This window comes from Lissotriton helveticus, chromosome 1_1 (assembly GCF_964261635.1).
Source record: "Lissotriton helveticus chromosome 1_1, aLisHel1.1, whole genome shotgun sequence".
NCBI lineage: Eukaryota > Metazoa > Chordata > Amphibia > Caudata > Salamandridae > Lissotriton > Lissotriton helveticus.
Genome location: NC_136057.1, coordinates 1,648,895,293 through 1,649,183,650, shown reverse-complemented (window position 1 = coordinate 1,649,183,650; position 288,358 = coordinate 1,648,895,293). Strand labels below are relative to the sequence as shown.

General features: G+C 46.6%; 1 protein-coding gene and 1 pseudogene across 1 annotated transcript; one reads left to right on the top strand and one right to left on the bottom strand.

Moving 5' to 3' along the window:
* Nucleotides 1–67,758: 67,758 nt before the first annotated feature.
* METTL1 (methyltransferase 1, tRNA methylguanosine) lies at nt 67,759–246,291 on the top strand. Its single transcript, XM_078658930.1, has 6 exons — nt 67,759–68,174; nt 139,560–139,726; nt 145,160–145,344; nt 228,979–229,092; nt 242,311–242,412; nt 246,065–246,291. The coding sequence occupies exons 1-6, from the start codon at nt 68,083–68,085 to the stop codon at nt 246,206–246,208; spliced, it is 804 nt and encodes a 267-aa protein (XP_078515056.1). The 5' UTR covers nt 67,759–68,082; the 3' UTR covers nt 246,209–246,291.
* On the bottom strand, nt 176,463–177,042 carry LOC144811602 (RNA demethylase ALKBH5 pseudogene; annotated as a pseudogene).
* Nucleotides 246,292–288,358: the final 42,067 nt, after the last annotated feature.

Sequence of the window (288,358 nt, the reverse complement as noted above, 5' to 3'; positions counted from 1 at the left end):
ACAGGTCTGTAATTTGATGTACATGCGGCCACTAATTGAGCTAAATATTATACTCCCACTTATCTTTTGGGTTCGATATTATAAGTTGCCTTTAATTTTGGAGGTAGGATATCTGAGGCGCTATAAGAAATTGGGTTACTGGTTGAGTGGGGTGGAAGCCCAACTCAGGCAACAAACCCAATCCGTGTTGGAGTAAACCACTAAAGTTACTAAATTAACCTGTGCCTAACCCTCTGGTAACTTGCCACAAAGCTGTCAGGCTATACTTGGAGGCAAAGTGTAAAGTATTTATGCAACACACAAACGGTAATACAGTGAATACACAGCACAAGAAAAATTGTAAACCATTTTAGATAATTATGATACCAGAACAACAAAAATACAATACATAGAACCGAAGATATGTAATTTCAAATGTTTTAAGTACATATATTGCCTAAACTGCGAAGCGCCTCTCACGGTCATGAGGTTGTGCTAGACAAGGGAAAGTTCAAAGTTCAGGCCGACCACGATGCTGCGCAGGCCTGATACAGGGACAATGCTAGTCTTGGTAAAAAAGTTACCTTCTTAAAGTCCAGCCCGAAGGGTTCTGTACATGATGGAGGAGGCATCGAGGAGCAGGGAGAGTGTACCCAATGATCGTCGCTCGATGATCTAGCCTGGCGTCACAGACCGTGGTTACTGGACCTTCGTTTGGCAGTCACCATGGGCTGTCCTGTCTGTAGCATGCTTGCCTCACGCATAAAGGCTATCTGGCGAACAAGTTTGTTCTTTCTGGCTCGGGTCGGAACTTAAGTAGTACTACTCTTGAAACCTTTCAAATTCAAAAAGAAAAGTACGTACAAACGTGCTTTCTCCGGACTTGCATCCTAGAATTTGGAATGCTCTTCCTACTGAGATTAGAGCCAATGCTTACACTGCCTACTTAAAGAAACAGACCAAATTGATTTTCCTGAGTGGTCATTAACTGCATCATCATTTACAGACTAGACATTTATCCCAACATATCGTTCTCCATTTATTTTATGTTTGGTTGATAATTGTTATTTTACCCTAGGACCCTCACCCTACAGTGTTGTCACTTATTGTATTATGCTGTGTAGAGTTCACTTTTGATTGTTTTGCTGAATGTTACAGGAAATGTTTTGCACTTTAGGAGAAATTGATCTAGTGTGGCCCTCTATCAGGTCCCTGATCCTGATTGTGTACTCTTTGTTTCTTCACAGTGTTGACCTCTACAGTACGGAATGTATTCATGCGTTCACCTTGTGTATAGCGCTCTGATAACCGCAATGGTCATGTTCATGCTTTATAAAACTTTACAAATAAATAAATAAATAAAATGAAGTGCAGATTTTGCATTGGGGGCATGGCTAACCGCCGAACATGGCGGACACAGCTTAGAAGAGCTCTGGCGCGGGTGCCAAGATCCTTATGTATTACTGAGAACAAAGGCTCATCAAGGTCTGCGAGACAAGTAAATGCGGTGCCAGGGCTAGGGCATGCCTCCTCGTCGATCATGAGTCTGTAATCTGAGCTGAGGCGAGTGCAGACGGACGTGTGATCCGCACAAAGACGTGCATCTGCCGAAGAATGGGTGTGGCCTAAAATGGGGGGAAATCGAGCAAGGCCCTCCGACTTGAAGCTGAAGACACACCGGGAGTATCTCGAGGGGCGAACACCTTACTGACACCCCAGTTGCCCTTCTATTGACTGCGGGCCGAAGCGCCAGGAGGGGTGCCTGGTCAAAGAGGACCCCGGGGATGCCTGCACACACGGCTAGGCACACCGGGCTACTGCGACTGGTGGCCAATACCTACTCACCGACTGGGATGCCTCTGGTTTGGCTGCAGGGGCTGGAGTGAGGTCGGTGCAGCAGGGTGAGCCAGTGAGCAACCTGGTCTGACCTGTGGCCGTTGAAAGCCTATATAACCCCCGATATGAGCCTGTACCCTTCACGATGATGCGGGACGATCCGGACGGTCGTTGACGGAGTTGCACAACCCAACAGGAGAGAGCGATTGGGGGGCGCTGCTTGCTGTTTCTCTGCCCCTCAGCCTGGAACCCCCCTCCCCGTCATTGTGTTTTAAAAACTGCATGGCCGCTCCCTGGGCCTGAGTGAGTACGCGAGAACGCTGAGCTGTGCAGGCGGAGCTTCACAGGCCTGACTGATGAACAGCACATGGCCGCCCTCGCCTCCGTACCTTGCCCTGCTTGTGCGCCGCACTGCAGGAGGGCAGGAGCTGCACAGAGGAGACCTGCCTGGGCCGTAAGGGTCGAGGCAAGTAGCTCTGTGGGGGCGCACTGCCGGTCGCCTGTAACAACAGCTGGTGAGCGGATCCTGCAGATGGCTGGGGGCTTAAGCTGAATACAGCCTTACACACTGGTGTTCACTGAGTGTGGGGGGCCCCGGGAAGGAGGAAGCCAGGTCATGGTCCTGTCCCTGGGCTCCAGCGGAGTCCATGGTGCAAATGGACCACGGTCAAAAAACTTGCAGACGATCCCCTGCAATACAGTATGAGACACGCGAGGAATGTGGAGCTGAGCCCTGAAGGGTGTACATATCTTGAATTGCAAAGGGGCATTATAGGGTCCTTTCTATGCACTATATGCCACCCCCTAGTCCACAAGGGGCACTGAACTGCACTGAGGAGCCCTGAGCATTACAGCCTGAGAGGCAGTGAAGAGAACGGCACTAACATAGCTGGCCAGGAAAAGTGTGACCCGTAAATTGAATGGAGCAGCAATAACAACATCAACTCCCTGCTAACAATAGGTATCGAGGGGGCGCTAACTGGGCAACATGGGACGTCCAAAAGGGAAGCGGCTGGAGGTGAACACCACAGCTACACAGCACACAGAAGAACCTGATAATTCGGCATCCCAATCCTCGATTACATGTGTACAGCCCACGAGTGAAGAGGCCCCTCTGGACAAGCTAGATCTAATACTTCAAGAGGTTAGGGAGTCTCGGAAGGCAATAGAACAACAGATCGGGACACTCACCACCGGCCTCACACTACTCAAGGCCGCCCACACCAGACTGGCAAACACAGTGAAGGCAAATATCCAAGTGCTGGAAGAGATACTACCTCAACATAAAGATCACACGTCACAAATCCAAACGTTACAGAGGCAAGTAAGCGGTCTCCAAGTCAGAATTGAAGACGTAGGTGGCAGAACCAGATGGAACAATGTGTGTTATCCGGCTCCCGGAACACAGTGAAGGCCCTAACGCCACTAACTCTATGGAACAGTGGTTCAGCAAGTATGTAGCTCCTGATGGCTTATCAAATTTCTTCTGTGTTGAGAGGGCTCCTAGAATCCCCAACGGGAGACCGAAAGTGGGCGCTCCACTGAGACCGCTTATAGCTAGGATCCTAAATTACAGGGAACATGATGTGCTGCTCCAGAAAGCACGTGAGAAACTAGAGATACGCTTTGAAAACAGCCGAATATTACTGTACCTTTATTACACCATCATGGTCCAGTGCCAAAGATCCTCCTTTCAAACGGTCAAAAAGAAGCTGCAGGCCCTAGATCTCAAATATGCGCTTCTATTTCCTGCCCGATTGAAAATCATTCATGACAAAAATATGTACTTTTTTGAAACACTAGGCGAAGTAGAGGAGTGGATCGAGGTAATGGACCCTGCCTCGAAATCAGTTGCTGCATCGCAGAGCCTACCAGGCAACCTCAAGCGAGCACAGGGACGGCAATCACGTCGCAGCATGAAGACTGCTCACAAACCATAGGCTCTCAGCCCTACACAAGAGCAAGCACGGCGGAATAAGGACGAAGCCCTGGCAGCAGCACACACGTTCAGAGAAAGTGGTACCCGCGCAGTCTCTGAATCCTCAGAGGGAAGTACTGTGTGCTCAGACTCTAGGAATAGTCTTACACTGTTCCACGCAGTGACGCCCAGACTGCAGATGATCTACTGGACGAATGAACACTGAGAGAGGCTGTCTGGCCGGAGCATGAGGCCACAGTACGGCAGTAACGGCGCACAATGTTGCATCCTTGGATGTATGATGTTTGTTAGATCTGGGGGTCTCTAATTGGCAGAGGTAAGTACCTTAGACCAAGTAGGGACCCTTGCTTCTAGTCAGGGTGAAGAATTACACAAAGTAGATAACCCCTGCTCACCCTCTAGGTAGCTTGGCACGAGCAGACAGGCTTATCTCTGAGGCAATGTGTATAATGAATGCACTTAACACAACAGTAATCCCCAATCCACCACAAACTGAGACCACACAGGTAAGTATATTTTATAAAAATATATAGCTTTATCTAGTTTCAGCAGGTAAATAACACAGTTGCACGATAATCACTTCTCCAAGAATATGTGGTTCTTAATCTTAATGGTTGTAGTTAATTTCAGGAAGTTCTCATCAAAAATTGTCTCCAGTCACTTAAATCAGCTTTTAAAAATAAGGTCACTGATTTCTGTCTAATGGGCTCTCAAAACGAGCACACCACGCTATGCCAGCAGTGAGTTCTGGAAATGATCAACCCACTAGGCCAGGGGCCCCCAAGCGCCTCAAGCGCGTCTCACCAGTATGCCGGGGGGACTCCTTTTCCCTCGATCGGCACTTCCTCAGGGCCTCAGGCGCACCGCGCCGTTCAGAACAACCTTGTTCCTAGCCCCGGCCGGTCCCTTCTGCTCTCCGCCCGCTCTCAGTGCTTCCCGGGAGCGGCGGGGAGCTAGCACAGCTTGTTGGGACTCAGGCCAGGGGCAGACAGCACTCGCATGCTCCCGCGGCGAGGACGACTCTCGAGGACGGGTCTCCTTCTCGCTGCGGGCGCGGCTCCCCTCCTTCTCGCACTTCGCCGGACCAGCCAATCCCCTTGCGGCACCTGCGACGAGCCTCTGTGTTTACCCGGGAGTCAGCCAATGGCAGTACGGCTCCCGGGACCAGCCCCTCTTGATGCGAGGCCGCCAACCAACCGCAGCGCTGCCTCGTCGATGACACTACGACACACGGACCAATCCTGTCGCGGCGCTGGTGAGGGGGCTCGGCTCTCTCACCCAATCAGAGCGCAGCGGGCTCGGTTTTTGTGGCGTCGGTACCGGCCAGGTACGGGGCACTGCGACGGGGGTTTACTGATCCCGGGCTGCGACGGTGAAGCGGCACACAGTTGTTTTCAGTGCGTCCTGCACTGGGAAGGCCCACAAACCTCAGATCTTCACCCCACACGTGTCGATGAACACGTCGATCTCGGCAACACGGCAGGCGGGGTCAGCGCGGCGCCCTCACTCGGATTAGAGAGCAGCCAGTGCGCTACACAGCCAAACCACAGTGTTCATGATCTCTTCAGCACACAGCAGCTTCAGGGGGCACAGCAGAGTTTTGTAGTCCTTGGGCAACCTTTATGTACCTGGGTTGCAGGCAGGGGGCCAGCTCTTCTCAGGCCCTTGGAGATTCAAGTTTGAAGACACAGCACACAGCAAAGTCTTTGTGGTTCAAGCAGGCAGGGTCACAGCACACAGCAAAGTCCCTTTCTTCTCCTCTCCTTCAGTTGGATAGCAGGATATGTCAGCCCTTAAAGCACACAGCAAGGCAATCTTCCATCAGTTCCTTCAGCAGTCCTTCTTCTGGCAGAGGTTCCTCTTGATTGTAGAATCCAATTTTTCTGTAGTCAGGGGTCCTTCTCTTATACCCCAAAAAGTCTTTGAAGTCCTTTGAAGTCCTTTGAAGTCTTTGTGCAAGTGGGCCCTGAGCCCGGTCTAAACCAGTTCTGGGTGTTGCTGAGGCACTGGGGGTTTCCTGGCTTCCTTCTTCCTCTCAGTATCAGGGACAGAGGTGACAGTCGCCCAGCAAGGGGGTGGAGCCAGCATTGTGGTCAGGCAGGCACAGCCCTGTCACTATCAGGTGTGATCTCCTCCCACTTCCCTGGCAGCAGATGCTGCCTTTCATCCACGGGCTGACTCAGACAATCCCCTGGGGGCTCTGCAGCCCCTGTCACACTCAGGCCAGACAGTCAATCCACAAACAGGCCCAGGCACACAGAAAGGTTAGACAAGAGAACAGCCACTTTCTAAAAGTACTATTCTCAAACACAGATTTTAAAAACAACCTTCACTAAAAGATGTGTTATTAAATTCTGAGTTCAGGGATATCATTCACTTATGTCCCATCTTATTCCTATGGGAAGATAGGCTGGTATCCATTGGGACCAGCCTCCCCCATGTTACTCTATGGAGTAAGATAGCCTTACAGCAGTGAGCACACAAAATGGCTGCCGCTCACTACCAGAGCATGTGACTTGCACTAGTACATGCTCTACCTTATCCATACACTGCACCCTGCCCAGGGGGGTACCTTGAGCCTTCCATAGGGGTGACTGATGTGCACAGACAGGGAAGGGTTAGGCCCAGCCAGTGGGGACACTGGCCAGGCGGACATGGCAGTTACTGACTGCACACAGGCCCTGCGCTGGCAGGCCTGAGACACCATTTTAGGGCTACTCATGTGGGTGGCGCAATCTGCGCTGCAGGCCCACTAGTAGCATCTGTCATCACCAGCCCTGGCACACACAGTGCACTTTACTAGGGACTTCATGGTGAAACAAATATGCCAATCAGGTATTCCCAATCAATATGACAATTTACATAGGGAGCACTTACACTCTGGCACTGATTAGCAGTGGCAGAGTGTGCAAAGCATCTAAACCAGCAAAAACGAAATCCAGCTCTGCATCAAAAATACATGAGTCAGAGGCAAAAAGATGGGGGAAAAACCACGCCAAAGGTGTCAGGTCTAACAGCGTTACAACGCATGCTTTTACCACGCATGCTGTTACAACGCGGTTTTTACAACGCATACCATTACAACGCATAGCGCTTTGGGGTGCTGGATAGTGAATAGTTTAATTTACTATTCCAACTCCAATCCCCGTGGACACTAGGAAAGGTGTTGGATAGTAAATTAAATCTATTCCCTATCCTAGAGCGCCCCCCAGCGCAATGTGTTGTAATGGTTTTCGTTGTAAAACCTGCGTTGTAATAGCACGGCGTGGTAAAAGTTGCGTTGTAAAGGATGTTTCCCTGCAACCTTGTATACCTCTCTTATATGACTAACAGTAATATTTAGGTACCAACATTAGCTCGGGCTCTGCCGAGCTGAGCTCACATGCACGGATAACACACCATGGTAGGCGTAGGCAACGAACCCCTAGCTGCATAGGCACTAAGTAGAAGCAAACGTAACAGAGTTCTTAAAGTTATGTTTTTAGTTTGGACCAGCATAGTTCACCGATTGGACCCTGTATTTGTAGTTCAAATAGTGTTGGGGAATACTGGCACACAACGGACGACACACTCTGAACTTACGCCTTCACTGTCCACTATAGACATACACACAGTTGTCAACGCCATCGATTACGCATGCTCGGCTCCTATAACTTAATTACCTGGAATGTACGGGGCCTGGGTTCGGTGCAGAAGTGCCATAGAGTACACGCACAACTGATTAGACGAAAGGCTCAAATAGTGTTCCTGCAGGAATCAAACCTCACAGAGACGGAAGAGGTGAAAATGTGCAGGAAATGGAAAGGGCAGATATTCACTACTATTTACTCAGCCTTTGCTAAGGGCGTGGTGATTTGGACTAGGCACGGGGTCTCATTTGTGGAGCTAGAAAAACGATCGGACACACAGGGCGGATACATACTCCTCCATGGGACACTAGATGGCTCACACATCGTACTGGGTAACCTGTATGCCCCATATTTTGAAGAAGATAAGTTCTTCATGGGATTAAATATGGGATTAAATCAGTTGCTAGCAGACTGGGAAGCATACCCGTGGAATATAGGGAGGGATTGCAATGCGATCATGGACACAAGGCTATATTTATTGCACCCCCCCCACCCCCTCTTCAGTGGAGCGGGAAGTGTGAAGCAAGCAGAGGCCATTTCCTGATGGGTGGAAGGGTGGTCACTGAGTGATGAATGGAGACTGAGGAATCTAGTGAACAAGGAATACTGCTTCTTCTCCCCAATTCATCAACTACAGACGAGAATTGATAGATTTCTATGCTCTCTCAACATAGCCACACGAGTAAAGCATACCACATACTTAGCAAAAACGTTCTCTGACCACACTCCCTTAGAGATCTCGGTCACATTGGGCAGAATCCCCATTCTGGTCCCCACATGGAAACTCTGGCCCCAACTACTAGAGGATACTGCATTCCGCTCTACCCTAGCAACCACTGTCACAAATTACTTTTTAGAACATGGCAACACTGCGTCCTCAATCTAAGTCGAATGGGAAGTGCTTAAAACAGTCATGCGGGGTGCTGCGATTAGCACTACAGTGGGCGAAAGACAAGAGGTACGTGAAAGCCTGGTAGACTTAGAAAACAAAATGAATTGGCTGGAACAGGAGGCAGTGAGGGACTCTGCGAAGTAGGCTCCCATGCAAGAGGTGCGTATCCAACATGCAGAATTACTAGATACCTTCAGGGTCATCGATTATAGAGCATATACCTAATTAAAACACACAGACACAGACAAGTCAGGGACACACGTAGCTAAGATATTGAGAATTGGCCTACTGTAATAAGTGAAATTATCACACAGGGGGGAGTTGTGCCACATACGCAACAGGATATAAACAATGCTTTTTGTACATATTCCACCACACTCTACAGCAAGCCACCACCATTAGACACAAGGAGCATATATGCCTTTTTAGTGGACCTGCCCTTTTCCCAGCTCACCACAGATGCACAGGACATACTGGCTGACCCCATCACAAGGGCTGAAATAAAAGCGGCCATAAAGGGGCGCCCACGTAACAAAGCGCCGGGGCTGGATGGCCTATTCGTGCAGTTCTATGATATTTATGCGGAGGCCTTAATTACACAACTCGAGGAACTGTACAGCAGGTCTCTAGAACTGGGTCGGCTCCCCTCTACCACCACGCAAGCATTAGTAGTTTCACTTCCCAAACCGGGGAGGGCTGCGACAGACATGGAGGGGTACCGACCATTATCGCTTCTGGCAACAGAGTATAAAATACTAAGTAAGATTTTAGCGAGCAGGCTCCTTCCCTACTTAAATAAGCTCTTGCACTTAGACCAATGTGGTTTTATCCCAGCACGCAGCACGTGCTTAAACATCAGACGACTGCACCACATAATGGCTTCTACCCCCGAGCGATGTGAAAATGCCGGCTGCATCTCCATAGACTTGGGGCAGGCGTTCGACACGCTCGCATGGGAATATATGTTCAAGGCTATAAGAAAAGTTAGGTCTTCCTCCTGAGTACCTTCAACAGATGCGCCTAATATATGAGGCCCCCACTCCAAGAGTCCATACAGGTGGACACATATTGAGACAGTACCCAGTATGTAGGGGCACGCGTCAGGGATGCCCCTTGTCCCCACTATTATTTGCACTTGCGCTAGAACCACTGGCACTGCGCTTCCCCAGGAGGCTCCTCCACAGGAGATAATGATAGGCAACACAACACACCTGATATCTGCCTATGCAGACAACATAATTGTATATGTGCAGGACCTACTGGGAGAGTTAGACCCTATTCCCAGTATTTCTTCCTGGTTCGAACATTTGTCAGGCCTTGCAATTAATGAGACAAAATCAACCGCTTTCTTCCTCCGAGACCAGGCCCGCCACAATACGTTAAAATATTTAGGCATACACATATACCGGCCTCAAGTGGACATGCTTGAGGGCAACCACAACAGGGCGATCAGGGCAATATGATCTAAAATCCCCTCTCAGTGATGGGAAGGGTGTCCGTGTCAAAAATGGTGGTCCTCCCCGACTTTTATATTATTTTGCCAACCTACCAATTGTGATACCTCCTGCTACCTTCCAGGTTCTGGGCACTGTGTTCTTGGACCTTATTTGAGGGGCTGGATGAAGAAAGGTAAGCTTAAAAAAACTGCAGTTAGAGACACACAGAAGGGGGCTGGGGGTGTCTGATTTCCGAGCATATAATCATGCGTGCCAGTTACAATGGCTGTCCTACTGGACTGCAGGCCGTAACCTACAAGAAATTGCGTACACTTTCCAAGATATTAGCCAGGGAACCCTGCACACGTTGTTATTGCCAAAGAGCAAAATCCCATTGCGCGTGCCGCCTTCATTGCGTACTGCACTGATGTGCTGGAAGAAAGCGCTGCACTATACTGTTAGCTGCTCTCCATATGCAAGCAACATCCCTTATTTAGGGATCCCCTTACCTAGCGGGCTGCTTACAAGATGTAGGATTAGGGCCTGGACCGACGAGGGAGTAGACACGATAGATGCGCTATTCAATAATAAGATTTTAATGGATCCTGAGAATTTTATGCAGGACACTGGAGTGCCTAATCACTTATATATGCTACATGCATCAATATTACAATATATAAGGAAACACTGGGTCCCCCAGAGAGAGGAACCCCCAAAACATGAACTAGTTAAATCTCTATATTACAAGGGACAGGGGCACCAACTTATCAAATGGCTGTAAGTGGGTGTCAGAGCGCACGCTGCGGTGCCCCTTGTCAACCAACGAGCCAAATAGGCTGAGGACATGGGATCGGAAATATTTGACAGAAAATGGACTGGCATCCTGGAATACCCCAAAAAAGTTATGCAAAATTCAAATTTACACAATGCATGGTGCTTCATAGGGTTTATTTGACTCCATGCCGCTTACAGCGGATGTTCCCAAACATGCCACATCACTGCCCCCGGAGGCAGACTTAGCCCATATGCTATGGGCTTGTTCGCGCCTAAGATGTTTCTGGGGGGAGGTCCGACGCAGCACAGAGACAGCCACACACCTATACATTGAAGACTCGATAGCGGAGTGCCTGCTAGGTATACGCAGACGCCTGGCCCCACAGAAAACACAGCTCAAATTTCTGGATCTTGCCCTCGTCCTAGCCAAATGGTCCATGACCATGAGATGGAAGTCAGCAAAACTCCCCCTCATATATGCCTGGCATAGTGAAATGATGCGTGGAGTGGGGCTGGAAGCGCTGCAATCCGTAGGGAAGAGGCTCGGGCTGCAGAAAAACTGATATCTATGGGATGGGACGGGCTACTAGAAGCGTTTAAAGGCATAGACCCAGACCCCATATCTAATACCCCAAAGGAATAGAAGGACGTAGCATAGCTGAGTTACACTGAGATACAGTCTATAGTAAAGGACACCCAAGACATGCGAAAAATATTGTTAACAGCGTTGTGGTCGTTAGTTTAGAACGTAAAGCACCCACATGTGGGTAATAGGATTGCCAGGTTGTAGGTTGGAGGGGGATTGGGGGAGAGGTAGTTTGAACAATAATGTACACAATACACTCTTGCCGAGTTGTAACCACAGGAATGTTTAATGCACAGGTATGACAAAAGATAAGAGCAATAACACAGTTAGCAAATGTAGAATACCTGCAACCAAATGCAATCAACATCAAACCTGGATGCAAATGTATCAATCAACACTGCTCTAAATATAAGTGTTGGAAATAATCGGAAAATCCATAAAATATGTGGGTTTTTTAAAGTGCAGATTTTGCGTTGCTGGCGGTCACTATAATGCAAAGAGGTCCACCAGAGATTTGCTTTGGCGGGTTTTGTGGGCAGCAGAGTCTCAGTGCAAACAGCCCTGTTGCAGTTGCAAAGAGCCCAAAGCTTCAGGATTTCATCATTTTTGACAGGAGGAGCTCAACTGATGCCAGCCAAGGGTCTTTGATAACCCTCTTTGGTGTTGCTAAAAGTGTTGTTGCATTATCTTGTTTGTATTTCTTTCATTTACATCACACCATTGCTGCCTGCCTGAGTCACATACTCCTTCCTACTAGGACTGCAATCCCTTTGTGTTACAGTCCTGCCACCTGATCACTAAAAAGAGTCCTTTCTCTTTGGTAGTTTGGCAGCTCTAAACAAGCTATTCCGCTCAAAGGCATGCAACCTTGCTTCCCTCCTTTTGACCTTCTTTCTTTTATCTCTCCTTGCAGGGTATCCCATCACCTGGGCATCCAGGTAAAAGGCAGACGGGTTAAGGCTCTCTTCCTGTGGTGTCTTCCCTATTCCCTATTAAAGCCAGTTAAGTTGTAGGGACAGGCCGCAGTCCCCCTTCTGCCCCCAATCTTGTTTTTAAACTTCTTATTTTATTGATTATTATCAATAAAATTAACATCAGATCGAAAGAAAAATTAAACCATTCTTACTCCTGCCCAAATAACCTTAAGTACAATCAATAAGTCATATAATTTCTATCCATTATGCAGGCCTTATAAAACTTCACACCTTGTCTCATTCGTTAGTCACTTTGGATAAGGTTTGTTATCATTAACCTCCATTATCGTCTCATTATCCAAGGTGGTCTATTATTTGGTGGATCCAATAATTTGTTAATCATCTCTGCCCATTCAGCCAGATCCTCTATAATTTTCTCGACACTTTGTGTGTTCTTAAAATGCAGTTCATTAGGTAGTACCCATTCCCATTAGTCTTTTTTTCCACCTAATAAACTCTGGAGATCTAAGAGATACTCAATGGATCAATGTGTCTCTTTTTGCCAGAGCTGTCCCCAAAGCCATCATTCGTAGCCTCACTTTATGACCCTTCTTCGTGGGGAAAGGCTCCAGTAAACCCTTTTTTATAGACGTATTATCCCTCAACCCAGTCAATTGTGTTGAATTATCGGTTACAGTCTTCCAAAAGTCTCCCATCTTTGGACAGATGCAGGTCCATGTAGGAACCCCCCTCCTCCCCAACCACATCTACAACACACTGATGATCTATCAGGGTTGACCCTTGCCAATCTCCTACGGGTCAGATATGCCTATGCAGGAAATGAAACCGTATCAATTTGAAATGGACATTAGAAACACCTTTGACCTATTCGCATACCTTCCTCTCCTTCTGTTTGTTGTTCCGGGCAGTCTTCAGTCCATCTAGTAAAGATTTGCTCTGTATTTCCTTCGCTTTCCAATACTAATGCAGCATATAAATGTGTGATAAGTCTCCAACGTCCTCACAATTTCAGTAGTTGCTCCATAATGGTATGCTCAAGCAGGGCTATCCAGGAATGTGGCCCAGACATTCCTAAAAGAGTGGGCTATTTTAGTGTATTGGTAGACTTGCAGTGCATCAATCTGAAAAGGGAATTTGTCTCTTCGATCCTATTTCATATCTTTAATGTGTTCATTCACATTCACTCTCTTGGTTTGAGAATATCACCCCCACTTATGGGTTCTGTTATAGCCACTTCTGGATGGAACTTGGAGACCCATGTACGTGTGGTGCCTCACAATTCCTTTAGTCGCTTCTCCGATGCTCCTTGGGAGACCCTCAGATCATATGCTTTTGCCTGGGTGGATGCTGACCCTTTCTATTTCCATTCTCCTCTACAGCTCCTGGGTGGACCTCTCAAACTATATATCATGACTGGTTGCAGAATGACCAGTCTCCTCAATTTCTCTAACAGCACTCCTGGGTGGACTCCCTGGAGCATTTGCTACAACTGGTTACATAATAGCTACTTCTTTACTTCTGCTGGGTGCATACTATGGCTGGTGGCGCCAATGCCATTCTGTGGGATTGCTGATCCCCTATGCAACACAAGTTGCAATATAAGTTGCAATGTAGGTTATTCCCTGCCACCCTTCGGACAATTCCAGAGCATGTACCATAGTTGGTACAAGACTGCACCTCCAAGGGTGTTACCCTTAACTATGAGCACTTCCAATGTTGATCTTTCGTTTGGTTTAAACTGATGGATATAGACCACTTCCAACCATGGCAAGAATCCATATGCACAAGTGCATCTTTCCCATACATGCCAAACTTTAGGAACAGAAATGAGGGACATGTAGACGGAAAAAACTGAGAATGTAATTTCCGCCTAAGCTTTTATTGGAATGAAGGTGCCTGGCAGCGGAAACACCAATATGGTTGTAAATCAAATGTTACTGCAGGCTATTAGGTACCCACAGACTAATGTTAAGGGTAGCGCCCTTACATCTATCAGCAGAAACAACAATACTGAACCTCAGCTAGTACGTCAGGCTGCCCACTTGAGCGTTAAGGACTCTGATGCTGAGATGGCGATAGAAACACAACATTCTGATATCGACTTGTCGTCTATAACCACCCACCCCAACGTAGTACAAAGTCTTTGCCATGACTCCACTTGAGAAGTAGACAGGGACATTAACATTCAACTAGCTACAATGCCCCCGAATCGGGACTTGAGCTCACAAACTACCTCAAACACTGATATCGATCTACTAGCGGGAACAGTTAGTGTGGTGGAAACCCCTCAGACGGAGCAAGCTCAAGTCAGCGAAAACGGAGTGCAGGGGAACCTCAAGGAGAAGCGAGGAAACATCCCTAAGCATAACAGAATATGCGGTGATCTCACTGGGATAACCAAAACAAATCTTACTAGAGAGACACCCTCGGCACAACCCACCAACACCCCTGATAGTTCAAACTCTGTTAGGATCAAAACACATCAAACCAATAGTGATCTCTTAAATTTCAGTGCGCAATCTCGTAAAACTTACAAAGCCATGCTTGACGCCATTAAAGATATGAAAAACTTACTGTGTCTGTCTGAAAAATGGATGGCAAAAATGGAGGTGTTTCAATCTTCCACCCCCGAAACACATGTTAAACAATACGCCACCCCATTGGCTCTATCAAATAGAATATACCGCCCTGGCACGCAACTCAACTATCTGACTGATAGTGAGTTATTATCTATTGTGTCCTCATATGAACCCATGCCTACCATTCAAAATAAACTAGAAGAAAACAATAATATCCAAAATATCGTAACGAAAGCCTGTAGAAACTCTCAAGCTAATACTAGAGGGATCAATGCCAACAATCTCTGGAAAGTGGTATTAACGCCCGAAGAATCTCTGCCACCCTTGAGCACGGAGCAGAAGCATTTTCGCTGTGCTCTACTTAACTGTCGATCGGCAAATAAACATGCGGCAGACATAGCTGATCTCATTATTAGCCATAAAATTGACATAATCATTCTAACGGAAACATGGCTTTCTGACTCTTCGTCGCCCTACCTAGACCTACTTGTCCCCCCTAACTACCAGATTTTAAGGCAGGACAGAATCATCAGAAAGGGTGGTGGTATAGCGTGCATACATAAATCTGTCATTTCCATCACAAAAATACAGGCTGAGCCTTTAGAGTCGTGCGAATATCTAGGCATGTCTTTAAGTGCAGCAAATAACCAGAACTATAAAATACATGCATTATACCACCCCCCGGGTACTAAGACCAAATTCATAGACCAGTTGATAGAAATCATTACTTCTAACTCTAATCTGCAGAGGAGCGATATATTCTTAGGAGACTTCAACATACATTGGGAAGATCTCGATGACACTCAATTAACCCTGTTAAAATCCTTCCTGGACAGCCAATCCTTAGTCCAAAGTTGCCATCTCCCCACCCACAATAAAGGATCTATTCTAGATTGGATTTTAGCTAAAGAGAAATCTATTGAGAACATTGCAATCACACCCTGCGACTGGTCGGACCACCACATAATTACCTTTCAAATTCCGGTCAAAACATCTAAATCATCTACACAAGCTATTAAACCCAAAAAGTGGTCTAGGGACACCAGAGGAATTAATATGGAAAATTTAGCGGCACGATGCAATACCGATTTGCAGCCACCCATGAGCATGAATGACATCAGCGATCACACGCTACACTACAACGAAAAAATGTCCAGCATCATTGAGGACATAGCCCCGCTAAAATGAAAAAGGTTTGTAGTGTAGTTCCTATCATCCCAATAGGCTCTGCGCATTGGAATAATACCTACAGCAGTAAAGGCCTAGACCAGACGTTAACTAGGTCTACTTCTGTCGATACTAGACTTAAAGTTTTGGGTTTGCCAGCTAGCTCAGAGTTCACTAGAAACTTTCTCGAATGTTCAGGAAGGACTTAACTTCCCTGATTAGACAAGAAGGGATTTAGTTTCTGACAACCATAGAACATGACAACTTTGCTCTCCCCTAATCAAGAGTATATCTCGAGAGTCGTGTGAACAAAAGGCAATTTATTTTACTCAGTCAGTACGTGCATTCTTAGTCTCATCAGATTGTAGAGAAAAGGAAGAGACGGGCGTGTTCAATAAAAAGGTGTTATTTATTGATCAGTCTCTTTTCTCATACAAGAGAAATGGATCGATATTATTGCAATACTTATAGTTAAGTAAAGTGCATACATTAAAAGCAATAGTATAAAATAATACTGTAAAAACATTGATATGGTTTCTAAGCCATAAGATGTTTTAAAATGAATAAAATATATTATATACACATATACATTTGACTAAACGTACTCAACTGGTGTTTCTAAATACGCCTACCCCGTGTACCTGACCTAAGCCTAATACGTGGGCGGGAATAGAAAGTTACAGTTTAAGTTAAGTTTGTTTTTGCCAAGTGAATAACTAAAGAATTCTCTGTGAGGGGTTATTCAGTTCTGTACCTGGAATCTAGGTTGAATGAGGGATGGTATCTCTCGTCTCTGGTCTCGATATTCCAGGCTGCCTGCGAGGGCTACCCGGAAACGCCGGTGCTGGATTTCTCGGCAGGAGAAAGCAGCGCGTCTCGTTCTCAGCGCGTCAGGAAGGCGGGGCTGTGCCAGCGGGGTCTGCTCTGCTCTGGGCTTCGGCAAGTATGGCTGCTCCGTCTCGTCACCACCGCGTGTGTTTGCATAGGGCAATATCGGTAATATTTATACCTTTAAGGTGCCGAGATTGACGTAAGGATGGACATAGATACGTCAATAAGGATGTCATACGACTTGCTCGTTAGCACATTCTTTTGCTGAAGTTCTCGTGAAATCAAAACAATGGCCGCAGGGTTTTGCCCAGGTTGTCATAGGTTTGATTTGTTATGAGAACTCCGTATGCCTTATCAGGGGCTGGAGGAATATCGCTTGTCTAATTAGATCGCAAACGTTAGGACCTAATCAGATAACACGTTCCTGTGCCGTAGTGTGACTGCGTCAGATAACGGTATCTGCATCATGGGGGTTTTCTGCCTCATGGGCTGACTGTTAGTTAACTTGTTGGTTTGTTTAACCAGAATAGGGTCAGGAATAGGGGGATCGATTCAGAACCTATAGGAATACATCACACCCACTCCACGCTAACTATGGTCATATTTACTAATCTATGCATAGTAAAACATAGTACAACATACTATAGAGTATTGTGTATACCTTACCACCCCAAAATACATAAATGCATTTTGAAATTTTCAAATATACGGAAAAGTTGCAATCATATGTATTGTATGCACTCAAGCTGTATAATAATGCTAAGTTAATCACGCATTTGTATACATTATTGCTATTTGGTATATGAGAATTTACACATGAAATGGCTCTTAATACAGAAAAAAAGTTCGAGACCATTCCATCACAGAATAAAATATTTATGAACATACCAGCGGGCAGCTAATGTCTATAAGCTATCTAAAATTTAGAAACCTTAGTTCTTTAAGAATAGTTCTTACTTTAAGCAGAAGATAGTGTCCCGAAAAATATGAAAAAATATTTTGGGGCTGCTGAAAAATTGCTGTCCGTGAACTGGAGGAAAAATTGTACATGTGACTTTATTTTTAAAGTTGAAGGCCGAATTCAGGGAACGCCGTGTGCGAGCTTGTTCAAAAGTCTCTATTTCTGCTCTGGTGAGAACATCATATCATTTAGGCTTTCGAAAAAACTGTCAACAGCTTCCTGGGAAAGTTCCACTAACTCGGAAATAGGTGTAATCATGCATTCGTGCGCATGATTGTTTCCATTGACATTCTGATTTGCATTGCTGACAGAAGGTCGTACCTGATCGATGCTGCTTTCATCTTGAACTTCACTACCCATCAATCGTAGTGGTGAAGCTTCCACGAATGCCGTCATCAGGATTGGTAGCCTTTGAGGGCAGCACAAAGCATGAACCTTGATCGGGCTCAACAATGTTTCTGCATCCATTGGCGCATCCGATTGTAGCGTCAGACAGGTGTCTAACACGCATTCTTCTCCGCATAGCAGACACCTTAATACAGGTAAAACACATCTTTGCCACATTGGTCGAAATGATAGAAACCAAGTCATGTTCAGGTCTCTAAGCCGGGAGAGTCCCAGGATTTTTGATATCCGGTCCCGGTATCCAATGGCTAGGATTGTTTCTTCCCTTGTCGCAAGAGTTTTGTCTGTGACATGGGTTGCCATACCGAAAAATAAGGACCAAGAATAGGATTCCTGCAATCAGTCCCAAGATCAGGGGAAGTCCGCCAAAAATTGAATGGACGAAATCTGGAAAAATACCCAGTATGGCTTTGAATGGTGTTAATGCCATCGAAAATACTGTCTTAAATACCTTTGAGACCCCATTGGTATCAGAAATATTTAAGATTTCGTTTAGGATTTCTGCGAAATGTAAGGGGGAATTAGTCGATAACAATGAATGTATCTCTGCAGTCGTCCTTGCGACTTGTAGATCATACGTTTCTTTTGATGACGTGAGCCTTGTAGGCGTCTGAAGAAGCACTGTTTTCATTCTGCTTAAAGTATCTATTCGAATAGAAGTAATTTTCAAATTGGGCCATGCCCTTGCCTCCCTGTCTGGAAAGGAGCTGGGGAACAATGAGCGTCCACAGCACTTGACCTTCGCAGTCGTAGTGACTAGATAAGGAGTCCCGGGCATAAGACTACAACATCTGCGGTCTACAATTAGAATGTAACTCCCATTATAGAGTCTTTGAAAGAATGGTTCTATTTCTGTTGCAGGTGCGCCTTGCTGGTGACATGAAAGGTTGTATGAATTCCCTTCACAGGCTCCATGCAAACTAATTCCGTTACACAGAAGCGTGCCGCTTAGTGACATCGCACAATTATTGCCACTAAGAAACACTTTCTGTCCTTTATTACTGACACATGCATGTGAATAGGGCAGGTTCCATGATGTTTTAATGTACCCCTTTCCCAATTTCTCGTACATGCCAGCCTGTATATATTTTTGGCAGTATTGAAACCTGAAGGTTGAGATTGGAATATTTATTATCCCATGTATTATCCATTCACTGACAGGTCGTTCTGACATTGTCACTGGTAATCTTTCGAGTTTTTCAATGCTCAAGATTGTATAATCGATACAGAAAAGGGGGTGGTGATGAACAGAGTGTCTGAATTAAGCAGACCACTCTTACCCAGTCCAAAGATCAGGGCTTGATCCATCACCGTTATTTATCTCACTGCCCCATCCCAGCTCAGAACCTGGCTATATGCAAATTAGTCTGTCCCTGGCCCAGTGCATCATGGGAACAGGGCAGACCAAACTACCAAGCCAATTCTTCACCAGAAAGGAGACAAGCTACCGGGGACCGGTTTCTGGCATTTCAGCCTCTTCGGCCCGGCTTGCTTGAATCCTGATGGAGCAGTGAGAAAGGGACTCATGTCTGAGTATACCCTGCCACACCTATAGTGGCCAAAAACAATACAGAAAAGGGGGTGGTGATGAACAGAGTGTCTGAATTAAGCAGACCACTCTTACCCAGTCCAAAGATCAGGGCTTGATCCATCACCGTTATTTATCTCACTGCCCCATCCCAGCTCAGAACCTGGCTATATGCAAATTAGTCTGTCCCTGGCCCAGTGCATCATGGGAACAGGGCAGACCAAACTACCAAGCCAATTCTTCACCAGAAAGGAGACAAGCTACCGGGGACCGGTTTCTGGCATTTCAGCCTCTTCGGCCCGGCTTGCTTGAATCCTGATGGAGCAGTGAGAAAGGGACTCATGTCTGAGTATACCCTGCCACACCTATAGTGGCCAAAAACGATACAGAAAAGGGGGTGGTGATGAACAGAGTGTCTGAATTAAGCAGACCACTCTTACCCAGTCCAAAGATCAGGGCTTGATCCATCACCGTTATTTATCTCACTGCCCCATCCCAGCTCAGAACCTGGCTATATGCAAATTAGTCTGTCCCTGGCCCAGTGCATCATGGGAACAGGGCAGACCAAACTACCAAGCCAATTCTTCACCAGAAAGGAGACAAGCTACCGGGGACCGGTTTCTGGCATTTCAGCCTCTTCGGCCCGGCTTGCTTGAATCCTGATGGAGCAGTGAGAAAGGGACTCATGTCTGAGTATACCCTGCCACACCTATAGTGGCCAAAAACGATACAGAAAAGGGGGTGGTGATGAACAGAGTGTCTGAATTAAGCAGACCACTCTTACCCAGTCCAAAGATCAGGGCTTGATCCATCACCGTTATTTATCTCACTGCCCCATCCCAGCTCAGAACCTGGCTATATGCAAATTAGTCTGTCCCTGGCCCAGTGCATCATGGGAACAGGGCAGACCAAACTACCAAGCCAATTCTTCACCAGAAAGGAGACAAGCTACCGGGGACCGGTTTCTGGCATTTCAGCCTCTTCGGCCCGGCTTGCTTGAATCCTGATGGAGCAGTGAGAAAGGGACTCATGTCTGAGTATACCCTGCCACACCTATAGTGGCCAAAAACGATACAGAAAAGGGGGTGGTGATGAACAGAGTGTCTGAATTAAGCAGACCACTCCTACCCAGTCCAAAGATCAGGGCTTGATCCATCACCGTTATTTATCTCACTGCCCCATCCCAGCTCAGAACCTGGCTATATGCAAATTAGTCTGTCCCTGGCCCAGTGCATCATGGGAACAGGGCAGACCAAACTACCAAGCCAATTCTTCACCAGAAAGGAGACAAGCTACCGGGGACCGGTTTCTGGCATTTCAGCCTCTTCGGCCCGGCTTGCTTGAATCCTGATGGAGCAGTGAGAAAGGGACTCATGTCTGAGTATACCCTGCCACACCTATAGTGGCCAAAAACGATACAGAAAAGGGGGTGGTGATGAACAGAGTGTCTGAATTAAGCAGACCACTCTTACCCAGTCCAAAGATCAGGGCTTGATCCATCACCGTTATTTATCTCACTGCCCCATCCCAGCTCAGAACCTGGCTATATGCAAATTAGTCTGTCCCTGGCCCAGTGCATCATGGGAACAGGGCAGACCAAACTACCAAGCCAATTCTTCACCAGAAAGGAGACAAGCTACTGGGGACCGGTTTCTGGCATTTCAGCCTCTTCGGCCCGGCTTGCTTGAATCCTGATGGAGCAGTGAGAAAGGGACTCATGACTGAGTATACCCTGCCACACCTATAGTGGCCAAAAACGATACAGAAAAGGGGGTGGTGATGAACAGAGTGTCTGAATTAAGCAGACCACTCTTACCCAGTCCAAAGATCAGGGCTTGATCCTTCACCGTTATTTATCTCACTGCCCCATCCCAGCTCAGAACCTGGCTATATGCAAATTAGTCTGTCCCTGGCCCAGTGCATCATGGGAACAGGGCAGACCAAACTACCAAGCCAATTCTTCACCAGAAAGGAGACAAGCTACCGGGGACCGGTTTCTGGCATTTCAGCCTCTTCGGCCCGGCTTGCTTGAATCCTGATGGAGCAGTGAGAAAGGGACTCATGTCTGAGTATACCCTGCCACACCTATAGTGGCCAAACACGATACAGAAAAGGGGGTGGTGATGAACAGAGTGTCTGAATTAAGCAGACCACTCTTACCCAGTCCAAAGATCAGGGCTTGATCCATCACCGTTATTTATCTCACTGCCCCATCCCAGCTCAGAACCTGGCTATATGCAAATTAGTCTGTCCCTGGCCCAGTGCATCATGGGAACAGGGCAGACCAAACTACCAAGCCAATTCTTCACCAGAAAGGAGACAAGCTACCGGGGACCGGTTTCTGGCATTTCAGCCTCTTCGGCCCGGCTTGCTTGAATCCTGATGGAGCAGTGAGAAAGGGACTCATGTCTGAGTATACCCTGCCACACCTATAGTGGCCAAAAACGATACAGAAAAGGGGGTGGTGATGAACAGAGTGTCTGAATTAAGCAGACCACTCTTACCCAGTCCAAAGATCAGGGCTTGATCCATCACCGTTATTTATCTCACTGCCCCATCCCAGCTCAGAACCTGGCTATATGCAAATTAGTCTGTCCCTGGCCCAGTGCATCATGGGAACAGGGCAGACCAAACTACCAAGCCAATTCTTCACCAGAAAGGAGACAAGCTACCGGGGACCGGTTTCTGGCATTTCAGCCTCTTCGGCCCGGCTTGCTTGAATCCTGATGGAGCAGTGAGAAAGGGACTCATGTCTGAGTATACCCTGCCACACCTATAGTGGCCAAAAACGATACAGAAAAGGGGGTGGTGATGAACAGAGTGTCTGAATTAAGCAGACCACTCTTACCCAGTCCAAAGATCAGGGCTTGATCCATCACCGTTATTCATCTCACTGCCCCATCCCAGCTCAGAACCTGGCTATATGCAAATTAGTCTGTCCCTGGCCCAGTGCATCATGGGAACAGGGCAGACCAAACTACCAAGCCAATTCTTCACCAGAAAGGAGACAAGCTACCGGGGACCGGTTTCTGGCATTTCAGCCTCTTCGGCCCGGCTTGCTTGAATCCTGATGGAGCAGTGAGAAAGGGACTCATGTCTGAGTATACCCTGCCACACCTATAGTGGCCAAAAACGATACAGAAAAGGGGGTGGTGATGAACAGAGTGTCTGAATTAAGCAGACCACTCTTACCCAGTCCAAAGATCAGGGCTTGATCCATCACCGTTATTTATCTCACTGCCCCATCCCAGCTCAGAACCTGGCTATATGCAAATTAGTCTGTCCCTGGCCCAGTGCATCATGGGAACAGGGCAGACCAAACTACCAAGCCAATTCTTCACCAGAAAGGAGACAAGCTACCGGGGACCGGTTTCTGGCATTTCAGCCTCTTCGGCCCGGCTTGCTTGAATCCTGATGGAGCAGTGAGAAAGGGACTCATGTCTGAGTATACCCTGCCACACCTATAGTGGCCAAAAACGATACAGAAAAGGGGGTGGTGATGAACAGAGTGTCTGAATTAAGCAGACCACTCTTACCCAGTCCAAAGATCAGGGCTTGATCCATCACCGTTATTTATCTCACTGCCCCATCCCAGCTCAGAACCTGGCTATATGCAAATTAGTCTGTCCCTGGCCCAGTGCATCATGGGAACAGGGCAGACCAAACTACCAAGCCAATTCTTCACCAGAAAGGAGACAAGCTACCGGGGACCGGTTTCTGGCATTTCAGCCTCTTCGGCCCGGCTTGCTTGAATCCTGATGGAGCAGTGAGAAAGGGACTCATGTCTGAGTATACCCTGCCACACCTATAGTGGCCAAAAACGATACAGAAAAGGGGGTGGTGATGAACAGAGTGTCTGAATTAAGCAGACCACTCTTACCCAGTCCAAAGATCAGGGCTTGATCCATCACCGTTATTTATCTCACTGCCCCATCCCAGCTCAGAACCTGGCTGTATGCAAATTAGTCTGTCCCTGGCCCAGTGCATCATGGGAACAGGGCAGACCAAACTACCAAGCCAATTCTTCACCAGAAAGGAGACAAGCTACCGGGGACCGGTTTCTGGCATTTCAGCCTCTTCGGCCCGGCTTGCTTGAATCCTGATGGAGCAGTGAGAAAGGGACTCATGTCTGAGTATACCCTGCCACACCTATAGTGGCCAAAAACGATACAGAAAAGGGGGTGGTGATGAACAGAGTGTCTGAATTAAGCAGACCACTCTTACCCAGTCCAAAGATCAGGGCTTGATCCATCACCGTTATTTATCTCACTGCCCCATCCCAGCTCAGAACCTGGCTATATGCAAATTAGTCTGTCCCTGGCCCAGTGCATCATGGGAACAGGGCAGACCAAACTACCAAGCCAATTCTTCACCAGAAAGGAGACAAGCTACCGGGGACCGGTTTCTGGCATTTCAGCCTCTTCGGCCCGGCTTGCTTGAATCCTGATGGAGCAGTGAGAAAGGGACTCATGTCTGAGTATACCCTGCCACACCTATAGTGGCCAAAAACGATACAGAAAAGGGGGTGGTGATGAACAGAGTATCTGAATTAAGCAGACCACTCTTACCCAGTCCAAAGATCAGGGCTTGATCCATCACCGTTATTTATCTCACTGCCCTATCCATTTTTGTGAGCTTAGTATGTAGTGAATGGAAAAAATCTGGGGAGTCAGTGTTGGGGGCCTAAACACAAACTAAAGCGATCTTGTGTCCCGTTTTTTAGCTCATTGCACCATCCCAGTTTCAGAACCTGGCTGTATGCAAATTAGTCTGTTCCTAACGGTGTTGGATCTAGCCCTGATCTCTTGACTGGGTGAGAGTACTCTGCTTAATTCAGAGACTCTGTCCATCACCACCCCTTGTTGTAAATTATTTTGTCCACCCTAAGCGTGGAAGGGTATACTCAGATGTGAGTCCCTTGCTCATTGCACCATCAGGATTCAAGCAAGCCGGGCCGAAGACGGCTGAAATGCCAGAAACCGGTCCCAGGAAGCTTGTTTCCTTCCCAGTGTAAGAATTGGCTTTTGTAGTCTGGTCTGCCCTGTTCCCATGATGCACTGGGCCAGGGACAGACTAATTTGCATACAGCCAGGTTCTGAAACTGGGATGGTGCAATGAGCTAAAAAACGGTGTTGGATCTAGCCCTGATCTCTTGACTGGGTGAGAGTACTCTGCTTAATTCAGAGACTCTGTCCATCACCACCCCTTGTTGTAAATAATTTTGTCCACCCTAAGCGTGGAAGGGTATACTCAGATGTGAGTCCCTTGCTCATTGCACCATCAGGATTCAAGCAAGCCGGGCCGAAGACGGCTGAAATGCCAGAAACCGGTCCCCGGAAGCTTGTTTCCTTCCCAGTGTAAGAATTGCCTTTTGTAGTCTGGTCTGCCCTGTTCCCATGATGCACTGGGCCAGGGACAGACTAATTTGCATACAGCCAGGTTCTGAAACTGGGATGGTGCAATGAGCTAAAAAACGGTGTTGGATCTAGCCCTGATCTCTTGACTGGGTGAGAGTACTCTGCTTAATTCAGAGACTCTGTCCATCACCACCCCTTGTTGTAAATAATTTTGTCCACCCTAAGCGTGGAAGGGTATACTCAGATGTGAGTCCCTTGCTCATTGCACCATCAGGATTCAAGCAAGCCGGGCCGAAGACGGCTGAAATGCCAGAAACCGGTCCCCGGAAGCTTGTTTCCTTCCCAGTGTAAGAATTGGCTTTTGTAGTCTGGTATGCCCTGTTCCCATGATGCACTGGGCCAGGGACAGACTAATTTGCATACAGCCAGGTTCTGAAACTGGGATGGTGCAATGAGCTAAAAAACGGTGTTGGATCTAGCCCTGATCTCTTGACTGGGTGAGAGTACTCTGCTTAATTCAGAGACTCTGTCCATCACCACCCCTTGTTGTAAACAAGATTGTATAATCAGCACCCTTTTGTGCCATTTTGATTTGTCTATCAGTAAGGTTAAAGATTTGGAATAGTGACGTTGTGTTGATTAAACGCCAAGGCACATAGCCTGAACGCAGATTTTGTAACGTCCAGCCAAGCTGTACAATAGAGCGCAATTGGGACTGACCGTGTTGTAATAACAGTAAGTCTTGCGTCAATATGTCGATTGCTGAAGACACAATGCTGTCCAAAGAAAAAATTCTGGAGGACAGAGTCATTAACCCATTGTCCACTACAGAAAGTGATTTTTCCAAATTAATACGGTCAATTTCCCGTATTCTCTCTGCTGTTTCAATTTGAGTAACCTTCCAGGCCTCATTGTATGCTGCATATACAGAGGCTGCTATGAAACGCTTTTGACGCTGTTTGCGCGGTCCCATAATGAAATCACGCAAGTCAGCACCATCAGTAAGTAAAGTTAGGTGTTGTTTAATTTCTGCCAGTGTGGAAGTCTCTAGCCATTGAAGGCATAATTTGCCCACACTGTAGGTGGTTATTATCCCTGGGTGATGTCTTTGGGGATATCTAGGGTCTGGCCTGGTCAGTTTGAACCCCTGTGTTTTGTTCAGGAATCTATCTTGACAGTTATTTGTATCTGTGGGCCAGATAAACCACTGTTTCCAATCAGGATGTGTTCTGTTTTGGTTTAATACATAATTTACGTCTATCTCTTCATCTGTAGAGCTATTGCTGAACATTGTTGGCTTTGGAATAGACGGTTTATTTAAGTCTTTGATTTTGGCTAGGCCAAGACAGGTGGTTTGTTGAACAGTGTCATTTAAAAATATCATTTGTTCTGGGATCATGCAGGCTCTAAACATAGATTCTATACCCTGCACTTGCCATTCTTTTGTACCCCAAACACTTTTCAATTCAACATTCTTGTCCCAATAATCAAAACCAAAAGTATTCATTTTTCAAAGAATGAGTCTGAATATATCAATTTTGTGTTGGTTATCATGGTCTTTGTCCCTGTCTTGTTTGACAATTTAAAATAGAATGCTTCAGCATTACTTGTGTTAAAACCTGAAAAGTATGAATATTTGTCATAGAAGGTCCTTGAGCTTCCTTTTGGAGGGGTTGCACAATGTTCCCATTGATTATAATTTAAAACATTTCTAGGTTGTGCAGATCTATGTAAAAAATGGTTACCATAGCGGTTATAACAGTACATACTATCATAATTTGTAGAACCCTGCAAATAATCATGTTTGGTAAATTTAGCAGACATTACTAAGTCAGACATCATATTATTAATGCTTTCGAAGTCCCAATCATCAGCAAATGAGCTTGGTTTTGCAAAGTCACTCAATGAGATCTTAATTTGGTGTGGATATTTCAGGATTTCGACCGGACCATAAATTTCATAGTCTGTGTTGTCCCATGCTACCCCACCCGGTATAGGATTGGCTGTGAAGTTGACTGAAGAAAGTTCTCTTTTCTCGACGTGTGACGATGTGTGTGGTTTGAGGATCAAGTTGATTTTCTGACTTGCTGTGTCCATTTTAGCATATTTTCCCTCAATGAAGCGTCCCAAAGTAAGTACCATGATGAGCCAAAGTATGAGGATAAATGCACCAATACCCACCCAAAATTCGATCCATGGAGAAATCAGATATGTTTCTTTCAGTTGTTTCAAAAGTTCCTTAGCTTTATCTTTAAAGGTTTTTGATGATGGCTGTGTCTTTGATTCACTGAAGCCTTCAGAGGAATCATCGAAGTTTATGAAGTAGCCGGATGCAGTTCTGTCAATTGTTCCAATTGGTTCAGGATTTCTGTTTCTTGCATTTTCACTTGGTACTTCATTATAGATTGGTGTGTCTCTGCTAAATGTTTTTATTTGGGTTTTCAGAGGTCTGAGTTCTATTGCATTGTTGCATAGTCCTTGTTGTTCTTCTGTAGGCGTTTCGAATGTGATGAGCCTCTTCGTTAGGACCTCTGTACTGGTAGCAAACCTTGGTGTTCTGCTACTTATTGGGAGTCCACTTGGCCTACTGTTTGTTATCGGCCACATGTTGTGGTTTTACCAGGTCGATGGATACAACTCGGTTCTCCTTTTTTCCAGCAAGTGGCGGTAGTACAACTGATCTTGTCCCGTTGACAGACAAGACAGGAACTGCTTTTCTGTAAGAAGGCCCAAATTCCTTCTTTACCGCGATCTTTTCCCTGACTAGATCTCCGACTTTTGGAATCCAGACAGGTCTTGCTGGGACAGGTGGTGGTTCTTCAGTGGTTGTTGGCTGTTGTTTCAATTTTATGTTGCTCAGGTCTTTTCTTGTTTTGTTTAAGTCCTGCAAAATAGCCAAACGGTCTTTGATATCAAAGCTTTTTTCTTTCACCACTGAAGTCTGACTATCAATGTCAGAGATCAACATCCTAGTTCCAAATAATAATTTGTACGCACTGAATCCCTTCAGAGAATTTCTTGGCAAGTTATTTAGACTACGTTGGACACTTATTAGATGTTTGACCCACCCAGCTCCCGAACCTAATATCCTTTCCGTTATAGATTCCTTTATGCCTTGGTTTTTTCTTTACACCATCCCGTATCCCTCAGGAAGGAAGTGAGAAGATTCCCGCTGGGCTATGCTCATTTGGTCATGTTTCCCCTCAGGCTGGAGGGCTAGAGTGAAAACAATGGTCAAACGTAACATGATCTTAGCGTATATGCCATTTAGACTCGCAAATCTTTGTATAACAGTCCAGACGTCAGCCGAGTGCTGGTGATCTACATTATAAGTGTAAACTAGCCTGTATATGTTAATCGCAAGCCTTCCTTTTTACTCTTGATTTTTTCTGGAGTAAAACGACGAGGTATTAAACTGTTTCTCTCCCCACTGCGATCTCTGTTGCAGTTTGGGCAGTTTTTTACAAACATGGTGTGACGCAGGCTCATGCCTGGCCACCAGTACCGTGATTGTAATTCTTCCAGAGAATCTTTTAGTTTTAGGTGTCTGAGACCCTCGCCCATATGTGCGTCTGCGATTAACAAGTTTCTCCTGTCCATGTTTGGAATCACTCTATCCCCCACTCCAGGGATTCGAGCAAAAGGGACGGAGTTTGCATCTATTATGTATGTATAATTGAGTGGATAGTTGATCGGTAACGCTGAGCAGTCGCCTTTTGATGACGTTTTCACCGCCAGTACTGTTTCACCGTCAATGTATTTTAATGTACGCTTTTTTCGAACTACGGGAGCCGATTTAGTGGCTGCCGCTGTGGCTGTCTCAGCCAATGAATTCCCTGCAACGTGAACGCCATCACGCTGATGACTCAGTGAGTGTGTCACGTGAGTCTTTGGTAGCTCTTTTTGTAAAAGAGCTATTTGTTCCCAAAGCATTTTCTGCTTTATTGTTGCATCTGTGTCATCTTTGTAACCGTTTTGAATCCATGTCTGCAAATCCTTGTTATATGATTTGACGCAGTAATAGGAATCTGACACTATAAGTGTCGGGAATTCGCGATCCGCATTATCTAGCGCCATTTTCAATGCCATTATTTCAGTCTGTTGTTCTGAATTAGTTTCTACTGAGTGTGTTTTTGTTAATAGAGGTTTTAGTTTACCTCCGCGCCACACTTCTTTTGTAATCCCACATGTGGGGTTGTATGCCTGTTCTCCCCAAACGGGGGGTTGAGCATGTCCGTCTGTATAAATTACACAGGCGTAATGTCATAAAGGCAGAATGTCGATTGGCAGAGGGAATGTTCTTTCATATTCTAAATTTTTTAATTCCTCTAGGTGCTTGGAGTATGGCACAATATTCTAGAAAATTGTCAGCCAGGCTATACTTGATAATTCATATCCTAAGAACAGGACTGTCAGATGGGCAATTCTGGATTTTTTAAAGTTGAATTTGTAACCCTCTGCTGCGAACCCAAGTATTATGGTGTTCACTCTTTTCAAGTGAGTCTCCAAGTCATCATCTGTTAAGTATATGTCATCGACATAAGATAATGCTTCATCATCATATAGTTGTAGTAATTCTGTTACTCTCGCTGAGAATACCCCCGGGCTGTTCTTGTACCCCTGGGCTAACCGACAAAATTGTTTTTGAGTGCCATTTATTGAGAATGCAGTTAAATATCTGCTCTCTGGTGCTATGTTTTGACAAAAGAATCCATTAGAAATGTCTAATGTTGTTTTGTATTTTTTGCGCACTATGTTATTCATTAGTGCAGCACTATGTGAGTTTTGCACTGCAAATTTTTGCAACATGTGTTAAGGTGTCGGTAATCCAAAACTAGACGGTATGAATTGTCTGGTTTGGAGACCGGAAACAAAGGGTTGTTCATTTGTGAGGTGCAAGTTTCAATCACCCCCTGGTATTCTAGCTGATCTAGTATTTCATTTACCTGTTTTTTAGCTTCTTGCTTAATTGGGTACTGCCTTTGTGCAGTTGGTTGTGATTTTAACTGGATTTTGTGAGGAGGAGAGTCCTCATCCCATCCCACGTGATTTTTATATAAAGCAGGAGCTAGAGCCACTGCCCACTTTCTAGCAAGTGTGTATTTTTTATGAATTGGAATTTGATTTGAGAAGGCAGGCATAATTACTTCTTCGCCATGAGGGCACTCCCTGACAAACTCTGGTGGCCAGTCTTTTTCAGCTAGAAGGATATCATAGCCCTTGGAGAGATTATCCCAAAATAGTCCCCTTATTTTTCTAGTCTTATCCCCCTCTATACGCAATGTTATTTCATAAATTTTGTGAGGTTTGCTAACTCTGGTGTCCGCAGTTTCCACTTGAAGATATTCATTCGTGTCCACTGTCTCCAGATGATTCATAAGGACTTTGCGAGCTATGCTCACTTCTGCTGCGCTGTCTAGCATTGTCTGAGCCCATTCTCCGTTTTTCAGTTGTGTCCTCAGTATTCTCGGCATTGTTAACTACCTTGATACTGGCTACCTTCTTTTTTGGAAATTGTAATTTCTTTTTTAGCTGAGCAGGTTCCTTGTCTTTGGACTTGGCGTGCTCTTCTCTTTGTTCTGATCGTCCTCTTCTTTCTGATTTCTGCAAGGAAGTCTGAAAAGATTGAGAGGGACGTGTATCAATGTCTTGATATCTATCAGGTTTTTTAATATTATCCCTATTTCTAAGGTTATATCTTTTCCCAGAGGGGTCACTCTGAGGTGACCTGTGTCTTTGGTTCGGAGATTTATCTCTTCGCCTAGGAGACCTTCCTCGGGACTGGAATTTCTTTTCTTTAGGATTGGATTGTTTGTTTCCATCCCAGTTCTTTTTTGGTGATGTAGAATTATTGTTAAAAAATATTTTTTCAGGACTTTCAATTAGTTGCGGTTTTACTGGTATTCCACCTAAACTATCTCTACCTAGTTCCTCATAGGATTTTTCTATGATTCTGGCAATTTCAGCTGGTTGGTCTGCTATATCTGTCTCTTTTAACCTCTGGCGGATCGCCACGTTTGCTGCTTCACCTTTTATGTTGGCTAATAATATAGCCGAGACCTGCTTGAAGTCTTTCAGTAATTTCATACCAAGAGTTAAAGCGGGTTCTGGACCATATTCATCTTGAATTTGTTTTAGCACATCTGGTATTACCGAAATGGATGGAACACCGTGCGTTTTTGTGTAGATGGAAGCAAAGACTGTACCCCAAGTGTCACAGTCCTCAATGTGTGGTGCGATTCCCATTGGAAGACAGATAGTCAGAATCCTGTGCTTTTCTAGCGGGGTAGTGTCTGGAAACACCGCCTCTATTTGGGTGATTTTCTGCGCTAGCCAGAATGGTATTTGTTCCCGTTTAGCCGGTACTTTACCTAGGCAGGACTGGATGTTCTGTGGTGTAATTTTATTTGTGTTCCCCTGGTGAGGGGTCAGCTGTGGGAGTTTAATCGCTGGCTGAATTGTTGAAGTCTGCATCACATACTGGACTAATTGTCTATGTATTTTTATTAATTGTTTTAGCTGTGTTAACAGGTTAGCTGCAGACATCCCGTCGATGTCTGGATGTGGTGTGTATCCGGCTAGGACCGGCCACGTTGCTCCTGGTCTACCTAAAGGACCGAGCCTGGTGATGTGATTATTATGTTTTAGGGCGCCATCAAATAAGAGCAAATGCTCTTGAAATTTGAGTGGTACTTCCACCTCCTCGAAAGGAGTGTACGTTTCAGGAGGTTCCTCTATTTTGTAATAGTGGAAGTACTTTGTTACAGGATTTGCTGCTGGAAAATTTATCCATGAATAGTATACCTCTGTCTGCCGATATTCGTGTGCCTCAATTACGAATATGACTGTACCACCTCTAGGTGTCAGTCCATTTTCTATAAGTTTTATGGTTATAGATTTCCTTTTGATGACCGGAATGAGTATTATATCCGGGTCTGCTTCCTGTATGGTAGCATCAGCTGCTGCGAGTTCAGTTGCTAATCTAACTGCCTCTCTTTCTTCATCACTGTCTCCCATTTTACTGACAGGATGGTTATTTCTTTGTTTGTTTGCAGATCAGGTTTCTTATGGAAACAAAGATTAGATGCACAATATTTTGGAACAGTGTATCCTTCAACGTTGACTTATACCAAGAACCATACATAGGAGTTCCCTCCTGCGAGGTCTGGCGGATATAACCTTTCACCCACTCCAGACGTCTTTGGAGTATTATGGGAAAAGGGGTCTGAGTGAGAAAGCACGACTGAGTTACTCTAAATGTCTTACGTTAGTTTTATCGCCCTTTCAAAATGCGTTGGGCGCCATGTAGTGTAGTTCCTATCATCCCAATAGGCTCTGCGCATTGGAATAATACCTACAGCAGTAAAGGCCTAGACCAGACGTTAACTAGGTCTACTACTGTCGATACTAGACTTAAGCTTTGGGTTTGCCAGCTAGCTCAGAGTTCACTAGAAACTTTCTCGAATGTTCAGGAAGGACTTAACTTCCCTGATTAGACAAGAAGGGATTTAGTTTCTGACAACCATAGAACATGACAACTTTGCTCTCCCCTAATCAAGAGTATATCTCGAGAGTCGTGTGAACAAAAGGCAATTTATTTTACTCAGTCAGTACGTGCATTCTTAGTCTCATCAGATTGTAGAGAAAAGGAAGAGACGGGCGTGTTCAATAAAAAGGTGTTATTTATTGATCAGTCTCTTTTCTCATACAAGAGAAATGGATCGATATTATTGCAATACTTATAGTTAAGTAAAGTGCATACATTAAAAGCAATAGTATAAAATAATACTGTAAAAACATTGATATGGTTTCTAAGCCATAAGATGTTTTAAAATTAATAAAATATATTACATACACATATACATTTGACTAAATGTACTCAACTGGTGTTTCTAAATACGCCTACCCCGTGTACCTGACCAAAGCCTAATACGTGGGCGGGAATAGAAAGTTACAGTTTAAGTTAAGTTTGTTTTTGCCAAGTGAATAACTAAAGAATTCTCTGTGAGGGGTTATTCAGTTCTGTACCTGGAATCTAGGTTGAATGAGGGATGGTATCTCTCGTCTCTGGTCTCGATATTCCAGGCTGCCTGTGAGGGCTACCCGGAAACGCCGGTGCTGGATTTCTCGGCAGGAGAAAGCAGCGCGTCTCGTTCTCAGCGCGTCAGGAAGGCGGGGCTGTGCCAGCGGGGTCTGCTCTGCTCTGGGCTTCGGCAAGTATGGCTGCTCCGTCTCGTCACCACCGCGTGTGTTTGCATAGGGCAATATCGGTAATATTTATACCTTTAAGGTGCCGAGATTGACGTAAGGATGGACATAGATACGTCAATAAGGATGTCATACGACTTGCTCGTTAGCACATTCTTTTGCTGAAGTTCTCGGTGAAATCAAAACAATGGCCGCAGGGTTTTGCCCAGGTTGTCATAGGTTTGATTTGTTATGAGAACTCCGTATGCCTTATCAGGGGCTGGAGGAATATCGCTTGTCTAATTAGATCGCAAGCGTTAGGACCTAATCAGATAACACGTTCCTGTGCCGTAGTGTGACTGCGTCAGATAACGGTATCTGCATCATGGGGGTTTTCTGCCTCATGGGCTGACTGTTAGTTAACTTGTTGGTTTGTTTAACCAGAATAGGGTCAGGAATAGGGGGATCGATTCAGAACCTATAGGAATACATCACAGGTTCTCAGACAAAGACAAAAACCCATGGTTCAATGGTGCCTTAAATGAAGAAAGAAGATCACTGAGATTAGCGGAACGTAAATGGCTTCAACACCCCAGCTAACCTTACTGAGACAATCCAGGAAAGCGTATAATAAAAGCATTATTAAATCTAAAAAAGAATTTTTCAGGAAAGAACTGGATAACGCAATAAATAGACCAAGGAAACTCTTCGATCTACTTAAAGATCAATCAAACAAGGCAGCCAACATGGCGCTAGTCACTGCCAAAACTAACTTAAACAGCGAAGACTTCTCGATCTTCTTTACAAACAAAGCCAACTCACTGGAGAGGGAACTCAAAAAAGCGGCGGAAGACATTGAAGTGGGAAAGGACCGGGGAGATAAGGTGATGGATGAACTAAATGCAGCCGATCCTAAAAATAATGCCAGATGGTCAGATTTTACACAGGTCAGCGAATTAGACATTTCAAAGATCATGGCGACTTCGAAACCTAACAATCATTACAACGATCCCCTTCCGGCGAAATGCTGGTCCTCAATAAATCACCTGCTAATCCCGGCCTGGTCTAAGATCATCAATGCCTCGTTATCTCAAGGTCAAATACCGGCTTGCTTAAAAACAGCACAAGTCATCCCACTCCTATAAAAACCGACTGAGAACCCCTTAGATGCAAACAACTTTAGACCGGTAACCAATATTCCAATGTTGTCTAAAATTCTGGAAAAATGTGTCCAAAATCAATTGAGCCTACACATCTCGGAATTCAAGCTCCTAAACAACTGCCAATCCGGTTTCCGCCCAAATCACAGTACAGAAACTGCAATTCTGCACATAATAGATGACGCTTTACTGGCCCTGGACCAGAATGAAACATGCCTCCTAATCTTATTGGACCTGTCGTCAGCTTTTGACACAGTGAACAATACCTATATACTTGATAGACTGAAAAACAGGATGGGATTTGAGGGTACAGTGCTATACTGGTTCAGCTCCTTTCTGGAGAATAGATCGCAAAAAGTAATGGTCAACCAAACCCTCTCAAACGCTACTGACAATACTACAGGAGTTCCTCAAGGATACACACTATCTCCATCACTCTTCAATCTATACGTAGAACCTCTTACGGAAATACTTCAAAAAGCTAATATTGCTTATCATATGTATGCTGATGACACTCAGCTGTAAATTAAGGTGGCGTCGACTGATGATTTAAAGACAATTAATCTTGCTCTAACAAGAACACTTCTATGGCTAACCAAGAACCACCTAAAACTAAATCCTCACAAAACTGAATTCCTCCTGATTACTCCAAAAAAAGCAAAACATTGATTGCTGAATGGTACAACCTCATCACTGCACTAAAGTGCACTCCAAAGATTGTGGAATCAACTAAATCTCTGGGTATAACTCTGGACAAAAACCTTAATATGTCTGTACATATCAACACAATGGCAAAAAACGCCAGGTTCCACTTAAGCTACTTACGAAAACTAAAACCTTTCCTAAACAAAGCAGACCTCAAAACAGCAGTTCAGGCACTGGTCATCTCAAGGATTGAATACGGTTGCACAACCCTAGCCGGGCTGCGAAAGATCTCAACGGCACCACTAAAAGTATGTCTTAATGCAGCCACAAGACTCATAGCGGGATCCAAAAAAGTTGACCATATCTCTCCACACTTGAAAGCTCTCAACTGGCTTCCGTTTGAAGCACGTATCCAGTTTAAGCTAGCTTGCATAACCCACAAAGCAATACATAAGAAATCTCCAGTATACCTCGCCAAGAAATTCACGCTGTCGGGAGGGTCTCGTTCCTCTAGGAGCAATGCGGAGCTACTACTGAAACCGGCGCGCTTCCGTAAGAAAAGTACGTATAACCGAACATTCTCAGGGGCTGCACCGAGAATTTGGAACGCCCTCCCCCCGAACTTGAGAAGAATTCCAACCATCACATAATTTAAAAAGGAAGCAAAATCTTTTTATATGAGGAAATTTCTCCCTTAAATCCTTAAAACTGTACTGCAAGTATTTCATTCTGCAGGGCTGGCAGAATTTTCACACAAGCAGCCATTGTACTAAGTTTGGAATGTTATACTAGTTTTTATCTCATTTAAGTTCTAAAGACTTTATGGAAATTTATCTGTGAACTTTCGGATGGTGATATCTTTCTGTGAACTGTTAATGGTGCTGCCATTACGAAATTGCTTATATCACACTCACCAATGGCTAGTAATATGTAAAAATGTTGTTTTATATTCTACTGTAAAGCGCTCTGATACCCTGTGCAGGGTCATGTTCGCGCTATAGAAAACAATAAAAATAAATAAATAAATAAAAATGAGGAGTTTCACACTGTAAGATTGAGTGTTGCATGTATGCTTTTCACTCTTACATCCATGCCTAGGCACAACTGCATTCTTGCTGTGACACGGTCTGAGTGGTCTCTACCTTATACGACTGACAGGAAAACACTGTGCATAAAAGCCTCACTGCTCACACACTTTCTATCCATCCATACACTAGCATCTAATCTTTAAGCAGTCTATCTCTTATTCTTTTTGTTTCCATTTTATTGATATCAATAGTGACAAGACACAACAAGAGTATGACTCAGGTTTAACATAATAAGCCTACCTAAATAGGCCGCATGACAGACACATACTCTCCTCATGCCATCACTGCTGATTTAGACCTGGGACGTGTGTTTCTTCAGGCCAACAGCACACGTTTTTGAGGGTAAAAATAATTTCATTTTAGTGTTCTCCTGCTTACAACTTACTGCTCTACAAGGTTTGAACAAACATCTTAGCTAGGCGTATGCCTGCCTAATTCCCAGGGCTGACTGGTTTAATAATTACACAAGAAATTGCAAAAACAAATGAGGCCTTGCACTGAACCTCTCCTGGGTCGTCTCAACTTTCTAACCCGGTTTGCGCCCACCTTAATGTGCCATGCTGTGAGCAATTAGGTACCCCACATATCTCTTCCCTATGAAAAGATTAAACAAACCAGCCAAAGAACAATGCACAGGTAGTGAGTGGGCCCAATGAGACACCCTCAGTTTTGTGTGATACAAACCCTAATGCACTGTGTGCCACTTTGTGCATATCATTCTGGGGTGACCAAGCCCTAATGTGACCCCCTTCCCTGGATGATCCACAGTACGAGGGTACAAACTGATGACCAAGGGCTGTGCCAGCCAATAAACACGTAGAAATGTGTGTAAAACCCAGCTGTAGCCAAACTAAACCACTAGTAGCAGTTTATCAGGGAAATGCAGAGACCACCGGAGTCTATCCGCGCCCTTCGTACTTCCGCAACAGCCAGACAGGTCACCTGCGCGCATGCCAGGTGCCGAAACCAGCAAGCGGCAGCCCTTTTGAAAACGGAATGGCAACGCACAATCCCTGCGTTGGAGACAAATTTGACTTGTGTTGGGATCCGCCCCACACTGGGCTAGCTCGTTCATTGAACCATGGTGCTTTCAGCGAACTGCCCTTTTCAAGTGAACTGGAAGGTCATGGGGGAAGCTGCATCTATCTTTGACCTGGCAATTCTCCCCGGCACCCTGCACTTCAGTACCCATGAACCGCATGCCCCACGAGGAGTAGGAGTCCACAACGCAGGTGCTCCAAAGCCCAAAACTGGTAAAACAAGGCACACAACCAGAGCACCGTGCCTGCACTGTCTGCTTGTAGCGAAGACGCCCAGATATATAATGGGTTTCTTGTAAGCTACCTCCCAGTTCCAACATGCTACAACACTGCCGCTTTATTGCAGTGTTATATGAATATTGGCAACCTATCCCAGTACTACAAAACGTAACTACGGAATTGAGGCTCAACCTTGAAAAGTAACAATCACTGGCCCTGAAATGAGGCAAACAATGCTAGAGCAACTCAGCAGCCTTACTTCAAAATTCCATACATGTTATTTGCTCCCAAAACTGGGCAGCTAATAGCTAAATGACCAGAAATATTGATTATCATTATATGCTTGTACCTACCCTTTATCCATAAGGAGGTTGCCTGTCTTGGAAAAAAGCCTAGTTTGAAGATTCTGAACTGGAACGCTAGTTCGGCCCCATCCATAGCTGCCAATATTTTAGATTGCTATGTATGACATTTGCATAGTTTCAGTGCATCTGTGAATACATCAAGACTATGCCTGACATTTTCTAGCCAGCAAAATCAAACCCAGGAATGCGGGAAAAATATCAATGTCAGTAATCCCCCACATTTGAGCAGTGAGAAACCCAGGGGGACCATATTGTAGGCGCTGTTTGTTCTTCAAATATATTGCACCTGGAGTGTGCCCATCTGTTATAATAAGCATTTATGTGTGTATGTGACCCTCTGGGAGACAAAAGTGCCGAGGTATGGTAAGAAATTGACGTTGCCTAAGTGGAGCCGAGTATTTACACTATCAGTGAAAAACAGCCTGGCATGTTAGGTGCAGGAAATGGATACATGCACACTACAAGCCATTGGGACCTAGAGGGAGTGAAAAGCAAGTTCCAGTACCACGGACTCTAGCACCGATCAGCCGATCCCACCGCAGCTGTGAATTACCCTGATCCAGCCCCTGCGTGGGCCGCGGGCAGCCGCAGTTAGCTTGGAAATAAAATCTTCCCCATTTATTTAACATCTTTCTGAATGCTAGAACCCTTTGAAGCAAACAGCAGCTCAATAAGGCTGTTAACCTGGGGGCCGTATCTGAAGGTCAGGAGGAGGGCCAAATGCTTTGTGCTGCTCCCGTCATGCATGCTGAACTCCTCCTCATAGTGTCAATATCGGCCCAAACCCAGACCTTTCTTCATACAACACACCCCTCCACCAATAACAGACACAACACAATTTTGATGGAGATAGTTGTTGCAGTTTTATTAGCATAAACATTATGCCAACATGTTGGGTTATCTTACGGGAGATCCGGAGCAGGCCGCCTCTCGCGACCCGCCCACCTGATGAGCCATAACCACCGCGGTGTTAACCGTCGGGGCGTTGTCAGTTTTGGGGGGAAGGTCTAACCCCTCCCCCGGCGAACCTCTCGTCCGCCCTTTACTCACGCCCCTCCCCCCTCGGGGGGGCGGAGCGTTGGCAACCCCCGGTTGCTCAGGAACACAACCACCCGAAGGACTAACGGGGCGCCGTCGGTCCTCCAGGATCCATCGTGGATCTCCCTGGGGGATAATTCGCTCACGCACCCTTCCGGTGCTCATGTAGAGGGTACCCTTCTGTACCTTCCTGTATTGGATCGCCCTGTAACTCTGCCTGCAACACAAAGACAAGTCATTAGTAGCAACAAACACCCCCCCCGATCTGCCCAAGAGCAGGGTAAGCGGATGGGAGGCAAAACACCGGGCAGTCTCTAGTCCAGCGATCAGGATCAGCCTGGGGGAGGGGGCGAGGGTCAACTCGCCGCTGCATCAGGAACAAAGAGGGCACTTGACCCTCGCCCCCTAGGCTATATAGCCCTTCATCCCCTCCCCCAAGAACAGGAAGTGACCTCACGGGGGACCACTGCTCCCCCCAACCACTAGACCGCTCAGGGTCTGTGCCATCCTATGGCACTAAGGGTGGCCGCCCTCGTAGGTGGCCACCTTTGGTGTCCCGGGGCAGCCTATCATAGTGCCAATATCGGCCCAAACCCAGACCTTTCTTCATACAACACACCCCTCCACCAATAACAGACACAACACAATTTTGATGGAGAAAGTTGTTGCAGTTTTATTAGCATAAACATTATGCCAACATGTTGGGTTATCTTACGGGAGATCCAGAGCAGGCCGCCTCTCGCGACCCGCCCACCTGATGAGCCATAACCCCCGCGGTGTTAACCGTCGGGGCGTTGTCAGTTTTGGGGTGAAGGTCTAACCCCTCCCCCGGCGAACCTCTCGTCCGCCCTTTACTCACGCCCCTCCCCCCTCGGGGGGTCGGAGCGTTGGCAACCCCCGGTTGCTCAGGTACACAACCGCCCGAAGGACTAACGGGGCGCCGTCGGTCCTCCAGGATCCATCGTGGATCTCCCTGGGGGATAATTCGCTCATGCACCCTTCCGGTGCTCATGTAGAGGGTACCCTTCTGTACCTTCCTGTATTGGATCGCCCTGTAACTCCGCCAAGGCTCTGGGTGCGGCAGCCGCCGTCCCAGAGTCCCCCCACCTAGCTTCCTATTAGTACAACCTGCTGCTCCTAGTGCTTTCCGCTATATCAACCAAAGATCGCCATATCACTTCGGGTAAAAGAACCCCGTCTACATCAAGGCACACAGTGCATTTGGCAAGTAGCAACCCAAGCCTGATGAAACAAGTTCTCCTATGTTTCCGGCTACTTCCAAGTTTGTCGGGCGACACTATCCACCTCTCCTTGGCGCCATGGACCTATTGCACTACAATTGCAATCACCGGCCTCCCTCGGCTCAGGCAAGGACAAGCCTGCTCTCTTCCTCAGCACCGCCAAGCTGGCACGCAACCAAACTTCCTTCTCACTTCTGCCGCCCTCCGGACAGGGAACTGTGACAGTGATGTCCATGAACTTCACAACTAACTGCCAACTGTGCTTTGCAGGTGTCCATCTAGTGCGCCATCCCCCAGTCTATTCCTATTCTGTACAGCTGGCTGACCAGCAACCAACAAGCCCCTATCAGGTAAACAACACCACTGCCACTGGCATGGTGTCCCCTGTCTAGCATTTGGCCTCACACCCTTACTTAGACCTACTGGGGACATATTCACCATTAAGGTCGAGCCAGGCGGCTCACTCCCATGAAGCCGACCCTACTGTAGGCTAACAAACTCCTCGCATGTGTAGCCTCACTGGAAAGACACGTAACTTACAAACCCATGGGAACCTAATTGTAAGTCCATCACCTCTCAACTATGCCTGCCAACTGCGTTCTGGTGTTGATTGAAAAAGGAACGCTATCCCCTCCATTTCTGCACTTAAGTCAAATTGCCCACTCCTGGAGATAACTTACACACACCCACTTGATCCAAAAGGCAGGTATTAAGGAAACGCATAACTGTGTAACTCCTCACCTAATCAGTGTTCTGCAGAAAATATAGCATGCTAGACTGCTGAGTGTGCATAGAACCACCCGGTTCTGAAATTCCTTCACACCGTATCCGGCCGCCAGCTGCTGACCTTGCCCGCCCAAACCCTAGGCGAACTAAACGGAACCACACCGTTACCCATGTGCCCAGCCGCCGCTACTACTGATGATCCCTACCGAAACAGTGAAATAGCTGCTGTACTAAGCCGTTACACATGGTGCAGCGCCCCCTATGCCAATACATAACTTGACAAGCTCTGGAGTAAGCCTGTTCTGGTTAACCCAGGTCCCTGCTGCGCCCGTCTTGCCCTAAAGAGCTCTCTAATACGTCTCATAAAACAAACAGAAATTACCCAGCCCAGAGAGACGCCGTGTGACAGAAGAAGCAACCAGGCCCCTCTCAAGTGAAAATGTTGCCCTGGGCAGAGGGCCGATGTCCACCATCCTCTGGACCTTGGGCGACCCTCGTCGCGCTTACCCAAAGACCCATGGCCCCTGATGATCCCAAGCCAGTCTTCTGCACACTACCCCTGAGGGACCCTACGCGCTGAGGCCAGTATCTGCATAAGAATTGAGCACAACAGGGGCTGAAGTATAAGGGTTGTCCTGGTAATTTGCGGAGCCGCTGTATTTAACACTGCTAACACTGGCCCCTACCAGTGTGTATGCGGTAGGTGGTCCCTCTGCACTCCCGCCCTTTCTTGCTCCATGGGTAAGTTGTCAGCACCCAGGAGTAAAGGCCCTTTACGCAAGCTTAGCATTTGGAACCTGAATGTCAGGTCATTGGTGAACCACTACCAAGCTATTCATGACCTGGTCAAGGATGAGTCACCGGATATCTTCTGTATCACCGAGACTTGGTTGCAGGAGGCTGATACAGCTATCCTCAACCTGGCTTTTCCGCCGGAGTATTCGGTGTACACGCTTAATCGCCCAACTAGAGGAGGGGGAATAGCGCTTGCTGTCAGGTCCTGCTACCCTTGTGACTGGAGAGGTTTAAATATTGCGGGCTGCGAAAGTGCTTCTTTCCAGATCTCTATAAGTATGCTGGCCGTGGGATGTGCTAATTTTTCAATTCTAGGGGTTTTAAATCTCCATTTTGAGAACTTGACCACTCCTGCTGTTAGTAGTGCTTTGGTGGACCTGGAGGCCTTTCAATTGTACCAACTGGTCTCTCACCCCACTCATGTGGGAGGGCATACCCTGGACCCTTTTTTTACCAACCTTACAGAGGCCAGGGTTTTAACTTCTACCCCTCTTGCCTGGACTGACCACTTCTTGGTCAGGATCCAGTGCCCACTGCATGTGCCCCCCTCTAAACCCATGGCCAGAGTCCTCCCTAGAAGACACTGGAATAAGCTTAGACTAGAGGATCTTTACCGTACTCTGTCTGAAGACCCACTCTGCCCGTTTGACAATGTGGAAGTGGGCTATAATCTTTTCTGTGAATGGATCACCCGTGCTCTGGATTCCCTCATCCCGGTGACTATGAGCAATTGTAGCTCTAGGGACCCTAGCCCCTGGTACGATGGCTCCTTACGCACACTAAAAAGTGCGTGCAGATGCGCTGAAAGAGAATGGCGGAAAGCCTATGACACTAGTAAAAAAGTGTCATATCTCGCCACTATTAAATCCTACCACCGCGCGGTCTGCCGAGCTCATGTGGCATTTTATTCTCTTGAGTTCCGCAATAGTTCTAATCCTTCCAAAACAGTTTTTAAGGCTCTTAAAGACCTGGTGGCAAAAAAGGCCCCTATCAACGACACTGGTTCGATGGCACAATGTGAGGCCTTGGCGAGCTTTTTTCTTGAGAAGGTCCAAGCCATCCACCGTACCTTTTCTACTTCCACATTGTATACTGGACCGTCCCTCTGTCCCGAGCAGAATATGGTTCTGCATACCTTTCCTTGCTTAGGGCCTGAGAGTTTTAATCAATTGGCCCAGCACACCAAGTCTGGCTCTCCGGCAGATCCGCTGAGACTGGCTCTGTTCAGAGACCCGTCATCCTTTGACTTTCTTCCAGTGCGCCCCATGATTAATCTTTCGCTTGCTACTGATATGGTTCCCGCTAAGTGGAAGCATGCGGTGGTTACGCCCATCTTGAAGAAGCCTGGTTTAGATCCTCTTAAACCTGAGAACCACCGTCCGATATCGCTTCTCCCTTGGCCGGCGAAAGTAGCGGAGGCACATGTGAACAGAGCCCTTTCTGACTATCTGTTGCGGGCTAATATCTTAGACCCTACGCAGAATGGTTTCCGTGCCGACCACAGCACGGAGACAGCCCTTCTATCCATGGTGGAACATCTGCGCTTGGTGTTAGATTCGGGTCAAACGGCGGCGCTCGTTTTATTAGATCTCAGCGCCGCCTTTGACACCGTCTCTCACAAAATCCTTCTCCAGCGCCTGGAAGAAGCTGGGATCATAGGGACTGCCCTTCAGTGGTTCCGTTCTTTTCTTGCCGATCGATCCTTTTGCGTGGCCATTCCTCCCCAACAGTCCAAATTCCATCCGCTGGCCAAGGGGGTTCCTCAGGGGTCCTCGCTGAGCCCCACGTTATTTAATCTGTACGTGAGGCCGTTGGCTGACGTCGTCAAGCAGTGGGGCCTGACTATGGTCTCATATGCTGACGACACTCAGCTGGCGGTCACGCTCAGCGGGGACTCTGACTTGGATGCCCCTAGGTTTCAGAATGGACTGAGGGCGCTTGCCAGCTGGATGAATTCCAACTGTCTCCAGCTGAACGCAAAGAAAACGGAGATAATGATCATTGGCAAGCAATCGGAACTATGGGGCGACATATGGTGGCCTCCGGAACTTGGGCCCACCCCGATTCCGGTAATGGAGACTAAAAATCTTGGGGTGTGGCTAGATCCCACCCTCAGCTTTGTCTCCCATACTAAGAGTACTGCCGCCTGCTGTTTTGGCATCTTGCGAGGACTAAGACCAGCCCTGAAATTTTTCGACGCATCGACCAGGCAGTTGGTGCTGCAGGCGACGGTGGTCTCTCGGCTTGACTACGCCAGTTCCCTCCTGGTAGGGGTGAACCAGGCTGAAATCGCACGTTTGCAACGTGTTCAGAATGCGGCAGCCAGAGCTGTGGTGGGTCTGCCCAGGTTCTGTTCTGCCGCCAACACGTTGCGTTCTCTCCACTGGCTTCCAGTCAAGCAGAGGATTCAATTTAAAGTGCTCTGCCTGTCCTACAAAATTCTTAAGGGCTCTTCCGCCCCGATTCTTATGAATTTCTTGATGCCGTATGTCCCTGCCCGCCCTTTGAGATCCTTAGGTCAGGATCTAGCAGTGGTTCCTCGGTATAAGCTTAGCCGAGCGGGAGGCCGCTCATTTCGAGTTCGGGCTGCGGCCCTGTGGAACTCCCTTCCTTTAAAGATACGTGCGCTGGATAATCTCTTTGTATTCCGTAGGGCCATCAAGACTTTCTTATTCCTCTGAGCCCGTTTGCTTCCTAGTCTGTTGTCTTTTTAGTTGTGTTGTGTTAGTCACCTTGTCATGCGCCAGGACGCTCGTTTGCTGGAGCAGCTGTGCGCGTTATAAATTTTCATAACATAACATAACATAACATAACATACTACTCTCCCCTACCAGAAGTCAGAAACTCATTGTCGCCTTGCCCCCCAAGAGCACTTAACCAGGAACAGCATTCAAGTTCCAAGCCCGGGGCACGCCATGGACCTCCTGCTCCATTCCCACCTGTCCTACTCAGAGTGGTGCCTGTGTTTTTGACCAGTATTGTCCAGAAATCCGAGAATTGTTACACTCCCATCCTGGACATTTTGATTCAGGCCCCCAGACACTGGCCGCAGTGCGTTCTTCCCTATACCAGCTCCAAGGCCTAACATGCCAGACAGCTAGGCGTATTTTGACCATAAAGGCGCGAAACTTGTGCATTACTGAAAGAAATAACAATTCCATGGAACATTCCCCAACCAACGATGACAAGTAAGTCATTGCTCATTCGATCGCCAGGATCAGCGGCCTTCGTTGCGCCCCCGTTGCTGAACTAACAAACATGTTTCCTATAGCGCATGGGATGCATGATATGCCAAAATCGAGTAGTAGTATAGATGAGAACACCTTTCCAATTCTCTATCGCATGAAATGCATGAGTAGCCCCAGTTCTGCCACTGCATCTAGCTTGAACACCCCCATTATTGCACCGTAAAACGCATTGTCCAGACTCAACAGCAGAGAGAACATCAAATACTGCACAGGGCAACCCAATATGTCCCGGCTCCCAGTTAACTATCAATGTCTTACTTTCATGAAAGAAACCTGCACGCGTCCCACACCACGGATAGTAATGACAATGGGGGGGAAACATGGGAATCCCAGACCCTAACACACTGCCCACAGTGTGCTAAGACCCTTATATCTGTTGATAATTCATGTGGTCTCCCATGTGGGTAGGGCCGTTCTCCTGCGCGGTCCCTGCATTAGAGACAGAAAAGAAACATAAAAGCTGTCCCCCTGATCCAACAATCTGCATTGAGACAAGGCCCTCAATGCCCCAAACACTACCCTGGCCAGTGGGATTTGCGAGCACTAATTAGTCCCCATTAACTGCGCACTTCCAAATGAAAGTTGTCCACTCTATTACTTAATGGAAGACCTTTCATAAAGAACTACTCCTCTCCCTGACTCCGGAGGTAACTTCTCAGGACCGGTGCCTAGTGAGTCTGCCCATAAATGCCGTAATGGCCCTCTAATTGAGTCTGGTCCTCTTTAGTCGGGTGCACCCTACACGAATCTCTGGTAACACACAGCTTGCAACCTCTTACAGACTGTTATGTACCGGTGCTTGCACAAATGCACCCAGGCCTACATAACGTTTGTTCTTACATGAGACCGTCTACCCAGAAGTACTAATGACCTCATTAGTTCTATATAGGCTAAATAATAGCAGACATGACCCATTCTCCTCCTGTAATACCCAATAGGAACCTCTTCCACGGTCCGCTCATGAGTCACTTGCATCGCGTAACTTCGCGTTTGCTTAAATACTGAAGTCACCATTGGAGTATCCGCTCTGCCCCCCCTGAGAAGCGTCCTGACCCCCTGGGCAGAGTCCGTGCTATCCAACACCCGGAGCATTGAGCTGCAGAGACTTGCAAACAAAGTTCCTATCACCTCTGCATAATACACTAAGGAGTCTAGTCGTCGGCGGGCCATTATTCTTGCCGAATAGTTCAGTCATTCATCTCTTAACTGATTTAGAAATCTATGCTCGCTCCCCAGAATTCGGCCTGAAGGTGTAAGAGTTTGTGCACTAATATCCTTATGCAAAGTCAAATACATCCTAGTGAGCCCGCCCTGTTCCGGATCAAATTATGATGCCATGCTAGCATGGGTACCCCTGCCCCAATATATCGTGACCGGACTGATGAATGAGGGCCTGATAACGACAACACCACTAATGCGCTCTTAACTGATCATCATAGATGATAACAACCATCAGTTAATAACAGATCTATTTAATAAGTTATGCTATATACACCCCATCTACATCAGTGTGTAACCTACACGTCATAGAGAACGTCGAAGATAAATGAATTGTAATAACAAGGCACGCACCATTATCATTTACTATTTTGCTCACATGCCGGACCACAGCACCGGTCACTTCGGTGGCCTGTCATGAAGTGAACCACAACGTCTTCCTCTGACCGATACCTGCATGTATGGAAAACGACATCCAAGCCCAGACCCCTCCCCCTCAACACAGCAGGCCCTGGGGAGGCTGGGTGGGCTCGAGAACATGCCTAGGGATAAACTCTCATGGTGTTGTGAAGCCCTTGGCAGGTAAGCGTATAGTTGACACGACATCTTCCCATCGGTATTGCTTCCTAAGACATGTCTAGTACCTATTCATGTAAGTACACCAACTAGAAAAGATTAAGCAATTCATGTTATACTCAAGAGTGCAATACTAATCACAATGAGCAACAATAACCACTGGAATACATTAACAATGGGTACAGCAGCAGTGTGTTGCCGGGTGTAAAGAGCTCTACCTGGTGGCAGTAAACGCTCGCCGTCCTACAAGTGTTGTGGTAGACGCATGGAGAAAGAAACGATGGCCCTCTCTCCTTCATCACCAATAAAGAATGATTATATATTGTACATTGTCTGTCCACCACGTGGTTTCCCATGCATAATTTGGCCAGGCATATCGCGGAATAAAATCCATCCGTAGGAGCTGGGGGGAGGGATGATGGCTAAACCCTGGTCGATAATGTTGTATAACTGCCACTAAATGTTACCTTTCTCACATACCAAAAGCTAGAAAGAAGCTCCCTGTGAAAGTGTTGACCTTGGTGAAAATTAACTAAACCTGCGTAACTATGGAAGTAAATTACAAACTCGACAGGAGCATAGATGTTACATCAACTCAACCTTTAGTTATGGTCCCTAATTTACTCCAATCCTAAAACACGACTCTCTTACCTCCCTCTGGAAAGCTAGAAAAGAGCTCCTTGGGAAAGTGTTGACCCTGGGTTGAAAATTAGCTCAACATGCGTAGCTATGGATGTAAATTACAAACTCAACAGCAGCATGGATGTTTACATCGACTCAACCTTTAGTTATGCTCCCTAATTTACTCCAGACCTAAAACCCGACTCTCTCACCTCCATCTAGCCACGTCGCAGTGGAAGAATAAAGTAAGATCAATTCAACAATCAGTACCTCATCCTTGGGTAGCCACCTAGGCTACCTGATCTAAGCCGTGGGTGTACCGCCTTAGCTGTCCATAAGATCGCCACTAAATATGCACTACTTATTGAGGTAGTACCAAAGCTATTCCAGATTTCACTATTGTTAATTATTATTTAGAGTACTTCCGTCGAACACGAATATACCCAAAAGTGTCAGGGCACTGCACTATCTACCCAGATACGTTACCTGAGATAACTGTTACAGGAAAAGAACAAGCAAAATTAGCAGGCCATAGAGTTGAAGCAGCACAGGAAGAAGGCACACAATCTCAAGCGCAGCATGTACAGACTGTACAAGCCAAAGTAAGAATAAACATTACAACATTTTCAATTACAAAGAACTTCCTGGCGAGCAATCCTGCAGCCTGTATCCCTTAAAGCCGGCCCACTGACCAGTGGAACAAACCAAATACCATGCGCTTTCCGTCGTGATGTGTGATCCTACAAACTCATCTTGATGAAGTCCTGCAGTAATAGAAATTGAAAGCAATCAATACCTTATACCCGCCCCCCCACCACCCCGCTCACTCCATGTTGGACCCGGCCTCGTGGCGTGGTCCTACCCCTCCCGCATGGCGGGCCCCGGACGACATCGGCCCTCCATCCAGCCCGGGTCGGCCTCGGGCACACCTCTGCACGCCCTCCAAACGGATATATGACGTTAAAACGCATGTTTTTACAACGCATACCGTTACAACGGGACTTTTACAACGCCAATACTATTACCACGCATGTATTTACAACGCATTTTTTTACAACGCAGGTACCTTTACAACGCATACCATTACAACGTAAGTATTGGTAAGTATATATATTTTTTTTAATTGTATATTATTTAAAATTAATATAATGTAATGTAATTGTATTTAATTTAATTTAATTTAATTTAATTTAATTTCATTTAATTAATTTAATTTAAATTTAATTTTATTTTATTTTTACCCTGTACCCCTTTACCCAAAAACCCAAAACTGACCCTGAACCCTAAAAATACCCCTTTACCCAAAAACCCAAAACTGACCCTGAACCCTAAAAATACCCCTTTACCCAAAAACTGAAAACTGACCCTAAACCCTAAAAATACCCCTTTACCCAAAAACTGAAAACTGACCCTGAACCCTAAAAATACCCCTTTACCCAAAAACTGAAAACTGACCCTGAACCCTAAAAATACCCCTTTACCCAAAAACTGAAAACTGACCCTGAACCCTAAAAATACCCCTTTACCCAAAAACCCAAAACTGACCCTGAACCCTAAAAATACCCCTTTACCCAAAAACTGAAAACTGACCCTGAACCCTAAAAATACCCCTTTACCCAAAAACTGAAAACTGACCCTGAACCCTAAAAATACCCCTTTACCCAAAAACTGAAAACTGACCCTGAACCCTAAAAATACCCCTTTACCCAAAAACCCAAAACTGACCCTGAACCCTAAAAATACCCCATTACCCAAAAACCCAAAACTGACCCTGAACCCTAAAAATATCCCTTTACCCAAAAACCTAAAACTGACCCTGAACCCTAAAAATACCCCTTTACCCAAAAACCCAAAACTGACCCTAAACCCTAAAAATACCCCTTTAAAAAAAACCTAACATATAACATTTTAAATATAATTATATACTTACCAATACTTACGTTGTAATGGTATGCGTTGTAAAAGTACCTGCGTTGTAAAAACATGCGTTGTAAATAAATGCGTTGTAATGGTATTTGCGTTGTAAAAGTTCCGTTGTAATGGTAGTGCGTTGTAAAAAATGCGTTGTAATGTGTGTTTACCCCTCCGAACCACCAGATCCGCCACCCGGCGGCCCACAACCACTGACACGGCACCCTCGGGCCGCCCCAGCATTACCGGTCCGGTGCCCACCCCGGACCCTCATTCCAGGCCCGACGCCATCTTGGGCCCATCACATCACAGACACGTGGTCCCGGACCAGCCACGGCCACGGCCCCAGCGAGCCCGCCATCGAGGCACCAAGAACCCTCCGGGTGGTTGAGTGGCCACTCCACCAGAGACAAGGAGAGGGGAGTTTCGATGGCTCTCCAACCATCCCCGGATGCCTGGTTTCGATCACCCTCCGGCCTCCCTGGGCTCTGACTCCACCCCCCTGCTGGGTGTCTGGACACCATCATCCCGGCCCCTCTGACCCCCGGGCGAGAGGGTCCGGACATCAAAGGACTCCAGACCTATATCTGGGCCAGCCCCGGAGTAGGAGGGCAGTTGTATCCCGGAGTCGAGAAGCCCTGCTGACGCTGTCGCGGCTGACCCTGAGACGAACTCCCCTTGCTGTTCTACCTGGAACCTGCTGGCGCTGCCGCGGTCCATCTTCGCTGTAACCCCTTTGGAGCCTGCTGGCGCTGCCGCGGTCCATCTTTGCTGTAACCATCTTGGAGCCTGCTGGCGCTGCCGCGGTCCACCCTCGCTGAACCATCTGGGAACCTGCTGGCGCTGCCGCAGTCCACACTCGCTGAACCATTCTGGAACCTGCTGGCGCTGCCGCGGTCCACACTCGCTGAGCCATCTTGGAACCTGCTGGCGCTGCCGCGGTCCACACTCGCTGAACCATCTTGGGACCTGCTGGCGCTGCCGCGGTCCACACTCGCTGAACCATCTTGGAGCCTGCTGGCGCTGCCGCGGCCCAACCTCCCGGAGCTCCCCAGCTCGAGGATTGAGAGCTGTGCGTAGAGTCTCCTTGCGACCGACCATCTATAAGACTGTCCCGCTACCTTGCCCCTTTGTCATGAGACTTTCCAGATCTCGGGATCTGCTGTATATATTGAAACGATACTTATTGCCAGATAAAGATTGAAAACTCTATCTACGTGTGGTGTATATTTGTAGTGGTGTGGTTACTCTGCTGTACGATTATAGGAGAGGGCCCTCCCGTCGGAGGCCTCTCGACATCGCTCGGTCCCTTCTCTGAAGGAGGGGTAGACCTAGGGGTGGTCAGTCAGACACCTTCTGCCTCCCCCGGGTTAGCCTTTCTAACATTGGTGGCAGGCGCTGCGATCCGAGCCAACGCAAAATCGTACAGAGAGTGATCTACCCGCTACGACGGAAAAACACACAGAGACCATGACGACCCAAGGAACCAACCTACCTGCGGAATTCCAGAAAGAGAAGATAGAAGAATACAGCCACAAAGAACTAAAACAATTCTGTAAAGACATGGGTATCGCTACCACTGGCCTGAGCACAAAAGAGGACTTCAAATCGACCCTACAAGCCTGGGTGGAAACCCGAGACAGACCACCCCAAGAGGAGAATAGCCCGAACGGGCAACAGGAAACCAGCGCACCCCCGACGGGGGAAAGAACCGCAACACTAAACGCGGACCTCATCTATGAAGACGCTCGAGAACGAGAGCGCAACCGGCTACACGAATTGGAGCTTGCACGACTCCGGCTAGACGGAGAACTCCAGCTAGCGGAGAGAAAGATAGCCCTCGAGCAACTATGGCTGGAGGGGGATCTAGAAGAGAAACGGAGACAACGTGACCTCGAAGAGAAACGACTAGCATATGAACACGAACGAGGCCTGAGAGAACTAGAAATCAAGGCCAAGAGCAACGAAGATAGCGCGGCCGGGGCCAAGACCTCGGCCCCTCCCGTGGACACCAAGGTTCACCTACCGAAAGATGTAGTCAAAGAATACTACAAGAAGGATGATATCCAGCAATGGTTCAAAGCCTACGAGGTGGCCATGACCGCCCATCGGGTGCCCCTGAAGGATTGGGGCGCCGGCCTGTGGGGAAAGTTCGTCAACGAAAGGAGGGACGCCCTGCTGGAACTCCCTGACACCGAAATGACCTCCTATGAGCACATGAAAACGGCCCTACTCACGCGCTACGGACTCACCCCCGAAATGTACCGGCAGAGGTTCCGAGACTGTAAAAAAATCCCCGGTACCACTTGGGTAGAATATGTGAACTTTTTTAGCAGAGCCTTCGAGGGATGGGTCAAAGGCAGTCAGGTCACTACCTACCAGCAGTTGGTCGACCTTATGTTATGGGAGCACCTCTCCAACAACTGCTTCATTGAACTACGACAGCACCTCCTCGACAGCAAGTTGACCGAGCCGCGAAAACTAGCGGTCGAAGCAGATCGGTGGGCGAGCAACCGCGTCCACCGGAACACCACAGGAGAATACGGACGAGGGTCCCCGGGGAACCACCGGCCGCGAGGCGGCGGGTCTGGCATCAGCCGAGGCCGAGACCTCCCGCCGGGGTCTTCGCCCGCCTCCTCTACACCAGCCTCCAGCCCGAGGGGGGCTCATCCAGCCCGACCGGGGCCACGCCCCAACGTTACGTGCCACAGATGCCAGCGGGTGGGTCACTATGCCAATGATCCTCTCTGCCCCATGAACCAGCGGCCCGGCACCACCGGGCCCCCCGGTCGACAAATCACTGCAGCTGCTCTGAGCGAAGAAAAGGACGAGGAAGAAGAGGTCCCTATGGAACCAGAAGAATGGGAGTCCGCGGCCATGTGCCTCGCCTCCCTGGGCGACAAAGACATGATCCCCCGAGACCAGATTCCGATCAACACCCAGAAGTACCGCCAGTGGGTCACTATCAACGGACGCCGGGCCGAGGCTCTCCGTGACACGGGGGCCAGCATAACCGCCGTCCGCTGCCATCTGGTGTCCCCAGAACAAATCTTGCCCACGTTCTGTGCCCTGTCCGGTCAGCGTACAATTCCGAGAGTCTGTGCCAGATGGCCCGCATCCCCTTCGAGTGGGGAGGAGTGTCTGGCATGCTGAAAGTCACCATCCGAGACGATGCCCCGGTGGACTGCCTCCTAGGGAACGTCCTGGAAAGTTCCCCCTAGGCACAGATCGAGCGAAGAGAACATCTGGGGATGCTAGGCCTTCCTGAATGGGTTTGCGTAACGACCCGATCCATGTCCACCCGGGACGCCGTCCCAACCGAAGACAATCTGCCCGAAGAACCTGAATGGCCGGCACCGCCGCCACCCGCCACTGCCACGGCCGAACCCGACCTGGGGCCGCAGGGCCCCAGCCATTAAGAACTTCCCGAGCTCGGGCCCCTTCCCGAACTAGCCCAGTGGCGCCAAGAAGGGGGCCCCACCCGCGAGCAGTTCCGTCGGGAACAAAAGACATGTCCTTCCCTTGAGGGACTCTGACAACAAGCCGCCACGCAAGCCACAGGAGACTCCTCGGGGTCCCACTGGATCTATTGGGACCAGGACCTCCTGTACAGTGAACAAAAGATCGCCGAGCTGGGGGCCGGCCGAGTGCTAGTCGTTCCCCTCCACTTCAGAGACTTTCTCTTAAACCTGGCACATGACGTGCCCCTCGCCAGGCACCTGGGGCAGGACAAAACCTACAGCCGCCTGGTGACCCACTTTTATTGGCCGAAGATGCGCCGCGATGTGTGCAACCACTGCCGAACCTGTCCGACCTGCCAAGCCAGCGGAAAGAGTGGGGAGAAAATCAAGGCCCCACTCCAACCGTTTCCCGTGGTGACCACTCCCTTCGAGCGAGTAGGGATCGACATCGTGGGGCCCCTGGATCCTCCCACCTCTCAGGGGCACCGCTTCATCCTCGTCCTGGTGGACCATGCCACCCGCTACCCAGAAGCTATCCCCCTCCAGACTATCACAGCCCCCGTAGTGGTTCGGGCGCTAATGGGGATCTTCTCCAGAGTCGGCTTCCCCCGAGAGGTCGTCAGTGATCGGGGCACAAACTTTATATCGAAATATATGCGGTCCCTGTGGCAACAGTGCGGGGTCGCGTATAAGTTCACCACCCCGAATCACCATCAAGGAAATAGACTAGTGGAGCGATTTAATAGGACCCTGAAAGGAATGATCAAGGGCCTAGAAGAGCCCCTCCGGCGCAAATGGGACGTTCTGCTGCCATGCCTCCTGTTCGCCTACCGGGAGGTACCCCAGAAGTCCCTGGGGTTCAGCCCCTTTGAACTATTATATGGACACCCGGTGCGAGGCCCCCTCAGCCTGGTCAAGGAAGGCTGGGAGCTGGCCGCCTCCGATACTCCGCCCGATGTTTTCCGATACCTCTTGACTCTCCGCAACCAGACTCGGAAGTTCCGGGAACTGGCCGAAACCAACCTGAAGGCCAGTCAAGAGGAGATGAAGCGCTGGTATGATGAAAATGCCTCGTCCATTGAATTCGAGCCGGGCCAGCAGGTCTGGGTCATGTCCCCGGTCGACCCCGGCGCCCTCCAGGACAGATGGACGGGGCCCTTCAAAGTGGTGGAGCGCAAGAGCCCCGTCACCTACCTAGTGGACATGGAGTCCCCCCGGAACCCCCTCCGGGTCCTACACGCCAACCGGCTCAAGCCCCACTTTGTCCGCACTGAACTGAGCCTGTTGTTGGCTACCGATGACGGAGCAGAGGACGACTCCAAGCCTCTACCAGACCTCCTGGGCACCTCCGAGAAAGATGGCTCCGTCGAGGGAGTCTCCCTCTCTCCCACGCTGACACCCATACACCGCCAGGACTGCCAGAAACTGATGGGTCAATTTGCGAACTTATTTTCCCTCACCCCCGGGGTCACCCAGTGGTGTGTTCACGACGTCGACACCGGGGACAGTCCGCCCGTGCGGTACCGAGCCTACCGAGTCCCCGACCGAGTCCGGGCCTGCATCCAAGCCGAAGTTTCCAAGATGCTAGCCCTAGGGGTAGTCGAGCCCTCAGACAGTCCATGGGCCAGTCCCGTCGTCCTGGTCCCTAAGGCCGCCGCCCCCGGGGTGCCCCCGAAGCTGCGGTTCTGTGTCGACTACCGGGGACTGAATGCCGTCACCAGGACCGACGCCCATCCCATTCCCCGAGCGGATGAACTGATCGATCGCCTGGGAGCCGCCAGGTACCTCAGCACCTTCGACCTCACGGCCGGATACTGGCAAATCGGCCTCACGCCAGGGGCACAAGAACGATCCGCTTTCTCGACCCCTGATGGCCACTTCCACTTCAACGTGATGCCCTTCGGCATGAAGAATGCTCCGGCCACCTTCCAGAGACTAGTGAATCGGGTGCTGGCAGGGCTGGAAGAGTTCAGTGCCGCCTATCTGGACGATATTGCGGTGTACAGCCTCTGTTGGGACGAGCACTTGACCCACCTCTGGAAGGTCCTGACGGCCCTCCAACGGGCCGGACTAACAATAAAAGCCAGCAAGTGCCAGATCGGTCAAGGGTCCGTGACCTATCTGGGACACCAAGTGGGGAGCGGCCAAGTGGCTCCCCTTCAACCCAAGATCAACGGCATCCAGGCCTGGGAGCCCCCCGTCACCCAGACCGCCGTCCGAGCCTTCCTGGGGCTCACTGGATACTATCGGCGGTTCATAAAGGACTATGGGAGCATTGTGGGGCCCCTCACAGAACTAACCTCCAAGAGACTACCCCCGAAGGTGCACTGGACCCCCGAGTGCCAAGTAGCCTTTGAGACACTAAAGACGGCCATGTGCACCGCCCCGGTGCTCCAGGCCCCCGACTACAGCCGAGAGTTCATCGTCCAAACTGACGCCTCGGAACACGGCTTTGGGGCCGTACTGTCCCAAATGAACTCTGACGGAGTTGACCTTCCTGTGGCCTTCATCAGCCGGCGCCTGCTGGCCCGAGAACAACGATGGAGCACCATCGAGAGGGTAGCATTCGCCGTCGTATGGGCCCTAAAGAAGCTCCGGCCCTACCTCTTCGGCACCCACTTCCGAGTACAGACCGACCACCGGCCCCTGCGGTGGTTGATGCAGATGCGGGGTGAGAACCCGAAGTTGCTACGTTGGTCCATCTCCCTCCAAGGGATGGACTTCACCGTGGAGCATCGCCCTGGCAACGACCACGCCAACGCTGACGGCCTCTCCAGATTCTTCCGCCTTGGCGAGGAGAATCCCCAAGAAGATGGGTGACTCTCCCCTGCCTTCAGCTGGGGGGGACGCGTGTTGGACCCGGCCTCGTGGCGTGGTCCTACCCCTCCCGCATGGCGGGCCCCGGACGACATCGGCCCTTCATCCAGCCCGGGTCGGCCTCGGGCACACCTCTGCACGCCCTCCAAACCACCAGATCCGCCACCCGGCGGCCCACAACCACTGACACGGCACCCTCGGGCCGCCCCAGCATTACTGGTCCGGTGCCCACCCCGGACCTTCATTCCAGGCCCGACGCCATCTTGGGCCCATCACGTCACAGACACGTGGTCCCTGACCAGCCGCGGCCACGGCCCCAGCGAGCCCGCCATCGAGGCACCAAGAACCCTCCGGGTGGTAGAGTGGCCACTCCACCAGAGACAAGGAGAGGGGAGTTTCGACGGCTCTCCAACCATCCCCGGATGCCTGGTTTCGATCACCCTCCGGCCTCCCTGGGATCTGGCTCCACCCCCCTGCTGGGTGTCTGGACACCATCATCCCGGCCCCTCTGACCCCCGGGTGAGAGGGTCCGGACATCAAAGGACTCCAGACCTATATCTGGGCCAGCCCCGGAGTAGGAGGGCAGTTGTATCCCGGAGTCGAGAAGCCCTGCTGACGCTGTCGCGGCTGACCCTGAGACGAACTCCCCTTGCTGTTCTACCTGGAAGCTGCTGGCGCTGCCGCGGTCCATCTTCGCTGTAACCCTTTTGGAGCCTGCTGGCGCTGCCGCGGTCCATCTTTGCTGTAACCATCTTGGAGCCTGCTGGCGCTGCCGCGGTCCACCCTCGCTGAACCATCTGGGAACCTGCTGGCGCTGCCGCGGTCCACACTCGCTGAACCATTCTGGAACCTGCTGGCGCTACCGCGGTCCACACTCGCTGAGCCATCTTGGAACCTGCTGGCGCTGCCGCGGTCCACACTCGCTGAACCATCTTGGGACCTGCTGGCGCTGCCGCAGTCCACACTCGCTGAACCATCTTGGAGCCTGCTGGCGCTGCCGCGGCCCAACCTCCCGGAGCTCCCCAGCTCGAGGATTGAGAGCTGTGTGTAGAGTCTCCTTGCGACCGACCATCTATAAGACTGTCCCGCTACCTTGCCCCTTTGTCACGAGACTTTCCAGATCTCGGGATCTGCTGTATATATTGAAACGATACTTATTGCCAGATAAAGATTGAAAACTCTATCTACGTGTGGTGTATATTTGTAGTGGTGTGGTTACTCTGCTGTACGATTATAGGAGAGGGCCCTCCCGTCGGAGGCCTCTCGACATCGCTCGGTCCCTTCTCTGAAGGAGGGGTAGACCTAGGGGTGGTCAGTCAGACACCTTCTGCCTCCCCCGGGTTAGCCTTTCTAACACTCCATGTTTGTCGACCTTTCCTTTGCCGCTCTCCTGCTGAAAGACAAAAATCAGCACATAAATTCCCCAAGCCCGCCGCCCCCCCCCCCCTCAACGAACAAGGTCGCCCAGCAGCCATGCGCGACCCCGGAAGGCCAGCGGGTGATAATCCCGCTACCTGGCGTGTGCCGACCTTCTCTGCCGCCGTCCTGCAGTAAGACACAAACAAAAGCGTCAAATGCCCCCGCAACCCCCCCTGCATCCACATTGCACCGGTGAATATAAACCCCAACATCTGCACCCAAGTCGCCGTTCCCTTAATAAATACATGACATGATATATAACGCCTGCATCCGTGAACAGTAACGTGAAAAGTTATCCTTGTGTTACAAATACTGTTCATCGTAGCGCACCGATGCCTGCGTGTAAAGATCGCGCTAGTGAAATGCCTAACAGCCAAATAATGCACAATGAAACCCACCGGACCACCAGGATCGCGACAGGGCAAAAGAATCCCATCCCCTCAGCGCTGCTAACGTTGGAACTACGAGGGGGGGGGTGCACGAGTGCGCATGCGCGAGGGAGAGACTGGCCTCCGGAATATAACCGCCCAAAAAGTCCAGCGTGGGCCCCAACCACGAGGACAAGGGACCAGCGAGGCCACAGGTGCTGGAGCACAGAGTGAACACAAGGCAGGAGAGAAACACTCCTAGGGCACCGACTGCAAACGCCGCCCCTACCTCCCGGCCCGGGGGCAGAGGGAGAGAGCAGGGGCCCGATGCCCGGCCACCCCCGCGACCCGCTGACCCACCGACAGCCCCGAGAAGATGAGGAGGCCCGGGGCCGGCGCGTGTAAAGTCAGCAGCACGGTGAGGTTGCTGAAAGGCCGCGGAGCTCAGCGCCGACCATAAGCTGCCCCAGAGAAAACCCGATGGATCAATAGGAGGCTGCGTGCAATATCATCGGTCGCTCACAGGAGGGGGAAAGAACGGAGCAGAATCATGGGCGGGGGGGGGACCTTATTTATTTACTTGTGCGTTTTTACACAGCGCGGACTCCACCCGAAGGCATCGGAGAGCTCCACAACAGGAACAGAACCGACACACGAGAACATCACAAGTAAACATAACACAAAAGCAAACGCTACGTTAAATGAAGCAAAAACAACAATCGTGAGCCAACAAAATACAAGAGGCAGCAAACGCTTCCACCCGCTCGCGCTCGCATGGCCCCCAGGAAACCCCGGCCCCTTCTCCCCACACGGACAACAAAATTACAGCTGCCCCAGCCGCCTACCTCGCCTCCCTCAGCACTACCCTCCCCCTCGCAACAGGAGAAGCAACGCGGCCCCGCAGAATGACGGCCCCCCCCCGCCCTCCCCTTTGAAAACCAACCACCCTTAACCCTGCAATAAACCCACACCGTCCCTCCTCACTTTAATGCAGGAATCGCCGGGCAGTCTCTAGTTCAGCGATCAGGATCAGCCTGGGGGAGGGGGCGAGGGTCAACTCGCCGCTGCATCAGGAACAAAGAGGGCGCTTGACCCTCGCCCCCTAGGCTATATAGCCCTTCATCCCCTCCCCCAAGAACAGGAAGTGACCTCACGGGGGGACCACTGGTCCCCCCAACCACTAGACCGCTCAGGGTCTGTGCCATCCTATGGCACTAAGGGTGGCCGCCCTCGTAGGTGGCCACCTTTGTTGTCCCGGGGCAGCCTATCAGAGGAGCACTGAGGGGTTGTGTGTCGACCAGAGGTGGAACAGTGGTGGCAGTGGCAGATGTGGCAGGGAAAACAAAGCTGCCTGCTGCCTCATTTTGTAAGGAGGCCAATGAAATAGGGCCTGGTCACAGTGGAGTGGGGCCTTCTTAAAGCAGGCAAGGCACCACCCCTGGGTCAATGTGAGGGCTCTGTAGGGTCCTCTCCAGGTAATGGTTTGTTTGTTTATTAAAGGCCACAAGGTACACAGACGCTGCCCGTCTGGGCTGGTTTAAATCCCTAGTCCACTGAACAAAGTTCAGTGTGAGTTGTCTATGTTAGATTGAGAATAATAAGAGGCCACAGTGTTTTTCTGCAGAGCAGGCTCACACGGTACAGCACACTCGTTAGTGCGCCTCATGGGGTAGTCATGGTGGCAACGCGTGAATAATGCATTTCAGTGTGGTGCTGCATACACCACATTAAAAATGGGCTAGTCTAAAACCTGATGACAGGTACTTGGCAGGGCTGTATGTGGTCCACGCTCTAGGGAGGAGTCAACACAAAGAAAGTAACGGAAGCCTACTGCAAATGAGTGCGACAAAGAAAACTAAAGGTTTGCTGTGGGCCAGTTCCAAGCCCACTGAATTGTAAATAAAACTCCCTGTTTTCTGTTTTTACTGATTGTATGTATATGTATACAGACAAAAAATATTTATTTTCTTGTCTGTATTTTTTTTAACATGTGGATAAAAACGGAAATTCGGTGCTTTCTGAGTGATTCTAAATACACTTTGCCATGACTGCCGAACCAATAGCTGTGTGGATTGATCGGTAATAGGGTTAAAAAATAAATTAATTTTAAGAAAGAGGCTTAAATTAAGGGTGGGTGTAGTAGGCGGAGTTGCTCTACGCGGAGCACCACAGAGTTGGCCAAAACCTCCGCTCCGCGCCTCCCACCCCCGCAATAAATATTTTCTAAATGCAATCTACACTTAATGTAAAATAAAACCGCGCTTACCTTATCGCAGCGTCCCAGGCTGCCCTCATCCTCCTTGCCGTAATCCATGGTAGGACTGCGCATGCGCAGTCCTACCATGACTTATGTCTAATGTAGGAGATTACGGCTAGGAGGAGGGCAGCCTAGGACGCAGCGATAAAGTAAGTGCAGTTATATTTTACATTAATTGTAGATTGCACTTAGAAAATATTTATTGCGGGGGGAGGTGGTGGGTAGGAGAGTCCGGGGCTGAACTCCACTCTGCTGCGGAGTGGGACGTTTTGCAGGAACTTCGCATTCTCCGTGGAATGCGGAGTATGCAAAATTCCGCAAAATACGCCAGTGGAGCGGAGTTCAGTGCCCAGAGTTAGCTTAAACCGCAGTAGATATGCACAGGGCTGATATTGATATGTGCACATTTTTATATAAGTGCATTGATTTATCTTCTGCGGGTGTTCATCATATCACTGAAACCTGGCAGGCATTCAAGCATGATTGCATATTTATTGGTTAAATAAATGTGGAAATATACCCAGTCCTGCCAAGCGTCACGCAACAGGTGTGACGCTCACGCATTTCAGTGCGGTGATCCCGATCACTGGACTGAAATGCATTGTCACGCATTTTGCTACTTGCTACTTGCTGACTTCCTGTCATCTCTGTGCCTGGGCTCTCACTGCTGCTCTGAGTGCGCCTGCTTCCGTCGTTCACATTCCCTTCTAAGACACGTTTGACTAGGGAGAACTGAGTTTCCTTATTAATGTTTCCCAGGGCATGGCTCTCTCACTTTTCAGCCTGCTGTCATTACCGGGCCCAGTCAGGTTGTGTGTTACGTGCCGTGCGCGGGGACGTCACATCCTGCGTGCTGGTGTAGGAGGCGTGAGGCTGAATTTGCGCGCCTGCAAACCAATCATGGCGCTTGCAGTGTCCTGCTGCAGCTCGCACCGGCCCGGGCTGCAGTGTGCTGTGCTGCAGCACCCTGCTGCCGAAGATTTAATTTCATAATGCAGCGGAGGGAGACAGTGGAGTCAGTGACCCGGGTTAAAGCAGCCACCAGACAGTTTGTTACTGGACGGGTCCCCGGCCCGGGACGCACTGGACAGCCTGGACTAGGAGTCACATCTCTTAGTTACAGTATGTGAGTCAGTGAAAAAATCTATTCATAAAATTCAAATTGAACATTTACTTTTATCCACTTTCATTTTAACAGGCCCTGGTGATAATATTGCATGAATAGTACTGCACCACTTGTCAGCCGTTTGTTTTCTGAGTGATAAAATGTTAACACAGAATAAAGACTTCCTGCCAGCAGACCCTGAATAATACCATTGTGGGTGGCGTTGTTTCTTCATCATTAGTGATCTGATAAAATAGTGACATGATTGCAAAAGCTTGTTTTTAAAACTAATAAAAGACTGTCAATGCAATTTGTATTTGTTTGCACTATCATGTGTTCAGAGTAAAACACTGCCAAGTTTTACGCTGGTGTTTCCCACCATTCTTTTTAGGTCTCTGCCTGCGAAGGCTGCGCTTGCGCAGTCTTGCAGGGGAGATCTTATGCTTTTAAGTAAGGGGCTTAAACCCGCCACTCTTCTCCATTGGCTGACTTCCTAAAAAAATGAGAGTTTTGGAATGCCAAAGGTCAAAGAGGTAAGCGCAGCTTTTGTTTCATAACTTAATGCTCCTGAGCCCAGCATTGACACTTGGTTCATTAATGCAGGCCATAATTAAAAAGCCAGGCCGGACTCCAGCGCCGAGAAGGCTGCTGTGCGCGTTTATCAGATTGACTCTGCCGGTAAACAGGCTGGCGGGGGAAGAGGAGGAGTTTGTTGCTCCTAGTGTGGTGTAGTCGGAGGTTGTTTGTAGAATTGGTGGCCTGCAGGGTGGCAGAGTGAGTCATCATTGGAAGAAGGGGTGGTGTTATCAGTTAAATGCAGTCGAGGGGCATATCGTTGTCAGATTGAGTTCTTACCATATTTCCAGTGGCTACCTACCCATCAGTAGAACTCCCCTTTTAACCGGGGAGCGTGCCAGATTGTTGGCGGAGTCGTTCTTTGCCAGAGAGAGAAGTCCTTGGGTAAAAGGGTATTTATATCTGGTGTTTACCTTGGGGAGTTGACGTTTGTTGGTAGAAGGGACATTCATAGTTGATTCTCCTAGAACAGCGAGGCCTTGTTGGTAGAACTGGTGCCCATTAATGTGGCGCCGCCTGTTTGTAAAGAAGTCTAGTTAACTTGCCTTGAGGTTATGCGAGAATGGCAGCTCGTTGGCTCTTCAGGGGCACTGCCAGTCACTCTTCACTGAAGATGCTGTTAATGGAGATGGCACTAGGGCGAACAATGAAACGACATAAGAGCGGGCAGTGCTTCAGGCAAGTTTTATTTGAACTACGAAAAAATGGGCAAAAGTTTCCTTGCCTCTGGGCAACATGACAATTAAGCCTATCCTTGCAGTCGGCGTGCCTACGAGCGGCGGCATGGTCCGTGCATGTTCATATAGTGCCTTCCCCTACAGGTGGTTTTAATCAACTGCTGCATATATTTCATATTTTTAATTTTCCGGGGTGATTTAAAATCGTGAGTGATTGAGAACAATGTTCTGGAAACTACAAAGTTACCGTGGCATATTTTATGTTAAGGGCAGGGGACAGGAAGCAGTGACGATATAATGGCGATATTCACCATTGATATAGCGCAATAGATGGAACTGTCTTTTGACACTTTAATAACAGCGCCCATTGCGATGATACTCGTTGTGTTGACCTTGAAAGGATGAAAGTCCGTGCTCGCCGGAGTTTTAAGTGATGACATGCTTTTTTTTGGGGGACGCATGTGTCACGAGAGATCTACCCCGCGATAGGGCCCGTGCGTGGCGAGGTTGCCAGTCCGCCAGAGGCCGGGCTCACATTCCATACGGTCCCTCGTGCCTCTGATACCTCTGAGCCTGGTCCCTTTTTGGTTTCACTGTGAACTTTACAAACAGGTGTTGGGTGTATTAAACTCGAGCTTTGTTACATAACTTTTTGAAGCACGTTATTAATTGTCGCGGAATGGACATAGTGTGACCCCATGGCGCGGAGGGTGGCGGGGTCCTGCCAATGGCGACGGCTGCACCCGTGGCAAAACCATAAGTTTGTGGCCTGTATTTTATGTGCACTCGTGTGCAAAAAAAAAATAGCTTTTTGTAGTTTTTTCATTATTTCGAAGAAATGTAGAATTCGGTTTCTTGTTTGAGAAGCCATCATAAAAACACAATGGTTAGCTGGCCGTTCCCCATCACATTGGTGCCCCTTTCTCTCCACCCTGTACCCCCTATCTCTCCACAGAACGGTACATTACAGACAGGCTGTTGGTGCGGAAGCACTACTGAACTGCATACTGAAAGATTTGCATCGACCTCACAGCGCGGTTTCTGTGGTGTCCGCACATTGTTTCTGAGGACACTAGCCATGGGTGGTCGGTGTGCCCTGCGAGCCGGAGGGGTTCAGGAGGTGGTAGCGGCTGCCCCTTACCTTATGTTTTATTCCAAATAACAGAAGCTGCCTGCTGTCTGCTTCATTCCCCCATTCAGTCGTTTCCTCTTCTCTTTCCATCACGTTGTTGCCTCCAGCATTCCTCGCAAGGCAAATGAGAGAAGATTTACACGTCAAAGCAGCTTGAAGCTGATTTTAAACCATGGCATGTCGGTGCTACATGAAGCGCCTCAATAAATCAGCCCTGTAACTAGCTGCTTCTATTAAAGGCCAAACAACAAGCCCCTCGTTGGCACCGTGCAGCAGAAGCAGCGAGCTAGTGCTGTAAGAGGTATATTGTTGATGGAGAGCACGCCGTGTGTGTGTTTGTCAGGTCGCGCCCCTTTTTGGTCTGTGTATGTTCCGGGATTCCTTGCTTTAGTTAAAGCTAGAGCTGCATACACAAAACTATGGAGGCCCGCATGCACTTGCCTTCAAATGAACTACGCGTAGGCAGAGATTGCCGCGCGCGCCCCAGTTTCATTAAAATGAAGTGCTTCCGTGTATCTGTGTGATGGGTGTGGAAGTGCTTGTGAGTCAACGTGTAGAGGGCGCCTCACCTTGAGATTAGTTTCTCACACCCCTGCGCTCCCAGCAGCCACAGACCGCTCACAATCATTTTTTCAACTGAAACCTACTTTCCCCATAAAAGGAAGTGAAGGTGGAGAACGGGGCTGCCTGGGAAGAGCCTGTATACCCCGGTCCACCCCAGGAATGTGGGCGCTGCCTCCCGCAGAGCAGCATTATTATGCGTTCATTTGCATTGGGCAGCTTTCATCTTTAAGCGGAACTCGCTGTTCCACTTGTGCTGCCTTTAGAGAATAATGAATGTAGAGGCATTTAAACGAGTCTACACTACCTGTGTCTGCATGCCTGGCTGAGGTGCATTGCTTGCGCCTAGCAGCATTCCACTACAATCACGGTGTTTGTATGCCTGGATGTGGTGCACTGGAGGCGCCGAGGATACTTCCACTACACTCAGTGTCTGCATGAATGGAGTTAAATTGTGTTTGTTCCCTCTTCTGTGAGGTAGTATTCTGCATGTCATGTTCGAGGTGCACTGGAGGTGCCTAGCAGCATTCCACTACACTCACGGTGTCTGCATGCACAGTGTTAGGTTGTGACACTTCACTGTGCTGAGAAGACGCATACAGCACGTTCCAGTTGTGGTTGATTGCAGGTGACGCTTCTAGTACATTACCTGTTGGGAGCAAGGCGCATTGACTCTGCTTCTCAGCGCTGATGTACAGTGGCCCACTCCCTGCACGCAGACGATGCGCACTGCATGGCATTATTGAGATTCATGGGGCCTTTCAGTGCACTAGGGGACGGCTAATAGTTGAGGGTGGGGTTGTGGTGCACTAGATCTTGACTAGTGAGCTTCCATGACGGAAGCGCTTTGAAGCCGTCCTTTACACATGAAATGCTCCAGCATATCAAGAATGATTGAATGAATGAATGAAGGAGAAAGTTTAAATATAGGGCTGCTCCGAAGAACTGCTTCCAGGCTGCGCCACTAACGCTCTGAGAGTCTGAGCAGATTATCTTCCGTAAATTCCCAGCCTCCGTGCACCTCTTTGTAGCCAATGATATGTGAGCTTACAAAACGCATGCAGCTCTAGCAACAAGTCCAGCCTGTAAAACTGGGCATAACTGGTGGGCCTGGGTGCACCAATAGGCTGCTAACCTTCAGGCCTCTGTCTCCCGGTGCCACTGCACCACCTGCACCGATGGATGCTACGCCCCTGCAAGGGTGAAACTTTTCTGATAGTGCCAGTAATTTATGCTTTCGTAATTGAAACTAGTAACTCTGTGTGTGTATGTGTGGCTCTGTGTGTGTGGCTCTGTGTGTGTGTGTGGCTCTGTGTGTGTGTTTGGCTCTGTGTGTGTGTGGCTCTGTGTGTGTGTGGCTCTGTGTGTGTGTGTGGGTGCAAATGCAATAGGTCTCGCGTTTTCTGGTTGTGCTCGTTAGGTCTCGGCTAAACGTGCGAAGCGCGTTCTCGCCAGAGACTATAGGGATCGTTTCAGCCGACAAAATCCGTCAAAACGAGACAAGAGCTGTGCACGCGCGCAGCATTGTGAATGAGAGAGGGAGCGGCAAGAGCTGGCCACGCGCAGATTTGGTCGCGCGCACGCTCACGGCGCCAGCATCTCCGCCGCGCACCGATAACTGCTCTCTTCCTGGCCGGCTTCACGGAAGGCAGCATGGCGGGCGGTGCCACTCTGAAGCGGCCCATGGAGTTCGAGGCCCTGCTTAGCCCCCAGTCCCAGTCCCCTAAGCGCAGGAGGTGCGACCCGCTGCCTGGGTCCCCTCGGGGACATTCCCCGCAGCGGTGCGGTCTGATGTCCCACGTCGAGGAACAGCCTCATGGAACACCACCGCCTCTGCCTTTCGTTGGGGAGCGACGCCTCACCCCAGGTAACTGTATAGGAGGCTCAGGCCGGGTGGCACAGGGAAAGCGACGACATGGGGGTTATACCATCAACGCAGAAGAAGCTCGAAATTCAATGTGTGTCCGTCTTCTAAATGAGCAATGCTGTTTTGTGGGGTGTGAGTGCAGGGCTTCATTGTTGGTTAATATTTTGGTGTGGGTAAGTGCACAGAGAGTTAAGTTTCTGGATGTAAGTATCGTCTGCAGTCGAGCTCTGCACGGGGCTGACGCAGTTATTCACACAGCTCTGATGATGCACCTCGGGCACAGGGCTGAAGCAGTTATTCACACAGCTCTGATGATTCACCTCGGGCACAGGGCTGACGCAGTTATTCACACAGCTCTGATGATACACCTCGGGCACGGGGCTGACGCAGTTATTCACACAGCTCTGACGATGCACCTCGGGCACGGGGCTGACGCAGTTATTCACACAGCTCTGACGATGCACCTCGGGCACGGGACTGACGCAGTTATTCACACAGCTCTGATGATGCACCTCGGGCACGGGGCTGACGCAGTTATTCACACAGCTCTGATGATGCACCTCGGGCACGGGGCTGACGCAGTTATTCACACAGCTCTGATGATGCACCTCGGGCACGGGGCTGACGCAGTTATTCACACAGCTCTGATGATGCACCTCGGGCAAGGGGCTGACGCAGTTATTCACACAGCTCGGATGATGCACCTCGGGCACGGGGCTGACGCAGTTATTCACACAGCTCTGATGATGCACCTCGGGCACGGGGCTGACACAGTTATGCACACAGCTCTGATGATGGACCTCGAGCACGGGGCTGAAGCAGTTATTCACACAGCTCTGATGATGCACCTCAGGCGGGGCTGACGCAGTATTCACACAGCTCTGATGATACACCTCGGGCACGGGGCTGACACAGTTATTCACACAGCTCTGATGATGCACCTCGGGCACGGGGCTGACGCAGTTATTCACACAGCTCTGATGATGCACCTCAGGCACGGGGCAGACGCAGTATTCACACAGCTCTAATGATACACCTCGGGCACGGGGCTGACACAGTTATTCACACAGCTCTGATGATGCACCTCGGGCACGGGGCTGACGCAGTTATGCACACAGCTCTGATGATGCACCTCGGGCACGGGGCTGACGCAGTTATGCACACAGCTCTGATGATGCACCTTGGGCACGGGGCTGACGCAGTTATTCACACAGCTCTGATAATGCACCTCAGGCAGGTGCTCACAGCTGTTATTATTCACACAACTCTGATGATGCACCTCAGGCACGGGGCTGACGCAGTTATTATTCACACAGCTCTGATGATGCACCTCAGGCCCGGGCTCACAGCTGTTATTATTCACACAGCTCTGATGATGCACCTCAGGCACGGGCTCACAGCTGTTATTATTCACACAGCTCAGATGATGCACCTGAGGCACGGGCTCACAGCTGTTATTATTCACACAGCTCTGTTGCGCTCTCTAATACTCTTTACTAATAACTCTCCTACTCACTATCGACTTCTCACTCTACTACTTACTGTGTGTGTGGGTGCTAATGCAATAGGTCTCGCATATGCACGTGATGAAGCTATTGACAATGTAAATGACAATGCCATTTATTTATGATTAAAAAAAATAATAATAATGAGCAATGCCAATAGCTCTACCTTTAATGCTGCCGAGACCATTGCTTTGTAAATGATTGTTTTTTTCTTGCGTCTGTTCCCTGGTTGTGCTCGCTTTTCTTGCCTCTGGCCCCTGGTTGTGTGTGGCTCTGTGTGTGTGTGAGGCTCTGTGTGTGTGGGGGGCTCTGTGTGTGTGTGTGTGGCTCTGTGTGTGGGGTTCTGTGGGGTTCTGTGCGTGTGTGTGTAGGTGCAAATGCAATATGCCTGTGACTGAGTGACGGCATTATCTTCTAGTCGCACTTGCTATGGTAAAAAAAAAATCCTTTTTGGGTTAGCTCATGTCATGAATGATCACATCAATGAGATCATCAGCAGTGCCTGCCTGCCCTCAGTTACTGAGCACTGCAGACACGTATTCTGTAGACACGTAGTCTGTCTCTGGTTAGTGCCCTTCCTTCCGTTTCTGGTGCTTTGCAGATATGTTTTAAAATCTTCCTAGAGTTTCTCGTTGCTTAAATTAGTGTAATTTCTGATATCTATGATTCCCTCATCTTTATTGCTTGATTTTGCCCGCGCGAAAGTGTCACTCGTAGTCGTTGAAATGTCACTCATAATTACTCTGAAATTATGTAAATGTCACACATAGCAATCTGAAACCTTGGCAGCTATGTACACCAGTTTCAACTTTTTTTCCCAAAAACTCCATAATAAATATGGATAAACACAGATAAAGTTAACAAAAATAATTATGAATAAATCCGGACGGATGTCAAAACCCATAAATAACACAAAACCCGGAGCCTTAATTGTAGTACTACGTCCCGTAGCAAAGCGCATGCACTAAGGCGAGACATAATGAGTACTTTCACTATTTCAATAGAGGTGAGCGAAAAAGTATGTGCCTCCTTTAAAATAGCCGCCATATTTACTAACAACTTCACGTCCCTAAAGACATTGGCCTGTCTTTTTAAGCGTCTTCTTTTTTCGTTGTAGATCAGCAATGACACTAAATTGAAAATGACCCCTTCTTTCAAACATATCGAAAGCGCGGAAGAAAAATAACTCGGAAGCTTCGACACTCAACCAGTCTTCGTAGATCACAGAGTTACGATTACCAATTCAAAATGGCAACACCAGACGAGGTATTTCCAGTTGCCTTTCTTTTATGTCCATGCCTGATCGGGAAGGATTGCAAGTTGCAACGCTAGACGCGCACAGCTGCATCACGCGTGGGAATCGACAGTAGCCTGTGGTTTTTTAATTTTTTTATTTTAACACGGACTCTTGTTACACTTCGTTACATGACCGCCAACATGGAAGTTTCCCTGCCTCAGAAACGCTATTACAGACAGAGAGCACATTCCAATCCTATGGCCGATCACACGTTTGATTAGTAAGTGAGCATTTTTTTATGACCAACTTTATGGACGACAGTTGGCAAAATGAACACATTTTGAATCAACTTTATCGAAAACAAAGTAGCTGGCATTTAAACTAACCTGATTAAAACTTACTGGTAGGGTTGACAAACCATATTAAGAATAACCTTAGTTTCATTTTTTTTAAAAAGTGTCTTGACTACTACTGTTAATGATGGGTATTTGTTTTAGATGAAGTAACTTCCAGGATATTAGGTGACAGATTTTTAGTATCTAGGAATGTTTGAGTGCCATACTATAGAGAGGTTTGTTGGATGTAATAATGAATTCTATTTTTAAAGGCAAATAACTGTTACTATTATACTTGAGCTAAAGCATTCATGCCAGCTTGTTCAATGAAGAAGAAGATTCCATTATTTTTATAAGTGCAACTTAAAAAAAATCCCCCTTCTGCATGATGGAGTGTTTGGTGCAACCTTTTATTGAGCCACATACTTGTTGACGCAGGAGTCTGTTTTGAGAAGGCCTGTGTTGTATTCTCTTTAATGCACATGTTTATATCTTACATAAGATTACCTCAGTATTTTCTAGAACTATCTAGGCATTAGAATGTTGAAGATTGTTATTCTGCGATAGGATTTGTAAGGTGAAGAGTATTCCATCTACGGCAACCTGTCTCTCTCTTCTGCATGACTCACTAACTGAATACATTTCTTAAATCTCTTTCCTGCACTGAATCCTACATTTCACTGGCAATGAGGACCATACAGGGGAAAAGGAATTAGACGATCTGAAGGGTGGCTAGGAGCAGGTTTGGTGATTGTTACTCTTTGGTGTAGTGTGTTTCTGAATGGAGAACTGTTACTCTTTGGTGTAGTGTGTTTCTGAATGGAGAACTAGGAAACACATTTACTCATCTCTCAGAGTGGCCAGCCCTTAATGGTAAAATGTAGAATGGCAAAATTGAAAGACTGATACATTGATAGGTAGGTAGTCTTTATTGTTTGATGAATACAAATCATTGCAATCGGAAAAAAAACTATAAACACCGAATACACATTAACTCATAAGAGAAAGAGTTAAAGATGAATTATAAAAGCCAGTAAAAAGGTTCATAGAACTTCAAAACAATTATACTAAAAATATTGTGTGATACTGTGATAACATGCCGTACCGGATCATTAAACGTCGCTTTTCATACTACTGATCACTTATCATATTGGGTCTTTCTTAGAATTACATTTCAAAAGATATTTGTGCATGGTTTATTTAAAAGCATAGCATACACCAAGAGAAGGAAGATTAATTTAAAAAGGATTAAACATCAAACGTATTTCAAGTAGTATTTGAAAAAAATGATAAAAAGAAGGAAGCTTTTATAAGAAGATCTACTATTTATCAAATGTGAATGGTGTTGCATCGAAAGGAGATCATCCTTCTACCTATTTCTGATTCCTGGCGGTATTTTATATCCCTAAAGTGCATATGTACTGTGCTGTTTTTAAAGTGCAATGATATTAGCAATCCATATCCATATCCATACTAATATTATAAAGAGAGAGCCCAAACCTTTGAGGCAGGTAATCTCAGTAACCACAGCACCAATCACAACACCCAATACAGCGTTGGAAAGGGCAGTTGCAGCAGAAGGACATAGGCTATGCAGACGGATACAAATTTTTATAAAACAAATTGCAAAAAACTACATAATCCAGAAGGCCGAGGGCCAAAATAACATCAAACATGAAATGATGTAATAATGTGACTCACTATATTGAGACCGAGAGCCTGGAGCCAAATTGATCGTGAACAAGGGATATGCTATCCCGAAACGCGTAGATTTGTGCCTGCCTGCTTGAGAAACTCCATGCTGTGAGGATTAAATAAAAAAAGCACATAAGTGAAGACAAACGTGAGTTTGTCCCGTTTTTCTCCCAGCTGGGGGAATTGGTTGTGGATTTAAATGCGGCGTGGTTCTGCTGCGGGGATTTATGAACCGGCGAGAGAGCGCTGCAAATTCTGGCGAAAAGGAACGAGGGATATATATATATATCTATATATATATATATATATATATATATATATATATATTCCATACTAATATTATAAAGAGAGAGCCCAAACCTTTGAGGCGGGTAATCTCAGTAACCACAGCACCAATCACAACACCCAATACAGCGTTGGAAAGGGCAGTTGCAGCAGAAGGACATAGGCTATGCAGACGGCCACCATATACATATAAAAGAACCGTGCCAGCAAAGTAGTCCCTTGTGGGCGTGTCTGCGTTCTGCTGGGGGCGTGTGGTACGTTCCACCCTTCATGCCATGTGAGTCGTAATTGCGCCGCATCAAGGGGCATGCTGGGGCCGTGACAAACGTTGTGGGCGTGTGTCCGCCCTTCATGCTATGTGAAGCGCCAATTATGCAATTGGGCCGCATCAAGGGGCACGCTGGGGGCGTGTGCTACGTTCCGCACTTCATGCCATCTGGGTTGTACATTAATCAGATCGTCTGCTGTGGTCGTGTGCTGGGGGCGTCACAAAGGCATTCACCTCGAAGCGTGGTAAGTAACCATTCGCAAGACTCCCTTGGGGGACTGCCCGTTGTCTCACACATACTGGGGGTGCCGAATGCAGTGTGTGCCTTGGCCTGGGTGTGTCTGAAAGGGCCGAACGCAGTGTGTGGCTTGGCCTGGGTGCGTCTAAAAAGCACTCGGGGCCGAAGAGCGTCGGTGTGGGTCATAAACAAATAAGAACAGCGGGAAACAATCATTCAAGACTCGCACAATTCTAATTGTTAGACGGTCGCCGCTGGCCCTCAAGCGGGGGCACACGCGACTGAGCGTGTCTGCGGGGACAATTACTGCAGCCTCTCATGCGCGCTGTTACTGAACTATCACATTAAACCAAATTACAAGCGCCTGCTAACATCAGCCAGGGCTGTAGCCGGGCTCAGGCGGCGGATCACTACACTAATTACATGTGCCTGCTAACATGAACCAGGGCTGCAGCTGGGCTCAAGCAGGGGGACACGCGCCTGCTAACAATGAACCAGGGCTGCAGCTGGGCCTTAAGCGGGGGAACACGCGAAAGACCGTATCTGAATACATACATTACACACATTCTATTTCATACCTGGACAACGTCGGGAAGGGCTGCTAGTGTTATATACAGAAAAGACATGAGATAACAACAAATCAAAATATTCAGAATAAACGTTGCTTATTTTATACACTCTCCTGTGCAGGGCAAAGCTTAGATGTATTTAATCGTTTTTGAAAATTTCGTAAAACGACAATTGATCATTGGATCTGTAGGTCTTAAACATGTAATAGCTGCTTGCCTGAAAGTGCTGATTTACTGCTCAATAAAAAATGATTTCAGCATTTTTCTTCTTTCGTTTGTCAGTACTGGGCATACACATGTAATGTGTAAAATGTTCTCCTTCCTTTTATTACATAGTCTGCAAAGTGTTTTGTAGTAATTTTATTCCATTCATTTTCTTCACTTGGGTTTCTGCCAAAACGATATTGCATAAAATCGATTTTCAGTTTTCTTGACCAACCAGTTTCTAGATATGGTTGAATTTTGGGAATTTTATATTAATTGATCACCGACCAGGAATGGGCTCTGCTAGCAAATTTCCCTTTATCTTTTAAAACAGATTCTGTTTTACTAATCAATTTTTTGAAGGCGGTTGGGGGCAGGGGATTTGCCCACATTGATTGAATCCCCAGATCTTTTATTGCAGCATTAAGGTAAATATGGGCTAGAGTTTTTTCGTTCCTTTGTATCTCTTCCCATAAAGCTTGGCATAAGTGATTTTCCGAGGCTTTTCGTATTCTATTCCAAGTTTTCACGTATGACCCCTTCCTTGCTATTATTTGATTTATAAGTCCAAAATCCTGTCTTATCTGGGCTTGTGATGTTTGTAGGGGAAGGTGGAACAGAGATCTAAATACTTTGGAGGAGGTAAAATTTAAGAGAACAGCGTTCATTCCACAAAGTACTTCACAAGTCCGTACGCGGGAGGCTGGGCTGGGCCTACTCTCTTGGCTGGTGGATCTGTTGGACCCTTAGGACTTGGCTACTCTACTGTTCTCACCCGCTCTGACAAGGACCAGCCCAGGTGGACATTGTCTGATCTCTTGTAGCCTTAAGGTACTCTGTTCGATTGATCCTAATCATGTGGGGTTTAGACTAACACTATGGGCAAGAGGAAAGCTGTGGAAGGAGGACTGGGGGTAGTCCAGAAAAGGAAAATGAAAAAGAACACTGTGAGAGGCAACCCTCGTGGTAAAAAAGGGATATTTGAGCGTGTTGATAGTCTAATATCAGATTGTGAGGTCTTACTTGACCCAGCAGGCTCGAGCAAGCCGTTGACACCTACTGTCCAGTCTGATACTAGTAACTCTGCTGAGCCCAGGTGCATTCCCTCTATCTTCAAGAAGACTCCAGCCTGGAACCCAGGTTCACAACAGTTAACTATACCAGTGCCTACTCCTAACCTAATTGCTTGTGACAATACCGCCCTGACGCTTTTAAAAAGATTTCCTTGCAATTACAGATTTTCGGTGTTACAGGCACAGATTCACCCTGCCCCGGATGCCCCCTTAATATCTTGGACAGCTGTGTAACAATCAAAAGCAGGTTGACTTGCCTACCTACAGAGAGTCAAGGGTATAGCCTGAATACAGTACCTACTACTGCATCTACCACCGCAGTGCTCACCTTGACTCAAAGCGGGTCTCTTAGTCCTATGATTGGTGCAATCTCTTGTATGTACTCCTCCTGTAAGCTTCCTGATGTTCAGTTATTAGACCTGGCCCAGGTAGTTAAAGATCTAAAAGCCCTTGTCAGTAGTCTTTCTGACTCCTTGTCCATGGCCCTTTTCGAGATACATCAATTGAAAAAACAGATGAGCCTCCCTCCCACTAGTCCCGTAGTAGCCTCGGGAGGGCAGACGCTGGGAGACCGGCTAGAGTGTTCCCTGAAGGGACGTTAGAGGGGGCCGCTGGACCTAGTTGGGAGGGAGGGAGGAGTTTTCAACCACTACCATGTCACCCAAAATGGGCAGCCGAACACTGTGCACATCAAGGGAGCAAGCTTGCAATATCGCCCAACTTAGACATAGCCATTGCACCCCATTGCGCACCCCTGTCTCTCGGGTAAAAACACCCAACCTTATTAGATATACCCCTATGGCCTCAAAAAAGGCAAAGGTGGTATATCTAACAGGTGTATCTAAACCGTTATCCAACACCTGGAGAGAGTATGAGACCTTCCTAATTAATAAGAATATCCAATGGATCCGGCATGTTAGAGGGTGCTTGTCGATCATCAGGGAGGATATCAAAGGGGCATTATAGATGCCAAACCAAGGGAGGTACTACGGATGCCATAGCACTTACATTTTTTCATCAAGAATTAGCTGAACATTTGGTGGCATTCGATCTACACACTCACAATTTAACTAATTCTAACATCCGTATTAAACATTCACTCCCTGAGGCAATTCCACCTGCTTCCCCTCTTCCTACCAATCTACCTGACAATAGATCATCTCCTCTTCGGGAAATAGACTGACTATTGGACTTTATTTCCTGTTTAGGGAAGCAAGCACCTCCTCCGGCTCAGGAAATTATTTGTATTTCCCAACCAGCAGTTCCTGACGACGAGTATGAACTTAATTCAATAACTCCTAGCCCCAGTGGACACCCAGAGAGACCCCTAATAGAGAAGTCAATTAATGGGGCAGGCATACTTTGTGCACCCCCATTTGCATTACACCAAACATCCTTTATGTCATGGAACATCGCAGAGCTTAAGTCCAAAACTGTCACTGAGAACTGGAACACTTTTATAGAGCAATATGACATCTTCCTGTTTCACGAAACGTGGTCTGTTGCTCCGTTTTTTTGTCCAGGATACCTTAATTTTCATACTCCTGCTATTACTGCAAGTAAGGGGCATTCTTCAGGGGGGTAACAATATGGACTCGCCAAGGCATTGGCTTTTCAATTCAGGAGCTCCCCTCAGGTAAGCCTGATATCCTGGCCATCCGACTGTTGCATAGTCTCTCTAGCATCCTTGATATTTATAACATATATGCGAGAGGTGCTAGAGGTGGGAGGAAGTCTAACACTGTAGAGGCTCTAGATGAGCTCCACAGTGTAAGATCAGGGGAATCCTTAGTTATAATTGCAGGTGATTTTAATATAACCTTTGAGCCGTTGGACAGGGATGATAGTGACTTCTCAGAGGACGAGGATGCTGTCTGGGGTATTCCAAAATTGGAGTTAGTCCCAATAAAAAGCTGGACTTAAGCAGGATTGCAACTAAAGAAACTCTGTTTAGAGAGAGGCCTTAGGACGGCTAATGGTAGAACCACTTCGGACAGAATAGGGGCCAACACATTTAATAATGAGTACCATACTAATCGAATTGACTATCTCCTCATAGATTTAACCCTATGGCATACACTAATTAATTTGGACGTTTTAGAACGAGATGAGTGACCATAACCCACTCTCCTCGTCTTTCTCTCTTCTGCCACTGGATGAACCTGTCCGGTCAGTTAATCTAGAGTCCACTAGAGACTTAGTCGTTAGTAATGATATGAGGAGAGTCAAGTGGTCTAAAATAAGTAGTGATCCAAAGGATTTGTCCATTATCAGTAGGGTTGTTGATTAGGCTATTGTTGCACTAGAGGCCCTTGCCGCCTGTGCTCAACTAATAGACCTCCCTACCACCATTCACGCCTCGCTATTTGACAAAGTACTGACCCATTTCTTGAAACCCTGTAGTAATAGAAGCACGTTTAAACAAAATCGACAAATGTGGTACAACAAAGAATGCAGTGTTGCTCGTAAATCCCTAGGGGTAGCTACTAGAACACGAAATTTGTATTCTATTAGGGAATCTAGGATTACATACAGAACTGCACAAAGTAAAGCTAAAAGAGAGTGGGATGAGAAAAGGTGGAAGGAATTGAAGGCAGCATGCACAAGAAGCAACCTGCAACATTTTTGGGCACTTGTAAAATGGGGTAGTGGGGCACATCCTCCGCCACTAGAAAGTCATGTAGCCCCTGAACAATGGGTAAAATATTTTTCGAAGCAGTATTTGTTAGATGATGCAGGGATTCCTGAGTTTTCACTAAAGTTACCTAGCCACCGGAGGAGCCTAGTAATTGAACCTTCTGAAGTAATGGCTGCTCTACAAGCCACCACGAGGGCAAGAGCCCCGGGTATCAATAGTATTCCAGCAGATATTTTTTAGTATGATAGGGAAAAGTGGTGCAGGTATATAACACTGCTTGTAAACGGTTTGGCCCAGGGTGCCCCCATTCCTGATTTGTGAAAGGGGCTGAGATCATACCAGTCTAAAAGAAGGGGGATAGATCACAGCCTGCAAATTATCGGCCCATGAGCCTTATTGATTTGAACCAGAAGGTGGTGGCACGCCTCGCCTTGAGAAAGTTTCAGGAATGGATCGATGATAACAGTATCCTAACTCCTCATTAGGCTGGTTTTCGGGCCCACATCAGCACAGTGGATCATGTTTTTATATTTATTCTGATATACTGGCGGAGAGTGGTGTTAGGTAAAGGCAGTATGTAAGCAGTGTTTGTTGATTTGAAATCAGCTTTTGATTTAGTTTTTCATAGTAAATTGTGGGAGGTGCTGCGGGATCCTGGCATGCCGGCCAATTTGGTAGTTTTCTTTATTTGCACGTGAGCTATTTTGCTCATATTCGTTTGGGCGCACAGGGGGAAATCAGCGACCCATTTAGGATGGATAAGGGAGTGTGCCAAGGGTGAGTCTTGGCACCCACGCTGTTCTCCCTTTTTATTAATTAGGCTGCTAAATTCTTAGCCCAAACTTATGCACCGACCCTTGCTGGCTCTAAGGTCCCAATTCTTATGTTTGCAGATGACACCCTCATTATTTCCAAAACTGCCAGTGGATTACAGTGTGCATTGGTCTTGTTTGAAGATTTCTGTAACATCTGAGGGCTTAAGATCAATGCAGACAAAACAAAACTTATGTCTTTTGAAAAACATCGATCATACAGGGGGAAAATCAATATGGAGGGGGTGGCACTAGAGGAGGTAGATGCGTCTACGTACTTAGCGTCACTATGGAGAAAATAATGAAACAGACTCTCCATATTGGTAGGCTGGCATTAAAACATAGGCAACTAGCGGGTGCCTTAAACAAAGAAGTTTACCAGTCTTTGACCAAACCTGTAAGCCCTTGTTACAGATTTATAATTCAAGGTGATTAGTTCAGTTTTATATGGCTCGGAGCTGTGGGGGCTCAGAAATCTTGCACAGCTAACCATGGCTGATAGCAAGTTTTTTCGTGCAATCTCCAGCCTCCCCAAAAGCACACCCTCCCTCCCATTGCTTAATGACATGGGAAGGCACTCTGTGGCAGACATAGCTAGGCTTCGCCCTTTACTATACTGGCGTAGAATTTGGGTTACACCCGAGCTATCTACCTACGCAAGCGGACTAAGGGATGTCCTAGATGCTGATTGCCATCATTAAATAAGCTGGCTGAAAGATATCAAGGGGACATTGTTTTTAATGAGCCTGAAAAATATGTAGGAGAATCCGGCTAACTTACTGTCTATACCTAAAGCTGTATTGAAGAATAAATACTGGGACATGGTGGATCAAAACTGTAGTAGATTGAGTGACAGTTCAACGTTGACACAGAGGTTTCTGCTGGTTAAACCTCGCCCCCATCTCGAACCGTACTGGGATACAATCTCCAAGCCCCTAGACGGTAAACTCTACTTCCAATTTAAAGTCGGTACCCTGCCTATAAAAAACTATACGGCAAATTGGTCATAAGCGGGAGATCATAAGTGCCCATATTATGCTGAACACCCAGAAACGTACGACCATGTACTCTTTGTATGCCCCGCCTACGCTACCCCACAAAAGATTTGGCCAGTGCCTATGTGTAAGAACTTGGGCACCAGGCAAAGCAGCGAAGCTTTAAGAATTCTGAGGACTGACCCTTCGGTTTGTTATGCTATCCCCTTAGCCAAATATCTAAAGTGGGTTTGGTGTGTTAGAGCAAAAACCACACCAAGTGAGAATAATCTAGCACCCTTGCTATCAGATTCTCCCTCCACCGAAGTATCACTTTGATCTTTTTATGGTGTTATCGAACCTCACTGTGTAATCTTTTATTACTTGTATTTTAAATCTGTTTAACATCATTTTAACGTTTAATTGTATTATGTATGAACCTTTATGAAATTCAGATTGTATTGACTTGATATATTTTATAGATTACCTTTTAATTGGATAACCTTGTGTTTTGAGGTTTGTGCCCTCCCGAGCTGTGGTATCTTACCACATCATACATCATGCTTGTATTGTATGGTGTATGATACATGAATTCTGTTGCGATACCATTGTTGAAATCGCCCACATGTCTATCTTCCAAGATGCAATGATTATTTAATTTGTTTTTTATCTTTGTTCATACTGATATTCAGATCAAAGTATTAGTCAAATTGTGGACACTGTGCTGCTTTTGCTTTTATGACAATACTGTTGAAATAAAGCTTTAGGAAGTGAAGTGAAGTACTGCACAACCGTATGTGATGGTTGGTAGAAGTCTGGCTGAAATTACTTTCATTAGTGGTGTATAACTCGGACCATCTGAACCTCTTTTTTGGATCTTGAACGCATTTGTCAGGGAGATAGTTGTCCTCTTCAAGTCCATCTTATGCTGCTTATTTATCATTTTGTCCATTATTAATGATACTGCCAGGAGGTTTGTTTCTGTGCCTTGACCTTGGGAAAATTTTGTTTAGTTAGGGGGGACGATGTTATTATCATCTGACTATTCCAACAATTCACTAAGATGCATATTTGCGAAATATTTGGCCTCAACATCTTGCAGGGTGTTTAGGCGATAGTTTTCTGGTTGCTGCCTATTTCCTTCCTTGAAGATTGGGTTAATTAATGAACCCCTCCGTGAGTCTGGAACCATCTCTTGATAGAATGCATAATTGTATACGTAAGGTAACTTATTTGACCAAAATACTATATCAGATTTAAAAAGAGGTTGTGGCAGCCCGTTCAGCCCTGGGGCTCCATCATTCCTACTTCTTTGCATTACTGTATTTGAGCCTCCGATATGTGATGATAACAAATTTTGTGGATGCAATTGTATTCTTTTCTCTCTAAGTTACTGTATAGATGATTTAGCAGTAAGTGTAAAATTGTCTGACAAAAATTTCACCCAGTTTTCTTCAGTAAGATCTGAACTTGTTACTCAGGATGGCGGTCGATTAAGGCCATTAACCCCTTGTGTGCTGCCGTCGGACGTTGGCCGACAGGAGCACTACCTCGCTAGTGCTGTCGTCGGCCAACGGTTGACGCAGCCCCGCCCACCTAATAGAACGCCCGCACCGCGGCGGAAAAACCGCCGCGGTTAAGGCGTTAATTAATTAATTGCCAAAGGTCTCTATTTATTTTCTTTGAGAGGAATAGAATTTGCGCCCAGAAGTTATGTTTCCCCTTTATTTTAATTCCCACACTGCCCATCTGAAACTTTTATTCATAGTATTAAAGATTTTACGATACTCATAATTTTCTGGATATCTCTTAGTTAGGTTCCTCAATTGATTATGCTCAGTTTTGATTGCACGATAGTGTGTTGATATTTTAATTTTCCTTAGTTCATCCGATTTGGAGGTGTTACGGATTCATTTTACAGCCCTAGTGATTTGATGATGATGACTTATTTTTTCGGTGAAGTTTGTCCACTTCACTATTGGATTTAATAAGTCTATACTAAAGCTATTATTGGCTCAAGTTGCTACTATATCTTCTATTCCTGGTTGTGTATATTCTGACCATAACAATTTCCTATAATTAATTGTTTTATGTTCTCCGGGGATAAATGGAACTTTTTGATGGAAGAGGTTGTGGACACTAATTTCTATTACTTCTTGCCCATGGCTGCTTTTATTAGCCTTTAATATTCTGAAAGATGTCACTTGATGCAAGAGCAGAAGAGATGCAAGTGTTTAATCAAGGATGGAATTCAAAGAAGTGGTATAGTTAGTAAGTCCATTCTGGAGGGTAGCCTTGCTGGTATCTGCCATTGAGGATTCATAGCCCGCAAAATTCAAAATCTTTTACTAAAGAAACTGCTTTTGCATCACAGAGTCTTTTGGTTGTTTCGACATAGTATGTGTTGCTACTGTCCAAATATAGTCCTGCTGGGCTATCTGCTCATCGCGGGGAAATGACTTTAGTAAATTCATATTAAAGTCCCCTGTTATTAGGCCATCTGGGAGAAATCCTTTTTGTGGACTTTCGAGGATTATCTGCAATATCTCATTGATCATTGTTGACCTTGTTCTTACATTTGGTGCAAAACTCAGATTTACCAAGAAAAGTGAGTTTTTTAAATATTTATGCCATTTTTTGAGTTTTATTATTAAGATGTTCTTGTTCTTTGTCTTAATTAATTCCATTTTAATTAGTAAAGCTGCTGCAACGCATATGGCTAAACCTCCCTTTGTGCGACCTGCTTTTGTCATTTTCATTGCTGGAGAATAAAAACCTACATCGTCATTTATCACAAATAGCTGTAATGCCCAAGTCTCTTGTAGGCATGTTATATGTTTATTTGCCAATAGTAATGCTACAGAGGTTGCTGAGCTGTTCCTAGAAAGGAAAGATATGCGTTACAAGATGTGAGTGTTCTCAGGGTAAAAGGACATTACCACTGGGAATCCATTTTGTTGGATTTATTGCCCTCACACACCTTTGCAGGTGTCATGCTTCATCATTTGGGCTTGCTCCTCGTTGGGTCGGCGGTGCAATACCCAACGGGCGACACCTCAAAGAGGGGCTCTTTAGCGAAGATCTTTTTCCAACAGCCGTTTGGATGAAGTGCGGGTGTGGGGCCAGTAAGGATTGTAGACGTATCGTGAGTAGTTAAAATAAAGCTAGGGGTACCAAGCAATGATTTATTCTGACGGACCGCTGCTCTAATTAAAATCAGAATCTGGAGGGTGGGTCTAGACTATTATGTTTCCAAAGGCCTTCCAGAGGGTGCTAATATCTGGTCAACATGTTTCTCGCTAGTGTTCATTAACAGGCGATTTGTCAGGACCTATGAATACTATTTAGAAAGTATCTATTGAGTAACTGTCTACAGTGGATCACTAATGTATTAGGAATACACACCAGTGAAATTAAAACTGAATCATAAATGGAAATAAATGGGGGGGGGGGAAACAATTTTGTTGTCCCTATTTTACCCTTCTTCCATGTGAATGCCTGCGTTAAGCTGTCAAAACCTGTTGAGGAAAGAGGAGACACAAATCACAGGTGGAATACAAACAATCACATCAGATGGCGGCATATCAAACAGCCAGTGAGTCATATCACCAGCTTGTGTTATCACACTATGAGTTGTGTACATGCACTCTTCTATGTGGAATCATGAGTGTGAGTGCTTCTGTGGATAAAAACCATTAAAATTACCAAAAGGTATATTATGCAGCGTGCAATCCTTAGGTGGTGCAGGTTGTAAACTCACCTAAAAAGTGTAATGTACAGTTAGCAACAGTATCCAGCGGGTAAAGCTTCAGGTGAGATCTTCCACCACAAGGCTATGTACACAAAGTGGACTAGGGTTAAGTCGTAGTAACATATAAACAGATGTAGACAATCCTCTATATAACAAAAAGGGGCAACAGAAGGTGGTCTGCTCACACGTTGTACAATATCTGTAATGGCCCGCCAAGTTACTGCTTCCCTCTTATAAAATCCTGTGTTAATGCATTAAAGGTGGGAGGAACAGGGAGAGTTAGGGCCCCCGGTTAACATTATTCTGTACTGTCCTCTTCAAGGCTAGAGGGTTGGGTATCGAGTATTAGGACTGTAAATGTTAAGTCCCGTGGTTGCGAGTCCTAATGGTTAGTCAATAACACTTAACATCAGTCTGCCCCTCCCGCTCAATGCCCCACGTCGTTAAGAACTGGAATTGACGTCGGTAATGTCCGATCCAATCCCCAAACTGTATATATGTCAGCGCGATCTAAAATGGCACTTTATATTTCTGTATATAACAGCAAAAGTCATCGGAGCACTCCTAGAACTCGAGCGTAGTCAAAACGGGCACCTATGTATTTTAAGAATAACAGGTCACCTGTAGAAAGTATTCTTGGTAGTAAAGTCGGGGGTTGAAAGGAGGGAGACCCCGCAATATGGGGAACGTACTTGGGAGTTCCTGAGCTGCTCTTTTTGTGCCTACCCCTCGCCGCTGGATCCGGGTGGTGGCGGTCGGAAGGGAAGGGGCGTAATAAAAAGGAGAGGAGCGCGGGAGGATCCGTGTTCCTGGTGGTATGGGTCACATGTTTAACGTGTGTTTTGAGGCGGCCATCTTGTAGTGCCCGTTCTTGTATAAATACATAATGACGGGGGACTGGGTGTATACTAAAAACTGTTTTAGGGTAATACACGTGAATTATTATCAAGTTCTCCACTGGCCCGTAACTAATGTGGAAGTTTAACGGGGGTTATTTTTTATTATTATTGTAGGGTTGCAAATAAGTGCGAAGTGTGTACATTACTCTCTATGTAGGTAGTAGGCATCTCCTTAATGTTGCCATTAGTATAAATGCCCAACTAAAGAACTGGCTATCCTGGTCATATTGTGGGCTGACTCTAGGATACATTATTATTATTATTATTATTATTAAAAAATACTTGTATAGCGCCTAAACTACCCGGAGGCCTCGTAGCGCTTCAAAACCAATAACGCCACAGACAAAAATCTCAGCCGACACTACCAGTTGAATAGATGTGTTTTCAGAAGTCTACGGAAAGTTGTCAGACTACGGATCTCTCTTACTGACTGGGGAAGTGAATTCCACAATCTGGCTGCCGAATAAGAAAAGGAGCGACCTCCCCATCTTGATTTCCTAATTTTCCTTGTGGTGGCCAGAAAATGGTTACTGGAGCGGAGAGATCTTGATGGTATATAAGGCGACAGCATAGAGTGAAGGATGGCGACAGCATAGAGTGAAGGATGGCTGGGCCAGATTTCCACATAACCTTATGGGCTATGCACATCGCCTTAAACTTTATCCTGGCGGCCATAGGTAGCCAATGCAGCTGACGAAGCGCTGGTCCTGCAGATTGTCTCCTAGGAACCTGCAGGAGTAGTCTTGCTGCACTATTCTGAACCACCTGTACTTTGTTTATTGTGGTCAGTGGGGCTCCTAGGTACAGGACATTTCCGTAGTCCAGTCGAGATAATATCAGGGCCTGGACCATAATTCTGCGGGCCTCAAATGGAAGTAGAGGAAGAACTTTGCGTAGCATCCTCAACAACCCATAGCAGGTTGATGATAAAACCGTAGCTTGATGGCCAAAGTTGAGGGTGTCATCTAACCACACGCCCAAACTTTTTATATGTGGCTTTGGCGGTGGCACTGGTCCTAGACATGAGGGCCAGGCGGGGATAGGAAGTGTAGGAGAATAGTTGCCCAGTACCATGATCTCCGTCTTATCTCCGTTAAGGCGGAGATAAGAGTCCTCCATCCACCTGGCCACTGCTTCAAGGCAGGGGGCCAGCATGTCAGACGATCCCTTGTCATGGCACAGAGATACCACTAACTGGGTATCGTCTGCGTAGCTGACGATCTTGATGCCAAATGGATGGATGACAGCTGCCAATGGCTGCAAGTACACATTAAAGAGCGTTGGACTTAGAGCCGAGCCCTGTGGTACCCCGCATTCCAAAGACAGACTGGAGGAGACCGCATCTCCCTCAAAGACTTGGAAGCGGCGGTTACTGAGGAAGGAGGTAAGCCAATCAAGTGCAGCGCCCGACACCCGGCTACTCTTGAGTCGGTTGATCAAGATGGAATGGTTGACCTTGTCGAACGCCGCACTGAGATCTAAAAGAATGATGGCAGCCCTTCCTCCCTCATCCACCAGCCTCCTTGCCTCTTCAGTTACCAACAACAGCGCGGTCTCTGTTCCATGGTTTGGACGGAAGGCGGTTTGGGTGTCGTCCAACAGCTTGTTGGACTCAAGATGGTTAACCAGAATGCTGTTTACATGCTTCTCCAACAGCTTACTAAGCCATGGCAAGAGAGAGATTGGGCGATAGTTCGAAAATGTGGATGGATCTAAGCTAGTTTTTTTTATTAATGCTTTAACCATAGCACATTTCCACATGAGAGGAACTGTACATGTGGAAATGGAGAGATTTAAGACCTCTATAATGGTAGCCTGAACAGCCTTGATAACTTCCTTGAGCTGGAGCTTAGCGCAGGTGATGTCAAAATGAGCACGGATAGACCCGCCATTTTGTAATGAGTGATGATTACTGTTCATGTATAAAACGTCTTGTGCTGAGGGCGATGTATATTGTGCCACGCAGCCACTCTGCATTGAGATTACTTGTTATTCTACGGCCATTGTCTCAAAGGAGTGGCCCAAACAATTATGGCTTTCGTTTATCGAGGTACCCTTTCAAGGACCCCCTAGTTATCTGCTGATAGACATCGCTGGTAGGGGAATGGTGGTATTAATGTTAGGGGGTATAATGTTTAAAGTGTACTCCAAGGAATGTCTTCATTCAACCCTCGACTATCAGAGGATAGTCTGTGTATCCATCGTTGTTCTTTGTAAAAAAGACTCTGTTTGGATATCTTCTGGTTAGCCTCGAGTATCGACTATTGCAGTGAGTCGGGGGTGTGAGCCATTTCCAGATAATGTCTGCACCTAAAATTGCTACGGTGTTCTAAAATTCTTGTTTTCATATTTCGTGTCGTCATACCCAAGTAGTACAGTGAGCAGGGGCATATGAGTAGATAAATACAGGGGGGCGTGGCCAAGCACGAGATGTGAGAAGACGTGCCCGGGCTGAGCTCCGTGTGAGGCTCCCCTACCACGGGCCTTTTATCCTTCATTTCTGGGAGTACCGGGCCCAAACTCAAACCGAGTGCACCCGGGACCCTGTTCCACCTCCAGGACGATTTTCAGGCGAATCGACGCGCATGACCCTCCGACCGGCGGCGGCCCCGGCAGCTGGCCGCCCAGGGCGCACTTCCGGTCGGCGACCCCAGTCACCTGGGGCCGGGGATCCGGCCTTGTGGGGTAGGCCGCGGCACATGTGGCCTCTGCGACGCAATTGACCAGGGAACAGAGACCAAGTCCTACACACCGAACGCTCCCCAGCGACCCGGCTACACCGGAGCCCTAGGCACTAACAAACAGTTTGCCGACAGGGCCCACGGCGACCCATGGACACAGCCCACCCTGCCAGCCGCTTCTAGGGACGACCCGCCGAGCTCCGTGTGCACCAAGGGGTGAGTGCGTGAGACTGTTTGGAGACCCGCGTTGGCGCCATTGCCCCTAGGCCCTGGCGGCCTGAACCGGACGCTGAGTGACCTAGTCCCCTGGACCCCCTTGCCCACCCATCGCCCCGACACGGGCTCGGCCGAGGGGAGGAACCCGCGCCACGGAACCCAACACACCCGACGACCCAGCCACTCGTGGGCCCCGGGAGCTGCCAGTGACCAGGCCGCACCGGCCCGTGGCGGGCAGTGACGCCAGCCCGCCTCGACCACCAGCATTGGAGCCGCCCGGCCGGACTTGGCGGGAACCAGAGGATCACCGGGCCGACTGTTGCGGGGCCCACGCAGACACCGTCCCCCCTGGGCCCAGCCGACCACCACCGGAGGCCACACGGCCCTACCCCTCTGGGCCCCTGCGGCCGTCCACCACCTGGATGCCGTCGCTGGCCGGCGCCGGGCCTGTCTGACACCGTGGGGTACACGCCACGCGCAAGCTGGAACCACGTTGCACTGACCCCCCGACGGTCGGCCCGACCCTGGGGGAATCTCCCGGCTGGCGCGGGAGCAGACATTGAGCACACACCGCCTATATCGGACCACAGCTGGGCTACGCAGGTCCCCACGTGGCGCTTGGTGGCGTCTGGCGCCGCCCGGCGAGGTGCGCCTTCCCAGGCCCTGAGGACGGACGCAGTCGGAGAGACCTGGTGACCCGACCTGGCAGGCCAACACATAGCGCAACCGAGAGGCAATTGCAATACGGGCATTCCCGGCATGGACTGGCACACCTTGGGGGATCTCATACCGGCCACTCCACGATCACCTCGTCCTCCCCGGGCGATGCCATGATGCAAAATCCTGAGGCCCTGCGGTGAGGCAGTCCCCACCCCCCCCCACCCACGGACCGCGCGCCATCTACCACGGGTGACACAGAGAGCCTGACTGAGAGACTCACACACACGAGTCCCAACACTGTACATTGCGAGAGCATACTCGCCTGGCTGCCCAGCTGCAAAGACCACCCACATGTCATGGGGGACCAGGGCGAAGACTGGCGCCGGGGGACCGCCGGGCAAAGGAAAAATGGTGAAGAACACAGAAGCTGACCACACTGCCTCCAAACTGGACACTATGCTGGCAGCCATGGAGCGCCTGGAGGAGTCCATGCAGCTGACCCGTACGTCACTAGAGAACAGGATTGACAAGGTGGCTGTGGACCTGACACTCCTCCGAGCAGACCACAAGAAACTGTCCGACCGCACAACGTCTCTAGAACATGCGATGGCGGAGACCACACCCAAGCTGGCACAGACGGACAAACACGTCCAAGACCTGCTCAACCGAGTGGAGTTCCTTGAGGATAGAGCGGAGGACGCGGAGGGACGGGCCAGAAGGAACAACGTGCGCATAGTAGGTCTGCCGGAACGATGGGAACGGAGAGAGACGGCGGAGCACATGGAGACCTGGCTCAGAGGGCTACTGCCAGAGGGCACACTGTCGCCACACTTTGTAGTGGAAAGGGCACACAGAGTACCATCACGCCCGCCCCCAAAGGGCTCCAACCCGAGACCAATGCTCATGCGAGTGTTGAACTACCGTGATCGGGACGCCATCCTCAGCGAAACGCGGAAACTGTCAAACATACAGGTGGACAACGCCAAAGTGATGTTCTTCCCTGATTACACCATACAGGTCCAACGGCGACGCCAGTCCTTCCTCGCGGTGAAGCAGCGGCTCAGACACCTGGCTCTCAAGTACTCATTGCTATTCCCGGCGCGACTCAGAGTGGTGGCGCTCGACAAGACCCACTTTTTCGACACCCCAGAGGCGGCAACGGCCTGGTTGGATTCAGGAGTGGACACGGATCCCAGACCCGCACCAATGGAGCAACGCCGGAACCGAGGTACGCGCAGGCGGAGGCAACGACGCAACTCGAGGGCCAAGTCCCCGGCTGTGGAAGCAGAAATCGGCCCCACCCCGGAGCAAATGCAGAATGAACAACTGGAGGCCGTCCGCATAACAGCAGTGATCAGCGGGTCACAATCGCCTATCCTGATTTCCAACGCCAGCCCGCGATCACGCGGGAGCGAGGACGACGACTACATGTACGGATTGCCAGATGACTCGAACCCGGGGGGCCTGCCAGATGTCACGCCCCAAACATCTGATCTGATAGCATGAGAAATCCTCCCCAGCCTAGATCCGGCTAGACCACTGCAACTAACATAACGGAATGGCCAGCTCGCCTCCGAGGATGGCCCGATCGGGGGTCCACACCAGCACCCCTGACGACCCCGACAGACATGAACGCCCCCACCCTCGGGGTCTGTACTCTACTCTCTAACCCCCCATCTACCGGGCTGCCGCGGAGTCGCCGTGGCACCGGGAGGAGAGTTGGAGCTGTTTCACTGGAGGGCCACCGGGACCATATCATTAAAGGGGTGGACGGACCCCTGGAGGTGAGTGCCCCCCCCCGGGGGGAATGTTAGACGTAGTCCCGCCATGGGACTGACTGTCCAGGTCCAGTGACATTGGGAACTCCGACCTGTCTGCGGACACTGACACTGACTCCTGGTGCCCTTATGGCCCAATACCCGTGGAGGGGAGCCGCCACGGCTCTCTTGGCGTAACGAACTACCTTGTTCTATCCAAGTGCTGTATTTAGTCATCCCCCCATTAAACTCACGGATTGATTGAGCTCGATAGAGCGTTTGGGCGGCGACACGTTTTGTGGTTGCCCTTTTGGTATTATGTTTATGTTCAGGTTCTTCATTTTGAGACTAGTGTTGACACTGAAATGCAACAGCGTGCATCCTTGGGTCTGTGGGAGAGGGCGAGGGGATAAAATGTTCATTACTTGCTGCTGCTGTGCGGGTGTGGGCGGGGCGGGTTGGGGGCCGGGGGGGGGGGGGGATGGGTACCTGGGCGCAATGAATACCATGATGGCTACGATTAAATTTTGTACCTGGAATGTTAGAGGCATGCACACACCCTCACGTAGATACCAGGTGTACTCATATCTTAAAAGACATCAGATCCAGATTGCACTACTGCAGGAGACGCACCTGGTCGCTGCCGAGGTAGCCGCGCTTCGCCGTAGGTGGAGGGGACAGATAATAGCCACCACCTTTTCAGCATTTGCGCGAGGGACCCTGATCTGGGTTAGGCCCGGGGTTCCGTTTGCACTGACACACAGCACTATTGACACTGAGGGTCTTCATGCAGGGCAGACTAGATGGGCAACAGATTGTCATAGCCTCCATATACGCACCTAATGTAGACCAGGGGAAATTTTTCACGCGGTTATCGGCAGTGATTGCGACCTGGCCAGACGTACCCCTGATGATAGGCGGGGATTACAACTGCGTGTTAGATGCCTCCCTTGACCGCTCGTCCCCCCCAGCGGCACTCGCCCCAGTGCAGACAACCTCCAGGGCCCTACTTGACTGGGCAACACAGTGGAACTTACGAGATGCCTGGCGCGTCAGAAACCCCACCGCCCGGGTGTATTCCTACTACTCGGGAGCCCACTCCTTACATGTCAGGTTGGACAGGTACATGATGTCCCGTGACCTGATTCCCTCCGTGACAGACACTGACTACCTGGGACGGACGCACTCGGACCATAACCCACACTCGCTGGTCTATGGATGGAAGCGCCCGCGTCCACCCGTACCTACCTGGCGCTTGCAACCGGATCTCCTGCTTGACACCACATTCCGAGAGGAGATATCCGGGAAGATCTTACAATATTTCGAGGACAATACTGACTCGACCTCCTCCCCGAGGACCGAGTGGGACGCCTTCAAGGCGGTGGCCCGGGGTAGCTGCCTCGGCGTACAGGCGGGCCTACGTAGACAAGTGGAGAGAGAATTGACGCGGGCGGAGGAGGAACTGTTAGATAGGGAGCGGGAGGCAACGGGAGGAGATGATTCCCGCCTGGTCTCGGCTAGGGCAGACCACGCTGTATTGATGGAGCGCCTAAAGAACATTAACTTCGCAGCACACTCCGCGCGCACCCACAGCGCAGGTGACAAGCCCGGCAGATTACTGTCGTGGTTGGTGCGGCAAGACACACAATCCGCGTCGGTCCTATCAATCCGTACTGCCCAGGGCGTTGAGGTTTACACCCAGACGCAGATCCATGAAGCGTTTACATCGCATTACAAATCCTTGTACAGCACACGGCTGCGGGCCACAGTGGTGGAGATCACAGACTACCTAGCGACACTGCAGCTCCCGACTGCCACCGCTGTCCAACAAGCAGAGCTGGGTGCCGCACTCACCGGCGAGGAGCTGAGGGAGGTGATTTTCTCCCTCTCCAATTGCAAGGCGCCGGGCCCTGACGGACTCCCGGCGGAATTCTATAAAGCCTACTCGCTGGTGTTGATACCGGAACTGCTGAAAATGTATAAGGCGGCGTCGGAGGATGCTGAACTCCCGGCGTCCCTGAATGCAGCTAACGTGGTCTCCCTGCTGAAACCGGGTAGAGAAGCGAACGAACTCGGCTCATACAGGCCGTTAGCGCTCCTCAACACCGATTATAAAATACTTGCAGCGGCGCTGGCCCGGAGGCTTGCACCACTGATCCCCGCTCTGGTGCACTCTGATCAGAATGGCTTCGTACCCACCCGGAGCACGTCCTACAATCTACGCCGCTTTTTCAGAGTCCAGCGATATGCAATCCCGACCTGGCCGCGCTCGGGATGCATCGTGCTTGATCTGGAAAAAGCGTTCGACTCGGTGGAGTGGCCATATCTCCTCCGAGTTCTCGAGAAGTACGAGCTGGGCGACGCCTACGTCCAGATGGTGGAACTCCTCTATCGAGCACCCGAGGTCCGGGTCCGGACTGGACGGTTGTTCTCCGACAGGATCCGCATCGGGAGAGGTACCAGACAGGGCTGCCCTCTCTCCCCTATATTATTCGCCTTGGCGATGGAACCACTGGCGGAAATGCTCCGTGTCTCCGGAATCGCCTGGGGCATCCCACTGGCGGATGGCACCCACTCGGTGTCTCTGTATGCCGACGATTTATTGCTATATGTTAGGGACCTCACGCGCATCCCAACGGCGATCACGGACATCTTTCGGACATTTGGAGACATGTCAGGGCTCCACGTTAACTGGGCCAAGTCGGGAGCCTATGCATTCGATGGCGAGATGCCACAGTGTGTTGTGCGCATGATGGGTGAGACGCTCCGATGGCACCCGACGGTATTCCGGTACCTAGGGATCTTAATTTATCGGGACCCAGTGGATCTCCTGGAGGGAAACCTAGTGAGAGCGATATCCTCGCTTACGGCCCAGGTCACGTTTTGGAACTCCCTCCCACTGAATGTGCCGGCAAGAGTGGCTCTAACCAAGATGATAATGCTTCCCCGGCTCCTCTATTATTATACTAACCTGCCAGTGTATGTGCCGGCGAGCATATTTAAGGGATTGGAAACCCTCACCAGACGCCTCATTTGGAATAAGGGGAGACCCCGGGTGGCACTGAAGACCCTATACGCAGCCACAGATGCCGGAGGCTTAGCGGTTCCCGATCAGGAGCTCTATTACTTAGCAGCACAGCTGCAATGGGTCGCCTACTGGCTGAGCGGTAAGAATCTGATGGACACAGCCACCGCCGACACCATCCTATCTCCCGTACAGGTAATAACGCTCTTCCACCCCCTTACACAGGGCCGACCCCCCACGCAGGTGCATGTGGCGGTAGCAAAACGGTGCTACGCACGGAGCCTCAAGCTCACCAAACATACGGTGCCCTATGCTCCGAACCTACCTCTGCTGGGGACGCCCTTGGGCGCTGACACGTTGTCCTCAACCGAGCTGCGCAGCTGGACTGCGGCAGGCTTGGACGACCTGAGCGGCCTGTATAGCGACGGAGAGCTACTGCCCTTCGAGGCCTTGGCCGCGGACACAGAGCTGCCAGTGGGTCAATTCCTGGCACACGCCAGACTCCTGCATGAGTTGACGAAGGCATGGGGTGATCTTAGCCATGAGCCACCCACTCACTTGCTCGTCCAGTACTTACATGTGATGGGCGACGGGTCCCACATTGTGCATTGGCTTGCACAAGCCCTACGCAGTCATACTCAATTTTCCTCTCGGCGACTGAGGGACAAATGGGCGAACGACCGAGGCACAGACTGGACGGACAAACAGTGGGCCGCTATATTAGCAGGCGCCAGAGTTGTCCCCCGCAATGCGCGATTTAAAATTATCCAATATTACATCATCCACCGCGCATATCTATCTCCGGATAAGCTGAATCGCTACTTTGGACTCACTACATCGGCGTGTCCCAGATGTGGCCTCCTGGACTCCGACTTTCTACATGCACTCTGGAGCTGCGCTCATCTCACCCCATACTGGTCGGCGGTCACAGACATGCTGACGGCAGCGACGGGTGTCACCCTCCCCAAGACGTGGGAAACATGCCTATTGGGACTCTACAAGAGAACCAAGCAGACTAAACTACGGGAGCGTTTTTGGGACTTGGGCCTCATTACGGCCAAACGCCTTATCACCAGACGATGGAAAGGCGCTGCCCCGCCGCGCCCTGCGGACTGGCGCCGCTCTCTTGGCAACTGGGCTTGCGCGGAGAGTGTGTCTCTACACAGGGAGGAAACCGCTGGCCTACGGAAATACCCGATAGCCCAAGACTGGGATGCTACCCTAATCGCTTATCACCGAGCGTGCGCCCAGGCCGGCATTGAGTGCCGTCCCGACACGGAATAGCAGGGGCCCAATCACTAGCTACCCACACCTGGCACGGGCTTCGCCGCCACCCCCCCCGGCTCCTGAGACCTCGCACGACAGAGATGTCCCCTGCCGCTCCCCCCCCCTCCCCCCCCCCCCCTGCCTTTCGCCCCTCCCGCCCTCGCCCTACAGCCGCAGCGACACCGCCTCTCCATTTGTCCCCGCGTGACCCACACAGGATGCACCACACACAGCTAGAGTTTTAGATACACTACCACCCACACAAATGCAAGTCCAACAGTTATTGAAATGTTTCTCCCCTCCCCTTGTATTATGCTCCCCCGTTATATCTTTTGGTTGACACAGAGGCTGTTCATACTGTACTCATGATACTGCTGGGTCCCCCCTCCCTGTTCACGTCTCGCATGAAGCAGGCTGGATGCGTCCGTGGTCCGGGAACAGACACCCAGCGACCCATACGACAGCAGAGGGTATGACACCGCCTCTACCCGCTACCGCACTGGTCAGGGAACTCGACTCCGAACAATGACTGTTGGCTCTCGTGACCATGCTGGTCCTTCTGCAGCGCTATGACCTGCGAGCGATGCATCATGAGACATTTCCTGGTACCGTCACTTATGGACTAATGCACTTCCATCAGCTAATGTTTATTTTCACTCATGTATAACCGCAATGTCACAATGTACTATTTGCTAAGTGCCGTTTGAGACAATAATGCATTGTTATGACGCTGTATGAATAACTACTGGCTTATCTGTGAAACTAAATAAAGTTTGGGACCGTTGGTCTAAAAAAAAAAAAAAAAAAAAAATAAATGAGTAGATAAATACAGTTTGAACTGTTACAATTTGGGTGGCCCCTCATCTCCCACACGAAAGAGTCTGTCAGGGTAATGGTTTTGTGGACTTTTGTGAAAGGACAGGCTGCGCAACCACCGCAAGGGTAGTGGCCTCTGACGGCCGGTAAATTCCACAGGGTGGTCTGTCGGGGTGTCTGTATTGACTTCTTTGGCCTAGTGTGGACCAAAATATTCTTAATGTTTTTTGACCTTTTGAACGCAAATCTAGGTCGGTCTATTGCGAGCGTCCCTGTATTGAGTATTGCCCAATGGCGTTTTGCAATTCTCGTCACCTCATTTGATTCTGGGGTGAATGTAGTTACGCAAGTCATTGGTTGTTTAGCTAAAAATTCCCTTTCTTTAGGCTCCAAGAGGCCTTCTCTGTTGTTGTTTTTCGCCCTTTTCCTGCATCTCTGTATCTCCCTTGTCGGGTACCCTCTCTCTGCCAGGTTTCTTGACAGGATCGCTGCCTCAGTTTTGTAACTATCCGTTGTACTACAGTTCCGTCGTATTCTGAGGAACTGCCCAAATGGGAGGTTGTTACGTAGGGCAATCGGATGATGGCTTGTGAAATGTAGGAGACTATTTCGGTCTGTACTTTTCTTAAACAGGGTGGTATTAAGGGAGCCCCCATCAATATTGATTTTTAGATCCAGGAATGCTATTTCCCTGGCAGATGCAGTGATGGTAAATTGCAAATATGGGTTCAGCAAGTTAATCCATGTGAAGAAATCTTTGTAGGACTCCTCATTACCTGCCCAAAATATTAGAATATCGTCTATGTATCGTCTCCATAGTTTGATATTACTTTGGTACGGGTTTGATGTTGCTGATATGTGCTTTTCTTCAAAGTCGGCCATGTATAGACAGGCCATACTAGGGGCTACCGTGCATCGCATACAGGTGCCATGTGTTTGGAGGTAGTGCTGGCCCTTGAACTCAAAATAGTTCTCTGTGAGTACCTTTTCTGCACACTCCATAATGAAGGTGATAGGGGTGGGTGATACCCATGGTACCTTATTGAGTACTTCCTCAACGACCCATAGAGAGGCCCTCTGGGGGATGTTGGTGTAGAGGGCCTCTACATCTAGTGTGATCAGGTAGTCAATTGAGGTGGCATCTTCATAATCTTGTAGTAAACGTAACATATCAGTGGTGTCCTGTATGTCGGATGGAATTTGTTTTACTAGGGGTTGAAGGAAGTGGTCAACGAATTGAGATAGGGGTTCCAATACTGAGTCAATGCCTGAGACGATAGGGCGTCCAGGGACAGGTGTGAGTCCCTTGTGAATCTTAGGGAGCGTGTAAAAGTACGGCACCCTAGGATTCTTCTTGACCAGAAAGTCTGCCTCCTTCTTACTGATCCATCCGTGAGATTCAGCTGATTCCACCAAGCTAGCGATGGAGACAGCGATGCGCTCAGTGGCGTTTTGTGCGATTGGTAGGTAATATTGGGTGTCATTGAGTTGTCTTTAACACTCAATGTCATAATCTGTGGTGTTCATTTTTACCGTTGCTCCCCCCTTATTGGCCTGTTTTATAGTGAGGGTGGGGTCATTGCCAAGTGTGTTCAGAGTGTCCCTTTCGGCCTTAGATAGGTTACTGTGGGAGGAAGCGTTGGTGAGGCTCCTAACATCCCTAAGTACTGCCTGCTCAAAAGTTAGGACCTCGTTGGGTACCATACTACTGTGTGGAGTAAAAGTGGAAGGGTTATGGAGACCAGAGTCATCACTAGGCTCCTGTGGTTTCCCGTCGAAGTAGGCATGCAATCTTATTTTTCTGAAGAACTTCTGTAGTTCTATACTGAGACCCTAGTCCCTGTCTTGGAGAACATTTATAGGGAGTCGTATGAACTTGGTTACCTGCCTGAAACGACAATGCAGGCCTCAGTTATCTCAATCCCCAAGCCCGGCCGGGACGACTTGACCTAACCAATTACAGGCCCCTTTCAATGCTCTCTACTGAGTATAAAATACTCAGTAAAGCCTTAGCTCTGCGGATACAGTCCCACCTTCCGGCCTTGATCCATTCGGATCAATGCGGATTTCTGCCGGGGAGAAGTATGTCCCAAAACACGAGGAGACTCCATGCCCTCATGGCCGCGACGCCGCCGACTCTACCTCGGGCCGGCTGTGTCGCTCTGGACCTCCGTCAAGCTTTCGACTCATTGTCCTGGGGGTTTATGTTTGAGGTCTTGCAACGTTTTGGCTTGCCCGACTCCCTGATACGATGGATCCGGCTGTTGTACACACGCCCGACAGCTCAAGCGCGCACGGGTCTACACGTCTCCTCTAGTTATAACATATATCGCGGCACTCGACGGGGCTGCCCACTGTCGCCCCTGTTGTTTGTCTTGACCCTCGAACCTCTGGCGATCGCTCTCCGGACCGGGATGGCTGGGAGGGGCATCTTCGTCGGTGGCACGCCCAATTTGATATCAATCTACGCCGACGATATCCTTCTGTATTTCCGGGATCTGGAGGCGAATCATTCGGCCTTAGCGACCATTTTTACCCGGTTCGCAGATGTGTCGGGACTGGCGATCAACCCGGCGAAGTCGGTGGGGTTTTATTTCCAGGAGGGCCAACGGCCAACCCACATACTATTTGGCACTTCCCAAATCCCGATAGCGCAGGATATGTTTAAATATTTAGGCATACGGGTCTATAGACGGCCGGAGGACCAGATCGATGGCAATATTGGGCGGGCCATTGCTGGCCTTCGGAGTAGTGTGCAATTCTGGACCTCTCTGCTGCTGTCCATCATGGGTAGGATTGCCATCTCCAAAATGGTCATGCTTCCCCGATTGCTTTATTATTTTGTAAATCTGCCGGTTCTCCTCCCACAGACTATTTTTAATAATTTGAATACACTCTTGACTACCCTAATTTGGGGCTCTGGCCGGCGGAGAATAAGCCTCAAAAAACTTCAACTGGGAACCAGGCGTGGACGCCTGGGTGTACCAGACTTTCGTGGTTATTATTACGCGAGCCAATTACAATGGCTATCGAGATGGATGACGGGCAGACATCTGCATGAAATCGGCTTTACCGGTGAACGGCTGGCGCGTGGAGCACTGCACTCCCTACTACTTCCCAAGGCCAAAGTGCCCCGAGACTGCCACCCTCTTCTGCATACCGCCCTGATATGTTGGCGAAAAGCTTTGGCATACACCTCACCGGCCCCATCGTACATTGACAACATCCCCCTCTTGGGAATCCCAACGCCACAAGGTCGGTTGACGCACGGTAGATTACGGCCTTGGATGGATGCGGGGGTAGACAGAGTAGGCGATTTCTTTGGGGAGGACGCGTTATTAGACCACGCCTCCTTTGTGCAGGCCACGGGAGCCCCTCCACGACTATACCTCCTACATGCCACGGTGACACACTACATACGCACTACATGGGCCCCACAGCGTAGCAAACCGGAGCAACATGAGCTAGTACACCTACTACATTATATGGGAACGGGAGGTCATCTTGTGAGGTGGTTATACACTGGCATTAGGGAACACGCTGCTATGTCCCTTACTCCCCTCTGGACCACCTGGACGTTGGACACGGGGAAGGATATGACAGATGGGGCATGGAAGGTGGTTATGGAACACCCTAGACGAGTGTCCAGAAATGTGAAGTTTAAATTTATCCAAGCCATGTTACTACATCGGGCATACCTTACCCCACAAAGGCTGCACAGGATGTTTCTTGCCTCTTCCCATTGCTGTCCCCGATGTCATGCGGAGGAGGCTGGCCTTCTCCACATGTTATGGTCCTGCCCACGTACAGACGGCTATTGGGGTCAGGTCCGACACATCCTCTACACTGCCTCGGGCATGCGGATACCAGAGGGAGCGCTGCCGTGCTTGCTGGGACATAGGAAAAGGCCTAAGGGACGTAGGGCCCCACTGAAGTTCATAGACTTAGCATTACTACTGGCGGTCAGGACACTGACTATGAGGTGGAAATCTGCACGACCCCCGACTGTAGAGGTCTGGCGGTCCGAGGTACTGAAGTGGGGTAGGGCTGAAGGTACAATACTCAGGAGGGAGGAGGACCGAGGGCTACGAAAACACCCAATAGCACAGGACTGGGAACAGATACTGTTGGAGCTGGAAGACATGGATTTGACGCCCTCCCAGACGCATACCGCATAATGGGGATGACTGGACAAGGGAGGTGGGTTCACGAATGGAGAATGGCCCAAGGTACGCACGGGTTGGCCAGAGGATGTTGATCACACTTATTCAGATAAGTCAGTTCTCCGAGATCGCTAGGCCCGGGGAGATACCATGGCCTCTGCAGAGCTGTCAGGAGACGTACGGAACGGGGTGGGGGGTTGGGAGGGATAGAGACTGGCGACGCCTCCACTTATGGAGTCATCAACGTATACGTGCTGAGAACTGATTGAGCATCGACAGCTTGCCTTTACTTGCAAAGAACTGCCACCCTTATATAGAGCTATTCAGGTTGCTGTGGATGATTTGTATAGCCTAAGTGGCATGAGAGGCACTGAGCCAGATGTTTAAAGTTGATAGAGAGAGAAAAACAGAAAAGACTGTATAAGATGTGTAGAAACTGTATGGACAACGATTTATTTGGTTGCAGTCATCAATAAAAAGTAAAAAAAAACAAAAAACTTCTGTAGTTCTACAGTTTGTTGGAATCTGTCAGTTATGGGCGTCGGAACAAATCCGAGGCCTTTTTGTAGTACTCTCTCTTGTTCAGTAGTAAGCTGGTATGAGGAAAGATTCACCAGCAAGCTTATTTCTTGCTGGTTTTGCTGCGTGTGTCCATTCCCTGTGGGGTCATGTTCTCCCATTGGACCCGTTTGTCCGCTGCGTTTCCTCTCTTTCGCCCTCGCCCTCTGCCCCAACCTCTGTCTAAAAAAGGTCGGTTATCCTGAGGTGCAAATTGGGGCGGGTATTGCGGGCCGAACTGAGGCATTGTTTGTGGGAACGTGGGGTATTGCCAGAGTGGTGGTCCCTGGTATGGCATTTGAGGATGAGGGAAGGTATATTGTCCTCTTCTACCTCCTTTTCCTCCCCTGCGCTGGCGTGCTTGCCAATCGTCCCCACTTGAATTGCTGTCACAGTTAGACCCTCTCCTTGGGGAATTGTCGCTGGTATCCGAAAGGTAACCCGTGCCTGATGGGGTGTAATCCGCTTTCAGGTATGGGTATACTTTCTCTTTGTCAAAACGACTAATATCTTTTTGTAGTTTAGTCACCTTTTGTTTCATAAGGTATTCCTTATGTTCACTTATGTCTTTGTTGATCTCGGCTAGTTTAGTTTTGAAGCCGGGATTGGGGACGGCGTTTTTCAGTGTTGATTCTAGTGTCTGGATTTGTACCAGTAGAGCATCAGCGAGTCGTTTAGAGGTGTTTACTATCAGGATTAATAAATCATGTGTGCATTTCCATGAGATCTGTGACCATTCAACCTTGAATTGGCCATCTTCCCAGAATATTCTGGGGAAGTTTTTTACAATTAGTCCATTGGGAGCTATTTTGGCTTTGAAACACTCCGCCATAAGTGCACCATGAAGGCTGACTCTTATCCATTCTCTTTTTAAATCAGAGAGACTTTGCCAGTCGGCTGTATTACTGCCTGTCGCACTGTCACATTCCAGGGTAAGAATAGAAGGTATTCTAAGGATAGCTGCTGCATCATCCTCCCCAAAGCTTAAACCTTGACCCTCCATGGTATGGAGGTGGGTAGAAGTGGAGGGGAAGAGGAGAAAGGATCAAATCAGACACCCTTAGTAGGGGTTGAGGAAGGTACCTGCTTGTGTAGAACAAAGCTAGGTAGCGGATGGGGGACAGAACAATTCTTACCCGCCTAGAAATAATTACTCCTACGGTGGTGAACCGTGCTGAGCATATGGGTACAAAGAAAGGAGGACTGGGCTATTACTACTTAAGGTAAGTAGAAGGTCCAGCTACAGCTATTGCCCGGAAGATACAAATGCTACAGAGGTTGCTGAGCTGTTCCTAGAAAGGAAAGATATGCGTTACAAGATGTGTGAGTGTTCTCAGGGTAAAAGGACATTACCACTGGGAATCCATTTTGTTGGATTTAATGCCCTCACACACCTTTGCAGGTGTCATGCTTCATCATTTGGGCTTGCTCCTCGTTGGGTCGGCGGTGCAATACCCAAAGGGCGACACCTCAAAGAGGGGCTCTTTAGCGGAGATCTTTTTCCAACAGCCGTTTGGATGAAGTGCGGGTGTGGGGCCAGTAAGGATTGTAGACGTATCGTGAGTAGTTAAAATAAAGCTAGGGGTACCAAGGAATGATTTATTCTGACGGTCCGCTGCTCTAATTAAAATCAGAATGTGGAGTGTGGGTCTGGACTACTAGGTTTCCAAAGGCCTTCCAGAGGGTGCTAATATCTGGTCAACATGTTTCTCGCTAGTGTTCATTAACAGGCGATTCATCAGGACCTATGAATACTATTTAGAAAGTATCTATTGAGTAACTGTCTACAGTGGATCACTAATGTATTAGGAATACACACCAGTGAAATTAAAACTGAATCATAAATGGAAATAAATGGGGGGGGGAAACAATTTTTGTCCCTATTTTACCCTTCTTCCATGTGAATGTCTGCGTTAAGCTGTCAAAACCTGTTGAGGAAAGAGGAGACGCAAATCACAGGTGGAATACAAACAATCACATCAGATGGCGGCATATCAAACAGCCAGTGAGTCATATCACCAGCTTGTGTTATCACACTATGAGTTGTGTACATGCACTCTTCTATGTGGAATCATGAGTGTGAGTGCTTCTGTGGATAAAAACCATTAAAATTACCAAAAGGTATATTATGCAGCGTGCAATCCTTAGGTGGTGCAGGTTGTAAACTCACCTAAAAAGTGTAATGTACAGTTAGCAACAGTATCCAGCGGGTAAAGCTTCAGGTGAGATCTTCCACCGCAAGGCTATGTACACAAAGTGGACTTGGGTTAAGTCGTAGTAACATATAAACAGATGTAGACAATCCTGTATATGCCAAAAAAGGGGCAACAGAAGGTGGTCTGCTCACACGTTGTACAATATCTGTAATGGCCCGCCAAGTTACTGCTTCCCTCTTATAAAATCCTGTGTTAATGGATTAAAGGTGGGAGGAACAGGGAGAGTTAGGGCCCCCCCGGTTAACATTATTCTGTACTGTCCTCTTCAAGGCTAGAGGGTTGTGTACATAGCCTTACGGCTGTTGGAAAAAGATCTCCGCTAAAGAGCCCCTCTTTGAGGTGTCGCCCGTTGGGTATTGCACCGCCGACCCAACGAGGAGCAAGCCCAAATGATGAAGCATGACACCTGCAAAGGTGTGTGAGGGCATTAAATCCAACAAAATGGATTCCCAGGGGTAATGTCCTTTTACCCAGAGAACACTCACATCTTGTAACGCATATCTTTCCTTTCTAGGAACAGCTCCGCAACCTCTGTAGCATTTGTATCTTCCGGGCAATAGCTGTAGCTGGACCTTCTACTTACCTTAAGTAGTAATAGCCCAGACATCCTTTCTTTGTACCCATATTTGCCAATAGTTGCATGAGATTCTTTCCCTGGCCTTTGGCTATAGAACCATTAATATTCTAAGAGCTAATTATTATGGCATTGTTTTTATTAGGAATTTTAGATCCCTGTACTTTGACAGCCTTCCGATATCATGAGTCACTCCTCCCATGCAGAGCCTCGGTTAACCAACCTATATTTAATTTTATCTTTCCTGATTCATCTAATGTTGTCTTAATTTTCAGGTCTCGCCTGATCCAGCGCATGCGCTGGTCTAGCGAGACATTCAGTGAGGGCTCAAAAAATGCTACCATGGCCAGCCTAGAGCTACAGTGCATGTGCACAGGCGAGCGCTTAGGAGCCGAGGCGCCAAATGGCAAACCTCGTCATACTCATTAAGCGCCCAAGATCACTTTCGCCCACGATCACTTTAGCAGCGCCCCTTCTATGTTCTCGTTTAAAGAACATCAAAGAACATGGGTCACTTTCACCTGCGATCACTTTAGCAGCGCCCCTTTGATGTTCTCGTTCAAAGAACATCAAAGAACATGTTGTTGTATTAATGCTTTGCTGCGCCCGTTTGACTTACAATGTGCTTTCTCTTTCCACAAACTCGATGTTCGTGTTCCTTTATTTTGAGATGCTTTTAGTATTGCTGTCACACGCACAACCACACGCACAACCACACGCACAACCACACGCACAACCACACGCATAACCACACGCACAACCACACGCAACCACACACGCAACCACACACGCAACCACACACGCAACCACACACGCAACCACACACGCAACCACACATACAACCACACATACAACCACACATACAATCAAACACGCACAACCACCCACACACGCACAACCACACACACACAGCCATAGCCACACACACACAACAACCACACAAGCACACACACAACCACACACACACACAACCACACCAAACCACACACACACAACCACGACCACAAGCACCCACACAACCACAAACACAACACCACACACACACAACCACACACACACAACCACACACAACCACACACACACACAACCACACACACACAACCACACACACACAACCACACACACACACACAACCACACACACACACAACCACACACACAACCACACACACACACAACCACACACACACACAACCACACACACAACCACACACACACAACCATACGCACACACAACCACATGCACACACAACCACATGCACACACAACCACACGCTCAACCACACGCACAACCACGCGCACAACCACGCGCACAACCACGCGCACAACCACGCGCACAACCACGCGCACAACCACGCGCACAACCACGCGCACAACCACGCGCACAACCACGCGCACAACCACGCGCACAACCACGCGCACAACCACGCGCACAACCACGCGCACAACCACGCGCACAACCACGCGCACAACCACGCGCACAACCACGCGCACAACCACACGCACAACCACACGCACAACCACACGCACAACCACACGCACAACCACACGCACAACCACACACACAACCACACACTCAACCACAACCATACACAGAACCACACAAACACACACATCCACACAAACACACACAACCACACACAACCACAATCACACATACACCCACACACAACCACAATCACACATACAACCACACACACACAACCACACACACACACAACCACACACACAACCACAACCACACACACATACACACACAACCGCACACTCAATCATACACACACAACCGCACACACAATGATACACACACAACCACACAATCAAACACAAACACACACACAACCACACAACCAAACACACACAACACAACCACACACAACCACACACAACCACATACACACAACCACAACCACACACACACAACCACAACCACACACACACAACCACACACACGTAACCACAACCACACACACAACCACAACCACACTCACAACCACACATACAACCACACACATCCGCAATCACACACACAACCACACACACAACCATACACCCAACCACACCCAACCACCCAACCACCTAACGACACACCCAACGATACACCCAACCCCACACACCTAACCCCACACACCTAACCCCACACACCTAACCCCACACACCTAACCCCACACACCTAACCCCACACACCTAACCCCACACACCTAACCCCACACACCTAACCCCACACACCTAACCCCACACACCTAACCCCACACACCTAACCCCACACACCTAACCCCACACACCTAACCCCACACACCCAACCACACACACCCAGCCACACACACACAACCACACAGACAACCACACCCAAACACACACACACACACACCCGCACCCACAACCGCACCCATACACAACCACAACCACACACAAACACACAAACACACAACCACACAAACACACAACCACACAAACACACAACCACACACACAACCACACAAACACACAACCACACACACAACCACACAACCACACAACCACACACACAACCACACAACCACACACACAACCACACAACCACACAGTCAACCACTCCAAGCATTGGCATAGCCAATAGGTCTCGCCTTTGGGACCTTATAAGTGTTTAGCCATGCAACAGTTGATGTGGTTGCACCCAGGATATTGTGCTGAATAATTAAATACTTAGAAGGGCCCAAAAGCGAGACCTATTGGCTATGCCAATGCTTGTTTGATGTGGGGACGAATTTGTGTAGGTACTTTCTACTGGGTTTGTCAATATTGAATTACGGGTGGCTATATTTCCCAAAGTTATCCTTCCTTCAATCGATGTTTAATGAGACAAATGGGCCTGGATAAACAGGAGGAGTGACTATTTGATTTGGACGCCCCAGGACTGTAGGCAATCTTTTGCCAGGAGTACTCTGTTTGCTGTAGCAAGACATGCGCAAGTAACTCCGGTTGATTCTGGAGCGATCCTGTCTGGTAGTTCTATAAATTAAATGGAATCTATATCCTCTGAAGTAATTTCCATTAGTTGGGGGATAGCCTTCAAAAGTTTAATGATATTACCTCTGTTTAGGATTTCATGTCAACCTCTCAACTAATATTTGGGAGTAAAAATACATTTTGATTTAGATTTTCCCTCACAAAGTGAAATTATTAGGGTGTTGCCAGCCGGAAGCCCTGAACGTCACAATCCTCCCCCTGACCTGCTCCGTAGTTCCCCGGATCAGTGGGGCGAAGGCGAGAACAGGTGGTCTCCTGAATCCAGGCCTGGCAGGCGCCACCCAACTCATATCCTGATACCATACTGCACTTTAAACATAGCTCCTAATGGCATCACATTTAAAATCACACAAATGTTCATTTGCCACCTTTTACCCCTAGAAGTTGTCTGCCAACATGAAAAGTCATATTGAACATCTTCAGGCCACAAGGACTACAATCATAGATGTTCTCCTTAGAGACCACAGCACATCCAGTTGAATAGCAAAAGCTCCAGCCTTGTGATGCTTGAACATCCTTGAAAACCCTTGAGGGGATATTGTTCAAAGCAGGGTTTTCTGATTGGCCGAGGTGATGCCCTAGCCAGACAGATTCTACAACCCCCTTCAAGGGCAGATGATTACATCGCCGGATGTGTTTTATTTTTTTTACCGGGGCAGAGCCCGTGAAGGAGCCAAGGACCCAGGAGGAGACCGCCCACGCCATTGGAGGCGCATCAGCCCCTCCCACCAAGCACCAGCCGCTACATAATGCCTTGCGGCACCCGCTGCGTGGGACGTGCGCAGGCGTGCGCCTGGAGAATCCCAGCTCAAGGGCGGGCCCGTTTGAGCCTGTTCGAGAACGGTAGAGGACGGGCCGGGCCCCCCCTCTGAACCCTGCACCCCAAGGTTATTGTTCACAAGACTGTTTTGTAAACCAGTGTTATTTTCTTCATCTGGCGTTTACGAACTGTGGATTAGTCTTGGATTGGGTTACAAAATCGTGATGTCTACTAGAGGATGTCTAGGGAGGAACACAACCACGGGTAGCTCAGTGGTGGGGACAATGGACCAGTTCCTAATTAGAGCCACATCGGTACTGGAGCATGAAATCCAACTAACTGAACAGCGTTTATCCCTGGACCCCATGCTATCTAAACGCTCTTCCTTGGGTGGGTTAATGCGCGCAAGGTCACCTGAGCAACCCCTAGTCTCGGTTATAAATCGCCTTGATACTGCAGGAGGCGCTAACCAGTTATTGCAGGACCCAGTGAATCCAGTAAATGCATCCTGTCCCTTGGATCCTACAACAACGATTCCGCATACTGATCTAGCAAATAAAGAGCCTGCTGGTAGTGTATTCCCTCGAGCTTTAACAAGGTCTGTCTGTAGTTCCTCGACGCAAGTGGCGGCTCAAACGCGAGAACCGGCAACAAAGAGAAAGCGGGGTGGTGGTGCCCAGAGAAATAAAAATGCCAAAACCCAAAAATCTATAAGATCCGGAACAACATCGGAAACCTGCGCATCGTCTTCTTTGGAGAATATGACTGTTCCAAACTTGGGTGATGCCCAGTTGTCCAAAATCGGAGCTGATTTTTGGGCTACATTGGAAACTTTAATAACTAAATCGCTCCTACCCCTCCTGGAAAGACTCTCCGCAGTAGAGGAAAGACTTTTGCACTTTGAATCCTTGTCTGCACCTAATCACACTAATGACGTTAACCCAAGGGGGGGGGGGTGGACACTGGCCTTTTTGAAACAACAGGAAATGTATTGTGGATTGCTTCGGCACCTTCTAGCTCACCTCTTTCACTCCTGTCTGATTTGCCTTTACCTTCTCGCGGTGGGAATGTTGAGGCTCCTACTACTATTGCCAGCACTGGGTGTGTCTAATGGGGGCCGAAACTATTGAGAATATGAAGCCAATGATATCGGTTGTGGGGCGGGGTGGTTTGGTGCCCGAACCCGAGAGAAAAGATAAAACCTATACCCCCCACAGGAGTACTTTGAATCATGGTGTAATGAAGGCTAGCCTGCCAAGTATAGATTTACCACCTGTATCAATCCCGTATGTTGTAGTACTAGCTGGGTCCCTGCGTTGGATAATGGTAACGAGGAGTCGTACGTTGACCTAAAAAATAAATGCACCCATTGGTTAAATACTAACAGGCCACTCCCACCGCGTGGGAGAGGTGTGGCGCCGCGGCCAGGGCGACTGACGCTGGAATCTGGGGACCACGGTTCGATCCCCGGCTCCGGCGGCAGGTTAGCCCAGCACCATGTGACTCTGGGCAATAGCTCGCTTAATCTTCCCGACGGCCCCCAGCGCCTAGAGACCCTTACGGGTGATTGTGCGCTTTACAAATGTGGACTTTACTTTGTATATAGTGAAATCTTGTTTGCCCGTATGGTCAACTGGGTGGGGCAAAGAAAGAAACATATTGAGGGTGATTGTATCCTGATAAACTTTAGGGACAGGTGGGCGGTAGAACACATATGTCAATGCACCTGACACGTCACAAACCATGATACAGTCCCTCCCCTTAACCTATTTTTATCCTGATACTCCCTTTCAGTCATCTCTAGAGGGAGGGGGCAGGTTAAGGGAAAACTGGGAAAGATGGGACCCAAGAGTGCAGGCAGGAAGTGCATTCATTGGGCGTTGCACACACGACATCGACTCACCAGTTGGTTTGCCTGTTAGAAACAGATTTAGTGTCCTGGACCAGGTAGATTGACTAACCACCACCAGTAACTATTTAATTCCTAAGGCCCAATGGTTAGGCTCGCCTTTGGTTGGCGAGGGAGCTGTAGACCCTGAACGGACGTTGATACAAAGCAGGGAATCGGTGAGTGAAGAACCCTCTAATGGACCGATTGATAAAGTCTGTATATGGCCCAGCAGGGTGAGGAATAAGCCCAATGCGACTCAACGTGGGGAATCTGTTTTTTTATCCGAAACAATAGAAGTTCAAAGGCGACAGGAAGCTGTGGTTCCAGATCATCTTGTGAGGTTGGGCAATGATTTGGTATTATTAGAAGATTTAAATGGGATAGTTGCTATTCAACCTGAGGCCACTGCTGAAATCAGCATCGGCCAGGATGGGGAAGGTTTGTGCCAGATCCAGAGGTAGAGGGGAGCTGTGGTCCACCGTGGGCCGCACTCAGTAGGGCTGAGTTGTGTGGACGATGGCCTACCCTGTGGTATTCCATCAACTACTGCACAGGAAGGGGGCGCCATGAATGTGCCACTACTGGTATGCCTGACGGTCCCACTTGAAGAACTGGCTATGGTAATTTGCACTCCTGGTGGACTCTTTCATGATGATTTGGTAGCTGTATGTGATAGGGGCAAAGTGGTACAGCAGACAGCCAGAGTACCGGGCGATAATATTAGAATTTTGTCCTGGAACCTGGCCGGAATGAAGAACAAACTGTTCTGCCCAGACTGGGGATATTTTGTAGACAATTACGATATTTGCCTGTTTCAGGAGACTTGGGCCCAGGAGGAATATCAGAGAGCAGGTTTTGCTTCTTTTAATATCTTGGCTACTACGAAAGGCAGGGGGAGACCGTCGGGTGGCCTAAGTATTTGGGTGGGCACTCACTCACCTTGGCGTTAAAGCTGAGCAGATTCTATTTAATACTGATAATGTGCAATGTGTCCTTTTAACACTTGGCACAAATAGTCCTACTTAATGTTTAGTCTAGACCGGTAAAGAATGGGCTGGAATCGGGTGCTATAGAGGAGCTGGGACACTTTTTATAACAGCCCTGGATCCATCAGTTGTATTGATAGTGGGAGGCGACTTCAATTGCCAGTTCGAGCCTCTTGTTGACCCAACTCCAGAAGGGCCTACGGAGGAAGACTAGTACTGGTCGATACCCGATCCGCAGATTCCACCAGTTAGAGCCTGGTCACCGCCGGTCTTGCAATTGAACTCCCTTACCTTGACATTATCCCTGAGGGCATGTAATGGGAGGACCCAATCGGATAGACCGGGCCAGTTTACATTCAATAGAGAGGGCCTGAACTCGCTGCTTGATTACATCTTGGTTGAGACTAGAACCTGGGAAAGGGTCCTCGATTTCCAGGTCCTCCAGAGGCAAGACAGCGATCACAATGCACTAGTTATGAATATGAAAGCAGGGAGTCTAGGCCTATCTAACCCCCTTCCAGTGTCTAATAGGGAGCAAAACACACTAACACTCTCGAACAACAGGCGGAAATTGAGGTGGTGCCATATCCAGGAATCTCAATCTAAATTGGCCAATATATACTAACACTATTAATTAAAATAGGGGAGGTAGGAGGAGTTGACTTCCAGTTAGGGGAACAGGACAGGCCCCTAAAAATTCACGAGCAACTAATAACAAAACTCCTCGATGCATTTTACCCGGTGGGAAAGCCAAGAGTAAACTGTGATTACAAGCATCCTTGGTTTAATGCAAGTTGCCGTAAAGCTAAATTGGACCTGTTAAACGCAGTGAAGGTAAAGGACAGGTCAGCAACTAAGCAGTGCAGGGCAAAGTATAGCTGACTATTGAAACAGAAAAGAAAAACTGGGAAGCAGAAAAGTGGGATGACCTTAGGATTGCCCTTAATCAGAAACATTTGAAGACATTTTGGGCAATAGTAAGTTCGGGGGAAGGGAAGGGCGACCCGCCCTAGAGCCGAACATAGCATCTGAAGTTTGGGAAACACATTTTGGGGCACTTTATGATGGTTCTATTGAAGTGGGCAATCCTGCTGTCCCCCCCAAAGCCCTATCATGAGAACCGATCAGAGGGTGCTTGGGAGATAACATTGGGTGAAGTAGAACGTGCCACTGGTAAATTACAACCCTATAAAGCACCAGGGCTAGATAAGCTACCAGGGGATCTATATCGGACCGAACCAAAAATCTGGGCCCCATATCTGTGTGCCCTCTTTAATGCCATCTTAAAGGGTATGGATCCCCGTATACTTAGCATTGGGCAGAGATGGTCCCCATCTACAAAAAAGGTTGCCCTCTCCTGCCCTCAAACTATAGGCATATCAGCCTAATAAATACTTCCCAGAAACTTATGGGACGGGTCATCTTGGACAGAATACAGGGCTGGATAGAGGAGATGGAGATACTAATTCCCTATCGGGCAGGCTTCAGGTCGAGTACATCAACCGTCGACCAGATATTCAGACTTCAGGTGCTTTATTGGAAGACGGTGAGTATAGAGGGTGGCAGCCTCTATCTCATTTTCGTCGACCTGAAGTCTGCCTTCAACTTAGTTCCCAGGGAAAAACTGTGGAGAGTATTGTCCACCTTACCTTTTGGACGTGCTAGTGAGGCTACATATGAGGACTTACGCCCAAGTAAGGTATGGAAAACACTGGGAACTCTCTGCGAGCTTCCCCGTCAAAAAAGGCACTTAAACAGTGTTATTGATAGCGATGCACCAAGGCTAGTTTCGGGGAGGGTGCCTGCGTTGATGTTCGCGGACGACACTCTGTTGCAAAACAGCAACGGGCATACAACGCACCCTGGATGGTTTTGCGGATTTTTGTAAACTGAGGGGCTTGGAGATCAACCTATCCAAAACCAAATTTATGATTTTCAACCCCCCCAAAAACACCCGTCCAAATCCATCCTTAGACGGCATAACATTGGACAGAGTGAGGACCTTTGAGTATTTAGGCATTATACTAACAGAACATCTGGAGTGGGACACCCAACTGGCTAAGGCAAGTTTGAACTTATCACAGACAGCAGGGGGGGATTTTGAAAATGCATGGAACGGTTACATTCAGGCCAGCCGCCCCTGTCATTCAAATATACAAAGCCCAGGCCAGGGGGGCTTCCCTATGTGGGGCTGAATTATGGGGTCACTGTAGGCCCTTTAATCTCATGAAAACAGAACACAACTTCATGAGACGAATAGTCTGCCTTCCTAGCAGTACCCTTCTAGTTCCCCTCCGCTTGGACTTGGGTTTGCTACCCATTAACGAGGAGATCGCCCTAAGGCCTATCACATTCTGGCGTAGGCTCTGGGTAACACCAGAGATGGCCTGGTATAGAGCCAAATTCAGAGAGTTCCTAAATTGTTTAATTAACAAGAAAATCCCTTGGCTCAGCTATATAAGGGACTTGAGTAACATGATAGAAAGGCAAGACTTTTGGAAAACACTTGAACTGTCGTGCCCACTAACAACTAGAGCAGAGCTTGTGCGGCTCTATAGACATTATAAATTGACAACTCTTCAAGAAAGATCAACCGGTGGCCGGTTGACATTAGAGTTTCTTCAAATAAAGGCTGAATATAGGAAAGAAGAGTATTTGGATGTGATCCACCCTCCCCTGGCTAGGAAACTATGTTCAATTTAAAATGGGGACACTTCCACTCATGTCATTCACCAGTAAATGGGATAAAAAGAAGGAAAAATGTTCGGCATGCAAACGCAATGTAGAGTCTGTAATTCACGTGTTTTTTATCTGCCCTGCATATTCTCTACCTCGCAAACGATGGATAGCCCCAATATGCGGAAACCTAGGGTTTAGGCACTGTCACCAGGCCTTTAGGATATTAAAATACGATACACATCCCCCATTGTTTTTTCTGTTTCGCTCTTCCTGAATGGAATGTGGTGTAAGTGCAGGGGCTTTTTAATGCGATCAAGAAAAATAATTGTCCTCTTCTGTTAAATTTATGGATATTTATATAATGATGATAACTGCACCATTATTAGTTCTTTCCTTTTAACCAGCAATTTTAAATGAATTGTATATTTGCATTTTAATAGATTTTTGCATTTCTTTTGGTGATTTTATGATTGTGATAATGTACTTTTATGGTCCGAGTTGCCGAAATAAAGTTATTTACTGACTGACTGAAATTATTTTAACTTGATCTTTCGTCTCTTGTCTTTTTGGGTACTGTGTTAAACATTTAGATTTTTTTTTCTTCTGTTACTTCAATTTTAGCCCAGTTGTAGGACATGATATCCTCTTTTTCATCCTGCTTTGCAGTATCTGTCAATCCGGCTGCACCGTCCGCCTCCATCAATTGCCCCCAAGCTCCAACACCTTTTGTTCCTTGTCTTTATCTAATGATTTATTTAACTTTTTTTCCATTATTTGTACAGGAGGCATATATTGAACATTTTCACTATCTAGGATTTTACTTAATCCGTTCTCTTTTTGGGACTCTTTTGTTTTCTCAAATATTGGAAATGACTTGATAACTTTTACCACCATTTTTTCTCTGTTGTTCACCTTTACATCATTTTGGGCTGATATGCTTGTATCACCCAGCTGGGTTGTTGCAATGAAGCCAAGTGTCTTTATGTTGGTTGCTCTTTGTTAATTTTGTTCTTTACGTATTTTTTTCTGTTGTTTCTTAGTTGTTTTAGATTCAAATTGTAATAGGTTACCCATTTGAAATTAATTTTTTTTCTGATCTATTCATTCGTAAGACAGCATTCGAGTTCAATTTGGCTACAGGGATTTCTGTATTTTGTGGGGGAGATTTATCCATTGTAGTGATTTGCTGCTTTGTATGGAAATGTAACTGTCATACTCTTTTTTGCTTTTCTTTAACTTCCTTAACATATGCAGGGTTTGCCATAGTATGAGTCTGTTGCCTGCTCAGACACTGCACATTTTTATTCCATGAGGAACTTTAGTTTGTTGCTAAATTGATTTTCAGATCTTTTATTAATGTGGTCATTGCTTCCGATATTGTAGACAGTTTGTTTCCCACTGGAGTGCATATAAAATCTACAATGGCTGAGGCCTCATATTTTTGTGCACGATTTATCAGATTATTTAATTTAGCCACTTTCTAGTCAATTCTGGATACTGCCATTGCCAATACATTTAGTAAATCAATTTGAATATCCATTTTCTCAGATTGGTAGGCCAGTGTGTCCAATGTTAGCTCTGAAGACCTTAGTATAATATCCCATATAGAAGTTGAAGTTTTCATTTCCGCTTGATTCTTTTGCAAAGAGGAGTCCAGTTTCTTTTCTTTTAAATTCTGTTATTTTTTTTCCATAGTCGGAAAGGCATCCCCTACAGCTTTAGAAGTCACACCAGGGAGTAACACTTGCTCTGATATTTCAGAAGGTGGTTAATTTGACACTCTTTGAGTTATTACTTTGTTCATTTTGACTTCAATTTCTTTTGGGAGTCGATTTCCATTAGTTAGAAGGTGTGTTGTCAGACCCACATATGTTTGATTTTGTTCTTGGTTATATTGATTAGGTGATTTAGGAATTATTGACAAGAGTTCCAGATCACTAACTTAGCCCCATATGGACTCCTTACTGTCTCATAATTTCCGTTCCGAAGTTTGATCCATTCTATCCTCCAAAGCGTGAAATTTGATTTCCGTAGTTTGAGGATAGTCATTTTTTGCTTTTATTGGTATTATAGGATCTGGTAAAATATTGCAAATTGCTAGGCGTAGAAAATAAAATGCAGCTCGGATCTTTTAAAAAATCGAATAGTTGTGGGATTTTTTGAGATCTTTCAAGCATACGGGCTGTGGAAATGAGCCTTTTTAGGGGCCCACCGGTGCAGGTGTTCACCCTTATCTGTCCACTGGTCCTTAAACCAATAAAATAGAGATTGGCACTGAAGCTGGAATATAAAAAAAACAAGTTTATTAATCACTCATGAGTGGTATTACATCAATACAACACCCTCGGGCACTGTATGAGGTAGTACAAGGAATACAGAAACCAATGGTCTTTTATACCCAGCTTGTTGCTGAGTAAGCATGGAGACTCGAATAGAAGGTATAGGCATAAACAGGAGTAGCTATCGACTAACATGGGCAGACAGATGTCACTTGGTCAGCAAAGTGGGAGGGGAGACAGAAATGCTTACATCAGTTGTAATAGCCTGTCAGTTACATTCTAAAACAGGTGCATTCTAGCTGCTACAGGCCTTTCTGAGCTCATACACTGCTCTGGCTTAGAATAGAAGGAGTTAACTAAACCTGATGACTCAAGCAGAATAGAAAGGCAGACAAGAGTGAAGACGGCAGAATCACATGGCTTAACAAAATGGATGCCACAACTAAAATGGCTTCAGCTTATGCTAATGGCAATTTCTGCGATTTCCATAGACAACCCTTTTAGCATTAGTTGAAGACATCGCTATGCAGTAGAAGGAGCATGGAAGTTATCACTGATATCTAGCAACATTAATCGACTAATTTCTTGGTCAGGTACTAGTCGGGCATTTACATTCTGAACATTTTGTTTAGCTGGTATACATGAGGTACAAGTAGAAACACATAGGGAACAGAGCATTGGGCCACATTGGATACAAAGGCTGCAGGAAAAAAGGTTCGCAACAAATATAGATAGAGCTGACAATAACTTCCAGCCCCAGACAGTAAACATTGTTCTTAGCCATCCAGTAAAAGTCCATGTTCCTGAATCCTGATGGATTTCAGTGGCTATTTTGTGCATTTAGAAATCGCTTCAAAAACTGAAGGGACGTGGTCAGGTATATACATGCAAAAACTGCTCCCTATAATGCGGCATGCTCCACCACGATCAGCCAGGATGACATCAAGGACCATCCTATTTTGGAGTGCCACAATTCTCACAATTTGTAGTTCTTCCGTGAGAGTTCCAAGTGCCATGGCTGTCTGATTGGTTACAGCCTCTACAACACGTGTCAACATACTGCTGCAGTGCAGTATCAGTTTGATCCACCTCATACAGTTTAAAGTCTTTGTGGTAGGATGCAGGAGCTAAAAACACAGGTAGTAGCAAAAAGGACACAAAACAGCTACCTGACCACCCAATAGGTAGGTGGTAATACCCTTTACTTCCACAGATAAAAGAAGTGTAATGTAATGACCAAAAACTGCTATTGTTCGTTCCAGTAACATTTAACATTATAGTACAGTCACTTCTCCCCACAGGAATGCTGCCTATACTGCTCACACAAAGGTCTGATCGAGCTCTAATAACAGCTATAACAGGAGGTACATTTTCTTTGGTTGTTCGAGTATTCGAGAAAACATAGCGTGCAGAGGAATTTCCTCGACGATACACCTCCATTTCTCATACAGTCCCTTTAGCTTGTGGGTCTCCTTCCTCATCAGGGTAACACACTTTGTTTAATTGGGCATTCAGTCCACCTACATCAGCTTCAGTAATGTTAGCAACTTTAGAAGCCCATAGTAGCACAAACCAGGCCCTACAAGAACCTTTGTGTGAAAACGGCAGAGGAATGAAAGGCGTTCCTCCCTTTTTCTGTTGAGCTGGCATCATTCCACACACCCAACAGTCGGTAATGTTCGTAGTATTGTGGGTGTGATGCAACATTTGAATGAACGTATTGTTGAGATAAGACCGTTGGTGCTTCTGCTCATTATAAGGGAGAGTCTAGTAATGGTGCTCAATGGGGACAGGAGTAGTAGCAGTCCGCTTTCGAGCAGGAGCTACTCCCTCTATAACCCATGTTATCGTAGCAATGATATCATCAATGGAAGCAAGTCCAATAACAAACATAGTCATTCGATCATAGACTCTTGTAGTAATTGATCTCTTTTCCGCAGGCATGTTCACCTCAATGTTGAAAAACAAAGCAGATGGTACCCTAAGGTCCTGGGCAGGTTTACTTCACTGAGATTGAGACGAGTATCACTAGCAGAGTACTCCCCTTTGTAACTCAGGCTGATATGTAGATGTACCAGGGATCGTATGTTCCGGGAAGACTTCCTCAGGTTCTTCAGGTGACGCAGCTTGGCCTCTCTCTGTGTCCAGGATGTCGCAGTGATCTTTCAGTGCATCAGGTTCCACCAAGGCCGACGGCACCCTCTTGCAGTGGGTGGTGTGGACCCAGTTCTTCTGATTGGTCACTCGTACTGCAGTTCAAGTGGCCAGAAGTACTTGCTCGGTCCCCGCCACCTCGGTTTCAGGCTGCTCGACCTCTGGAATACCTTCACCATCACCTGGTCACTGGGCCGCAGATCATGACCATCACGTGTGAGGCCAGATCGTGTATGCGGTATCGATCTAATGGAGAGCAAAGCTAGGGGCACTGCAACAGGCCATTTCAGAGATGTGGAAGCTTTGATTTTGGCAAGTTTCAATTTCAAAGTAGAGTTGTAACGCTCTACCAAGCCTGCTGACTACGGGTGAAAAGCTGCATGAAATTTCTGCTTAATCCCCAATCCTTTCAAGACATACTCAACAGCTTGCCCAATGAAATGGTGTCTGTTGTCACTCCACAAAACTCGACAAATGCCGAATGTGGAGAAAAACTCCTTTAGGAGCACATTTGCTGTAGTAAGAGCCGTATTATCTTTCGTAGCATATGCCTCTATCCACTTACTAAAGGCACAGACCACCACCAAGACATACTTCAGATTATTACAGTATTCTAGCTGGATGTAATCCATTTGCAGAACCTCAAAAGGTGCAGTTGGTATTTCAAATTCTCCTGTTGGAGTTTGTGTTCCCTTTCCAGGATTATACTGGAGACAAATCGGACAAGACAGGACTATCTTTTTAGCTGTGCTGGCAAAATTGGATGGTCCCAAACTTGCATAAGTAGCTTTGCTATTGAGGATGCTGCAACATGTGCCGGTCCATGTGCCGTGTGAATCATGGGATGTAAGTAGACTGTGGACAATCTCCACTTGGTCATGTCTTTATTCCTCAAACAGCCCTCATCATTCAATGTTCCCTCCTTAGACCATTGGTCTAATTCATCAGTAGAAGCAGATCGTTGCATATCCAGTACCTGTTGCCTCCCATTATGGCAACGTTCAGCTTGTGACTTAACCACGTACATAGATGTAGTGCTTCGTTGCATGAACTGTATGATCCGCAAAGGCATTGCCCTGTCCTATTTTATCAGTCACTTTCTTGTGTGCGCTACACTTGACAAACGCTACTTTCTTAGGATATGTCAAGGCAGTAAGGAGATTATGTACTAATTCCCTAAAATAAAATAGATCTTAGTACGTATCAGTGAATGATTGTCTGTAGGTACAATGTAATACTGGAAGAGAAAAATGGTACATTACATGACATTGTACTTAAATCTCAAGGTTTTGGACTTAATTCTTTGAGAATATTGCTGTAGACCACTGTCAATAGTATTTGCACTCTTGCCTTCACTCATTCAAAAATTTCCAAGTACCCATCTCGACTTTGAGTCCGGGATGGTTGACACTAAACATTTGTCCCACACTTGACCATTTTCTAGTACCACCACGTGGTCCTTGACCTCTTTAACCTGTACAGGGGCAGAGAAATATGTGAACCCTTTCTTCAAATGGCTTGGCTATTTGATCACCTTGCTTTTACTGGAAACATTCAGCATCCCCTTCTCATTGTATGGTGCTTTCCCTGAACTAAACTACTCACATCCACAACTCCCACCAATTTGTTTGCATCTACTCCCTTCCTGTCCATCCATGTTGTTTAACCTTGATCTAGCTACTCTCCCCCTCAGCAAGGTGAAAGGTGATACACTAGTGCTGACGTGTGAGATGGTTCTCATGGCCCATGATATTTCCTTGACCAGACTGCCATCCCAAATCATTAATCCATGCCAATTGCAACTGGTCCTTGATAATACGATTTACTCTAGCTACTAACCCATTGCTATGAGGATGGTAGAGGCAGGGCTGATGTCAACAGATTGCAGAAATTCACTAATTTCATTGGCCACAAGTTGGGTGCCATTGTCGATTACCAGTTGTTCAGAGTACCCATCTCTTAAGAATACCTCTTGTAGAAACTTGATGATGATACATGAGCCAACTTGCTCCACAAATTTAATTTAGCTCTATTTGTTGAAATAGTCTTGTAAAGCAAGGACATTCTAGGCGTGCTTCCTTAAACTACAAATGGTTCAGAAATGTCAAATTTGTTCTGTCTCTGAGAACGCATGCACAACAGTGCCTGACAAAATGTTCCACAGACTTATGTACCCCCTGCCACCATAAATCTTTTCTTAATCTATGTTTAATGGGGATTATGCCAAGGTGCCCCATATAAACTAAGTTCAGGACCCTGTCATTAAGTCCGCTTGGAACAGCTTGGAATCCCCATCTGAGTAATATACCATTTACTACCTACAGATTTACAGAAACTCTTTTGTATGGGGTGATATTATCCTGAAACACTTTATATTTGAGCCAAAGTTGGACCAAAAATGTCATGACTGCTTGCATTTCACAATCTCCTCCAGAGTACTCTTACATTCTTCTTCAGATAATGCCCTTTTCATTGCTGCGTCAACTGAGTTTGTTGCACACACCATTTTGAAATCATCTATACACTCACATTGGGCATCTTTATAATTTAAGGGAAGTCTACACAAACAGTCCAAAGTAAAATGCTTCACTTCAGCAACATACTCAAGTGTGTAATTAAATTCCTGAAGTCTGTACTGCCATTTGGAAATTCGGCGGGTGGCCCTACCTCCACCAGTGGTACTGAAAAAATCTACTAAGAGTTTGTGATCCGTTCTCAAGATGAACTGGTTTCCCCAAACAAAATTCTTAAAATATTGGATATCCCACCAAAAAGTCAGAACTTTCTTTTTCTACTGTTGAATATGTGGGTTCCATCTCCCCACAAAGTTCTTGAAGCAAGTGCTATTATTTCATTACAACAATTGCTTCTTCTTTGCATCAGTACATCACCTAGGTCTTGATTGCTTCGGGGGTGATGATGCTTATATCATTGGTGACAAAATGTTTACTTGGCTGAGACGCTACAATTTAATGCTTGATTAATGAAAAAACCTGGTCACATTCACCACCCCATAAATACTTATGCTTGTTTGAAGAAGTTTATTTAAGCATATGGTCTTACTGGCAATTGTTTTTCAAATGTTGCCATATTATCTATGAGACCTGAAAAGGACCTCAACTGATCTTGATCCACAGATTTGGGTGTTTTTCTATTGCGTGCAGAATCTTAATTTTTGGCTCCACATTTTTACTTAACCCATGATGATCTAGCTAGTCAACACCATGTTGGAGAAACCTAAACCTGTCTTTTGTATGGGCTGAATTACTTGCCTTGATGATTTCTAATGTTTTCTTTACCCTCTCATTGTGTTCATACTCATCCTTCCTATATATCAAAATGTCATCTTGAAAGTAGGTGACTCCTGACATACATTTGATGAAATTGTTCACCAGTCTCTGGAAAATAAAAGCAGCAGAAGTTAAACCGAAAAGCATACGAACATAGTGATAAGCTTTAGTGTGACAAATGATATGAGATGCCTAACATTAACACATAGTTTTATCTGATGGTAAGCAGCAGACATACCTAGGGATGTAAATAGCACTGCCTCTTTCATTGTTGCTAATATTTTGTTTATGTTGGGCAATGGTTGGTGGTCTAGCCAATTATTTGAGTGTAAATCACACAAATCTACACAAAGGGCCAGATTACAAGTCTGGGCGGTCCATAAATTCATCAAAAGTTTCCCCAGGCAAGGGGGGTGTGGCCTAACAGCATGGCCGGCTAGACAAGTTGTGTCGGAGCTCCTGCTGCCGCCGACATAATCCTTCCTAAATCCTGGTGGAACGGCACAAATCCCGGGGGTAAAAGTGTCGGAAGGCCCCCTGCATAGAAGGAACAAGAAACGGGAGGCGGCCAGACCACACAAATGAAAAAATAGCTGATTGGGACTCCGGGGGCGAGACGGCTTACCTGACTTCAAAATGGCAGCACCTGACCCTTGCGGCTAACATAGAAATGGCCCCGGAACACGTCGGGACCTGGATCGGGGCCCTGTAAGGAGGGGAGCCCCCGCACGGCGTAGCAGCTTCGCGGGGAAGCCCACGTGACAGTGCCGGAGCCCACCCGGAGAATTGGCAACTTGAAACTCCGGTGACGAGACGGCCTGCCTGATTTCAAATGGCGGCGACGGATCCTCGTGGATAAATTGCAGAAGGCCCCGGAAGACCGCAGAACCCATATTGGGGGCCCTAACAGGAGTGGTGCCCCCCGTGTGCCGAAGAAGCTTCGTGGGGAAGGCCCTCGGTGCAAATGATGTTGCCGGAGTGTGTGAGGAGTGATCCATGGAGCGCGGAGGATGGAGATCTATAGGCCCTGGCGGTGACAGCGAATGGTTGGAACTGCCGGAGCATACGCCAATAGTCACTGAGGGGAATATGGGAGGCCTGGAGGAGCTGAGGTAGTGACCCCCTGGGCCCTGATTACAGGTACACCTTCCGGCGCTACTTCACTCCATAGAACTAGAGAGTAATAGATGGATCAGTTATATGAAGGGGCACACCTAGGGTGAATCTGGACATATTTGGGACATCCGTGCAGCACCTGGTGCTGGCAACACGCGTCAGGTGCACTGCGAGCTCCTGGAGCTGTGGAGATATTGCAGGGCGCATTGTAGCGCAGAATAAGGAGTCCCAGCCAGACTGGATCCCCCATTATCCTGGATGGGAAAGGAAGAGACCCCTGGTGAGAGGCATATACCTCATAACAGGGGAAAGACAATGAAATAAAGTCAACAGTTACCACCTCCTTGTTGGGGACTCCGATTGCTCCTGCACCGGGGCTGGAGAAAATATCAAGAACTAAGAAATACATCTGAGGCTGCCTTGTATGGAAGGAATATGGGTAAGGATAAACCGTCGAGGGGAGCGCTGGCCAATAAAATAATGCAATATACAGTACCAGGCCCAACAACACTTAAGCACAATAGACGAGAACCTGAACAGATGCCGAATCACAGGAGTATGGCGCAAGACAAAACGGAGATTCTAGACACCATCAAAGACTCCCAAGGGGCACTTGAAGCAAAAATGGACACTATGGCAATAGATATTAACCACTTGAGATTAGACTTGCGGAAAGTGGCGGACTGAGTCACAAGCACAGAAAGAAGCTGGGTACGCACAATGGTGATTTTGCTCCAAGAACAGTCTTACTGCCTATAAGATCTAGCAGAAGACACGGAAGGGCGGACGAGAAGGAATAACCTCAGATTTCTTGGATTTCCTGAGAAAGCGGGGGGTCGGCAGCAGATCTTTTTCTCGAACAATGGATAGGGTTGGCGCTCCCGACTATCAGACTCTCCAAAATGTTTTCCATAGAAAGAGCTCACCGCTCCCTGGGGTCCCCACCGAGACCAGGACCTCCTCCCAGGGCCATAATTGCCAGTTTATTTAATTTCAGAGAGAAGATATTGCAATGTGTATGTACTCCTTGGCCCTCCTAAGTTTGAAGATCGAGACATTCCTATCTACCCGGATTATACCAGGAAAGTGCAAGATTTTAGGAATTACTTCTTGGGGGTGAAAAGACGACTTAGAGACCTTAGCAATAAGTACAACCTGATGTTTCCTGCCCGGCTTCAAATACAGCATGAAGGCAGAGTTTACTTTTAATGATACCGCAGGAGACCACCTACTGGATGGCCTCGCTGGGCAGGATGACAACCAAGGCTGGCGAGAACAACGAAAACGAAGTGGGAGACAGAAAAGCCAGCGTCCTTATACCGGAGAACAAAGACCTACACCCCAGAATGCACCGGAGATGGGACGTATCTTGGTGGGCCCGGATGGCACCCTACGGACTGAGTTAGAGGGGGTAATAACGCATAACCAGTTCTCCCCTCTCTGTTTAGTACAAGAGACTCAGTCACAGGAGGAGGGTAACCCAGGCTAAACGAAAAGAGACCTCAGAAGTATAGTGAAATGCGTAAGGGGGTGTTGCTGAAGAACATTATGGACAAAGCAACTGTGAGTACAGGACCTAGCTGTATGGGACCGTGGCCTGAGGTAGTTAAAAGTCAGGAGGGTATTCCTGAAGGATTATGAGATAAAGACTGAGATTCTGGGGCTGGTACACAGTGCCGCCACAATGCAGTTTAGAATGTTTCAACTGCGGTGCACTGTAGCTGTATGTTAAGCTTAGGGTTGGGTAGGGTGGCATGGTGCCTGGCAGGTTGGCCGTAATTCAGGATTTAGGCTTTCTTTGGAATTCATTTAGTAAATGTGTTGATTGTAATGTTGGGGGGTAGGAATGCAGGGTGGCGGGGAATAAATATGGGGCGGAGTCCCGACTCCTTAGACGAAGGCTGTGCTAGGGGGATCGGTTACTACTGCCTGGGGAGGGGGAGGGGGTTATTGGAGATTGCATAGTTTTGTTAAACAGTTAGCTACCGGAAATGAGAAGAGAAGATATCCCACACAATTTATAGGTTTACACAGGGTGATTGCCCGCTCTGATAGGATGGTGTCCTCCCAACGAGATAATGAGAAGTTATACCACAATATACTGCAGTTATGAAGGAAGATAGACAATACTATAAGTTCATAACATGTAATGTTGGAGGGCTAAATAATATGGTCAGAAGAATCCAGGTTGCTACATATTTAAAACGATACAAAGTGAATATAGCCTTCTTTCAAGAAACACACCTCTGGTGAGATTGCCTTAAATATGTCCAACAAAGATGGAGGGGTCAGTTTTTTGCGACATCCTATTCCGGATATGCGAGGGGAGCGCTAATATGGGTGGCACCCGGAGTCACATTCAAAGTGGAAAAGTCCAACCCAGATCTATTGGGCAGATATGGGATAGTGGAGGGAACACTTGATGGGCGGAAGGTTTGCCTGAACAACATATATGCCCCGAATAGTGACGATGGTGGGTTCCTAGGGTCAGTTATGTGACGGATAGATCTTGCACCGGATGTAGAATTGATTGTTGCAAGGGACGATAATTGTGCCTTGGATGGTACGCTGGACAGATATTCCCCCCAGACGAGAGGCCAAACCTAAAACTAGAGAAGCTATGCGACAGTTGGTAATAAATTACAACTTGGTGGATATGTGGAGGCATCGCAACCCCCACCAAACAGTGCACTTATGTCACACGCCCACTACTAATACACATAGCAGATTAGACTACTTTTTTATACAGACAGAGGCAGCAAGTAGAATTGAAGAGGCGCAATATCTGGCTCGATATTTATGGATCACTCCCCACTACTGATAACATCTACTATGGGCAGGCCGAGATCTAAGATTCCGCTTTGAAGGATAAATACTGAAGTGCTAACTGATCCAGTATATAAGGCTACAATTGGCCCGGAGCTTCAGGGGTATTTTGACAGAAACTGGAATGCCGCCAGTACTAAAGCAGTGGAATGGGATGCCATGAAAGTAGTGTTAAGGGGGGCAAGTATGTCTTCTAAGACCGGAGTTAAAAAGTATTTGAGCAAGATTTGAAGCGTCAGGAGCAACAATTGGCCATCCTAGAAACAGCACTCCCCATAGACACAAAGGGACTTACTAAATGGACAGCACAGTGACAAAAGATAGGGGAACTATGGGATACATTAGGCAAATATAATAGAAATAAGAGTAGGAATGAATGGTCTATAGACCACATGAGATCAATAAGGTATTTGCAATCCATCTAAATACAATATATTCGGTGTCCCCAAACCCCACACATACCCAGACCATACAAACCTAGCTAATGGATATAGAGACACCCAGCCTGGACCCTGAGGACCAGGAAATACTAGGGAGCCCTATTGGTGAGGAGGAAATAAAAACGGCAATATCCCTTGTGAGAACGGCTAAATCTCCAGGTATGGGTGGCCTGACGGCCACATTTTATAAAAAGTATATTGAGCACGTTACTCCCAGGTTGTTAGAGGTAATTGAAGAAGCGGAGGAGAGGGGAGAGTTGCCAGATTCAATGCGAGAAACATTAATTGTGATGATCCCTAAGCCTGGGAAGTACCCTTCGACTCCAAATTCATATAGACCCATCTCTATGCTAAATGTAGACCTTAAAATTATCATCCAGGTGCTGGCGAGTAGGCTGCTCTCCCATCTTTGACAGCTGATACATGTGGGTCAGTCAGGGGTATACCTGGAAGGAATACGCTGCGGAACATTCGCGACTCGCTCATATAATGCAGACTCTTGGAGAAATAGCAGAGGAAAGCGCACTTGCATTTCTTGACATCGAACAAGCGGTCGACTTAGTCTGATGGGAAAATGTCTGGCAGGTTCTTTTGAAAATGGGACTAGGAGCCGGGTTTGTAAAATGGGTCAAATTACTGTATGCTAGACCCATGGCGAGAGACCGGAAGGGACGATTTGTATTGGATGCGATGATGCTACAAAGGGGCGCACAACATGGGTGCTCACTGTCCCCTTTCTTGTTTACCCACGCAATGGGGCCACTGGCATGCCACCTCCGGATGGAGCTGCAAGGTTAAGGTATTAGGATTGGCCAAACCGAACATATAGTCTCATTGTACGCAGATGACTCATTGATCTATTTGCGACGCCCGACCCGTTCCGTCCCCATATTGCTGCATGCTTTAGATAGGTTTGCCGGGGCCTCCGACTCACACATTAACTAACAAACATCGCAATTCTATCCGATAAAGAAGATGGAGGGGGAGATGTGTATCAGCCCCCTGGGATGGGTCTAACATGGGAATTAGACTCAGTACGTTACCTCGGGATACGAGTTGCCAGGGATAAAGACACCTTTTATAAATATAATTTGGGTAGGATTTTAAAATGCTTGCAATGGAGTATAAAGTTCTGGAATACCCTAAAATTATCCCTGATGGGAAAAATCGCTTTAATCAATATGGTGATACTCCCCAGATGTCTGTACACAATGCAAGGTTCTTTCCATGAAATTCCACATAGAGTTTTTAAAGAGCTAGACTTACTTCTCACCCAGCTTCTGTGGAATGGAAAGAGATGTAGGGTAAGCTTGGAGGTGGTGAAACAACAGTGGGGTAAGAGTGGTCTAGAAATTCCAGACTTGGTGTTAGACAATTTGGCTGCCTAATTGTAACATGCAATAGCATGGCTGGCTACAGATCCCTCGTGGGAGCGATCTCTCCTAGTGGGTACCTATGGTAGACGACAGCTGGTGCCCTTCTCTGGACAAATAAGCTGCATCCCGAAATCTATCCTCCTTTAATTGGACTAATGGCCAAAATATGGGATAGAACGACTAAGAGACTTCTCAAAGGTGTGCCTTATGCACCAAAGGCAGATATCTGGGATATGCCACGATTTGCTCAAATAGAACAAACAATGTCAACTGGGAAATGGAAGGAGGGGGGTTGTCTGATGACATCAGACCTGTACCCAGGGATAGGTTAATTGCCTACCAAAACGCAGTAGATGCATTCGGATCAATTCCTACAGTATGCCAAGATAGCAGCTATAGCCCGGTAACTTTGTCCGACATTTCTGGAGGCCCTGGAGCATACGCATACACTGGTCACCATAATTACAATGGCGGGTGGCCGAAAACTTGTTTCTCATTTATACAGGGCACTGAGAAGACAAAAAGATTAAACCCTTAAAAGTAGAAGAAAAGTGGCAAGAGGTCAGTGAACACATAATAACAGCAAAAGAGTGGGAATAAATCCACGGAAGTGTCCGTACAGTATCAATATGCAATACATTTAAACAAATACAATATAACATAGTCCATATGACTTACCTTTCAGCAAGGAGGCTTCATACGATAAACACATCCAGAGACTCCCAATGTCCCTTTGTCAACATACTCAAGCAGATTTTGTACACGTGATACTGCATGGCCAAAAAATACAAATATATTGGGCTGGTGTTTTGGAACAACTGAATAGAGTAACAGGATGGAAGATAGCCTCAGAGATAAAATCATGTCTCCTTGGGTTGATCCCTAAAAATTCCAAGCGTAAGACTAGCAGACGATTTTTGATACTGGGACTTATTGTAGCCCAAAAGGAAAATAGCAATCCACTGGTTTACCCTGCAGGGTCCTCAGTTAGAAAAATGGAAGCAGGATTTAAAAGAATGGGCACTGCCTGAGGAAGAGCACATTTATTTATTTATTTATTTATTTATTTATTTATTTATTTGCTTGTATAGCGCAGGAATTCGACCCCCTAAGGGGTATCTCCGGGCTTGTGTTCTTACCATAGGCTAGGAGCCAGAGACCAAAAAATAAATAGGAGGGATACGAGGATTAAATAGTCAGAAACAGATGTGTTTTTAAGAGTTTCCTGAAAGCTTTTAGATTGGAATTTTGTCTCAGGGTGAGGGGTAAGGTGTTCCAGAGAGTGGGACCCCTGTAGGAAAGTGCTCGACCACCCTGAGAAATACTAGGAAAGATAAGCTCCCGGAGGTACTAATGGCTTGGGGAGGCTATGGTACAAGAGATAGAAGAGACGGCCACGCAGACTCAACCTGAACAATTGGATGAGGAATACCACAGTGCAACGGCTACACATAGCTAGGAAACATGGGCACAAACACCTAACAGAGTACAATAGATCTGGATTTGGGGTATCATCTGACAAAAACCGGTAAAGAGGGGAGTTTCTTTTTATTGTTTTGGATTGCAGATTGTTAGTCAATGTAAATTATGCTCTAGGATTGTAACTGAAATAAGAAACTGTAACCAAAATATGTTCTCTGCTCCTGATACAGTGGAAAATAACTAAGGGACTTCTGTTTTTCCTTTGCTTGCTCAGGTAATGGGACTGTAATGAAGCGGAACAGACAATACTGTACTATGTATATTCACTATGCCTGTTTTTGAAATAAAGAAATGTTAACAAAAAAATACATTTCCCCAGGCAAGTTTGACCGTTGACAAATGTTGTGCTGTTCCAGAGCAGTGTTCATTTAAGGGTTGTATCTTTTGTCTGGCGTCCTTGCAATGAATTTCAGCGCCATTTCAAGTCTCAGATTATGGACCAAAACCACATTTTTCTCTTTCTCTTTTGAGGTGAATGTGTCCCCATCTATGGTTTCGAGGTATGACTCCAGCACTTCACACCACTGTTCCTAATTAAGTGGAGGAGTTTCTGAAACTTGTCAAAATGATGGTGTCTCTAATATTTTCTCCATATTTTATTAAGAAATGTACTGTGACTGCATGGGTGGTTGCTGCCAATTTTCCCTTTAAAGTTAACAAAGGGTTTAATTCACACAGCATAATAAACAGGTACTAAGTCATTAACATTTTCCAAATGTGTACTGTACTGATTATGTTCTTTTTTTGATAAAGGTGTGCCTATCACTGATACTAAAGACAATGTACACATATAAAAGTTGAAATACAAATTAACTCATGTAGATATTTTTCCATCAAATGTGGTGTTCCTGTCACTGATAGTGCTGGCTGGTAGTCTATATGGCGTTCGTATTGAAGCATGTACAATGCAAGTCAATGTAAATTTAACCACAGTCTTTAAATGGCAGCCAAAATGGCAAGTCACATATAAGCTAGATAGCTCAGCTGGCACCTAGGGAAACTTATCAAACCTGTACATATAAAAAATAACTAGACACCTAGGGGAATCCAGGGTGGGGTAACTTGTGTGGCTCTCACCAGGTTTTCCTGCCCAGAAGCCTTTTCAAACCTCAACACACAGCTCATCCTATCGCTCTCCACCGACCTCACCTCAGCGAAGACTAACTGCCACAACTGAATGAAAAACATCTCTGCATGGATGAAGGACAACTGCCTAAAGCTCAACACTGACAAGACAGAAGTCCTCATTTTTGGTAAACACAAAGCTCTCTGGAAAGACTCCTGTTGGCCGGTGGAACTCAGACCCACTCCTATGCCAAAAGACCACGCCCGCAACCTCTGCTTCATTCTAGACTGCGAGCTCTCTATGAAATGTCAGGTCAACGCTGTATCCTCAGCCTGCTTCCACACACTCTTCAAAATCTTCAAGTGGCTCCCCACCCGCACCATGAAGACGGTAACGCATGCCCTTATCACTAGCCGACTGGACTACGACAATTCCCTCTATGCGGCACCACCACCGAACTCATGAAAAGACTCCAGACGTTCCAAAACGCATCCACCAGACTGCCCAAGAGAACCTACATCTCTCAATACTTTAAAAGATCTCCACTGGATCCCAGTTCACAAGATATCTCACTTTTTATTATGTTTTCAACAAATTTTTATTGATTATCTTTCAACACAGCATTCTATATGACATTAGACGTAATTCATATCAGTAGGTGCTTTGGATCATATTTGGTAACAGCAGATCTGAAAATTAGTTATTTTCTGCATCAAATATAGCAGGGAGTATATTGTGCCTGCTGGACGCTGCGAGTTTACTGTGGGACTGGTTGTTTGTTTGTTCTGGTCCCGCTGCTTCCCTTCACGCGGCCGGGCTTGGCTCCGCCCCCTAGCTTCCACCGACGGGCCGGGCTTGGCTCTGCTGGTCCGCCCGCTGCTGTTCCTATTGCCGCCTACAAGCCCCAGGATCCTCAGGGGCAGGACGCATAATTTCCACGCGCCAGGAGGCGCATAAAGACACGCCTGGTGCTGAGTCCCCCGGTGCCTGCTGGACGCTGCGAGTTTACCGTGGGGCTGGTTGTTTGTTTGTTCTGGTCCCGCTTTTTCCCTTCACGCGGCCGGGCTTGGCTCCGCACCCTTGCTTCCACCGACCGACCGACCGGCCGGGCTTGGCTCCGCCGGTCCGCCCGCTGCTGTTGCTATTGCCGCATACAAGCCCCAGGATCCTCAGGGGCAGGATGCATAATTTCCACGCGCCAGGAGGCGCATAAAGACACGCCTGGTCCCTCGTCCCGCGAGGACGCGCGCGGGACGTGCCGGGAGAAGCACGGGAGAAGCACGGGACAAGGGCGGGACCGTCTGTGGCCGTCCGGGGCAGGACGAGGCTGGGCTGGGCCACCCCTCCAACGCCTTGCCAGGACACTTAGGAACTGCTACTGAGGTGCTTGTAACTATGCATATTTTATTGGCAATTGTTTAAATATTATAACTGTAGTAGTAGGACGCTTTTCGACCCTAAATTTTATTGTTAGCTTTCAGATTTTACGACTATTTTGGTGTATAAGTCTGGGCAAAGTGCATTGTGTGACCTTAACATATTGTAGCTATGAGTGACAAGGGTAACATGCCTAAGTCCGCTTCCTCTCGCCGTATTACTAGGCTTCAGGTTGCTACGGCACAACCCCTCCCAAGTCTTACTGCCATTGATAAGATGTTACAGAAGACTATTGGAGTTGTGGCTTCTGCAATAGAGAACACGTAGAGGAGACTATCTATCACTCCCGCTATTCCCCCTCTTCAAGCCGTTGGGAATTTTTTCAGCTGGTACAATTAACCCCCCAGACTTTAGTTCTTCTATTATGTGCTCTTTTGTTGATTTGCCTTGTACGCAAATAGTTCAAGATGTAATTGATATCCCAGAGGCCTCTAACTCTCCCCCACAAGCCGTAGCTAGAAAAGCCCCTAAGCCTCGTATGAAAAGTAAGAAAAGTAAAAATGAAAAACTGGTTAAAACATCTGTAAATGTATCGGATGATGTGCAGCCTGTCGCTGGTCCTCCCTTACATAATCTGGGAACTCCAGTTGGGTGACGCATCTCCTATCTGATTTAAAAGCCCATATTGAGCAGATTATTGGTTCTTACTTTAAACCATTGTCATCTAGATTAGATAGATTGATTTCTACGATAAATAATGCAGGCTTAGGGAGAGCCCAGTTGAGTAGCCTGCCTGGGAACCCCAGTATCAGTAAGCCTACTGTCATCCCCGATCCAAAAATATTACCAGGCGGCAAAAATATACCAGCCCCACTGGCTCAGGGAACTGCTAATTCTACCTATGATTCTGTGTTACCCTCGACTAGTGCTGGTATAGTTGAGAAGGGGAAAAGTACTGTGCCGGGGGGGTCTACAGATAACAGAACAGATGCAGCAAACCGCTATCCGAGATCTAGTAGAGTTAGTCTGGAGGAGGGGACCCAATTAGTTCTGCCTAACCTGGACCTCCCGGCCGAGTCCCTACCCTATGTTGTGGTCCTTGCCAGGGTTCCCCCTCTAAGTCAGGGAAAAAGCGAGGATCACACTGAATTAAAAAACAAATGCATACAATGGCTTAACTCAAACAGGCCACTTCCCCCCAACACCTCTGGTGAAATATTGAATGTAAGAAGGGTGGACTGGGCCTAAAACTATCGCGGGCAACTTCTTAGTAATTAATTTTAGGAGTAGCCAGGCAGTAGAATACATTTGCAATAGGTCATAATTCTGGTCACATACCCAAAGTTTCCCTCTACATTTAACATATTTCTACCCTACCCCTGGTCAGAGGAGAGGTATCCTACAGGAGGAGGGTCAGGTTATTGTGCCACCAAAACCTAGACAGGGACCTTGGGAGGTCTACCAACTGCATCCCTCTTTACTCTTTCAATAACCACAAAGAAATAGGTACAGCATGTTGGATCAGGTCGAATGACGCCGGGCGTGGCAGAATCCCTTACCTCAAATACGTAGCGGTCACGGGGAATTGGTAGTTAATGTTGCCAGTAGTACCCCTCAGGATCAATTAAGTACTAGCACAGATAGTGTTGTATCAATTCCAAGTGGGAGAGACAGGAGTAAGGGAGTTATACCGGCTGTCCCTGCAATGAACCAGAGGGTGATACAATTACTCTCCTGGAACATTGCTGGGCTACAAAAAAAAGTGGTCTTACCAGAATGGAATAACTTCATCGACAAATTTGATATTTATATGTTCCAAGAGACATGGAGTTTGCTCCCCATATATAAATCTGGGTATTCTACTTTGTATACCCCTGCAATAAGTTCAGGGAAGCCTCCATGTTTGGATTAAGATTGCATTAAACTGGAACATCACTGTCCACAAATCAGCATTTGATGATATTTTACATCTTTCATTCCAAGGGCGAGATAGGGACAGCAAGATAGATTTATATAATGTCTATGCAAGGGGATCTGCTGGGGCCCAAATGTCACACACGATAACAGTTCTAGAGTCAGAAATAGCTAATAGACCTCCGCTATCTAAAACTATTGTAGGAGGTGATTTTAACTGCACCTTTGAACCCCTAAGTAGGGAAGATTCCCTGGGGATAGAGGAGGAAGACTCTAGACGGTTTATACCTGCCCTGACATTAGAACCAATTAAAAAATGGTCCCCAAGGGCAATTCAGATCAATGCCCTGACCCTGGAATACAATCTGAGAGCGTTAAATGGAAGGACAAGCTCTGATCCAGATGGGGCAAATACCTTTAACAGGCTTATTGGCCTATCAAGAATAGACTATATCTTACTGGACATTGATCTGTGGCGAGATCTAATTGATATGGAGGTAATACCATCCCATGATAGTGACCATAACCCATTGTGCATGAAGCGAAGGTGGGGGACAAAAAATGAAGAATTAAAGCACCCCTAATGCAAACCAAGGAAGTTGTTCCCTTTAATTCCAACCGCAGACTAAAATGGGAAAGGGTGCAATCCCAGGAAGGGAATTTGAGCAAGATTAGTGAGCACTTAGTAGAGATGATCGCTGACCCAGAGCAACTTGCAGTGGAACCTGTAAGTTTACAGGGCCTTTCTTTCCCACTAGTGTACAAAAGTGCAATAGAGAAAGTGGGCCAATATTTCATCATACTGGGTAGTAGTGGCAGACAGAACCACACTCGGGTAAAATCAAGCAATCCCTGGTACTCGGCTCATTGTAGGGATAAAAGGAAGGCGTTAACTGCAGCTTTGCTTAAAAAAAATCCTTCACTAGTTAGAGCGGCAAGGAAGAACTACGCCAGGTCCTTGGTGCTAGCTAAACGGGAATGGGAAGAACAATATTGGCAGGATCTTAAATCTGCATCCCAGATGAAGAACTCTTCCCTATTCTGGTATCTAATCAACAAAGCCAGGAGGGGGGGCTCAGAGCCCATCTCGAATCATATAACGGAACAACAGTGGCACTCACATTTTTGTGAGCTATACAGCGGATCAGTTGAGCCGTGCTCTCTACCATTGGTACTTGATAGAGTTGGCAGAGTACCCATGGTTGCCGAAGACCCCTTCTCTGTTAATGAGGTAAAAACGGCCATTAAACATCTGGCCCCGGGAAAGGCGGCAGGGCCCGAATAGTCCCCGGGGATCTCCTTCTAAATGACCCTGTAACATGGGCAAACCTCATTTCCCTAATAATGAACCTGATTTCAAGGGGCCACCCAGTCCCGGATTCTTGGAAGGGGGCTGAGGTGGTAACAGTGTTTAAAAAGGGGGGGGGGAGATGACCCTGCCTACTACAGACCAATCAGTCTGATAGACATGATTCAGAAAGTGGTTGGGAGGGTCATTATCTCCAGGGTAGGGTCCTGGATAGAAGAGGAGAACATCCTTTCCCATTTCCAAGCGGGATTTAGACAGAAGGTGGGCACGATGGACCAGGTCTTCCGATTTTTTGCTATTTATTGGAAGACCGTGACGATCGGGAAGGGTAGCCTGTATTTGGCGTTTATAGATCTTAAAACAGTTTTTGACCTAGTGCCACGCTCCAGATTATGGAATGTTCTACAAACAATGGGGCTCCCTGTCACCCTCCTTGATTTCATTATGAAATTACACGAGGGGAACTATGCAAGGATTAGATGGGGATACCAGGGCCAGCTGACCGAGAGGGTGACTGTGAGTAGGTGAGTCCGTCAGGGATGTGTGATGGCGCCGACTTTGTTCTCCCTCTTTGTGAATGGGGTGGTGGACCATTTGAGGGAGGACCCAGCCGACGCCCCATCCATGGCGGGGGAAAAAACACCTACCCTTCTCTTTGCGGACGACACCCTCCTGATTTCTAAAACCCCCTCTGGCCTTCAATAGCTGTTTGACCGCTTCAGCTCATTTTGTGAGGATAGAGGTCTTACCATTAATACCTCTAAGACAAAGCTTATGGCCTTCTGCCCTTCTAAGAGATTTAAGAATAATGTCTCCCTTAATGGCACCCCACTGGAGTTGGTAGAATCATTCGACTATTTGGGGGTAAGGGTCAATAGTTGGATGAATTGGAGGGACCATTTGGCCAAAATGCTTTTAAATCGTAAGCGTGTATCTGGGGCGATCCTGCGGGAGCAGCGAGAGTCAACGAGCAAACCTGTAGCTCCGGCCCTTACTGTGTATGAGGGTCAAGCTCTGTCCTCCGCACTTTACGGATCAGAGTTGTGGGGGTTCGAGAATACTACTGACCTAGTGAGATCGGAAAATACGTTTTTCGGTGAACTGGTGTCACTCCCCACCTCTACTCCGTTAAAACCATTACGACAAGACATGGGCAGGCGGTCATTAAGGGACATAGCTTGTCTGTGCCCTTTACTTTACTGGGTTCGATTAAGGAGGACCCCAGAACTCTCAGATTACGCGGCTGTCTTGGACGAATTGCTCATACTTAATTTGAGCAACAAGATCAAGTGGTTGAATAATCTCAGACAGCTGGTTCTAAAATTAGGATTGTATGAAGAATGGGCCAGCCAAGCACCTCCGCCCAAGCAAGTAATTAAGAAATTATACTGGGATTGGGTACTGGAGGAGGATCTATGTAGAGGGAAAGGGGGTCCCCTTTCAGAGCGGTTCCTAGAGTTTAAACCTGGAAGGAAACTTGAACCGTTTCTTGATTTTATACAAAAACCCCTGGATAGATTACTCTATTTAAAATTAAGATTTGGGACCCTCCCGGTGAATGAGTTTACGGAAGGGTGGAACAATTTAAGATCGCCAGCTAAATCTTGCCCTCGGTGTGCTGCCCCTAAAGAGTCCGTGGCTCATCTCCTCTTTGCATGTCCAGCATATAGGGGCGCAAGAAAGACATGGCTAAAGCCAATATGTAAGGAGCTGGGCCTTAGGTGTCACCGGATGGCCCTGCTAGTATTTATTACTGATACTACCTCCCTAGTCCTGATCTGTGGAGTAGCAACGTTTTTGGGTAGTGCATGGCAGACTCGCATGCGCAGGATAAAGTTCATGCCCCAATAGACGACTCTTTTTATGGACTTTTGTACGATGTTTTTATGTAATTATATATTGTGTTTTTATCGCATATTTTACCTTTTTTTTAAAATTGTGTGTAAAAATTTCTGTATTTTTAATATATAGCTGAATGTATGTATGGTTTGGTGGTCTTTTTGGTACTGTAATGAATGTCAACTTTTATGATAAAAATGTTATCGAATAAATTTACTACTACTACTATATTGTGACAGGAATCACGTTGGTACATATACAGTTACATTTAACAGTTCAAATCGGTTTTATGAGCATAACAATTAACTAAACCGAGTACATTATAAGACCTCCCCTCCCCTCCCCCTAGTGACTGCTGTGACCAGTAGGCTATGCAAATATGGAGTACCTATGTTGGCAATATCGCTAAGTAATGAAGGGGTGGTATTAGGTGCCTATTTATTAGAGTCCGTGCGGTGGCAGATTTCAGGAAGATATTATTGGAATCCTTCTTGCTCGTAACGTTGTTTGTAGTATTGAGGAGGATAAGGGAAACAAGGTGGGCAGGCTGGCAGAAAGCTGGCCGAAACTTAAACAACTTTCTCCAGAGTCAGTCTGGTATGAACGTGCCTTGTTTCTAGGTATTGAAGGGGTCTGAAGCCTTGAAGAACTCTAATAAGAAGTCCCAGCCCATTGCAGTAGGTTTTTTCCGAAGACTCCAGCGCTCCTCCTGGCAAAGAGCAATGCTTTCCACCAGCCCCCAGTGCCAACTTCTTCTTTCCATGCCAATACCCTGGGTGGGATGGCAGATTTCCACCACCTGGTGATGTTGCATTTGGCCAAGATAAGTGCTAGATGTGCAAATTTGGCGTGGGCTCCGTGACCCTTTCTCCATCACTGGTAAAAAGGGGTGAGGGTATACTATGATACAACCAGAAAATCACGTGTCTGCCAGTACCCATCAAGTATAGGTAATGAACTAGTTTGTTCATGTCCGATTTTGCCCAATTTGATGCCCAATGTTTCTTGATGTATAGCACAAGACTAGCATGTATCGTAAAGAGCGCCCATGTTCCATCACGGAATAGTGCCCCCACTTCTGACATGACTGCCCGTGCCCGTAGAGTAAGCTGTAAGTTAGTGTGCCCGTGGGGGTGGGAAGGCCAAGAAGAGGTATATTAGAGGCTTACCTGGTGGTATGTGCCTTGTATTTCAGGACTTGTTTCAAGTAAGTGAGTGCAGTTTTAAGAGGCACTGAGGCAGACGCAGGGACTGATAGCTCTAGGCATAGCAGCAACCTATGAAGCTTTCCCTGGTGCGGAAGGTTGAATTAGGAACCACTACTGGTAAATTGGTAAAGAAGTAAAGAATTTGCAGAAGCATCACCATCTTCTAAATTGCTAGCGGTCCCGCAAAAGTGAGAGGGAGTGATGTCCAGAAAGCCACATGGGAATGCATCAAGGCAATTGCCTTTTTAAGGTTCCCGTCCAGAAAATCATGGGGATCTCTATATATCCTTATTCCCAAATATCGGAAAGTAGTGGGGCCCATAGCTATCTCATGTTCACCAAAGGGGATGGGTTACAGTTGGAGATCACCCTGAAGGGATATGTATGTGATTTCCCAAAGTGAATAGCAAGCCCCGTGAGGCATTCAAATTGAGCAAAGGTGCGAGCAACAGTGTGTAAGTTGTCCAGTAATTCCTTAGAGTAAATCATTATGTCGTCAACGTACAGTGACAGTGCATGGTTGATGGGGAAACTCCAGTCCATTGAGTCGATACGTAACCGACATGCGAGGGGTTCGAGCGCAATCACAAATAACATGTTTGAGAAGGGACACCCCTGTCTCGTGCCCCTTTGTATGTAATAAGCCTGTGATATGTGTTCTCCAGTGCGCACCCGGCATTAGGGGAAGTGTACAACAATTTGATCCATTGAAGGAACTTTGAGGGGATGCCAAACCTCCGAAGAGGGGCAAGCATGTAATCCCAACCCAATGGATCGAAGGCCTGGCGAAGGTCCAGCCATAAACACCTTGCACCAGGAAGAGTCTCCGGGCAGGCTGACATGACATTGTAGAGCTTACGTATGTTAACCCCTTCCATGCGTTCGTCGGCTAACGGCCGTTGCGAGCACTACCTCTGTAGTGCTGCACACGTCTGTTGTCCGACGCGGCCCCGCCCACTCTACTAAAACCCTGCACCGCGGCGGCATTGCTGCAGCGTTTGAGCGGTTAAGTAAGGTACTGCATGTGGGAACAAAACAGCATTGATCGAAGTGTGTTTTCCTCGGTAATAGTGGGAGGAGACGACTGGCCAGTATTTTGCTGAGTATTTTATATTCTGTATTAAGCAAGGAGAGTGGTCTCTGCCAGGCTTTGTCAGTGAGGTCACAAGGACCTGCACTGTGGTGGGGGGGGGGGGGGGGGGGGGGGGGGGAGGGTAGTGACCCAGCTTGTCAAGAGTCACGTTATAGCCATCTTAATCGAGGAGTCTGCTGTGATGCAAAGTTTTAATAGAATTCTAGTGGGAGGCCATCGAGTCCTGGGGTCTTATTTTTGGGGAGTTCACTGATGGCACAGTATGGATTTCGCCACTGTTATGGGTCCTGAGAGTGACACCTTATTGTCTGCTGTTACGAGGGGCAAATGCATTGTGTCCAGGAAGTTCTCAGTCTCTTGCGGGTTCGCCTGGTGTGGGGCCAAGTAGAGAGACTTATAATATTTGTAAAAAGCCTTGTTAATTTCGTTCTGGGTGGTTATATGGGTTTGGGTCGGGGTAACAATCTCAAGTATCGGTGTTTGTTTTTTACTAGCACACAAGACCAAAAATGGTGAACTGAACTGACATTTCAGAATGTTAGAATTCGTACAAATGAAGCACACCTTTTTTTTTATTCTGTAGTGTGGTGGAGACAAATATTCGAATACGATTAACACATCAATAAACTAGGAGGTGACATTTGCACACATTATCATTTGTGTGCAGTAAAACTTTATTTCGGTGCAAATGTAATGGTCAATTCAATACAAAATTTGTTGTCAGTAATGGCAGTGCGCTGCCACACCATGCATATTCCACACTACACCAATTCACTCTACTCCCTGCACTCCACTCTGTGCCACGACACTCCACTCTACGCCCACCACTCTAAGACACTACAACGCGCCACCCCACTTGACTCAGCGGCAATTCAATCTACGCCGCTCACTGCAGGACAGAACATACCAGTCCACTCTTCGCCCATCCTCTCCACACCACTTACCCCACTCCAGTCTATCCCACTCCAACCCCAGTCGGCCCCACCCCATTTTACTACAATCTACCCCAATCTTCTCCACTCCCATCTACATAATTCCACTCCATTCTACCCCTCTCCAATCCACCCTACTCCAATTCCCCCCTACTCCAATTCCCCTACCCCACTCCAATGTAATCTACTCCTCTCCATTCTACCTCACTCCACTCAGTCTAAGCAAGTTAACCCTAGCCCACTCCAATCTACCCCATTCCACTCTAGTCCACCCCATTGCAATCTATCCGACTCCACTCTGCCCCGCTACACTCTCCTCCACTTCACTCCAATCCACTCTCCGCCAGTCCAATGTACTCCACTCCATTCCAATGTACCACACTTCACTGCTGTCTATCCAGATCCTCTCTAATCTACCCACTCCAATTTACCCTACTCCACCATAATCTACCCCACCATAACCTACCACAATCCACCCCACTACTACCTGTCACACCACTCCACCCAAATCTAACCGATTCCACTCCGATGTATGTGCCCCACTCCATTCTAACCCACCACTCTCCAAACTACCCATCCTACTCTAATCTGCCTCTCCTCAATGTCAATCTACTCCACTTCAGTCTACCACACTCCACTCAATCTACCCCACTCAAATCACCCCTCTTCAGTCTCCCCGACTCTATTTGAATGTACCCTACGCTAATCCACCCAATCTACCCCACTCTGTTCTTCTCAAGTCTCTCACTCCACTCCATTCTCGACTCCACTCCATCCCAATCTAACCCACTCCAATTTAACCACTCTAATCCACCCTGCTCCACTCTATCCCAGTCTAGCACACTCCATTCCACTCTACCCCTCTCCACTCCAATCTACTCCATGCCACCCAAATCTACCCCCACTATAACCCAGTAGCCCCAATCCACCCTACTCCCTCCCACTCCAATCCACCCTACTCCACCACAAACTACCGTACTCCAATCTACCCCATCCAGTCCACCTCACTTGAATCTTCCGTACTCCAATCTACCCCACTCCAATCAGTCCCTCTCCACTCCAATCTGCCCTATTCCAAACTACCCCACTCCAACCTACCCACTCCAATCCACCCAGCCCCACTGTACTCCAATCTAGCACATTCCACTCTACCCAATCTACCCCTTTCCACTCAATCTACTACATGCCACCCAAATCTACCCCCACTCGAGTCCATTCTAACCCAGAAGCCCCAATCGACACTACTCCCTCCCACTCCAATCCACCCTACTCCACCACAAACTACCCTACTCCAATCTACCCCATCCAGTCCACCTCACTCCTATCTATCTCACTCCAATCTACCCGCTTCACTCCAATGTACCCTACCATAATCCACCCAGTCTATCCCACTCCAATCTACCCCACTCTAGCCTAATCTACCCCACTCCAATCTACCCCTCTTCACTCCAATCTACCCCTTTCCACTCCAATCCATCCCAATATATCCCACTCCATTGTAGCCCGATCTACCCTACTCCAAACTACCATATTCCATTCCAATTTACTCCACTCCAATCTACCTCACACCAATCTACCTCCTCAAAACTACCCCAATCTGCCCCCTCCATTCTTTTCTACCCTTCTAATACATCAGTCTACCACACTCAATCTACCTTACTCCACTGCCGTCTACACCATTATCCCACTCCACACCCACCGCGATTTACTCCACTATACCCCACTCCACCTCAATTTACCCCACTCCACCCTAATTAAATCTACCCCACTCCACTCTACCCCGTTCCACTCCACCCCAATCTACCCCACTCCAAACACCCCACTCCACTCCACAACACTAACGTAGCCATGCTGAACAGCAGCCACACTGGTGGACATAATGGCTGAAACTCATTGTCAATGCAAATAGCTCTTGCATAACTGAGACCAATTGACTTTGCCAATGCTTGTTGTAGTTTTGAACATGCCTCTGCAGTGCGTGTCCCGCCTTCCTCCTCGTTAGCTTTCCTCTCCCCATACTTCCTCCCACTGTTCTTTGTTGGAGCTCTGTCCCACCTCACCCCTCCGCTGCCTGTTGTTGCATTAGCAGAGCCATTTGGCTTTGTTAATGTTTTTAAAGATGTTGCACAGAAGTGTGGGCGGCTGTGCAACATGGCTGAAAGTAAACAAAAAAAAGCTGTGACTCAGTCCACGATGGGCACGACATAGCACTTTGTTTTTTTATATTTTTTACTTTAAGCCATGTTGCATAGCCGCTCGTACTGGTGTTCAACGTGTTTTTAAAAAATTGACAGTGCCAGTAGGTTTTGCGTGGGCGAAACCTATTGGCTTTGCCAATGCTTCTATTATTATTATTATGCCAGGCGTCTCTAGGTTTGTAGTCAACAGCATTTTACATTATAGAACTTTTGTTTTCTTTTCCCATTAGAAGTGTTAGCCCAAAGGTCTCCCTTGTACTAGGTCCAACCTGATGCTTATGGCTGTGATGGAAAGCATCTCGTATCTTAAACCTTAAAACCCAACCTTCATCGATGGTAATTTAAATGATCACCTCTGCCAGACATACCAAAAAATGATATATTAAATAATTCAACATGCGATCCGATTGAAGACAATTGCCGATGGCTAGCCAGCGATCCATTTTGTTGGTTTCTAATGTTCTGTTTGTCATATAATTGCACAGTGCACTCAGGCACTGAAAAGTGCTCCTTCTTTAATACAGGCGTACACAATTGATTGTTTTAATTGTCTTGAAAATCAAGCTATTTAACCAAGGAGCTCGTCTTTTGACTGTATGTGGTTACCATTACAGAATGCAATTTTGGTTCATCGACAAAGATTTATTCAGTCAGTCAGTGTCGTGGGATTTCTTTGATATGCACTGTTCTCCAATAGGTGCAATGTAAAAATGCACATTCTAATGTGTAGGAGAGCACTGCTTGTAAAATGTGGCAGAAGAAGTGAGGGTCTCGCATCAACAAAGCCTACAATCTAAGAATATTTTTAATTCATTAATGTATTCGTTTACTTTATTTATACATATTTTTTGCAGTTCTATTTGCAGTACGTACAAAAAACTTCAAAGCACCTGAACAAGGAGTAACCAGGTGGTAGAAAAGTGAATAATATGCAGATGTTCATGTAGACATATGAAATAATCATGCAAACTCGGTTTGGAGATGTGGGTATGTGTTTTTTTTTGTTTACGGTCATGATTTTGAGTTAAGTAGACAGATTTTTCTTTGGATGAACTGCTTTTACAGGCAGCACATTGTTGCTAAAATTTCATGTTCTTGTGTTTAATTGGAGGAGCAGCAGGGCCTCTTTCGACTGGAGTTTGCTCGATGGAATGGCTAGAGCAGTCGACCTGGTAGCTGGGGAACCGGGTTCGAGTCTCAGCTGGGACGCTCAACATCCTGTGATTCTAGTCAAATCACCTGGGGCCAGATGTACGACCACATTGTGCAGTCTCAAAAGTGAAATCGGCTCGTTTGCAACCACAAAATTGGTCTGCTCCGTGTACAAACCCTATTTTGCGAGTCGGTAACCTATTTCCGACTCTCAAAATAGGGTTTGTGACTCACTATTAGGAAGGGGGGTTGCCAAGGACGTCCCTTTCTAATAGCTAGTCTCACTTAAATGTATGATTGTTTTGAGTGTGTGTAGAAATATTTTTTAAGAGCAGCCAGTGGTCCCACGGACCACTGCCTACTGTGAAAAAATTAAACAGAAACGTTTTTTAATTTTTTTTAACTGCTTTGTTTAAAAAGCTGACCCCAGCAGGCCACCATCCCTGGGAGTGCGAGCCATTCCTAATGGGGCCGCAAATTGCACCTGCCTCATGAATATTAATGAGGCAGGCAATTTACGACCCCATTAGGAATCGTTAACAGTGTCTGAGACCCAGTTGTAAATTACAGCATGCGAGTCGCAAAGCAATGCAATTTGGGACTTGCAAATTGTATGGATCGTACATCTGGCCCTTAATCTCCCCAACAAAAATGAATGTGTACATCTATAATGCAAATGGTGCTCACGTAAAGTGGTCTGATAACCTTGGGTTGAGTTTGCGTCATATAAAACTCTCCCAAAAAACAAAGGAATTTATCTTTTCGTAACGAAATCCATTTGCATTTTGACCATGTTACCGTGTGATGTGTAGGCGATACTTCTGGTTGATGAGGAGCCCTTGCAATCATCGTGGGGCTACAAAGTTGTGTTTCTTTCGTCAGAGTGCCAGCATTGCAGCTTGTTTCATAGGTCGGCAGAGATGAGCAACACTGTAGTCATCTACTTTTGAAAGTTTATCAAGTCATTTGAGTCACTATGTTGAAGAGACCTGCCTGATTGATAATCAGCCGAGAATACTAAAGGTAGGAGTGAAACCAAGTTGAATATGTGGATATGAGAGATGGAGGAACAGCAGAAGGAAGTGCGGATTCTGGCAGCACCCTCGTTCGACAGATGTAATTTATTAGGAACAGATGCAAGTCACCCCTGCGCCTATCATTTATGAGGGACAGCTGCAGGTCCTCTAAGGTGTTCTGGTACATGTACTTTCCAATAATCTAAGTTTAATACCGTTGAACCAGCGGCTTATGTGCCTCAGTCATTTAATTATATGAATACCAAGCCCATTATATATTTTTGGAGTCCCAGTACTACTCAGCTCATGATGGAAATGCCCTTATGCACATTTCATGCTTATTAACAGTAGTTAGAGGAACATATGCCAAACCGTTATTAAGAATAGGGTGGTGGAATGCTGATCCTTCACCCAAATATGAAATAATACTTGAATGAGACCATGTGCACATCCTGAACAGCTGAAGAGCTGGACAGCAAGGAGAATAAGTGACAGAATATGGCGGCAATGTAGAGTGATGGAGGAATAGTCTAGTTTAAGCTTAGAACCCCTTTCGTTTGCATTCAACGTGTGATCTATTGTATCATCTTTACACCCACAGTCCTACTAGTCCTGAAAAGATGGATTGGGCGGAGTATTACCCTGAGTTTTTTAAGCCGTTGTCTACAGACGTGCGTCATGATGATGTGAAGGATGAAGAAGTGAAGATGAGGTCCACAACGCAAGTTGAATTTGCCGATATTGGGTGTGGCTACGGTGGCTTGTTGGGTAAGTTTCAAAATATGCTACCGATTGATGTTATTTTTGTTGGCTTTTACTGTTTTTGGTTCTCAAGGCATTGCATTTGTGTGCAGATCAACAGACACATCATTTTTGCCCAACATATTGTACTATTGTACTATTCCCAATGTAGGAGGCTGCAAAGGAAAACTAAGATTGGCGCCTTACGGACATCCTGTTTGTAGCTCAAAAAAAATTGGCAATGTTTTTTTATAGTTTATCCTCTCTAGCGGTTACCCACCCAACCCCATATGAATCGAGCATCTGCGCTGTTTTTCAGCTGCAATCTGAATGATTAAAGTAGCTTTACAAACTACCCTCCTTCAGTCATTTAGAACTAATTAAATATTAGTATTGAGGGCAGAGGAGATCTCATATCTAAATAAAATGTAAACAAATTAAGTGCATTTTTAAGAGATCATACCTATCCCTATATATATGTTCTAAAATCAACCACTCGACAAGAGGGCTCCAGAATTACTTGCAGATTACCAGCTCTCCGTATACTGTTTAGTATGTATTCATATATTTCAAATTAAAAGTCTTTCAATGGGGTTAATCGTTTCTTCTACTAATAATACTGTAACATATGTTACCATAACCTCTGGAATGGCATTAAATCCACAGTTAAAGTGCAGTTATGGTTATGAATCAAAACTTTAAAACGCTAGAAATTGACTCATTATGGTTCGTTAATCAAAACCTAACTTGTGTTTCTGGCATGAAAACCATAACCTGCCCCATGATCAGTAGTATGCACTGTGCAATGCAGATTTGCTCTGTTCTGTTATTATTGTTTTATTAATTTTGGGAAATGTGAAAAAAACACCTAGCATATTGTATAAAAAAAAATTGAATCGACCTGCAAATTTGCTTAAATGTAATCAGATTTACAAATCAGATCCAGAAAACGGATGTATACATCTGTCTCTCTGTCTATCACTCTGTCAAGTCTTTTGGAAGCATTCAGTGCGTCCACTAATGCAGCCCCATTCATTGTTCTCCGCTCCGGTTGTTGCCTGTAATTGGCTCACTGAAGCGGCTCACAATGAGGCAATCGGACATGTAGGGGTTGGGGCTGAGGCAGCAGTCCTGTGTTTGAGTGACAGCCAAGCCAAGCGCACCGCAGCGGCAGCACCAGCAATACAGTGCGCATGCTCGATTTTGGGCTGGTCATTTTTATGACCAGCCCAAACATGTGCACTGTAACTAGCCTTCCCATTGCCCTAATCCAAGAGTTGAAGTTCCCGCCCTTAGGAGAGCGAGCAAGGCGCAGCAGCCCACGGTCTCCTATGGGCGGGGAATACCCCTGCTCTAGCCAATCCTGGCGCTGCTAATGCAGCATCTGGATTGGCTGAGAGTGAGACCGCGCACTCACTGGGGCTTGTTTCCCTGCCTTGGGTGTCTTGGAAGTGCGTTAATTAACTTGCTGATGTGAATAACCCTTTACCCTTCTTCAATTGAGGTGGTTGTATGATTCGAACCTTCCAGCACGCTTTACTGCTGACCAGCTTGGAATGGAACTTTTTTCGGTCATTTCTCACTTAGTTTAAGAGTGCCTCCTCCTCTTCTCCCAGCCGTGGCTGGCCAGGCCTGCGCTCCCGGCTTGCCCTGTGAGGAAAATGGAGCCTAATGGGTGGCGGTGGGATGTGAGTGGAAGTAATAAAGATAGCAGCCCTCCGCATTATCGTGCAGGACTGCGCAGCAACAAGAGGAGGTATGGCGGCCTTGGCGGGAGTTACTGACTGGAAGGGAATGTTCCAAACGAAAGGGCTGCCTCCCGCACACCGGCCACTCTTGGACTGCACGAAGAGAAGAAAGAGAAGGCAGACTTAGAAGGGTGATTATTTTGCTGACAGAGGCAGGAGTGGGCCAAAGAGTATTTACCGGGCTCTGCAACCAGAGGACCGTGGTCTGGTGGACCTGGAGGAGTACTGGGGCGAATGGAGCCATTACAGCGTGTGTACAGTAAGTGAACCACAGGAGCATTGCCAGCAAAGAATGACACCTGGGGGACCTGGCAGCGGGGTGTGGAGTCGGACAGCGGTCCAGAGGGCAGTTTTTCTTCTGTGGGTCTGCGCAGGCCTTGCCCGCACCCCCATAGGCGGCCTGGCGGCCACCGTCATGGCCTTCACCTTTGCAGCCGTCTGCTACATGCTGACACTGGTGCTGTGCGCCTCACTCATCTTCTTCGTCATCTGGCATGTGAGTAAAACGCGGCCACCTTTCACATATCAAAGTTGATCTAACAAAGGTGGTAACCCTCACAAATGGTGTGTATGTGTCTTGTGGATTAAGTCTTGGAGATATCGTCCCAGAGGGATCCAGTAATTGAATGACGTGCATTTTGGGCTGGGGTCTTGTGAATAAGAAACAGACATGTCAAAGAACATACAGGGTGTGAGAGAGGAGCTGGGATTGGGGTCCAAGTTCTGGCGGTTGAAATGAACACTGAGGCCGGGGTGGGTTGCTGAGGGTGACTCCTGATACTATAAAGTAACTAGATTAGGGGTTGCCGGGTTGGGGGCACAGATACACTTTTCCCCAGTAGTCCCCCTTTTCATGCGCAGTTAATGCTGTGCAGGCTGTTGTGTCAGGAAAGGGACTTGCGCCTGACTTTCACGAATTCCAATTTACACTGATTCAAATTTGCCCATTGCATTTTTTAACCGGTATTGCGTGACAAGGACTACACAACAAGGGGGGCTGAGATGGTCAGAATCTGCGCCTGTGTCTTGGCGGGTAAATTAAATTGTGCAAGCCAATTCAGTGTCAGATATGTGTGAACCTGACTATATCAATCGTATGTGCCATTGTGTTCCCTTAATAGATATTGTTTCTACGAATGTATGACGTATATGCTTCCGGGGAGTTTGAATGTGACAAATATGAAAGCGTAATATATATGTAAAAGAAGGAAGTTGCGGGGTCTCTCAGTTGTGAAGGGGTGCTTGTGTTACGCAGATGTGCAAAATGGCGAATTTTTCAAGTACGTGGATATGTGAAAGAGCGATGGATGAGATTTTGTGGAATTTATGAGAGATAAGTTTGTACGTGTTCTTTTGAGGCTTGTGTGTTTTGGAATCTGGTGTCGTAATAGCGTGTGTGGTCCCGCATGGGTGGGTATGTGAGATGGGTGCACGTGAGAGATGGGTGCACATCGAGGTCATAAGTCGAGAACAAGGATGCACGAGATGCCTGGCTCTGAAAGAAGAATGTGTGAGATGCTTCGTAAGAGTGTTGATGTGTGTGTGTGTGTGTGGTGAATGCAGGATTAGTGATGTCAGGGAAGGGTGAATAATGGTTCTATGAGTGCAGGGTGAATAGTGTGCCTATGTGAATGCAGGTAGAGTGATGTATCTGTGCAAGTGCAAAGAGACTTGTCTGGCTACTCCCAGAGATGTGTTCACCAAGCCACCTCTCTCAAATTTGCTTGAAAGTGCACCATTTGCCCATTCTTTATTCTAACTTTTTTTGGGGGGAGAACCCCCGAACCCGCCCATAGGTGGTTCTGGCTCGCTCGCTATGCTCACGAGCCACAGTGCAGTTTTTACGCCGTACCACTTTCAAATTTCAGCAGCCGCCACTAGAGCATTGGCTGATTCTCTGGGTCGTCCCTAACCCCAAAGTCTCCCTTAGGGTGGAGGCGGCACTGGATGGATTACAACTAAGGCTCCCAGTTTTCTGTTTTTATTGATTTTTACAGATAATGCAGATCGAAAATAATGTGTTTTCTGTCTGTTATTTTTAAAAGTGGAAAAATACAAAATTGTTTCTTGTATGTGCCTCTCCATGCTGTCCTTCATGAATTCTATGTGTATAGCTACAGTGGCTCTGTCGGGAAGAAAGCAATTACTTAGCTAGAGAAACTGAATGTAGGGGGGGGGGGTTAAGTTTGACCATGTAACTCTATGCGTGAACATTATGTCAGAGAGTACTGCAAATAGAATAAATCACAGCACGCGAAAGCATAGATATTAGAACACAAAGATACAGAGCAATGACTCAAATGTTCTTGCAAAAAATTATTATTATTTTTGAGTTTTTCACAAAATGTTTTTTTAAAACACATGTTTTTCGGGCTGTCAAGGTGCAATCTTAAAGTGACACGTGCAAAAGTGACAGTGGGTGCTCGGTGCTGGTAGTGCAGTGCATATATACAGGACTGAGAATATGTACAGGTATATACAAATTGAAAAATGGTCAGAACAACAAAGAAAACAATATAAACAAGGTCATTTGGCAGGACAGCTCAATGATCTACACCAAGAGATTTGTTAGGGCTGAATCATTTATTGCCGTCGACATCATGTAGCAACCTCCTTCACATTTTTAGTGCGTTCTTGCCACTGTGCATCATCAATTCATGGTTTGCCTTGTCTCCTGGCAACCATAATTTACTGGCATCGCTGGCTGGCAAGTTTTTCAGCAAGGAAGAGCATTTAGCTACGGTCAGCGGCCCTGGTATTGCTCAACCGCGGTGCTACGCTGATCAGCATTCATCTGCTGCCCCACTTCACGCCCCGACGTGCACGCCAGCGTTTCCATTTTTAAATGTGGCCGACACCCTCTGTCACTTTGAAGCACGTGTCACTTTAAGATTGCACATTGACAGCCCCAAAAACATGTGTTTTTAAAAAAAAAAATGTTTTGTGGAAAACTCAAAAAAATTATATTTTTTTGCAAGTATATTTGAGTCATTGCTCTGTATCTTTGTGTCCAATATCTATGCATTTGCACGCTGTAATTTATTCAATTTTCTCTGACATAGTGTTTACGCAGAGTCACATGGTCAAACTTAACCTCCCAGGATTCATTTTATCTAGCTAAGTAATTGCTTTCTTCCCGACAGAGCCACTATAGCTATACATATACATACCCAGGTTCTGAGGGACACAGGGTCACTCCATTGTGTTTATACTTCATAAATTCTAGGCAGACCACTGAGCAGATAGAAAGCATTAGAAGTTTAAAAAAAACAAGATGAGATTTGCTTAAATACAGGCATTGGTTAACAAATATTTGTATATAATGCAATATTCACATGTGGGTGTAGTGTTTTTTTTTATATTTGGTTGCCTAATTTGCTAAAACTTGACAGGCATCAAAGCATGAGTGCAAGTTTATCAGTTACATAAATGTACAATTTCACGACTTTGTTTATCCTCAAAACACAAAATAAATATGGAAAAATACAGACTGAAATGTTAAAAAAAGAAAAAATTACCGTAAAACCAGGAGCCCTAATTATTACATAAACTAGTAGGTAGCACAGTTTTACTGACGGTAGTTGGTTGATGATCCCACATTCAGGCGTAAGCTTAATTGCAGTATTTGGACCATAGTTTCAACCTAAATAACAAACAGTTCAGTGGAGCAATCAGTTCTCTTTAAGGTTTCTCCTGTTCGTTTTTTTTCCAGTCGAATTATCATCTCTGTTTCCAAACACTTTAATGCTTGGCTTGGAAATTCGTGTGAAAGTTTCAGACTACGTGAGAGACCGGATCCAGTCACTGAGGGCATCTCATCCTGGGCAGTACCAGAACATCGCTTGCATCCGCAGCAACGCCATGAAGTACCTGCCCAACTTCTTCAGGAAGGGCCAGGTAGGGTGCCCGACTCTTACTCGGCAGTAAAATTCAAACTTGAGATGGGAAAAGTGAAATGTATCCAAAAAGGCATAATTCTGCACCCCATAATGGGTGCAGTAATACTAGTATGGGTACACCTTGCGACTGAAAATAAGCATAGTCCTATGAAATACGCTGTTTGAGAGAAGTGTCATACATTTATTACTATGTTGCTAAGCCCAGATTCCATGTTTCTAATCTTTGCTCAATGCAACGGTGCACAACAGGTCCTATATTCATAAGGCGTATTTCATGTGATGTAACAGCTTGTACTCTGGTTAAATACATTTGTTTATAACTGCTATGCATGAGGAAACTGCTTGGCATAACACTTTTATGGAGATCTGAAGAGAGTCATTTTCCATTAATTGCCATTGTTGAAGGACGGCACCAGCATCATGATCAAATCGGGAATTTATCAATGGTGATAAATATTACACTCTGCACAGCTGCATATATACCATATATGATGCAAGTGTTGTGACTTTGCGCTTCTCTAAGTTACTATCTTGAAGGCAGTGTGCTGATGCATAGTTATATAGCATGCTTTAGTGTAACCTGGTGCTGAGACCTATATTGGTCATTTAAAGCCCTACCCTTGCAGCCCGGCCCTTAACCCCTTCACTGCGGTGGCTATTCCGCCGCAGTGCTAAGGGGGCGGGGCGGAAATGCGGCGGGCGCATGCTGGTGACGGAACCGCTCCGTCACCAGCGTCGGTTGCGCTGTGCTTATGACGGAGCGGTTCCGTCATGGCCCGCCCCGCTCAATGGAACGCTCAGCGCAGGCGCGGAATTCGCGCCGCGCATGAGCGGCGAGCGGGCCATGACGGAACCGCTCCGTCATCAGCACAGCGCACCCGCAGCTGATGACGGAGCGTTCCGTCATCAGCGTGCAAGGGGTTAAACAAGAAGGAGGGATTTAATGACATTATAGCCTGAGACGGAAGGGCTATAATGCTATTAGAAGATTCTGCCCCCTAATGATGGAATGTTTTAAACTAAACCGAGAAAACCAGAAATATAAATCATGGAATGTGGGAGCTGAATACCGATACCAGAAATGTTTGGGCCTCTAATTCTCTAGTGTTTTCAGTAGGGCTCCCAGCATTCCAATGCAAAAATATAGTTTCGTAGCCCATTGCAGATGGATATACCGCTCATTAAAGGTCTTCTCCAGTGTTACTTGCCCTCCCCAATAGTAACTGGCATATGTGGACAGCAAGAGCACTGGAAAAAGGAAGGGGGAGGCCTCCACAGTTCATGCCTCTCTCTCGAATTTGCAAAACTGCTTCGCTGCTGTAGTTTGGCCCGTCTGAGAGGCAGAAGGGCTGTTTAGGCTTACCCCACTCCCTTATCATATTTCTGCAGTGGAAGGAAATGCCTCTTTTTGTATGGTCAACCCCCGCATTTTTAGGTCGAGCCTGGGCAGTGCATTCGCTGCTCTGCAAGGCATGCTGAATTGAGGTATGGCATAGCAGCTCTGCCCATTTTCCGCCCATTTTTTCAATTGGCTCCTGTTACTGTCCTTTCAAAAATCATTGTTTTTAATTTGTTAATAGGCTTAGTAGTCCCTCCTTGGTACCGCCTTGTCTGCATTTGTAACCTCCCATAACAACTGGACTTTTTAGGTCTCGACTATTCTATCACGTAAGTGATAAATAGACGAGAGTATTGAGGGCAAACCAAGCTCTGAAACCACCAGGCGGATTACGTTGAGTGCATGTGCCCGTGCACGCGCTTGCCGTTTGCTCCCCCAGCCGCCTCGCACCATCGCATTAATCAGCCCTCCTCCAAAGACTGGTTTACAGTGCTGCCAGCCTATCACGTGCCCGCCGCATCAGACTTCAAGGAAAGGCTGCCGCTCCCCCGCCCGCCGCATCAGTTGTCAAAGTAATGCTCCCCCCCCCCACCACAGCAATCCTTTTTTCACTGCCGGTTTCACTGCCCCTCACTCACACCCCATCCCCATATGCTCCTTTCCTCCATCCCTCCCACTCGCTGGCTCCCCCGCCTTCCCCACCAGGCTCTCAATGCTTGTTCTGATGGCTTTCATTGTCTTCAGTCTGCCAGATCTTTTTTTGTCGTGTTTATAAGATGACACGCCTTGAGGCATACAGGCAGAAGTACGGTAAATGAATACGGCGTGTTATTTCTTGTTTATTAGGCTTACAGCTGGCTTTGTCCTGGACAAGTCAGCAGACCGGCCCGGGACTACAGTACAGAGAATTCCATAGCATTCAAAAAAGAGAACGGCTAATTTGTGATTTGTAAGTCTAAGAGTACACGCGTTTGGAATAATGTATACATGAATGCATTCACAAATTTGTTTGTGAGGCACATTATAATGCTTCTACACGAAACGCCCTACCCAACAATTAACTAGACATAGTGCACAGATAATCTTTCAGATCCAGAGCTCCGGGCTACTGTCTTTTTGAATGAACCCTCGCCTGCATTTCCCATTGTTCATTGGAACCAACCATGGTTGTATGTTCTAGGGTTTTTCATTGACATCCACGCTTTTCTCCATAACACCATGTACACATTTCCTTTTTCATCACACCCGAACCTTCGCTCATTGTAAATGTATGCGTTCCATTTCCGTGCTCCTAATATTCATCAACAGCTGACTTGTAGTTTCTTTTTATTCTGATGGTTAATAATGACTCTTGTATCTTTTACGTTTTGACCTTTCTGGTCTGTATATTAATTGCGCTCCAATCCCTTCGGGTCAAGTTCTGCTCCATAAAACCGAAAAAAATACCATCGTGATCGTTCTACCTGAGACTGCTAGCCTCTCTGATAGCAAGAGGGTATGTTTTTTAGGTTGAGCCAGTAGGCAGCGCGCAAGCGCTGTCGCCATGGAGACGATCAGTTGTGTTTAAAAAAAGAAAAAAAAGTCAGAAGGGGCTTTTAGCACGCCTACACCCCCATTGCTCAATAGCGTAATCAGTCTCCTTTGCTGCCTTCCAATTAGGCAGAAGTCGCGATACGTCACTTCTTGTGGCTTATGTAGAGCACCGTCCAACTACAAATGAATTATATTTGATTAGTGTCCCTCCCCTGCAAGCGTAGTGATTGAGGTACTACTTTGTTTGTGAAGTCTATTACTAGGACAACATTTGTGTTTTTTGCCTCTGCTTGTGCACTTGTGTTTAATTTTTATCTTTGGCAGCAAACTCTTTCGTTTTCTTTGGGCCGGCGCCGTGTTTTTGCTTCACCTATCTTCCCCCACGTTCATCCCGCCTATTCTCTCTTCCACCCCAGTCAGTTTACCTACTGCTAAATTTCAAAATGCTTGTAAATTCCTGTAAGAGCTGGGTGCAGATTCTGTAAATAAAATAGTTATGAAGCTTGGCTGTTTGTTAAATCCAGTTTCTACCCATAAAGTAAAAGAACGCCAGCTTCATAACTATGAAAACACGTGCAGATCGTGTGGCAAACCCCTACCCCTCTTTCTCTCTGGTCACTCATAGTTTGGAGAACATGCCATATCTAACTTATAAGTAAACCACACAGCAGATTTGTACCAAAAAACGTCACGAAATCAGAGTTTCTAAGGTGAGGACATGCACTATATACATGCAGACAAATTGCTCTCTGCAAAAGGCTAGCAGGAAACCCCGGGCTGCACAACGTATTTTTTCTCTGTTGAACCAACAAGCATGCCCTACACAAGAAAACCGTAAAATAGCAACCAATATGAGTGCCAGCAAAGTATTTGTAAACGCATCAAAGAGCACACAGTGAGACTAGTACTGCACCTTTTTTCCTGCTTTGTGCTTTTTAATTTTTTTTTATTGCTTATGCTACTGCTAGTTCCTTGAACAAGCCACCATTTTGTCTTCAAAGAGCTATCTGACCATACATGTATGCAACTTGCTTGACACGCAGTTACAACACTGAAGAAGAATACAGTCGTAAAACTGCACTATAAACTACTACCATGCATATTAACCACCAAGCATATAATAAACTTGACTGTTTACCGGGTCGTGATTTATTGAAACCGGTTCGCTTGTAAATGATAAAAGTATTCATTTATTTGGGAACATGTGCAAAATAAAGCTTGCTGGACATTTCCTGAAGGCCCTGGCATCTGCCACTGAATTTGCTGTAATGCTTGCAGAGCTAGTGAAATAAGTTATAATCTACTTCTTTCCCAGAGATTAATTGTCTGGTCTTAGGACAGGTGATGTGGGAAGTTGGCCTGATATATGATGTTTCCAATTCTGGAACCACCTTGTATCAGTCCAAGCTTTCCCTTATGGTGTCTGGTTGTAAGTCAACCTTGTAGACAAGCTATCTTAATGGTAGCATAGACTAAGCAGCCTTAAAGGCTTAACTCAAGAGGTCGTGTTAAGCGAGCTGTTTTACCAATCACAGTCCTGTAATATCAAATGAAAGGACACCACACAAGTATATATTATAAAAATATATGTATGTATTACTTAAAATAATCCCCAGTATTCTTTATGAACAAAGGGGCACAAGCGTTAAATCAAAAGCACAGTATAACATACAAAGTTGCACAATTATGGATGAGGGCGAGGGGCCACTCAGACCATATACTAAGAAAGTGGTATAAGAGATACCAATCGAACAGTGGTTAGGCCTAGGGAATCGCTGGGAGCAGTCGGGACAAGCAGTGCTGAAGTCGGGAAAAGCCCGCGGGATTCTGGTGCAGTGCTTAAAGCACACGCATGCACCAATGCAAGTCAATGGTGCGTAAAAGTTAAACAAGCAGTGATTAAGGATACTTCCGCTGAACCTAGAAGGACAAAACTTTAGTCACAGACCCTAGAGGTGTGTACCAGTGTGGGAACACCGGCGTTGCAATGTTACCTCACCCACAGGAAGCGGGTGCATAGGGTCGAAGTGGCGTCGGGTTTCGTCGTGAAGGTTCTTGGTGCTTGAAGCTGAAGATGCTGCAGGCGATGGGAAGGAGAAGTGTCCGGTGTGATCCAAGGGTGGATCAGAGTCGTAAAGTACCTGAAAGCAGAGGGGACAGAGTCTGGGTCACTCAGCAGTGACCAGGGTGGAACCAGGATGGAACCAGGCAATGTCGGGCGCAATCAGGTGGTTGTCGAGGAGCTTCTCTCCGCTGTCACGTGGGCTCTGTGGCATCTGCGACGTCCAGGAGTGGATCACGATCTGTCCCACGAAGGCTCTCGCCGTCGGCGCTGTCGGCTTCAAGATTGGAGCAAACAACACTTGGCAAAAGCAATCCACGCGGAACTGGAAGATTGCTTCTCACTCGGACCAGGAGGGTCAGAGTGGGTATCCTTTTCAGGGGAGTGGGTGCAAATCTGGAGCAACCAGAATCACAAGTCGTATTTCGGTTTTCGTCGGCACAGGGGCCACCAGCCAGCTGGCAAGTGACCGGGCCAACGCGTTGAGCCAAAAGAAGCAGAAGGGCCCCACGCAGCTTTCGTCGAGTGTGGAGGGCTGAACTTCGGTGCAAGAGTGGCTCAGGGTTGGGGCTTCTCAAACCCCGGTGTACAGCTTCGAGGGTCACTCGTGGGCTGCACGGTCAGCGTCTCGTGGTCTGTGCCCCACGCTTCCGGTCGCCTCCACGGGTCTCAGCTCTGCAGGGACTGTGGATCGGGCTGTTAGAAGGCAGGCAAGCTTGATCTTATCGATCTCTGTCGCTCGAGTTCCGGCGGGAACTGCAACAAAGCAGATGTCGAGGTGCTGGATGGTGCCTGTTTGCACAGGGTGGTCACTCCTTGACCACAAGGGAGATTCTTCAGTCTTCTACGTTGAGTAGGATGTCGAAGGGTCCAGAGTTTCGTTTCTTATGTTTCATCAGGATAATCTGAAGGGCATTAGCACTGCTCCCACTCTTATTCGAATCTGGGGGGCTGGATTACCTGCTAGGTCCCCTTCTATGGGTGGGACCCAGGAAGGGGGTGGGTACACCCCTTTCCTTTGATCCAGGCCGCGCTGGGACTGTGGCTGGTGTGCCCCAGAACCGGTTTGACCGGATTATGCAAGGGGCAGCCTTGTGCCCCCATGCAGTGTCTGGTTTCTTTCAAACCTCCCTGCTACAATCCACTATCTCCTGTCTGGGGTGGTGTGACACCTCCCTGCGACAGGAAACCCTTTTTCCAGGCCCCCTTGGCTGAGTTTCGGTCAGCTTCAGGGGGTCAGACTTGTGTCTGTGGCAGAAGCATCCATTTTATGGATCTGAGGCTCTTTTAAAAATCAACCGCATTTCAGTAAAGTAACATGTCTTCTCCCTCTAGAGGGGTGGAATGCTATCCCCGTCGCCAGAACTGGCGAGGGGATAGTATTCCAAATCGTATGACACCTTACACGACATGTTTTGATAAATCCAAACCAAAGCTGCTATATAACCGCGAGGATTATAATGCACTTAATAGTATATGGTATGGCATTATTCTGAAACAGCTTAGGGATTTGTTCCCGACGGCTGCAGACAGGGCTCAGCTCATGCTAGAGCTCCATCTCACATTAAACCACGCACTCTGCCTCCAGAATTGATAAGGCCTTCCAAAGGAGTGGCTCACAGGTTTATATGTGTCCAGATATAGGTTTAGATATAGGTATACTATATCCAAGCAAGAGGTGATTACACCATCTTGCCCCAGCTGAGTGATCAGCCACTTGTGTCAATTTAAGAACCAGCCAGGGGTGGCAAAAGATATGCTGCAGCCCCTGGTAGGCCTTGGTGGCACCTATGCCCTGAGCACCTATAGTGCATGGTACAGGGGCTAACAAGGAGTCCATTTCCAATCGTGGTATGTACCTATAGCACATGTATCAATAATTTAGAGAGAGAACAGCAGTCTGGGGGTCTGATTAGCAGGCCCACAGCCTCAGTAGTCGAAAACCAGTGAAGCAAAAAGCTAAAATTTGGGCTGACCATAGGATAGCAGACCCTACTCTCCTACACAACCCCCCCCCCCCAAACGCAGGGACATTAAACTAACCTTGACCAGATAAGTCTTCATGTTCTAAGTGGAAGTACCTGGAGAGACCATCTGCATTACCATGGTCAGTCCCTGGGCGGTGCTCCACTGTAAAGTCCATCCCCTGTAGGGAAATGGACCACCTGAGCAGTTTGGGATTTTCACCCTTCATCTGATTTAGCCACAAGAGGGGCTTATGGTCTGTCTGAACTAGGAAGTGAGTTCCAAACAAGTATGGCCTCGACTTCTTCAGGGCCCAAACCACAGCAAAGGCCTCCCTCTCAATAGCTGACCAACGTTTCTCCCTGGGGTTCAGCCTTCTGCTAATGAAAGCAATGGGCTGGTCTTGACCATCTTGATTAAGTTGTGAAAGCACAGCTACCACCCCCAACTCAGAAGCATCTGGCTGTACAATGAACTGTTTGGAGTAGTCAGGACTCTTCAGGATAGGTGCAGAGCACATGGCCTTCTTCAGGTCATCAAATGCCTTTTGACAGCTAACTGTCCACTGAACCTTTTTTGGCATCTTCTTGGATGTCAAGTCATTTAATGGTGTCACAATGGACCCATAGTTCTTCACAAACTTTCTGTAATACCCAGTCAGGCCCAAGAAGGCTCTGACTTGTGTCTGGGTAGTTGGAGGAGCCCAGTCCTGTATGATCTGGATCTTGCTCTCCAGTGGCTGAACCTGACCTCCACCTACTAGGTGGCCCAGGTATACAACCTTGCTCTGCCCTATCTGGCACTTGGTAGCCTTGATAGTCAGGCCTGCCTTTTGCAGGGCCTCCAGAACTTTCTTCAGGTGGATCAGGTGATCCTCCCAGGTGGAGCTAAAGACAGCAATATCATCTAGATATGCTGCACAAAAGTCATCCAACCCAGCAAGGACTTGGTTCACCAACCTTTGGAAAGTGGCAGGTGCATTCTTCAAACCAAAGGGCATTACCACAAACTGATAATGTCCACTAGGGGTAGAGAATGCTGTCTTGGCTTTTGACTCTTCAGCTAGTCTGATCTGCCATTAGCCAGCTGTCAAATCAAATGTGCTCAGAAACTTGGCAGAAGCCAATTTATCAATGAGCTCATCTGCTCTTGGAATGGGATGTGCATCTGTCCTAGTGACAGCATTGAGACCTCTGTAGTCCACACAAAATCTCATTTCTCTCTTTCCATCTTGGGTATGAGGTTTTGGCACAAGGACCACTGGGCTTGCCCATGGGCTCTCTGATGGCTCAATCACTCCAAGCTCCAACATCTTTTGCACCTCAGCCTTTATACAATCCCTGACATGGTCAGGTTGCCTGTAGATCTTATTCTTCACAGGCAGACTGTCACCAGTGTCCACCTCATGGGTGCACCAGTTAGTTTGACTGGGTGTGAGTGAAAACAAGTGTCTGTGGGCTTGCAAAACTTGTCTGCAGTCCATCTGCTGCTGGTCAGTGAGGCTGCCTGCCAAGGCTACTCCATCAACTGAACCATCATCAGGGTTCTGGGAAAGGCAGGTCTGGGAGAGGGTCACTCTCTTCCTCCTGTTCCCCATCTGTGGCCATGAGCAAGCTCATGTCCTCCCTGTCCACAAATGCTTTCAAACGATTCACATGGAGCACCCTGTGGGGGCTCCTAGGGGTTCCAAAGTCAACCAAGTAGGTGACTTCTCCCTTTTTCTCAATGATAGGGTAGGGTCCAGTCCATTTGTCCTGGAGTGCTGCTGGGGTCACTGGCTCCAACACCCACACCTTCTGCCCTGGCTGGAACTCAACCAGAACAGCCTTTTGGTCATGCCAAGCTTTCTGCAGTTCTTGACTTGCCTCCAGGTTTTCGGATGCTCTCTCCATATACTCAGCCATCCTGGAGCGTAGACCAAGTACATAGTCCACAACATCTAGCTTAGGCTTTTTGAGAGGTAACTCCCATCCTTCCTTCACCAAACATAGTGGACCCCTCACAGGGTGGGCAAACAAAAGTTCAAAAGGGCTGTAGCCAACCCCCTTCTGTGGGACCTCTCTGTAAGCAAAGAGCAAGCAGGGTAAAAGGATGTCCCATTTCCGCCTGAGCTTCTCTGGGAAACCTTTTATCATTCCCTTGAGGGTCTTGTTGAATCTCTCCACAAGCCCATTGTACTGTGGGTGATAGGGTGTGGTGAACTTGTAGTTTACTCCACACTCCTTCCACATTGCCTTTAAATATCCAGACATGAAGTTTGTACCGCTATCTGAAAGTACCTCCTTTGGAAAGCCCACTCTTGAGAAAACTGCAATGAGGGCTTTTGCCACCACAGGTGCTGTGGTGGTCCTTAGGGGAATTGCCTCTGGGTACCTGGTGGCATGATCCACTACCACCAGTATAAATCTGTGCCCAGATGCTGTTTGAGGATCCATGGGACCCACAATATCTATTCCAACTCTTTCAAAGGGTACCCCCACCACAGGTAGTGGTATGAGGGGGGCCTTTGTTGTGCCACCTGACTTACCACTGGCTTGGCAAGTGACACAGGAGCGACAAAACTCCTTGACATTTTCTGACATATGAGGCCAGTGAAAGTGTGGAACAAGCCTGTCCCAAGTCTTGTTCTGGCCTAAGTGTCCTGCAAGGGGAATATCATGGGCCAAGGTGAGAAGGAAACCCCTAAACTTCAAAGGTATAACCAACCTCCTGGTAGTACCAGGCTTGGGGTCTCTAGCCTCTGAGTAAAGGAGTCCATCATCCCAATAAACTTTATGGGCACCTTGAGCATTCCCTGCAGCCTCAGCAGCAGCTTGCTGTCTGAGGGGTTCAAGTGAAGGGCAATCTAATTGGGCCTGCCCCAGGTCTGCCCTTGAGGGTCCCCCTGTCCCCAGAAACTCAACCTGATCAGGCTCAAGTTCCTCTGAGACAGTCTCCTCTTGGACTGCAGAATCAGTTTCCTGTGAAATCTGATCCTCAACCTGGGGCAAGGGGGAAGACAAAGCCTTAACCCTCTTGCTCCTTCTCTTGGGTTGTGGTTGGTCTATTGTTCCAAGATCCACCACTGGTTCAGGGAGGCACTTCTTAGCCTGAGTCCTTGTCACTGCTAGGACATGTGCTGAAATCCCTAGCATTTCTGCATGAGTCCTGTACGCCACTTCTGACCAAACTGAGCTTTCAAGATCATTGCCTAACAGACAGTCTACTGGGAGGTCTGCACTCACAACAACTTTCTTTAGGCCATATACCCCTCCCCAGGAGAAGTTCACAACAGCCACACTATGTGAAGTAGTGGAGTTGCTTGCATTGGTCACTAGGTAACTTTCACCTAGTACAATCTGTCCAGGGTCCACAAAGTCAGGTGTCACCATAGTGACACTGGCACATGTGTCCCTGTAGGCCTGAGCCAGTTTCTCATTTATCAGAGGCGCCTGCCTATATTTGCCCAGGTTACTGGGACTCACTGTAGTGGACAAAGCTAAGTCCACATCATATAGGAGAACTGCCTGAGTAGGGATTCTGACTAGGCCAGATTCCATCTCAGTACCCAAGGTTAACCCCACTATACCCTTAGGTTGTGCACCACCACTGTTAACTGTACTAGGGGGTGCAGGTGCTTTAGGAGCTACAGTGGTGGGGACTGGATTTTTCTTGGTGCATTCACTGCCCCAGTGTGAAACTGATTCGCAGGTATTACACCAAGGTTTCTTTGGGCCATCATTCTTCTTTTTCTTGTTTCCATTTTGGGAACCACCCTCCTTATTATTAGTTTGGGGGCCTGAAGACTTCTGGTCCTTTTCTTTATCTTTCTGATTCCCACCCTTCTGGTCTGTTTTCTTCTGGTCACCACCTTGGTTCTGGGGTTTCTGCTTAATCCTTGTTCTGACCCATTTGTCTGCCTTCTTTCCCAATTCTTGGGGAGAGATCAGATCAGAGTCAATAAGGTATTGATGCAACAGCTGGTTCTGACAGTTATTAAGGATCTGCTCTCTCATTATAAGATTGTACAATCCTGTATAGTCTGAGACTTTACTTCCCTGCAGCCAACCCTCCAGAGCCTTAGTGGCACAATCAACAAAATCAGTCCAGTCCTGAGTCTGTGCTTTTTGGGTGTCTCTGAACAACAACCTGTATTGCTCAGTGGTTAGGCCAAACCCTTCAATAAGAGCACTCTTCAGGACAGAGTAGTTTTTGGCATTCTCAGGTCTAACTGTGAGGAGCCTATCCCTCCCTTTCTCAGAAAAGGAGTACCATAAAATTGCAGCCCACTGATCCTGAGGAACCTGCTGTACCATGCAGGCTCTCTCAAGAGCAGTCATCCATTTGTGGATGTCATCCCCTTCCTTGTAGGGGGGCACAATTTTTGTCAGGTTTCTATTATCATAGCTCCTGTCTTTCTCTCTAGGAATTATGCTGCCACCAGTGGCATCTAAGCCACACAATTTCTGCTCTCTTGCCAAGGCAAGTCTAGCTTGAGCCAGGGCTACCTCCTCCCTCTCTATCTGGAGTTTGACAGCCCTCATCCTGGCTCTATGTTCTATCTTCTGAGAGGAAGTAATCCCTCTCTGAGATTCTCTTGAGGCACTAGAAATATGAGAGTCCCCTGATGGAGATCTCACTCTTCTGTTGCCTGGGAGAATGATATTTTGGAATCTGGGGAGGTGCTGGCCCTCTCCATTCCCCAGTAGGTTTAAGTTGGCCTGGTTAAGCCTGGCAACTATAACCTGGCTACCCCTCTGATCCTGATCTTCAAGATCCTCTACATCTGACCCATCCTCCTCTTCTTCCTCCTCTTCTTCTTCCTCCTCTGGAGTGGTATGAGTTACAGGGGGGTTCACTCCATCTCCTGAGTCTAGGGGAGCTGCACTCGCCTTAGCTAAGTCATCCTGTTCTAGAATGGCTATCAGGGTAGGAATGGTGGGACCTCTGCCCCTCTTTAGCCCCCTTGATATGCACAAGGCACACAAGTCTTTGTGGCTAAGTTTGTCATAGCTGGAAGTTGCCTTGGTAAGGTCAACTGTCACAGGCAGAGAGCTTGGAGCTTCACCTGTGCCAGACATGACTGCTAGTGAGGTGTAAGTGGTGCACTTACCTACACTAAGTGTTTTCCTACTGTACCTTGCTAGTGAGTTGTAGTCAGGGTGTGCTACTCCCTTTTGTCTACAACTACTAAGTTCAGTAGAACTTAATATGCTAAGCTTTTGATTTATATGTACCTAAGGTACTTGATGTGATCTTTCAATTTGATAAAAAGATTGCAATGGTAAAACAGCAAGCTCAAATCTGCACCGCTGCGCACCAATGTGGGAAGTTGGCCTGATATATGATGTTTCCAATTCTGGAACCACCTTGTTTCAGTCCAAGCTTTCCCTTATGGTGTCTGGTTGTAAGTCAACCTTGTAGACAAGCTATCTTAATGGTAGCATAGACTAAGCAGCCTTAAAGGCTTAACTCAAGAGGTAGTGTTAAGCGAGCTGTTTTACCAATCACAGTCCTGTAATATCAAATGAAAGGACACCACACAAATATATATTATACAAATATATGTATTTATTACTTAAAATAATCCCCAGTATTCTTTATGAACAAAGGGGCACAAGCGTTAAATCAAAAGCACAGTATAACATACAAAGTTGCACAATTATGGATGAGGGCGAGGGGCCACTCAGACCATATACTAAGAAAGTGGTATAAGAGATACCAATCGAACAGTGGTTAGGCTTAGGGCCTAGGGAATCGCTGGGAGCAGTCGGGACAAGCAGTGCTGAAGTCGGGAAAGCCCGCGGGATTCAGGTGCAGTGCTTAAAGCACACGCATGCACCAATGCAAGTCAATGGTGCGTAAAAGTTAAACAAGCAGTGTTTAAGGATACTTCCGCTGAACCTAGAAGGACAAAACTTTAGTCACAGACCCTAGAGGTGTGTACCAGTGTGGGAACACCGGCGTTGCAATGTTACCTCACCCACAGGAAGCGGGTGCATAGGGTCGAAGTGGCGTCGGGTTTCGTCGTGAAGGTTCTTGGTGCTTGAAGCTGAAGATGCTGCAGGCGATGGGAAGGAGAAGTGTCCGGTGTGATCCAAGGGTGGATCAGAGTCGTAAAGTACCTGAAAGCAGAGGGGACAGAGTCTGGGTCACTCAGCAGTGACCAGGGTGGAACCAGGATGGAACCAGGCAATGTCGGGCGCAATCAGGTGGTTGTCGAGGAGCTTCTCTCCCCTGTCACGTGGGCTCTGGGGCATCTGTGACGTCCAGGAGCGGGTCACCATCTGTCCCACGAAGGCTCTCGCCGTCGGCGCTGTCGGCTTCAAGATTGGAGCAAACAACACTTGGCAAAAGCAATCCACGCGGAACTGGAAGATTGCTTCTCACTCGGACCAGGAGGGTCAGAGTGGGTACTCCTTTTCAGGGGAGTGGGTGCAAATCTGGAGCAACCAGAATCACAAGTCGTATTTCGGTTTTCGTCGGCACAGGGGCCACCAGCCAGCTGGCAAGTGACCGGGCCAACGCGTTGAGCCAAAAGAAGCAGAAGGGCCCCACGCAGCACTCGTCGAGTGTGGAGGGCTGAACTTCGGTGCAAGAGTGGCTCAGGGTTGGGGCTTCTCAAACCCCGGTGTACAGCTTCGAGGGTCACTCGTGGGCTGCACGGTCAGCGTCTTGTGGTCTTTTCAAGATGGCGTGCCCCACGCTTCCGGTCGCCTCCACGGGTCTCAGCTCTGCAGGGGCTGTGGATCGGGCTGTTAGAAGGCAGGCAAGCTTGATCTCGTCGATCTCTGTTGCTCGAGTTCCGGCGGGAACTGCAACAAAGCAGACGTCGAGGTGCTGGATGGTGCCTGTTTGCACAGGGTGGTCACTCCTTGACCACAAGGGAGATTCTTCAGTCTTCTACGTTGAGTAGGATGTCGAAGGGTCCAGAGTTTCGTTTCTTATGTTTCATCAGGATAATCTGAAGTGCATTAGCACTGCTCCCACTCTTATTCGAATCTGGGAGGCTGGATTACCTGCTAGGTCCCCTCCTATGGGTGGGACCCAGGAAGGGGGTGGGTACACCCCTTTCCTTTGATCCAGGCCACGCTGGGACTGGGGCTGGTGTGCCCCAGAACCGGTTTGACCGGATTATGCAAGGGGCAGCCTTGTGCTCCCCATGCAGTGTCTGGTTTCTTTCAAACCTCCCTGCTACAATCCACTATCTCCTGTCTGGGGTGGTGTGACACCTCCCTGCAACAGGAAACTCTTTGTCCAGGCCCCCTTGGCTGAGTTTCGGTCAGCTTCAGGGGGTCAGACTTGTGTCTGTGGCAGAAGCATCCATTTTGTGGATCTGAGGCTCTTTTAAAAATCAACCGCATTTCAGTAAAGTAACATGTCTTCTCCCTCTAGAGGGGTGGAATGCTATCCCCGTCGCCAGAACTGGCGAGGGGATAGTATTCCAAATCGTATGACACCTTACACGACATGTTTTGATAAAGCCAAACCAAAGTTGCTATATAACCGCGAGGATTATAATGCACTTAATAGTATATGGTATGGCATTATCCTGAAACAGCTTAGGGATTTGTTCCCGACGGCTGCAGACAGGCTCAGCTCATGCTAGAGCTCCATCTCACATTAAACCACGCACTCTGCCTCCAGAATTGATAAGGCCTTCCATAGGAGTGGCTCACAGGTTTATATGTGTCCAGATATAGGTTTAGATATAGGTATACTATATCCAAGCAAGAGGTGATTACACCATCTTGCCCCAGCTGAGTGATCAGCCAGTTGTGTCAATTTAAGAACCAGCCAGGGGTGGCAAAAGATATGCTGCAGCCCCTGGTAGGCCTTGGTGGCACCTATGCCCTGAGCACCTATAGTGCATGGTACAGGGGCTAACAAGGAGTCCATTTCCAATTGTGGTATGTACCTATAGCGCATGTTTCAATAATTTAGAGAGAGAACAGCAGGCTGGGGGTCTGATTAGCAGGCCCACAGCCTCAGTAGTCGAAAACCAGTGAAGCAAAAAGCAAAAATTTGGGGTGACCATAGGATAGCAGACCCTACTCTCCTACAGGTGATATTTGCTAAAGTTTCATGTCCGACAATAATAATAGCTTCGGTATTGTGCCACCACAGCACCACTCAGCACCACCACAGCACCACTCAGCACCACCACAGCACCACTCAGCACCACTACATTTTCACTCAGCAACACCACATTATCACTCAGCAACACCACAGCATCAATCAGCATCACCACAGCATCACTCAGCACCACCACAGCACCACTCAGAACCACCACAGCACCACTCAGCACCACAACAGCACCACTCAGCACCACAACAGCACCACTCAGCGCCACCCCAGCATCACTCAGCACCACCACAGCACCACTCAGCATCACCACATCATCACTCAGCGCTACCCCAGCATCACTCAGCACCACCACATTATCACTCAGCACCACCACATTATCACTCAGCACCACCACAACACCACTCAGCACCACCACAGCATCAGTCAACACCACCACAGCACCACTCAGCACCAACACAGCACCACTCAGCAACACCACATTATCACTCAGCACCACCACAGTATCACTCAGCACCACCACATTATCACTCACCACCACCACAGCAGCACTCAGCAGCACCACTCAGCACCACCACAGCACCATTCAGCGCCACCCCAGCATCACGCAGCACCACTCAGCACTACCACAGCACCACTCAGCACTACCACAGCACCACTCACCACCACCACAGCACCACTCACCACCACCACAGCACCACTCAGCACCACCCCAGCATCACTCAGCACCACCCCAGCATCACTCAGCGCCACCCCAGCATCACTCAGCGCCACCCCAGCACCACTCAGCACCACCACAGCACCACTCAGCACCACCACAGCACCACTCAGCACCACCACATTATCACTCAGCACCACCACATTATCACTCAGCACCACCACAGCACCACTCTGCACACCACAGCACCACTCTGCACACCACAGCACCACTCAGCACCACCACAGCATCACTCAGCACCACCACAGCACCACCACAGCATCCCTCAGCACAACCACTGCACCACTCAGCACCACCACAGCATCACTCAGCATCACCACAGCATCACTCAGCGCAACCCCAGGTTATAGGTGTCACATTTGCGAAAGTTATAACTATTGGCATTGTAAATGACAAAGCTATTAATTTAGCTATTTTCAAAACCAACACATAAATACAAAAATTGTCATTTACAAGACCAATAGCTCAAACTTTCCTAATGCAAGACCTATTGCATTGCAAATGCTTGTTACTTGTGTTGTTACAAGGTCTGCTTTATCTAGTTGGTAAGCACTATTTTCTTTAATGATCGTTCCTATTCCACCTATGATGTCGCAGCACACCGCCACCTTTTAAATTGTTATTAGTCATGTATTTTTTTATTTCCTGCGTGCGCCGCTTTAACTATAGCTGCCGCGCTTATTTCATTATTTAATTTACGGCACGGTCTGCTTTCACTTTAGCCGTCGCGCTTATTTATTTATTTAATTTACGGCACGGTCCACTTTCATTTTAGCAGGTGCTCGTATTTAATTTACAGCGCAACCGCTTTCACTTTAACGGCCACACTACAAAATCTTTCTTTCTTTTATTATTTTTACACATTGTGTTAAAGCGCCACATACGCTGTTTCAATTTTAATGTTGCCCGCGCACCTTTCTTTAGACGCTGCTCACAGTAACCTGAATACGGCGAGCAGCATCTAAAGAAAGGGGCGCGACCACCATTAAAGTGGTCTTGCAAATGACAATGCCTTTTATATATGTGTTGCTTTGAAAAACACATAAATAAAAGGCATGATCATTTAGAATGCCAATAGCTTAAAATCTCACAATTTTGAAACCAATTGCATTGAAAATGCTTGTTAGGCGGATGCTGCTGGTTTTTCGACTCAGAGTTCACTGAGGCCTTCTAACCAGATCTCGGTGCCCTATACAAAAGATATGTTGAATTGGTTACACCCAACAGGCAAGTATTGACTTACTTATAAGTCCCTAGTTTATTTTAACCACGGTACCCTGGGCATGTAAGGCAGACTGTTCACACAGGGCTGTTACACTGTTTATGTCACCCTGTATGTGACAAGGACAACATGGACCCCAGCCTGCCCCTGCAAACTGAAAAGGCGCTGTTTACACTGTGAGTTCGACTTTGCCATTACAACTACTGGCAAATACCCCACTTCCCTTAATAGTATATGTAAGTCTCCACTAAGGAAGGCCTAAAGAGCCATATGGCAGTGTGCTATAAATTATTAAGTAGGAGATATGTTTTCCATATGTCTTAACTACAACACTTTCAAAATGTCGTTTTGCTGTGGACAACTCAGCAGTCCCATTGGTTAACACAGAATTACTGACTGGTACCCCAGCCTGGCTAACTCTGAATGGGACTACCTAAGTGGATCAAGTAAGGTATCAATTTAATCTTGACACTAAACCCAACCTGGTACCCAAGTTTAATTTAATGTCACTATTAAAGAATGTGATTTTTAGAAAGTTGCTATTCTGCTGTCCAGCTAGTTCAGCGACCTCACTGAGGCACTGAGCCCCTGGCACACAAACAGCTTTCTGCCCGCCTGGAGAGACGTGGGAACCACTCCTCGGCCCAAAGGCAGTTGCTGCAGAGCAAGGTGTGACCTCCTTTCCCAGGATGGCCACTCAGTTACTTAACAAAACAAGCATTGGCATAGCCAATAGGTCTAACCTTTGGAACCTTGTAAGTAAAAAAAAAAACTGAAGTATAAGACTTTACGTTTACATTTACTTCGTATTTAGGATGTGGTAAATGTAAACGTGAAGTCTTACACTTCCGTGTTTTTTTTTTTTTTACTTACAGGGTCCCATAGGCGAGACCTATTGGCTATGCCAATGCTTGTTTTTCCTTTTGATTGTTTAACTTGCATACCTCCAGATTTTCCATGGTTTTGCAATGTCTCAAACTGTTCCCTTTCAAAATGACAGTCAAACCCTGTGACTACAGCACAGAACAGGGTATAGATCTCGGCTCAGAAGTGTCTGGAGCTCTAATGGTAGATATTTGTGATCTTGGTGCCCTGTTGTTTGTGTAACTGTCACCATGCTTAAAAACCAACCGATCAGGGAGATAAAGGCGGAAATAAGAAAGCAGCCACTGTACTTCAAAGGACACAAAATGTATTAACTTTCCATTTCAGCATGCCCTTCCACCTTACCTAACATTGCCCAATCAGATTTGAAACAACCTAGTGTCCACACCAAGACCCCGTTATATAAGCAGTGCCACTGGAATTAAGTGATTGGGCAGCGTTTTTCACATAATTATACATTTGCCTCATAATCTATAATTTGCAGATTTAAAAACAAAAAAAAATCTACTTCAAACGGTTGAAGTTACAAAAACGTAGCAGCATGTGTTGCCGCGCTACTAACACAAAATGAGCCGCATAACAAAGCATAATTTACTTTTTCCTTGCCACATAATTTACTTAACCCTGCCGCAAAGTTTGGTCCTTCCCAACTTCATAATTGCACTGTAAATCTCAACAGATAGAGGAAGTGTCACAGGCAAACGCCTTCACAGCGCTCAGGATAGCACAAGGCAACAAGTGAATTAAAATCATAATTTCAGGATCCAGTCCAGAATCTGATATGGGGTATGGTTTGGCGACACCATGCCAACCCAAATAGAGTGCAACACCCTGCACAGGGGAGCTCAGGTCAGACTGTCTTTCCATTGCTATGCCATTCTGAAGTTGTTGGACATTGCACGAGATCTCAATCCGTGAAGAATGTGTGCAGTCTGAGGTGATTAAGAATATGTACATCTAGTGCTTAACATGCGTAACCGCATATGCTCTTGTCTGGAATACAGAGAGCCCTATTCCAACACAGGGATTTTATTTGGGCTAGACATGAAGGCTGTGGAAAATATAGGCAGAATTGTTTTTTGGCTCTTGTCAAACTCACACTAAATTTACTAGTGACTAGATAATTACGAACAGGTCAAGATGTGGACACTTTACACAGTGATGAATACAGAAAAAAATCAGAAGCGTGCAAGTAAACAACAGTCAAATTAGGATCATAAAGCCGAGGATGGGGCGGGGAATTAAGGAGATTGTGCCAAAGAAGCCGGCTGCAGCAAGTTCAAGAGGACAGGTGACACGTGTTGTTTCGGTATGGGGCGGGGGGGGGGGGGGCTTTGTAGACCACGCAAGTTTTAGAGAGCCTGTGAATTAATTAGCTACAGGGAGGCTCTCAAAAACAGCTGTGGAAAAAAGTACAGCATTTTTAATTGTAAAACAAAGACTATTGTAATTGTGATACAGGGCCAATGAAATAAAAAAACAGATGGAAAATATTTAAGGATATAAGGGTTAAACTAAAAAGAGTGTTTCCTGTTCACTTCAACCTGTGAAGGTCTGTCTACAGATCTGTGAGGACCATTGGCGAGGGATTGTGGGAAACTCTCCTGAAGGGGTGAACTCACAAATGAGCAGGCCAACAGCTTCCGAATGTGTTAAACTTCTGGGAATCCAGCAGTGTCGGCTGGCAACTGTTATTCAATCAACACACAGAATAAAGAGATTTGCAAGATGTGGGAACAGGACCCACAGCGACAAAACCGCAGTCCATCTCCGGGTGTACATTTTATGTTTATTCAAAACCTCTCCCGTCACATGAGGATAGTGGCCGAAATAAACGAGATTAAGGAAAAGCAAGGGCTGGGTTTTTATCCTTATGGTCGCTATTCTGTGCATACAAGAGCCCCGACCTCTGGTGCCTTGTCACCTGAAGGGGTACAAAAGGGGGTGGTGATGGACGGAGCACCCATTTGTACCGCTTTGTTCGCCATAAGTTGGCAGGGTATGCTCAGACGTGAGTCCCTTGCTCACTTTGCCACTGGATTCAAGCAAGCCTGGCTGACGATGGCTGGAATGCCAGAAACCGGTCCTCGGAAGCTTGTTTCCGGTCTAGGGAAGGCATGGCTTGGCAGTTCGGGCTGGACTGTTCCCATGAGGCACAGGGTCAGACTGATTTGCATATGGCCATGTCTGAACTGGGGTGGCAGAGTGGGCTAAAGAACGGTGATGGATTAAACCCAGATCTGTTGACTGGGTGTGAGTGTTTGATTGGTTCAGATGCTCCGTCCATCACCACCCTCTTTTGTACCGCTTTGTCACCTGAAGGAGCACCGACTGTCATGCAATCTGAAGTCATTGATTCCACAGTAGACTGGATGCGACATGCCTTTCTGGTGGAAGTCGTACAGACCGGGCCACACATCCACACTCTCTGCCACTCCCTAGACAGGGTTTCACTAGCTTAAGTAAACCCCGCCAGAGCGCTATTTGATTCTCCATTGGACAGGCGGACCCCGAGAAAATACCATTAACTTCCAAAATCCAGGCCAGGGCTGCATTAGTAGGGGGCACCTGGCTGAAGCCTCTTTTCTCGCCTTGGGAATGCAGCACTCTTATAACCTTGGCAACTTAGCCGTGTTGGGGATCTGCCACTCAACATCTGCATAGACCAGATACTGCCAATCCTCTCTTACCACCATTTTAAACCAAGTTTCTGTAGTAGGGGATCTCTGTGTATAGTCATAATCTAGTGAATAGTCCTGCCCATGTGCGAGGACCCCGGCAATCAAAAATAATCTCTTAAGTTGTCAAAAAATTGCAGAACTGCAAAGACACTTAAGAGAGAATTTAAAGACAAATAATGCAGCCTATATCCACAGGCTACACTGTCCAGTACTTCAACTAGAAATTCCACCAAAAATCCACAAACAGCAAAGCCTGTCCAGGTTCCCCTTGCTTTAACAGCAAAACCCTTCTGGAATGATAGAGAGGAAGGCATGGACAGACAAGCCCCATAGGCTGCCATTATGTGGCTTAAATAGGATACTGTGCCTTTAAGAGAACTTTCCAGAACTTCTCCCAGTATCCCAGAATGCATAGCAGGTCCCTCTCACTTTCAGTTCTTTTTTCCTGCTCCTGCTTACAGGACCCTGTGCATTGAGCTCTCCCTTTTTCAAGGGTTTATTGGAGTTTTTTTTACACTTTTTGGATTTAAAAGTGTTCTCATTTGATTCTTGGTGTTTCCTTTTCACTTCTGTGTGTTTGTTCAGGCTTTTAGGGATCTAAAATGCCTGCTTTATTCGACAAGTGCCCAGCATGTGGAAGGAAGAAGGCCAAGACTGATCCACATGACGTCTGCATTCTTTGCCTCCCTGAAGAACATGTCCCTGAAGATTGTGACATCTGCCAGACCTTTTCTACAAGGACCCTGAGGGAAAGGCTGAAAATTAGGCTCCAAGGCCTGGAAGAGAGACGACTGCAGGCTGCAGGTGGGTCTGGGCAGGCTGGGAAGGCTCCCTCTGCCCCTGCTGAGGCCTCTGGGGGGCTCCCCAGAGGCAGGAAGACCAGCAAAAGGTCCCGGTCTCCGTCGACGTCGAGAGGGATGACGACGGTGTGTTCCCCTTCTCCCCGGGGCTCCGGGTCGAGACAGCGTGGAAGATCGACGTCGAGAGGCCTGGCTAGGCCGCCGTCGAGGTCACCGCCGAGGGCGTCGTCGACGTCGTCGAAGTCGAGGCATCGCCGTCGACGAAGGCACCGGCGCTCGCCGTCGAAGCGACACCGCCGGTCGCCGTCGACCAGTTCGACGTCGAGGGGATCCTCGGCGTCGAGGACCGTGAGGAAACGGTCGTCGGGGAGGAAGAGTCGACGCTCGCCGTCGAGGTCTGACCGATCGTCGTCGAGGGGGCGACGATCGGCGTCGAGGAAGAAACACTCGACGTCGAGGAGACGGCGTTCAACGCCAGAGTCGAGGGATCGCCGTTCCACCCCTGAAAAACGACGCTCGACGTCGAGCAGGAAGAGATCAGCGTCACCGAGGATCTCAACCTCCTCTAAGAGGCGCAGGAGGGATTGTGGCGCCAAAAGTCACGCTGGATCTGGTGAAGGACGTCGGAGGCGTCGCTCACGCTCTGGAGGGTCTGGATCACAGGCTCCTCCCTCGAAGAAGTCATCGGGCACGGCGTACTCGGTGGTATATACGCCACCAAGGCCTGCGACCCCTCCGCCTCTACCGAAGGAGGCTCCTCCGGCTAAGCCGCCGCTTCCCTCCCTGCCTCCGCCGCTTCCTGCGGGGCAGCCTCCGCCGCCGGTCCCCCCTCATAGGCCACCGAGGTCGGTGTTGCTGCCTCTGCTTCCGACACCTCCTAAGGGTACGCCTACGCCGAAGCCCCAGGATAGGCCACGGAAGACGCCTCCACGGAAACCGGTGGAGCGCCCACGTGCTGGGAGGTTGCGCTCCCGCTCCAGGGGAAGGGAGCGTTTGCGTCACAGGTCTTCCACACGATCTAGACGGCGCCACAGGAGACACAGGTCTCGTTCACGGACCCGGTCATCTGGGACCAGAGACTACTCCCCGACCTTGTCGGATTCGCCCGACACGAGGGTTTCACCGATCGACTATCTGGTGTCCTTCCAGGACGTGCTGTTACGGAGTGCGGCGAAATTGGGCATTACTTTTACGGTGCCCACTCCAAAGACATCGGTCATCTTCGAGACGCTCCATCAGAAGCATTTGTCTCGGCCGTTACTACCACTGGTGCCGGGCCTGGAAGAACCGGCCCCGGATCTTTTCCTCACTCCAGCGGTGACTAAGGCGGCACCTTCCAGACTGCAGAAGAAGTACCGGGCTCCGGACTAGGACCCGGCCTTTCTACGGCTGGAGCCCCCTCCAGACTTGGTGATTGTGACGGCGGCGCGCAAACAGCATGCCACCACGCCTTCCTCCACAGTTCCGCCAGATAAGGAATCTAGGTGGTTGGATTCATTTGGGAGAAGAGTTTGTGGGACCTCGGCGACCTCAATGAAGGCAGCTAGTGCCACTGCCTTGTTGGGTCGGTATGACAGAGCCCTCTGGGAATCCCTTCAACAATTTGTGGAGCTCCTTCCGCGGGACAAGCGGGAAGACTTCCAAGAGGTGCTAAACGAAGGAATGTTGGTGGCGAATCAGGTCATCAGCGTTGCAGCCGACTCTTCTCTACTGGCGGCGCATGGTTTCTGCCACGGAATAAACCAGCGACGACATGCAATGGCTCCGCCTTACGTCTCTGAAACCGGACACTCAGCAGAGGGTTGCCAATCTGGCGAAACCCTGTTCGGGAAGCACGCTGATGATGAAATGGCCCGCATGAAGGCGGAAGCTGAAACGCTCACAGCGGTGGGTTTGGAGAAGCCCAAGGAGACCAAGAGGACGTACCGTCAGTTCCAACGCCGGTTCGGTGGTCAAGGCAGAGGGCGTGGCCAGTCTTCTGGACAACAGCAGCAACAACAACAGCAGCAGTTCAGAAGACCATTCCAGAAACGCCAGAGGGGCAGAGGCGGCCATCAGTCGGCACCAGCGACTAAGGGCCAGGCCGGGTCTAGGCCCTGAGCACTTACTTCCCCGACAACTGTTACCCGCTCCGGTGGGGGGAAGCATTCAATCTTTTCTGGCAGAGTGGAGAAAAATTACTCAGGACAAGTGGGTGCTGAATATTGTTTGCAATGGATACAGTCTTCGGTTCACCAGCCCTCCTCCATCGATTCCTCCGGTCGGCTCGCAGTATCAGCTGCGCGAGCTCCAGGCGGAGGCCGATATCCTGTTAAGGAAAAGGGCGATAGAAGTCGTACCTCTGTCTCAAAGAGGAAGAGGTCTGTACTGCCGGTTCTTTCTGGTTCGAAGAAAGGACAAGAACGAGTTCAGGCCCATTCTGGATTTGCGACAAGCAAACAAGTGGATTCGCAGAGAAAAGTTTCGCATGCTGTCGTTGCATCAGATTTATCCTCAGCTGCAACGGGGAGACTGGCTGTGTGCCATAGACCTCCAGGATGCTTACTTCCATGTGCCCATTGCACACAAACACAGGAAGTTCCTGCGGTTCCGAGTCGGCGCCAATCACTATCAGTACACAGTACTGCCATTCGGACTGAAGTCTGCGCCGAGGACATTCTCAAAGTGCATGGCGGTGGGAGCCGCACACCTACGGAGGAACAAGGTGTTTGTATACCCATACCTGGACGACTGGTTGATCAAGGCCTCCTCCTTCACGGAAGCGCAAGCGCACTTCCAGAAGACGTGCGTTCTCTTGAACAAGCTGGGGTTGCACATCAACATGTCCAAGTTGGTTCCGACTCCAGTCCAGTGCATACAGTACTTGGGAGCTTCCATCGATACGCTGTCAGCAAGCGTGTCTCCTTCGGAGGAGCGACGATTATCACTGCTTCGGAAGGCTCGGGCTCTCATGACCGCTCCATCCACGACAGTGAGGACGGTGTCTTCTCTACTAGGATCGATGGCCTCTTGTATCTTCCTGACGCCACATGCACGGCTGCACATGAGACCGTTGCAAGAGTGCTTGGAGGATCAGTGGGATCAGAGGAGAGGATCTTGGGACGACAAGATACGTCTATCTCTGCATGCTCTTCAGTCTCTGAAGTGGTGGTGTTCAGCGGAGAATCTCCTCAGAGGGGTTCCCTTCCACAAGGACATTCCCACTCAGGTTATCGTGACGGATGCTTCTCTCCAGGGCTGGGGAGCGCATTCCGGAGACCTACAGATTCAAGGGACGTGGTCCCCGACGGAGTCCACGTACCACATCAATTTCCTGGAACTCAGAGCTGTTCACTTGGCACTGAAGGCTTTTCACCCGTCTTTCCAGACCGACTCTCTACTTGTGCAAACGGACAATACGACCACAATGTATTACCTCAACAAGCAGGGAGGCTCGAGGTCACGCACCCTGTCGCAGGAGGCGCAGGCGATCTGGCGCTGGCTTCTGGCTCGAGGACTGACGATAACGGCTACCCATCTGCCAGGTGTGCAGAATGTTCAGGCAGACGCACTGAGCAGACTGATTCAGGAAAGCCACGAATGGGTCATAAACGACGAAGTACTAGGAGAAGTCTTCGCAAGGTGGGGGACTCCAGACGTAGATCTGTTCGCCACCGCTGAAAACAGCAAATGCCGAGGCATCGCCTCCAGGTACTACCAGCCGGGGACGCTGGGGAACGCGTTATGGATCATCTGGTCGAACAGCTTTCTGTACGCTTTTCCACCCAGTCCCCTGATTCCGACGGTTCTCATCAAGCTGTCCCAGTCCAGGGCGCGGATGATACTGATTGCCCCGGAATGGCCCAGACAGTGGTGGTTCACGGACCTACTTCACCGGTCTCTCCTTCCTCACATTCGTCTGCCGTGCAGGCCGGACCTTCTCATGAAGTTCGGGGGGCTGATGTTGCACCCCAACCTCTCGTCTTTGAGTTTGGCAGCATGGCTCCTGAGTTAGTGCAATATGGTCATTTGAATCTCCCTGCAGATTGTATGGACATACTGAAGGAGTCTAAGAGACCTTCCACTAGGACTTCCTATGCTTACAAGTGGAAGAGATTTTGTATCTGGTGCAAGTCTAAGAACTATGATCCGACGACATGTAAGGAAGATGTCATCCTTCCTTATCTTCTACAGTTGGCGCAGTCTGGCCTTAATGTCCATTCTATTAAGGTTCATCTTGCTGCTTTGACTGCCTACAGGAAATGCCCTTCGCAGGCTTCCTTCTTCCAGATCCCTGTGATCAAAGATTTTTTGGAAGGCTTGAAGAAAGTGTTCCCTCCTGTCAGGCTTCCTTCGCCTTCATGGGAATTGAATGTGGTGCTGTCCAGGTTGTTGAAGGAGCCTTTTGAACCTATTCATAAGGCTTCGTTGCAGCACCTGTCCTGGAAGGCGGCGTTCCTCGTGGCCATTACATCGGCCCGCAGGGTGAGTGAAATTCAGGCGCTGTGTTGCCAAGAACCTTATACTGTATTTCATGCTGCTAAGGTTGTTATGCGTACTCACCCTAAATTTCTTCCCAAGGTTATTTCTGATTTTCATGTCAACCAGACCATAACTTTGCCTACGTTTTTTCAGAATCCTTCATCTCCGGCGGAAAGGTTGTTACATTCCCTGGATGTTAGGAGGGTGTTGAAATTTTATCTGGATAAGACCAGAGATATTCGTAGGTCTGACCAATTGTTTATCAATTATGGATCGGTCAGGACGGGTCTTGCGACCTCTAAGCAGTCTATCTCTCGGTGGATTGTGTCCTGCATTCAGTTGTGTTACCAAAAAGCTAATAAGACCGTAGGAGGTAAGCCTAAGGCTCATTCCACCAGGGGCAAAGCTGCCACGACAGCATTGCTCCGTAATGTTCCGATTGCAGAAATCTGCAAGGCGGCCACTTGGAAGTCGGTTCATACCTTTGCTAAGCATTACTGCCTGGACACTGATGCCAGGGCAGACGCTCAGGTTGGGCAGGCTTCGCTGCGAAATCTGTTCGCACAGTAGTGGTGTTATTTCTCTTTTTTTTTTTTTTTTAATTTTGTCCTCATTTGCCTCTCTTCACCCTTCTCTCTTACGGTTGCGCCACAGGGTGTTTTCATCTCATATAATAAGAAATTATTTTACCCTTTTGGGAGGGAGTACACTCCCTTACCTAGCCTTCGTAGAGCAAAATTTCCACCGAGATTTCAGAGAAGCTTAATCATGGGACTTACTGACACCCTTGCCTTAAATTTTCACCTATACCCTTCACCCATAATGATTTAAAAAGGGGGTCCAAAATTTGTATCTCTTCTCATGCCGGCCACTCATATCCAACTTTGCCACCGTCCTCATAGCCCTAATCCAGGCTAAGCTTGTCGGGGAATCAGCAGAGACCCATAGCTTGCATATTTCCCTTCGGGCCAACAGAATAGCATAAAATACCAACTTAGCTTTATCGTCCACACCCTAAATTTCTTCCCAAGGTTATTTCTGATTTTCATGTCAACCAGACCATAACTTTGCCTACGTTTTTTCAGAATCCTTCATCTCCGGCGGAAAGGTCGTTACATTCCCTGGATGTTAGGAGGGTGTTGAAATTTTATCTGGATAAGACCAGAGATATTCGTAGGTCTGACCAATTGTTTATCAATTATGGATCGGTCAGGACGGGTCTTGCGACCTCTAAGCAGTCTATCTCTCGGTGGATTGTGTCCTGCATTCAGTTGTGTTACCAAAAAGCTAATAAGACCGTAGGAGGTAAGCCTAAGGCTCATTCCACCAGGGGCAAAGCTGCCACGACAGCATTGCTCCGTAATGTTCCGATTGCAGAAATCTGCAAGGCGGCCATTTGGAAGTCGGTTCATACCTTTGCTAAGCATTACTGCCTGGACACTGATGCCAGGGCAGACGCTCAGGTTGGGCAGGCTTCGCTGCGAAATCTGTTCGCACAGTAGTGGTGTTATTTCTCTTTTTTTTTTTTGTCCTCATTTGCCTCTCTTCACCCTTCTCTCTTACGGTTGCGCCACAGGGTGTTTTCATCTCATATAATAAGAAATTCTTTTACCCTTTTGGGAGGGAGTACACTCCCTTACCTAGCCTTCGTAGAGCAAAATTTCCACCGAGATTTCAGAGAAGCTTAATCATGGGACTTACTGACACCCTTGCCTTAAATTTTCACCTATACCCTTCACCCATAATGATTTAAAAAGGGGGTCCAAAATGTGTATCTCTTCTCATGCCGGCCACTCATATCCAACTTTGCTTGTCGGGGAATCAGCAGAGACCCATAGCTTGCATATTTCCCTTCGGGCCAACAGAATAGCATAAAATACCAACTTAGCTTTATCGTCCACACCACTGGTTTGAATATCTAGCCTGCCAGTGATGACAAGTTCAGGGCTTACCTCAAAATCCTGGGCCAGTACCGTAGACAGGCATATACGCACATCTCCCCAGAAGCCTTTTATCGCCGGGCATGTGACAAACATGTGCATATCGTCCTCATTTGGGCTGGTACATTTAGGACATCTCACCAACCCTCCGTTTTTGAATTTAGCCAGCTTCTTTGGAGACCAATACGCCCTGTGGAGAGTGAACAAGTGGTTCCTTCTTAAATTCGCAGGTTTTACCACCTTATAAAGAATCAACATAGTTACTTGCCAGTAGTCTTCTGTAGCGATCCTTGGCAAGCACTCTCCCCACAGATGATCCGGCAATGTAAATGGTCCGTCCTCCATCTCAATAATTGCCCAGTACCAGCTCGCCACTTCTTTCTTTATCGGGGCCTCTTCAGCCAGCTTCTCCTCGAATTCATTGTATACCCCTATTAGATTGTCTTTCCCCACCGCCCAGCTTTGTATCTGGAGGTATTTAAATTTTGAAAAGTGGTGCCCCCATTTTTGTTCGCAATAGGACCACGGCAATAAACTCCGGTCCATAAAGAGATCCCCCCAGCACTGAGGACCCTCTACTCTTAACCCTCTTGCCAACGCATCTTTTGTCCAGCTTGGAGCACCTGGTGACTCCCAGATCGGTGCCCTTGTGCTAAAGTATGGTATTCTTGTGGCCCTCCTAATTCTATACCAGAGCATTGCCAAATCCTTCAAAATTTTCAGTCTCACTTTTTTGAAGTATTTTGGGTCTGAAAATTTGTACATAAACCCATCTTGTTTAATGCTTAGCATCATAGATAATAATTCCCCGATCACCGAACTTTCAGGAGTTCCCAAAAGCATTCTGCAGTTTTTAAGCACAAATGCCCAAGCATATCTCTGGAAATCCGGTGCAGCCAAACCTCCTTTCAAAAGTCTTCTCCTGATTTTCTTCCAGGACAAGCGTGATCCCTTGGCCGCCCAGATAAAAGACCCAATCTCACTCTGCAATCGTGCGAAGCCCTCTTTCTCAAACATAAGAGGTAGCGTATCAAATAAGAAGGTTATCTTAGGCAGCGCCATCATTTTCACAAGATTAACCCGTCCGTAGAGCGTTAGAGGCAGATGGGCCCAGCCCCTCAAGGCCAGAGATATTTCCTTCCTAACTTTAGCAAAGTTGACCTTAGTGATATCTTTTATATCTTGAGTAATTTGGACACCTAAGTACTTTATTTCTTTTTTACAAACTATACCCTCCGCTACCAAATTCCACGACATAATTTCTGTTTTATCCGCATTTAGCTGATATCCCGAAACTTCGCCAAATTTCTTCGTTAAGAAGCCTATGGTGTCCAGTGTTTGATGTAAATTTGATGTTAGGATGACTATATCATCTGCATATAGCCCGATCTTTCTAACCCAGCCCTGACATTCAAAGTGGTGTTATTTCTAGTTTCTCCACCGCCGCTTTGGTGTGGGGATGGGCTTGCCATTCTATTCACTAGATTATGACTATACACAGAGATCCCCTACTACAGAAGGAGTAGTTTCTGTCCTGTAACTCCAGTTCTGTAGTAGGGGTATCTCTGTTATAGTCATAAGCGCCCTCCCGCCTCCCCGGTGGAGAGAGATGTTCATTTAAGGAATGCGACAGGTCTGGCGTGTTACGCCTTCAAAAAGAACTGAAAGTGAGAGGGACCTGCTATGCATTCTGGGATACTGGGAGAAGTTCTGGAAAGTTCTCTTGAAGGCACAGTATCCTATTTAAGCCACATAATGGCAGCCTATGGGGCTTGTCTGTCCATGCCTTCCTCTCTATCATTCCAGAGGGGTTTTGCTGTTAAAGCAAGGGAAATCTGGACAGGCTTTGCTGTTTGTGGATTTTTGGTGGAATTTCTAGTTGAAGTACTGGACAGTGTAGCCTGTGGATATAGGCTGCATTATTTGTCTTTAAATTCTCTCTTAAGTGTCTTTGCAGTTCTGCAATTTTTTGACAACTTAAGAGATTATTTTTGATTGCCGGGGTCCTCGCACATGGGCGTGACTATTCACTAGATTATGACTATAACAGAGATACCCCTACTACAGAACTGGAGTTACAGGACAGAAACTACTCCATCTCAAGCCAATCAAATCTGGGGTAATGCTCTCGCAGTCCCAATAAAACACAGAAATCATAACAGCAGAAACCCAAAGTTTGGGGTGCCAATGCGTCCAGCTACGCTTGTTCCCATAGAGTCCCTGTGATGTATGCATTAGTTTTGCTTCAGTGAAGGGAAACTAATTAGTAATTTGAGCCACTCGGCATACACGCACCAATTAATAATGATTTGGAAACCACAAATGTTAATGTTATGCCGGTCCATACTATACATAATCAGGCAGTAATTAGCACTCAGCGTCCCTCGATTTCGATCGCCAACCATAGCCCCTCACCAAGGATGCGGTCAATCCTTCAGATCCAAGCTTGATGACCCACTGATAGCTCAAAGGTAGCACTTACCCACGCACATCTGGCAAAAATAAAGAATTAGGACAGGGGTTACCATAGGAAGGTGTCCATCAAATACCCTAGTATATCAGGAATCTGCGATCCTTATCCGAGAACGGAGATCATGCTGCAACATCAACAGCAAACGAGTGATGGAAAGTTCCTCTTTCAGATCGCAAGTGACCCAACAGATTGGTATAGGGCGAATTATCTCAAGTAATAGCAGGTCTCCGAAGCCCTATCGTGCGCTATAAAATGCTCAGTACTCTATCGCCAATACGAGCAAAACATCACTGCAGCGTTACTTCAAACACATCTAGATAGTCAGCTGTGATTGGACAATGACATGCCGTATTTATGTAAATAGTAATGGTATTCTTAATACCAGGAAATGACAGCACTGCAACTGGGAGTGACTCTATAGTGGATGTAAACCCCACAGTACATTCGCCATGGAATTGATCATACTTTTCCCACCTTGCAATAACTATGACCATGTCATCCCGAGAAAAGTAAGCCAGGCACCCCTTAGCCAAAGCCCCACTTTACTTGAGGGAAGTATCCGTGACTCTCATCCGCGCGTAAGCATGGAGATCCGACCCTCAGAGGGCGACTCCCGCCACACTCTCCTGCCAATCTAGGTGGCTTCCTCTCCCTGTGGAAAGTGAGCATATATGTCTTTACTAGAGGGCAGCAGGCCTTTATACCACCTTATCTCAAGGACTGTGGTCCTCCTATATGTCCATCTGCCAAGTAGACTGATAATTATATTTTGCGCTTTGCTTAAGAAGTGTTACAGGTCGCTACTATAAGGGGGCTCGATATTAACGAAAGACTACATTATGTCATGCATTGCTGCATAGCGATGATCGCAAATGATTTAGCCTTTTGGACACTTAAAATGACATTACCTATCACTTTCGCCATACACAGAGGTATCTTCACTCCACCAGCATGCCACTAACCCCATCTTTCTTTACCTGAGGACGGTGACACTACCCCTTCGCACAGGCCAAAACACCACGGGCTCGGACACCAGGATCGGCTTGAACTGGAACTCTCAGCCGAAGCACAGCGCCGAGTCTCTGAAGAAGGACACGGAAACGATGGGTCGTTCGAAGATGTGGATGGTGTCCACGTGCGAGACGATGAAGCCTCCGGGCTGGTAATCGTTGATGATGGCGCTGTTAACAAAGCCCTCGGGAATGACCCGGTGCTGCTCCAGTTTGGGGATGACCAGCTGGTGCACCCAGGTGGGAATTTCATCCACGTCGCCCTTTGGGGTATAGCCACTCCTGGCTGGGCCCGCACTTCTGCAGCTGCGCTCCATAAGTGTAGCCCTCCCCGAAAAAGTACTTGTTGCAGAGCGGAGCCCGGTCCACGGTGTGCTCCTTGTAAAGCCCCTTCGCGGCGGCGTGCACCACATCCTCGATGCAGGCGCACTCTTCTGGGCTGAAGAGGCGCATCTGCTGGATGCCGTGTTTCACTAGGCGCGCCTCCTTGTCCCGGTGGTGGAGTGGCGGCAGAGGGGGCTGCGGCGGCTCCTCATGGTCGCTTTACTTTCTTCAATAAAGGGCACACCCCCATAGTCTTTACGGCCGTTGCCTTGTAGCATTTTTTTCAAGGAAGGTATAAAAACAGGCATGCCTAGTTTCCCATTGTTTGGATACTGTGGCTTACTCCATAGAAACGTCGCCTGTGCCGTGGCGGGTAATCGACTTAGACGATGGACTGGGACTCGCCAAAGCCAAGAGATTTCTCTTAGAAAAAAAAAACTAGAGAGCTAACTTCAGTTCCATATTACATTAACAGAGTAAGGCACGGAAACAATAAGACCAGTTAACAAAGCATATCAGCATGAACAAAGAGAAGGATTTTGTTCTTTTAATAGCAAGTTAGTTGATAAGATGCAACAAGCGCCAACAAGTACGTCTACGTACCTGCCTGCTACACAATTGTGAATACAAATAACCTGTTTACTACACAGTGCTTTATACCAAAGTTTCTGCAGTCTCTAAGTTTAACAAGCGCTCGTGCGGCAGCAGGGGGGGAGGAGAAGGGGGGCTGCGCAATTTACTCGCGGGATCGATAATTGCTGCCGTTTGGCGGTGCGTGCTCCCGCAAGTGAATCTCCACACGTGCACGCGTTGCCATTGAAGGCAATGGAACGCGTGCACGTGCGTGGCTGAAAAGCCTAAGCGATTGGAAAAGGTCTTTTTGCCTTTGCAGCGCATGCGCACTGCGTAGGCGAGACCTAAAAAGGAATTGCTTCCTTCCCTGCGCCTGAGCGGTTGATGCCACATGGTTATAGTGCCGAGCTTTCAGTACACAGTGATTAACACTCAGGAGTTAGCCCAAAAGGCTAGCTTCAAAGGGAAAGCTACTTTTGAAGGGGCGACTGCAACAACACCCGTTAGCAGGATGCCTTTTTTTCCTGCAGACTATTAAGAGGCAGAGAAGGAAAACCGGTCTTCAAACGGGTTTTCGTGAGAGCGTGTAGCTCACTGGTAGCCACACCTGTAGGGTGGACTACCGTGCTCATGGCAACCAAAGAAGGGCCGCGCCATTTTGAAAGGGGCAAGAATGGGGCACTCTGGGACAGCTAGGTGCCACACATTGCACGAAACATGTCACTAGGTAGGAGTGGACCCAGTAGCCCATTAGCAAGGGACCGCATGGGCCTTTGGGCTCTTTTCTCAGATAAATATGGCACCCCTGGCACCCTGCCCCACAGATCACACAGAAAGGACCGAAGAAGGACTGCTATATTTAAAAGCACACTGCGAGGCTGCACTGGCTGGACAACAACGCACACAACTGCAAGGAACTCTTCAACATCGTGAAAGAGCTCTCCAACCCCAACGCCGGAAACAACTACATCACCCCGTCGCAAGACCTCTGCAACTCCCTCGCCTCCTACTTCCACAACAAGATCGCGGACATACACAACAGCTTCAGCATCCAACCAACGCACGACACAACCGCAGCAACGCCGCCCACCACCACCCTCCGCGCCTGGACTCCGATCAGCACCGAGGACACCATCCGCATGATGAACTCCATCCACTCCGGATCTCCGACCGACCCCTGCCCTCACCACGTCTTCAACAAGGCCGACGCTGTCATCGCACCCCACCTGCGGGACATTATCAACACCTCCTTCGACACCGCCACCTTCCCGGAGAGCTGGAAGCACGCAGAACTCAGCGCTCTACTCAAGAAACCTACAGCGGACCCCACCGAACTCAAGAATTACCGTCCCATCTCGCTCCTCCCGTTCCCGGCCAAAGTCATCGAAAAGACCGTCAACAAACAGCTGGCCGCCTTCCTCGAGACGAATGGATCCCTCGACCCCTCACAGTCTGGCTTCCGAGCCAACCACAGCACCGAGACCGCCCTCATCGCTGCCACCGATGACATCCGAAACCTGATGGACAACGGAGAAACAGCGGCCCTCATCCTCCTGGACCTCTCCGCGGCATTCAACACTGTCTGCCACCGCACCCTAGTGCAGCGCCTCGGCAACATCGGAATCCAGGAGAAGGCACTGGAATGGATCACCTCCTTCCTCAACGGAAGAACACAGAGAGTCCGCCTACCACCGTACAAGTCAGAGGCCACCGAAGTCATCTGCGGCGTCCCTCAAAGATCCTCGCTGAGTCCCACCCTCTTCAACGTCTACATGAGCCCCCTCGCGGCCATCGCACGCCAACACAACCTCAACATAATCTCCTACGCCGACGACACCCAGCTGATCCTCTCCCTGACCAACAACCCCGCCGCCGCCAGAGCCAACCTGCACGAAGGGATGAGAGCTGTAGCCGAGTGGATGACGACCAGCCGCCTGAAACTGACCTCAGACAAGACGGAGGTCCTCATCCTGGGCTCCTCGCCCTCCGCCTGGGACGACTCCTGGTGGCCCCCCGCCCTGGGCACCGCACCCAAACCGACGGACCACGTACGCAACCTGGGCTTCATCCTGGACTCCTCCCTCTCCATGACCAGAGAAGTCAACGCCGTCTCCTCGTCATGCTTCAACATCCTACGCATGCTACGGAAGATCTTCTGGTGGATCCCCACCGAGACCAGGAAGACCGTCACCCAGGCCCTCGTCACCAGCCGACTGGACTACGGCAACGCCCTCTACGCCGGAACCACCGCCAAGCTCCAGAAGAGACTCCAGCGGATCCAGAACGCCTCAGCCAGACTCATCCTCGACATCCCACGTATCAGCCACATCTCCGGACATCTGAGAGACCTGCACTGGCTCCCCGTCAACAAAAGAATCACCTTCCGTCTCCTCACCCACGCGCACAAAGCCCTACACGACCAAGGCCTGAGCTACCTCAACAACCGAATCAACTTCTACGCTCCCAAGCGCCACCTCAGATCAACCAGCCGCGCCCTCGCCGCCGTCCCCCGCATCCGAAGAGCGACAACAGGAGGAAGGTCCTTCTCCTACCTGGCCGCCAAGACCTGGAACTCCCTCCCGACCGACCTGCGCCTGACCCAAGACCACCTCTCCTTCAGGAAGAAGCTCAAGACCTGGCTGTTCGAGCAGTAACGGCACCCCCCCCTCCTAGCGCCTTGAGACCCTACGGGTGAGTAGCGCGCTCTATAAATGTCTTGATTGATTGATTGATTGACTGTCGGAAGAGCTACACTTTCTCCACTGTGGGCTAGAAACGTTTTTGACTGTGCCTGCTGTTCCTAGCTTGGGGAAAAGTTGATTCCCGGCCCCCACCTACAGCAGTGACTCCAAGGATTATTCGGCTGATCCCCCCACTGGAACCAGCTCCATGGACCCAAGAGTGGAAGAAGCCCAAACCAACAAGTTCCAGAGAAGTCTCAGATATGCCGTGGGTGCTTGTGCTATGTCTAGCCTGGGACCTTCGCAAGTTGTGCCCTGTGATCTTCGGCACCTGGAGTGTCAAGGGAAACTCGGACGCGCTAGGAGCGTGTCGTGGTGCAGCCCGGGTGTTGGTGAGTAGCGCCTGGGCCTCGTGTGCACCAAAGGAAGAAGTGAGACTCAGACGTGCAGTGTGAGTGTCGTGGTGCAGCCAGGGCATTGGTGAGAAGTGCCTGGACATCGTGTGCACTAACGGAGAAAATGAGTCTCGGATGCGCTGGGTGCGTGTTGTGTTGCAGCCCGGGTGCTGGTGAAGAGCGCCGGGCCTCGTAGGCACCAAAAGAAGAAGTGAGTCTCCGACGTGCAGGAGTGCATGTCGTGGTGCAGCCAGGGCTTTTGGGAAGAGCGCCTGGATATCGTGTGCACCAGGAGAAGAGGTGAGACTCAAACACGCAGGGTGCGTGTTGAGGTGCATGCGGAACGTTGGTGAAGAGAGCTGGATCGTCGTGCGCGCCAAAGAAGAGGCGAGTCTCGAACGGGCGGTGTGCGTGTCGAAGTGCAACCTGAAGGTGCTGGTGAGGAGTGCCGGGTTCTGGTGTGCACTGAATTGAAGTAAAGTCTCCACAGTGCTGAGGGCGGGTTTTGGTGTGGACTGAGACCGCCGGAGTGAGGGCCAAATCATTGGGGCCCTCTGAGTCAATCAGCAGTGGCCTGGACCGGCAGCCAAAGAAGAACTGAGCCGCCAGCTCGAGTCCGCCACAACCCGTGACGGAGTTCTGGATCAAAGCCCAAATCGCAAACGTCTGGGAGGTGAGTGGGATCGCACCCTCCCAAGGTAACGTGGATCAACATCTGGGGTGGGGTGCGGGTCTGGAGGGGACACTCTCTCGGCCTCCCGCTGCGTGAGCCGTTGCTTCGGCTCTTATCCCGGCTCGTGATGACCCAGAACGGGGCAGTACTTTTTGTGTCAACATTTGATCCATAAAGGAGGCACTGATTAACAGAGCACGTAAAACTTTTGTATTACACTTTGCATAATTGCTGCTTACGAACTATCGAACTGTCGTATGACGCATGACCACATTTGTGCCTGACGACCTTTATGCTTGGTGTACTAAGCACTACGTTATTTCTCCCTTGCATATTACCTGATTGTAACGCGGCACATTGCATTATTTCTTCAGTGCACAGTATCTGAGTATAACTGGCACAGTGTATTATTTCTTTAGTGCACTGTTCAGGATTGTAGCGTGACACATTGCTTTGTTTCTTCCTGGTACAGGGCATACTGATGGTGATACGCATTGCATTATTCCTTAACTTGCAAGTACATGACTGTGGGGCTACGTATGGCATTGTTTCTCTATTGCACAGTATAAGAGAATATTGTTACACATTGCAGTATTGTCTCCTTTTGCAACCTGTGTGATTCTAGCAATACGACTTGCCTAACCTTTTGGGAAACGGTTAGAAGTGAGCTTAACTGTTGGTTAAGAAGCAGTGGTTGTGATTAAAACCTACCAACCCACCGGAAAGAATACTACCCATTCTTACATGTTGCTTTTGTATCGTGTGTTCCTAGCTTATAATTGCTTATATAAAGATTATACTAATTTTTATCAATACTCGTGTGGAGAATATTTGTGATAACATCATGGGGTTACTGTGAGCCTTGTTGCACATACTGAACACTTGTGCCTTGGAGATAAGCCTGGCTGCTTGTGCCAAGGTACTAAGGGGGGTGAGCAGGGCTATCTCAGACGGTGTCCTTACTTAGCCTAACATTGAAGCGAGGGGTCGGAGACGCACGCCTCCAGCATTTGGTGGCGGCGGTAAGCGACAGGGACCTCCACTTCCAACAGGATGACATACATATTTTTTTTCTCTGCTTTGTGGCGCAGCATGCAATACTTCATCGCCTTGGTGCTTTCCTCTGTAATGGCTTTGGAGCTTAAGTCTTGAGTGCAAAGCTCATTTTATGGATTATGACTTTTGGGAAAACGTTTAGACAAAGTAGTGACAGCTGGAGCTTGGTGGTCCGCGGAGAGGTGGGGAGGATGCAGTGACTTCCTTTGGGTTTTGGTGAGCAGATGCACAGCACCAAAGTCTACAATTATTCTAGTCTGAACGCCTGGCGAGGGTGGTCAGTTTTGGGGTGGGGGCTAAGATATGTTTACAGATTGGTGATGTTGCTATGTACTTAGTAGGGCATGGACCTTTCAGGAAGCCTCCTGCCTCAATCTGCATTAGAGCTGCATTAGATATTACATCTAACTAAACCTGACCCACGTTGGGGGGAGGCACACTCATTTGCAGCATTCAGAGCAAAAGGGGGCAAGAAAATCAACTTAAACCCACTTAGAATTGCATCAGAGAAATAGGAAAACATGCCTCGAAATAACACTCAAATGGAGGGACCATCATTGCAGTATTTTTACCGTCAAAGACTAGGAACATTAAAATGTTCGGTTTAAAGTGCTATTGCGAATCTTTTCTAATGATATGAACTATATACAAACGACCGTAACAAAACTTAAAACCTCACAGGGGACACCAATGACTTTCAATATGTGGCTAAATGCTTGGGGGGAGAGGGGTGGGGGGGAGTGGAACAAGGAAAATTCGTATGCGAGTCAATGGATTGCAATGTTTTCGGTGCTCCTGACGGGTCAGTTTCATGTGACTGAACCATGTGTTACTTCCTGTTTTAACTCTTTCTCACAACCGATGCAGAGAAATTATTGAAGTGAGGTTTTAGGCTAGGATTTATCTGGTTGAACATAGTTACTTATTGTGTTTTTAGAAGGCTCCATGACACCTTTTTGATACTTTAGAGCACGGTATGGGCGGTTTATTGACTGTGTATAGAAGGATAATGAGGGCTATCGTAAAGCCGGAGCTAGCTGTCCTGGTCTGATATTATTCATCACTGCCCTGTGTGAAGCAGTTCAGTTAAAGGCAACCCTGATCAGCTAAATTTCCAGGGCCCTCCTGAACCACAAATGCTTGTGTTCTGCCCTCAGGTTTGGGTGTAATGCATGCCATGATCCATGATCCAGAGCCCTGAACTCCCAAGTGCTGGCCTCGCATCTTTGATCTCAGTGTAGTCTTTCTGGGTGCTTTGGTGTACAAGGGTTTGAAATCAGGAGTGAACCTCTGTAGGTATCTTCGGCTATTGACTAAATCAACCTGGTAGACCATGCAGAATTCTTGAAACTGGATTGTAGCACCGCCCAGACGCCAGTGATGGCCCATAGAGCCTCATGGAAGGTGGTTTCTCCTTTTCAGTTACAGCCGACAACTTGAAATCCTGCATCCTGGAAAAGTGCTTTGTCTGGAGTCCACTCTGCACAATGGTGCAGCAAGACATGACATTTGACAACCATCCGTACATGGAGATAATGTCCCACACTATTGCAGACGGGGGTGCAGACCTAAAATCATGACTTCTGTCACATTGCAAGCCGACTAAAAATCCTGCTTGCCTAGAAGCCTAAAACGCTGGGTACGCCTCTGACCATTCCGTTATTGGAAGAGCGGCAGTGTGCAGGCCCTGAACTTTTTTGTGGTGCGGTTTCCAGGAAGCCTAGCATTCTGTTTCGAGTTAACTTCAGTTTCTCGGCATTTAATCAAAATGCGTCAAATGCGTCGTTTTAAAACTCACAATTTCAAAAGGGACTTCCTGCCATTGTTCTGGTGATTTCCAGCTGCTTAGCAAGAAATAAAGGATTTAGATGCTAAGCTAATAAAATGATTTTTATATAAAACACATGCCCTCTTGCTTTAATTAGACTACAGTGTCCTGCAGGCTTCCCAAAGTGGTTTTTTTCTTTTTAAGGAAGGTTTTATATGTTTGGGTACCAAGGAACTCCATTTGCCCTCCAGGAAAAGGGAATCAAGCAGACTTCGATTAAATAACAAAAAACTCCACATAATAAACGTTTTCAGTATGAGAGAATGGACTGAACTTAAGGGTACCATTAGCCATGTGTCGAGCATGTTTGCATGCCTTGAGGCAGCCCTGCAGTGTGGGGGTCTCGGGTGGCTGCCAGCTATTCCTGTAAACGAGCAGCCATACTTGAGAGGCCAGATGACTGCCGACAGACCTTGAATGACCCCTTGAAAGTGTGGGAATGACAAGAGGTTGGCAAAGTCTCAGACAGTGAATGCATGGTTGAGCTGAAATCAAAGAACAATTGGGTTTTGTTTTTATAGCACACATAGTAGACTAAGTGGCTTCTAGGCACCTAGCTGCATTTTGTATATCTGCATTTGATGGTGGTGAAGAGTACTGGAGTATGTCTATTGTAGAATAAGTTTATTGCGCTGCTAATAGTGTGAATCAAACCTCCTCTTAAAGGGGAGCATGGAGACAGGATGCCATGCACATCCAAACATTGTCTTCTACTCCCACAAGTGGAACCTCTGCTGCCAGCGTCCCTGATTGAAATATTTTAAGGTGGGTCAGGTCAATTTTTCAAATTGGGCCCTTGGGGCAGGAGAAAAACTCAAGCACAGTCACATTTTCATAAAGAGTGCTTTGTACGTGCTTTGAGGATTTCTGTCGTTTTGGAGCATCCAAAATGTGCTTATTGTGATCTGGCCACATGCAATCACACTCACTCTTTCAGAGCATCAGGGTTGGGATATCTACTGCCAACTTCGCGTGCCAGATTCGGGACCACTAATCTGAGGTATTAAAACTCGATAAGTCTGCCAGAAGAGGCCACCTAGACCCTGCTTTGAGAGATAGAGATGACCGATAGTCCAAGAGGGGCCTGGAAGTTTTCTTTCACAAAGAAGACGCTACTTTGAAAGATGGGGCTTTGAAGGAGCCTAGGAGTCCACTAACGCTGCCAATGTGATGCTGGTAAAGACCCGCACCATTGTTACAGAAGTGAAGTCTGAAAGTTCCTGGTGTGTCCAAGGGCTTCCATTCCTGAAGTAGAAGGTGGCTGTGGTCCTGCCGGGAAGGTGTTATGATGGTAGCTTCTTACCAAAAAAGTCTTCAAATTGTCGGACGCGCCTGGTGGTCCATGGCCGTATTTCCAGGAGGTGCAAATGCCTCAGCTAGTTCTTGTAAATGAAAATGGGCCAGAAGTAGGACGTTCTTTATTTTGTATGTTTCCGGACTGTCTTCATTAACATGCGGTGGTTAAAGTGCAAGAAACAAATATGTAAACTCTGACCCGGAGTGCCGTGGAGGCGGAGTCACTGAGTTTGGTGCCAGGGTCAAAGACATGCATAAATAGAACCAAATATTCTGTTGTAGTTTTGTTGTTTTTAGGTTTCACATGCACATCGTTCGTGAAATCTCTTGTAAAATAAAAACAAAAACTTTATATGGCCCCAGACCCTGCTCATTACTTACCTGTATTTGCCATTGGTTGGCCCCACGTCATTCTCATTTACTTACTTCCTATTGGTCAGTGGCTCCTCCTGGCCTTCGGCTTCCTTCTGAGCTTTGGAATCTTTTTCCATGCAGTGGAGCATGGACCAAGTACTGCTTGATGTGGTCAGTGTCCTTCCACAGGCCAGAAGGCTCCTGCCTTACATTTATATTTACCAGCATGCACTCTAAGCGTGTGCGCGTGTGTGCAGCCACCAACTCATCCCCCTCACCACCAACCCTCCTGTTGCTTGCCTGTCCTGCCCTACCCTTCCCCTCCGACTGCCCCGGCCCCCATGACGCTCCCAACCGCCACAATTTTTTTTTTTTTTAATAAAGTTGGCTTTGTTAATGTTTTTAGACAGTGCTCATAGAAATTGCAGTGTGTGTCGCAACTGTTCATGTTCCAAACAAAAAACATTTGTGATGGTGACGGTGTGATTACTCAATTGCAAATTAACTCTAGGCAGCAGAAAAAGAGGGCATCTTACTCTGCCCTTACACTATACTGTGATTCCAGGGAACAGACCAGCCCTTGAGACTTTTAAATTTGCATTCTTTAAAGGAACGAGCAGTTTCTTTTGTATTCTACAGGAACACAATATTTTCAAATTACCTAAAAGTCTATATTTTTCTGATTCCTGTACATGATGTAATTACCTCTCAGATGTATTCGAAAACACCATTCTACTTTTAGAAAAGAAAGTCTTTCCTGTGTTAGGCTGGAAGTATATTCCAATTTGTAAGTTAGTTTTGGTGATTAAATTACTAACAAGAACACATTGCGTTCTCCACAAAGGTGTATTCCTGAGAAAGTATTTCCTTTCCAACATGGCCTCTATGCTGAAGCGGGCTCAGTCAGATCCTTCTTTTGTTTCTATGCCATGGAGCTTCTATACACGTCTCTGAGTTGTTGGAGACTGAAGCTCGGGAGCAGGGATCCCATTGGATGAGGCCTAGGGTGACCAACTGGCATGGGTGCAAATTCAGGACGGCGAGTGTAAAAATTCAGGACAAAGGGTCCAAATTCAGGACAAAAATTCAGGACAAAAGGTCGAAATTCAGGACAGAACTTCGGGACAAAAGGTAAGTTTTACAGACGCGTCAGAGGAGGTCGCGCAATAGTATATAACTAAGTAAATAGACAACCACTGAAGTACAGGTCAAAATACGTTTATATTAGGTTGAGACTATCTTGCACTTCACGTTTTTTCAGTATGGCCGCTGCTTGCTACCTTAGACGATTCAAAACTGACATCTCGCTCCACCAGGTACATTATAGTCACCAGACGATGGTGAACCACACCTGAATATAAGTGAGGCCGCTTTTATCGTTGATTGAAAACTACTGGATATACAAGGAACTTGGCAGTGCCAGCCAAAGTAACAAACCCCTCACCCCCTTTCCAGCCTCCCAGGGAAACACCTGATGCCCAGTTGGCCAATTCGGCCTTACTACTACCCTAGAAGGGTGCCCCTCATCTTCACATAGACCATCTCTCATGTGTATTTAACTTCTTTTAAAGTGTTACTCATCCCAAGTATGTAGGACAGGGTTTTAGAGTGCGTTACATCACACACACATTATGTGGAGACAATGACTCATATAAACGTGAAAGTCAATGTATAGGAAATGTTACTTAAGATAATGGGTGATACAAGGTGTAATCCTTCTTTAATATATCATTCAGTCTTTCACCATTCATTCTGCCCTTCCATCTATGTGCCCATTTATATCCAAACATATTCAACCTTTTGCAAACCTATCCACCATGTATCCTTCCATCCATCATTTCACTCATCCATCCCTCCATCCACCCTTTCACTCATCCATTCATTATTCATCCACCCACACTTTCACCCCACCTATCCACTCGTCTACCCATCCATCTATTCACCCATCTATCCAGCCATTTACCCTTTCACCCATCCAGCCATCCACCCTTTCACCCATACAGCCATCCTTTCACTTACTCAGTCATCCACCCCGTCACTTATTCTTCCACCCATTCATCCTTTCAGTCATTCATCCTCCCTTTCTCTCTCCATCCCCCTTTCACTTTTCCATCCATCCTTCCACCCACCCATCTACTCATCCATTCATGAATCCATCCATTGACCCTATTACTCATCCATCCGTTCTCTCATCCATTTATCCTTTCACTTCTTCACTCATCTATCCATCCTTTTGTCCATCTACACTCTTATACTCACTCATCAATCCTTACATCCACCCTTTAACTTATCCATCATCCATCCATCCTTTCACATATCAATTCATCAATCCAGCCATCCTTTCACTCATCCATTCACTTGCCCTTCATCTACCCTTTCACTCATCCATTCATCCTTTCACACATCTATCCACCCATTTACCCATCCATCTACCCTTCCACCCATACATCCATCTATTTACCTTTTCTCTCAAACATACTTCCACTCATTCACTCATCCATCCTTTCAATATCTATCCATTCACCCTTTCATTCATCCATTCACTAATCCATCCAGCCATTCACACATTCCTTCATTTATTTACTCACCCACCTTTTCACATTATGAGCTGAGCCTTTGTCTGCAGCGGTGCAGACAGATGAGCCCCATCAAGAACTCCACCCTCGCTGTAGTTCCTAAAGTAATTGGTGGGGTGGGGAGGATTCACTATGCCCCTGCACAAAGGCAATCTGAAAACTAGAAATCATGAGTCATGCATGTTGCACAGTGCCAGGATTTGAGGTGACTGTGACATGGTGTTGTTTCCAGGGCTTTAAGTTGCCTAAAAAACTGGGGGGTCTCTTCAAAGGGGATGTTCGATGTAAGGGCGTGTTTTTAAACCCATAGGCTAAAAATCTTTGCTTAGCATAGTGTTTCACAGGACTGATATTATGTTGTTCCTGTCATTGCATCCAGATATATAATACAGCAAGTATCATTACACCAACAAGCCAGGACTATTGGCTTTGTCAATGGTTGTTATTTGCTTAAAATAAAAAAGCAGTAACCATGGCTTTGTTGAATATAAGATTGAAAATATTTCAGTTCTAAAATGATGAGATAGTGAAAGTAAATAACCTGTTCTTTTGAACTTGTTTCACAGGCTTCTTTATGTAAACTGTTGTCTAACATTGCAGTATGGGCGTTTACCTTTTATTTAACAGAATGCCCTGCTGTACACTGAGGCAGGAGGAGGCCACCACAATCTGTCACACTCCAGACTGCCCCATTGACATTCTGTATGTGGCAATTAGCCGGCACACAGAACGACAATGGGCGAGTGGGGCTGCTCTTGTGCTCAAGGAGGAGTGCGAGGCGACAGCATCAAGGGGCTAAGGCTTCTCACAGGGGAGCAGTGCTGCTCCCCTGTGATGGTCAAAATTACAGACAAAAGGCATCCGTAAAAGGGATCCTCATGGACAACGGACGCGCGGTCCAAATTACGGACAGTCTGTGAAATTTACGGACGGTTGGTCACCCTAATGAGGCCACTGACTAGGGGTAAGGAAATCGGGGCGAGTACCTCCGCCGGGTGAGAAGAGGTAAATGTGGCCAGAGCAAGGTGTCTGAATCACCTGCTTAACCATCCGGTCGACCTTCGGACAGAAGCTTCAGCCTCACAATGAAACCGGCTGCACATAGCTTCCAGTAACTTGGCACCATTTGTGGCGCCTTCCACTTGTCCCCTTGCGGTGGGGATTTTAGGATTTGTGACAAATACTTATAATTAGAAGAGCAAGCCTACAAGTCTCAAGACGGACTTTGCGTTTACCACTAAATGACTGATTAAAGCTGTTACCCAGCACAGAGCTCTCAAGATTCCCGATTCCATGTGTGTTATAGTTTTGTATAATCGTTTTATTCTACTATAAAATGTATTTTTTTAATGATAAACTCGGGACGAAAAGTACCAGAAAACATAGCGAAAAAAATGATCTATTGGTGCACGAAAGTGGCAATTGTAAAATGTCTGGAGTGCTTAGAAACTATGCAGAACTCCCCGACCAGACAAATTGCTTTAAACTGGAATCGCATGCCATATAACACAAACCTTTCTTGTCACATAGACAGTCCTGCCACGTTTCCCACTTCAAAGTGTGACTAGCTTCTCCAGCCATGTTTTTTTTTTTTTATATTGGGATTTGTATTCTTGCTTATGCCATTATAAAACAGGACTACATGTCCCAGAATTCAAAGGCAAAAGAACTGGACTGGAAAAGCACATCCCGCATGGACCTAGGAAACTTCGCAGTTATGTGAATCATTTACATAGGCGTACATTTACAGCCATTTTTTAAAATCGCATAGCATTTACAATGCATTAATCTGCTTTGCATGTGTTATAAATGAAAATGCGATATAAAACAAGCATTTTCCTAGCCAATATGTTTCGCTTATGCGCGATCTTTAGGCTTTGTTAATGTGATTAGACATATACCACAGCACCACAGGCTGCTGTGCAACATGGCTGAAAATAATGGAAATAATACCGCTATGACTCGGCCAACAATCGCTGCGTCATAACACTTTTTTCCCTTTACTTTCAGATCTCAAATGGGCAAAACCTATTGGTTTTGCCAATGCATGTTTCCCAATCAGTTTACTGCATTTAAAATAACTCACACAACCAAGATGAAAATTAAATGCAAAAAAAAGAACTCTTTTATGTTATGAATCCTCAGGTGCTTAATGCTATTGCAGCAGGTGTCTCGGAGTTTAATTCTGTTTGGTTCAGTCAGAAATATTGACTTGTATATTTATAGAGCTTTGAGGTCGCAAACTGTCAAAAGGCAGTATTAATATGTCATTATTTTAGCATTCTATAACAAACAATATAAGACAGGCTGCAGGAAAAATAATTTGGTGTTTACAGCAAAGGACATACTTTCATAGTATATACTTAAGTAATAGATAATCAGACTTTACCTAGTACCAGCATTTTAATAAATGTCCATTAAAATAGACATTGAGGAACTCGGCTGAAATGAAAACCCCCCATGGATTGCCTCTCAGAAAGAATAAATATGTTGTACAATGAAGCTTCGAGTGACTCCATCAGTTAAAGCCCATAGTGGCTCCCAAGCGGTCTTTACATTTGGTGATTAACCAACTGCACATATTTACATTTCTTGCAGGGAGGAGACTACCTTGGGGTGTAGCCTGTTTCTTCTTTATATGTGTCACTCTTTAGGCTCTACAGTATATGAGACCTGCCCTCGCCCCTTCCCTTTCAACAAGATGCACCCCAAGATCAGCAGTAACCCTTTTGGGACCAGTCTTGCTTTACATGCCAATTTCACTTTCTAGCATTAAGGCCAATGTCACCCTAGCACCTTTGTTTGTGTTTGTTTTTGTACAAAAAGTTGTAGACAGCCTTGAGCCTAGGAGCGATGGCCCAGTGCAGTGGGCAGAGAAGACAGCGTGAATGCACCATTGGTGCTGCAGGTGCAGTGGGACTGAGGTTCGGGGGTGTGAACTGCCCACTCTAGGGCTCCCAGTTTTATGGTATTTTTTTTTTAACATTCCGTCTGTATTTATCCATATTTATTTTTGGGCCATTTTATCAGTATTTATCCATATTTATTTTATGTTTTGTTTATAAATGATGTAAAACTGTACATTTCCATATGTATTTAACTGATAGAGACACACTCATCCTTTGATGTCTGTCTTGATTTGGCTATTTAAGCTGCCAAATATTACATACCAATACATCCACTAAATATTAGCAATATAACACAAACTTATGTTGACATATGCCATTAATTAAAGAAATGTCATCCTGTTTTTTCCCCGATGATGTCCATCGGCTCAGCTGTTGGGCTACAATTCATGAAATACAGCACAGAGAGTCACTTAAAAGAAGCACAATTTTCTGTATTTATCAACTTTTACAAATAAATGCAGACAGAAAACAGTGTTTTCTGTCTGTATTTATCTGTTAAAATCTATAAAAACAGAAAACAAGGAGCCTGAATCATAATTAGAACTATCTTACTTTGCAAAAGGGGCATCTGGCATCATCTCATCATCGCCAAAGAGGACTCTACCCAACTGGAGGCGATCCAACCCTGTGACTGGTCAGACCACCACATTATCACCTTCTTTATCAACAAAAAAGTTAAACTTAACCCGGCTCAACCTACCAAATCCAAGACCTGGAAAAGGGACATGAAGAATCTTAACCCCAATACCCTGCCTCCCCACATCGGCAGTCTCCTCCTTCCCCCTTCAGGTGCCTCGGATGTTCAATCGCTGACCGATCACTACCTTGACTCTATGACTTCAATAGTCAACGAAGCCGCCCCATTGCAACTGAAGAGAGTCTCCACCAAGATCTCTAACCCTTGGTATGACGGCAGACTCAATGATGACAGGCGTGCTATGCGAATGGCAGAGCGCACCTGGAGATCTGACCCCTCATTACTGCATCTCAAAACGCTTAAGAACAAGAGAAATGCCTACTTTAGGAAAATAAAGCGCGCAAAGTCTGACTTCTTTAGCCGCCAGCTGGACCAAGCAAAAAACAGGCCAAAAAAGCTGTTCGAACTAATCAAAACTCAAACAAAGACACAACCCTTACAATCAAACAGCACAACAAGCGACACCCCACACTGTGAAGCCTTCTCTGCTTTCTTTAAGCTAAATGATTCAGAATAGGGGGTGGTGATGAACAGAGTGTCTGAATTAAGCAGACCACTCTTACCCAGTCCAAAGATCAGGGCTTGATCCATCACCGTTTTTTAGCTCACTGCACCATCCCAGCTCAGAACCTGGCTATATGCAAATTAGTCTGTTCCTGTCCCAGTGCATGATGGGAACAGGGCAAACCAAACTACCAAGCCAATTCTTATACTGGGAAGGAAACAAGCTTCCGGGGACCGGTTTCTGGCATTTCAGCCGTCGTCGGCCCGGCTTGCTTGAATCCTGATGGTGCAATGAGCAAGGGACTCACATCTGAGTATACCCTTCCACGCTTATGGTGGACAAAATGATTCAGAAAAGGGGGTGGTGATGAACAGAGTGTCTGAATTAAGCAGACCACTCTTACCCAGTCCAAAGATCAGGGCTTGATCCATTACCGTTTTTTAGCTCACTGCACCATCCCAGCTAAGAACCTGGCTATATGCAAATTAGTCTGTTCCTGTCCCAGTGCATGATGGGAACAGGGCAAACCAAACTACCAAGCCAATTCTTATACTGGGAAGGAAACAAGCTTCCGGGGACCGGTTTCTGGCATTTCAGCCGTCGTCGGCCCGGCTTGCTTGAATCCTGATGGTGCAATGAGCAAGGGACTCACATCTGAGTATACCCTTCCACGCTTATGGTGGACAAAATGATTCAGAAAAGGGGGTGGTGATGAACAGAGTGTCTGAATTAAGCAGACCACTCTTACCCAGTCCAAAGATCAGGGCTTGATCCATCACCGTTTTTTAGCTCACTGCACCATCCCAGCTCAGAACTTGGCTATATGCAAATTAGTCTTTCTGTCCCAGTGCATGATGGGAACAGGGCAAACCAAACTACCAAGCCAATTCTTATACTGGGAAGGAAACAAGCTTCCGGGGACCGGTTTCTGGCATTTCAGCCGTCGTCGGCCCGGCTTGCTTGAATCCTGATGGTGCAATGAGCAAGGGACTCACATCTGAGTATACCCTTCCACGCTTGTGGTGGACAAAATGATTCAGAAAAGGGGGTGGTGATGAACAGAGTGTCTGAATTAAGCAGACCACTCTTACCCAGTCCAAAGATCAGGGCTTGATCCATCACCGTTTTTTAGCTCACTGCACCATCCCAGCTCAGTCCCTTGCTCATTGCACCATCAGGATTCAAGCAAGCCGGGCCGAAGACGGCTGTATTGCCAGAAACCGGTCCCCGGAAGCTTGTTTCCTTTCCAGTGAAGAATTGGCTTTGTAGTTTGGTCTGCCCTGTTCCCATGATGCACTGGGCCAGGGACAGACTAATTTGCATATAGCCAGGTTCTGAACTGGGATGGTGCAGTGAGCTAAAAAACGGTGATGGATCAAGCCCTAATCTGTTGACTGGGTAGGAGTGTTCTGATTAACTCAGATACTCTGTCCATCACCGCCCCCTTTTTGTAATTATTTTGGCCACCATGAGTGTGGAAGGGTATGCTCAGACATGAGTCCCTTGCTCATTGCACCATCAGGATTCAAGCAAGCCGGGCCGAAGACGGCTGAAATGCCAGAATCTGGTCCCCGGAAGCTTGTTTCCTTTCCAGTGAAGAATTGGCTTGGTAGTTTGGTCTGCCCTGTTCCCATGATGCACTGGGCCAGGGACAGACTAATTTGCATATAGCCAGGTTCTGAACTGGGATGGTGCAGTGAGCTAAAAAACGGTGATGGATCAAGCCTTAATCTGTTGACTGGGTAGGAGTGTTCTGATTAACTCAGATACTCTGTCCATCACCGCCCCCTTTTTGTAATTATTTTGGCCACCATGAGTGTGGAAGGGTATGCTCAGACATGAGTCCCTTGCTCATTGCACCATCAGGATTCAAGCAAGCCGGGCCGAAGACGGCTGAAATGCCAGAATCTGGTCCCCGGAAGCTTGTTTCCTTTCCAGTGAAGAATTGGCTTGGTAGTTTGGTCTGCCCTGTTCCCATGATGCACTGGGCCAGGGACAGACTAATTTGCATATAGCCAGGTTCTGAACTGGGATGGTGCAGTGAGCTAAAAAACGGTGATGGATCAAGCCTTAATCTGTTGACTGGGTAGGAGTGTTCTGATTAACTCAGATACTCTGTCCATCACCGCCCCCTTTTTGTAATTATTTTGGCCACCATGAGTGTGGAAGGGTATGCTCAGACATGAGTCCCTTGCTCATTGCACCATCAGGATTCAAGCAAGCCGGGCCGAAGACGGCTGAAATGCCAGAATCTGGTCCCCGGAAGCTTGTTTCCTTTCCAGTGAAGAATTGGCTTGGTAGTTTGGTCTGCCCTGTTCCCATGATGCACTGGGCCAGGGACAGACTAATTTGCATATAGCCAGGTTCTGAACTGGGATGGTGCAGTGAGCTAAAAAACGGTGATGGATCAAGCCTTAATCTGTTGACTGGGTAGGAGTGTTCTGATTAACTCAGATACTCTGTCCATCACCGCCCCCTTTTTGTAATTATTTTGGCCACCATGAGTGTGGAAGGGTATGCTCAGACATGAGTCCCTTGCTCATTGCACCATCAGGATTCAAGCAAGCCGGGCCGAAGACGGCTGTAATGCCAGAAATCGGTCCCCGGAAGCTTGTTTCTTTTCCAGTGAAGAATTGGCTGGGTAGTTTGGTCTGCCCTGTTCCCATGATGCACTGGGCCAGGGACAGACTAATTTGCATATAGCCAGGTTCTGAACTGGGCTGGTGCAGTGAGCTAAAAAACGGTGATGGATCAAGCCCTAATCTGTTGACTGGGTAGGAGTGTTCTGATTAACTCAGATACTCTGTCCATCACCGCCCCCTTTTTGTAAATATTTTGGCCACCATGAGTGTGGAAGGGTATGCTCAGACATGAGTCCCTTGCTCATTGCACCATCAGGATTCAAGCAAGCCGGTCCGAAGACGGCTGTAATGCCAGAAACCGGTCCCCGGAAGCTTGTTTCCTTTCCAGTGAAGAATTGGCTTGGTAGTTTGGTCTGCCCTGTTCCCATGATGCACTGGGCCAGGGACAGACTAATTTGCATATAGCCAGGTTCTGAACTGGGATGGTGCAGTTAGCTAAAACACGGTGATGGATCAAGCCCTAATCTGTTGACTGGGTAGGAGTGTTCTGATTAACTCAGATACTCTGTCCATCACCGCCCCCTTTTTGTAATTATTTTAGCCACCATGAGTGTGGAAGGGTATGCTCAGACATGAGTCCCTTGCTCATTGCACCATCAGGATTCAAGCAAGCCGGGCCGAAGACGGCTGTAATGCCAGAAACCGGTCCCCGGAAGCTTGTTTCCTTTCCAGTGAAGAATTGGCTTGGTAGTTTAGTCTGCCCTGTTCCCATGATGCACTGGGCCAGGGACAGACTAATTTGCATATAGCCAGGTTCTGAACTGGGATGGTGCAGTGAGCTAAAAAACGGTGATGGATCAAGCCCTAATCTGTTGACTGGGTAGGAGTGTTCTGATTAACTCAGATACTCTGTCCAACACCGCCCCCTTTTTGTAATTCTTTAAGCTAAAGACCGACAACATAAGAAATGACCTCATCATGGATGTAAGCCGATTCCCCAGCCACACCAGAATGTCTAACACTCAACCTAAAAATAATGCATCATGGTTGTCCTTCGACACCTACTCGAAAGAAGCAATACACAAACTGCTCTGCACCTTGAAGCCCTCTAATCACCTCATTGACCCCCTACCTGCTAATGCTGTAAAAGACTTCACCCTTGCTCCTCCCACTTTGGACCAAAATCATCAACAGCTCCCTTCAACAAGGTCTCATCCCAGACTCCCTCAAGGTGGGGCAAGTCACGCCTATACTCAAGAAACCTACAGCTGACCCGTCTGACCTGAACAATTACCGCCCTATCACCAATATCCCCACCCTGGCCAAACTGCTGGAAAAATGTGTCCAACTCCAACTAACAAAACACATTGACCAATTTGACCTCCTCAACCCTCATCAATCAGGCTTCTGAGCGAAACATAGCACGGAAACGGCTATGACGCACATAATTGATGACGCCCTCCAAATCCTTGACCGCAATGAGTCCTGCCTCCTCATCCTTCTTGACCTCTCTTCAGCATTTGACACGGTCAAACACGAGAACTTACTGGAGCTGCTAAGCACTAGAATGGGTCTATCGGGAACTGTTCTCAAATGGTTTACTTCCTTCCTTCATAATCGGTCTCAGAAGTTCAAGATCGACAATGTGCTATCTACACCTGTGCCAGCAGATCTAGGTGTTCCACTAGGATCTTCCCTCTCCCCCACACTGTTCAACCTCGTCATGGAACCGCTCGCCACCTTGCTCCAAGCATCCAATGTTCAATTCCATATGTATGCCGATGACACACAACTTTACCTAAAGCTACGATCCCCGGAAGATATCAAACTTCTGAATTCCACACTTAGTAACACTCAATCTTGGTTGGCCGATAATCACCTCAAACAAAATGCTCTGAAAACTGAGTTCCTACTCATCTCACCTCCGGCGAAAATTACCACCACCCAAACCTGGCTCAATAACCTAACAGCACTCAATGTCCAACCTACCATCGTGGATTCTGCGAAATCTCTAGGCATCACACTCGACGCCAAGCTCAACATGCAACAGCACGTTAGCAAAGCAACAAAAGGAGCTAATTTCCAAATCAACACACTGAGGAATCTTAAACCCTTCCTCCCAGCCAAGGACTTCCAAACTGCTGTAGAAGCTTTAGTCATCCATCGCATAGACTATGGAATTGTGGCCCTCAGCGGACTCCCGCTATCCACAACAGCACCCCTAAGAGCCTCCCTGAACGCTGCCGCGAGACTCATTACTGGCTCAAGAAAACATTCGCATATATCCCCAGACTTAAAATCTCTAAAATGGCTGCCTTTTGAAGCCAGAATACAGCTAAAAATTGCCGTTATGACACACTCGGCCGTGCACCACAAGGCACCCAACTACCTTGCTCAAAAGTTGTCTATATCAGGAGGTTCGAGATCCAATAGAAGTACAAAAAATCTACTCCTGAAACCTCGTAGATTCCGGAAGGGAAAAACATACAAGCGCTCCTTCTCAGGAATGGCACCCAGGATCTGGAATGCACTCCCTCCTGAAACCAGGCTTATCTCCTCCACTGCATTCTTCAAGAAAAAGGTGAAATCCATCCTTCTGGACAAGATCTCCTGAACTTTATAGGTGTTGGATCAGAGACTCTGCATCGCTTTGTATTACTGATCACTTGATTGTCTCTTGGCACTATATTCTTACTTGATTGTGACACTATTATGCTACTCTCCTACTACCGACCAATATATGATACACCTTAGTTTGTTGAATCACCCTCCCGATGCCCCCACCCCGTGTTCTCTCTATCCTAAGAAATTGGTATAAGCAATCCCTACATCCAAAGTTTACCTGAACTCTATTGTAGCGGGATCAATGACTTGCGCCGTCTTATATTACTTGTTACCTGATTGTATATCGGTATGTTTTCTGTACATTATTGTCATCCTATTATGTTAGTGACTATTATACTGCTCCCATTATTTCTGTTCAGTCCTGTTGCTCCTACCCCTGTCTCTGTGAAGCGCTCTGATATCTGTGAAGATCTTGTTCGCGCTATATAAAACTTTGAATAAATAAATAAATAAATACTCCTTGCTACTGGTCTCCTTTTTGATAATCAGAACAGTTTAAGTTTAATTAAACACTGCCATTAGAGCCCTTGGCAACTTTGCTGCAAAGAGGGGACAAAGCGTAGGAGTTATTTTTTTTCTGCCTTTTTAGGTCAAGCATTCGCGACCTCTTGTATATACTTTAGTTTATACCTATATGTGTATGTACTTTGTGGGCTCTGGAGATCAGCCTTGTATGCTTCCGCTTTGGGACTTTTTTTCTGTTCAACTGCCTCTATTTAACTGTCATGATAGAAAACGACCAGTAGAGGTCAGTAAAATACCAGAAATGCTTTCTGCTGAGGGACTTTCATTTTTTAACATTTCTGGCAACTGCCTCTATTTAACTTTCTTGATAGAAAACGACCAGCAGAGGTCATCCTCGCTCTCGACCCCGGTCCGCCCCGGCTGTGTGCCGTTTGAGCGGAGGGTCTTTCTCACGAGCGGCACTTCCTGTTTGGCTTTGGACCACTTCCGCCCTGCCTCTACACCGTGCAGGTGAGCGGTCCAGTGGTTGCTGAAGCATTTCTATATCTTGCTTCCTGTTTGGCAGTGCTGGTAGACTACTGTGGCGGGCAGGCTACGGGCGTGTTCCAGCGCCGCTGTCATTTCTTTTAAACTCGCAACCCAGCTGACTACGGGCTGTGTTGCGCATTCTGTGCATTTAAGTGCGCTTTTAAAACTGTTATGTTATTTTGTTGAATACGCCTGTTTTACTACATGCTGCTAACTAATTAGCCTTACCTCCTCATCCTCGCTCTCGACCCCGGTCCGCCCCGGCTGTGTGCCGTTTGAGCGGAGGGTCTTTCTCACGAGCGGCACTTCCTGTTTGGCTTTGCACCACTTCCGCCCTGCCTCTACACCGTGCAGGTGAGCGGTCCAGTGGTTAACGGCGTACAGCATAAATGGCGACCTGGAGTAAGCGCAGCGGATGAGTGCAGCGGGAGCGCCGACTTCGCGCCGAAGTCGCGCACAAGTCAAGCCCGTCTGCGCCCGTCCGCGGCCGATCGAGGCCCGGGGCCATGCATGCTGCCCACCGCACTGTTTACTCTTCTCAGGCTCTCCGTTCTCTACACTATTCTGCCCCTCTCGACCCTCACGTGGTTACTATTGCCCTGTCCTGTGATATTTTGTCTCCCCTCCCTTCCTACATTCCCCCTGCTCCCATCCTTGTTCCCCTCCCTCATTGTAGCTCGGTTCCCACTGCCACCAGGTCTAGCCCCCCTGCTGCCCGTCCCCTGTCGATTGTCTACCTCAACACCCGCTCACTCCCTAAACATCAGTTAGAAGTATTTCAATTACTTGACAATGATAATATTGACATCCTCCTTTTGTCAGAAACATGGCTCCATGAGGATTCCTCCCCAGACATCCTGGCCTCAATCCCTACAGGATTTTACATACTTCAATCGAACAGGACCTCTGGTAGACCGGGTGGTGGCGTGGCAGCCATCATCCGTTCTAAACTACTCTTCACCTCCCTCACTACTATTCCCATATTAGATTCTGATCTATTAATTTAAAAATGTATGCCTCCTAAAATTTCTTTTACTTGTGTTTTAGTTTATCGTCCTCCTTCTAATATGCCCTCTTTTTCCTCCTTATTTGGTGATCTTATTTCCCAGCTGGCCATTAACTCAGCCAGGATCCTGATCATAGGCGATTTTAACTATTGGCCACTTGACCCCCACGAAACTGCCCTCTCAACCGAATTCACAAATTTACTCCTTGGTCTTAATTTCTCCCAACATGTTTTCACTGCTACCCATAATAAGGGCCACATTCTGGACCAACTTTGGACAATCAATCTGGATACTTCTCCCCCCCTGGTCTACCCTTGCACTTGGTCGGACCATTTCTTTATCTCATTTTCGTTGCAGTTGCTGCTACCCCCTCGCCCTCCACTACCCTCCAACTTCTCGGCTCGCAATTGGAAACGTGCTGATATCCCCCTCTTCCACTCTACCTTAGTTACCACTCTTCCTAATGATTATCCTGATCTAAATTTTCAAACCACCATAGTAGATCAATGGCTGTCTCAAGCCAGTGATGTGGTTGCCCCGGTGAAAACCATCAAAACCAAACGCCCACACGATGCCCAGCGCTGGTTTACTGACCAACTCAAGGCAGATAAGCTATCCCTCAGACAAGTCGAGCGCCGCTGGAGGCGAAATTATGATCCTGCACTTAAAATCACATTTACTGACTTATTAAAATCCTATAAGAAATCAATTATCCTGGCTAAATCTGTTTACTTTTCTCATAAAATCCTCTGCTCTGCATCAAAAACCAAGGAGATCTTCTCGATTGTTGCTGAACTCTCTCTCCCTGACCGCGTCACGGCTCAGCCCCAACCCTCGCAGGCTTTGTGTGACTCCCTTAACACTTTTTTTACTGATAAGATCTGCACCATTAAAAATAATATCCCCTCCCCTTCCCTCCATCACGTCAGCACTCTTCCTCCGTCTAATTTGTGTAGCCTGCACGAATTCCCTCCCATTTCCTTAGATGAATTTTTTTCCCTCCTTCAGACAGTCAGTTCCGGCTCCCCTTATGACTGCTGCCCTCCCCTAATCTTAAGAGATGCTTTCATGGCATGTCCTGGTTCTCCCCTTGATCTGCTCAATCGTTCCCTCGGCACCGGCTCTGTCCCCGATGCTTTTAAAAAAGCGGTGGTAGTACCCATCTTAAAAAAACCTGGATCTGATCCCACGGTCTTGGGGAACTTTCGTCCCATTTCTCTTCTTCCCTACTTGGGCAAGGTACTGGAGACCTACGTCACCCGCTGCCTTAGCGTATTCATCGAGAAATCTCATTTTCTTGATGACCAGCAGGCAGGCTTCAGACCTGCCCATTCTACGGAGGCAGTGGTAGTGGCAGTGATGGACGCTCTTAGACAGGGGGCGGATAAGAACTTGAACCAGGCCCTGGTATTGTTAGATCTCTCGGCCGCTTTCGACACAGTCGATCACGACATCTTGATCGACCGTGTCAGAAATGCTGGCGTCCAGGGCCCTGCCCTGTCTTGGATCGGATCCTTTCTCCAACATCGCTCTCAATCAGTCCACCTGTCCTCCTTCTCTGCCCCCTCTGTTTCACTTTCCTGTGGTGTCCCCCAGGGCTCTGCCCTGTCCCCCCTCTTATTCAACTTATATATGCAGCCTCTCCTTGTCTCTCTTCGTCACTCCCCCGTTACTGTTTTCAACTATGCAGATGATCTTCAACTCATTTTCCCCATCGATTCCTCTCCCTCCTCTTGTTCCAATTTCCAAACCATAATGCTCACCATCTACGAGTGGATGAATTTCAGCCAGTTGAAACTTAATCCTAGCAAGACCGAGCTGGTATTGATCGAGGGACCTTCGATTTCCTGGAGTCCCAACTTTTGGCCTTCGGCCCTCGGCCCCTCCCCTCGTCCTGTTAACACTGTAAAAAGTCTTGGTGTTATCATCTCCCGCGACCTCTCAATGAGGCCCCAAATCAACGCGGTTACCTCGGCCTGTTTTTACCATCTTCGAAGAATTGGGAAAATCCGAAGATATCTTTCCCCGGAGGCTCTCATTCTAGTTATTATGGCCCTGGTTACCTCACGTATCGATTATGCCAACTGTCTATACGTGGGGATCCCCGCATACCACCTTCATCGGCTCCAATTGGTGCAAAACCAGGCTGCCAGATTAGTCTTCCAGCAGCCGAAATACCAACACGTTACACCTTTGTTGGAAAGACTCCACTGGCTCCCGGTAGCATACCGTTGCATTTTTAAAATGGGCTGCACTGTCTCCAAGACTTTGTCTACTTTAGTTCCTGCTTTTATTTCCCTCAGTCTCCACCCTCACGTTCCGTCGCGACTCTTAAGGTCATCTGCCCTAAACCTCCTCACCACCCCCAGGTTCAAACGCAAGAAACACGGCGGCTCCAGTTTCTCTTTTCTTGCCCCTTCCACTTGGAACTCCTTTCCTCTCCCCATCCGCCTTGCCCCGGACTACACCTCCTTCCGCAAACTTCTGAAAACCCACCTCTTTCGCCTTGCCTATGACTAACCGCTCACTCCTGTGCCCTCCCCCCGCTGTCCTGTCCTGAGCGCCATGAAACCAATTGGTGAACGTGCGCGTTATAAACATCTTTAACATAACATAACAGTAAAATACCAGAATCACTTTAGCATTCTCTAGAATCTAGTCCATAGAAATTGTCTTCCACGAGCACCCGTAGACTGATATTTTTTTTCAAATCTTGTATTTTCAGTGATACGACCACCGAAGTCCCAAATTTTATATTAAAAACAGAGCTTTGGACTATACAATTTCTCACTGAAAGACAATATTTCTCTCCATGTGATCCCATACCTGATGTGTCACGCACTTTGGTGCTTACTTTCCCTCCATATTAAAGAACAGTAGATATTTCAGCACCCAGGCTAACATGCTGCATAGCTAAATACATATAAGGTCCCAAAGGCGAGACCGATTGCATTGCAAATGCTTGTTTTAAAATTGAAGTAATGGCCAGGCATGGTGGAAAAGGGATGAAAGAAGCAGAGGAGTCTGCTAGCTACTCAGGGCTGCAGATGTAATTCGCACAGCAGGTGCAGGTGCACTGGGGCCCAAGTGTGAGGGACTCACAACTTCTCAATTATTGGAAGCAGTGTTGATCCGTGTCTGTTTTTGTTTGATGCATTTGCTCTTCTATGATTCTTACATTTAGTGTGGATTATGAGCTACAGAAAAAGTACCCCTGTAATTCTCTCCTACGTCCTGCCTCCTACTCTCAGCCATGCCCTTCCTGCTCTCCACATCCTTGCAATAATGTTTTGGAGAAGGGCCCACCTTCAAAACATTTTGCTTAGGGGGCCTTGCAGCAAAAAACTTTGAACACCTCTTCTGTCCCCAATAACACCTGTGAGTTTGAGACTGGCGACCGCCATCCACAGTTGAAACTATGACGGCACATCAGATCAAGAAGTGATCGGCATCAGCAGAGAAGACCATATCTGGCGAGGCATTCACCGGAATGGACTGGGCTGGGCATTGAACTTGTTTGGGTGGCAGGTTTTGAGATTGGACAGGAGGAAGAAAGCCAGCCCCAGGAAGACTGCAACAGTAAATATTGTGACCGCCTCAGCAAAGCCTGCTCGGGAATGGTGCTACGGCTGCAGCTACTCACCTGCATTACAAGCACCAGCGCTCACCACCCTGAGTGCAAACTCATCTATGGGGCCGAGACTGACATTGCTTCTCTCTGTCGGCTGCGTAGGACGCACTGCACAATACCTGCCGATCTACAACTACTTCAGGCATTGCCGGCCAACTGTCACACCTTTTTTAGCTGATCCGCCAAGGACACAAAGGTACAGTGACATTGCCACCCAGGAGGCGTAGGGTGAGTGCACACCCATGTGAGGAGATGCATGCTGAGCTGTGAGACCCAAACTGCAGGAGCTGCTTCAATTGATCTCCAGAGATTCCTGCAAGAGGACCAATGTGCTTTATCATTACAGACTCTCCCTGAGATAACCATTACTGCCTCGACAAATACCCTCTGTTTACTGTGTACTGTGATTCCATTGTGTGTTTTAGTTTAAAGCCATTGCCTTCTACAAATTGAAGTGCCGGCTGAAGAGTGATTTATTAGGTACTTTTTAGGTATCTTTTGAGTTCTTAGTCTGTTCTCGCATCGCCTTCCTGAGAAAACCTTGGACTGCTCAACCTTGCTATGTCGAGAGTCAAGTGCTAAAGGACCAGTTTTTGTTCGGTTTAAGGCCCGGGACACAAGTGGTAAGAGTCTGATTAGTTCAAACTGAGCCCAGTGACTTCCTATTGCTTCTGGGCTCCCGAATAAGTTCCTACACTGACAGCTTTTTTTTGTTTTATCCGATCACAGTCATAAGGTCTTTGAATTGATCTAGTTCTAAGGTCTGTGTACTGATCTCCGGTCCCAAATGAATTCCAGTTTTTATTGCTTGATTGAAATCTCCACACATGCACAGTCGGAAAAAGAAACATTTCACCTGTTCTTTTTTCTTCTTGAAATGGAGCTCTAGTGAATCTGTTTGTTTAAAACAAGAGATGTTTGCCCAAATTATTTATATTCCTTTTTGTAGAAAAAATGCTTATTCTAGTGCCAAATCTGAATTGTTATAGTTCCTACAAAGAAAAACCTCCATAACTTTCTAACAATGTAAGCACCTATGTAACGCTGGTAACCTTGTAACTTAAAGTTGCAATTTGTTTTTGGCTTCATTTATTTAAGCTATTAGAAGGTATGCAATATAAGTGCCAGCTTTTATACATCCTTTTCTTTTGTTTCTTTTATCAGACATCGGAAGCTACAAAGATATGTTCTATAGCAGTGACCCCAGCAGGTGAATTGTGTAGTTCTTGACCGATTGGGTAAATCGGAGAAACGGTTTACCCACCTCTTACCATTTAATGAAGTTGAGTAGTCCTTGGAGTTAGTATGGTAACGGCTACTGTGAATTGTGCTAAGATTAAATGCAAGTAGTTTAAAGAGGTACACTAATTTCTTCAGTCGCGACTGCCTGTGAAATATTTCCTGGCAGTGCCTGTTCTCGGAGATGAAAACCTCTAACCACAAGGGATGTGATACTCTCGTTGCATTTCCCTGGAAGGCGCCGTTTTTTATATTCTACGTTTTTGACGAGTTTCCGATATTTCTGACTCATTACTCTAATGCACTATGCACAGCCATCCTAGAACAGTACGCAGCATTACACTACATGTAAAATAACTTTCTCTCCCTGTTTAGAGTCTTCTGGCAGAGTTGTAAAGTTTTTGGGGGCCCTGGCCTGGACACATTTTTAAAGTTTTAGAACAACTTTTAATTGCATTACCAATTCCCCTACTATATACAGTGCCCGGGATGGCAAACAATACTGAATTATATGTTCAAATGTCAGAAACGGGATTAGAGAAAGTTCACAGGGAGGGGGAGGGGGTGGGGGGTTGTCTTGGTTAATGGGGGCCATGGGCCATTGCCCTTTTTTCCCATGTCTTAAAACGTTTCTGTCTTCTGGGTACTAATCCTAGAAAGTGAAAAACTACGACCCAGTCATACAAGATCTTTTACGAGAAAAGAACCTGCATATTATGCAGATCATTTGCTTACATTTTTTCAATTCAGTTTTCCTATTTGTTGGTCCTTTTTTGTAGTAACTGTAGTTGCCACGGTTGAGCTTTTCTTCACTTGTGTTGTGTGTTTGTTATTTTTTTTTATAGCTAAGTTTAATAAACTTGGACCCAAACAATTCAAATTCCATAGGTTTCAAGCAAAAGGCATATAGGCCCATCAGCCCTTACCATTTCCTGACAGAGTGTAGATCTTGAAGACCAATTTATCAGAAAGCTTTTTTAGCAACAGCCATATGGAGTAGTACTATGTTTAAAAACAACTTTGTAGTGTCTGAAGAATGAAGAACTGGGGTAAAGAGTGAATAGCCATTTTTTGGTCGAGCCTGGGCAGTGCTTGCGCTGCTCTTCGAGGCATGCTGTATTAGAGTATGGACTTTAAGCCCCGCCCACTCTATGCCCATATTTTTCATTGGCTTGTGGCTTCGTAAATGCTGGCTTCTGATTCATTATTAGGCTTGTTAGTCCCTCCTTAGTACCGCCAATGTCTTCTCCTATGAGGACTGGCGCTTTTACTTCTATTGTTACACAGTATGTTTATTTAGTCAGTAAGCTCTATTTTCTTTAATATATTTCTGGTACTGCAGGCATGACGTGCTGTCATGCAACATTCAGCGCGCCAAGCGCACTTTCCTTTTCAAACCAGCCTGGGACAATCTTGGGCGCTTCTTTGCAATGAAATAGGTCTCACATTTACGAGAGTTTGAGCTATTGGCATTAAACATGACATTAGCTTAAACTCTCACAAATACGAGAACTATTGCATTGCAAATATTTTTTTGTAAAAGTGCCCCATGGTGCGCTTTCATTTTAATGTCGGCACGCCCCTATCTTTAGAGGAGCTATTAAAGTGAAACCGCACCATGGGGCACTTTTTTAAAAAAAAGCATTTGTTTGTCAACTTGACAAACGGAGGCTTTTTTTGGGGGGTAAAAGCAGCCCATACAGCGCTTTCACTTAATGGCAGCTGCGCCCCTTTCTTTAGACGCAGCGGGTCTAAAAAAAGGGGCGTGGCCAGCATCAACATGGAAGCGCGGCATGGGGTGCTTTTCCAAAAATTGCATTTTAATGCAATAGGTCATGCATTTGCAAGAGTTTAAGCTATTGGCATTGGCATTTACAATGCCAATAGCTCAAACTCTCGTAAATGCAAGACCTATTGCATTGCAAATGCTTGTTTTTACAATGAAACTGGTGGTATACGACTTTTTAACAGTTTCTGCTCAATGAGCTTTCTGTGCCCATATGCTAGCAGTATTTATGCTTCAGGATTTCTATGTTCTATTACACTATGCACCGCTAAGTGTGGTATTTTCGAGCCCCATCAATGTTTCCCTGTGTCCAGTGTGATTGCGAAAACCTGCAAAAAGAACAGATGATGGGCGGAATGCAGAAAAAATCAAACATTCACACCCAGATCTGGGTTAAATCAATAGTTTTTTTGCACGCCGAGCCATTTCGGTTTAGACCAAGCCATATGCAAATCAGACCCTGCACCCCATGGGAACAGCACAGCCCGAACTGCCAAGCCATGTCCTCCCTGGACCACAAACAAGCATCCTGAGACTGGTGTTGGGGTATCACCCCATATCAGCCAGGCTAACTTGAATCTGATGGCGTAGCGAGCATGGGATCCACGCCTGGACATACCCTTCCCACTTAGGGCGACAAATGCAAAAAGAACAGATGAAGGATGGAATGCTGAACAAATCAAACATTCACCCCCATTCACAGATCTGGGTTATATCTATTGTTTGTGTGCATGCCATGCCATTCCAGTTTAGACCGAGCCGTATGCAAATCAGTCTTGACCCTGCTCCCCATGGGAACAATCCAGTCCGAACTGCCAGGCCAGGTCATGTACTATGAGATACCGGAAACATAAGGCCAAGTGTCTGAATACTGCTAGACAAACCACTGCTTTATACCACACTAATGTCCCCTTCTCTGACAACATGCGTGTCCTACTCTAAATCCGAGAAGGTATGCACAAAGCAAATGCAGCTTTAACTTCTTCGCAGGCTACGTGAGGATACTTAACGGGAAGAAGAGCCTATGAAAGAGCTCCAGAAACTAAGTTCTGGAAGCTGCTGTTGAACCAAAAGGCTGCATGAGAACTGTGCTTGGAGATACATACGAATATCATCATTCTGCATTTAAATACAGTCACTAGGTTAATTAACTAGAAACCTACTATAGTTATGAGTGAAGTAGTGTGGCTCACTGGTTAGAGGCGGCAGACCCGAGAGCAGAGGACGGCCCGGGACCAGGGTTCGATTCCCGGCGCGGCAGGTTTCTGGACCAGGGTCAGCGGACTCGATAATTCTCTCGCCTCGGTGCCCACTCTGATCAGAGATCACACTCGGCAACTCTGGGCATTAGCTTGCCTCATCTTCACTAACGGCCCCACCAGACCGCCGGGGATGCCTGGTCTCACCCTGGAGATACCCATTAAGGGACCATCTCTCAGGGAAGCCAGGAAGGGTTTCGCAGCGGTCGAAGCGCCTTGGGACCCTACGGGTAAGTAGTGCGCTATATAAATGCCTATACATTTACATACATTTACATGATCACTAAGTAATATAGAAAAAAGATACAAAACTAAAGAATAGCAACGTGAGTTCATTAATGTGCAGATAACTTAAATAGATCACTTATGCAACCTCCTGCATCATACCTCAATGTCAGAAAAGAGGTGCTAAATGTTGATGCGCCTCTTGATAGATCTGGACCTCAGTCTCCAGCTTTACCCAGGCCCCAGTCAATACAGTGATGGGGAACCCCGTTTCTGTCTGCACCCTACCGCCAGTTGCATCCTGGCCTAGTCTACCATGCTTTTGGTTGGTAAAGAAGCATTGTGTCTTGAGGGCGTCTGCCTGTATTTATATTGGTTAAAGTCGATCCCCGGGCCAGTGTCCGGGTACTACCAGCAGAGGCAGGCCAAGTAATTGAAGTAAAAGGAGGCAAAGTGATTTACCCATGCTCATGCTGTCTCATTAGGGGGCGAAGCCAGGACTATTGTTCTTAGACCCCTTTGCCACTTGACCACCGACAGTAGGATCTTTGTTCTCCCCACGACTGACCTCCCCTTCAGAAAGAAAGCGGCACCTGACCCTTCGCGTGAGGTGCCATCACCCTGGGAAAGGTTCCTGCTGAGTCTACAGGTTTGCATTTGCTGAGGCTTACTCACAGCATGATGCAAGCCTTGAGCTGCAGCAGACCACAGGCTGCTCTTCCGGAAAATGTTGTGTCTTGTCTCGCCAAGAGGCATACTCCTTCTACCTGTGTTTTGACAAGCTTTGATAATCCTGCATGAACACATGCCAAATGGGTGATCATAAATGTCTTTCCTCCTCGTGTTTTTCTACTATTAAGTGCATGTGACAAGTTGGTGCAGCCCCTGGCATTAGATGTTGAAATAAGGTCAAATTCTTATCTCTAGCGGTGCGTGGTAGGCACAGAATGTGTACTTACGCAATGTTGTGCTTGCCATAAATTAAAAAAAATGACAAAATATGTAAAATGTTTCATTTTTAATGCCTTGGAGGAAAAAGTCTACATTTTGAACCTTTTGGTGTTCTATTTAATTACTCTGAAGGACACGCCAGGGGTAGTGTTGGATTTAGCAAACCTGACAGCAGCATCCTCATGGTACATTTATGATTTATACAGATAAAGCGTATCAACTTTTTAAAGTGTGAATAGTTTGAGAAACATTGACTGTTTTTAGAGGAAGAGCTCTTAGTGCTACCAGGCACTTTGGCATCCTAGGCGCTTACAAAGAGGAGAGATCCGGTGGAAATATGTGCCTTAGTCACAGGTGACGGGACATAGCTCAGTGAGACCATATAGATCTCATCCTTAGGGGCCTTGTGGTGCATTGTTAACTGCTTCTTGTTGCCGCCGGCAGCCACACGCTTCCGGTGTGACGTCATATATTCGCTTAGACGAGCCCCACCACAGTGGAGGCTTTAGTCCATTCTTCATTAGACTGCAATGTAAGGAGAAGGGCACCTGACCCATCTAGAAAAGACATTTGTAATGAAAGTTCCAGATTTTTTTTGTAATCAATAACTATAATTAACGGAAAAACGGACTTTACCCAGATTCACCGGCCGTTTTCACAATACAAGGTAACCCACAGGCAGCTAGTTTGCCGTTTGCAAACTAGAAGTGCCCTGTGTTGAAATGTGTTTTTTAATGCTGTGAACGTCTGGGCCTCTGCTCTTTCCCTCATCATCTCCCATGCTGCCCTTGATTTTCTCTCTGCGGCCTCACACTGCCCTTCACCTGCACCGGGACACGCAATTACTGCTTTTACTATAACCTATTGGGGAGTACTTTAGAATTATAATAGGCAACGTCTATTTTTTTTAAAGAAAACGTATTAAATAACGTTTTATTTACTGTGCTTAAATCGGGTCAGCAGTTTAAAGGATGGCTAAATTGTACTTTGTGACAAAGTGTCGCTTTCTATCCTTGCCATGTAAAAAAAACCCTCTGTAACATCTCATGAAAACGGCTTCACATGTGCACGTTGTTTTGTTGTGGAGTCAGTAAATTTGTGTCCACGTACGTTTAACTTGCATTTGTACACATTTGCACTCGCGTATTACGTCAGGTACAGCCATTTGGCTCATTTTCCATTGTTGTCGAGGGCGCAGGTAAGAAAGATTACGGTGCCTTCCTTTCTGAATTCCGATGAAGCCGTCTCACCCTGTTGTGGTATTGCTCCGGGTCGTGCATCTCCCAGCCCACGGTGACGCGGGTAAAGCAAGGGGCACAGTTATTTGGGGGTACCCTTGCAGCTGGGCATGTAGCAGTGCTGTGCTCCGTGACTTGCGTCTTATCAACCTGCGCATGGACCACCGTATAAAACAAGCATTGGCATAGCCAATAGGTCTCGCTTTTGGGACCTTATAAGTAGTTATGCAGCACAATATCCTTGGTGCAACAACATCAACTGTTGCATGACTGAACACTTATAAGGTCCCAAAGGCAAGACCTATTGGCTATGCCAATGCTTGTTTGCACTTTTCCACTGACGACCTTTCAATCACCCTGTCAGGGTGAACTCACAGTCCTTATGCCCTGTGCACATGTAACATTTCCTGGTCTTCTGACGCACGCTGGTTCTGCTGCCGTATATGTATTTTTTCTGCCTTCCCTGTAACCTTTCACTGGAAGGAAGGCCGGAAATGTCTCCCTCAGTGATCAAGAGGGAGACTGGTGTGTGTGGCACTCAGTAGGGGTAGATGCACCCCCGTTCAGGGGGTGGTGTTGTCCATTCCCCTCTGCGGTTTGCTGTCTGGTTGCTAGGCCCAGAGCCTGGAGTTTTCCCTTCCAGGTCACGGGGAGGAGGGCCGAGGGATGCAGGCAGGAAGGATGATGTCCCTGCTTGAAGGGAAATGGGCCGTTGACGGCTGGGAGAAGCCCTCTGCCTGCCGCCCTGCGGCCCCTGCCAACAGGTGCCGCAGCAGCCTCCGGCCACAAATGTGAGGAGAGGACGCGGCTCTGATGAAGAAAGTAAATATGGCTGAGATGAGCAGACAACGGGCTGGGGCCTTGTGCAAGGGCGCTGGGCAGTTTTTATCTCTGCAAGGAGTGATTGTAGATCAGGGGTCTCTGCTCTCATCACTCACTGCTCATATTGTGGGGTCGCCTGTGTGATAGATGTCACGTCAGTTAAACGAAGCCCGCATATTTCTGTGAGAGCATTGCTACTTTAATAGAACCACAGCACTGCCGCGAGGGGGATGTGCTCAGACCTTGACGAAAAACATAAAACAAAAGTGCAGCTACCAAGGACCTGTTATTACTTGCCCTCAATAAAAAAATGTTAGAAGTCTCGTCCAATGAGAAAACAAGTACAGTCTTGTGCACGCTGTAAAAAAATATTTAGCAAACAGAACAAATAGAAAAAAAACCTCTCTCGTCGTAGCCCGTGGGTTAACTAGTGAGAAGGGTGGGGAGAGTGCGGCAGAGAGCATATGCAGCGGTCCCTTGCGGGATAGAGCAGGGGCACCATCTGTTTGAAAGTTAATTACAAACATATGTCGCCAAAGCTCGCTCTCGCAAGGGAATCACCAAACGTGCATGCATTGCCATTGAAAGCACTGCAAAGCGTGCATGTGTTTGCCCGAAAAAGCAAATCCATTCCTAAAGGTCTCCTCCTATGCAGCCCATGCGCGCTGCGTAGGCGAGACCTAAACAGTACATGGAATTGATGAATGAATAATAAAGAATGTGCATCAAAGATGAACTTCGGTGTAAAAAAAGAAAAATTGCAACTTTGTGCATCTAAATTTGCAATAATGATTCACAGAATTGAAAATTGTACGTGTGCAAAGTGTGCATGTGAAATTCTATTAGTGTGCTGAGTTCTGTCAGAGTTATATCAGTTGAAAATCTTGTATTTGCTTTGGTCTGTCAGTATTTTTGGCTGAACTTACCTGCAAACGTAGCTCGAAGCCCACAGACCTATAATTTTGTGAGTATTCCCCTGCACTTGCATGTACTTTTCACCCAGAAACACAGATGCGCGCAACACACACACACACACACTCTCTCTCGCGCTCTCTCTCTCTCGAGCAATGTCAACGTGAAAACTGCATGGAAGATTCCCACATTCACTGGCAGTGTAAGAAATAAATGACTGCCAATGTCCATTTGCATGACATTCACACTTGAAGCATTGTCCACGCAGATGAAGACCTGATGCTGTAAATTTTATTTCTATAATTTAGGACATCGCTGGCTGTGAAGTCTGGCCTCCTTCTTTCCCCCTTTTATTGATATGCTAATTAGTAGATTGATTTGAACTATATCAAGTGATAGATAAGATTTAAGAAAGACCAAATATGATTTGTATTTCTGCTACAAATGTGGATTATATTATATTTGTCAAAATCTGATTACAAGATCATGACGCATAAATCATACGTATGAAAGAAGTTATTATCTATGCAGAATTTAAGTACACTGGCGAGAACTAGCGCATTTTTTCAGTATATGTTAAATCTAGGTACTTTTGTTGTATGTATGTATACATATATACTTTATCAACAATTCTTAAACAAAAGTACTTCACAGTGTATATATATATATAAATAAAAAATGTAAATACAAGTGAAATAAGGAAGAGAAGTGTCAATAATGGCGACCACTATGGCCCTAGAAAATGAGTAAGAGGTTGACAGTCTAGTCGTTTTTTAATTGGTATGGAAACTAACGAGGGCACCAGCACAGAGCACTTTATAAACCTTCTAGACACATAGGACTCTATGGTCCAGTTGAAGACTAAATGTAGTCGAAACACGTAGGCTGTCCTTTTATTGCACGTTTGCACATGGTATTTTGAGAAAATAAAGAAATCAATTTGAACTCACTATTGTGGTGCCGTGACTTCCGTCGTAAACGAGGAGACGAGAGGAATCTGAGAAATTTTATGTGCGGGGACTGGAAGCGCAGATCACGGGCACTCACGAGCGAGGCGAACCATTCCTGTAGGAATCCAGTGAGAATCGTCTTTTGAAGAAAACAAAGGGACTGACGCCACTATTCGGAAACATTGAGGCTCAACCGGCGTTTTAACAGAAGAACGGAACAGGACGCCGAAATCGGAAGGCGAAATACCCAGCGGTGGGCGGTGTCCAAGCTGCTCGAAAACGCGGCGGACGCGGCGTGAGAACGGCCGGGACTCGCAGAATCCTGCTCGTGCATAAACTGCTGGGGGGAGTAGCCGTGCAGCAGGAAGGAAATTTCCGAATAGAGGAAAAGGGAAAATAAGATTAATAAACGTGCTACATTCCGTATTGACCCCAATGCGAAATAGTGTATCCAATGAAAGGCACAAAGAAGTACTTTAAATAACTGGATACCAACGAATATATTGTGAATCCTCTTACTGAGGGAAAAAGAGGAGCAATAGTGAGAACGGGAACTTGGCAGGTCTGAAAACAGCCGACAAATATCCCTGGAAAAACAAGAGAAAAATAACACCAAGTGCATAAAGGCAAAATATTGAATTATAGCAACCTCATCACACAGATGGAAGATAAATTAAAAAAACGCTAGCAAAGGGCAAGTGAATAGTTAAATGATGAAGCAACCCCTTCAACAAGCACCAATATGAGTTCGAACACGAAGGGAAATTCGGGGGAGAAGGGCAAAAGAACTATAGTAAATGTCCTGAGAGAACTTCAACAGAATCGGATCTTAGAAGTAAATAAATGGTGGGAAAAGACAACCTTGGAGAAGTACATAGAATTTAAGAGAGTCACGAGAGAGCTTTGGATACTTATCATGCCCACACCGAATGACTTGGGCCCAGATTTAATTAAACAATGGCAACAAGATACGAACGAATGCTCATTTAAATTAATGAGGACATTGATCATACACGTAGAGAGAAAGCTTCACAAAATAACCAGCATAATCCAATCTCTAGAATCAGAATTGGCGAAATTTCCAACATCTGTGGAAAATAGAGAACAAATCGAAAACATGGAGAAAAAAATAAATAAACATGAAACGGAAGTAGAGAAAAGAAAAGCACATACATTTACCAGGGATAGATTGGATTATGCCAACGGGCGCGTTTATACGTTTGCCCGTAAATACGATACTTTAAGGAGTAGAGTGGTGATGGACAAATGTGCAGGAACAATGACAGCAACCATAGATCATGTGGATAACTCAGAAGTGAGCTCAGCTGATGAAGATGCAGGCACAATTCCATTGGATTTTCGGGGGGAGATGCAGCTAGCGCAAATGATAACGCGACAAAGAGGAAGAGGCAGAGGCAATTCGTGGGGGAGAGGACAGCCAAAATTACCAGAAGGGGCAGGAGAAGAAGTAAAATCAAAGAGAGGAAAAGGAAAATAAAACTGATTCTCAAGAAGAGTGAAGTCAATCCTGATAATAATTTGGTCATCAACATCTCAAGTAAATCATTGGCAGAACCCCAATTGAAACTATTGAATAGGGTTCTGTTCGCAACTACAACCGGGTAACAAAATGGCAGAGAGATCAGCCAATAGCAAACATTACAATGGAAAGAATAACAAATTTCAAAGAAAAAAAGATTGGAACCTCACAAACAAAGAATATCAAGCGATGACAGAATTTAACAAGCATTTACAATGCAACGGTTTCGCCTTCGGAAAAGTTAGAGCTATTGGCATTGTAAATGACAAACTTTTTATTTATGTGTTGGTTTTGAAAACAGATAAATAAATGGCATTGTCATTTACAATGCCAATAGCTTACTCTGTCGCAAATGCGAGACGTATTGCATTTGCACACACACCCACACAAGAGCCCCCCACACACACACGAGGCCCACACACACACCACACAAGAGCTGATAAATAATACAGCAAGAAAGAAGAAACAATGGCAGTGCTTCCGGGTGGGGGTAAGTGGGGTGGCAAAGTAAACAAACCTGATTAGAGACAGATAAATGCTAACATTTGCAAAGCAAGTTAAACATGTGTGCGAGGAAAATTGGATAAGGGCGAAACAAAGGAAGAAAAAGCACGTAACAAAAGATAGAAAGATAGAAAAGAAAAATGGAAGAATGGAACAAGGGATGAAGGGAACTCTCTTCCGGCGGACCTTTCTAGAAAGGGTCCAGAACGCGCAAAGTGGAGTTTTCATTTAGACAGCCTAGGGAAAGTCACTCATGATACTATCTACTTTAGCATTGGAGAAACCAGGATAAAAACACGTGAGCGTATAGTAAATGCGATTTTAGGAAAGTCACATGATCGAAAATTAAAGCACAAACTAAGAATGTCAAGAAGGTAGGAAATTACAACCAAACATGCAAAAATGTGTCATCCAAATTACAAATCCACTGTAATGCTATGACAAAACAAAATACAAACTAAGGGAATTAGACTTACAACTGCGATAATATTAAAAGCATATCAGGCGTCACATAATTACACGTTGCCACATTGTTAGTACCCAGTGAAAAAGAATTATAATACATTAGGCACTGCAAACGTGCTCTAGTGCAGCCTCCGGGCACCCGTTTGTACCTAAAACATGATCACTACTATCAAAACATATACAAATATGTTATGTTGGAAAATTAACCATGGTCTGTATTGTTTATCATTATTGTGCACAAACACCAACGCAGGGTTGCTTCAGAAAGGTAGAGGCTCCTAATTAAGTTAATTATGCGAAACTGTGCGCCTAATCCTTGTCCACTCTCAGTAGCATAAATGTGGCAAATAGCAGAAGCCGATTTAACAGTTGTACACGCTCCCGTGAGCTCGCCTGCCAACCAGCTGCTAATTTCAGCCGGGAGGCCAGTGAAGCCTGGGGCTCTGCAGGGGTCGGGGTCGCCGTGTCAGCTATGGATACTGCTACTCCCTCGTGTCTCCTGCTAAGGCATGCCCCGGGGCTCTTTCAAGCTCCTGAAGCCCACTGGCCAATGAGAGCGCTCGGACCCAGGAATTCCCAAGTCCCACCACACCCCCACCCAAAACCCCTCTGCAGAGTGTTTATGTTCAAAACTATGGCCATGCCTCTTAGAGACTACAGCCGCGCTCCATCTGCATGTCGATTGACTCACAACACGTTTGCACGCCGCGTTTGGAGAAAAAACTAGTCACTGATAGCATAATTAAAGAAGAGAGCGCCGTGCTGTGCCGAGGAGACCCGCTGTCAGACTCTTCCGTGAAGTGCACAGGGGGGCAGGAAAGGCACGGACAGCGGGAGGGGCGGGAACGGCACACGGTCAGCGGGAGGGGGGGCGGGAAGGGGCACTCACCTGGACTTCTTCCGGCGGCGGTCGTCCTGGAATGAACAAAACAAACCTAAAAAAAAAAAAAAACAACCCGCCCACAGCCGCATGACGTAGGAAAAGGGGTGGGATGAGTAAAAATCGCGGGAACGCCCACGAATCTGCTCCAGCCATGACGGACAGATGTCTGTTCCAATGGCTAGCCTCCATTTATGGAGCTAGCCAATGGAACAGAGGGCGGATTCCCAAGCCACATACTCTAAACAAAAGATTTCGCCTTGCGCGAAACGCTGCTTGCACAGCTTTTCGCCAGGTCGAAACCTAAAAATGACCCCACAATAATAATCAAAGCCTCGGACAAAGGTGGCAACATTGTGGTCCAGAATGTTGCAGATTATATAGAAGAAGCAAACCGACAACTAGGAAATGAAGATCACTATGAACTCTTGAAAGAAAATCCAAGTGAAAAATGAATGGAGAAATACCATGCACTCCTGCTAGGCTGGAAAGAGAGGGGTTTGATTGACTTTGACGAATACATGTACTTGAAAACGGATAATCCCATCACGGCGACTATTTACTTTCTGCTGAAAGTACATAAATCAATCAACAAACCACCTGGCAGACCCATAGTGAGTTCAATTGGGTCCCTATTGGAAACAACTTCAAGGTTCATAGATATATTTCTGATGAATTATGTGACAAAACTACCTTCGTATCTGCGAGATACCATGGATTTCGTGAACAAATTGAACAGCATAGAGTGGGACACGGAATATCAAATGGCAACAATAGATGTCTCCTCATTATACATGTCCATACGACATCAGGATGGAATAGATGCTGTTCAAGAATTCTTAAAAGGAAGATCAGTGAATTTCTTGGAACACTCAGCCATGTTGATTGAGATGTTAACCTACTGTTTGAAACATAACATCTTCCTCTTCCAAGGCAAACTGTACCTGCAACAACAAGGCACAGCGATGGGGACATCCTTTGCCCCAACATACGCAAACTTATTAATGGCCATCTGGGAAAATGGAGTCCTGTTGGAAGAAAATAAGAAACATCTGAAAATAAAAACCTGGTGTTGATATATCGACGACCTTTTCATCGTATGGAATGGGAACCAGACAGACCTACAGGCCTTCTTTGACTCTCTAGAAAATAACAAATATAATTTGCACTTCACATCAACTATCAGTAACACCAACATCATTTTTTTGGATGTGGAAGTCTGTGTAAGAAACAATAAATTATGTACTAAGATGCATCGGAAGCCAACATCCTGTAATAGCATCCTCCATGCCAACAGCGGTCATCTTTCAAATTTAAAATGGAGCATACCGTATGGTGAAATGTTAAGAGCGAAAAGAAACTGCTCGGAGAGAGTGGACCTGGAAGCAGAAATTGAAAGGATGATGGGCTGATTTCTAGAGAGAGGATACCCAATTGAAGTTCTTGCAACAGCACAATCCAGGATGAACCTGAAGAACAGATCGGATCTCTTGGTTTCATGGAAAAAGCAAGAACAAAGATTGAGGGTCCGAGAAACCAACAACGAAAGAATGGAAGAAACGGAAAGCAAAACACATCTCATTATGGACTTTAACAACCAAAGTCAGGACTTTAAGAAGGTTATAAAGAGAAATTGAGGAATTCTGTTTCTGGGTGACACCCTAAAGGAACACCTAACACCCAATCCAAGTATAACCTACAGAAAAACATCGTCCTTAAGAGACATCTTAACCCAAAGCCATCTGGAAATCAAACAGCAGAAAAAGATCTCATGGCTTAGCACACCTGGCTTTTGGAAGTGTGCAAAATGCAAAGCTTGTGAATATGGCCAAAATATCACAGAGTACATGTTACAAAATGGAAAAACTGAAAAGATCTTAGATCACATTACTTGTGAGTCGAAAGTATGTGATCTATAGACTGAAATGCCCATGTGGAAAATACTATATTGGGAGCACCATCAATAAATTGAAATTGCGGATCCTTCAACACCCACGTGCAATAAAAAACAATGACCTAAACTATCCTATGGCAAAACATTTTAATGAACATCATCAAGGAGATTGCACACAATTAAAATACTCTGGGATTAAGCTTATAAAATTGGCTGAAAGAGGAGGCGACCGTACCTTGAAACTGCCGAAAATGGAAAGCAGACTAATCCTTGGGATGGGTACGGGGTACCCACATGGACATAATCTGGATGCAGAATTACTTGTACACTTTTGAGAACTGCTAAACAAGATACCATCTGAAATTAAAAGCTAACTCTGTGTAATATAGTGTATATAAATGTATATAATCCCTCCTGAAATACAAAAAACAACAAAAAAACAAGAAAACATAAAATATAAAAAAACAATCCCAATTGTTGTGTAGCCGTACAAAGGGCTTGCTGAAGGCAGATTTTTCCAACTATGAACTGTACACAGGAAACAGAAATATAATATTGCAAATGGTTTGGGCTCTCCCACATAGAAATGTAGAACAAGGATATAAAATGGTCAGACATGTGGAATCAAGATCAAAACACAAGATGAACCCACTGAGGAAATACAACTAAGATCCCAGAGACGGCTAAATTCCACATGAAAGAACATTGAGCCAACCATTGAATATAACGCTTATCCTATTGTGTACAGTTTGTTCTGCAATCGCTTCATATTGAACTATCCTTGCACTTGCACTTTATCAACAATTCTTAAACAAAAGTACTTCACAGTGTGTGTATATATATATATATATATATATATATATATATATATATACATATATATATATATATAAAAAATTTAAATACAAGTGAAATAAGGAAGAGAAGTGTAAATAATGGCGACCACTATGGCCCTAGAATATGAGTAAGAGGTTGACAGTCTAGTAGTTTTTTAATTGGTATGGAAACTAACGAGGGTACCAGCACAGAGCACTTTATAAACCTTCTAGACACATAGGACTCTATGGTCCAGTTGAAGACTAAATGTAGTCGAAACGCGTAGGCCGTCCTTTAATTGCACTGTTGCACATGGTATTTTGAGAAAATAAAGAAATCAATTTGAACTCACTATTGTGGTGCTGTGACGTCCGTCGTAAACGAGGAGACGAGATGAATCTGAGAAATATATATATAGGCATGTGAACAAGGGCTCGTGGAGCCCGAAACGCGTATTGCCCTCCTGTTTTACCAGCTGACACTGCAATAAAGAACCTGTGAACTTCAGTGGTCTGTCTCCTACCTTGCTTGCTTCGCCGGTCCTGGGTGGATTTGGAAGTGGCGCTTTTGGAGCTTAAAAGCATATATATATATATATATATCTCCACCAGCGGGAAGCTGCATGAGCTGTAGTTTATTAATACATGAGGCATACTGACCAGCCTTTCTTCAGACTACCATTGGGATGCAAAATCAAAATGCTCTTTGCCTTCTTCTCTCTTTTCCCACGAGCAGAAAAGCTTGGAAGCTCTTCTCATCACAGAATTGGCTAAGTAACACAACGCTGTGATTTCAAAAGCCACCCAGTTGCCTTCACGCTACACGATGGAAGCCTGCTCCCTACTGATCCTATCCATTACTGTTCTGCGTTGTGCATCTCTTCCAGTGCAGGCCAAGTTTGCAGCTCCTGGCCTGCTCAGGACCCTGCAGCAAGTGAACCAACTCTCTAATTTTAATGTTAATGGAGCACAAATCTTAAAAAAAAAAACTTTAATTATTCCAGACACCCTAGTGGCCGGGCTCATGCCTTTGACAGAACTCTGCGTATATATGTGGAAGTCTTAAACCTAAACATCCCTCCGCTTCCTCCATGTTGTATGGGGTGAATGGAAACAAAAGTCCGGCACCCTGTCTATTTATTCTCCTCTGTGGTTGGTGCAGACGTTTTTCTTTCCATATTCAAACCGCGTGGAAACACAGTTTACTGTATTTTGCACTTGGATTACAAGAAGATCCCAGTGCAGAATGATTGTTGCTAAGTAAATGAGCTGCAGAGCAAGCCTTCGTTTGCTAGCAAAACTGATGCAGGTTATCGCATTTTGTTTTTATTGCCAATAACTGTTTTCACAAGTGGAACTGAAAATGAAATCCATCTGAAGTGCATATGGAATCAAATGTTTCTTTGAATGACATGGATCATTGTCACACTCATTGCGTACTTCTGATTTGTAGGTTTCACTTCCTCTTCTAGTGTTTGTCCCTCCCATGGAGCATAGCTTCTTTACCATTCTTTTGGTCGGCTGACTTGTATGCCTCTGCTGCTAGCTTTTAGGTAACTTTTATTTTTAGTTAAGCACTCCATGACAGTTTGTGTTTTTCAGCTCTCTTAACTGCTTTTCCTCCCCGCCACACTCTGTGTTGCGCTCTCTTTCTTTCTCTCTCTCCCGCCTCCTCCCCCTCTCTGTGTTGCTCTCTCTATCATGTGCTGCATTTTCCTCCCCTCACCCAGCTTTATTTTTATTTTATTCCCCCATACCTGCTCCCTTCCTCTGCTCCTCCACTCTCACCACCGCAGTATTGTTTTTTTTTTTATTTACTATTTTAATTTTTTGGAAAGGGCATGGCAGCAAATTGCAGCCGGGCACTCCAACTTAAAGAAAAGCTCTTTCACGCTACTTCACCGTAATAGTTTTATTATTTACTGATCCATCTCAGATCAGTTAATAAAAAAATGGCGCCCATGTCATTCGATTAGGTGTGTGCGTGTGTGGTGACGCTTGTGTGCTCTTACATTAGGACTAGGGCTCCTGGTTTTATGGTATTTATTTTGTTGACATTAACGTCTGTATTCAGCCATATTTTTTGTTCACTTTTTCTGCATTTATCAATTTTTTATATTGTTCATTGTATAATTTAGGCTGCAGTGGGTATTTTCCACATTTATTTAACCTATAAATTCATACTCACAATTGAATGACTAAAAGTGTTCAGCAGTATCAGTGCAATAGGGTTATCTGAAAACTCTTGCATTGTGGAATAATATAAATAACTGTGGATCTGCACTTAATTAAATTTAATTAGGAAGGCTATTGTCTTTTTCTCATCTTTTCTACCTCTCAATCTGAACAGTTACTGACCTGACACTCCTGATTGACAATAGAGAAAATCAACCTAAGCTGGCCTTTTTCCGTATTTTTCTGTATTTAAAAATAAATATGAACCCGAAAATAAATAGGTTTCTACCTGTATTTGGGAGACTGCGAGCCCTAATTATGACGCATGCACACACATACAAAATGACGCAGCTGGGTCATTACACTTTTTTTTTCCTTTTAGCCATGCTACATACCATCACGAAAACATTCTCAAAGCAAACATGTCCCCTAAGGCAAGACCCATTGATTTTGCTAATGCTTGATAATTAATTAGTCACTGCTTCTTTTAATGGCCGTGCTTGCCACTCCGTTCATGAATTTCATTCCATGATGGCTTCCTTCACTCTGTCCTTAACTGGTCTCTCCCCAAAGCTTGTCTGAATGCCTGTGCTTGCAGCTGCCTCTCCCATGTGCTGTCAATGACTGTGTTTATTGTTCGTCTCTTAGACTCTCTGCTTGCTTCCCCCTCAAGGTGTCATAGTTGGACTTCCACTGCCTGCTTGTTGCTGTGTGCCTTTGCAGGTCTATGTCTCCCTTTGCCACTGGTAATGGTTTCTTGTCAGTATCGCTGCCCGTCTGTCACTGTCATTGGTGGCTTGTGTGTATGGACTTCGTGTCATGGCGACGCTGAGTGTCTGGCCTCCACTGGCCCCTGCAGTCACCGATTGTCATTAATACCGGTAATAATGGAAACATCAGACCTAGCGCCGAACACCTTCACTTCCAGATCCACACCGACCCCAAGACCACACTCAGAGGCACCCTCCTCTACAGGCCACCAGGACCCCGTGCACAATTCACTGAAGACATCACTGATTTTATCACCCCACACGCCCTCTCGTCTGAGGACTACATTCTATTGGGAGACCTCAATTTTCACCTGGAAAAGAGCAACGACAACAACACCACCACCCTCTTGGACAATCTCGCCAACCTCGGACTCAAACAACTCGTTAATACCCCCACACACCACGCAGGACACACTCTCGACCCTATCTTCACCTCCAGCAAACATATTTCCTTCAGCCACACCACAGTTCTCCAATGGACAGACCACAGCTGCGTTCACTTTATTTACAATAAAACCACAACCCACAACCATCCTCAACCTACCTTGCGAAGAAACTGGAACAAAATCACCATCGACCAGATCTCCACATCGCTCCATCAGAACCCCCCTGCCCACTCATCGAACCCCAACCAAGCAGCCACTAACCTCACTCAATGGCTAACCAACACCGCCGACAACCTAGCACCTCTGAAAAAACGTCAAATCAAACTAGGCAACAAAAACGCCACCTGGTTCAACGAGGATCTAAAAAAATCCAAGAAACTCTGTCGCTCCCTTGAGAAGGCCTGGAAAAAAGACCCAAACACCAACACCAGGGACGCCTTCAAAAACGCCACCCGCATTCACCACCAATTGATCCGAACTGCCAAGAAAACCGCATTCAAAGTCCGACTCGACAAAAACGCCCACAACAGCAAGGAATTATTCAACATCGTCAAAGAGTTTACCAACCCCACTGCCAACTCCAACCACATCACCCCCTCTCAAACCCTTTGCGACTCCCTAGCTTCGTTCTTCCACGACAAAATCGCAGACATCCACAACAGCTTCGACAACCAACCCGGAGACCAACCCACCCAACCCTCTGCCGTACCTTCACCGCCCTCGAACATCCTCACTAACTGGAACCCAATCTCCACTGAGGACACCATCCGCCTGATGAACTCCATCCACTCAGGATCCCCCACAGACCCATGCCCTCACCACATCTTCAACAAGGCGGACTCCATCATAGCACCACACCTCCGAGACGTCATCAACTGCTCCCTCAACTCTGGCACCTTCCCAGAAAGCTGTAAACACGCCGAACTCAGCGCCCTTGTGAAAAAACCCACAGCCGACCCCACCGAACTCAAAAACTACCGCCCCATCTCGCTCCTTCCATTCCCGGCCAAAGTCATCGAGAAAGCTGTCAACAACCAGCTCGCCGCCTTCCTCGAAACCAACAAATCCCTCGACTCGTCACAGTCCGGCTTCCGAGCCAAACACAGCACTGAGACCGCACTCATCGCAGCAACAGACGACATCCGAACTCTACTGGACAATGGAGACACAGTCGCCCTCATCCTCCTCGACCTCTCCGCAGCCTTCGACACAGTCTGTCATGACACCCTGCTACAACGACTCAGAAACATCGGAATCCAAGGAAAAGCATTGGAATGGATCACCTCATTCCTTGCCGGAAGAACTCAGAGAGTACGCCTCCCACCATTCAAGTCAGAGGCCACTGAAGTCATCTGCGGCGTGCCACAAGGATCTTCACTCAGCCCCACCCTCTTCAACGTATACATGAGCCCCCTCGCGTCCATCGCACGCCAACACAACCTCAACATCATCTCCTATGCTGATGACACTCAACTGATCCTCTCACTCACCAAAGACCCTGACACCGCCAAAACGAACCTACATGAAGGAATGAAAGAGGTAGCCGAATGGATGAAGCTTAGCCGTCTGAAACTGAATTCAGACAAAACAGAAGTCCTTATCTTAGGTACCTCCCCCTCCGCCTGGGACGACTCTTGGTGGCCAGAAGCCCTCGGAAAAGCACCCATCCCGACGGATCACGCACGGAACCTGGGCGTCATCCTGGACTCCTCACTCTCGATGACCAGACAAGTCAACGCCGTCTCTTCATCTTGCTTCAACATCCTTCGCATGCTCAAAAAAACATTTTGCTGGATCCCCACCGATACTAGAAAAACGGTCACCCACGCACTGGTTACAAGCCGCCTTGACTACGGAAACACCCTTTACGCCGGTACCACCGCAAAACTTCAGAAAAAACTCCAACGCATCCAGAACGCATCAGCCAGACTCCTATTAGACATCCCGCGCAAAGAACACATTTCTGGTCACCTGAAAAACCTCCACTGGCTTCCCGTCAATAAGAGGATTACTTTCCGCCTACTCACCCACGCACACAAAGCCCTTTACGAACTTGGACCTGAATGCCTCAATACACGTCATTCCTTCTACACCCCCTCCCGCCAGCTGCGCTCCTCCAACCAAGCCCTCGCTTCTATTCCCCGCGTCAACAAAACCACAATGGGAGGAAGATCATTCTCCTACCTTGCGGCCAAAACCTGGAACTCACTTCCCATGCACCTTCGCCTCACTCAAAACCACCTAGCATTCAGAAAGCAACTTAAAACTTGGATATTCGAGAAGTAATTCCCCACATCTCATCAAGCGCCTTGAGACCCTCTGGGTGTGTAGTGCGCTATATAAATTCATTGACTTGACTTGACTTGACTTGACCTTTTGGTATTGCAGGGCTTGCTTTCTTCGGAAACATGACGAGAATTTCTACTTAAAATAAATGTAAATGATGAGTACATGTAAATATTAAATGTAACAGCACATTACAGGGACCAGATAAAAAGCATCTAGGCTGCCTTTGGCATTGCCTCGCCTTATCAGAGTTCCCCCTGCACAGCTCTTCTACTCGCGGGCAGACGTTAGACATGTTTTATTGTTTTATCATTTCATGTAAGCGCACTGTGTGGGAACCGCAGGGATGAAAATTGGACCTACCGGAATACTTGTCCAGGGGCCTGTTTTCAATCATTTCGCAGAGCTAATTAAACGAGAAACGCTGATGTCTGCAGAAAGGCGCACAGCCAGGCCGTGTCCCGTTGGCGCTCTTTGATCTTCTTTCCCAGCGTGTCCTGGGGCAGGGATCTGATTGCATCAAGGAGTCTGCCAGGGCAGAGGTAGACTCGCTGTCATGTATGCTAATTAAAAAGTGTTGTATTGTTTTTTTTTTTATTTAACCCTGCAGCAGGATCGACTTTTCAACTCTGAACACCACTGCTTGCTTGACGTTCTTCTTTAGCCTTTTTCTCTGCCCCCTTTTACTAGCACCCCAAAAGAATTAAGGTCAGGCCAGCTCCAGCCCAATGTAAATATTTAATCTATGTACATTTTCTTTGTAATGTATTGCTACCCTCCTGTTATTCATCCATCCTCGGCATTTCTATACTTGACTACTAAGGCTATCCACTAAGGTTCTTGCTTAGAGCTCTGTAGCAATGGGCAGCAGTTTTCTTCAGAATTCTCTAGCTTCTGGTAACCAGTTGTATTCCTGTTGAGCCTGTAGGCCTGGACTGCCCTCTGCGAAGGTAGTTGGCAGTTTACTGGGCGATCTGTGAGCTGGCACCGGGCTCAGGACACCAGCCGCTTCACCTAGTCAGTTGGCCACCTCCAGGCGGGGGTGAAGAGGTGGATCACTTTGAATGAATGATGCATAGAAAGGTTTCTTTAACTCCTTTACCGCGGTGCAGGAGTTCTATTAAGTGGGCGGGGCCGCGTCAGCTAACGTAGGTGCGCAGCACAACCAAGGTGGTGCTTCCGATGGCCGTTGGCTGACGCAAGGGGTTAAACTGAAGTTGCTTTATTGAAGTAAAGGAGCTCACGTGATGGCAATTCTCTCTCCGTCAGTTCCCAACTTCAACTGGCGTAGTTGGAGTTGTCAACCATGGAGAAGGAACCCAGAATCTGGAACTATACACAAATATATACATAGCGTGCATGCTAATTAACAGGCAGCATGCACGCGCATATGTGCATGTATATGCGTGTCTACCACTACCTCATCTCCCCCCTCCTACAGAAGTAAACAGAATTGTGATAATTGCACATGACAAGGAATTATATAAAAATTGAGCTACAACATGTCATAATCTTTAAATCTAGCAGGCAAAGATACATAACGTGAAGATCTTGAAATGTTAGTGAAATCACTAAATGTGCTTGGGCTATTACCACCATGAAACTGTAGGGAGAAAGTATCTGCTACCAATGCACCTGTGCCAGACGACGAGGAATCTGACACCAAAGCATTTGAGCCGGACGTAGTGCCCTCACAAATAACACACTCTGAAACTCTTTCTCCTGTGACCTCCTGTACTCGGGATTGAACTGGATTAACTGTTCAAGTCAAATTTGTAAAAGGTTGTGAAACCCCAGCCTGACCGCTTGACAAGGACTGCAGATGTGATGGAACCCAGAAATTTGCAGACAAATTGCTGTCATTAACAACCTTCTTGTGTCTACTAATTAAATACGCTTGTTCAGGGTATCATCAATTTGAAGTGGACCTTTGTCAACTTTTGTAACTTTGAGTGGGAGTGAAAATTTTGTCTCACCTTCCTTTACTCTATGTGGGTTCCTAATTAATACTAAATCACCCACAGAAAAGTCAATCCCCCTTACATCCTTTTTTGTATCATAGTGTGATTTTTGTTCCTCCTGTTTATGCAAAACCCTCACCTTCGCCTGATTCATTGACCTCCTACCAACACTGTTTTTCTGTTGGCAAGTATGTCCCTGATCCCATCCGGACACATGATATTTTTGGGTGTCCTCTTCCTTAAAAGACAGAATGTTGCGATACTAGTTGTACTATGTGGAGTGATAGCAGAAGCCCAAACGTTTTGTCTTAGAAATTCCTCCACTGGTTAAGTTATTGGCTGTAGCTGTTTGAACACCCTCTTTAAGAAATATGTTCATTCTCTCAACAAAACCATTGGAGCTTGGAGAATGGAGTGCTACTTGTAAGTGTTGTACATGTTGCTTCTGCCAAGAAATCCCTAATTTGCGTTGAAGTAAAGTGAGTTGCATTATCTGTTATTAGTACTCTAGGGGGCCCTCTATATCAAATGTTCTCTGCAGGAATTTCAGAACATTTGAAGTGGGTGTAGGGATAAAGTCAAAATATACCCACTTTGAAAAGTAGTCAATCAAAACACTGAGGTATTTTTGATTAAAGGTAAGATGGCAAATGGACTAGCAAAATCCATGGCCATGTTGGACCACACGTCTTCTGGCAATGGAACTGGCTGTAAGGGTGTAAGATGAGTCGTCCAATGTTTGTCAGAGAGAAGACATGGGCGGAACTTAGATATCCACTTGGCAACTTAAGTGTCTAAGGATGGCCACCCAAAAAATTGTTTTATGTTTTGACATGAGGCACCTACACCTAAATGACCAGAGTGTGCTGCTACAATGATGTCCTCCCTAATAGGAGAGGGAGGAATGCATGCATCATTCCTTAAAAGCACACCATCGACCACCGAAAGGGCCTCCTGAATTTGTGCAACTGGTTTTAGTGAGGTTACCAACGATCTTTCATTTGGCCAACGTTGAAATACAAATTCTTTGACCAATTTTAGAGTTTCATCCTTATCGAGTGCCTCCTTCCACTGAGGTTTAGACAGTGCAAGTGCTGACAACAGTACCTGCTCAGGGTTGGCCACTACACATTCTACATTGTTCTTAACATCATCCGGCTCCACCTCAGTCAAAGGTAGCCTCGACAAGCAATCTGCTCTGAAGTTCTTACCACCAGGAACATGCCTGATTGATAAATTGTACTCTTGCAGGTGAGGCAACACCCTGACTAGTCTGGCGGAAGCCTTGCCTGAGCCATTGTCATTGAGCATGTGGAGCAACAGTTTGTGGTCAGTCAAAAGTGTGAAATGTACGCCCCACAGGAAACTCTTGAATTTTTCTATTGCCCAGGAGCATGCAATTGACTTTCTTTCAATTGTGCTGTAGAGTTTCTCAGATTGTAATAGAAGACAAGAGGCAAAGGCAATGGTGCACTTCTCATCATGTACCTTTTGTGATAGTACTGCACCAAGACCTATTGGACTGGCGTCGACCATTAACATACACTCACAACCAGACTTGTAAGAAAGTAATGCTGGGGCTTGTACAATTAGCTTTTATATGTCACCCAAAGCCTGAGCAGCAGAAGTATCCCAGATACATTTCTCACCTTTTCTCAACATTCTGCGTAGAGGGTCTACTACAAAGGCATACTTTTGAACAAAACGAGAATAGACATCCCCACTACAGTGGGTGAATGACTTCACTACAGACGTGGACCACAGAGAAGCTTATGAATGACTCTGTCTGTGTACTTTCCTCTCAAGTCCCAGTAACTTATGTCAGGAGTCCGAGCGGAGTTGCCAAAGCCATTTTTCCAGATGATGTGCTCTCATCCTTTGCTAAAATCGGTCACCTTTTACCCATGTAGCTAGTCTTCCATCCCTTTTGTATGGATAAAACAAAGTCAGTGAACAAAAAGAAGGAATGAGAGAGATTTTGGTCCAGCACGACGAGGAGAATGAACCTGTGATTTAGCATGCCTCATTGGTGGGTGAGGGACTGTGCTTCCTCTAAAGATTGACTTTGCTTACGTGAATTGGTCTGGTGACCATTATGGAACTGCACACTCATTTGTGGACATGGAGGATTCAAATACCAACTGCCAACATATCACCCGTAGAGGTGGAACACGTGGGGGCCACTGTCAAAATTTCAGCCTTCCGAGAGGTTTTTAGAGTATTATAGGAGCCACATAGTCGGTCTTTTGGCTTCATGATATGAAAAATGCAGATAAAGTTAGGACCTGTTATCCGTTTTTCTTCCTTCCGATCTGAGTATAGGTTGGCCAGCTGCCTATATGCAATCTTGTGTAGATTAAGTTAGTAACAGTTATTCTTGTGGCCTTCTAAGATGAAAATTACAAGAATATGCTGTGAGCCAGTAGAAAGATGCCCTGCAACCCAGCTGTTTGTGGGTGAAATTGAAGGTGCAGTTTAACTCTCCTCAGGATGATTAACTATTGCCTGATGGAGTAAGTGCCAGGCAGTCCTCAGATCTTTTCCAGTTTGGTGAAGTGAAGTTCAGCCATTTTGCACTTAAATAAAAGCCCTATCCAGTTACTTCTACAAAGCATTTAAGTAGGAAAGTAGGATTAGCAGTTTGATTGCTGCCTATAAACAGAGATAAAAACATATTGTTAGTTTTCCTGAAAAACTCTTATTTCTTCCTTTTCAGCTTTGCAAGATGTTCTTCCTGTTCCCTGACCCGCATTTCAAGAAGACGAAGCACAAGTGGCGAATCATTAGCCCCACCCTGCTAGCAGAGTACGGCTATGTGTTGCGCACTGGGGTAAGTTCAAGAGACTCACTAGGGGCCATTGGTGCCCTGGCATCTGGGTGCTTCAAACACCCCTACTCGAATGTGTTGTGGTTGTGTTAGGCTGAGTTGAGGGGACGCGTTCACTAAACTAGCTTATACTGTACCCATTCGATCAACAAGTGGAGCAGTGCAGCTCACGTCAAGAGCCATCAGATGTACTTAGTATCTACAGAGGGTAAAGATATTGCTACACTTAGTAACAGTTCCAGCGGGTACAGGCACAGGGAAATCATGCTGGTCAACAGGTTGGATTCTGCGGAGGGGAAGGGAGTTCCAGAGCCTCGGTGCGTTATACGAGAAGGCTCGGCCTCCGCATCTGGCCCTTCTAATCTTGGGAATCATGGCTAGGAAGGAAGTAGATGATCTGAGCTGTCTTGTGGGTTGATAGCGAGTAACAAGAGAATGTCTGATAGGGGGGCCTGTCCTCCAGAAAGCTCGATGGGTAATACATAAGGACTTAAATTCAATTCTCCGCCTAACTGGTAGCCAGTGGAGGTCTCTAATGCCGGCCTTGGCCGAGGTGCGACGTGGGATTTGGAGCAGTGTGCGGGCGGCACAGTTCTGGACAGTCTGTAGCATGTTCAGGGTAGACTGGGGGGGCCCAAATAAAGGGCGTTGCCAAAATCCAATCTGGAAAGAATAAGTCCCTGGATCATTATTTTCCTGGCTTCCAAAGACAGTACGGGAAGAATCTTGCGTAGAAGCCTAATCAGACCGAAGCAAGTTGCTGACAGCTTGGCGGCTTGGTCATTAAGATTGAGAGCCCTATCAAGCCAAAAACCCAAGCTTTTGATTTTGTCCTTCGGAGCGGGTGGGGGGGCAAGTGAAGGAGGCCAGAGTAGCTTAATTGCAGAGGGTGAAGGAATTCCTAGGAGCATTAGCTCAGTTTTATCACTATTTAACTTGAGATGAGACATGGTCATCCATCTAGTAGTCTCTTCCAGACAGGTGGTAAGATTGCTGGGGTTGGACTCCAATTGGCTAAGGGAAACCACTAGCTGGGTGTCATCCGCATACGTGATGATTTTTACTCCGTATGGGCGAACCACCTCAGCTAGTGGCTCCATGTATACGTTAAATAGTGTTGGGCTCAAAGACGATACTTGGGGAACGCCACAGTGAGTGTTTGTATTGTCAACGCTCCGTCCATCACCACTTTTGGTTTTTCTTCATAGTACCACCCTCGTACACTTGGAAAGAGCGGTCGGAAAGGAAGGACTCTAGCCAGAGTCCAGCCTTTCCCGACACCCCGATCTTCGCTAGCCGAAGGAGTAGCGTACTATGATTGTCAGTGTCGAAGGCGGCACTGAGGTCCAGGAGGATGATGGCCGCTGACCCCCCTGGTCCAAGATCTTCCGTGCCTTCTCCGTCACTGCCAATAACGCTGTTTCGGTCCCATGTTTAGGGCGAAAGCCAGTCTGTGAGATGTCAAGTAGGTGACTTGATTCGATGTACTCCATTAAAACGGAGTTAACGTATTTATCGAGCACTTTGCTCACCCATGGAAGCAGAGAAATTGGGCGATAGTTGTTGGGAACCGACTGGTCCAGGTTTGGTTTTTTCAATAATGCCTTGACCATGGCCCGTATCAGTTCCTCTTGTTATGATAGCAGCTTTCTTTGTAGAAAGGCGCCGTCTATTTTAAGTAGTTATAGTCTTTGATCTAGAAGTGGTATCTTTAACAATGAGATAGGTTGGTTGTTAAAATGAGAAGGTGTTACTTTGTGGCTATATATCTCATGTTGTCTGGTGGTCCAGTAAAGACCGCTGACATTAAATGACAGTATCTTTACATATTGTCTTTGGTTACACCATTTTGTGGATTTGTGCCTTAATTTACTGATGTCTTAAATCCTTGAAGCCTTTTATAAAAACGAATATTAATTTTGAAGAAGATACTATTTTTCGAGCTTTCTAATGGATCAATGTAGTGGTATGGTAGTGGATAGGAGGCAACACCTGCTGTTATTAGTTCTTAAATAGTGTTATGTGCTGGCTGAACTGTCCCCATTTACAGGTTGTGTCCACTTCTCCGAACTGACATCCTGGCCTTTATGACTACATATTTTGCAGTCTGGTCTGTCCTGTGCAGTGCTTTCTGCTTTTGAGGAAACTATTTCTAGACAGCTGCTGTATAAGATATCAGACAACTGCTTGAACACAATCTGCCACCTGGTTGTATCTCCGTGGAAGTTGTTCCACGGTCACCAAGACCTGATTTACGAGATAGTAGTCACAAAAGCTCCGGGCTAGGTCTGATAGGGTCTTGGAGCGAGAGCCCCTAGATGATTGATGTAGTGTACTGCTGCTACATTGTCCATCTTGAGCAAGACACAGCACTTCACCCGTCTTTTGTCCAACATTTGACTGCAAACGAGCCTGCCAGAAGTTCTAGGCAGTTGATGTACATGGATTTTTCTTGAAAGGACCCTTGTCCTCCGGAGAAGTCCCCACATCTCGTGTCCCAGCCAATACAGCTGGCTTCAGATTCTATGACTAGGTCTGGTAGAGAACTGAATATCGCTCGGCCATTCCATGCCACCAAGTGGGCCAGCCACCAGTGTATATCCTCCTGGGCTTTCTCCCTTAGCAGGACCATCTGAGAAAACGTGAGTCCTTTCCGGAGGTGGAAAGCTTTGAGGTGTTGTAGTGTGCGGTAGTGGAGGGGCCCAGGAAAGATCATTTGGATCAAGGATGACAGAAGTCCCACCACTTGCAATTTGGTGCAGGGATGTGGAGGGTTTGACTGCTAAGCGGCATAACTAGTTGTTGATCTTGTTCATTTTCCTTGAAGGAAGACTGAGGGTGACTCAGACTGAGTCCACCACAAAATTAGAGGAACACCAGAGATTCAGTGGGAATCAGGCTTGACATCTTATCATAGATGATGAAGTCGAGGGATTCCAGGAAAGAGTCCGCCATCTGCAGATGTTGCAAGCGGCTCTGGGGGCATTGGTCCATTAGGAAAATGGCATCTAGATAGACGATGAGGCGGACGCCATGGGCCCTGAGGAACTTCTCCCCTGTGCGCTTCACTTTAGTGAAACACCATGATGCAGAAGACCGGCTGAATGGGAGCATGGTGAACTCGAACGTCTGTCCCTGTCATTGAAATTGGAGGAATCGGCGGTTGGGAGGAAAGATGAGGGCGGTAGGCATCCTTGCGATCGAGCAAGCCATCACATCACAGGAGGTCCCTCAAGAGGTGAATGCCCTCCATATTGAAGTGGCGGTAAACCAGCCACTGGTTGAATTCCTTCTGATTGAAGACTGGCCGTTGGCCGCAGTCCCTTTTGTCCATGATAAAAAGATTGCTGAGGAAACCTGCAGGATGGGGGGCGGTTTGGGCAATCCCCCCTTTGTGGAGAAGGTCTCCTACTTCTGAGTCCACTAATGTGGCCTCTGTACTGAGAAGACCAGCAGGATAGGGGGTTTCTTTGGATAGGAGAGCCATAGAACTCTATGTTTAAACCTTGAATAGTTTCTAGCACCCACACGTTTGAGGTAATAACGGTCCAGTTGTGAGAAAACTCTCGTAACCTTGGTATTGTTCCCTTTTATGACTGTAGCCTCCGCCGGGAGCTGTGGGTTGCGAGCAGCTGGCTGAGCGCCCCCTGCCTTGGCAGCTCCGGCAAAAACCCAGGGTGTGAAGGTGCGTTTTATAGATGTCTGTGCCTTATCCAAGGAATTGAAGGTCTGAACAAACTTGCCCAGTTCCCTGATCAATGGGTCACCAAATAACCCACCTTGGGCAATGGGGCCCTCATCTGACGTGGCGAGGTCCCCCGATTTGGGGTCAGTCTTGATGAGCGAATGGCGTCTCTCAGTTGAGATGGCACAATTTGCGCTCCCCAAAAAGATATGGGCACTCTGGACCCATCCGGACAGTACCTCTGGTGAGATCAGGGTACCTGATGCATTGGCATCCTCAACCATATCTAGGATGCATGATAGTGGACCTGCTATGTCCAGAAGCTTGTCCTGGCAGACCCACCAGGATCTGTCAATCCCTGTTTTGGGATCACGCATACATTTCCCTAGGAAGGTGGCCATGCGTTTGTCTATTTCCGGGGTTAGCGCTGTCTTATCACCCTGAAATGAGCAGGGGGATTCTGCTCGGAGGTGGTTGTTTCTTACCTCCTTATCTAAAGGCTTGTGCAGCCGTTTTCCAACATGAAGCGCAACCTTGTCGACCAGGACCCACTTAGCAGAGTGTGGGTGGAGCAGCTGCTCCGGGTCCAACATGTCTGAGGTCCCATGAGGGGCATCGGGATGGGTAGGTTGGGGTGAGGGGCGCAGTGGCCGAGACCATGTCTCTGGCTTTGGGTCGGAGTCTGAAGGTCTGTGCCCTGTTGGTGAGAGAACGGGCTATTAAGGGAGGGGTAACCCCTGCTAGCAGAAGCCCCAAAGGACCTGGCACCGGCAAGTTGGCTTCCCAGAGGGTGAGCGTGGTCTATGAAGGCCATTTTCAGATGCTCAAAGGCGTCTACGTTGACGCCGGGGTAGGGGATCCCTTTTGTGCTTGGGGGTCGGTGCAAGCAAAGTGGGTGTCCCTTGAGGTAGAAGGGGCATGAGCCCCATAACGTATTCCTGCCCGGAATGGGTATTTAAAGCAGCGCTGTGATGCCACGCCATGCCACTCATCCTGAGTACGACTTACTGGGGTTACCAGTATCAATAATAGGGTACTGGGCCAGAGGGAATAACGACCGCCGGGTCATAAGGGAGGATTGTATTCTGGCTATCACTCTATATCATAGGTAATCTTTGTCACCTGTGGCAGATGGATGCTGCCTGGATATCTCTGCTGAATTGTTGTGCTGCTTTGTTAAAAAATAATAAATATATATTAAAAATAATCATAATAATAGGGTACTGGGGTCACCAGGTAGGTACAGAGCGAATTTACAGCAGGTGGGAATCGCCCAGCTAGAAATCAAACTGCCCCAGGGGGTAATGACATCGTAAAGAGCTCTGCAGGACACAGCTACACCCGTAGTAGTATGAGGAGGATAATGATTCTGATATGGGGCGCAATGCTCTTGGCGAGGGGCACAAGGAAAACTTTGGCAGGGCCTTGTATGAGGCACATAGGCTATGGTAAAACGCTCCCAGTCAGCCGCGCTGTCACTTGCTAATCAGTTATCTCTGAATGAGGATTCAGTCACACTTAATTTTGCGTGGATCGCGGAGGACATGGTGGCCGCTGACTGAATGGCCACGGGTACTCTCCCTCTGGGTTTTAATGGCGGCATGATTTTGGGGTAGAAGTTCAAAACCCCCCTCCTGAAAAACTTCCCCGATAATGGTTTGGGTCGAGACTGACCTACAATCGGACGATTTTGTGTTGGCGCCCGCATTGTTGTTAGCGCCTGCCCCTGTGCTCTCCTGGGTGTCTCCATCGGTGTTTCTGGTCCCGGCGTCCGTGTCAAGGACGGGAAGGAGGGCGGGAGGAGCCCGCTGCTGGTCTCCAGGTTTGAGCTGCGGCAAGCGCATTGAAGAGACGCGGTCGGTGAGCAGGGGGGCATTCGAGGCGGTGATTGGAAGTGAGTCAGGGCGTAAATCCGAGAAGGCAATCGAGCAGACAGCAGGTTGGAGGTGGGGGAGAGCAGCGGCAGAGCTGAAGCGGGCGGGGCAGAGGCTGAGCAGCGGTAAAAACGGCTCTTTGAGACAGGGAGAGGGTACTGGATTCGAGGCGGGGAAGGCTCGGGCAAGCCTTTCTGAGGAGGAGGTCTGTTGCGAGACTTCAGGGGGGGTAGTGGCAGAGTGTCTTGCTATTTTTGACTCTCAACGGTATTACCATTCTGGTAAAGGGGGCAAATCTAAGAACAAACTTGCAGTTGTGGAAAGTGATACATCAGACAAGGTGCTCGCTGATTGTATGGAGAGTGGAGCTTCAGTACAAGAGGGTATTTTTGCCCACCAACCCACTAGGTACTCATTAAGGGCCAGAGCGGCACATATTGTTTTAAATAAATTGATTACGCATTCAATCATTCCTCAACGAGTTTCCCCCCCTGTTGCTGAAGTAAACATTGTGACCAGGAAAATTAAACAGATTAAACAAGAGGGGCGTGTAGGATCACCTGTAACCCCAGCTTTTTCAAAAGCACAAAAAAATAAGGCAAAATTAAGAGAAAAGAAACCTGCAGAAACCAAAGTAAGAATCACGCCATCTTTGAAATCTTACTATCAGGTTATGTCTCTCACCTCTTCTAAAACCCCTCAGCCTAAACTCAACCCTCAGTCTCAGGCACAGCCCCAAGTTTTGCCCGAGCCACAAGGAGCCACTACACTCCAAAAGGTGCCAGAAGAGGAAAGTCCGAATGAAAAAGAGAAAACTAAATCTGAACTTAACGATAAGGATTGTAGTGAGGACGGTAGAAAAGAAGAAGTACAAGAACCCATAAAAAAAATTCACGCCTAATCAGGTCCAGGAAGTACACCCGGATATAACTCTTATCAACAGATTCGCTATATTTGATCAGCAGGAGGAAGTTACTCAGGGGCAGGAAGTAGATCTTAGAGACTTGCCAGATTCGTTAGAAACTGCAGAGAAAGGGCAAAATGAAGAAGCGATAAAGGAAGGTTCCACCCATCCCCTGGCAATTGAAGAAATTCCTGTTCCAATCTCCCACACACTGGCAGATATTCTACTGGCCCTGAAAGAAGAGATGACCAATAGGTTCACAGTCTCCGAGACAAATCAAGCTGACCTAGCTAATAGATTCTTGGTTTCTGAAGCCATCCAAGCGGCAATTCGGTCCTCCTGCGAGTTATTGGCCCAGAAACTAGAAGTAGTCACTGCACGGACGGACGCAATTGAGGAAGAGATCCCCAAGATTAAAACTGCAATAGAGGCCACGGCGTCGCAGCTGGGGAAATTAACTACTCAAAATAAGGAACTCAAAGATGACCTTGAGAGGTTGGAGAATCACGTGAGTAAAAATAATTTGAAGGTTATGAATGTGCCCGAGGCAGTGGAAGGGGATGATATCAAGGACTTCTTAATCTCGCTCTTGAAACGTACAGTGCTTAAGGACCACCCGGGAATCGATCTAAACTATGAAATACAGAGAGTCCATAGAGACCCATTTAAAAGGAACCCTGGTAGGTCGAAGCCCCGGAAAATCTTGGTCAATTTCTTATCTTACTCAGTAAAAGAACAAATCCTGTCCGCAGCTCTGAAGGAAGGCGCTATCCCCTCTCCATTTGCAGATCAGTCTTCCTTTTCATTTTGTATAAGATCAGACATTTCTCACATTACAGCAGAAAGGCAGTGCGAGCTGGGGAAGAGATTACCAGAGCTGAATGGATTGGGGGCAAGGGCCCAACTGAGATTCCCAGCGACATTGCGTGTAATAACCACATGCACATGATCCGCTCTCCCCAGGAAGTCGACACCCTAATAGCAAAGATAAAGAATGAAAAACAGGGAGGGGATTGAGAGGGGGAAAAATAGAAGCTTAAATAAAAACCTCAAGCCAAGCCGCCAGTTTAAGTCTTCATTAAAATATGTACTAAAAAACCCAGAGGGAGAAAATGCCCGAATAGGCATTTAGCCTTTTTTGGTAGGTAGGGTTCCTCAAGGGGTTAAGGGGATAGGGAAACACGGGGAGGTAGGGTGGGAAGGTCAGATGGGGAGGGAGCACAGGGTGGCAGGAAAAAAGGAAAAAAACCTCTCTCATCTCACAGATTATTTAAACAACGTTGCAGAGGCTGTTCTTTAAGTAAGGGTGGTAGGATGGAAAAACAAAATGAAGGGTCATAATATTAGATTAATTTCCTGGAATATAAATGGTTTAAGATGCTCAAGACAACAAAGATTAATCTTTAAATACATAGAGATGCTTCCTACTACAAGAAACTCATCTAAGTCAAATAGAATCTCAGAACATCTTTTCTAAACTCCCCTGGCTACAATGTTTTTGTCACTCACAGCAATCAGGGCATTGCCGAGGGGTGGCAATATTGGTTAAGAAAGGTCTCAACTGCGTGATAAAATCGGTTTTAACAGACCAATCAGGAAGATGGATTATCGCCCAGCTTTTATGGTCCCAATGTGGACGACCCCTCTTTTTTTATTAAACTACAAGATAATCTTATTTCAGCGTCGCTTCCAATAATTGTTGGAGGTGACTTCAACATTCGCCTCGACCCAGCTAAGGATAGGTCCAATCGTAGTCGTGTTATCGGATCTCCAAGATCTAGAAGAGTTTTGAAGAATCTTCTCCTTAATATCAATATGGTGGATGTTTGGAGGGCAAAGATGGGGCCTTCACAGGGTTTTACTTTCCATAGTAAAAAATACCACCACTCTGCAAGAATAGATTATGTCTTAGTCAATAAAGAATCCCTAGGTAAGATCCAAAATATTTCTGTAGCATCTAGTCATCTCTCGGATCACGGCCCTTTACTTTTTACATTTTCTACAAATAGGACATGTCTACAGTCGAGGTGGACCCTGAATAGAGCCTACCTGACGGATACAAATATTATTCAAGTAATAAAAGCAGCCTCAACTGAATTTTTTACTTTTAATATGGGGTCTGCCTCAATGGATCAAGTGTGGGATGCATATAAAGCTAATCTGATAGGGGTGATGGGGACTCAGGTAAGAATTAAAAATAAGGAAAATGCTCTAGAATTGCAGTCTCTTGAGTCAAGAATATCGGACCTTGAAAGAAAAAGGATTCAAGTACCTCAGGAGACTCCAAGGGGCTTGGTGCGATTAGAAGAAGACCTTGAGAATGCAAGACAAAAACTAAGGATCTTCCTGGATGAGAAATGCAAGGCCCAATGGCAAGCACGAAACATGGAAAACTTTGAGTATGGGGAGAGAGAGGGAGCTTTGCTTGCGTGGAAAGCAAGAGCAGACCGGGCAAGAAATGATATAAATTAACTTATTATAGATAATCTGGGAACAAAATCTAGTAACCCGGATGATATTTAGAATTGTCTTCGGTCTCTATTTACAACCTTGTATAGCGAGGAAATAACACATTCCCCGAGGCAATTAGCTCATGGCTCAGGGATAAGTCCATGCCTGTTTTAAGTAAAACAGCTAAAGATTCATTGGAAGCACCCATCACAATGGAGGAGATAAAGGCTCAAATCCAGATGGCAAAAAACAAAAAAGCAGCGGGCCCCGACTCCCTCCCCAATTATATCTATAAACTGTTAAGTGATGAGCTTTTGCCCATTCTCCTGATCCTTTTCAACTCAGTTTATTCCACCTCTGGGGTGGTCCCAAGATCTTGGAAAGAGGCTACAATAGTTTTAATATTGAAGCCAGGGAAAAATCCGATGTTGGCTGACTCCTACCGACCAATCTCCCTGCTGAATGCCGACTATAAAATCTTTGTGGGAATTTTAGCAGGGAGGCTGGCAAAGCTTGTATCAAACCTAATTAACCCCGACCAGAAAGGTTTTATGGTTGGAAGGTTTATCCAGGAGCAAACCCAAATCTTGATCGGCAACATTGATCTGGCTGAGAGGAGGAATGATCCTTTAGCAGTTGTGTCCTTAGATGCCGCTAAGGCATTTGATCGAGTCTGCTGGAGATATCTTTGGGGGGTACTAGAGACGGTGGGAATGGGTCCGATATTTGTGCAAACTTTAAAAAAATGCTATTCTGGGGCGTCAGTGAATATATTAGTAAATGCCTCCCTGATCCCGAGTTTCGAAATAAAGAGGGGAACAAGGCAGGGGTGCCCCCTGTCCCCCCTCTTATTCAATATTTACATTGAACCCCTGGCACAAATGATCAGGATGGATAATGTCATCAGTCCATTCAAATCACAATAATATCTGTGTAAAATAGATCTCTACGCAGACGATGTTATTATATACACAAGCGATCCCAATATTGCCATCCCCCGGATTGAGACATTGCTGCAAGAGTTTGGTACACTGTCAGGGTATCTAGCCAACTCGACTAAAACAGAGATTATGTGCTGGAATACGGTGTACAGGGGTGGCCCAGAAAATGGGGAGTTTAGATATCTGGGGATTAAAATTGTAAAAGATCTAAAGAATATTCCCATGTTAAACCTGGTTAAGGTTGAAAAAGACATAGAGTACCTCTTTGCAAGGTGGAAAAATCTCCCGCTGTCTATTTATGGCAGGGTGAATTTAGTAAAGATGACAGTCCTCCCCAAACTGACCTATTTGTTTAATACTATTCCCCTTACTTTCCCACAGAAAACTATCTACAAAATCCAGGGCAAGATTGGAAGTTTTATATGGGGACAAAAAGGTGCTAGACTGTCATGGAAGAAATTGAGAAGGAAGCTTTTAAAAGGCGGCTTGGCTCTACCAGATATTAATTGGTATTTATTGGCATTTCAGTTTAAAGGCATAAGGATGCTGCTTACAACATCGGTTGAATCTAAGTGGGGTAGTCTTTTGAGGGAAATGGCCATAGCAGAGGGAGACAATGGGCAAGGTCGATTTTTGTTTAAATTTGGGGCGCCCAGATTCTTTAAACGAGTACGCCTAAAGGTTTTGAAAACCGCCCTTTCAACGTGGTGTAAATTAAGGCGTATCTGGGGTTTAGGGTATTTCTCTAATCTAGCCCCAATATGGGACTCTCCGGGGACTCCGGAGTGCTTGAAAGACAGCTTAGCGGTTCCAATAAAGGGGGCAGGATTGCAGATATGGTCGGATCTGGTAGATCCGGATGGTTTACTCCCCTGGGAATACCTATTGGCCAAGATTGGTCCCACATTTTCAAGATTCAAATATATCCAATTAAGATCATGGTATGAAGCAGAAGAGGGTGAGATTAAAGGGAACTGGGATCTGGAACAGTTTTTTTTAGATCCGCATCCAAGAAAAAAAGAAATAGCTTATTGGTATGCAAAGCTGCTCGAGGCGGAAGACAGGAAGATACCGCCCCAATCCGCTGTGTGGAATTTCCTCCCCCAGGCCTGTCCGGCAGAAGAAAGATTTGAATCTTCTCTTAAAATCTTATACAAACATATTAAGCCAGCGAGATTAAAAAGGAATCATTTTTTTGTGTTGAATAGGCTTTATCTTACCCCTGCCAAGATTGCGAAATTCGTTCCAAGTCCAACGCCCAAATGCCCCAGATGCAACACCGATAAGGCTGATGTTCTTCATATGTTCTTTGACTGTCTAGAACTAACTGTATTTTGGGAGAAGGTGAGGGAAATTTTGGTTGCAATTTTCAGTAAAGAGTTGGAATTGGACATTAATTTGGTCATTTTTGGTAAGAATGATTCCACAGCCGAGGTGCTCTCTCAGTTGGAAAAAGGCATATTACTGTATCTGATAATCATAGCCAGGAGGGAAATATGTCTAAGGTGGAAAGACCCGATCCCCCCCCAATAGAGAATGCTGGGTTAAAGCCATATTAAACCTCGCCGTCAGGGGGATCCATCAGAAAATCAGCCCAACATATGGTCCCCCCTCTTGGACTGGGGTCGACATTTACATCTGATTAATTTTTAAAATAAAGGGGGCGGTTTCCCGGTCCAATGATTACACCTGACCTCAACCACAAAGAGGTTGCCCGGGGGGCATGGATCTATGCAGCGAGTAGAAGGGCGCCCAGTTCAATCATAGACGGCTTGTTAAACCTGCTCAGATCTAAGGTGAGATGAGGATTAAAAAAAATAAAAAAATAAAATAAAAAAAAGTTATCTCTGAATGAGAGCACGGGCCCGGGAAAACCTGCTAAAAAGAAGTGTCAGTATAGCGTCGCACGAGGGAAGCGGCTGCGGAGGAGCGACAAGCCTTCCTGCGGTCCCACTGAGGAGAGAAAATAGGCACAATGTACTAAAGCGTGCGAGCGCTACAATAAGGTCACCCATGAACGCAGATTTTGAGTAGGATAACAACATAAACGAGGAAAAATAAGGGTCAAAAGGCCAGAGGCACTTATCTGGCTGCTAGATCAGCGAAGGAAGAGGAGGTGTCAGCAGCGACAAGGGACTATCAAGGGGACCCTGGACTGCTGATTGGACAATAATTACTCTTGTTGTTTCACTTTGACTTTTTCCCAAGGTCTTCTGGGAAATGAAGACTTTCTTCTACTTTTACATGGCTGCTGTAATAAAAACTGAAGAAAGTACAGCATGATCCTCGCCTCCGGTCCTGACATAGAATCCTTAAGTCTGCCCTAGACATCGCCTGGACACACAGTGCCAGCCTTTCTTTATATGCAAGAATATTTTGCAGGCTTTTAATGGATAGTCCAAGAATTTGGGACTTCACTTGCCAGTCTTCTTAGCACATACCGTCTTTTGTATTCATCACCAATATTAATTCCCTTTTATTGTGTTTGTTTGTTTTCCTTGCTTTTAGCTTGTAATTTTGAATTCTTTTCCACATTTTATTTATTCCCTCATGGCTTCATGCCCATGCGCAGGCTCTTGAGTAAGTGGTATTTTACCCTTTTACATTTACAAGTTGTATGTTAAATGTTTTATTCTTTAATTATTTTTTGCAAAGTAAAATATATCAAATTTTTTTTAAACTAGGGTGGGCACTTTGTATTTCATACTATCCGTATAGATGGCAAACCACATAATTGAAAACCCTTGTTGTCTCTTTTTACATTTGAACCTACCTTTAGATCATGTAGCCTCAATAGCAGAGCTCCCCAAGGCTGGTCACCGCTGGTGGGGTTGATATGAACATGGTAACACACCAGTATTGGTGGATGTAAAGAGATGGAGCCGGCATATCACTTGGCCTCTATGTGTGTTGTTTGTAGGACTTCTCCACAACTTTGCACAATTACTCTGATGTGTTAAAAAAATGATGTTGAGATTTTTAAGAAGATGAGCCTTAAACGTGGTGGTACAACTGAGAAACAAGTAAAATTTAAATATTCGAGAAGTGTAAATTTTCTGACCCATCCAGTTAAGACATAAAGCTGGTAGGTCTTTCAGATGTCTTCTTTTAATTGGTGTGCATGTCCTGCGAGGCTTCTTACACTTGCTTTGTGTCGATCACCAAACTTGCATTTTCTTTGTTTCACTCGTTAACTAATGGACCCATAAGTTAAAAAATTGAAAATTGGAGTCCGATATGGAGAGCGGGGATGCTGGTGTTTGAAGCGGTCCAGAGCATTCTGAGAATGTCCAGAGAAGTCCAATGTTCCCAAACTACTGGGAGACACACTGTGTAACCCCCAGATCTGTGTTTTCTCACCTGCAGGGCCTGGTGTACACGATCACAGACGTGGAGGAGGTCCACGAGTGGATGGCCAAACATTTCAAAGAGCACCCGCTCTTCGAGCAGGTGCCTGTGGAAGAGCTGGTAAGTGAGACTGCTGCGGCTGCAAGCAGAAGAGGGGACATGCCTGTGTGTCCCAAAGATAAACATCTGCGCCATTTTAAGTGCAGGCTCCTGTGACTAAAGTCTCTGGCTATCTCCTGTGCTTTGTTTTAGCCCTTTATGTGTTCGGGTACAGTTCACTGTGCATATGTAGGCTCTGTGCCGTAGCTCAGGCTGCCAATCAATGATGTTTTAATGCTGTCCAGCCCCATTATTCCTTACATGTAGAATCGGCCTTTCTTCTCGTAAGACATTCCCGAGAGATGAGTCTACTTTGCGTTGAACCCTGTTTCTCCAAAACCTTTATCTGATAAAAATCTGCCGCCTCTCATACTGGAAGGTCATTCGTGACTCAGTCGGTAAGAATTCTGGTTTGTTGGTACCTTTTTTAACGCCTCCTCATCTATTTCTGGCGTAGCAAAAACTCCCAGTTCGACATAATGAAAGTGACTGCGCATGGAAAGCCCCAGAGAATAGCAGTGACTGGAAGATCTTCTCTGGAAGTGAGGACATCCTCAGCAGAGGAGCCAGCTACTAAAGGGACACACAGCATCATCTCAGCTCATGACCACACAAAGGATGAGCAGGCTTCTCATCTGCCAGGGGAGACCCAGAAGGCACACTGTATAAGTGACTCTTGGTGGCCTTTCCAGAGGCGATGTGTTCTGTTGTCTCGTAGCCGTGATTTGTTATTTTCAATTCCAGGTGGGAGCAAAACAAAGGCTGAATTTAAGGGGCCATTGGGCCTCCTTTTGTTGAATATCCTGCCTTGGAGTTAGTCCAGACACTCATACCCTGATGCAAATGCAATGGAGGGGAAACAAAGGTGGACAACATTTTATTACTACACAAGTACTTAAGAGAGGCATGGATTTGACTTTGTTCAGTCCCTGTATATAAGAGATGCGCATGCACTGGAAGAATGTCAGATGAGCTGATCTGTCCCAGTATTTATACAAATGACAATTTAAATTCCACTATCTTGTTTTATTTCTTTCATTCATCCCAATGCAGGGTATCAGAGTGCCTTACATCACATGTACACGTTATACATTGACCATAAATCATAAAAGCATGTAAATTAATGATCAGGGTGTGGTATATAAGACAGTGAAAGTGTCACATGTCCTTCATAGCTCACTGTGCTATATTAAAAGGTTTACAATGTATGAACTGCAAGTAACAACCAAATCTCTGTGTAATCTTTGCACTTAATACATTTTTCATTCATTCATTAAAAGCAGTAACCCACCTACCTACCTATCTACTAAGATACAAATCTGCCATTGCATGTTACCTGATGTTTTGCAGAAAACACTTTAACCCTCTAAGCTTCTTTGATTCAAAACTGTGACTTAAAAAAAACATAGATGTGTTAACCTACAGAGTTAACTTACCATCATCATTATTATTCCCTGAGGTTTACTGACCCCACAAAGATATCTACAACAGGCGCCTTAACCTCATAAGATATTTTAAATTGCAGCCTTTGCAACCAACCGGCTGTCCTGCTGCTGCACCGATGTGGGCGGGGTAGGTGACTACATGCCTGTTGCCAGAAGCAAGTAAGGTGTTATCCACGTAGCTCTGGCCCCACCAGGTCAGCCGGTGGGATTACCGACCAGGGACTGCGGTCCCAGGGAGGGCCTCAATGAAGGGTTGATCCTGCGACACAATACAGGTCGTATATTCGATTCCTTTAAATACTGGGGAATCCACTAGCAATTTGATGAGCATTTTGGTCCTGATGAATTGCCTTAGAGGCATGAAACATGTCGACCACACCTGGACTGAGGGTTGAATGAGGCTTGATTACCCTAACCGTCACGCCTCAATACCCCTCATTTTTTCACACATTTTAATAAGGCAGTGAGCCATATCATTAAAGTTTTCCCTAATGGACTCTACTGACCTTTTTTAAACCTCACTCACGCTCACTATTGCACTTTTCTTCCTAGGTCCCTCACACACATGCACCCATTGGCAAAGGAATAAAAGACCTCCGCTAAAGTGCAGCACCTTGTGCTGCCCGACGGGCATTGCATCGCCAGCCTGCCGCAGGAGCAGGAAGCCAATGATGACACTGGACAATCATCGGGTGGGATGACAACAGTCATCCAACCTTTGACTTGTGTGAGGCATCCTCAATTCCGCAAAGGGATTATCACCTTCCCTGTTCTGTTACACTCCTTGAGAGAGAGGTTCTATTGAGTTACTCTAGTTAATCCCCTGTGGGGAACTTTGTACAACTTGTTGATTTCAACCAATTAAGTAGAACAGATTTACTGCCATGAATATCGTTGTTGCTAATTTCTTAGTGGCAGGGTTTTGAAAAAAGAAATGTATAAGTTGAGGCTCAGATTTTATGTCTGGGTTGCTTCATATTTTTGGCACAACCCTGACGCAGAATCGCATTTATCAAATCTCGTAATGTGCTTATAAGTACTTCTAATAGACCTGCTGAACCTGAACATATGTATGATGTCTTGACATCTGATGTCACTTATTGCCATGTCACTCCCTGTGAGGTCATTGTGTGATGCCCCTTCCTGTGATGTCACATTCTGTGATGCCACTTGCTGAATGTCATGCGCTCTGATGTCATGCACTACGATGTCACGTGCCTTAATGTCACTTTCATTCTGCCTAACATGGTTAGTTCCAGCCTTCCATTTTTAGGACTTAATGTCCTGTTATATAGAGTTTTAGAGTGCACTAATCACCCATGAGGATATCCAGGCTCAATTGTGCTTGCACCCTCATGATGTCACCCCCACTTCTTTGAGGCATTCGATTTTTGTTACAATTGTTACACATGTGATCCTTCCTGAGATATCTTGCAAATAAGGTTGAAGGCGAGGTCTGTATCTGGAACTAAAGTTGCATAAATTGTGTACTGCGGAATTGATTACCTTGTTTTGGGTATCCTTGTTCTATAAGTCAACCATAACTGTGGCAGTGGTAGCTAGAAACACACAAAAGATGATGGGAGGATTGCTTGCAATTTGTCTAACCACTGGCAACTGCTCGAGGTAGCATCCAACCTTTTTTTTTTTTGCTAACCATGTCACCTCAGTTTGGACCCAACCATATGCAAATCAGCCTTGATCCCGTTCCTCATGCGAACAGTCCAGTCGGAGCCACCTGGCCAGGTCCCTGCCTAGACGTGGGTCCGGGGCTCACCGTGTCACTGAAACCAAGCTGTACCCGGCTGATGAGCCCACAACTAGGGCGAAATCGGTCTCAGGAAGCTTGTGTTCTGGTTCAGGGATGACCTGGCTTGGCAGTTCCGGCTGGACTGTTCCTATTGAAGTAGGACCAAGACTGATTTGCATATGGCTAGATTTAATCTGAAGTGGCATGGTGAGCAAAAGAACAATGGTTGGAGTGCTACCCTGAGCTATTGCCAGAGGTCAGACTTTGTGCAAACAGCCTCTCATCATTTTGTTTGCATTTCAAATAGTAGTAGCTAGTGTGGTTGAAGTGAAATGGAAAATGTGTAAAACTATTGGTAGAAACATAATCATTTTTGACCGCTCTTGATCTATGGGCTTTTACAAGCCCTGAATCTTGTGTTTGCAATGCACGCCTCCTCCAGCCGTTAGGCCTAAACTTATCTTTTGCCTCTTCACAGAAGGATGATGTGATCATAGACCGCCTGGGTACCTCCACAGAGGAAGGTAAAAAGGTGCTCCGAAATGGCGGCTTGAACTTCTTAGCCATTTTCAGAAGAATCGAAGACAAGACCCTTCAAGAGACAGTGAGCACTGGCTCTTGACTATGAGTGGAGTTTACCTTGCGGTTCTGTTTGTATTATTATTTTGGATTCTTTTATAATGCCATTAAATAAATATATATATAATATTGGGACAAGATTGGTGTATTTATTTCAGGTTTTCTAAAATCTTCACAGTGTCCGTGAAGTAGAGTGTGGTCTCCATAGACACTTAGGGGCCGATTAGGATGGCGGACGGACTTGCGTCCGTCCGCCACCCCTGAGTAGGAGGGACCGTCCGCATGGGCAGCGGCGGTCCCTCCATGGCAATTAGGATGTGACCGCCACCCTGGCGGTCACATCCTGTATGTTTTACATTGCGGCGGGTGCTGCTTGAAGCAGCACCCGCCGCAATGTAAAAAACGAAAGCTGTGCATTTGCATGCACAAAGCGGCAGGCACCGCGCAGTGCCTGCCGCTTCGTGCACGCAAAGGCAGTGGGGTACCATAGGTACCCCCCATGTGCACCCCCCACGCAACCTTCACCCAGGGGGCCCGCAACGGGCCCCCAAAGTGATTGTCCGTATGCTTTTCCACGGCGGAAAAGCCGCCGCGGAAAAGCATTACTTTCCCTACATCCTAATATGGCTGGCGGTGTCTGATAGACACCGCCAGCCATGTTAGTGCTTTTCCGCCGTGGTCGCCTTCCGACCGCGGCGGAAAAGCGGCGGACACATTGTGAGACCCACCAGCCATCCTGATTTGGCGGTGGGTCTTTCAGGCCTCCTCGGGGATTTCCCGCATACTCCGGGCCGGCGGTGGCTTCCGCCGGCCCGGAGTATGCGGAAAATCCGCCATCATAATGACCCCCTTAGTGTGTGCTTAAATCTTTTAAGAGTGGCAGTAAATACATATGGTGATACAGCATTTGTCAGCAGAGACGAAATCACAATGTTAAAAAAAACACATTTATCCCCACAGATAACCAAGTCAAACTCCAAAGATAACATATTCAGTAATATAAAATAGTTGTGTTTTTTGCCCTTCTTTTTCCCCATCTCGTGTCTTCCTTCCAACGTTTTGAAATGTCCACTAAGTTCGGTGATTTAATTCACAGCAGATTGGTAAAGGGTCTCTGTAAAACAAGACTTGGCACAACGGTTCCAGTCCATTCGCTTACTCATTATGAGTCATAATGAACTGGCCATGAACCAACTGACATGCACTGAGGGAGCTCAGGTTGAACTTGAGGTGACCCTCCACAATGCTAATTTATATCCGATTGTATAACGGAAAATTCATTCAATATGGAGTCCAGTAATCTTTTTTTATAAACCTTTACGTTGATTCCTGTGGTTAGTTAGAGTGGGCGGGTGGCAAGAGGAGGTAAGCAGTGGCGCCACTCAAGCCAAGATGGGCGCCACCACGCAGTGGCACTAGCTGTCTACGAGCTTTGACAGACCTGAGCTGGGGAACAAAGTAGTGAACCCCCACCAGTAAAAAGGGGTTTCAACGGCCACGACGGAACTGAGGCGGTATCTGGTAGTTGACCCAGTGCAAGGACTTAAAGAAGCGATACCCTTCTCGATGGGGTGTTTCCTCAATGGAAATCCTTTTAATTGCTGCCCAAAAGCAATGCAGTAGTATTTACGAAGTTAAAAGAGGATAAGGGCTGGGAAGGACACTGGAGATTAGACAAAATTTATTGTATGTCATTTATAAAGTGCATTTCTCCCATGAGTGCGACACCGAGGTGTGAGCCGTACCTGCCCGATTCGTACCCGCTCTGCTTAGTGTGCTTAGCAGGAAAAGAGTAGATGTGTAGTGTTCCCTTTAACGTTGTGCATGAGGACCAGAGGGTGCTCCAGTCTTGTTCTGTTGACCTGGTGATGATATGAGCATGGTGAGTGCATGTTCTTCTGCATAACTGTGCAGAGGGGCGTAAGGAAACTTGTGCAATTACAGTACCGAACGCTCTCGTAGAGTGATGTTTATTATCCTCACCGCAAATGTGAAAAACTGATATATTGAAAGGGAGAAGGTCAAATGTGGTCACATCAGGGCTTTGGCTAAATTTCAATGACACTGAAGGAATTTGAATATTTTCCGAATTTTGCGTTATGCTAAATTTCACATTATGCTGTTTCATTACATTTTTGTGCAAGGATGAGGCTTATTCGCACAGAAAATGTCGCCCAGAGAGATATTTTCTCCTTGAACTCTTCTTCAGTCCGGCTCTGATTGCAGTGAAGGGGTCACTGAGAAGCCCTTTTGCAAGCAGTCCCCTAAAGCAGTTACATTCACACCCTATTAAAGGAGCACACATGTTCCGCACAGACTGGAATATGTCGCTATGACAGTTGGCCTGAATCTCGCTCTTGGATTGGAACAGTTCCACCAGCCTACATGAAATGCTGAATCTACAAAGAAAATTGAACAAAAGTCATCCATGCGTACGTGCCAAACTTGTAAACTTGATATTAACATAGAATATTTATTCAAACGTTAACTTTGTGGCCGGCAATAATTGACTGAATAAAATCATTATAGTAAGTGTGTAGTTAATTGTCACACAGTGAATATGTGGCTTTGTCAGTCAGAGGAAGAATTCTGTATTGAATGTTTTTGATGCTTGGAGCTGGGAAAAAAAAAGCAAAAGAAGTTGCATGAGTACTTGAGATCTCGAGACAGAAGTGCCTATGTGGCCATGGAACACTTGTTCTAGAGCTGGTCCAGTTAGAGACCTCCTAGCCTAATGAACTAGAACTGTGACAACAAACACAGCAGGAGAGATTGGAGATTAAAAGACTTCAGGCCCTGATTAAGAGTTTGGTGATATTTCTTGCACATGAGATTACAGTACCATGGGTTACATTATTTAGTGAGCGTGATAAATACCACGTATTAAGAATTGAGGAATAACATGCAGATTTTATTGCTTAGCACACCAAAATCACCATGATACAGTAATACCGTATTGTTTTCCCAGGTTAAAATTAGGCAGGTTTATCTTACAGATATTTGACGAAGATTGAGTTATTTAATTTATCCGATATTTGTCAGATGCGTTAAATACCTGGCAACTCGTAATTTCAACCTGTGCATAAACTGGGGTGTACACATGGATCAGAATTAACCACCCAACTTGTAATTGTGGACATAGTATTTCAAAAACTTGTACTTCTGCGTGCAGAAGTGTTGATGGTGTCACTGTACACATATACAGTCCTTTTGCTTTAAAGAAAGATCTGGAAGTGTTTTTTTAAAGTCAGAGGTGCAATACAACGTTGGGTGCGCTGTTGAAGTCAAGAGGGGTTTGGTCCGATCAAAAAGAGGCTGAAACTGGGGGACAAGACCAGCTGAAACAACAAGGGGGCTCAGGTCCCTCGATGCTGCTTGGGGACACCTTTGTTCCTCTTCTTCTCGGATCGGGCGGCTGGGTGCATAGGTGTCCTGAAACGTCACGTTTTTGCCACCGGAGACATTAGCAGTAGAGGGGGCTTGCACAAAGAGGCTGCAAGCGATCTCGGAAGTCCACAATTGGCAAACCCAAGGTGGGCTTTGGATCTGGAATGTCTGGGGACCACATTGGCACCGTTAGCCCACTTCAACTCGGGCTAGGGGGTATGGATGCAGTGGTGCTTTCCATTGTCGGGTTTTGGGCAGTCTGGAGTCCTTGCTGCTCTTCTGGGGTGTTTGCAGGATGCAGGGGAGCAGCTCAGCTACTCCATGGGAGTTCATGGATCTTGGGTGAAGGCAGGCAGTCCTCCCATGCTTTTGGAGTCACAGGCAGCTGCAGGACGAGTTGCCATGGTGCAATTGTTGATGGACAGCAGGCAGGCTGGCAGGGTTGGCACCAAGTCAGTTGCTGGTCTTCTGTTCTTGCTTTTGCAACTCTTCAGTGTCCGTCTTCTTCTATCAGGATGGCAGGATCTGTTTTCCTGATGCCAGTGGCTCCCCTAAATACTAGCATTGAGGGCATTAGGGAAGTGTAGGTTAGTAGCCACAGGGCCACTTACCCTTGGGGTCACTATGCCCTCTATATGACCACTTCCTGTGGGAAGTGGGCATAACCTGGCCCATGGCGGACTTAAATGTTGTGTCCACATCAGGTAGCCCGCCTTAGGGGTGGCACTAGCATGAGGCTGACTACTAATTTTCGTGCCTGTCCAGGCGCCAATTGGGCCTTTGAGGGAAGCCAGATTTGCTTACCAAAGGTGATGGGCTCTTAAAAACTCCCTGCGTTCGAATGCTAATTGACAGGTCATCCTGCTGTAGGGAGTGTAAAACACCCTTTACAGGAGGCGGCTTTGTTCATGACTTCCTGAGAGCGTGGGCCCTCATCCCAGTGGGTCAGAAACGTCTGTGGTGGCAGGCTGGTCAGAACCGATCAGTCAGCACACTAGTAGTTGGTAGGCTTTTCAGGGGGTACCTCTAAGGTGCCCTCTGGCTGCATGTATCAGTAAGTCCATCACTGGAATTAGTGTGGGATTATTAATACAAGATGTGTGATACCAAGCATCTTTAGTTTCAGTGAAGCCATCATGTAGCTGGTGAACTTGTTTTTTCACTGGTGTCCAGCACATGTATTTAAAATGGCTTCCCTGGTCACTGGCAGTAATGGAACTGGCCGGCAGAGGGTCATATTTGCTTATGCAGATATGTCCACTAGTGGCATAATGCACCCTGCCTTGGGGACGACAGGCCTGCTGTACGGGTGGCTTATCTATACTGCATGCATTGTCTGGATGCATGGCGCACAGGGATGTGTGCCATGCGGTGTTTTCGCTTTTTTCTGCACCAAGACTCACAGTCTGAAATGGCAGTTTGCACGATTTAGGTGAGAGGGTCTCTTAGATTGGCGCAGTACATGCTGCAGCCCTTAGGGGCCCTCTTTAGTTTCCGTTCTCTGGGTGCCTGGGGTACCACTAGGGACTTACAGGGGTACCAAAGGTATTGCCAATTGTTGGAATAATTGATTCGTTTTAGTGAAAGAGATCTGGCGCTGGGGACCTGGATAGTAGGAACTCAGTGCATTTTCTGTCAAAATTGCATCGAATACCAGGCAAAAAGTGGGGGTGACTGTGGGCACTTTCCTACATGTATGCCTTCATGTTGATTCCTCACAATGTTAAATGCCATTTCCATTGTGCCTCTCCCCTATCGCATGTTTCGCTCTCCTTCCTCGCTTCTTCTTATGCTGTCTCACTGGCTCCCATGTCTTCCTTTCCTCCTTTTGACTGGTGCTCCCACCTTTCCGACCTCGACGACTCACCACAGGGCACTGTTGCTCTCTCCGACGTGATGCAGATATTTCGGGGGAGATTACTCCCCTGCTTATGTCCTTGACTGAGGTGTCCCACGGCCCCTCAGCAAACATTTCAACTGCCCACCGCGGATCCGCGTGGGGTGATTACAACAATCCACGGCTCCTCGCCGCCACTGCACTTGCTGCGCTACTGACTGCTGCATCTCCGGCCTCCGCTTTCTTCTTCTCCTGGTCCCTTCTTTCCCTCATCCCTTCTTTCCCTCATCCTCCACGCTTATGGGGCCTTAAAGCGGCCCAGAAGGTGTTACAAGAAATCGGCAAACGATGTCCGGAACAAAAATAAGCATTGTTGAGGTCCCCACTGTCACCGAAACCGTTTTATTAAATTTTTGATCTTTATTTTCGGTGGGTTTATGTTAGCAGCTCTTTTGTGTTATCAAGGACCCAGGGCCCGCGAGCTTCACACTGCCATCAAAGGAGTACTTTGTAATTTTTTTCTTTCTTTCAGCTGGAGACGAAAACAAGGTGAGTCACGTAAACTATAAAACGAAGCAGACGGCTCGTAGTAGTTTCATTTTCTGTTGTTGCAGCCTGATTGTAAACGTGACGCTGCTCTTCGTCACATAACCCAGACTTACTCTTTGCTGGAAATACCCAGACAGAGAAACAAACATTGCTCGTAATTTCATTAGTCATGCGGGCAGGATTTATAAATAGCTCAGCCCTTCCCAGGGCCTTTGTGTCTCGAAATTCGGATTTCAGGTGTGGCGCAGGGCTGTTTTCTGAGGAAAAAGGCACTACGCTCTCGCTTGTTTACAGAGATAGGTTCATTTGGAAGTAAGTCACTTAAGTGTAGGAACTACTATCCCTGCTTTATCCTACGATGTCCCTGGAGCTGCCCAAGACAACACCGGTCTCTGGGTCAGAATTAAAAGTTGTTTCCTACTACTTGCGCCTTGCCCCATTTCCCCAGAGAAAAACCAAAGGGGATGATGGACGGAGCGTTGACAATACAAGCACTCACCCCCAGTCAACTGATCTGGGTTTAATCCATCACCGTTCTTTAGCCCACTCTGCCACCCCAGTTCAGACATGGCCATATGCAAATCAGTCTGACCCTGTGCCTCATGGGAACAGTCCAGCCCGAACTGCCAAGCCATGCCTTCCCTGGACCGGAAAAAAGCTACCGAGGACCGGTTTCTGGCATTTCAGCCGTCTTCCCCAGAAGCAAATGGGTGACTCAAGGTCTGTCCCCCTTGGAAATCAAGGGATACACATCAGTACTCCCATTACTGAAAACTCTATTCTCCATGACTAGGGAAGTGCCTTCCCAGTGTGTTCTTGTGGTTTGAGAGTCTGCCATTTATTGCAGTATTATCCTTGTACCTGGGTTTGGTACTCTTTTGTAACATGCACACGCCACTTTTCTCTTGTAACACACTGTTTGCTACCTCTCACATTTTGTTTGCTTTTGATACTTGCACAAGTGCCACCATTGCCTACGTAACGTTTGTTCTTGTGCCTGAGTGTCTAGCATATATTGCAGTATATTACCTCTAATTGTACTCTGTTTTCTCTTGTAACCTGCACACTTGTCACTCTTTCCTCCTGTAATGCACTGTTTGCTACCTCATGTATTTTGTTTGCTCACAATTGTCACTTTTACCTCATGTAACTTATCGTCTGCTTTTGTAATTTGTTCACTTGTAATTTTCTGTTCCTATTGTGAAGCGTTTTGACGCCTTCGGGTAAAGTCCGCGCTATATAAAAACGCATAAATAAATAAATAAAAAATGCCCTGAAAACAGCCTAGGCACAGGGGTACTCCTTAGTGGGCGCTGAGGGTGTAGCTACGTTTATTGTGAGGGTGACTGGTCTAGCATTTCAGAACATGGTTAAGGTCTTTCTGTGTTTCCACTGTGGTTGGAGAGATATTTGACCAGGAACCCAGCGGTGAGAAAGGCTGGTCAGTAAGAATATTGTAAAGGATTGCCCCTAGTGCCAATGCAACGATTTTTTGCGAATAACAATTTGCTGCCCATTCCTGGTCAGTTGAACCATGTGTGATGCGTCTAGGGGCGGTCTGCTGGCAGCGTTGGTGGGGGCGCCTCAATTTACTGCCTTGATGTAGCACCCGCAGGTTCCTGATGGATTGGCGGAGGTTAAGGATCTGGCTCTCATCACTGGGGGATGTGAATCGTTTGAAAGTGTCCCTGATAGCGCTTTGAATGGCGAAAAGTTCGACTCTGAGAGCCCTGTGAGAGCTGAGGGCCGGCCTATTTTTTCTTTGCTAATGGGCCTGACCCGGATTGGACTGCGGTAACTGAGGGAGTCTGTCCCTTAATCACTGCCAGAGGTAACCGGCCTTCCCAGATTGCAAGGCTGGACTGGAGGTGGATGGTCTGCCCGAACTACAGTGAAGGAGGTGAGAGGCCGGGCCATGATAACACTGCGGAGACTTAGGACCTTGCCCAGGGTACATTTTCAAAGGTGAGGTGCCCATGATTTTACAGCTGGCAGGTGGGGCATGTCCTAACTACTCTGCCAGAGGGCGAGGGGCTTGTTCCAGATTATGTTGCCAGAGATCAGGGGACTGTTCTCAGTTATGTTACTGGTCTCTCTTGTGGGCACAGTAGTATGTCAATCCGTTTAGAAAATCACGGCTTCAATACATGGTTTTTGCAATTAAGATTATTGACGTTGTTGATCCCTTATAAAATGGGTTACTTGTAAAGGGTGCTGGTGGAAATTTGTAAGCACATGTCCCCCAACGAGTCTATAAACACCACACTTTATTATGTATTTGTGTTTATTTAGTCATGAGAGTGTTTCTACTAAAAATGATGTACGAAGAGGACAGTTGGTACAGAGAACAGTATCAGTTTGGTGACAACAGGTGGAAAGGGGAGCTCCTGATATGCGGTTCGTGCAGCACTCCACATTAAGTATAAACATGAAGACAATATCAAACACTACACATTAAACAACTTGTCGCAAGAGGGAAAGTATTCCTCACAGATACAAGTGGATGTTTAGTCTGGAGGTGGGGAGGGAAAATGGGAAATATAGAAAACATGTTTTAGGGCGATCAATGATTCATTTAATAAGGGACAGACACCTCATCTCTGACAGCGCATTCAAAGATCTGTTCATCTTCTCAAAAAGGTACTCCTGGTTGGGCCCACTCACCTCTGATAATACAATTCTGAACAGTTCACTAACCTGTGACAGTGTAATCCAGGACAGACCCCCTCAAGTCTTACAGTGCAATCCTGGTCAGGTCCATCAACTCTGCCCGTGTAATAATGTCTGAGACAGAATCCATGCCTTCGGTAGTGTATTCAGGAACCAAACCCTCACCTCAAGCAGTGCTATCAGGGACAGGCCACTCACCACCTGACATGTAACTGAAGTGACAAGTATAAGGAAAGCAATCTTCAAGGCTGCTAAGCACTGTATTAAGCCATTCCTCGATTCTCCCATCCAAGAATCCAAGAAGTACAACTTCTCAAAGAAGGTAAATAAGCAAAAATCCAACTGCTCTACACAGACATCCACACCACCTTCTCTCCTCCACTGCTCTACCTTCAAATGGACAGCCTTTAACCTTCTGTCCAATGCTAAACGTACTAACCGCCTGAACTCACTCAAAGCCACCACTTAAGAAGATGATAATCTACTATCAACAATCACAAAATGTCTTCAAGGAAAGGCCATCACACACATTCCTCAAAGTCCTCAGTGCTTCTCTCAGTCAAAGATCCTTCGTGTCCCTGACCTAGACAATATCTACAAGTTCTATTCTATCGCACATCTACTCTCGATAAGAACAATCATTGTAAAGTCAATTTCCACTCCGCTACACAAGTGGTTTAAGAAGAACAATCTTCTGTAGGAGTAACCACCTGTTTTCCAATCACCCTGAAGAGAAACAGTCAATCTTGAAGAATTTAACAATGCACTCCTCTGGTAGCATTTCAGAAACTTCCCTTTTCTTATGGAGTACCCCAGAGTTTCATCCCCACCCTCTACACTGAACATCTTGGAACCATATTCACTAACACATCATTGAGATCCACCAATGCGCAGATGATACACAGTGGTACCCTCCAATGGTACTTTTGAATCTGGTTGTTTATCAGCGTTTTCCCTGCACCCGCACTCCCTACAGAGGTGTTTGCTGCCTTGAAGCTGGGGTGGGACTGCGCATGTCAGCTTGCCCAGGGAAAGAGGAGGGGCCACCAGTTGCTGATGGGCGCAAACGAGCCAGAGCTGCCCTGCAGCATGGGGTAGCGGGATTTCCCTATGCCCGCACTCCCTACAGAGAAGCTTTGCTGGCCTGCGGTGTTGGACTACATCCTCCAGCTTGCCCAGTAACAGAGGCGGGCCTCTAGTTGCTGACGAGCTTCAAAGAGCTGGTGCTGTCCTGCAGTGCAGGAGGACTCGGGTGAAGACCAGGCTCAAGACGGGCCCTTCTTAGCTCGTCTGAGACAGAAAGAAGCTGGGCAGGGCTGCACTTTTAGCATCCACCACCTTTGCCTTTGCCGAGTCCTCAAGGCTGACCACCTCATCCTCCTGGCACTTGAGCCTCGGAAACTTCAGGATAAGAGGTCTCTCTTATCCTGAGTAAAAAGAAAGCAAAAAGGAGCCTCTGTGGAACCACAAAGATGGCTAAACCATCAGTACCTAGTGCAGCAAATAGCTGTGTGGTTAATTATATTGATAACCTAATCGAAGAGGTGGAGGCTCTACTTAGTGACAGGAATCCCCCCAAACGGAGTGCCTTGGGTCAGAAACTTCTGTAAATTTTTAAAAAGAAAAAATTCTCTGACCAACTCGCACTTGAGAAACTTCCTTCTACTCTTCCAGTCTCTGTGGATGGTAAAGACGTTGGCTGTTCAGTTATTGAAGTTGATATTGCTGGAATATGCAACTGTGCTACAGCGCTATCGCACAACACACCTACCGGAGACACTGAGGGGGACTATCTCGAGCTTAGTTGTGGCACCATAAATTGCATGTTTAAATCGCTTTCATCCGCTGTCTCACCAAGGTATTGACAATGAGAATGTTGACTCATGCAGTTCTGCTACAGTAGGATTGGAAGCCAAGAGGGCAGTTGAGGACAACAGTGTATGTAGTAATTGCTCATGTCAGACTGAAATAAGCCGGCTCCATGAAACCATCGAAAAATTAGTCAACAAAGTTTCCTTACTAAGAGCGAATCTGGGGTCACTCAGATTTGATATATTAAATCAATGTGAAATAAGTAGAGGCATCTTGGCCTCGGGATAAGGTCAGGCCTCAGCCTGTTACGTGTTCAGGAAACATTGGGATACTTACCTCACATCAACCTGACTTAGTAGCAGGGCCTAACAAACAGCTGTATCAAATACTCCGTCTCACATCTAGTGGTTACATGCTGTTTAGTTCTCTAGGGGCGCTTCATTAAAGGAGCCTCCCCATGCCCCTTTGGAGTACCCAGTGGAGTCAGCATTAGGAACTGGGATAGGTTATTTGCTCAAGGGCATTAGGACGCCATCATATCCCTCTTACATTATAAGGAGTACCGGGTAGGAGAGCGGGGATGAACCACCAGGAGAAAAGACAGTTCTTGAAGGAATATACTAAGCATATGCAAGGGAACCCTCTTATGGGTCCTGGAAGCAATTTAGAAGGAAACAGAAATAATATTTATACCGCAAATGTACCTAAAATTTCACCCTCAACAAAAGAAAATGGTGAGATCTTAACAAATAAGGTTACTTTTTGGAACTGGCAGGTTAGGTAATGCTGTTCTATTATAAGATCAGACGTAATGGCCGCAGGTTGGTGTCATTTTAACAATAAATTAGATTACACCTCCCTTGAGCTAGCCAATGTAAACCTTGGAGATGGACTAGTGAACCTGGACCAACGCACCTCACCTACCAAGGGTTTCAAGGTCTAGTTTAAGTACACTTTACCTAGTAGAAGGGAGGTACAGGACTCTGGGAGTAGCAGGGTTTTGGTTATTCAAACCGACAATGCTCGGTCCGTTCTAGAAAGGGTCATCATAGGAGTGGGGCTAGAGTTACCATGGATGATGGGAAGAGGGACTGTCAGCCCACAGTAACATGGGCAGCTTCGTAGGGGGAGATGTTTGTCCTTGAGTAATTGTAGCAACAGAGTCACACATTAACTCCAACCAGGCTTGTGATGAGAGGTGGCCATCCCTAGGGCATACTTAGTCTCCATTCCCTGGGGACACTGGATAATTAAAGATACTGTCCTGGAATATAGCCGACATTAAGCCCAAATTCAATTCTAAGGAATGGGGGAGTTGCATTGATAGCTTCGACATATGTCTCCTACAAGAGACCAGGGCCACTAATGTTGTCCAAAGGGTGGTCTTTACAAATGTTATTGTGGAAGCCTGTCCCATCTCCAATTGGCTGACCAGTAGAGGGCCTTATTATTTGGGCTCACATTCACTTGCAATGCACCTTCAAGAATCTTGACACTAAGTCTAGGGATTTATTGGCCGTGAAATAAGAAAGTTGCAATCCTAGTAGATTCTTCTACTCTTAAGCATAGCCTTCGATCCTCGAACAGGCTTTCTATATCAGACAAGGACCCTTCAAAAGAGTGAATTGCCTAACCAGAATATATGATTTCTTATTGGATTTATTACTTTGGTGCTACTTGATTGACATGATGATAACCGAATAGTTCGACTTTGACTGTAACGCCCTGATCCTAGAACAGGATCACATGCTCATTTCCCCTCAACTTCACCTAGTAGGAAAACCAACAAATCCAAATTTTCTTTGTAATAACAGAAGGCAGGTCAAGTGGCTGAAGGGAATGTAGATACCTCGGCCCAGATACATAGCTTTGTAGCACAATCATTAGACGACTTTGAAAAGCAAGCAGATGAGGTATAATCGATCTTAAATATCTTTAGCGAAAGAATGGGACAGATTAATTTTTTTTTTTTTTTAAACTGTGAAGTGTCAGCCATAAGTAATAACAAAGCAGAATGGTTCAATGAGCACTGTATGGTAGATAGAATGAAGTTAATAGGGGCAATAACAAATGGCTGCAGAAAAGCTGTGGCTTTAAAAAAGGAAACCAGAGGCCAGAAAAATGAGGGAAGAAAGGCTATAGAGAGGCTTAACTACTGCGGCAAAAATGAAGGACAGCAAACAGTTCAGTCATATTTTAACAAAGGGAACTCAGAGCAAAATTACAGAAGAAGATTCTCACATCCAACCTCTGTCCTGGGAAAGCTATTTTGGCACACTCTATGCTGGACAGGCTGACTCGGGGATGAGGGTTGATGACCTAACCTGTGTAGGTAAGACCATTGAGTCCTGGGACGTAAGTCGGACCAACTTTAGTTTGGAGGGAACTAAGCTAGCCCTTCTTTCTTTACAAGAGTAAAAGCACCGGGCCTAGATAAAATACCAGGTGACCTCTTCCTCTCCGATCCTGAAATATGGTGCGTCATTAACAACCAAAGTTTCAAAGCAATTCTAAAAGGCGCTGAGATACCGGACTCCTGGCTGGGAGCGGATGTAGTCCCAGTATATAAAAAGGTAGATAAATACAAACCAGCGAACTACAGGCCCATCAGTTTTATAGACACTTCACAAAAATTGTTCTGCAGGCACCTGCTAGTGAGGCTCCGGTTCTGGATAAGAGAGAAACTCTTTTGCTTTGTTCGCCCTAAATTGGCTGGGTATGCCCAGACGTGGGTCCCTTGCTCACTTTGCCGCTGGATTCATGCTAGCCTGGCTGATGAGGGCTGTTAGCCCGAAACCGGTTCCAGGATGCTTGTTTCCGGTCCAGGGAAGACATGGCTTGGCAATTCGGGCTGGACTGTTCCCAAGAGGCACAGGGTCAAGACTGATTTACATATAGCTGTGTCTGAACTGGAGTGGCGAAGTGAGCTAAAGAACGATGATGGATGCAACCCAGATCTGTGACTGGGGGTTAGTGTCTGGAAAGTTTCAGGGCTCTGTCCATCATCTCCTTGTGCTTGGTTTGTTCGCCCTAAGAGAGAAACATATCTTGTCACCCCTACAGGCTGGCTTTAGAGAGAATATGAGCACTAATTATCTTGGCTTTTCACAATTTTATAGAAATATGATGTTATTAAAAGTGAACTCATACATAGTGATTGTGGACCTAAATGATGCATTTGATCTCATCCTTAGAGAAAAAATATGGGCAGCCCTGGAGCAATTAGGGATCCACAACAACCTACGACATGTAATATTTAACCTCTATAGGGACAATTATACTCAAATAAGATGGTCACGAGATGGCGAACTCATAGAGCGTATAAGGGTGAACAGAGGAGTGCGGCAAGGGTGCATATTGGTACAGACTGTTCACCTTATACATTAACGGGTTGATTGAGTCCTTAGTTGATTGTAATGGGGATTCTCCAAGATTGCAGATAACATAGTTGCGTATTTTCTATTTGCTGATGACATGTTACTTGTATCCAAGACTCCGATGGGGCTACAAAAATTACTGGATCATTTTTCAGCTTCTTTTGCGGAACTCGGTCTAGAGGTAAACATCAATGAGACCAAATTTATGGTGTTTAACCCACATAGGTCTATTAGGGGCAAGGTTAAATTGGGTGGCACTCTTCTGTAACAAGTAAAGCAATTTGATTATCTGGGGGTAAGACTTGCATACATTATCATGGATTTTGCAAATCTCTTAAGAGCCAACTCACACTTCAGCATGCAAGCTCCGCTTTGGTAAAAACATTGAAAACATCCACCTATAGGTCAGTGGCTCCGGTTATTGGGATCTATCGAGCCAAAGGAGTCAGATCCGGTCTACACCGCACCGAGATCTGGGGATGAAACCATTTATGGGACCATTGAAAAACCAGAGAACATTTTCATGAGAGCAATCCTCAATTTACCTCAGAACACAACCGTAACCTCAATACATCTGGGTCTTGGGCTCAAAAATATAGCACATGTGACAGCATTAAGACCCCCTAGCCAAATGGATCTGAGTCTGGCCTAACAACTCACCGCTCCCTATGAGACAATCATTTCATGAAGTGATTGCACTCAATACTAAAGAGGGTATACCGTGGCTCAAATATGTCAAGACATGTTTATATAGACTTTGTATGCGCAAACTTTGGTCTAATCCGTACTGTATTCAGAATATTTTCAGAAAAGCACCCTCTTTGTGTCTCAAGAAGAGATATTGGCAGCACATCTGTGATCTGGCTGAACTACAGTACTGTTGGGGAGCTAACAGGAAGCTTTTTGGATTTCAAAGATAATCTGCATCGTGAGGATTTTTTTTTATCAAACTGAATCTCCGCAAGCGAAATCTTTATACTTGCAATTTAGATATGGAATTCTGTCAGTTAATAGTTTTCGCTGTAGATGGACCGGCCATAACATCGCTTTTAATTGCCCATCATGTTATGATAGTTTTGAAACAGAAGAGCATTTTTTTATTCTTCTATTGCAGATATTCTGATCTCAGGAGAACTTGGTTCATTCCGATTTTTCGTATTCTATCTGCAAGATATCTAAGGGTTACAATTAGGATTCTGAAAAGCGACACCACAGAATGGCAAATGTTTGCCTTGTCTGAATACCTGGTACATGAATGGCGGCTAATATACAAGAATATACTACCCTTGGTTGGAGAATGAAATTGTTACTTCCTGATATTGGCCTGCACAGCAAGCTTTAAATGCGTCCTTGTCATAAGCCGTAACGTCATAGACAATGCATAGCTTTCTTAGAAATTTTAACTTAATGATAAATTGGACTGATGTTCTCTTTTGGAACTAATTATCATTTTTGAAAATCTAATGCATACAATTGCACTTTAGTTTTTTACGATGTATTGTAATCTGTGATATTTTAAATTGGTTTTTATTGGGGACAGTTTTTAATAGTTATATGCAAGTGAGATAATTTATATGTGAGCGCTTCTTCAAAACCATTGAACCTCAAAAAACAAAAAAAGGGAAATGAGTGCTATGGTCTCCAAGTGTCCGTTTTAAGGTTTACATGCATGTATTTTGGTGTCGTGAAATGATTTTACAGTTTATTGTGCATTTGTATTTGCTTTTATGGTTTTTGCTTTTAAAGCCGAATAAGGTCTACTACTACTACCTCTTTTAAATCTCGTCAACTAACACTTCCAGCTACTCAAAAGCTGCTCAAACTAATCTAGAAAATGATGCGAAGTACCTACCTGGCACCAAGACCAACTAAATTGATTCCTACTGTTTGTCTACAGATCCAAGTAACCACAGATTTAAGTCTGGCTATCTGCCTCTAACCCATAGAGATCAATGCCCTGCTGAGTGACATGTGTAATCACGTTGACAAAAACCACAAGCAGCCCTTCTCCATCTTCACACCCAGGATCTGGAACAATATCCCCCTTGACATAAGAACAGCTTCTATCCTCTTGCAATTGAGAGAGAAAATAAATAAACATATTTTCAACAAACACTACCCCTCCTCTTCCCAACACAACACACTAAAGACCTACTTATTATGCTTGTCTTGTAAGTGATCTTACATCTTGCCTATAGGCTCTACCTGTTGTTCAGCACTATTGCTTTCCAGATAGGTTTACTTTTTACGTGCGTCCCTAAATACATTCACTGAACCCAGCAGTTCCTCTGTTATGGTCACCAAATATGGTTATTACAAAATTGACCCTTTATGAAAATACTGAGATGAAAAACCTGCTGCCGGAACACCTTATAACTCGAGGCGTTGGCAATTTTGTGGAGCAGAAAGAGTGAGATGTATCAACTACAGAACGTGGAATATGGTACTTACCAAAATATTATACCTAGATTAGAATTATTCTACCTAGCTTTCAGTTGGGGCATTTTTGTTGTCTGTGACAAAATACAGAAAGTTTCCCAATACATATCTGTTCTTAATGCTAACACCAACAAGAACATTAAACATGGTATAATGTATTTTATTGAGAAGGTTAATTGTACCATTCAATGAACTTGGATGCAAATGAAACCCTTTATTCTCTTCGAATAAAGTGCTCTTCTTGATTGTGGTTGATGGTCCTGACGTGTTGATGTGATCACAAACTTCATTAAGGGACGAACTTGGCAGCTGTACTGCATGGAAATATGGTGGTGCTGGAACAACTTGAAAAAAGTTTGTTGGGATGTACTGGAATTATTGTGACAGGCAGAAACTCACATTAGCATGGTTCTCCACAAAACCTCTGTACCAGAAGATGCCGGAGGGGCACTAAGTGCTTATAACAGAAAATAGAAGGAACAACTGTTACAGGCATAGAACCATACCTGTAGTGTAGTACATGGAGTACTACTCAGAGTTATTAGCTAAGCAACAGAGTGAAATAGCAAACACCCTGAGAGAGAGGAGAGCGAGGCAGGTGCTGTATAGCTCGTCAGTAAACGTCATCTAAAGGAGACATGTAGAGCAGCCACCCGGTGCTCAATGTGTACTTTTACAAAACACTGCTGGCTTGACGTTAGACAAGGGGCGTTAATTCATTCAGGACAGCTTAAACCTATAACTCACCTCTGTGACACAATATTACTCTCTACTCTGTGCAAAGCACTTTCGTCTGCAACAGACTACCGATTCCAAACAGAAAGATACAACCGGGTCCATTCTGCTTCTTTCCAAGCCTCCCTGAGTAAAATTGTACTAGAGTTAAGCTGTTCTTTTCCTACGTGATAACTAGGTTTCCGGGGCATTCTTGGGGTTCGGCCAACCTCATGCAGTTCGTCCGGCTGCAGATTTGTCCTCCCTTGTAGCACTAGGATGCATTTCTTTCATAAAAAAAAAACCACAAATACAATACAGGCTATAACCACCAGATGGCGTAATGAAGCAAAGCGTGCGACTCTATAACAGACATGAAACTGCACAACTGTTCTGCGGGTATGGGATGGTATGAGTACGAGTATTTATATAGCGCTTCCAACCCCTGACAAGGCGCTGAAGCCCTTTTTCCGACACGTTCCACGCTGTGCCAGGAGTAGTATAGCAACCTGTACTACTGACATGGAAGCCAAGTTGTTCCAGCACTGCCATCTTGCCATGCAGTACAGCTGCAAGGTTCGTCCCTTAATGAAGTCTGTGAACCCCCATCAGGAAGAGCACCTTATTGGAGGAGAAGCCAGGGGTTCAGTTGTGTCCGAGTTCATTGAATGATACAATTAGCCTTCTCAATAACATGCATTATACAATGTTTAATTTACTTGTTGGTGGCAGCCTTAAGAACAGATTTATTGTGAAACTTTTTGTATTGTCACAGACTGAAAAGCAGTCCCAATTGAAAGCCATGTATAATAATTCTAATCTAGGTATAATACATATTTTGGTAAATAACATATTCCACATTGTGCAGTTGGTATATCTCACTCTTCCTGCCCCACTAAAGTGCCTTCGCTTCATAGTATTAGGTCTCCCGGCAGCAGGCCCTGTTGCATCTCCGAGCATTTCCATGATTGGTCAATATTGTAATAAAACATTTTGTGATCGTAAGAGAGGAACTGCTGGGTTCAGTGACAGGTGCAGTGTCATTTAGTATGAAATATTGTGCTCGTGCAGACTATTACGAAATTGGTAGGTTCTATATTTGAAGCTAGTTTTATGTCATTGATTTAAAGGAGTGCTCAGCAGTTAGTAACACTGTCACAAGTATGGACATTAGATTGTTGGGTTCACGATGCTGTTTGTGGGGATAGAATTTGTCATAAAGAGCAATGCAAGGTGCAATTCAGTTTGAGGAGAATAAAAGTTTAAATCTGTTGTGTCAAATTGTGTTTGATTGGACTGCAAACCGTGATTTAGGAAGAAGTATTCAAGGACATACCTCGGCTTATGCAATTCCTCGTCACTTTCTGTCACTATATATCTGTATTTCTCCAAATGTATCTCAAGTATATGCTGATATCTCTGTGAAGCGCTCCGATGCCCTTGGGTCGAGTTCGCGCTATATAAAACTCAGTAAATAAAATAAATAAATAGTTCACACATATTTTATCAAGGCATTATTCAGAGTGGTCCTGCAGGGTGTAAAACATTATGGATAAGGATTTCGATTTTAAAGGTGGGTATAAACTTTTTTTTAATCCAAATCAGTGGTAGGCTCTGGCTCATTAAGAAATACTTTTTACTATTTTCTTGCGTCGAGCGTGTGATTTAGAGTTATTTCACTTGTTTCTGGTGTGGTTGCCTTTCACTTTGCGGATATGAGGCTATCGTATTCTCTTCTTGACTGTTATGTCCCGGCCGAATGCCATTTTGAATCAGTTGTGCCAGGTAGAATATGTTTTGCTTGTGCTTATATATAAGTCTCTGGCTTGCTGATGGGACAGCAGAGGAAAATGGGTCTGATGTCTCCAATAGTTCGAGGTAGGAAAAAGTCAGGCTTTCAACATCTTTCTGAATTCTAGGAGAGAATTGGTGGCTCCTGTTCTTTCAGGAAGTGAGTTCCGAAGTTTAGAAGTGAGAGAGTGCCAAGTTATTCTTGAAAATTGTAGGGGTGCACCATAATCCCCAGTAGTCAGTACCCACGTATTTAGAGGGTTTACTAAGGTAGTTAGAAATGTAACGTTAGGCTGGAAATCAGCATGATATGTAGTGATGTATTTATGAATCAGAGATTAATGTAGTGTTCTAATCGAAATGTGGTGTTTCCTAATGTAGAAGTATAAGCATATGTGAAATGTCATATTGCTAACTAAATGCTTTTGAAATATACACATGCTTATTAATGAGTGGATTAACATAGGCTTTAATATAAAAATAAATTATTGTTTGAAAATAGAATTAATACTTTGTAGTGGTGAAATGTAATGTCATGTTGTGTTAAGAATAGCATTTAAAAGTGCAAGGGCCTGGGACATGCTGCAGCCAGTAGAGGCCTAACTGTATTTTCTTTTGTTAGCTTTAGTCGAGAAGGAATGATTTCTCTCATCGGGAAAGAAGCTGTCCTCAGCAAATATTAAATTGTAACTTCGAATGTTCACAGAGATGTACCCATGTATTTCAGCTTGCAGGTGCAAAGCCACAAGGCTCATTAGGTAGAAAAGTCCATTGTTTAGGAGTTAGGATAGTAGGCGCGAGTGCAGAGGAGCTACCAAAGAATTTGGAGTGCAACATTTAGCGAGGAAGGTGCCTGGGACCCAAGGACACACCATTGGACGCTTTATGGAGAGGTGCTATACTGGAAAAGTGTGAAGATCTTCACCTGCCAGAGGGGCGTACCTCTGGGCGTGTCGACTGTTATTGGGATTTTGTATTCGGGACAGCACCCGAGGAGAGGGAGCAGATTTTATTTAGGGGATTGACAGAGCAGGATGTAGGTAGCTGTAGAGAGGGCTTGGGGAATGTAGGGCAGAGTAGGGTGTAAGAAGGCTCATCTTAGAACGAGCTCGATAGTTAGACTATCTGCTTAAGAAAAGTGAATGTACTTCTTTGGGAGTCTTCACTACTGATACCTTTATTATGATCTAAAGAGATTGTTAAGTAGGGATGTCACTTCAGAATAGTGTAGGGACAGATTAACCACTTCCTTTCCTTTTGTAAATGCAGTCCAAACTTCAAGCGGGGACTGTTCTCGGTTGCCTAATTTTACTCGAATTGACTTTGCTTTTTATTCTGAGAATCTTGCGTAGAATTATGTTTGTATTAGTGGCAGTTTATTTCCTGAACCTCTTGCTGAGATGTTTGTATGTTCAACTCTTTTTGGCTTTGTAATACATTTTTGAAATTCGGTGCGTAGTCAGTGGTCCTTTGAGTTTAATTTGGACTTGATTGTAAAGCTGTTCAAAGTTATTGTTGTAAAATCTTCCCTTTATACTTCTAGAACATGGAAAAAGGTCCAGTCGACTTGGTTTGGGATTCTTGAGATGGGTAAGAAAATCTAGATGAAAATCCCAGCTTCCCCAGTTGGTAGCAGAGTAGGTTGGTTCCCTTTCTGGAGTAAGGAAAGATCTGATCTAGATTAGGATAAGAGTTTCTCAAGGCCCATAGAAATTAGGTAATGACTGCCCAGTGGATTGTCAACGGAAGACAGCGTTCCATGGAAACCGACGGAGAGTGACGGTGCGGCGAAAAGCAGCAGTTCATAGGAGAGTGGGTATGAATAGGGTTATATGGTTGTTAGATTGCGGTGTTTATATGTTGTGTTGTGTTGTAATGTCTTGCGGAGTTGGAATGCCTATTTTATGAAAGGAGATCAGGCTGTGAGTGCACGCAGCCCGGAAAAGTCTTAGGCTCAAGGAGTAGCTTAAGTGGTTCGGGTGTAACAAACACCCATAGTAATTGTCGACCATTGTTAAGGGGATCGTGAGGTACGATCGATCGTCCGCTGGACCGAGATAGGGGTTAACGAATGTGTAGTGCGTGAGTAACTGATGCTGGTCGTGAGTTGCTGTGTGTTTGTAACCTATCAGTTGAGGTGATTGTCCGGCTGTTCGCGGACAGACAGTTGCCAGTTCGGTGACAATTACGCGACTGTGGACGTACAGTTAGACTGTGGACGTACAGTCAGCGAAGTGGTTGCTTGGTCGGAAGTGATCATTTCAGTGTATATTTGGGATGTGTGTGTGAGTGAAAGACGAACTGTAAAGGAGGGGAACTGCTGCGAAGCGGAGGCGAGTGACATCAGAAGGTGCCGCGCTAGGATAGGGCGGTTGGTGTGAAGCCGCGCTGGGATTGGTGGAGTGTCATCAGGAAGTAAAAGGGTGCTGCGGAGAGAAGAAACGCTGGGTTTCTCATGGAATGTTTTAAAGTTTTGCGAGATTTGTTCAGAAAAGAAGTTAGAACCCCGGGTGGGGGGGGGGGGGGGGAAGAGGCTCCGCCCGAGGATACTCCAGCTCATTATATGGCTACAAATGTTGGGTTGCACACTATATTGTGGCTCGAGAATTGGGCTAAGATGACAGATGGAAATGAGGAGTTGACTTTCCCTATAAGTGTTGTATCAGTTGAAGGCGATTATGGCTTCTTTGCGACTTTTGCCCAGGCCGACACAGTTTCAGGCATTGAATGCATGGATCAGGGCGGCGCACAAAAGAAACAGGTACAGGTGACAGGAAAGAGTGAAGAGATCAGTTAGGGCAGTCCAAGACGCGAGGTGGGATGCATTGGAAAAGAGATGGAGAATACAGACGATTGAAGGAGACAGGCTATACCCACTATTGGTTAAGGCAGGGGATGCGCAGAAGAGGAGCACAGAGGATGATGACAGTGATACGGATGATAGCTTGATAGAAAGGCTGTTATCTGAGAGATCACCCCCATACAACCCAGAGTCAGAGGAGGAGAAGTCAGCCCCGGTAGAGGAGATGAGGGTACCACAAGTTCCTCCTAGACCTGAGGTAGTGGGAAAGCTCTCAACAGGGGAAGGACAGAATGTAGAAAGTGTCAGTTCTCAGAGGTTGCCGGATGCTCTTACAGTACTGTTACCATTGGTCCTATAGTGTCAGTATATAATCCAGAGCAGACGCGAAGTGGAGGTCCATCGCAGATGGGCATGGAAGGGAGCATAGGCAGTGGAAGGAATAGTATGATGGATGGGGTGAGTCAAATGCCAAGGCCTGCAGAATGGAGTACCCCATTGCCAGTGACAGCAGACTCGTCGAGAGGTCCGATGGACTTGAGGGGGTCCGAGACCAAAATCTTTCAGTGAGTTGTGGCCAGATTTGAGAACATGGGAGACAGTTGAAGGGGCTCAGAGTGACAGGCCAAGGGAGGACTGGGATAAGGGAAGCGTCGAGAACAGGACGCCTTTCAGAGGCGTATTTGAAGTGAACGGGAGCAGAGAACAGGACAGTGATTGTGAAGAGAGGAGTAGTGGCTCTAGTCGAGGTACTTTGAGTGCAGCAATAAAGGCAAAAAGAATTGATGTGATGCGACTAAAAGCAGTAGCGGATGAGATTGTTGAAGGAAACTTGCCTTTAGAGAGGATTGAGCTTTACGAACCAGAGTAGTTGTTGTTTGTAGCAAAGTATGTGACTCGGAAAGTTAGGTCGGCCCATGAGAAACTGACTGAATTAGCAAATAAGTATGATGTGGATTTGTCTAGGATGAAAATGCTGCAGGGAAACCACAGATTGCATTATACTGATCAGGACCTAGAAGAGAAGAGGGTGATCGGTCTAAAGACTCACATTCAGGAACTGATTATAGGGATACGGGCTTGGAGTAGACTTGATAAATGGGAAGAAAGGTAGTCAAAGAAAAAGAGTGTTAGAAGGAGTACGATAGAGACACCCCCTCCGGGAGGCGGAATGACAGGAATTGAAGCGTACCCTTTACTGGAGGTGGCTAATTGAGGATATGTACATGTGCCCTCGAGTCGGGGAGATTTGGCTGCCTTTACGAATGATTTCCCAAAGCTGCGAGAGAGCCCAGTTGAATGGTACAAGCAGGTAGAGAGGTTTGTTAAGATCCCGAAGGTGCTGTGGTTCCAGGAGACTTGTGGGTAGCATGCAAGGTTGCAGTTGAATGGCCCACTGTGGAGCCAGAAAGGGATGCTGCTACAAATGGACCGTCACCTCTTGTAATGAAAAAATATGAACAAGTGATTACGTGTTTGAAATCTAGGGTACCACCACAGGATATCGACTGGGTTAAGATAGATCAGACGGTACAGGAGCCTAAAGAGACAGTGCATGAGTACTACGAACGACTATTACAGGTCTTTGAGCAGTACAGTGGGTTGGATGTGATGGATCCTAGAGACATGGGACAGTTTATTTCAAAGTTTGTTCTAGGATTGAGGCCTGATATCTGTCTTATGATCCAGCAACATTTAATTTGTTGGCAGTACAAACCGCTGGATGAGATTTTGAGGTATGCTAGGTACTGTAGTGATGACATCGACTCAAAGCACAAAAAGCTTAAGGACAAGCAGATGCTGGTCCAAATGCAATCTGCTGACAACGGAGGTCAGGTTCAATCAGGGGGAGGTACCTCGGGGAGGAAATAGAATGGTCAGAAAAAGGGAAATGGGGATGACTCCAAGACAAGGGTAGATGTAGCGACGTTAAAAAAGACCCCTGAGTGCCACCAGTGTCATCAGATTGGACACTGGAGACGTGAGTGTCCCTATAATCCTGCAAATCAGGAGCAGCAGGAGGAGGAAATGTTTCCAGAGCAGGTACATCAGTAGCAAGGACTAAGACGATAAAAGGGGGTACTTTGGCTCCTCGAGTACAGGTTCCCCAGCCACCAAAAATATCGACAGGGACTTGGACTTACCGGCAGATGCCTCTCTTTGAGGAGAGTGATGATTGTTACTTAGACCTGTTGGCATGACGGTGCCTGAGAGGGGAGGAAGACGAGAGGGGACCATTTGTGGAAGCTGATGTTGATGGTCGCCCTACCACCTTTTTGGTTGATACTGGTGCTACCCGTTCTGAGAGATCTGCTGTAGTCCCCAACCTACCCCTCTCGGGACAGACAATCCAAGTTGTAGGTGTTGCTAATAGGAAAATGACAAACCCTCTGACAGAACCGGTTCCTGTGAAGATAGGAACGTTCAAGGATAGACATCAATTTGTGGTGTGTGATTCAAGTCTTGTTTGTTTGTTAGGGAGGGATCTCCTGTGCAAACTTAATTGCCACATCTATTGCACCCCTAAGGGAGTAGAATTGCAGACTAATGATGATGACGCTACCTTTAAGGTCGCAAATCAGCGTGTGTGCATAGAGATGTACCCAGCCTTGACAGTGGAAGAGCTTCCTTTTGATTTGAAAGACTCAGTTTCACAGGTGGTGCGGGACTTTACTGGAGAAGACATAGGATTGATTAAAGGTGTTGAGCCAGTTAAGATTCAGGTCAAAGAGAATGTTGATTTCCCCAGAACACATCAGTATAATTTGACCCCAGAAACGATTGCAGGAATAAAGCCTGTGATTGAGTCTATGATTAAGCAGGGAATACTGAAGGAGATATTGGGAAGTCCATGTAACTCGCCAATCATGGGATTGCAGAAACCGAGTGGGAAGTTCAGGATTGTGCAGGACCTGCGCCGAGTGAACAACATAGTTGTTTCCTGTTGTCCAGTGGTACCGAATCCATCTGTAATCTTATTTCAGACCCCGTGCCAAGCTGAGTGGTTCACCGTGATTGATCTCTGTCAAGCTTTCTTCTCGATACATCTGCATGAGGAAAGCCAATTTTTATTTGCTTTCAAGCTGGGAAGTCGTGTTTTAACGTGGTGTTGTATCCCTCAGGGGAACACAGAGAGCCCATCGATCTTTAATCAGATCTTGAAAAAGAATCTTGAGCATCTAGTACTGCCGCGGTACTCCGTTCTCGTCCAGTACATAGACGACCTCCTTGTTGCATCAGAGACTGAGGACGCGTGCAGGATTGATACAATTGCTTTACTGAACCATTTGGCAGAGAACGGACACAAGGTGTCACCAAATAAGTTGCAGTACTGCTTGAAGGAGGTGCAGTATCTGGGGCACAGAATAGAGAAGGGCAAAAGGAAGGTGTCACCTGACAGGATTGAGGCAATACTGAATATGATGGTGCCTTCAACACAGAGGGAGGTCAGGATGTTCCTAGGGATGGTTGGCTATTGCCCCCAGTGGATTGCCAATTTCTCATTAAAGGCAAAGCCTTTGAGGAGACTGACGCACAAGGACGTGAGCGATCCGGTACCATGGGACAATTACTGTATGAAGGCTTTCCTTGAGTTGCGAGAGGACCTTTGTCGTGCTACAATAAGTCTTTTTCATTGTTCTGTTGTGAACAAGAGGGTTGTACATTAGCAGTCCAAGTTCAGGATCATGGAGGTGTCCGTAGACCAGTTGCCTATTTCTCAGCTACTTTAGATCCAGTAGCTTCAGCGTTGCCCGGATGTCTCAAATCCATTGCTGCAACAGGTGTCAGCATTGAAAGGTGCGAAAGCATTGTGATTGGTCATCCATTGACTGTTTATGTACCACACTCTGTCAAATTGCTAATGACCAGGACCAAGACACAGCACTTAACGAATAACAGGCTCACACGCTACGAGCAGGTTATACTTGCTGCGGAGAATGTGACCCTCAAGAGGTGCTCTGTTTTGAATCGTGCTACCTTGATGCCGCTGCCAAACGCACTTGATGAAGATTGTGAGGACATGATTGTCTTGATGTGACTGAACTTTGCACCATACCGAAACCTGACATTGTTGATGAACCATTACTTGACCCTGATGAGATTTTCTTTGTGATGGTGCGTGCTTAAGAGACAGTGTTGGTCAGTTGACAGCAGCATTTGCTGTATGCACTATTTCAGGAGTTGTCGAAGCTGCTTGCCTGGAAGGAGTATACTCTGCTCAGGTGGCTGAACTCATAGCTTTGACTCGTGCTTGCCTAGCAGCAAAAGGAATTCAGATTACTATTTATACTGACAGCCAATACAGGTTTGGTGTAGTTCATGACTATGGACAGTTATGGTCTCAGAGAGGTTACATGACGTCGTCAGGAACACCCATCAGGAATGGAGAATTTGTTAGGCTACTCTTGGAAGCTTTACAAGACCCCTTAGAAATTGCTGTTGTGAAGTGCACGGCTCATGATAAAGGGACAGATTTCGTGTCACTTGGAAACCGCTATGCGGACGAAGTTGCACGAATCTGTGCTGAGCAAGGTTATTCGTTCACTGAACAAGAAATAGAAGGACGCGAGGAAAGAACCGAGTTAGAAATGATGCTTGCCATGGCAGATACTTGGGATGAGCTTAGGTGCATGCAGGAACAGGTGTCAGACCGTGAGAAAAATGTGTGGATCAATTCAGGCTGTGTGAAAGGAGATGTGGACATTTGGGTTTCGACTGATGGGAGAGCGGTGTTGCCAGATGAGCTGTTGAGTCCGATGGCGAGACAAGTTCATGGGGCAGTTAATTTGGGAAGAGACACGATGATACGAGTGTTCAGACAGCCATGGTACAATCCAAAGTTCCGTGCAGTGGCAGAAGCTGTTTGTCAAAGATGTGTTACGTGTCAACAAATGAATGTTGGGAATAGAACTTCAGTCACAATGAGTCACATTGGGAGGTCTGGGGGACCGTTCAATAGAATGCAATTGGATTTTATCGAGATGCCCAGGTGCAATCATTTGAGGTACATTTTGGTATTGGTGTGTGTGTTCTCACGGTGGGTGGTGGCATACCCGACACGCAGTTGCGACACACTTACAGTAGCTAGGCTATTGTTGAGGGAACTTGTGCCTAGATTCGGGTACCGACCCCTTTGGAATCGGACAAAGGAACTCACTTCCATAGTGAGATTATGAAGATGCTTTGCACAGCACTGAACATTGATCAGAGACTCCATTGTAGTTACCGACCAAAGGCTTCTGGGATAGTGGAGCAGATCAATGGAACTTTGAAAGCTCGGATGGCGAAGGGGAGTTGATCCACGTCTATTAAGTGGCCAGATGCCTTGCCTTTGGTGCTAATGAGTATGCTCAGTACCAGGTCTCTCGCCTCATGAAGTGCTGATGGGGAGGGCAATGAGGTTACCAGCGGTGCCATCGACAGACTTGCTGAGTATCACAGATGATCTGATCCTTGATTATTGATTATTGCAAGGGACTCGCTGATGTCATCCGTTCTGTGTCTCATCAGGTACAGGCTGCTGTGGTTCCGGCTTCCAGCAATCTCTGCCATGACCTGAGTCCGGGGGACTGGATGCTGGTTCGGAAGCACGTGAGAAAGAGCTTGGATGCTCGCTGGAAGGGACCCTACCAAGTCATCCTTGTAACGAACACTGCTGTGAAGTGTGGAGGCTACCGAATTGGGTGCATGCTTCACACACCTGTCGAGTTCCAGCGCCCTTGGAAGTAACAGCTCCTCTCCCTAATGAAAATCCAGCTGAAGTGACAGGGCCACAGGAGGGGACAAGCCAAGCTGTGAGGGCGTCTGAAGAAGCTGGTGACTCACCGGATCAAGCTGAGAAGGGTCACAATGGAAGTGAATCTGAGACTGTCTCGGAAAAAGGAAGTGACTGATCTGAAGCCAAACTCTGCTGAAAAGAACAGTGAGCAAAGTGAGCAAGTACCAAGCAGGAGTACCAGCAGAGCAGGGGAGCAGTGGCCAGGAAGACAAAGGCGGCTGAACCTGAGGTTGGTTTCCGAGAGGGATCTTGCTCCTGTGTCTGAGGAGTCTGGATCAGACGGAGACGGGGAAAGGCAAGCTCGTGGAGGACTGAGAAGATCAAGGTGAAAGAGGGTGCCTTGTCGGAGGTACGCGACTCCTGAGTGAACCTATCCTGTGACTGATGCCAGGCATGTTGAGATCAGGGAGGGTGAGGGCAGTGACATTGATCAGTAACAGTCCTAACATCAAACTGGACGTGCTGTTGTTGGTGCCGGGACTTGAGATGGAAGGTGTACTGACCATCACTGTTCCAAATCCACCGGTTCTAAGCAGAATTCGTCATCTGATTTTAAGTAGGTTGCTTTTTCCTACATTTTACCCTGAAATATCAGCTCAAGAATCTATTTTTATTCGTCTTGAACTTTTGGAATATGTGCTAGAAGCAGTTGGAACAAATCTTATTATTGATGAATGAGACTTTTGTAAATACTTGCTGTAAATAACCTAGGTCCGAGTGGAAGAAGAAGAAATTTAGGAACTTACCATAGAGGACGGAGAAGGGTTAAGGTTGTCTATCGCTCGCTGTAAATAAGGAACTGAAAATAAAAGGAGTTTCAGCCTCTGAGGTGTGGTTCGAGTGCTTCTACAGGAAGAAGGAAGAAAAGACTTTTGAACACTGCTGTGGAACAATTATATTGAAGAGCAAGTCCTGAGACCATGGAGGCTGGAATCCTGAATCATAGAGCTAGGTGCATTGGAGGCACACTTATAGGAGGAGTGATATTCTTCATTATTCTAGTAGTTGTAGTTTTGTATTTAGCACCACATGAGCAGGCAGTAGAGGTTGGGGGGACACCTACACCTACTACTCCTAGCAAAGAGGAGGTTAAGGTAGGATGTGACAGAGCTTTGCTGCTAGAAGAAAGTCGTGGATTACATGCAGATCTGTCCAAGGGTAATTTCAAGTTTAATGCGTGCGCGAAGCTGTTGTATGAGTATATTGATCCAATGAATGTGAAAGATTGCTATGTGTGTATGCAGTTGCCGGCTTCTGTAGATGAGGAAATTAGATACCATCATCTTCCATTGACGTATGGAATTTCATGTAGTTTGCTGCTTAGCATATTTTATCATTTTGAATATTTCTTTTCGAATTATGATGCGGTGCTTTCTGAAGTACCGGCATACAAGCATCTGAACATGTATGATTATTATAAGTCAGAGGACAGACTTGGAATGTATTTTATTCCGACCCAGGAGTTGGATACAGTTTATGCACATCGTCATAATCTGACGTGCCTGCTGTCAGAAACGGAGAAGAAATTCATTGATCAGGTAGAAGATAGATATCGAAAAACAAAAACAGCTGCGAGATTCAGGACAAGGCAAAGTGGATTGGACAGATGAAGAGAAGTTACACAAGTCTAAAGGGTATTATGGTCCAATAAGTCTAAAGGGAGTTATGGTCCAATAGCTCTAGATGAAGTACAGAAAGGGAAGTTGTGCATTCACCGACCACAGACATATTATGAGAATGTCAACGTAGGTCACACCACGTGTGAGCATACTTTCTCTTTGGAGTATTATGCAAAGGATTTCTTGCAAAGTGTGGTGCAAGTGATTCCGACGGTGTGTTTTGTCTGTGGGAGTAATGCTTATGTGCGATTGCCCGAGAAATGGTATGGAACGTGTTATCTAGCGACATTTTTCATAAAATTGATCATACAGAAGATTTTGAGCTTCTTGGAGGAGGACAACATGTGAGAGTGAAGCAAGGTGAAAGTGCAGGAGCCATCGTTGGGGATATTTTTGGAACAATGATACCAACTTTGGGAGTGATCATGAATGATGTGAAAATTAGAATGTTGGCAACTGTTGTGGATGAGTTGTCAATGACTACAGCTAAGTCATTAGTGTTGGTGGAGGGTGAGAAGTTATCGATAAGGGCTATGGTTTTAAAAAACCGTCTTGTCTTAGACGTCCTTCTAGCTAAAGAGGGAGGAGTCTGTAAACTTTTAAAAGTTCAAGAATGTTGCACTTATATACCAGACAACAGCAAGGATCTGGAGAAATATATAAGCAACATTACTGTGATTCATTATGAAATTGAGGACTTGACTGTAGAAACGGTGTGGGAGAAGGTTGGTAAGGGTTTTGGTAAGGTTGGAAGTTGGTTAGCGAATCTTGGAAAAGAGATTCTTGGTTACATCTTGAGGCCCATAATAATAGTGGTGTGTGTGTGATTGGATTGTGGGGTTTGGTTAGAGCGTGCAAGTGGTACAAGTCAAACCGACTGGAAAGGTCGATGAGAATGAAAGAGAGGTGACTGGAGAGACTGCAGGACAGTCAATATCAAAGTTTGAAGAACATGGAGTTGCTCAGGAGAGTGAAAATGGCAACAAGCTCTGTATAAATCGGTTCCTACCTAAGGATGGTGTAGTGTGTGATTACACGGGTCATCAAAGGGGGGAACTGAGAGAGCGCCATATTATTCTTGAAAATTGTAGGGGTACACCATAATCCCGAGTAGTCAGCACCCACGTATTTAGAGGGTTTACTAATGTAGTTAGAAATGTAACTTTAGGCTGGGAATCAGCATGATATGTAGTGATGTGTTTATGAATCAGAGATGAATGTAGTGTTCTAATCGAAATGTAGTGTTGCTTAATGTAGAAGTATAAGAATATGTGAAATGTCGCATTACTAACAAAATGCTTTTCAAATATACACATGCTTATTAATGAGTGGATCAACGTAGGCTTTAATATGAAAATATATTGTTGTTTGAAAATAGAATTAATACTTTGTAGTGGTGAAATGTAATGTCATGTTGTGTTAAGAATTGCATTTAAACGTGCAAGGGCCCGGGACATGCTGCAGCCAGTAGAGGCCTAACTGTATTTTCTTTTGTTAGCTTTAGTCGAGAAGGAATGATTTCTCTCATCGGGAAAAAAGCTGTCCTCAGCAAATATTAAATTGTAACTTCGAATGTTCACAGAGATGTTCCATGTATTTCAGCTTGCAGGTGCAAGGCCACAAGGCTCGTTAGGTAGAAACGTCCATTGTTTAGGAGTTAGGATAGTAGGTGCGAGTGCAGAGGAGCTGACAAAGAATTTGGGAGTGCAACATTTAGCGAGGAAGGTGTCTGGGACCCAAGGACACACCAACGGACGCTTGATGGAGAGGTGCCATACTGGAAAAGTCTGAAAATCTTCACCTGCCAGAGGGGCATACCTCTGGGCGCGTCGACTGTTATTGGGATTTTGTATTCGGGACAGCACCCGAGGCGGGAGAGCAGATTTTAGTTAGGGGATTGAAAGAGCAGGATGTAGGTAGCTGTAGAGAGGGCTTGGGGAAGGTAGGGCAGAGTGGAGTGTAAGAAGGAGCATCTTAGAACGAGCTCGATAGTTAGACTATCTGCTTAAGAAAAGTGAATGTTCTTATTTGGGAGTCTTCAATGCTGGCACCTTTACTTTGGTCTAAAGGGATTGTTAAGTAGGGATATCACTTTAGAATAGTGTAGGGACAGATTAACCACTTCCTTTCCTTTTGTAAATTCAGTCCAAACTTCAAGCGGGGACTGGTCTTGGTTGCCTAATTTTACTCAAATTGACTTTGCTTTTTATTCTCAGTCGTCTGATAATCTTGCGTAGCATTATGTTTGTATTAGTGCCAGTTTATTTCCTGAACCTCTTGCTGAGATGTTTGTATGTTCAGCTATTTTTGGCTTTGTAATAAATCTTTGAAATTCAGTTCGTAGTCAGTGGTTCTTTGAGTTTAATTTGGACTTGATTGTAAAGCTGTTCACAGTTATCGTTGTAAAATCTTCCCTTTATACTTCTAGAACAGGGAAAAAGGTCCAGTCGACCTGGTTTGGGATTCTAGAGATGGGTAAGAAAATCTAGATGAAAATCCCAGCTTCCCCAGCAGCTTGGACGGAAAAAGTAGTGAAGTGATTATTTTGTCTCATAAGGTGGTATGATTAGCTGGTGTGTTGATCTGTAATGTAGTGTGCTTTTCTGAGAGTCTCTTAAGCTTCTTGGTTTGGAAAACTGACCCTTTTTAGGCCTACTGCCTTGTAATACAGAGTGTTTTGAAAGTAGGTCTTTCTACCCAGGGCAGTGAAGGGACTTCATTGCAGGAGCATTGTATCGCTTTATGTGTTTGCTGTGGCATGCTGGATCTTCTACAGGCATGTCATGGCTGAGGTTGATATTACACGGTATAAACTGTTGACAATCCAGTTTTAATCTGAACAGGGAAATAGTCACCATGTCTTCTGCGGGAACCCCAGATGCTGGAAAATACACCCTAGCATCTGAATCATACTTAATGTCGATTTTGTTACTTGGTTAACTTGAGGGTACACTAAGAGGACGGAATCCATGCTAATTTTACATTTCTTATTTAATCTGCAGTTGTTGGGGCTTCTGCTTGTTCTGGCTATATTGTCAGTGGATCTTTAGATTTTCCAATCTCAGCATATTAAGTGTCACTTTTTGATGTGTTTATTTTGAGGTGGTCCTTCATCACCCATTACTTAGTGGCTTTAAGGCAGCCGCCTAGTGTTGAAGTTTCAAGTTTGTTTTTCCACTTTAATGATTACCTGGGTATCATCAGCGCATTTGCAGAATGTTGGGTGAAATGATTTGATGAGCTTTGGGAGTGAACTGTTGTAATCGAGAGAAGGCGGGTAGCAAGAAGATTGGCCCTTGAGGTACTCTTGCCTTGATGCTGGTGGTTTAGAGATGATGCTTGATCTGTCCATAAGGCAGGAGGAGAGTCAGTCGAGGTTGCTTCATTCACTGTAAGGTTTCGTTTAGCCTGTTTAGTAGTGTATCAGGATGCAAAGTATTGAAGGTTGCTAACAGGTCATAGGTAAGTAAAGTTGCCATTACCAGCACATAACCTAAACCTTAGTTTGAATATCCAATCTCACATTTATTGGCTTCCCCTTCCAAATTCAACCTCTCACTGTTACGGTCACTACATTTGTTGAGGAAATTTGCGAAGTTTGTCCTTCTCCTGGCGATTTCCCAAGGGCCTGGCCCAAATATTTCTTGACTGGTAGGGCACTATGAGCACATGTAGTTGAAGGGCATTCATAGTTGGAGGAAAAAAATATCTAAACCCCTGTTGTATATGCAAATAGCACACACCTGGCCTTAATTCGCAATTGTTTCTTGGCTGCAATGGTTATGTGAAATTAGTTTTGTCTGCTAAATTAGTTTACTGCTTTTAATATTTTAAAACTGTTTAGAATATTTTGTATCTTTATACTGTTACATTCCCCTCTGCTAAAAGGAGGTGTTTTAGCTCTAAATATTGCTTCTGAAGAAAGACCACATTTAGATGTTTGTAATTTAGGCTTGAATAGAGGAATCCGATTTTGGTGATAACCATTTTTATGGGCTTTCCACATTTTGCAAACTTTTCATTAAGGACCTGTTTACTAAGGCTTTTCCAGGATCTTTTTGTCTTTATGAAACTAACAGTTATCTCCGCCATAATCTCAGCAGTACTTAGAATCCATGGATGTTCACGTGCTGGGTATAAAATGTATACAGATCCCTAGCAAATAACTGGTGAGAGCATTGCTTGTTTTCAGCTGAAACCAAAGACATCTCAGTGCTTTTTGGGGGGGGTTACATCATGTCCCTAAGGGGAATACCTTCATACTGTGACTAGATATGGCCATCAGTGACATCAGCCAGACACTGGAGATTTGTCAAAGAGCGTATGTACAAACCAAAACCTCTCTCATGTATAGGTCGAGCCCAAATGCACCTCTCGATTTGTATAGATATTATAAGGCTCCAAAACAGGAACTGATGGTCTTTTAACTTATTAGACTCTCACCAGTCTTCCTCAGCAAGGATGTAATTGAGGCGTCCACTCTCACTCTAGAATTAGTGGTAAGGTTCTTGCTAAAGCCGGTACAAGTCACATGCAGTTATGTGATGTGATCATAAGGTCAAGTCTTCCTAATATGAAAGCCTTTGAAGGAAGACTCTGCTGTCCATGACGATGCAATATTGACTTGTGCAAGAGCTGCAATAAAGCCACCATTGTCTAACCAATCCCATAGGGATTTCCATTTTGGCTAGGGAGGTGATATTCGCATAATTTGCTTTCATGTAGTTATACATAATTTCAGGAAATGGCTTACTACGCAAAATGCAAATTCTTCATTTAGTGCTATATTTTATCTCAAAATGCATCCTTGCGTCAATTTTTGCCACACGGGGATTCATTTCATGCTGAAAAATACCACAAAAACAATCATCACGAACAACAGCTGCTCGTGTTGTGATTGTTCATGATGTGATCATGCAAACTGCACTATAAATTGCCACAAATGGTTCAGTGACTATATGAAGTGACATATTGACATAAATTCAGGAAACTTGCATAACAAGAACAACAAGAAATTCCAAAATTATGTGAATTACGACAACGTATTTGAAATTTTGCCTGGACCTAATTTTGATGTGGAACCCACCAAGACTGGCAGCAAAGTGGTCCTCTCTATCTGTAAGAGGCCAACTTTATTATATTTCTGCATAAGTTTGTAGAGTGGTTGATCATGTGTAATCACATATATTTGCCTCGGATTCAAAATGGCTATTACGTTCCTAATAGAATCCAAGCAATGATTTAGCATAGCAATGGATTTTGAATCGTCTTGAGACAAGGGGATGAGACCAGTTTTTGTGGTTGGTATGGGTGATTTCTAAATAATCTGATCAGAGAGAAAAGGAGACAAACTTTCATGAACATTTGTTTCTTAATAACTGACTTTCTTCTCAGGCAAATCAGAAATATGCTTGCAGCAAATATGTTCGTAAACAATTCTTTCATCTACCAATTCATCTACCAATTCTTCTGAAGTATATTCAAGATAATAGAGTTTTGAAGGTTAGACTTTCAGCCCCGTAACAGCACCTCCAGCTACTTATGAATAGCTTGTAGGCAATTTCATGACCTTCTTGGAAGAACTGCTAATTTTGATTGCAGAACTTATAGCATAGATTTACGTGTAAGGATGCTTTAAGAGAGACATTTCTCTTGCATTAAATTATCCCTCTGAACTTGTTGCACTGGTGTTGTGATTGATGTTATTGACAGCAGATGTTGTAATTGCACTAGTTAAGTTTCCAGAGGTTACGGCACCTATATCATGAAAATGAAGCACAGTCGAGTTCACTAGTTCTGTTGAGAAGCTTAAGACCTGGTCATATGACACCTATATGTCAAAGCAAAATAGGAAGTCCACAAAGTCCTTACTCCTTGTTCTGGAGTGGATGTGAGAGCTTAATAATCATGGAAATGGTGCCTCTTGGACATGAGTGTGTCTAAAACTGTACAGGAATGACACCACCATAAAAGGTATTTTAAAAGGGTTAGTTATGCTACAGTAAGACTTGGTTGTGATCCATAAGTTACCTCACTTTGTATTCTTAGAGCCACACGTTACAATAGGTATTATAGACTGTATAGAAGGAATGGAGTTTTCTTGGCATCCTTCTTTGAATGAGCCTGAAGAATGTCTTGTAGGATATCTAGGGTTAATATCACTGCTGATTGTGGTAAGATCATTGTTCCTGGTTCATCATCAAATGAACAGTTTTGCCTCCGAGTGTCAGAATTCTTCATTTACACCTATTAACACATCCTTGACTTCGTATACACCTCAAGTTCAGGTTAATTGGCTAGAATTTGTTGTTTTATTCTTGTGGAAAGAATACCGGATTAATTTCCTCAAGCTACTCCGTTCTTTTACTATAAAGCTGCTTCAGGCGCTTTATTTAAAACCTAGGGTGGGGAGGGGAGTTCATAAACTGCATATTGCAATATCTTTAATAGTACTACAGCAATACTACGTAAGTACTGCAAAACGCTATTCACAAAGCTACAGGTATAAATCGCCACCTCCACTTCTAACTTTTCTATGGGGAGATCCTCACACATGTAAGTTTACTACTAAGGGGTCGATTCCAATGTCATTCGGGAGGGCTCCGAATTGGATTTGGGTTTGCCGAATCTGATCCAGAGACTGTGTTCACGACAATGCCTGGAAACTGGTATAGCTGTTCGAATCAGTTCCGAAATGCAATGGGACAGTTTGGAGCCGAATCGTAAGCTCTATGGACTCGGTTTCCGATTGAGAGAGTACGATGGCCGATTTGGACAGCCGTTCCAAATTGGTTTCTCCGCAACTAATCGGCTGCCGGAATCGGTGCAGTGGAGCTACCCAAGGGACCCCCCTTTCCAACCATGCACAATGTGGCAGGCACCATAGGGTACCTGCCACAGGGTGCGCGATTTTCCCCAACCACCCCCTTCTTCAATGGGAGACTGTGTTCTCGTTCGGAACACAGGCTCCCATTGAAGTCGATGGAAGCCCGACCAGATCGTATCCAGAAGCATCCGGATGCATCGTACTCGGTCGGTCGGTCTCCCCCCGATTCGAGTCGTCCGGAAAGCATTCCGAAACCAATTTAGTTAGAATGCTTTCCGAATGAGATCGGAATCTGGCACTTACAAGTAAATGTGGAAGTGACCAGGAAAAGTGGATGGAAAAAAGGGCATGCATAGTACCAAATTGAAGGGGATTACCAAGGATTAAGGAGGGGTTTAGAGAGGGTTAGGAAGGTTTTTAGGGAGGGACATGCACCCACCCACAATAGAGAAAGCTCATTGCTATTCACAAACTGCACTTCTAAAGTTTATCCAGCCAAAAGGACCTGATTTCGATTTCAAAGCTTTATTCGATTATTATTAACAATCATAAAAGCATACAATATTAAAAACAGAATAAAATACAGTACAGATAACACACATTATAGTTAGTGAGGCAACTCGATTGGAGACAAATATGTCGGCCAGGCAGTCAAATATTAACAGGAAAACCAGAGTTAAAACACCAAACTTTTTCTATGGGAGACAGCTTTTAAAATAAAGGTAGCGGTAAAAAAACAAATATCCAAAGTATCAAGTGTAAACAGCAGTTTCATGGCTTGAACAGTAGTGAACACTGAGTATTTCTTAAAAACAGGTTTAAGATAGTGTAAACGAATGTGCAGATAAAGAGGACAGATAAGCATAAAGTGCAGTGTGCTTTGCATGGTTATGCCATCACAGGGGCATGGGGTTGGGCTATAGATTTTCATCTGTGGAAAAGCCACCAGGTTATGGGCAATGCCTAGTCTCAGCCTAGTGAGAACAAACTGGTGTGATTGTTTGGTAATAGTTTTTAAATACATGGGCATGCCCGAAACAACCTTCGTGTTAGAATGGTAAAAAATATGTGTTGAAAAGTGGCTACTTTGGACACTACGCAAATTAGAATTAGTCCCCAAATAAAAAGTTTTGAGTTCCTTTTTGGGTACAGTGACAGCGCTCAAAGGCTTGTCAAAAACATCAAGGTTAAAAATGTCATTGTATGATGATAAAACATAGTTTAACCAGGGGATCTTACGGGCATTGTCCAACCGGAGACAGTCTAAAATCATACGCCTGGTAAATGCTGTCTCGTCCTTTGCCCAAATTGACCTCCAAACCATAAGGGGTCTCAGGCCCGTTAGGTCTGTGAGATAATCCAGCCCCACCTCTCTATGACTCAGTTCGGTAGATGCCGAAGGAGGGAGGCACAGGAGTCTTTTAAGGAAATGGTTCTCTGTGACTTGCAGATCCCCATGGTTACAGTGGCCCCATACACCCGAACCATATAAGGCAATAGATGCCCATCTATGCCGATAGATGTTTAGCATGTCCGGGATGCGACGACTACCTAGTTTAGATGCAAAGCGAAATACTCCCGAGGAGCTTTTGCCCATCTTGGCCTTCACGTTTGCAATCTTGGTTGCCCATGTCCCTCTACTATTAAAAGTTAAGCCAAGATAACAAAATGTGTCCACTACCTCAATTCTATGATCATTAAAATGAAATGGTTTAAAAAGTTTCATCTGTTTCCCACAAGCCATGATAAAGGTCTTAGAGTTATTGATTTTTAGTTTTCTCCCCTGGATAAAATCAAAAAAATAATTCATAAGATTTTGGAGTCCATTCGGTGTTCGTGAGAGGAGGACCGTGTCTTCTGCATAAAGCAGAACCGGGACGGGGTGGCCATCGATCTGTGGAGAATCTGCGTGTACCCTCTTCAATTCGGACTCCATAGAATTTATAAAAAGGGAGAAAAGTAAAGGGGCCAACACACAGCCTTGCCTTATGCCTTATTTAACCCTGATTTTCCTGGTACATTCCCCTGCCTGGCCAAAGCGGTATTGGGCTGATAGTTTATTATAAAGTCTGGCCAGGAAGTATATTATTGCTGGCGGAGCTCCCATTTCCAATAGAGTGGACCATAACAAAGCATGATCCACCAGGTCAAAGGCACTTGAGAGATCAGCGAAACAGAGAAATAAGGAGCCCTGTTTCGCTTTAGTGTATTTCCCTAGAATAAGATCGAGGTTAATACATTGATCTATTGTCCCAAGACCCTTACGGAAGCCATATTGGGATTCTGCTAGGATTTTATTGTCCTTCGCCCATTCCTCCAATCGCGCTAGTAGGACCCTGCTCATGATCTTTAGTGAGGAATCCAGAAGGGAGATAGGGCGGTAGTTCTTGGCCTCTCCTCTATCTCCCTTCTTATAGATTGGGTAGAATTATGGATTCACTCCAGGTAGATGGTGTACTGTCCCTGACTGAGGCGTTAAACACCTGGGTCAGGAGCGGGGTCCAAAGTGTCAGGTTGGATTTATACAGGTCAACCGGGCCCCCATCCGGTCCCGGTGCCTTCCCTCCTTTGCTCTTACTAATGGCAATTTCAACTTCTTGGAGGGAAATCCCCAGGGGTAACACGGGTTCATAAAGGGCGGTGGGAGAGCTAGCACAATCCTCCCCGGCCGGATCAAAAATTTCGGAAAAATAATGTACCCAGTTTTCCTCACTAATCTGGGCTGATAGTATGGGGAAATCTTCTTTTACAAGAAAAGGGCTATTAACCGTGCTCCAAAAGAGCTTGCTGTCACGCAGGTCTGCTGCTTTGGTCAGATTGTCCCAGGCAAGCTCCCTAAGCTCTTGTTTTCTACAAGTTAAATGCTTTTTATAGGTATGTCTAAGGTAATTAATAGCCGCCCTGTCTCTAGGTTGTTTAGAGAGAGCCCGCTTAGGATCTTGAAGGGATTTAGTGCAGGCACTATCAAACCAGCCGGCAGCTGCCCTCTTCGATATCCCTTTTGTGATGGTAAGGGATCTTTGTATAATGGTACCCAATTCCTCAAAATCAGCTATAATACACTGAGGGGAAGCATCTGGATCCAAGCATTTAGATATCGCTACAGACCCCGCTCCCACAATTTTATGCTGCAGCTTCTCCAAGTTGTCCCCACACCATTTGATACGGATACCATTCTGCCTACAGGGAGTTATGTCATCTATTATCGTGCGCTGGACATTAGCTGACGAGCCTCAAATTGGTGTCAACATAGTGATGGCATTATGGTCGCTGCTGCCAAGATCTACAACAATAGGGACCGAACAGAGTGGAGCAATATGTACAGAGACCAGTAAATGGTCAATAACGGAGGCCGTGTTCGTTCCTACAAAAGTTGGTACAGGAATACCCTCATTATCTGTGGCCGGACATTGTATCAGTAGATCCAGGTTAAGCATAAGGGAATTCAGGGAGTCGCCATAGGGTGTGTGTAAAAAGTGTGCCAGATTTTCCCCATTATCCCCGTCATACCCACATACATTGGTAAAGGAGTGAGGGCATGTACGAATATTAAAATCCCCACCCCAAATAATGTCAAAGGACTTATGGGTATCTTTGCAGATATTCCTCACTGCTAGATCCAACTCTTCCACGACTGAGGTATTTGTGGCGTCGAACATGTTATTATAGTGGTTGATCAGCAGAGTTTCGTGGCCCCTTTTATGTACTATACTTAAGATTTGCGAGTGAAAGCCCACAGTCAAATGCGATTTCACACGAACAGGGAGTTTCACAGATAATAAGGTTACAAGCCCCCCTTTAGCCCTGCCCATAATGGACCTTTGTGCCGGGTTGTTATATGACATAAATCCATCAAAAATGATGTCAGATGTTGCCCAGGTCTCTTGTAAACATAAGACGTCAAGCTGGGATAGGGATTCACTCCAGCCCAAGGACAACACTTGGCGGCTCCAGCCCGCAATATTCCAGCTAGCAAATTTGGAGCCAGAGATACATGATGTTATTGGTTCAGTGGGCTCAGGGACACTAGGAGAACCTAATGATGGCTGGGTTACAACAGGGGGGACCGTAGATACAGAAGGGGGTTATGCGACAAAGGGGACTGCTACCCGGGGTAGTAGATGTGTAAAGGTAGGAGACATTATGGGTACTGAGTCCTTTGGTATACTATTACCCTTGGCAACTCGTGAGCTATTACCAGTAGCAGGTGGGGGAGAAGTTAAAACATGGGTCGTTGGTGGTCAATCGACTCCATCTAAGCCATTGAGACAGCTAAATCGGTTAAAATCACAAAAAGGGTTCTCCGGGGGCAACAGGACTGGTCTTGCATCATACCTACGAGATCTACCCCTCCGCTCAACCCTCATCCAGTTATCTCGGCCTTGATCATGGTACAGGGGATTGGGGGGAAAGAAAAAAGACACTGGAAGCGTCTGAATAGTAGAGTCGAAGGATCTATTAAAACCTGCACAATTGTGCGAGACCGTCCTGGGGTCTCTAAAACTCACCATGATACAATCCCCATTTATGGACTTTCTAGTTTTACCCAGCCAGGGTACCCTTCTGACCATGATAATTTCGTTGTGAAAGTGGGCCGGGAGGGGTCTATTCCAGTTCAGCCATCTGATAACTTTACCTTTAAGGGATGAAAAGTTCTCGGCTTCACCGGCTTCCAAAGGGGGGCTCCGGCCAAGACTACCATGAGGCGGTTGGCTTCTGGTGGCAGGTCTGGCCTACGTGGTCTAGGGGTGATCTTATCGGGTAATGGAGAAACAAAATGGCCGTCATTTGGGGCCCCATTAGTAGTAGCCGTAGAATGGGCTGGTCCTACAGGTAACAAAGGAGGGATGTTGGGGTTGCTAATTTGGGCAGGGGCTAAAACTCCTGTAGGGGGACATAAAGGATGTACTGCATCTTTCACTAGAGGAAGACCTAGGTCAGTGGGAGTGATTTGGGGATTACAGGGAATATTAGACTTGGGGGATCTAGCTAATATAGCAGCAGTCGCTTTCTCAATATTAGTAAGACGCAGTTCGATGCGTTCCATTTTAGATTCTAGTGGAAATAAAAAGGATTTAAACAGGGCCCCCAGGTTTTCTAAGGTAAAGTCCATACTGGGTAAGGGTTGGGATGATCCTGGTGTAGGGTTGGGGGTATCATGTTTAAGCTTGGCTGATTTGGATTTACCGCCCAATTTCGTATTATACGGTCTTTTGCGTTTAGCTGTGGCCCCTTCTTTAACCTCGTTAGACAGAGAATCACAAATAACAATGGGATCAGAGGAAATGGACACATTATTATCAAGGATCAAATCAATGTCTGGGAGAATTTCGTTAACCAAAATGTCAGTGTCAAGTGCCGCCGAGTTGGTCTCCATAGATGTTAAAAATGGGCCAGCCACAGCATTATTAATGGACTCGGTTGGCCGTTCTGGTGTTTTGGCATTGGCTATTGTTCCCAGGGAAGATCTTTTGAAGACCGATAGTTCCTTGGATAAACGCTTCTCAAGGACATTTATTTCGGTGTCAATTATAGTATTAGCTCTGATCAAAAATTTCTCCATACCTCCAACAATGGCCACTCCAGCTAACGAAGACTTGCTCCTGGTTTCGCGGCAGGACATCTCCTCGCACGAAGAGTGACAAGGATAAGCGACAGAAGCAGGGGGGGCCCTAGTCCGGTCACGAACGGGCACAAACGGGCCCGCCCTTGGCCCGGGCTTCGCCCGGCGACGCTCCCGCGCAGCGGGATGCTGAGTCCAATAAGTAGGGAGGGTTACGGGCTGTGGGCGGAGCAACAGGGAGAGCGGACCAGGTGGTGACTCTAGGTCAGGCAGGGACTCCTGGGAGATGGAGTCCCTGCAACGCTCGCAGCCCTGATGCAACCGTCGCGATGAAGCCCACGGATCTCGGCCCCCTCCAGCCGTCCAAGATGCCTCCGCCCCAGACCACGAAGCGGGTGCGGCGAGGTCGGCAGGAAGAAAGCAGGAAAATGCAGGCACAGCAATTGTCCAGTCAGATACAATTCCTCACGGTGCCAGGTATTCGAAGAAACGCCCACACGGAAAGTGCAGGCTGGCAGTAGAAATCCCTTCAGGTGGGCTGTGGGCGGAGCAACAGGGAGAGCGGACCAGGTGGTGACTCTAGGTAAGGCAGGGACTCCTGGGAGATGGAGTCCCTGCAACGCTCGCAGCCCTGATGCAACCGTCGCGATGAAGCCCACGGATCTCGGCCCCCTCCAGCCGTCCAAGATGCCTCCGCCCCAGACCACGAAGCAGCACCCGCGAAGCGGCACCCGTGAAGCGGGTGCAGCGAGTCGGCAGGAAGAAAGCAGGAAAATGCAGGCACAGCAATTGTCCAGTCAGATACAATTCCTCACGGTGCCAGGTATTCGAAGAAACGCCCACACGGAAAGTGCAGGCTGGCAGTAGAAATCCCTTCAGGTGGGCTGTGGGCGGAGCAACAGGGAGAGCGGACCAGGTGGTGACTCTAGGTCAGGCAGGGACTCCTGGGAGATGGAGTCACTGCAACGCTCGCAGCCCTGATGCAACCGTCGTGATGAAGCCCACGGATCTCGGCCCCCTCCAGCCGTCC

Coding starts and splice junctions, on each gene's coding strand:
- METTL1 (XM_078658930.1), top strand. CDS start 68,083: ATGACCGCCAACATGGAAGTTTCCCTGCCTCAGAAACGCTATTACAGA. Junction 68,175..139,559: donor GCCGATCACACGTTTGATTA/GTAAGTGAGCAT, acceptor TTACACCCACAG/TCCTACTAGTCCTGAAAAGA. Junction 139,727..145,159: donor TGGCTACGGTGGCTTGTTGG/GTAAGTTTCAAA, acceptor TTTTTTTTCCAG/TCGAATTATCATCTCTGTTT.